The sequence below is a fragment of the Giraffa tippelskirchi genome, chromosome 7, assembly GCF_054371585.1.
Source record: "Giraffa tippelskirchi isolate mGirTip1 chromosome 7, T2T-mGirTip1v1.2.pri, whole genome shotgun sequence".
Classification (NCBI taxonomy): Eukaryota; Metazoa; Chordata; class Mammalia; order Artiodactyla; family Giraffidae; genus Giraffa; species Giraffa tippelskirchi.
Genome location: NC_137281.1, coordinates 87,869,056 through 88,093,336, shown reverse-complemented (window position 1 = coordinate 88,093,336; position 224,281 = coordinate 87,869,056). Strand labels below are relative to the sequence as shown.

General features: G+C 46.6%; 10 protein-coding genes, 2 long non-coding RNA genes, 2 other non-coding genes and 3 pseudogenes across 73 annotated transcripts; 6 read left to right on the top strand and 11 right to left on the bottom strand.

Moving 5' to 3' along the window:
* Positions 1–847: 847 nt before the first annotated feature.
* On the bottom strand, positions 848–10,117 carry HAUS4 (HAUS augmin like complex subunit 4). 4 transcript variants are annotated; one of them, XM_081506644.1, is made up of 11 exons: positions 9,903–10,117; positions 8,615–8,757; positions 8,186–8,270; positions 5,300–5,442; positions 5,081–5,212; positions 4,605–4,739; positions 3,298–3,394; positions 2,269–2,414; positions 1,889–2,019; positions 1,461–1,529; positions 848–1,319 (listed from the first exon to the last, which is right to left on the bottom strand). In XM_081506644.1, the coding sequence occupies exons 3-11, from the start codon at positions 8,238–8,240 to the stop codon at positions 1,136–1,138; spliced, it is 1,092 nt and encodes a 363-aa protein (XP_081362770.1). In that variant the 5' UTR covers positions 8,241–8,270; positions 8,615–8,757; positions 9,903–10,117; the 3' UTR covers positions 848–1,135. The 4 variants fall into 4 exon arrangements, with proteins under 4 accessions (XP_081362770.1, XP_081362772.1, XP_081362774.1 ...); XM_081506646.1 differs by lacking the exon at positions 8,615–8,757 and having other exon boundaries at positions 9,721–10,117; XM_081506648.1 differs by lacking the exon at positions 8,615–8,757 and having other exon boundaries at positions 9,767–10,117.
* An 87-nt stretch (positions 10,118–10,204) lies between these two features.
* On the top strand, positions 10,205–29,498 carry LOC145512600 (uncharacterized). The gene is made up of 3 exons (XR_014058660.1): positions 10,205–10,364; positions 11,035–11,220; positions 28,997–29,498. It is a non-coding gene; the product is annotated as an uncharacterized LOC145512600 (long non-coding RNA).
* On the bottom strand, positions 25,492–35,232 carry AJUBA (ajuba LIM protein). 5 transcript variants are annotated; one of them, XM_081506642.1, is made up of 9 exons: positions 35,165–35,232; positions 33,838–34,727; positions 30,951–31,052; positions 29,252–29,319; positions 29,069–29,131; positions 28,239–28,369; positions 28,103–28,154; positions 27,208–27,276; positions 25,492–26,780 (listed from the first exon to the last, which is right to left on the bottom strand). In XM_081506642.1, the coding sequence occupies exons 2-9, from the start codon at positions 34,343–34,345 to the stop codon at positions 26,655–26,657; spliced, it is 1,119 nt and encodes a 372-aa protein (XP_081362768.1). In that variant the 5' UTR covers positions 34,346–34,727; positions 35,165–35,232; the 3' UTR covers positions 25,492–26,654. The 5 variants fall into 5 exon arrangements, with proteins under 5 accessions (XP_081362768.1, XP_081362767.1, XP_081362766.1 ...); XM_081506641.1 differs by lacking the exon at positions 35,165–35,232 and having other exon boundaries at positions 33,838–35,084; XM_081506640.1 differs by lacking the exon at positions 35,165–35,232 and having other exon boundaries at positions 27,204–27,276; positions 33,838–34,974.
* A 3,419-nt stretch (positions 35,233–38,651) lies between these two features.
* Positions 38,652–59,552, bottom strand: C7H14orf93 (chromosome 7 C14orf93 homolog). 13 transcript variants are annotated; one of them, XM_081506631.1, is made up of 9 exons: positions 57,973–58,280; positions 57,751–57,870; positions 57,282–57,343; positions 47,004–47,814; positions 44,361–44,684; positions 40,763–40,824; positions 40,432–40,535; positions 39,655–39,767; positions 38,652–39,388 (listed from the first exon to the last, which is right to left on the bottom strand). In XM_081506631.1, the coding sequence occupies exons 4-9, from the start codon at positions 47,601–47,603 to the stop codon at positions 38,969–38,971; spliced, it is 1,623 nt and encodes a 540-aa protein (XP_081362757.1). In that variant the 5' UTR covers positions 47,604–47,814; positions 57,282–57,343; positions 57,751–57,870; positions 57,973–58,280; the 3' UTR covers positions 38,652–38,968. The 13 variants fall into 13 exon arrangements, with proteins under 13 accessions (XP_081362757.1, XP_081362759.1, XP_081362758.1 ...); XM_081506633.1 differs by having other exon boundaries at positions 58,246–58,280; XM_081506632.1 differs by lacking the exon at positions 57,751–57,870 and having other exon boundaries at positions 58,246–58,280.
* LOC145512596 (uncharacterized) lies at positions 58,371–66,151 on the top strand. The gene is made up of 3 exons (XR_014058658.1): positions 58,371–58,478; positions 59,072–59,197; positions 65,653–66,151. It is a non-coding gene; the product is annotated as an uncharacterized LOC145512596 (long non-coding RNA).
* A 4,393-nt stretch (positions 66,152–70,544) lies between these two features.
* Positions 70,545–75,815, bottom strand: PSMB5 (proteasome 20S subunit beta 5). 2 transcript variants are annotated; one of them, XM_081506624.1, is made up of 3 exons: positions 75,614–75,815; positions 74,576–74,882; positions 70,545–71,050 (listed from the first exon to the last, which is right to left on the bottom strand). In XM_081506624.1, exons 1-3 carry the CDS (start codon positions 75,809–75,811, stop codon positions 70,764–70,766), a joined length of 792 nt encoding a protein of 263 aa, XP_081362750.1. In that variant the 5' UTR covers positions 75,812–75,815; the 3' UTR covers positions 70,545–70,763. The 2 variants fall into 2 exon arrangements, with proteins under 2 accessions (XP_081362750.1, XP_081362751.1); XM_081506625.1 differs by lacking the exon at positions 70,545–71,050 and adding an exon at positions 71,304–71,356 and having other exon boundaries at positions 74,567–74,882.
* Positions 75,216–82,085, top strand: PSMB11 (proteasome subunit beta 11). 4 transcript variants are annotated; one of them, XM_081506623.1, is made up of 5 exons: positions 76,280–76,309; positions 77,496–77,652; positions 78,701–79,037; positions 80,322–80,391; positions 80,608–81,722. In XM_081506623.1, exon 5 carries the CDS (start codon positions 80,656–80,658, stop codon positions 81,523–81,525), a length of 870 nt encoding a protein of 289 aa, XP_081362749.1. In that variant the 5' UTR covers positions 76,280–76,309; positions 77,496–77,652; positions 78,701–79,037; positions 80,322–80,391; positions 80,608–80,655; the 3' UTR covers positions 81,526–81,722. The 4 variants fall into 4 exon arrangements, with proteins under 4 accessions (XP_081362747.1, XP_081362746.1, XP_081362748.1 ...); XM_081506621.1 differs by lacking the exons at positions 76,280–76,309; positions 77,496–77,652 and adding an exon at positions 75,216–75,577 and having other exon boundaries at positions 80,322–82,085; XM_081506620.1 differs by having other exon boundaries at positions 75,842–77,652; positions 80,322–82,085.
* A 3,284-nt stretch (positions 82,086–85,369) lies between these two features.
* On the bottom strand, positions 85,370–95,937 carry CDH24 (cadherin 24). 2 transcript variants are annotated; one of them, XM_081506614.1, is made up of 14 exons: positions 95,801–95,937; positions 94,706–94,820; positions 93,954–94,258; positions 93,476–93,770; positions 93,235–93,354; positions 92,994–93,161; positions 92,630–92,817; positions 92,048–92,301; positions 90,937–91,073; positions 88,310–88,431; positions 88,117–88,228; positions 87,281–87,529; positions 85,767–86,796; positions 85,370–85,676 (listed from the first exon to the last, which is right to left on the bottom strand). In XM_081506614.1, the coding sequence occupies exons 3-13, from the start codon at positions 94,152–94,154 to the stop codon at positions 86,297–86,299; spliced, it is 2,346 nt and encodes a 781-aa protein (XP_081362740.1). In that variant the 5' UTR covers positions 94,155–94,258; positions 94,706–94,820; positions 95,801–95,937; the 3' UTR covers positions 85,370–85,676; positions 85,767–86,296. The 2 variants fall into 2 exon arrangements, with proteins under 2 accessions (XP_081362740.1, XP_081362739.1); XM_081506613.1 differs by lacking the exon at positions 94,706–94,820.
* Positions 95,938–96,867: 930 nt separating this feature from the next.
* Positions 96,868–126,720, bottom strand: ACIN1 (apoptotic chromatin condensation inducer 1). Of its 32 annotated transcripts, none has more exons than XM_081506581.1 (19): positions 126,547–126,720; positions 125,076–125,141; positions 123,089–123,200; positions 122,548–122,667; positions 116,542–116,630; positions 114,577–115,824; positions 113,926–114,141; positions 113,334–113,449; positions 105,713–105,854; positions 102,254–102,296; positions 101,251–101,384; positions 101,000–101,152; positions 100,329–100,470; positions 99,844–99,989; positions 99,482–99,589; positions 99,236–99,343; positions 98,700–99,024; positions 98,491–98,591; positions 96,868–97,799 (listed from the first exon to the last, which is right to left on the bottom strand). In XM_081506581.1, the coding sequence occupies exons 1-19, from the start codon at positions 126,682–126,684 to the stop codon at positions 97,473–97,475; spliced, it is 3,834 nt and encodes a 1,277-aa protein (XP_081362707.1). In that variant the 5' UTR covers positions 126,685–126,720; the 3' UTR covers positions 96,868–97,472. The 32 variants fall into 32 exon arrangements, with proteins under 32 accessions (XP_081362707.1, XP_081362709.1, XP_081362708.1 ...); XM_081506583.1 differs by having other exon boundaries at positions 101,000–101,116; XM_081506582.1 differs by having other exon boundaries at positions 101,251–101,381.
* TRNAE-UUC (transfer RNA glutamic acid (anticodon UUC)) lies at positions 118,558–118,629 on the top strand. The gene has a single exon. It is a non-coding gene; the product is annotated as a tRNA-Glu (tRNA).
* Positions 126,721–127,102: 382 nt separating the features above from the next.
* C7H14orf119 (chromosome 7 C14orf119 homolog) lies at positions 127,103–129,959 on the top strand. 2 transcript variants are annotated; one of them, XR_014058654.1, is made up of 2 exons: positions 127,103–127,193; positions 128,953–129,959. XR_014058654.1 is itself a non-coding variant. In XM_081506619.1 (2 exons), exon 2 carries the CDS (start codon positions 128,836–128,838, stop codon positions 129,262–129,264), a length of 429 nt encoding a protein of 142 aa, XP_081362745.1. In that variant the 5' UTR covers positions 127,103–127,193; position 128,835; the 3' UTR covers positions 129,265–129,959. The 2 variants fall into 2 exon arrangements, 1 of the variants encoding a protein (XP_081362745.1); XM_081506619.1 differs by having other exon boundaries at positions 128,835–129,959.
* Positions 129,960–131,679: 1,720 nt separating this feature from the next.
* Positions 131,680–133,444, bottom strand: LOC145513815 (ciliated left-right organizer metallopeptidase-like; annotated as a pseudogene).
* A 717-nt stretch (positions 133,445–134,161) lies between these two features.
* LOC145513814 (ciliated left-right organizer metallopeptidase-like) lies at positions 134,162–137,343 on the bottom strand (annotated as a pseudogene).
* A 7,630-nt stretch (positions 137,344–144,973) lies between these two features.
* CEBPE (CCAAT enhancer binding protein epsilon) lies at positions 144,974–146,880 on the bottom strand. The gene is made up of 2 exons (XM_081506618.1): positions 146,206–146,880; positions 144,974–145,636 (listed from the first exon to the last, which is right to left on the bottom strand). Exons 1-2 carry the CDS (start codon positions 146,713–146,715, stop codon positions 145,301–145,303), a joined length of 846 nt encoding a protein of 281 aa, XP_081362744.1. The 5' UTR covers positions 146,716–146,880; the 3' UTR covers positions 144,974–145,300.
* A 2,637-nt stretch (positions 146,881–149,517) lies between these two features.
* LOC145512589 (cysteine and glycine-rich protein 2 pseudogene) lies at positions 149,518–150,174 on the bottom strand (annotated as a pseudogene).
* Positions 150,175–154,131: 3,957 nt separating this feature from the next.
* Positions 154,132–204,239, bottom strand: SLC7A8 (solute carrier family 7 member 8). Of its 4 annotated transcripts, XR_014058653.1 has the most exons (12): positions 203,585–204,239; positions 202,991–203,174; positions 189,060–189,264; positions 187,918–188,069; positions 168,774–168,899; positions 167,001–167,154; positions 166,263–166,386; positions 164,221–164,324; positions 160,612–160,733; positions 158,656–158,805; positions 156,765–156,942; positions 155,946–156,285 (listed from the first exon to the last, which is right to left on the bottom strand). XR_014058653.1 is itself a non-coding variant. In XM_081506615.1 (11 exons), exons 1-11 carry the CDS (start codon positions 203,130–203,132, stop codon positions 156,131–156,133), a joined length of 1,587 nt encoding a protein of 528 aa, XP_081362741.1. In that variant the 5' UTR covers positions 203,133–203,987; the 3' UTR covers positions 154,132–156,130. The 4 variants fall into 4 exon arrangements, 3 of the variants coding, with proteins under 3 accessions (XP_081362741.1, XP_081362742.1, XP_081362743.1); XM_081506615.1 differs by having other exon boundaries at positions 154,132–156,285; positions 160,612–160,708; positions 202,991–203,987; XM_081506616.1 differs by lacking the exons at positions 187,918–188,069; positions 189,060–189,264; positions 202,991–203,174; positions 203,585–204,239 and adding an exon at positions 174,890–174,966 and having other exon boundaries at positions 154,132–156,285; positions 160,612–160,708.
* On the top strand, positions 173,780–173,885 carry LOC145515918 (U6 spliceosomal RNA). Its single transcript, XR_014061124.1, has one exon. It is a non-coding gene; the product is annotated as a U6 spliceosomal RNA (small nuclear RNA).
* Positions 204,240–224,281: the final 20,042 nt, after the last annotated feature.

Sequence of the window (224,281 nt, the reverse complement as noted above, 5' to 3'; positions counted from 1 at the left end):
AATTGCTTGTTCATTTTGTGTGGGCCAGCACTTATACATAAATGGAAGTAAGAACCATTTACAGAAAAATTTAAAGCTGAGTCAAAGACCTTAATTTTACCTATGATCAATCCAAAACCATCATTATATGATCTTAGCAAAAGAGCATCTTGAGACAGTCTCCCTGGAAAGTGGTTTGAGAAGCTGAGTAGGGCCTTCTAAATGAGGGTGGTCTTGTGCTCCTGCTTGCAGCAACCCCAACCCTGGCATTTTTTTTAAGCTGACATCTTTGTTTTCTGTTCAGATTTTTTTTGAAGTGGGTTCCCCCACCAGGCGTTGAACCCACGCCCCTTAGAGTGGAAGCATGGAGGCTTAACCACTGGATCACCAGGGAAGTCCCCTGTAGTCCCCACCAGTCAGGGCCCTGCCTTTTTCTAAGCCAAACAGACCAGGGAACTTGGTTCCTCAGGGTAATCTTCTCCCACCCTCTGCTCTCAGAGAAAGAAGTAACCCTCAAACCACGTCAGAGGGAAGCAAGAACACAAATGCCTTGTGTCCCTTCCTGTAACCTAGCTGGGTGCCCAGCAGCTTTATCATACCCGCCCCACTTAGAATAGTTTCCTATCCATCTGAGCGTCTAGTACGAGTCTGGAGACTAATTCTTCAAGAGTAAGCCCAGTTTTAGTCCACTTCTGCTGTCTAATAATGAAGCCTCTAAAACCCCACATGCCAGGCTGGCCCTTTTACTCCTCACCCTTCGAGTAAGCATTATGGAGCCATCTCTGCATGCACTCAAGTCTCCCTCCTTATCCATATAGACTTTGATGTTCTTTTTCTATCTTTGTCCAAATGAAAATGACTAAAGTCCTAAGGTACAATATCATCACTTTATTTAGGAGATAATCAAATAGGATACAGGGCTGACACAAATCACTGTACATAAAATGATACAAATCTGTTACATTTTCTGGAAGAGACTCAGTCATTGTAAACAAGGAAGAAAAACCAGAAGAGTCCCTAAAGGACTGTAGTGTTTTGGACAAGTGTCCCCACACGCCCTTGAGTGAAGGCGGCCTCTGGTGGAGGTGGTCCTTTCAGCAGGAAGACAAGGAGGTGGTTCCTCTTCAGAAGCCAAGCCTCCCGGCCCCACCCACCCTCAGCGGTAGGCCTTGTTGAACTCCCGGAGGGTCCAGCGCTTGTTCTCAGTTGCCTGCTTGAGTTGGGTGTACTCTTTCACCAGCTTGTCAAACTCCTCCCCGAGGACCTCATAGGTGTTCAGGACCTGTCGGGACTTCTCCATGTCCTGCTCTTGTAGGCGAATGGCCCCCTCCAAACGGTCCCTAAGAACCCAGGCACAGGAGATACAATGTAAGGATCTGGCTCCTCAGAAAGTACACAAAAATGGGAAGGCACAAAAATGAATGAATCTGGAGGGTGTAGGGGTTGTGGAAGAGCTGTATCAGGCTTTTGGGAGTTCTCACCTAATGAGACGATGAACTTCCACTTTCTCAGCAGTGTAAGTGTCAGACAAAATCTTTAGCTCTTCCATCCTGACCAGGGAAGGAAAGAAATGTCAAGCTGAGGATCCTGGACAGCAGCAGACTTAGGAATGGGACACAGGACCTGCCCATGGTCAACGTATGGGTTGAGCAGTGACAAGATAAGCAAAGTCATTCCAAATTCCTGAGCAGTTTAGCTCACAGTAAAGCACCTATTTCAGAAGGCTTTAAAATGGAAGACCCAAGAATGTTGACAGCTTTAGAGTAATCCAAAGGCTAACAGTGCTATGTGACATTTACTGCACACCCACAGGGTGTCAGGCACGGCAGAGAGGAAAGTGATGAGGGAGAGGGTTGGAGGGGTGGGGTGTGAGGTGGAGCCTCTCAGATCCGCAGAGGTCACAGCTCACCGCAGCTTAAGGATCATGGCGCTGCACTTGATCTCCAGGTACTGGGCATTGACGCGGTCCAGCTCGGACTGAGTCTTCAGCCGGTGCTCCTGAAGAAGTCTCTGCAGCAAGGCTAGGCAGCGGAGTAGTACCTGAGCCCCCAGGAGACAGGAGGAAGAGGGCAGCCACAAAAGACAGCAGAAAAGAAAGCAGATCAGAAATCTCTGATGGTCCAGTGATTAAGACTCTGTGCTCCCACTGCAGGGGGCACGGGTTCGATGCCTGGTCGAGGAAGATCCATATGCCACTCGGCATGACCAAAAAAATTCCCTGGCTTCCCTAGAGGGGCCCCTGGGGTCAGGGTGAAAGAGAAGGGAGGCCACCCCACTGCCCTGCCATACCTGGGAGTAGGTGGCACTCTTCTTCTCCAGCAGCACCATCTGCTCCTTCTGCTGGCTCTTGGCAGCCTGGCACTGCTGCTTCTCACCTGCCAGAACCTCGGCGAGGTTCCACACCTTTGCTGCTTTCAGGGTTTCACTGTCCAAATCTGGGCAAAGAAACAGAGTGCTGGATGGGAAAACCCTAACTGCTCCTGCCTTTTGAAAGCCATGTCTCACTACCCCTCTCCTATATCCAGCCCTACAGATTCTATCTTTCTTACAGGTTTTCATCTGATGGCCTGATTAAAAACAGCCCAGTTCTCATAATTAAGTTCTCTCCATCTGCCTGCAATGCAGGAGACCAGGGTTCAATCCTTGGGTCAGGAAGATCCCTTGGAGAAGGGTATTCTTGCCTGAAGAATTCCATGGACAGAGGAGCCTGGTGGTCACTAAGAGCCGCACACAACTGAGCGACTTCACTTTCACTTTCATTCTTACTCTGAATTCCAGATTTGGCCCTTGGTTCTTAAATCACAGAAATAAAGACAAAACAAGAGGCTTCCCTGGTGGCTCAGTGATAAAGAATCTGCCTGCCAATGCAGGAGATGTGGGTTCCATTCCTGGGTGGGGAAAGTCCCCTGGAGAAGGAAATGGCAACCCACTCCAGTATCCTTGCCTGGGAAGTGGACAGAGGAGCCTGGTGGGCAACAGTCCTTGGGGTTGCAAAGAGTCGGACACAACTTAGCAACTAAACAACAAAGACAAGGTGGACACCTATTAGCCTGAACTTTCCTCCCTGTTTCATTCTGATTCTCTTGAGAATTCATCCTTCCCTGTAGCAAGAGGACACTGCCACTCGGCACCTGGCTGAATGAAGGGAAGCCACACAAAATTCCTCACTCTTATTCTACCAGCAAGGGAACAAAAAAGTAAGCATTTCCAATGCTTCCCATCTTCTGTCCCAAATATAAAATTCAAACACATTATTCTCAAAAGAGCAGACCAGGAACCCTGAAGGCCGGCCGTGAACAGGACACGGCCAGCACGCACCTGAACTGGGATTGTGATAGCAGAGCACAGTGAAGCATTTCTTCTTGAGCTGCTCCTCCACTTCCAGTGGGAGCCGGGCTCTCATCCACACAAAATCCTGCAGCCACAGAAGAGAAGGGGGAGATGCAGACAGACAGCTGGAACTTGGAAGATCCAGTCAATGAATACATGATGATAACAATCTCAATGATAACCAAAGAAAATGCATCGGGGGTCATCAGGGAGGTTTAATTTTAAGTCACTAGGGAGATTAATGTTAGCAAAGACTACAATGGCTGTCAAGATCCCATGCTGATGAAAATGTGGGGACCTAGAGCACTGGAAGTGCCTCTCTGCAGTTTGGCAATGTGTACCAGTGTGTTCTATGTATGTGGCCTGCGACCTGGTGATCCCACTTTAAGCACTAACACTTGGGAAATAATCATACAAAGACACATATGAACTAGTATGTTCCTATTATTGTGGTTTCTACCAGCAAAAATGTGGAGACAACCTTAAATTAATATCCATCAATAAGGGTAAGCAAATTATGCTACATCTATACAATGAAATCCATCCGTGATTAAAACTGGTGATATATAATAAGGACACTGAGCACTAACTATATGCCTGGATACTGTGCAGAGAGTGCTTTAGGAAGGGGAGAGGAATAAATTAGGATCTTGGGATTATCATATACATACTACTACATATAAAATACATTATATATGGCCCAGGGAACTCCAGTATTTTATAATAACCCTTAAGGGAAAAAAATCTGAAAAAGAATTGATGTAAGGCTTAACTGAATCACTTTTCTGCACACCTGAAACTAACACAACATTATAAATCAACTATACTTCAATTAAAAAAAAAAGAGTGCCTTAGAAGGTATCATCTTGTTTACAATAATTTGAAAAGTAATATATATTTGAAAATAATCATATACTTGAAAAAAAGTCCAAAATATATTGAGTGAAAACAAATTATATTCTATATATGCACAGGGGGTATAATACCATTTATTGGGTTGGCCAAAAAGTTTGTTCAGGTTTTCCCGCAACATCTCACGGAAAAACCCAAATGAACTTTTTGGCCAACCCAATATGTCAAGTTGTATATAATAATACTGCATTTATGTCTAGATTTAGTATTTCAGCTCTTACTTTCTTCCTTGTAATGTTTTTCTTTCTTATTTACTTAAGTTCTACCACCACGAACAAGTGTCAGTCTCACAGAAAGTTTAACCACGAAATGTTTCAACACATGGGAGAAGTTAAGCCATTTCCCTTCTTTGGTCCCAATATCTGTCCCCCGCCACCCCTAACCTCCGAGGGTGGCATGAGCTCCAGAAGGTCTGCCTTCTCCAGCCCTAGCAGTGGAGGCACCTCCCTCTCCTGGCTGGGACCTAAGAGCCGTGTCAGCTCGGTCACGAGTAGCCGCTGTTCAAGGGTCTCATGAAACTGGGAAAGAGAATAAAAAGCAAAAAGAAGTTACTATAAATTTTTTCCCATTCCACCTCCTCCATCTTCATGAACAGTTCTTCACATACCTTCTAAGTCCTCAAACATGCCATCCCCTTTAGATAACTTTCTAGCTGCCAGTGCTTTCTCCTGTCAATCTTTCTTTTCAAAACCCTGACAACATACTCACCTCTTTCCCCGTAACTACAGTCCCTGTATTTCTTGATACCCATTACTCAAAACTCCTATTTCCCCCATATCATAGAATCAAAGGAAGCCATTAGCTGTCCTCGTCATTCCTACAGCTGGAACCAGCACTTACTTCATATTTCCTGCCTCACCTTTCTGTCCTCAGAAGTTAAATCTGTATCTTGTGTCTTCACATAGTAGTCCACAAGTAGCTCTTGAATGACTCTCTGTAAAATCTCAGACCTTAACCAAGTTGTCTTATGCAGTCGAACGTCCTTCCATGCCTAGAAAACCGAGAAAATCCCAGGTGGGAGCCCCTCTCTCTCAGATTTTTTCTTCCTCCCAGTCAGCCCTTCTCCCAGGGCCCTTACCTGAGCCTGCTCCTTTGCCAGCGTGAGGCTTAAACCACTCTCGTCCACATGTTGCGAGAGACTCAGCAGTAGTTGGCTGAAGTGTGGGTTCTGTAACAGGTCCTCTTCACTCAGGTTACAAGGAGGAAGCTGTTTGCTGCACACTTAATGAGATGTTCCCCATAGGGACCAAAAAGCAAAGATAGTATGGATTCAATTTATATAACTGAGCATAAGATATGGGAAGGTAAGGGTCAGTAGCTCAGTCATGTCCATGCTCAGTGGACATACTCATGCTCAGTCTTGAGGATTCTTTGCGACCTCACGGACTATAACCCGCCAGGCTCCTCTGTCTGTGGAATTTCCCAAGCAAGAATAGTGGAGTGGGTTGCCACTGCCTACTCCAGGGGATTCTCCCAACCCAGAGTTTGAAGCAGCATCTCCCGAGGTTTCTGCATTGGCAGGCGGATTCTTTACCACTGTGTCACCTGGGAAGTCCCCATAATTGAGCATAACTCTCAGCTTAGTACTCACTTCCCTTAGGTTTTTGGTAGGGAAGTTTTCTAAAACAAATGAAATTTTTTTAAAAATAGGGAATTCACTGGCGGTCCAATGGTTAGAACCATACTTTCACTGCCAAGGGCCTGGGGTTCAATCTCTGGTCAAGAAACTAAGATCCCTCAAGCCTTGTGGCACAAGTAAAAAATTAAAAAATCCACAAATAAACTAAAGGCAGTTCTCAAAGTAACAAGCATTTATATTATATGCTGCTACTGCTAAGTCGCTTCAGTCGTGTCCGACTGTCCGACCCCAAAGACGGCAGCCCACCAGGCTCCCCCGTCCCTGGGATTCTCCAGGCAAGAACACTGGAGTGGGTTGCCATTTCCTCCTCCAATGCATGGAAGTGAAAAGTGAAAGTGAAGTGACTCAGTCGTGTCCGCTCAGTCGCTCAGTGTTAGCGACCCCATGGACTGCAGCCTACCAGGCTCCTCCGTCCATGGGATTTGCCAGGCAAGAGTACTGGAGTGGGTTGCCATTGCCTTATATTATATACAAGGATGTTAATTAAGAATTAGAGAATGAGCCTTAAAAAAGCTAAGATCCTAGAAAACGGAAATACAGTTGGAAAATATTAGACAAAGAGAATCAAGAATAAGGGATTCTTTGGTAGGACACACCACAGTACCTAAAATGCCTCATTCACACATAATAACTAGAGTTTTGGGGGAAGGAAAAAAAACAATACATGTACAGTTCCAACTTTGGATGTGATCTCTGGTTGCAGAAGCAAGACTGAGAGAGGGTATATTCTTAAGAGTAAAAAAAAATTTAACTAACCAAATTCTCCTTATTGTAAATAGACTGAGTACCCCATGTGAATGCAGAACAGTACATGCATGAGAAAAAGTACAAGAAACCAGGTTATTGTTTGGTTGCTAAGTCATGCCTGACTCTTTATGACTCTATGGACTGCAGCACGCCAGGCTCCTCTGTCCTCCACTATCTCCCGGAGTTTGCTCAAATTCATGTCCATTGAATCAGTGATGCTATCTAACCATCTCATTCTCTGCCACCGCTTTCTCCTTTTGCCTTCAATCTTTCCCAGCATCAGGGTCTTTTCCTTTGAGTCAGCTCTTCACATCAGGTGGCCAAAATATTGGAGCTTCAGCAACAGTCCTTCCAGTGAATATTCAGGGTTGATTTCCTTTAGGATTGATTGGTTTGATCTCCTTGCAGTCCAAGGGATTCTCAAGAGTCTTCTCTAGCACCACAATTTGAAAACATCAGTTCATTGGCTCTCAGCCTTCTTTATGGTCCAACTCTCACGTCTATACATGACTACTGGACAAACCATAGCTTTGACTAGATGGACCTTTGTCAGCAAAGTGATGTCTCTACTTTTTAATATGTTGTCTAAGTTTATCATAGCCAGATTCCATATGCTCAAGGGGCTTTTTTTCCCATCTGTTTTCCCACATGCTTTCTATTTTACTTTCACATACCAAACACATTTTAATTCTTTGGACCATCATACCAAAGTCCTTTTAGAAAATTAAAAGTCTCTTTTTTTCTCCCAAGGCATTAAAAAATCAATATGGAAATGGTCAAAATATAGAAGATTTACGTTTTCAAAGGATTCAAGATAGAGAAAATATCTGAAATAGGCAAAGAATTCAAATATGGAAGGATTCTGAGATTTTAGAGGATAAGATATGAGAAAATTCAAGACACAGCTTTCAAAAGTTCACTGGCCACCCTTGTCATCAGGATATGCTTGCTAACACAGCATGGGAACATCTTGAAATTTTAGTCTATTGCACTAGCAGGTACTGAACAGGCGTTTGTATAATCTGTCTTTCAATAAGAGAGTGTTCAAGGATTCTAGTTTCCCTAGAAACTTGGGCTTTGGTGAGAGAAACCATCCTGGTGAACATTATAAGTCCTTTTTATTTTTTTGGCCACATCTCAAGACATCTTAGTTCCCCAACCAGGGGTTGAACACGGGCCACAGCAGTGAAAGTGCCAAGTCCTAACCACTGAACCACCAAGGAATTTCCCCATTATAGAAGACAATACCCTAGATAACACCATTTTGGGACTTCCCTGGTGGTCCAATGGTTAAGAATCTGCCTGCCAATGCAGTGGCCATGGGTTCAATCCCTGGTCTGGGAAGATTCCACATGCCGCAGGGCAACTAAGCCACGTGCCACAACTACTGAAGCCAGCATGCCCTAGAGCCTGTGTTCTGCAACAAGAGAAGCCACCGCAATGAGAAGTCCTTGCACCCCAACTAGAGAAAGACCACGTGCAGCAATGAAGACCCAGCACAACCAAAATTAATTAATTACTTAAAAAAAAGACCACTCTGGATAATTCTTCAAACCTCTGGCAAATGGCTGCCCTAACCTTGTTGTAGTATTTCCATCCCTTCTCCAGGTGAGCAGAAATCCCCGGATGCCATCTGCTTTTCTGGTGATTCTTATCTGTCCAACTGAGTAAAAGAAAGCAAAAAGATAAATAAACTGGCTTGGCTGCCCCAGAGAGACAACTACCTTGGGTTCAAATTTCTATTGTCTACAAGCTGGGGAGGAGGAACACCTCTTACAGGAAGGGACTATATCACACATCCTGGGTCCTGTCCTAAGCCTCCTTAGGAAAGAAAACTTTCCAATTCACTAAACAGAAGGATGCCCCCCGCCCCCCCACCATTATGTCTAAGGTTGAAACTGAGCGCTGCTTTCTAGTTATGGGTGAACTGGGGAAGGGGAGGAGGGAGAAATCAGTCTAGTTTTTTTTTCTCCAAATAACTCAGCTATCAAATTCCACAAGAGTTACTTGTGCTTCTTTAACTTGTCCTTTCATCTGAGATCTGTTGGTAGTTTTTGATCATTAATTCTAGAAACATCCTTCAGGAGTGACACATCATTCCACACTTGAACGAAAACTGGTTTTCACATAACAGCATTAGGAAAGAGCACCTGGAGGAAAGAGCATGACAGGAAGACTGACAGGGAGGTCAGTGCCAGGAGAGGAAGGCAAAGGTGTGTTCATGTGGCTGAGGCCTGGATACAACATGAACTCTCAGCGTTTTGTCAGAACGCTGACTACACTGAAAAGAATGCCATCAACACAAAGAGGAAGTAAAGATGGGCACAGTTTGGACTCTGGAGACAGAACTTTTCCCTTGACATTATTCCCGCCCCCCCCCGTTTTTTTTTCTGCTCCAACCTTCCTCTCTGTAAGGTATCAAACTCTTAAAGAGCAGCTGAGCCTCCCAAAGCAGAACAGACATAGGTTATTATGATTTAACACTTCATGTTCACAGAACATTTGGTTTACTTCCTGGTTTTATGAGTAACATCAAAGTAACTACTCATTTGTTTTGTAACATGGTCTAGAGGGGAACGCAGCTGAGGAGTCAGAATACTTAGACTTAATTTGCAGCTCAGCCCAGTTGCTTCTGTGTGAATTTAAGGGAAAGGCTTTTTTGTGCCAAACTTTTCCCCACCTGCAAAACTGAGATAACGACTCCTGCCTTGGATGAGACGTTAAGAATTAATAACACAATCGACTTGTCAACAAAAGCCACTACTTAGTTAAGCTCAGTGTTTTAGCGATTCTGTTTATCAAGGATCTAAGCCTGAGGACCAACCCAAATTTCAAAAAAGTCAGCTGTTCTTCCCTCTCTCGGGGAACTGCCCACTTGGGGTTTTTAGGGTGCTTTTCTTTACCCTTTTAAAGTGTTACAGGGCGTGAACGGTGGCGGCAATCAGGCTCGATTCTCCACCCTTTGCACTTAGACGTGTTAAAACGCTGCTACAAGGACCCAAGCATTTAAATGTTCTGACTCAGGCGTCTTTTAAATTCTTAGAGCTGTCTTTACACGCTGCACTGAACGTTAAATTGATTTTACAGGTATTTTCACAAGATGTGACCCTTACAGGGCCGAGATGAATCAAAATGCGGAGCGGGCTCTCCGGCGCCTACTTTCCTTCCGTCTGGGTAGCCAAGGATTCCCAAGGGCGAGGGCGGTCTCGGCAGCCGGAGACCGGGGACTGGCCAGCTTGACTCTCCCAGCGCTCCTCCTCCCCGCAGCGCCGCCCGCCGACCCTCCGGAGCAAACCTGCACAGCAAGGGGCAGCCGAAGCTCCTGAGGCAGTGCCGAGGGGGCTGAGGCGGGCAGGTGGGCAGGCGGTGGCCGCAACACTGCACCGCCGCCCACCCGGGCTCCGAAACCTCTCGATCCGACAGGGCGCTGGGGCTGCGGGAAGCGAGGCCTGGGAAGACAGCGCGGGAGGTCGGGGGAGGGGAAAGGGCCCCAAACGCCCAGGAGGCCGCGTGGGAGGGAGGGGCGGCGCCACGCTCGAGGCGGGAACGGCAGGCTCCGCCTCCAGCTGGGCGCGCGCCCTTAGTCCTCCAACGGCCAGAGAACTGGATGTTTGGAGTCCGGACTGGGAAAGGGAGTCATCGTAGGCAGACTTCTTTGCCCTTTCTCCTAGGCACCTCCCCCATGTTGAGGGAAAATGTTGAGAAGATGGTAATGATTGCCAGCTTTTACTGAGGGCCCACAATGAGTCAGACTACGGTAAATGTTTTACTTGCCTTGCGCTGCCCCGTTTAGTTCTTTTGTCCTACGAGGAAGTCACTATCATACCCATTTTACAGAGGGGAAAACTGAGGCGCAAAGAGGTTAACTGGCTTATTCAAGGTGGCTGATTGCAGTGTAAACCTGACCTCGGGGACTTCTGAACTGTCCCAGACATGCTGCCCATCTGCAAGTCTCCTTGCTCAGGTGCTGCCAATCCTATCTCTTGAGTGGGCTTTTCCAGTTTTCTTCCCCCAGGTTCCTCCTCTGCTCTCTACTTACCCTTCATCAAAACCTCTGTCTTCTTTCTTTAAACTAGACCATTTATTGTTTGCTTAACCAGAAATTTAGAGCTGGGGGTTCCTAAGACTTCTTAGGCTTCCCTGGTGGCTCAGTTGGTAGAGAATATACCTGCAATGCAGAAGACCTGGGTTTGATCGCTGGAGAAGGGAATGGCAACCCACTCCTACTTGCCTAGGAAACCCTCTTAACAGAGGCGCCTGGCAAGCTACAGTCAGTCCATGGGGTCACAGAGAGTCCATCACAACTGAGTGACTAACACTTTCACTTTTCAAGACTTTTTAGTAGCTCCCTGGTCTCTCTTTGCAATCCCCTCATGGTCAACAGGTGGCTTCAGAAGTCCAAGAAGTGCATCACATTCTCTCAACAGCATCCCTAGCAGGAAGGAAGGGGAAGAGCCTTCTTCCTGTAACAGTCTGAGAAGAAAATCTTTTCCAAAAGCATCCACAAGACTTTCCCATATGTCTCATTGTCTCATTGTTGGGTCATCTGCCCACCCTTAGCCCAGTGAGCTGGATGTCTTCCACTTTCAGCTCTTCAACACCCTATGTAGAAGGTAAGGACTATTCAGTATCTGTATTCTCTGACTGGTTTCAGTCAATGGGGGATCCCAGCAGGAGGTGGTAGAGGGAAAAATGATGGGAAGAGGAGGATGATTCCCCTGACATCCTTTCTGGGTTTGACCTCAGGCTGGCTAAGGTTCCCCCTACATCTCTCTGTTTTAACCACCCCCCACCCTTTTTTCAAAGTCAACTAGAATCTAGTCATTAGGTGAATTATTTTAAAAATATTTATTGCTAAGTAAATTGCACCAACATTATGAAATTTCTTGCATCAGAGAAGCAGGTGGGGAGGTAGGAAAGGACTCTCAGGGCTTGGTGTGCGGGGTGGCAAAGAGTTTAACCTTTTCATTTGGTATCAACTAGAGAATTCTGCTAGCAGCAAAACATAGAGAAATAGTGTAATCCAGTGCAAAAATTTTATGTCCCTGGTCATCTTGTCAACTGCCACCTTTTGTGCTTAATGTTAAAGTGCTGTCATTTTCTAAGGCTTTTAAAAATCATTTCTGCTTCCTCAGTTCTGTAGTGCAGCGTCATTAAATACCAGGCATAATGTCCCTAACAAACGGCAGTTGGAACAAAATAGCAAGGATGCTTTGGTGCCTCAGAATTGATCAGAAATCTACTGAAATTTCATGTATCCTATTTGCCAAAATTTCTAAAATGGTACTACAAAGCTTTGGCTAAGTGGCTGTAAAGTACTGGAGGAGTGAGGGGGTGAAGGATACAGAGGCCTGTCTTGAGGTAGGAGGCAGGAGGGGAGAGCCATGAGAAGTTGTGAACTGAATCAAATCTTCATATGCAATTATCTGTTCCATCCTGTCTCTAACAAACTGTGTGACCTTGGGTTTCAGGTTCCTTATCTGTCAAAAGGAGGAACTAACATATTTCTAGCTCGTCCAATCTCACAGTGTTGATGTAATGATCAAATGAGATAATGGCCGAGAAAGTGCTTTGGAAAGACTATCAAAGTGAGGTGTTTTAAAATTGATACTTATTAAGCACTTATTAAGTGCCTTGGGAGAGACACAAAGAAAATTAGAACTCAGTCCCTTCCCTGAAGTTCATAATCTAGTTCAGAAGATAAAACATACACATGAAAAGCAAATAATACATGGCAGCAAAAAGGTGTCAAAAGAGCAGTTTAGATTATAAATACCAGAGAAACCTGAGGGAGGTACAGAATTCTTTCTGCAGGAATGGATAGGGAAGACTATGAAATGAATCTTCTCTTAGCTAGGCCTGAAAGGAGAGGAAATTTAGATCATTTAGAATGAAGGAAACATCCCAGCAAGTGGAGGCAGAGACAGGGAGTCCAAGCTGCATTCTGGGCCCAAGAGACCAGACCAGGTGAAGCCAAAAACTTTATAGTAAGACAAAGTTGAGCCTATAGACCATCCTTGCAGTTAAAACTGTTGCAGAAGGACTTCCCTGGCTGTCCAGTGGTTAAGGACCCACGCTTCCACTGCAAGGGGCACGGGTTTGATCCCTGGTGGGGAAACTAAGATCCCACATGCTGTGTGCTGTGTGCATGTATTGAGGCAAACAAACAAAAAAGCCCTGCAGCAGGATACTGAAAAAGAATCTTATAAACAACATCATCTGTTGTCCTTGAAGAAAGAATTGCAAGAGAGGACCTAAAATTCATTCTCTCACTCCCTTCCTATCGCTTTATTATGGACTTTAAAAAAAAAGAAAGCTTTATTGAGGTATTTTGGCCTACAATATTTAAAGTGTACCACTCATTAAGTTTTGACTTAACTATACATCTGTGAAACCATCAACCGTAATCAACACAGTAAACAAAATAATCATTCCCTAAGTGATTACTTGTACCCTTTTATAATTCCTCACTCTGGCCTCTCCCAACCACCCATCTCCTTTCTGTCACCATAGATTAGTTTGCACTTTCTAGAATTTTACATAAATGGAAACAAAGATGTACTCTTTTTTCTCTGGCTTCTTTCACTCAGCATAGTTAATTTTGAGTTTCATGCATGTTGTTGCTCTTCTCAATGATTCATTTTTTTTCAGTTCCTATCTTATTATTGTTGAGAAGTACTATAGATCCTCTAAAGCCTTAATTTGTTTGAGTTTGTATTTAAGGAGGTGCTTCCTCCATGACCCCAAGGTACTTAGCATCACACAGAGGCACTTTTTTTTTTTGTTTTGTTTTGATGGGGCTGCTTGGCTTGTAGGATCTTAGTTCCCCCACCAGGGATCGAACCCATGCCCCCTGAGGTGGGTAAGCAGAGTCCTAACCACTGGACCCCTAGGGAATTCCCACGTTATATGTTGAAGGGATGAATTTTGACCACCTCCACAGTGCCTAATACCTTATATAGTTTTGTTTGTTCCATGGAATGCTTGGTCTCTGTAGGCCTGTCTCTTCATGATGGTGTTCATCTCACCTTCTGCTATACCATATGCAAAATAACAACCTCACTTCTTAAATGCTTTTTAATGATAAAGCCAAGAATATACTCAAGTATTCTTGAGCTAGACTCTGGGGGAAGGGGGAAGGTGTCAGGGGGGTGGTGGAGAAAGATAAATTAGGCATCACTCCTGCTCCCAATGTAGCTCTACCTTCTTGAAGACACTGCTCTTGATCAAGTTTTCAAAAAATATGTTTTAACTTGATAATAAATGTAAATGGGAGTCTGAGAAAAAGTCTACTTAATCTTTCAGACTTGGGCCATCCCTTTGCTGCATTGTTTAGAATTACAGAGAAGAGTAGAGATTTGCTGAGACTATTGCAGGGACTCTGCCTCCCATACTGTAGCCAGGAAACAAAACCATGCTCCAAAGATGGAGATTTCGGGTGAGCAGTTAGTATTCTACTTATCAAACCAACGGGAAGGTTTGAGTTGAATATTTTCTCCCACTGAAAATTTGGGCTTAAACAACCAGTTTCACAGCTAGGACATTAAAAATAGCCATTGAATTATGGAACCATGCTTAACTGAGCAATTGTTTAGAAAAGAATGTTTTAAAAGCCACACCACTTTAGGGAGTTCCTGATTGCCTAGTGGTTAGGACTTGGTGCTTTCAGTGCAGAGGTCTGAGTTCGATCCTGTTCAGGGAACCATTCCACATGCCTCATAGCACAGCCAAAAAAAAAAAAAAAGCCATAGCACTTTGAAAGTATCTGAAGACAACTAGCAAGAGTATTATGGTATTATGGACTCAGAAGCTAGTTTCAGGAAAAAAAATTTTACAGGCAGTCAAGAGATTTCAGAATCATTTTCAAGGGTGTTCACTGGAAAAGGAAGGTATTCAGAGCCACAACTATTGATGATTAAGCTAGAAAATTTCATGCCCATTGTAAGTGCATGATTTAGGAAGAAAACAAGTGAATAAATAAAATATGTAATCAACCTATGACATCAAATGAAAATTTTAGAACAAATGTTCATAATGTGCCATTTTTGCAAATGTTTAACCCTTCTAAGGGGATTTGAAACCCAGCCCTTGTGGCTTCAAGGGTTGCCTGACTGTTCATGGAAACTTTTGTTATGCAGACTGGAATGAGCCTGGTTTTACTCTGAGACACTATTGCAAACTAGCATGTAAACAAGGCCCAACTGGAAATTTTGGATCTCAAAGAAAAGCTGAGAAATTTGGCTCAAAAAATGGGACAGATTGAAACCATTTTTACCAAAGGAATATGAGACAGTTAAAAGAAATTGATTCAAAAAAAGACTCCTATCATTTTGAAAAGCTAGACATGAGGCACAGCGTGTTCAGTTCTTGTTATAACCGACTGAGTGTGCTGTTGTAATGCGCAGACACGTGCCAGGCTGATAAAGTATTTCCCTGGGTTTTAAACTGATGATGACACTGTCTCATACTGAGCTGCATATGAAAGAGATTTTCTCCTTTAAAAATTGTGTCAGAACCAGTGGGAGAAACAGACCTACCAAAGGGCATTTGGAGGTTCATGCTTGGGAAGAACATACACTGTAAATTTTGAAATGCCTCCTATGATTAAGGTGTTATGGAAAAAAAAGAAAGCAAAACCTTGAGTTAGCAAAAAAGTTAGCAATGTGGTATACTTTCTATATTCCATTACCAAAAAGAGGCTTTGCCAAACTAATTTATAGTGTTCAATCACAGTAGCTAAGTAGATTAAGAGTTACATCTGGGTTTCTCATGACTGGGTTGCCTGATAAAAACCCAGGCACAGATATTTCTGGAAAGCATGCTTTTCTTGGGCAGCTTTTCAAAACTAATTTATTGGTATTTTGAAATGATTAATAATGGGAGGCTCAATGGATAGGGAGCCCTTTATCTTCCCAAATCAAGGGATACTGACTCAAAAGTCCATGGGAGCCAGGCAGGTAATTAAAGTGTGCACAGTCCAAAGAGTGCTGGGGACTGTGACAACCAAGGAAAGAACACATCAGATAATGGAGCAGCCTCATTCAGTTCCAGCCAGTTGTTGCCTTGTGAGAATGGAAGCCCAGGGGTGACAGATCTTCTCATTATGCAAAAAACCTTAGAAACCCTGCTCTTTGTATATAATATCCAGATTTTTATGTGAAATCTCTTGAATTGCACATGCTGGCAACCAGTTATCTTATTCGTAACAGCTTATTGTTATTACAGAAGCAGTACACATGCATTGTATAAAAATAGAAAAATGTAGGCCAACAACAGCAAAACATTGTCCCACCTCTCAGAGAGCACCACTGTTAACACCTTACTGCATATCCTTTCAGATTTTTTTTATTCATAGATATGTAGACATTTTAAAAGCAAAATGTGATTACCCTGCACATGTGGTTTTGCAACTGGTATTTTATTAGTGATTTTGACCTTTCCGTCTCAGTACATTTTCACCCCATCTAATCCCCTGTCCATATTAAAACATTTCCAGTTGACCACAAATACCTTTTGTAGCAATTTGTTTAAACCAATAGGGAATCCAGGACCACATGTTGTCTTGCTATTGTGTGCCTTGTGTGTGTGTGTTCAGTCGCTTCAGTCGTGTCTGACTCTGCAACCCTATGGACTATAGCCCATCAGGCTCTTCTGTCCATGGGATTCTCCAGGCAAGAATACTGGAGTGAGTCACCATGCCCTCCTCCATGGGATCTTCCCAACCCAGGGATCCAACCCGAGTCTCCTGCATCTCCTGCACTGCAGGCAGATTCTTTACCTCTGAGCCACCTGAGAAACCCATTGTGAACCTTAAGTCTCTTCAATCTAGCAGTTTAGACTTAAAAATATATATCTACTGAGTTGCTGAAGAGAGCAGGCAAGTTGCCCTGCAGAATGCCTCACCTCCTAGATCTGTCCAGTTGCTTCTACCTAGTGTCCATTAGTTTGCTTCTCTATTCCCAGTATTTCCTGTAAACTGCAGGTTATATCTAATACTTCTTTTGGGGTGGGGAGAATATATGCTAGGTTGGGCTATGTATTTGCCTCACACCAGAACTAGTCTATGGGTTAGCAGTACCAGGACGGTTTCCAGGAAATGAGTGATGACAGTCTGATCCCTCCAACATACACTTACATTTTTGCCTTCAAGACTATAAACTGATAGTGTTACTTGGCGCTGTATGAATGTACAGTTGTCTCCAGTCGTTTCACCTATAGTTTTTAACACTAATTAATAATCTTTGCCAGGTTCCCTAGTGGCTCAGCTGGTAAAGAATCCACCTGCAATTCGGGAGACCTGGGTTCGATCCCTGGGTTGGGAAGACTCCCTGGATAAAGGAATGGCTACCCACTCCAGTATTCTGGCCTGGAGAATCCCATGGACTGTATAGTCCCTGGGGTCCCAAAGAGTCGGACACAACTGAGCGACTTTCACTTCACTTCAATAATCTTTGCTGGGACCAAAAATTTTTCTCGAGTTCATAGAATGCTATTTTTCCAATTCTGTCATACTTTCTACATTTATTAGCATTTTTTCCCTCTTCAACTAGGATTCAAATTAATATTATAAAAAATAACTCCCATTGGGCCAAACTCAATACATTTGGGGGCAGGATTTAGCCTATGGGTTGCTACCTTCTGATCGACACTTTAAGCCAGACCAGCCTCACCACTGTCATCAGTACCCTGTGCATTAGGTCTCTTATTTGTAACACTCAATTTCTTTGACTTGTTGACATGTTGTTTGTAATCTTCTCACTGCATTTTATGTGTGTATTTATCTCCCTGGCTAGACTGTGACCTCCTCAAGGACAGGGACTCTCCTGCAGTATATTTCCTTTGCTTCTCCTAATGTGCTCTTAAAGGTACTTTGGTGATTGCTAATTCTAATTAACAAAAAAGCACTAGGAAGAACCCCAAATTTTCATAATGTCTCTTGTGTTCCCTGGCTTTCCCACTAAAACTTGTCCTAATTATCTATCAGAATGAAGTGCTTGTCTCATTTACAGTTTACTTATGCCCTGGGAGTCCCTGTGATGAGGGGGAGGGAAGAGGGGAAATAAGCCCTTTACTAATCTTCAAAAGTTGGAAAGTCATTTTCCAGGTTTGTGACCTTGGGTACGTTCCATCATCACGCAAGAGTTTCTATGTCTCCACTCAGTAAAATGAGGTGACAGGGTTATCTCTGAATTCACACCTCACTTGGCTCTAACACTCTCAGATACAAATCTAACCAATACCTTTTAGTAGATGTTCCTCCTAACCCATCTCTCCTTGCTTGGGTAGCACCTTGGCTCCCTTTATATGGGTCAACACTATCCTTTCTAAGATGAGATGAAGTCATACCCATGGTGGACAGAATTTGCCTCTGATGACTTCCTGACCATCATAGTTGCTGCTGCTGCTGCTAAGTCGCTTCAATCGTGTCCGACTCTGTGCGACCCCATAGATGGCAGCCCACCAGGCTCCCCCGTCCCTGGGATTCTCCAGGCAAGAATACCGGAGTGGGTTGCCATTTCCTTCTCCAGTGCATGAAAGGGAAAAGTGAAAGTGCAGTCGCTCAGTCGTGTCCGACCCCTAGCGACCCCATGGACTGCAGTCCACCAGGTTCCTCCGTTCATGGGATTCTCCAGGCAAGAGTACTGGAGTGGGGTGCCATTGCCTTCTCAGACCATCATAGTTAGACTGGTCTAATCTCTATACCAGTTGAACTATTTCAAATCCTCAAAGGTGATGCTGTGAAATTGCTGCACTCGATATGCCAGCAAATTTGGAAAACTTAGCAGTGGCCACAGGACTGGAAAAGGTCAATTTTCTTTCCAATCCCAAAGAAAGGCAATGCCAAAGAATGCTCAAACTACCACACAATTGCACTCATCTCACATGCTAGTAAAGTAATGCTCAAAATTCTCCAAGCCAGGCTTCAGCAATACGTGAACCGTGAACTTCCAGATGTTCAAGCTGGTTTTAGAAAAGGCAGAGGAACCAGAGATCAAATTACCAACATTCGCTGGATCATCGAAAAAGCAAGAGAGTTCCAGAAAAACATCTATTTCTGCTTTATTGACTACACCAAAGCCTTTGACTGTGTGGATCACAATAAACTGTGGAAAATTCTGAAAGAGATGGGAATACCAGACCATCTGACCTGCCTCTTGAGAAACCTGTATGTAGGTCAGGAAGCAACAGTTAGAACTGGACATGGAACAACAGACTGGTTCCAAATAGGAAAAGGAGTACGTCAAGGCTGTATATTGTCACCCTGCTTATTTAACTTATATGCAGAGTACATCATGAGAAACACTGGGCTGGAAGAAACACAAGCTGGAATCAAGATTGCTGGGAGAAGTATCAATAACCTCAGATATGCAGATGACACCACCCTTGTGGCAGAAAGTGAAGAAGAACTAAAGAGCCTCTTGATGAAGGTGAAAGAGGAGAGTGAAAAAGTTGGCTTAAGGCTCAACATTCAGAAAACTAAGATCATGGCATCTGGTCCCATCACTTCATGGGAAATAGATGGGCAAACAGTGGAAACAGTGTCAGACTTTATTTTTTTTGGCTCCAAAATCACTGCAGATGGTGACTGCAGCCATGAAATTAAAAGATGCTTACTCCTTGGAAGGAAGGTTATGGCCAACCTAGATAGCATATTTAAAAGCAGAGACATTACTTTGCCAACAAAAGTCCGTCTAGTCAAGGCTATGGTTTTTCCAGTGGTCATGTATGGATGTGAGAGTTGGACGGTGAAGAAAGCTGAGCGCCGAAGAATTGATGCTTTTGAACTGTGGTGTTGGAGAAGACTCTTGAGAGTCCCTTGGACTGCAAGGAGATCCATCCTAAAAGAGATCAATCCTGGGTGTTCATTGGGAGGTCTGATGTTGAAGCTGAAACTCCAATACTTTGGCCACCTCATGCGAAGGGTTGACTCATTAGAAAAGACCCTAATGCTGGGTAGGATTGGGGGCGGGAGGAGAAGGGGATGACAGAGGATGAGATGGTTGGATGGCATCACCGACTCAATGGACATGGGTTTGGGTAGACTCCGGGAGTTGGTGATGGACAGAGAGGCCTGGTGTGCTGCAATTCATGGGGTCGCAAAGAGTCGGACATGACTGAGCGACTGAACTGAACTGAACTGAACTGAATCTCTATACAGTCAGCAAAAACAAGACTGGGAGCTAACTGTCGCTCCTTATCGCCAAATACAGACTTAAAATGAAGAAAGTAGGGAAAACCACTAGACCATTCGGTGAAAAAGTGAAGTGAAAGTGAAAGTTGCTCAGTCCTGTCCGACTCTTTGTGACCCCATGGATATATAGTCCATGGAATTCTCGAGGACAGAAAACTGGAGTGGGTAGCCATTCCCTTCCCCAAGGGATCTTCCCAACCCAGGGCTTGAACCCAGGTCTTCCGCATTGCAGGTGGATTCTTTACCAGATGAGCCACCAGGGAAGCCCCTAGACCTTTAACGTATGACCTAAATCAAATCCCTTACGATTATACAGTGGAAGTGACAATAGATTCAAGGGATTAGATCTGATAGGGTGCCTGAAGAACTATGGACAGAGATTTGTAACATTGTACAGGAAGAAGTGATCAAAACCATCCACAAAAAGAAATGTAAAAAGGCAAAATGATTTTCTGAAAAGGCCTTACAAATAGCTGAAAAAAGAAGAGAAGTGAAAGGCAAAGGAGAAAAGGAAAGATATATCCATCTGAATGCAGAGTTCCAAAGAATAGCAAGGAGAGATAAGAAAGCCTTCCTCAGCAATCAATGCAAAGAAATAGAGGAAAACAATAGAATGGGAAAGACTAGAGATCTCTTCAGAAAATTAGAAATACCAAGGGAACATTTCATGCAAAGATGGGCACAATAAAGGACAGAAACGGTATGGACCTAACAGAAGCAGAAGATATTAAGAAGACGTGGCAAGAATACACAGAAAAACTATACAAAAAAGATCTTAAGGACCCAGATAACCACGATGATATGATCACTTACCTAGAGCCAGACATCCTGGAGTGCGAAGTAAACTGGGCCTTAGGAAACATCACTATGAACAGAGCAAGCTAGTGGAGGTGATAGAATTCCAGCTGAGCTATTTCAAATCATAAAGATAATGCTGTGAAAGTGCTGCACTCAACATGCCAACAAATTTGGAAAACTCAGCAGTGCCCACAGAACTGGAAAAGGTCAGTTTTCATTCCAGTCTCAAAGACAATGCCAAAGAATATTCACAGTACCGCACAATTGCACTCATGTCACATGCTAGCAAAGTAACACTCAAAATCCTCCAAGCGAGGCTTCAATAGTACTTGAACCGAGAACTTCCAGATGTTCAAGCTGGACTTAGAAAAGACAGAGGAACCAGAGATCAAATTGCCAACATCTGTTGGATCATAGAAAAAGAGAGAGAATTCTAGAAAAACATCTGCTTCATTGACTACGCTAAAGCGTTTATCTGAAAAATCTGTATGCAGGTCAAGAAGCAATAGTTAGAATTGGACATGGAACAATGGACTGGTTCCAAATTGAGAAAGGAGTACGTCAAAGCTGTATATTGTCACCATGCTTATTTAACTTATATGCAGAGTACATTATGCAAAATGCTGGGCTGGATGAAGCACAAGTTGGAATCAAGATTGCTGGGAGAAATATCAATAATCTCAGGTATGCAGATGACACCACCTTTATGGCAGAAAGTGAAGAGGAACTAAAGAGTATTTTGATGAAAATGAAAGAGGAGAGTGAAAAAGTTGGCTTAAAACTCAGCTTTCAAAAAACAAAGATCATGGCATCCGGTCCCATCACTTCATGGCAAATAGATGGGGAAACAATGGAAACAGTGAGAGACTTTATTTTCTTGGGCTCCAAAATCACTGCTGATGTTGACTGCAGCCATGAAATTAAAAGATACTTGCTCCTTGAAAGAAAAGCTATGACCAACCTGCTGCTGCTAAGTCGCTTCAGTCGTGTCCGACTCTGTGCGACCCCATAGACGACAGCCCACCAGGCTCCCCTGTCCCTGGGATTCTCCAGGCAAGAACACTGGAGTGGGTTGTCATTTCCTTCTTCAATGCATAAAAGAGAAAAGTGAAAGTGAAGTCACTCAGTCGTGTCTGACTCTTAGCGACCCCATGGACTGCAGCCTACCAGGCTCCTCCGTCCATGGGATTTTCCAGGCAAGAGTACTGGAGTGAGGTGCCATTGCCTTCTCCTATGACCAACCTAGACAGCATATTAAAAAGCAGAGACATTACTTTTCCAACAAAGGTCTGTCTAGTCAAAGCTGTGATTTTTCCAGTAGTCATGTATGGATATGAGAGTTGGTCCATAAAGAAGGCTGAGTGCTGAAGAATTGATGCTTTTGAACTGTGGTGTTGGAGAAGACTCTCAAAGACTCTTGAGAGTCCCTTGGACTGCAAGGAGATCAAATCAATCAATTCTAAAGGATGTCAATCCTGAATATTCATCGGAAGGACTGATGCTGATGCTGAAGCTCCAAGACTTTGGACACATGATGTGAAGAGCTGACTCATTAGAAAAGACCCTGATGCTGGGAAAGATTGAAGGCAGGAAGAGAAGGGGGTGACAGAGGATGAGATAGTTGGATGGCATCACCAACTCGATGGACATGAGTTTGAGCAAGCTCTGAGTGTTGGGAATGGACAGGGAAGTCTAGCGTGCTGTGGTCCATGGGGTCATGAAGAGTTGGACATGACTGAGCGACTGAACTGAACTGAACTGAATCTATGCATCCCAGGAACAGTCTGCTCAGATTTCCCAGGTCAAACCTGAGGACCTCTTTCCCAACCAGCGCCAAGTGTGGACACCAAGGGCCCTGCACAAGCAGTTGGCACAGCAGAGGCTCAGTCTTAGGTCTTCCTTGCTGCAAGGGAGGAGGAGATGGAGAGAACTAAGATTGGTTATACTCTTGTCCTTCTTGTAGTGTCTCGCCTTTAGGCTTCTGAATGTCCCTAGGTCAGCTCTGGGGTATGAGTCCTTCTAAAAAAACCACAAAATAAAAATGCTTTAGCTCACTACTTTTTCCCAATTCTTTTCTCTCAGTCCTGTAAGTCTCCTTCCCTTCTTTTTGTTCCCTTCCATATAGGTGCAGTCTCAGGAACCTCATCCAACTAGCTTTCTGTACCCAGAAACAGCTATTAGGTTCACCTTGACTGAGGACCTATTCAAGAGATAAACGGAGCCTTTCCATTTCCATGGCCTTGAGCGCTCCAGGTGGAAGGAGGAAGCAGTCAAGTCTCTAAGGAGTCAGCTCCCCCGAGCTGCCTTATTCACAAACCACACTTGGGCCTGTAGCAAACAGGGTTGGCCAGCCAGAGCACATAGCTCAAGCATGCCGTGAAAGCCTGACCCCTGTCCGTGACTCTTGTCTAAAGAGACAGAAAACGGATTCATAATTCTTCCTTTTCTCCTCTCCGCATCTCAGGCCTAGTTAGTGGCTGTTGATGAAAATCAGGTGGTGGATTGGCCAAACAAGGTCCACCTGTTGCTGTATTCTTGGCAGCATCCCATGAACCTTTCAGTATCAACAGGAAATAGCAAACAGAACTACTAAAGATGAGCTGTCTCCCCGTGAACAGGAAGAAGGGAAGCTCTTGACATGTGGGCTATGCTTGGAGCTTGGCAGTGATGCCCTGAGGTGGCTGGGACTGCTTTTATGTCATGGTCTGCCTTCCCTGGGCCCGTCTCCATCAGGCCTTACCACTTGTTCTTCCTCAGAGAGGAGGGAGAAAGTGGCCCCTGTGGCAAAGACAGAGTCTTGGGGACCCCCCACAAACAGGGCTAGGACAGATAAGCACAGACCTGGAAGGGAATCAGCCAGTCAGTGGAGGTCAAGATTCCCAAGAGTAAATGTACTGAAGGAGGAGTTCAAACCTGGTGCTCTGTGACAACCTAGAGGGGTGGGATGGGGTGAGTGGTGGGAGGGAGGTCCAAGGAGGGGACGTATGTATACCTATGGCTGATTCATATTGGTGTATGGCAGAAACCAACACAATATAATAAAGCAATTATCCTCCAACTAAAAAAAAAAACAACTGAAGGGATGGAAGTAAGGCTACACATGTTTGTCTTGATTTCCCAGGCCTGGAGTAGCCTGATGAGAAATTTTCCGTCACAGAATCTGTGTATCCACTTATTTAATAACAATAGTTCAGAAGAAGCAATCCTAGCTGTCCTGTGCGCTTAGTTGATTAGTTGTGTCCAACTCTTTGCAACCCCATGGACTGTAGCCCGCCAGGTTCCTCTGTCCATGGAATTCTCCAGGCAATACTGGAGAGGGTTGCCATGCCCTCCTCTAGGGGATCTTCCCAACCCAGGGATCAAACCTAGGTCTCGACCCGCATTACAGGTGGGTTCTTTACCATCTGAACCACCAGGAAAGCCCAATCCTAGCTGTAGAACAAGTAATTTCAGAACATTTATCCCACCAAAAACGAAGTACATTTCCCCCCTTTCTGGCACTCTGGTGTGAATCTCTTCCACTCACTCAGAGGCCTCTATTATGCAATTCCCAGGTTGGCTGGCAAAGTCATTAGAATCATCCCTAAATGTGAGTTATTTCCAATATGAAACTAAGTGGCATAGAATGAAGACTAAGGATCAAAGGCTATCAGATTAATTTGCCTAAAACCAATTTGCCTAGAGTCTCAAATATATCAAATCTGCAGCATTTCAAAAGAATTTAGCAGATTCACTCTCACTTTTTTATGACTTATAAAATAGCTTTCATGTATATTTATGAAACTTTAATTTTTACAAAATTGATTGTCTTTGCAAGCCTTCACTGAATAATTGTGAAAGTTGATGATATATATTACCACAAAAAAATGCACTTGAAAAAGGAAGCTTGCACAGTCAACAATATTGGACCAAACTACAGAATAAAACTTATTAATAAACAATATTTAATACCAGCCACTGATGACAAAAGTTTCTCTCTCTACAAATGCCAACTGGTATAAATCTTTAAACTATGGAACAAAACAATTTACTATATTATTATTTTGATTGCATGTAATTTTAAAAATCAATCTGACAAGAAATGTATGCTTTAAAAAAAAACAAGTACATACCATCTAATTTGCCAAAGTGCAACCAGCGATTATTTAACTTGTTACCACAGGAACCAAATGTGGAAACCTGAGTTAGTACAGGATTTTGTATTTGGTCTGGTAAACATATTTGTTTTACCTGTTGTAAAACACTTTGTACTGTTGCCGTTAGCTCTCTGTCTTCTTTTTCTGGGTAGGTCAGAAATCACAGCCATCAGCAGGTTTTTCAACTTATTTATCAACCTCTCGAGAGAGTGCTTGATTCCACCACTATTAATTGTCATTAGTTTCATGTGCTGTTCTAAAGAACTCCCTTACATATGCAATTAAAATGTTAATAGGAAATTGAGAAATATCTGATATTTCCCGTTACTTTGTCATAACCCAGAGCAACCAACTATCATCTGGCCAGTAAAGCAACACAGCATGTGCAGGAGTTAGACACACAGACTCTAGAGTCAGGTGAAAACACTGAGTGTGAATGCTGGTCCCCTAACTTACAAACTGCTAGTACTGGGGAAAGTCACCTAAGCTTATGAAGACCCAGGATGCAAGTATAAATTGCAAAGAAAATCAGAATCTTCCTTCACCCTTTCACTTTCTATTGCTGTTGTCTGTACAACCTTTGTTAGTCAACTGAACAGGCCACATGCTTGTTTGTTGAGAATATATTGATTGGCCTTTTAATAGAATGAATGCAGTAGACAGAACTAGGCATCAAAATCATAGAGTTGTTGTATTTCTCAAGGCATATAATTTAGAAAAGAATATTGGATTAAGAAACACAAAAATGATACCCGAAATGTTTGTACCAATTATATTTATTGCTGGAAACTTTATACTTAAAAAAAAAAAATGTTTGGGATGTCCCTGGTGGTCCAGTGGTTAAGACTCTGAGCTTCCAATGCAGGGGGCATGGGTCTGATCCCTGGTGGGAGAACTAATCCCATATGCCACAGGGTGTGCTCAAAAAATTAAAAAAAAAAACTTAATGTTTGAAAAGTAGGTTAACACAGAAAAAAATATTATCCACAAAGGTAAGAAGCAATCCAATCATTTACAAAGTGCTGCAACTTTGATAAATTTATGTTGCTGATAACTCAAGAGTACTCTTAGATGAAAAGATATAAATCTGAAATACCCAAGAACAGAACAACTAAATGGCTATAAAATACCCAAAAGGGAACTCAGTTTTTGGCAACTTGGTCATTAAGAGAAGTGAACTTTAAGCAAACTTTCAGTGAACTGATTTTAAGAGGTCTAGCCAAACATTAGAACCAAGAGTTTTGCCTCTATGGCTCCCAGAACCTCAGAGCTTGGGAGCTGCAGTGGATAATCCTGGTTCCCTCTGAGAGGCAGCAGATCCAGAGAACTGAGCTACTTCTAATGAACCAAGTGTAACAGTCACTAAGAAGAGAGTGTGTGTGTGCACACAAATGTATACTAGAGATACAGACCAGAATCAGACCTTTAGAAAGTATTGGAACCCCCCTGTATGTGCCTGTCACATGCTGCAGCACAGTCTATACACATGGAACAAAGGCCAGTCACCCCTACCATGGCAACTAGAGGGCTCCTCATCCACATCCATTTGGAATGTCTTTTTTTCTAAGAAAATTATGTTTGGCTGTGCCAGGTCTTAACTGCGGCACACGTGATCTTTGATCATCACTGTGGCACATGGGATCTTTAGTTGCAGCACGCAGGATCTTCAGCTGTGGCGTGTGGGATCTAGTTCCCTGACCAGGGCTTGAACCCAAGCCCCATGCGAGTCTTAGCCACTGGACCACTAGGGAAGTCCCCCATTTGGAATGTCTTGATCTTTGGGTCTCTGGCCGTTGGGGCCCTGCCTAGGGGACTCTCCTGCCAGGCCTGCAGTGCCTTTCTTGCCTTGGCTGGCCTCAGAGGGGCCCACTGGCCAGAGGAATTTGTCAGTGGTGGTGTTGGCAGCAGCAGTGAGTACATCTCAGATATAATTGGCAGGGGGCTGCCGGGCACTGAGCCTCTGCATGTGACAGCCGTGGCAGAGCAAGTGCCCATCTAGAGGGAAGCAGCAGCAGCCTTCCTCATCACTCAGCTGCATCCGGCAGTCCTAGGAAAAAAAGACACCTAGTTCAACTCAGCCCGGGCACCCTGGACACCTGGGGAGTCTGCCTTGTGCAGCACTGAACTCCCAGTGGGGTTGGAGGGGATGAACACCTAGAGAAACCTGGGGAAATACCTCAGCTGGACACCAGGTGTCGCTGCCACAGCAGAAATAATGAGACAGGATCCCATTGCCAGCTGTTACCAGGAGTACCTAGTTTTAGGAGTCTTGACTCTGGTGACGCCTGATTTAGAAAGGACTAAATGACCAGGCCCAGAGAGAGTGGCTGAAGGGCGAGAAAGAGACTGGAGATGGGTCAGATCACCTTCCTGGTTTCCCACGGCCTATACCTCTCCTACAGACAATGGCAATTTTCAGACTTTACTCCCCCAGCCCCATTCCAGCTCTGGGTGCCCCGGCCCCCAACACTGACCTCGCAGTGGTAGCATTCAAAGTGATAATCTCGGTCCATGGATATCACCCTCACGATGTCCTCACAGCCCTGAAATAATGCACACCCCCATGGGCATGAAAGCAGCTTGACAACCCCAACTTTACCCTCCCCACCTGGCCCCCTCCAAACGAAAGATCACACAGAGGCCTCCAGATCCTCTCTGCCTCCATCTGTAGCTTTTTTCTTTTTTGGCTGCACTACTGGGCACATCGAACTTCTCTGACCAGGGATCTATTGCACCTGAGCCCCTTGCAGTAGAAGCTCAGACTCTTAACCACTGGACCACCAAGGACATCACCCTTCTGTAGCTTTGAGATGGCCTTTGCAAACCCTATGGGAACTTTCCTCCTCCCATCCTTGGTGCCACCTTCAGAAGGGCAATGTCCCCTCTTGGAGCCTCCCCTCTGTCTGGGGGCTCAGGCCTTACAGAGAGGAAAGGGACATGCAGTGTAAGTAAGCTAAGCTGGAGACGAGGAGACCCTGCAGGGTCTGGGTCCTCACAGGCTTTTGGCGTCTTTCCCGCGGCACACACAGTGTAAATCATGTCTGACCCCTTCCTAGCAGCCCTGAGGATTCTTCCCACCTTTTTCTGGCCCCTACATCTGGGAGCTGGTGACCTTGACTTCAGAGAAAGTCTCCTTCTCTGGACTGGGAGAAAAGAGATGAAGCCTGGGCCCAGCGAGACTGTCGGACAAGTCCAGGCCCGGATGTTGGGGTCAGGGTGATGACCCAGAGAGCAGAGTCACACGGGAATCTTCGAGGAGTGCATTCCTCAGCACCACCACCTCCCATGGGAGGCCAGGCAGCCTGTCCCCAGTCCCTCCCCAGAGGCGGCAGCCCTGGCTGCCCTGCAGGAGAACCCAGACACACTGACCTCTGAGGGGAGGATGGGTTGGCCACAGGCTGCGCACTTAGGAGCGTAGCTTCTGTAAGGGAAAGGACAGAGATGAGCCGAGGTGGGGGGGCTCCCTGAGCCGGGTTCCGCATCACACCCTACGGGGCGGACTCACTTGTGGTAGTCAGTGACACAGTACACCTGGTTGGAGAAGTCCACGGTGAAGGGGATGCCGTCCAGGCATTTGTTGCAAACGATGCATCGGAAGCAGCCAGGGTGGTAGGACTTTCCCATTGCCTGGAGGATCTGATTCATGGGGTGGGCAAAGAATCAGTCTCTGCTCTTCAGCTACTGATGACGTTCCCTGCTGCTCCCCCTAACCTCATCCGAGCCCCTGCTCTCCTCCCTCCGCTGTGGAATCCAGGAGGACCAAGCAGTCATAAAAATGGATGCAGAAACCCTGAAAAATGTCTTAGGGAGCATCCAGGCCAGTGTTTCTCAGCCTTGGCTGCATATCAGGATCACGCAGGGAGGTTTTTAAACCCATCCATGCCTGGGTCCCACTCAGAAGTATTCACCACAGTCTCTGGTGATGACCCAGCCCTGGTATTTTCTTCTCTTCTTCCCAGGTGATCTACTAGGCTGCCAGGGTGGGGAACCACCAAGCCAAACCAATTCCTCCTTACAGAAAAGAAAACTGAGCTTCAACTGATCTCAGCCAGTAGCAGAAAGGGGATTAAGACTCAGGACCCCACACTCCAGGCTCAGGCAGAGGGCGGGGCTGTGCCTGCAGAGTTAGGGAGGGGCTAGATGGCAGGCTGAGTAGTCCAGACTTGATCCCACAAGCAAAGAGAAGCCACTATAAACAGTTGTTTAGACAAAGAATGGGATGCAAGTGACTGCTGATGGGTTTCTCCCCCCACTTTTTCTCAGGATCCATTTAGTTCCTGATTCCGCCCCTCGGCCCAGCAGCCTCACAGTCTCAGCTGAAGACACTTTGCTTACCTTCTCCAAAATCAAGTGACCACAGACACAGCATTTCTCAGCTGCCTCCTGAAACCCTGAAAACTGGGAAGAGAAGACCAAGGGAGGACGTTACAAGCTGAGAATGACCTGAGGAGTGGACCCCAGCCGGCCACAGAGCAAGGCGTGGGAACCAATTCCAGACCCAGGGGACCTCTCACTCACCAGATAGTCTTCCTCACAGTACACAGAGCCATTGACGCTGTAGAAAGCCTTGCAGCGCAAAGTTCGCCCTAGAAGCAGCAGAGAAGACGCTGCAGTCTCTCCGGGGTCCAGGCACAGGGCATCCCCATGGGGGGGGTCACTGCTCTGATGTTTCATGATTCACTTAAACCTGGACTTTAGTGCTTGTCCTCCTAACTGCTGTCTGCTCCACTTCCCCACACAAATACCCCATCTGATGCAATTCCCATTTGCTTTGGTCTCATTCCTGCCAATTCCCCACTCCTTTGCTCACTACTTCTCCAGCTCCCGCCTCCTCACCAGTTTTCTGTGCCCCTGCTTTACACGAGTGCTTTCTTCTCCACTGTCTGGGCTTGCTCGGGGAGCCACCTGGGAAAGCAAAGCCCACCACAGGCTGGGGACAAAGTTCAGGGGCTCTGAACAAGGTGCCATACAATGTGTTCAAACGCAATCGCACTGTCATGGACTCTGCCCTCTGGGACCTTTCAACCCAGGAGCCTCCATACAGCTCTCCTCTGAGCCCTCTCTCTCAGGGATAAGCTCCACAGAGGTCAGGACATACTGGAACTACCACTGGGGACAAAGTGCTTTGTTTGGGAGCAAAGTTGGTCCCCTTTCCTGCCACACTAGACTGTTTCCCCAATTTTAGAGGGACTCAGAGTCTCTGGGGTCAGAAGCAGCCCAGGATCTGCTGCAAGCAGACAAGGCAGGATGATTCCCCACGAAACCAACACCCAGGAACTGCTCCAGGGTGTCTAAATTATCAAGGATCAGGAGGAATGAGACGAGGGCGGAGAATGGGCAAGTTGCCCATATCTGCCCTCCTCTCATCAAAATCTCCACTTCTAGCTCTCCCCAGTGGTTCAGAAAAGTTGATTTAGAAACTTGTGAGACACAAGGGAGTAGAAGGAGGGAAACAGACATTCCCAGAAGAGGCTCTATAAACAGAAGGACAAACAGACAGATGAACCTAAAGGGAGCCAGGCAGAGGCTGGGAGTGGCGCAGAAAGAAAAGCTGAGTGCTGGAGTCAGACAGGCAGAGATAGGAGATTAAAAGGTTCAGCAAAGGAATCAGAGTGGGTAAGGGCGGGGGTTGGGGGGTGGTAATGAGGGAGGTGAGGGAAGGGCTGGGGAGTTGAAGCCACTGGGAGCACCCCCCTCCAGGCGGGCCTCCTGAGCTAACAGCAGCGGGCATTCCTGGAGCGTGATGTCATCAGCTTGGCATGGCCTGGTGGCCTGCACTCCAGCGAGGTGGCTGAACTCTGACCAGCCAAGAGAACCCCCCCACAGCTCCCCACTCCCCCAGCCCACCCCACCCTTCCCACATTCCAGTCTTTCACTGTCGCCCCAGGCAACTCGGCTGCCCAAGACCAAGCCCCACCAAGGAGAGGCCAGAGGGCTGGGAGGGAGTCCAGCCTGGGCAAGCAGGAAGGCAGAAGAAAGGAGGAATAGAGCAAAGGAAACAGGCCGAAGAGAGGGAGGGCTGACTCTGGCTAGAAAGCTGACCCAGCGTGTGGAGGGAGAGCCAGGTAGCGCACAGAGTAGGCGAAGCAGGAGAGAAAGCGAAGGCCAGACCAGCAAATGGAGAGGCACAAGTTCTGCTTTCCCTGGGCACTCATGCGTGTGTCCGTGCTCGAGGCCTCAGGCCTTGTCCAGAAGGTCTGTCTGGGGCTACACTCACCACAGGAGCAGCAGACAAAGCACTGGGTGTGATAGAGGCTGTCCAAAGCCTGACAGGCGTTGCTCTGCCCATAGATGCCTTTGTTGCACTTGATACACGTGCCTGAGAGGAGAGAACAGCTTGTCAGCATCACATCCCACTCCCTCAGCTCAAACCCAGGCAGTCGCCATCCTTCCTGATGGCAGAAGACCACCAGCCACAACCTCCGTTTGATGGGCTCCATTCTGGGAAGGATGAGTAAATGGGATGCAGCCAGGTCTTGGCTGGACAGACGTACTCTTGTTGACTGATTAATCAACAGACATTATCTGAACATCCATTTAGCGCCAAGCAAAAACACTGTGCCCAACACTGGAAAACTGGAGAAAGTCAAAGGTCCCCGGCTTTCAGATGCTGGTTTCTGTTAGGAAGAAAAGACTAAACAGGCAAGGTCTGATCCCTGGGGCACTGTGTGGACAGAGATGCAAGTTCATAAGGGCCCAGCAGCAGCCTGGAAAAAATGTCCTAGCCAAAGGAGGCCAGGCCCAGAAAGCCTTTCCAGGACCTCAGTTTCCCCATCTGTAAAATGAACTGCTGTTCAGTTACAGAAAGAGCTCTGCTCCATACCTCTAAGCCTCCAAAGATGGTGAGAAGGATGTGGCTCAGCAGAGGGCCCTGTGCAGACAGGACCATGTGAGTGTGACTCCTCTGGGTAAGTGGCTGCTCAGAATGCAGGGTGTGTTCCAAGGATTGAGGGTTGCAGAGGAAGAGGGGGGAAGGGAGATAGAACCCCTAATATCTCCCTGTCATCTTCTATAATAGAAGAAACAAAGCCGAACTACTCTTCCCCAACATCTCCCCTAAGATACATAACACCATGTTCTGGCACCCGCCTTTCCTGGGTGTGTTCTTCCCTCCTTCCACTCCCCAATTCCAGGCCCATGAGTGAGGGCCAGGGCTTGTCTTTGGGGAGCAGATCCCAACCAGCCCGCCTCACCCCTCACCCCGCCCCACCTCTCCCCCTCGGCACACTGCCACACTCCTTGCCTGTTGGGGCCCATCCCAGTCTTTGCCCAGGGGCTTGGGAGCCCGTGCAGCAGCTGCAGCAACTGATGGGCCCAGGCCTGCCCTGCTCCCACCCACCCTCTGGCAGCTGGGCAAGGCTGCAGCCAAGGAAGAGGGCCCCTATTAGGCGCAGGAGTGGGAGGGTAGAGTTAGGCTGGGGGTTCTGTCAAGAGGAGGCAACCTTACCCCTAGGGAGAGAGGCCCCTCCCCACCCACCAGGGTCAAAATGTGCCCTCCGCAGGGAGGGGAGCTCTGCCCCAAGAGCGTCGTGCCAGGGGGCCCTGTTAGAGCCACTTTTGGGGGAAGCCTTGGACATTATGGGAAGATGAGAGCTCAGGCACTGCTGCCTCACCACCTCTAACCTAGCACATCCACGACTTAAGTTCTTCCTGCCATTTTTACAGCACTCTCTCCCAGCAGCTTTCCTCCTTTTGGTTCTGATGGCTTAGCTGAGGAGACTTCTGTCCACGCATCAGCGGGTTTCTTGGCCTCAAAAGGAAACTGCTAAAAGGATCCTGTCAGCTAGGCTCCCTTGACTAAAGGGTTATCTGCTCTGGGCTTTCTCAGGTGGGGGCAAATAGGGAATGATTAGAGTTGAACTAAGCCAGGGCCCTTTCAGCCTTTAGCCCCTGCTATTTCTGAACCTCTTCCCAGTCTTCCTTCCCTGGCTGGGTTCCTTTCCCTATTTACATTTCTAGCCAGAGCTCTGGAGCTTGGGGTCTACCGCAGGAACATGGATGGTGAGAAAGGTGAGAAGACGCTAGGAACACTGAACAAGCTCACAGACCTAGGTGTGAGCCCTCCACTTCTTTCTGTACTTCCTATTGCAACCAGATCAGCATTTTTTAATATAGTGAAGTGGTGTCTGTGGGTCTTGGCTAAAAGATCATTCAAGACCGCAATACCCTCCCGTAGCTGAGACGTACAATAGTTAATATTTCTTGAAGTTAACTGCGTCGCAAGAGAGGCAGCGATCAGGTTTCTTTAGCAACAGAAAAGTAAGGATTCTGAGCAGGTTATGACCAAAACTGATGGCCAGGTTATTTCTGGCAGTTACACACGGTCGTCATCCATCCAGGGCCATCCATGGGTGATGCCGTCCCGGCGGTCAAGGCTTCTGCCCTGACTTCCGGAGGATGGGAAAAATAGAAGCTGACTCCACTGGGTCTGGACTTAAATGCCCACGCACGCACGGAGCCAGCAGGACTGGGGCCAGCCAGCAGCAGGGTCCCTGCTTTCCGTCCAGAGCTTTCTTCCTCCCCCCAGGCTCCATTTCCCCGACAGCGGCCACAGCGCCGCGCGTGTTAGGAAGCAGCTCCCCCACCCCCTGCACCCCACCTCCGCCCAGCGTAGCGCGGCCGGCCCCGCCCGCGGGCACCTGGAGCGCCCGGGCAGGAGCCGGCACGCACGCTGCCCGCCCCCCCCACCCGCGCATTCCCCGAATTCCTGCGGGCGGAGCCTGGGCCCGGGTGGGGGCACGGCGCGCAGGAGCCTGCAGGGGCACTGCCGTCGAGGGGGGAGCATGATGGGGGATGCTCTCACCGCTTCATTTGCCCCCCACCCCCCGCAAGGCCTCCTACCGCGAAAATACCCAGGCTCTAAAGCCTGAGGAACTGGGATTCACGAGATCTTCGGGGCGGACGTGGGGAGGGGGAAGCGGTGAATTTAACAGGAATAAGATGCGCGTGGTCCATTTGAAACCCACTGGGTATGGGAAATTCCTCTTGCTTCTTTCCTAACCCCGCGTCTCTGCCTCCGACTTCCCAGCGTCAGCCGTCGGGGCAACGGGCAACCGAATGAGACGACGGGTCCCTTCCCGACCCTAACCACTTCTCTCACTCACCAAAGTAGTCCTCTCTGGACTCTGGCTCCCGCATCCGGGCCCGGGCGGCCTCTGGAACAAACGCACCCGGCGGCTCCTCGAGACCCGACGTCTCAATCCCCGCGGATTCTCCGCGGACGCCGGCTTCTCGCCCACCTGTGCCCACCGTCAGGCGCAGCAACGCTGTTAGTTCATCCTGGTATCGGGCGCCCGCGGCGCAGTCCCCGTAGCCAGTCACCGAGTGTCGACCGGGTTGCGCCCCTCTTCTCTCCAAGGGCTCTGTCGCTCCCACTCCGGCCCCGGCTAGAGCTCCCGGGCTGCCCAGGGCCGGGGGATACGAGTGGCGACTTTCCTGGCAGCCGAACCCCGCGGGCCGATGAGCGCACAGTCGGTCCAGGGCAGCGTGGAGCTCGGGGTAGGCGGACGGCACCCCTCCAGAGGAATAGCCCGCTGGAACCCCGGCCAGGGGTGGGCCAAACAGGCATGGCCCGGCAGGCAGGGGGCTGCCGTGGCGCTGGTCGTAGCCCATGCTGATGCCGCTGGTACGGTTGCTGCAGGGTCGGCTACCTCCTGCTCCACCAGCCCCCGCCCCGTCCAGCAGCAGACTGCCCCGGGGACTGGACGGCTTGCTCGCGTCGCTGGCTGAGCTACTGGCGAAACTGGAGCGGGGACTTAGAGCTGGGGCCGTGGTCTCCAGCCGAAAGTCGGGGGGCAACGACTGAGGTAGAGACAAGGCCCGGGAGGGAGGCGGTCCCCCCGGAAAGGAGCCTTCGTAGCGCGGCACCTCAAAGGAGCCGCGCGGGTTCCGCTCAGCGTCCAAGGGGCCTTGCTCCCGGGCTGGCTCCAACGGCTCATCCCCAGGTCCCCCAGCAGCTCCACGGGGTCCCGATTTCCTTGGTCCCCCCAGCCCACTCAGGCGCCCCTTGCCCGGCCCGGGGGTCCCATCAGACCCAGACCGGCTAGATTCACCCTTTCTGCGGCCGAACTTCGCGCTGCCGGAGTCCGAGAGTCTTAACTTCTCCAGCAGGCGACTGGCTTTCTCCCCTAAACGCTCCATGCCCTCGGGTCTGGGGCGTCCAGCCCCCTCCCTGCCCGGCACCCTGCAGCGTCTCGGCGGCCGCTTCTCTTTCCCTGCGGCCGGACTCCTGTTCCCGAGGGGTACGGGATAGGCACAGGGGTTTAGCGGGCGGTCCGGATGCCCGGCGCCAAGAATCCCGCAGCATCCCCCAGCGAGAGGGGTTTCGTCCCCCCGCGCATCAGGGGTTAAGCGGGGCTATAAGGGCCTTCGGCCGCGGCTGTCCCGTCCGCAGGTCTATGTTCACGCGTAGACTCGCCCGGCAGCCCCCACTCTCCCCGGCCCCCGCCCCCCTCGCTCACACTCAGCACCGACTCAACTTCACTCCCAAACTTTTGTCTGCCTGGCCGGATCTACTTTCCTGGAGGGCGGAGCGCCGAGCGCGAGAGGAACAGGGGTGTCGGCGCAGGAATCCAGTGCACCGGTAAGGGGGGGGTCTGGTGCTGGTGCTAAGTGTCCCGGAGCTGGAGATCCGCCGACTGGAGGCGAAAGGAGGGCCGGGGGCAGTTTAGTCAGTTGCTTCTACATCACTCAAGAATTAGGACAGGAAAAAGTGGGGGAGGGAAGGGGAACTCTTTGTTTGCAGTTGGAATGCGCGGAGGGGCACGGTGGAATGTCGCGACGCGAGGCTTGTTCTGCGCAAACACCGTGACTTTGTTCCTACTGTGGGGGCTGTGGGAGAGATGAGCAGAGACTGATACAGAAGTACTGTCGTGAGATAGAGGGAAGAAAGGCAGATACATAGAGAGGTTCAGAGACGCGAGACGCGTAAGAGCCCAGGAAAGCGAGGAAGCTTTTATAGAGAGGTGGTGAAGACAGGTATGGAGAGGAGAGCAGGACCGAAGGGGATCGTGAGTGGTGTGGGAATCGAAGGCTGGATAGACCTAGAAGGTGACAAATTTGTGCAAATCCAGAGAGAAGGAGAGAAAAACAGATAAGCTGAGATAAAAAGACAACTCTCTGAACCTAGAGCTCGGTAATGGGTGGGAGGGAACTTTAGTGTGTTTAAAAGGAGAGGAAAAGGCTGGGGACTAATCGCTACCTTCAGGGTAGGACAGATAGAAGGATAGATAGACACCCCCTGGTGTTGGGAAATGAGATTTTTAGTAAATATAGCAAGTGACTGGGGATAGAAGGCCTGATCTGAGGGTTAGCAAACACCCTTGGTTGACCCATGGGAGACTGGTGATCAAGAGAAAGTACTAACCTAAGGGGAAGAAGAATAAAAAGTCATTTAGAGGCGATAGCAAGTGAAAATGATCAAGGTGGAAAAGGAAAAGAAGCTGATCTTGGAGGATCAAGAATAAGGAAAAGAGGAAGCCATGGCTGAAGCTGAATGCACCTAATTAAATATCAGCCAGCTGATTTTGCCCAGGCTAGCACATGGGGCATGGGGGAGGGGAACAGAGAAAGAAATGACTCCTTTGTATTTAGATAGTAAATTAGTATGAAAATGATATGCAAACAAATCATGCATATATTTTCATCTCAACATTTTGAACACCTTGTATAATCTTAGTGTAGCCTTAGGGAATGGAGAAGGAAAGGAGGTTAATATCTTTGGGGAGATCAATTTGGCACAAACTATTAGGCTTCTTTGTCCTAGCTGTATTGTCTCCCTGACCTGTCTCTCCTGAGAATCAGCCTGTTTCCCAGGTCAGGCCTACAGCTTTTCTCTGATCCAGAGAAGTTTACTCTCATATTGGAAGCAGAGAGAAGGAAAGCATTAGTAAGGGAGCTATCAGGTTGTATCCAGAACCTGCCGTGAGCTGTGTCTTCAGGATCAACCATAACGTTCTCCCTCCTCTCCTGTCTCCACATGGGGAAGGAGAACCTGGATTCTTCCTTCCAATTACTTACATCCTCCAATATTTGGGAACTTCGCTCCTCTGGGGTTAGAATGGGAGAGTAAATCTTATGAAAAGTTGAGATGCCATTAAAGGAGGCCCATCCAGGAGTTGGTGGTGCACCAATGGGCAGAGTTGGGATCAACAACCTGTGTTTTCAGGGGAAGCAGACACAGATGCGGGGAGGGTGTGGGGTGCTGACAGGGTATGCTCCAGTAGTGCTCATGACCTTGGAGTAGCCACTCCATAGTCTGAACTGGAGCTGGGAGCTCCACAGGCCCTATTGTCCATCCCCTTAATTAAGCTCTATATACACTGGTGATTCCCCAATCCATCTCTCTAGCCCAGACCTTCTTGGACTTAAAAAACTCAGCTGACGACTAGCATCTTTACTTGGTTGTCTCAAAGGCACAGAACACTCTAAACTGACCTCACCTTCCCTGCCTCCCCAAACTGGCTCCTCCAGCATTTCCTGAGTGAATGATACCATTTTTTTAAAACACTTAGCTACTTATGCCAGAAACCCGAACATCAACCTTATGTCCTCCTCCCTTAACCTCAAATCCAACTGATTCCTATCACCATCTACCAATTGCTTCTGAAGTATCTTTCAAATCTGTCTTCCCTCATTACTACTATATGTATATGTCCTATATCTCAGGCCACCATCTTTTCTCTCCTGGACCACTGCAAAAGTCTCCCTGCCTAGGCTTTGTCTCCTTCCCATCCATCGTATACACTGAAGTGAAGTGATTCTTCAGAAACACAAAACTCATCATCTTATTTCCCTGTTAAAAACGTATCAGCGAGGGAATTCACTGACAGTGGTTAAGACTCCATGCTCTCACTGCTGAGGGCCCAGTTTCCATCCCTGGTCGGGGGAGGTTAAAATCCTGTAAGCCCTGTGGCATAGCCAAAAAAATATATTTTACAGAGTCTGTCTTACCCCTGCAGCCTCTTCTCTCAGCATCATCCCCTCCCCAAATGCTTCTGCAGCATAACTGCACATTGTCTCTCCTCTCTCTTGCCTCTGGACTTCTGTACTTGCCGTTTTCCCTAGGTTTGGAACACTCTCTCTGCCTCTTCTTCCTTCATGGTTAACTCCTCCTTGTCTTCCAAGCATCCGTCTAAACACTCCTCTGAGAAGCCTTTCCAGACCACCAGAGCAAGTTAGCTACCTGTATGGTACACAGCCGTGGTACATACACTCCCCCATTATCACACTTATCACAGTTCATTTCATTGCCTACTTAAATGCCTGGTTTCCTGACTAGATGATCAAACTTCTGCTCAGCATCTAGCCTGTTCAACAGAGTATCCACAGCACCTAACACAGCACCTGACACCTAGTAAGCAGTCAATATGTTATATGACTGACTGAACAAAGAGAAAGCCATGTTTACTTCTCAGTCTGTCCAAAAATGCACACATTCTGTGTGTGTGTGTATGTATGTTTTGAATTTGTGCTTATGCATACACAAACATACATACAAACACACCTTCCTCAAAATAACAGTTTGGCTGACAGAACTAAGAAATAGCTACCAAGCTGCGTATACTGTTTGGTCACACAGTGGGAAAGCAGCTGCTGGTGAGACAGGGGAATTCTTTAAGCCTTAATTTCTTCATGTGTAAGGCAGGAATAATAAATGCTTCCTTATATAATTGAATAAACAATAGCTATTACTTCTAGATTCCAACTCCCAAATAGGTACAGAGCTTGTGCTCTGCTCAGAAGCACCAAGCCCATGACTGAAACTGTCCACCAGGTGGGAGTATTACCCTGGCCTAGTGCTGTGCTGCTGCCACTGCAGAGCAAGACCAGCAATCAGGGGAAGTTGAAGCTACCACCAGGGCACCTTCCCCAGAGCTTTGAGTGAAACTAGCAGAAAAAAACAACTCAGAGACCAGGGCACATGTCAAGAAGGCCTGTTTCTTTGACCCATACTCCTCCTTTTCTCATCCTAGGCTCCTCCGAGGCACTGTTTATGCTTAGGAATAAGCATTTTCTGGCTTGCCATTCACAATGGGGGGTGTTTTTCCCCCTTGAAAATAAGTCCTTTTATCCCAGCAGCTGCTAGCTTCCACTTCCAGTGGAGACTGTGTTAAGAGAGGCAGGTTTGCTTCTTCAGACAGCAGAAGACATCTCATTATTTTGGGAAGCCCTGTGGCCACCCCTTTCAGGGACATGAGGAGTGGCAGATGCCAGAGTTATTCTTGCTTTTAGATCTCACTCATCCTTTTCCACCTTGATTTCAATGAATGAGTTCAAGTCGGGACAGCAGGTTTTGTGGGCTTGGTCAAAAGATGGGGAGACGGGGCCATTCTCATCACCTCCCTCATCCTCCTCTTCTTGGAAATTAGGATTATAAAGTTCTGGTGGAAGAAGCTGGGCCTCGGCAGAAGGCAAACGGTCTGAGGGAGGCCCATAGACACGGTTGGCTTTGGTGCCATGCTTAGAGTTGGCATCCAGATGGTAGCAGAGCTGCGTGAGGCGCTGGGCCCGGAAACGGGGAGGCCGGGCCACCCAGACACCTGGCTCATTAAGACTGTCCTCTTCATCTGACATCAGCTCCTCTGTCACATCCTTCCATAGACGTTGGTCCTCAGGGCCAAAATGCCTCATGATGCTGGATCGGTTGGCAAAAAGCTAAGGTAGGAGCCCAGGACAGAGATTAGGAAGATCAACAAACCACGCATTAGGTTTGGGGAAAGGGTTTGGGTAGGAGGGAAGCTGTGAAAAATCTGTGCCTGAGAGAACTACGTTCTCAAGAGAACCCAAATCAGATCTTAGAATTGGCTCCTGTCTTCCTTCTCCTCCACTCAATCCTGTTCTCAGAGGCCACACCCTCCCACTGTGGCTTATTAGGGTTTAGAGTTTAGCATCTTTTCTGAAAGGAAAGCCTAGAAACCTACCCGGTATCTGCGGCTTCGAAGTTTCTTCTCCTCTTTCTCCTTCAGGCCTTTAAAGGGGTTTAAGGAGTTGCGATACTCACGCCTCTTAGTAAGGAAGTAGGCAACACAGGCTCCTGGTGGGGAGGGAGAAGGGAGGCAGCAGAAAGCAGGGGCCCTCAGCCCCTTTTATTTGTGCCGTAACACTACCAGATGGAAGAGGGGAGAACCACTTTTACACGATGGGCTTTCTGGGCATAGCCATCAGCATCTATTCATTCCTTTCTGCTGTAGCTCTCTCTGCCCCTCTGCACCTCTAACAGGAACTCCTCTCACTACAAAAAGACAACTCTGATGCTTCTGCAACTCCCCTCCCCCAACCGCAGTCAAACCTACCCCATTCTACTCAGCTGACAGCAGATCACAAGTACTTTTTCAGCAGACGCTTTCTTAATGCTACAGACAAATAACAGAAGAGCACGAGAAGTAGGAAACCCAGGATGTGATATGCAGGGACAAAAGGGGGGGCCTGGATTCTAACCTCCTTTTCATAACACCCAAGACTCGGGCTCTGTACAAGCATCATGCATGATGGTGTTCTAGCCCCTTCCTTCTCCCATTTTCATTTCAGACTGAGTAGGGGAATAAAAAGACAATCCTAGGTGAAAAAATAGCCAAAACCAATTTTTTAGGTCCACTATTTTCAAAACCACCTAAATCATCTCCATAGGCCTCTTCTCCTATGGTCAGGAACAGGGGACGAAGAAAGGCTGGGGTGCAAGTTAACTTGGTCTTTCTCACCTTTCAGCTCCTTGTCAGTGTAATTGTGGGGACTTGTTACCAGCTCTTGCTTGAGCTTTTCCAGAAGGAACTTCACTACGGAAATATTCCAAGAGGACTTGATGCTGCCACAAGAGAAGAAAGTAAATAAGACAGTAAGCATTTTAAAAGCTAGACAGAGATTCCTAGCACTAATCAGCTTTCTGGGAAAGTCCTCCATGGCCTAAGACACAACACAAAGGGCAATGGTGAGGTGGAAGCCCTAGCCTAGCTATTATATTGGAGCAGCCCCCCTCTACTTCCCTCTCCTTGGCAAAGTTCCTTATGATCTTTTCCCTCAAGAGGATCATACCTTTCAGACCCATTGAATCTCTTGTCATTGGTGATGTGGTTATGCACATTATGGACCAATTTCTAGGGGAAACAAACAAAACACAGAATCAAACCAGGAACAAATATGATGAAACCCTTCTCTGGTCCCTGTGAGGTTTTCTGCATGAATCTTGCCCATAGCCTAGGTACCATTTTCTGTTGATGCCCTTTTTTAGTCAGAGAGCCTACCCACATTAGTGTCTCTAATGGACACCCCCACACACTTTTTTTCCTTTTCATTTAATTTGTGTGGAGCCTTCAGAATTATTCCGGGTCTTACGCTTGCTCTCAGAGAGTATGGTCACTAGAATACAGGTTTTCAAACATTTCCACAAACATACTTCTAATAGCAAAGAGAGAGCAAATATATAACAGGGCTACTTCAAGTAGACATTTCTCAAAGCCCCTTTAGTCAGTCAGTAGCTCAGTCATGTCTGATTCTTTATAACCCCATGGACTGTAGCCTGCCAGACTCCTCTGTCTGTGGGATTCTCCAGGCAAGAATACTGGAGTGGTTTGCCATTTCCTACTCCAGGGGATCTTCCCAATCTAGGGATCAAACCCGTGTCTCTTGCATGCATCTCCTGCATTGAAACCCCTTATTCTTGCAAATTAAAAAAAATTTTGGTCATGTATCTGTATTTCTCTTAACATAAAAATGTCTTCCAAAATCTTCTAGTAAAATTGGTGACCCAGGAAAATGTCCCAGGTATATGCCTTTGCACATTACCACAAATCCCAGGGGTCCTCATATCATGGTCCAAAAAACACAAACCTGAAATAACAGAAATGTGAAATGAAAGGGAACTTGGAGACACTGCCACCCAACCATCCGTTTACATCATTAAACAGGCTATCTTTCAGCTTTGCTTATATACCTTTAATGATGGATTCTCACTAGTTTTTGACTCAGCTACTGTGTTTCTAATTGTTAAAAAAAAAATTTGCCTTAGCTACTCCAAAATCTGACCCCAGTTTTGCCCTAATAGCACCTCAAGTATTTGAGGACAGCTTCCATGTTCTCCCGAGGTATTCTCTTATCTGGTCTAAACACCAAGTCCTTCAACCAGTCTTCATGACATAGTTGCCAGACAGACTCCTCATGAAACTATGACACTCTGGTTTGCCAGTGTTCCTCTTACAACATGGCACCTGGAACTGAATCTAACTCATCCATTGAGGTCTGGCCAAAGGGAGCATTACTTCCCTGAGTAGAACTCTATACTTCTAGGAATGAAACCCAAGATGCTGTTACCTTTCTTAGCAACCCCATCCGTACTCAGTGTCACAGGGTTCATTCATAGTGAGCCTGTAGTCAGCTCAAGTCCATTTTTCACACAGATTACTATCTCCACCCTTCTGCAACTGTTTTGGTTTTTTTGTACTTTAATGCAGGATTTTACATTTCTTCCTATTAAATTTAATTTTGCTGTTTCTGATTATATTTTCATCCCAAGGTCCTTTAGTCAAAGGAAATTACCCAGTCCCAAACTGATGGGATGCTGATCTCAGGATTTCAGCTTTGTATTCAGAAATGCCCAATTTCGCCTCTTACTCCTATGGCTGACTGACCATATCAACTTAGGAAATTACTGTTAACTCTTTATGACTAGGTTTTCCACTCTATAAAAAAAGAGTTGTACTAGCTTCATATCTGATAGAGTTATTTTACCTTCTAGAAGTCCAAACTTGAGAAATCACAAGGGGATGGGTGAATGCTTCAGAAAGAATTTGAAAGAGTTGCAAAAAAAGAAAAGAAAAAAGATGAGGGAGGAGTTGCATAGCTTTCCAATTCAATTGACTTGGAAGAGATCAGCTGATAAAAATCAAACCAAGCTTGAAGTGAAAAGGGAAAATACTCTAGCCAATAATAAGTGTTAAGACTGCCTCCCGAGCAAGCTAAAAATAAATAATTTCCCCAATCGGTGACTGGATCTGCAGCAGTCCAAGGAATTAAGGTTCTGATTTGGGCCTTTTGGATCCCTGGCAGAGCAGCAACCCACAGCAGCCTCAACAGATTGGAGAGATGCCTCTCGGATTCCTTCCCAGAGCTAAAGGTTGGAACAGTGAAGATCTGCAACCATACCTCTCCCTCTGAACCCACAGACTCACACAAGAACATTTTATATCTTTCTCTGTGATGGGCAGCAAGACTCCCTGACTGGTCCACTTGCCCTTCTTCACATCCTACAACACCAAGCATGATGGCTGAGCATGCTTCCCAGAACGCACTGTGCCAAGCTCTCCAAAGGGCAGGAAGAAGCCCGGCCTCACCACTAGATCTCTCACTGTAGGCAGTAGGCACAAGAGGAATAGAACTGACCAAAAAAATCCTGATTTTATGCAAATTGTAATTATCACATATATATTCTGATTTAAACACTAAGAATTTGGGGGAATTCTCTTGAAATGTACTTCTAGGTATAAGCCTCCATTTCTGTCACTGACAACAACAGTGTCCTGTTGGACTAGAAATCCATGACAGACAAACTAAACCTACTCGCCATTCTTGATAAGTGACATGTCATTGAACATAACCAAAATCCGGAATAAAGGTTAGAAATCAGCTGATACTGATTATGAATGGTGTCTTCTGGAAGGGGGAAAAAAAAGAATCTATCAACGTAAAAACAAATCAAAAGAGAGAGTAAGAGTAGGATCTCTTAGGAAAAAGGAGAAAGAAGTAATATAAATAAAGGAGGTATAAATGGTAGTTAGCCACTTTCAATCTTTACTAAGGCTGTAACGAGGAGAAATGGATTCTATACTCTGATGAGATTTCACTGGATGTCAGTGGTGACCACCACCCTTGACCAGAACTCTCAGGTTACCTCATAAGCTATTATCCAGAGAATGGAGACCCATTACAGTCTCCATTAGAAAGATGTCTTGGATGACAGAGCTGATCCAAAGGTCTGTGGTCACCCTAAAACAGGGTTTCTCAACCTCGACTCTAATGACGCTGGGTAACAGGGGTGGGGGTGGGGGATCCTATAGACTGTAGGATGTTTAGGGATGCACTAGGGCTCCAAGCCACTGTAAGGTTTCAGGCAGAACTGATTCAGGCCAGTACCTTCTCTGCCAAGAGCTCTAACAATCACCAGAATCTTCTAACCTTTATCCCTGAGCTGAGTGTCTAGTGGTCCTCTGCATCTTTGCGGTATGGGACCACCTCAGGACCCCTTGGCCTTTCTGCCCAAGGGGCCGCTTGCTGCTTGCCCTGAACACTGGTTATTTGCAGGCAGTTTCTAGTGCTATCCTGCTGCAGTCAATTTGCTGAACCCCATACAGATCTTCCCATCAGAATTATGAGATGACCAGGAGACAAGACATAATTCCCTTATCTTTAAATGGAAGATATCAATCTATCCGGAAAAGCCTAAACAAGTTCCACTGATAGCAAAGGGACTGTCTGTCCCTGGGGCTAGGGAACAGTCTGTCTCCTTCTTGCCCTTCCCACTCCAGCAGGCTTCAGGATACCATTCATTCCACATGGGACGTTTAAAATCAACCCACATTTCACTCTTCACTTATCTCTCCAGACTGAAGAAAAACGTATAGAAATTGAGCTCACTCACAGAGAGGACCAGATCCCGCTTGCGCCTGGAATTCTTCTGCCCACTCCCTCTGGTCCTGCATGGGGAAGCAGTGAACCCTAGAGACTGTCTCAGTTCCCCAGTTCCCCCAGGGCCTGACTCTGGTTCCAAATTCCCTTCCAGGGCGGCAGCAGCACTGAGCATGTCCTCAGGGCGGGGTGGCGGTAGCTTGGTTCCATTTTCTGGCCCAGGCTCTGAGGTTGCCCGCTGGATCGCCAGTTGTGTGACTGGTGAAAGCTGCTTGGCATAAGCAGGCACCAGCACCCGCTGCACTGCGCCTTCAGAGGCCACATAATCATCCACCAGCTAAGAACATAAAAAAAACAAAAAAAACCCTATTAGCCAGCCAGGCTTGTGGGAACCTGGTCAACCATCATTCATGGGTAAGTATGACGAACAGGGAGTGGGGAACAGGGTGGAATCTAGCCCAGTCTTCAGTGGTTCATGGCTTGTTTCTCTGGGACTCCGGTGGGAGCATGGGGCAAATATTTCTTGCAGGTACAGGGCCTCTTGGGCTTCCCTGGTGGCTCAGACAGTAAAGAATCTGCCTGCAATACAGGAGACCTCAGTTCCATCCTTGAGTCGGGCAGATCCTCTGGAGAAGGGAATGGCTACCCACTCCAGTATTCTTGGCTGGAAAATCCCATGGACGGAGGAGCCTGGCAGGCTAGAATCCATGGGGTCACAAAGAGTCAGACTGAGCAACTTTCACTCAACGGGGCCTCTCATGTTGGGTCGTTACCACAGGACTGATTGTAAGGACAAGGCATGTTTCTGATGCTCTATTTGTGAGTAGTCATTTATGCTTTGCACCTGAGTATAGGTAAGGTAGCTAGGTAAGTGTTTTGCTTGAAAAGGGATTGAGGGAGAAAGCAATGATAAGAAAAGAAAACCAAGCAAGAGAAGGAGTGAAAAAATAAAGTAACAACAAGAAGGAGAAATAGAAAAGTGGGAGCAAAGGAGGGAGAGATAAAGTCAGAAACCTCTAGAGAGGCTGGCACTGCCTTCCCCCTCCCCATGCCCGGCCCTCCTCCCTTTGTGGGGCCAGCGGGTGCCCTCACCTTGATCCTGTCCTGGCTACATCTGACAGTCGCTGCCCTGACATCGCCTTGCCTGCCTGTGCCCTCACTCAAGGACAAACAGGGTAGGGGAAGGAAGGAGGGAGGAAGGGGGAGAGAGAGGAGAAGAAAGGAGGGGGATTTCTGCAGCCAGGAAAACAAAACAGTGAAAGTGGGGGAAAAAAACACAGAAAGAAGCGGGGGAGGAGGCTGAGATTTATAGACCTGTGAGCTGCTTTCTGTGCTGTGAAATCTAATTCCATCCTGTCGGCTTGGAAGCCTTCCCTGCCAGAAAGAACCACAGCTCAGGGCACTGCCGGGCCTGGTGCCTCCCTGCCTCCTCCTACCTTCCCAGCAGCTCCTCCGACAGCCCCAAACCAAGGATAGTCCCTGGCGAGGCAGACTGGGGTGAGCCTCGGGGCCATCACCCACCCGTGTGGCTAGGCCTTGGTGGAGCAGTGACCAGTTGCAGTAGGACCCTGGAGGCAGCCTTCATTCCTCAGATCCAGCAGATGGGCTTGGAGTCTCAGCCCCCCCGTTCTGCTGCTCTAGTCTTTCCTGGGTGTCTGGGCCTTGTCGTGGGGGGTGGAGGAAAAGACAGAGGGCAGAGGGAGGATGTGGTGGAGGAGAGGGTGGATGGGAGCTGACAGACCTCCCACTGTCTCTCAAGTGGCAACACATCTGTTAGCTTCACATCTCTGAGATCTCTAGAGTTGCTCCATCTCCTTTCCAGACTTCCATGTGACATTCTTCAGTTTTTGCTCTCCTCAGCCAGGACTTTCCTGCTCATATGGCCCTGAGCAGTAAAGAAGCTGAAATATCAGTGTATTTCTATTTCTTTTCCGGCTCACAAAACAGGCCCGTTGGCTTCCCTCTTCCTCCGTACGTGTTATTATCCTCTTAGGTAAACTCTCAACTGCCCATTTTTCCTCATTTTATTTCCTTTCTCCTCTACCTCCTTCCTACCTTACCTCATATTCTCTCCCTTGCATCAATTTTTCTTCCACTTAGGTTCATCTTTCTCCTCTGCTCTTTTTCTCCTTTCTGAACCCTTCATTTCCAACGGCCTCTTTCCCTTCTTGCACCTGTCAGCTACTAGCTTGGCCCTTTCCCTCCCTCATTCCCTGCTCTCCCCCTCCCCACCTCTGCCTCTCTCTCCTCACATCCCCATCTCTCTCCTAGTCCTGAATTCCTCTTGGCAAGCAGAGGGCCCGTGATCAAATATGAATGAGCCGTCTGTGCACGGCAGGCATCCTCGCCAGGAGAGAGAGAGCTCATGGAGCCGTCAGGCAGCTGTGGAGAAGGTGCCATGCAGCGCGACAGAGTGGGAGGGCAGAGCAGCCCTGATGCCACTCATGCCAGCAATGACCTTCTACCAGAAAGGCCACAGGGTCAGAAGAAAACAGGAGGGCTGACTCTCCCGGACGACAAAGGAAACTGGGTACCCTGCTGTTGCATCACTGATACCACCAACAGAAAGGCTGAAGGATGGAGAGAAGAGAGAGAGAAGAAGGCCAGGAAGAGCACAGGGGAGCAGCTTGGCTCCTGTCCTGTGCTGTGTACTCACGGGGTTGAGCATCGGGGGCCCCTCGCCAGCAGTCAGGGTGCATCCCGGGAGCCGCACATCTCTCTGAGCTGCCGGGAAGCCCAAGGGTCCGGGCCCCCCTGCCGAGGCCGCTCCCAGCTGCCGCAGCTCCTCGATCACCACCTGCACACCGCTGCCCACACTGTCACACTCCTCCTCCACAGCCGGTACGGCCCTGCCGGCCTCCCCGGGGCTCTCCTTGAGGGGCCCGGGCTCCTCCAGCGGGGAGCCGTGTGCCCGACTCTCCCTGTCTTCATCCGTGGCAGGCACCTTCCCTTGCCTCAGCTCACCCACTTCCTCCTGGAGTCGTTTTAACAGTTCGTTGTTGGCCCTGGCGAGACCCAGCGCCGCCTCAGCCAGACCCACAGCCTTATCCACCCGCTGGTAGATAATATGCAGGAGCTGCTCGGAGCTCTGGACGGCCAGGCCGTGTCCGGTCACCGTGATCGGGGTGCTAGGAGGAGGATTCCCACCCTGACAGCCTGAGCTGGCCCCACTTGTCTCGTTCTTACACGTACAGCAGCAGCATCTGGCCTCGCTGCCACTGGGAGGGGAGAAGAGAATGGTGGCGCTGAAGGACATGGTTGTTGAGGCAGGGCGGTGCTCACGCTACTGGATTGTTCCAAAAGGGTCCCCAGCCGACCGGACCACAGGAAGCACTGGCCTCTCTGGATTCACTTTCCTTCCTCATGGAGGGTGGTCAGAGGAGCCTGGGCACCCAGGGCTGGGTTCTCTGAAGGAGCAGTGGGCTAGCCATGAAGGCGCACACAGTCCTTGGCTGCCTCTTCTCGTCCTGCAGAGTGGAGAGGGCCTTCTCTGTGCAGATCCTGGGCTACCCTAGTCCCACACAATGGGGGGTCACCCTCACCCCTTCCCCATAGGGTGGGCCTACGAAGGCCCTCCCGAGGAACTCAGTTTCAGAGGGTGGAAGGCATGAAACCCCCCACCACTCCAAAACTAAGGAACAGAGAGGGGACTCTAAAGGACCCACGGGCATCTGGAAAGATTAGAAGATTAAGGAAGAAAATGTAGATCTGTCTTCTCCGCCTCTCTATCCTGGCTGTAATAACAGTATTGCATTTTATTGCTTTGACATCATTCCTTAAGGAGTTCAGAACACTTCATGTAGGTTAATCTCATTCACACAACAGCTCTAGGAAACACATATTAACCCAGGGCCAGAGAAGAGACATGCAGAGAACTTATATATCTTTTTCAAGGTCAGGGGAAGACAGCAGAAACCAGTTATTGCTACTTTCAATCTAGTGTGCGTGTGATTTTTTTCTTAAACTGATACCACTTTTTGTTGACATAAAGAATCATGATTCTACAGTCTCTATAATTTGCATACAGATGCATTCAGAATAAGACTCCTAAATAAGGAGGAGGCCAATCAATGCAGCCCCCAAAATGCTGCCAACCTCACACTATTATATCATTAATGCTTTGGGGATGAGCAGGGAAATGAAAGGAAAATCTGGATGGGAGAATTGAGTTTCCCTAACCAGGGCTGCAGAGACCCCTACTCCTACGTTTTGTATACCTGGGCCTCCAGCCTCTGCAATAGAAGCTAACTGTTCTGAATGCTCCAGCTGGAAGCCCAGAAAAATCACCTCCAGGGCCCCTCATCTCCATTTCTCATGCTGCTTAAGGGAGCGGCAGAGCTGAACGGGAGTTTCTAAGTAGCTCCATGCTGCCACTCTTCCCACACAACCAGCCCCCAAAAAGAGAGATCAGAATATCAATGATAAACCAAACTGCCTCTCCTCTGAATCACTGTAGTTAAGCAACTAAACTACTCCAGGAGAAAAAGAAGAAAAAAAGTGTGGGAGGGTTTGTACCACTGAGAACACTCCAAGGAACTTCATATTGTCATTTTCTAAATGACACTTGATTATAGAAAAAAAGAATCTTTTTGCCTGAAGCTCCCTAAGTGACAAAATCTTATGTTTACAATTTCCTCAAGAGATACATTTCTATCTTACCCTGTAAATTATATCATAACACCACAATTAAAAGGAGAGAAGGAGGTTAGAATTTTCCACATACAGAAATTTGGGGTTTTATTTTTTTTTGAATCAGCAATCTCATTTCAGAAACAGGCAATATCAATGCCTCTCAGGTACTAAAATGTAAATCTGACAATGCATTTTAATTACATTTGGTTATTAAAGAATAGTCTTTAATTTGCTCTTTCTACCCTTTATATAGATGAAATGCTTTTCGGTGCTAGATATTCACTTCTTGAAATAACGTAACTCAAAATCCATTTACTGCTTCGCTGTCATTAGAGTCACTGGAAAGCAGAGCTAAACCTAAAAAACTAAAGGTTAAAGCCAAATTAAAACTAAAGGTTAAAGGAAAGCACTAAGCAATTCCCAAGTCAATTATGAATGAATCGTTAATATATCCTTTCCCTTCCTAAATAAGGGCCTACACGCTCCTGTGGGGTTTTAACGTTTTAAAAACCAACATCATGCAAAGAGTTGAACCTGAAATGTGGATGCTGTAAGAAAAAGAAAGTTATGTAAATGATAATATACAAATGATCGCCCACTTGGGTTTAGGATTTGTACAGTAAGAAATTAAGACCTGCCACTTATGTAATATTTTACATCAACTATAATTCAGTTAAAAAAATTTTTTTGGCAGCACCACTCGGCTTGTGGGATTTTAGTTCCCCAACCAGAGATTGAACCCAGGCCCTGGGCAGTGACAGCACACAGTCATAATCACTGGACTACCAGGGAATATAACCCCCCCAAAATTTAATAAATCAGTAATGTATAAAATAAGCTATAAGGATATGTGTGTATGTGCATACTCAGTCATGTCCAACTCTTTGAAACTCCATGGACTATGCCAGGCTCCACTGTCGATGGAATTTTCCAGGCAAAAATACTGGACTGGGCTGCCATTTCCTATTCCAGGGGATCTTTCTGACCCAGGGATCAAATCTGAGTCTCCTACATTGGCAGGCAGATTCTTTATCACTGCGGGACCTGAGAAGCGTAAGCTACAAGAATATACTTTACAATACAGGGAACATAAAGTTTTATAACAACTATAAATGGAGTACAACTTTTAAAAACTGTGTACCACTGTATTATATACTTGTAACCTATAATATTGTACATCAGATAAACCTCAATTTAAAAAAAATTTAAAAAAACTAAGGTGCATCAGGTTGGGACTCTACGTAGGTATTCTTCCTGGGATCAAACTGACAACTGCTACACTCTTGCCCCAGATGCTCTTTCTTGCAAGAGGCCTTCTGCCCTGCTGGCCTTGTACCTGCCTCAAGTCCTTCTGTCCCCTTAAATGGTCTTTCTTAGGTCATCTTCCCAAAACAGCACTGAGATGGGAGTAATAAACAAGTAAATAAAATAAAAAATAGGGTTCTCATCATGTGGCACCACTTAAGGGCTATTTGAACTTGGGCCTCAGTGTTCTCTGGGGCTATCTACCTCCTCTCTGCCCACTTTGAGTCTCTTTGTGAAGACTATTTATAATATATATAAAGGCACCAACAGAATGCTGGCACATAGTCAGTGCTCCACCCATAACGGCTGGATTCATGAAACATTTTGTGTTCCTATCCTGAACATCCAAGCTGATGTCCTCGTTTTGGGGAAGAAAAAAAAGGCAATGGCTTGAAATAGAATTTGGGGAGCTTCCCCTCTAAATTCAATATCAAATTTGTAAGAAACAATTAATTCAAGTCTACAAAGATGCCTTTATCAGTACAAAACCTTTTATGATGCAAATTAGAAAGGTGATTGAGAAAACAGTATTTGTAACTACTTGCTATCATGACCTGGCTTTAGACTAAGGATACTGTTTAACTTTGCTCATTTTTAATTTTGTTTATTTCTTTGAGTGTGCTACATGTAAGATCTTAGTTCCCCAACCAGGGATGGAACCTGTGCCCCCTGCAGTGGAAGCTCGGAGTCCTAACCACTGGACCACCAGGGAATTCCCAACTCTGCTCATTTTTAACGTTAAATATATTTTCGTATTTGTGTTGACATAAAATATGATTCTAACCTGCTCTACAATTCTGTCCCTCAGTTTCTTTCTGCTTTTCAACTCTGGGTATTACCTAACTTAATCCATTTTAGAATGCCACATTTGGGGCAACAAATATGTGTTTTCTTGAATTAATCTGTCTATAAAAACCTGGTACAGTGCAGTGTAGCACAGCGGGCATTCAAATAACTCTTTTGGGGTATCTATGGACATCATTGCTGATTAAGTTTCCGTGGGTCCTGCTCGAGTCTCCCACATAACCTCTAAGACCCTGAATAAAAGGATAAGGAAACTGGGGTTGGCAGGTATTAAAGGAACGTTTCATAATTATATTTACTAACCAGATAGCGATTTAAAACGCTAATATCATTAGCTACATATATCTTCATTAGAGAAGATGAACAAGTTATATATTAAAAAAAGCTTTTCTAAAAATTGTCTATATAAGGCCATGCTAAAGGATGAGTCACCAAAATGGATTGCCACCTCCAAGTACTCAAGTGAAAGGAAGATAAAGTCCCTACACACAAAGAGCTTACAGTGCATGTGAGAACAAAAGCCTAAAGAACAAGGCAAAATATACACAAGTAGCTAAAAATAAAGTACAGAATAGAAATCAGTAGCTTAGCAGAAATATCTTGAGTTAGTTCAAAATTATAGAAAGATCAACAGAATGAAATCATGTGAGAAAGGGGTCTTATCAAAGAAAAAAGTCTCCAACTGAGACTTGAGCAAGGTATAGGATGAACTGGTATGGTGTTAAGAAGACAAGGTGAGTGAGAGGGAAAAAACCATTACAGCATTCACAGGGTACACGTGAGAGGTCAGAGCAAAAGAGCTTATATACAAAGTACAGAAAGCTGACAGCGGGCTTTGAAAACCAAGTTAAGGAAACTCTTAGATCAGGGGTCAGCAAACCTTTCTCTGGAAAGGACTAAAGAAACTTAGGCTTTGCTGGCCATGTGTTTTTGACACAACCATTTGACTTTGCCATTGTAGCACAAAGGGGCGATTGATGATACATAAATATAAGTATGGCTGTGTTCCAATAAAACTTTATTAATACAGAAATGTCACAAAATATTACATTTTAATACTTATATTAAAATATTAAAAAATATAAAAGCCATTCTTAGCCCATGGGCCCAACAAAAACAGGTTTAATGCCAGGCTTAGACTATGTGCTATAGTTTACTGACCTCTTAGACACTTAAAGTGGAACAGTTAGAGATTAGAAGCCTGTTTAATACTGGAGAGAAGTGATAAGAATGAACATTTGTGGATATGAAGGTTCAACATCCTGAAGGAAGGACTGATCTTATTTCTTAACTTAATAAATATGCGGGATAGAGATTGGTTAAGACAACTTCAAGACTGTAAACCTAAGGGTCAGAAGATGGTAACACTGACAGAATGATAGAAATGAGGAAGCTGAGAGGCTGTACCAGCATGTTTGAAAAGATGTGTATTTATATAACATGTTAAATATCAAACTGATGGCAGCATCTTTAAATGGAACGTTCTGAAAGCAACTGGCTAGGACTGAAAAACAAAAACAAGAGGAAGGTCAGAGCTGGAATGCAGACTTGGAAACTTTAGCAGGAGGTTATATTTGAACCTCAGAGAGTGAATGAGCTCTCCAAGGAGTAAGTATAAGGTCCTTGGCAGGGGCCAAGGACAGCACTTGGACCCAATCCTTGGAAGAGTCTTCATTAAAAAAGAATGGTCAGTAAGACGGAATAAAAAGTGTTAGGAACACCAAAGTAGAAAGAGTAACAAGAAAGTGGATCTAATCAACTGTGACAAGTGCAGCAGAATGGTTAAAACAAGATGAAAATTAAGGAAATGCATGTTATTTGTCTGTGATGGTCACTGGCGCTGACTAGTAATTTTTTTTTGGTAGTGGAAGTAATACTGTGTATTAGATGAAAGAGAAATTGATGGAGAGAATATGGAAGCAAGACATGAAGTCAAGTTTTCTAGAGTATAGATATGAAAGGAAGGAAGCAGGAAGTCAGAAGAGGCACTATAGCCTCAGTATATTTAAAAAGCAGAAAGAAAAAAGGTTAGTGAAAAAGGAAAGTATGAACATATTAGGAAAGGATTTAGGTTTTCTTCTAGCAAGGATCCTCCCAATGTGAGAAGGCAGGCAGGTGAGCTCTTCTCTGAGTCAGCAGAGAAGAAAAAAGATGAATGCAGGGGCAAAGATTCACTGATGTGGAGCAAGGAAGACAAAGATGTACACTATTGAAACATTCTTTTTTACAGATCTTCCACAGTACTAACAATTCAAACTGATAAGAGGACTTTATTATAGATAGTGCTGCATTACATGCTGTTACAACCTATTAAATCCTTCTTTTCTAACATTGCTGCTGCTGCTGCTGCTAAGTCACTTCAGTCGTGTCCGACTCTGTGCAACCCCATAGACGGCAGCCCACCAGGCTCCCCGTCCCTGAGATTCTCCAGGCAAGAATACTGGAGTGGGTTGCCATTTCCTTCTCCAATGCATGAAAGTGAAAAGTGAAAGTGAAGTCACTCAGTGGTGTTTGACTCTTAGTGACCCCATGGACTGCAGCCTAGCTGGCTCCTCCGTCCATGGGATTCTCCAGGCAAGAGTACTGGAGTGGGTTTCCATTGCCTTCTCCATTCTAACACTGCAGACTTAACATAATCATTCTTGCTTTTTCCCGTAACTAGTTTAAAGTTTCAAAGCCCCTTTAACTCTGCCAACGTTATTAACATACCTAAACTTTATTTTGGTATCTTTATTTTACCTCTCAAAATGTGTAACTGTTTAATACAATAACCTGTGAAGCAATCCATGGAATGTTTGGCAAAGCAATGGTTAACTGGAATAAATTATCCAAGCAGTGTCTACACCATTATTATTAAACATTAATACTGTCAACTTTTGCAATTTCAGATTGCTTTTTTATTTTAAAACCAAGTTTGCATTTTTGTTCAAGAAAGAGGAATAAACTAAGACTGACCATCACTGAAAAATATATATGCCTTTTGCAAAATGCTATCAACTTTTAGAATTGGAATGTTAAGAAAATGATCTTCAATCTTATGATGACTTGCCAACACAAAATGACAGCAGCTGTCAAACTTAAGCGTGCATAAAATCTATGTTTGGGATTCATCAGTATCAGTCTAATTTTAATAATGTGAAAGGAGCCTAGAAAATGTACTTTTCAATAATTTTGATATTTTTTCATAAATATTTAAAGAATGAAAACTCATCTTTGGACAGACAGTTCAGGGTAAGGTTGTCCATAATCTTAACTATCCATTTCCTCCCAAGTCACATGTATTTTTGTTAGAACTAAATATATCATACTCTTGGCAGCTCCCTTGCTTGCTTCAACCCATTCTGAGTTTGAATTTTCTGCATGACTGAGTTCACCTCCAAACTAGGAAAAATAAGTTTTCTCACTATCTAATAGATGTGTAGTCTATGGTATCACTCAGAAAATAAATGTTTTTATAATGGGCCCTTGACTCATTCAGGGTCATCCCAGCAATGGACTTCCTTAAATGCGATTACTGAAAGCATAGGAATTCATACCATAATCTTCATTTTAAGAAATAAAAAGGAAAACGGCCACTTAAACCTCCTGCTGTGCCAGTCAGCCCTGCTCCTTCATCTGAAGGTGCAAAATCTCTCATCCACTAAAAAATGTCTCACTTCTCAAAAAAATCTACTTCTATCAGAGATGAGCTCTTTATCACACAAGAGCAGGTAAGGAAATATCATTAACAGTCTTTTTCTACATTTTGAAACACTGACCCAAATAGAGATCAACAAAGAAAATCTAAGACCTTGTTTTTTAGGGGTAAAAAAGAGATGTGGACCCAGAGGGCAGGGTGAGATCCTAAGAAAAGGATTTCACATAATCTGAAAATTTCAAGTACATTTGTATAGTGGTACCGGAGTTTTTAACTCAGTGTTAACCCGCTTTTTTTCTTTACATTTGCTAAAATGCAACTTGGTGAGATTAAAACGACCGGTCTAAGGTTTTCTTCCTGCATTTCTGGAGAAACTGAAAAATGAAAAGCTAGCTCCCAAAGTTGCGTCGTGTGCCCAGCGACCCCTTGGTAAATGTTAGCTGATTAAATATTAGTCAAGGATGATAGGGTGGGCACCAGGGAAAACAGAACCATTTCTGAAGAGAGTGTTTCAACTACAGGTAGGGCGAGCGCAGCAGCGCAACGGGTAACAGAGCTGAGCTCTTCCCTCGGGGCCGCAGGGGACAGGGCGACCCGTCACTGAGCCCCAGGGTAGACGGTGTGCCCTGGGGGTCTTGAGGAAGGGGTATTCCTCAGAGCGTCGCAGACAGCCGACTGACCAGAGGCGCGGCCGGAGATCTAGCTGGATCACCGTGGGTAACTGCCACGGGGCCAAGAAAGCGATGAGGATGGCTGGGGAGTTCCCGAGGCGGTCCAGCTTTGGCTGCCCTACTGGCGTCCCACCGCGTGTGCCCCTCGCGCAGCTCCAGACGACTCCGCAAAGCCGAGCAGCACAGCGCACTGCCAGGGAAGAAGGCGGTGTTTGCTCGTGTACCCTGCCAGCGCGCGCACGCGGGGAGGCCCCGCCTCACCAGTCTCCGGGCTCCTGGTGATTGGCGGTTGAACGATGGGGCGGAGCAAGGCCGGGGACGTTACTGGCCGCAATCCACAATCACTCAACAGGTCAGGGAGGGGAGGGGCCTCTTTAGGGAGGGACACGACTGCGAGGCTTTTTCAAGGCCGCTAGACGCCATCTTTAGCTTGATTTTTTGGTTGTTTACTCCCTTTTGTTCCCTGCTGCTCATAGAGCTGCGTGTACACGATTATAGGTACATTGGCTACAGATCGGCCTCATACATTTGGTGGTGGAAGGCTTTTCGTTCCTGCCGGCCTCAGCTACAGATCTTTCAGATAACACTAGCAAGGTAGCAGTTGCCCATAGTTCAAAGAAGTTTTCATCTCTATGGGCCTCGCAGATTCCAGAGCAAAATCAACCGAGTTTAGCTTTGCTTTGCCTTGGTAGGCGGGCCAAGCCAACGATACATTGGTGGGAGGAATTCTCTTACCATGAAATTCAAAGCAAGAACACTGGCTAAGAGCCTAAATTCCTAGTAAAAATCAAATAACCTAGGAAAGACAGGGGCTTGGGCTGTGTACCATTCTAGGGAAGAGCTGTCTTCGAGAAGGTAAAAAGTATACGTGATGACGTACAATGAGGGGGGAAAAGAATAAGAGCAAAAGTCTATGGATAATTCCAGCACTACTGCCATCACAAAAGGCTACTTTAAGACTCTGACTAGATTTCAGATATGCAGGTCTAAACTTGTGGACTGATCCACATTTGAGACTGATCTGACTTGTATTGTTAGGGAATAGAAATGCACTCAGTACAGGTAAGAAACCCAGAGAGCTCACACAGGCTGCATTCATTACAGTGAATGTCAAGACTTGTACAAATAGTTTTATCGCCGTTGTTAGGTGTCCTAAATACAGCTTGAAACTGAGTGGGACGCGAGCTGGGGGATGGCACTGTATTATCATAATTGTACAGTGGTTTTGTTGTCCTGAAATTTGAACTCGACAGTAGATCCTTTTTTTATCTCGTGGTCATTATTTAATTTGTGACATTCTAGTTTCTCCCTCATCATCGCATATATTTCCTATCCTTTCATTCCAATCTGCCAATATAGATTTGAATACGCTTTCCGTATGACTCCTAATAGGAGACAGTGGTTCTATTAACAGAATTAAGTGAGAAAACGGCTCCCGTAACCGGAGATACTGCTCTGAGCCTGTTGCCCTCTAATTCATACACTTCTGTCCATGACTCTTAGGGAGAACGTTTTTCATTCCAAAAACGCAACATGGTAACTAGAATATATTTCTTATCCCTTCTATGTATTATTTGCCTTTGCCTCCTCTTGGCCCTTGCCCCATCACCACCACCAAGAACGGTTTTAGAGAATTGGACTTGACTGGATTAGTTTCCTGCTATTTTGCCAGCTGTGGAGTTATTCAAACAAATCCCAACTTACAAACGACCATTTTTGTCAAAAAGCCAAGAGAGAACTTCCCTTCTGAACACACCAACCAAACCACACATAAAGGCCAAAATATACACAGCTGTACATTTAAGAACATGAGACAATAAAAAGCAAAACCACTTAGGCAAAACAGTCACTAAAGGCTTTAAACCAGAGTCAATAAATTGCTTACCCTCATTTGCCACGTGGACTGTATATTCCCTAGCAATTATTTAATTATTCAGTAAGCTGATACTTTAGAAGAGCAGAAAATACAGTAAATGCACATAGAATCGAAGTGCCTAAGTAATTCTATGCATAGGATTTCTTCTAGGCTGTAGTTTGCACATGAAATCTTGTCTGGATCACATTTGGGAACACAACAGGAAAAAAAAAATCCACATCCTAGGGGCTACTTTGCACACATAAAACCAAAGGCAGTAGCTTTTAAAAACAAAATCTGATACGGCACATATACACACACTGTACATATACACAAAGCACAAAACCCCAAGATAAATCTTCACGAACTTATTTGCTTCAAAACATACACACACACACAGTCTTCATGAAAAATGTGGGTAAGACACACTGTAAAAAGGGCTTTGACCCCTCCCCCAGGGAAATGAGTGTCACGATTATAAAATACAAACATTTTTAACCTATTGGCCTTGGACAATTGCCACATTCAAGCCACTTGGTTTTGGTTCTGGAAGAGGGTGTGTAAAACGCACGCGAACAGCTCTGTGAGGGAGCCTCAAATCTGTTTCCTTCGACGTTGCCTGTGGCAGAAATTTACATTATCCCTTCGGCCCGCTTAAAAAAGAAACCTCTACTTCCCAAGAGGCTAAATTTTTTAAAATCCCTCGACTATAAAAATTTACCAGTTCTTAAAATGTGATAGCAAAAAGAAAAAAAATCTATAAATTTGGCTGGAAACAGTTGTACACGGCCATCCTGCTTCTCAACTTCTTGGTATATTTAAAACCTTGACCAGGAAAAAGAAAGAGGAAGAGAGACAGAAAAAGAAATGGGGGAAAGCGCACATTCCCCTTAGCAACAGTTTCCTCACCCCAGCACTGCCACAAATCTCTATTTTTTAAAAAACTTGAATACACACACAAGATTAAGGAGAAAAAAAAATGGAAAAAGGATACCCGAAGGTCGTATGGCTCTTTGTATTCGTGTGTGTGCAAAAAGGAGGACTCGCGGAGCCCGAGCCGACAAGCCCCGCCCCTCCCCGGACGCCAGCCCGGATTGGCCATTGGCGTCCGCGGGGCGCCCCGCCCGCGAGCACACGCACAGCACCCGAGGCGCGGGCCCCAGGGGGCCCCTAAGGGCCCCTCGACCCCCGACCCCGGCCACCTTCCGTTCGGACCCGGGCGACCTGGTTGGCACCTTCCCCACCTCTCTCCCCTTCCTTTCACTTTTCAGCCTCTTCTCACCCGTTCCCATGTTTTTTCATCAGTGAACCCTGGCCCTTGTTACCAGCATAAATAACAATCCAGCAAGCTCTCTGACAGTTTGCTAAATTCGGTTAACTAGTCAGTAAAATTCTAGATTGGCATTAAGCATCAGGCAGCCGATGTGTGGGGCGAGTTCATGATTTTCAGGTGGAACTCTCTGGGTCACGTCTGTTGTTAACCCTTCCACCTTTAAATGAACATTCACATACGTATGTGGTCTCCTTCAGGTGAAAGGCAAAGTAGCCTTACACTTCTGGCGTGGTTTTGCTCAATCTTCTCCCCCAATTTTCTCTATTCGGTTAACACTGCATTCTCAAGAACCTAAATTGGTCCCCCTTTACTTTCTGCATGAAGACCTGGTTGGTTATACCAGCATTATAAACCACTCATAATCTGCAGGTCCTAAGCCCCTGTTTGTACTTATTTCCCACTGCTCTTACCTCTTCACTCTTGTAATATTCTTTTGCTCACGTGGTCTCATCTGCCTGGAGTAATAATGCCTGTCTCTTCTTTTCAGACTGTTACCCAGGCCAAGCTCGCTCTGCTCGCGGCAGGATAGGCCAATGAATCTGAGAGAGGAGGTGTTGAGGCAAGGAAGATAGTTTAATTGGGGAGCCGACAGACCAAGAAGACAGCGCGCTCAGTTGAGTTGCTCAGTCGTGTCAGACTCTTTGTGACCCCATGGGCTGCAACACACTAGGCTTCCTTGTCCTTCACCAACTCCCGGAGCTTGCTCAAACTCGCGTCCATCGAGTCAGTGACGCCATCCAACCATCTCATCCTCTGTCGACCCCTTCTCCTCCTGCCTTCAGTCTTTGCCAGCATAGGGTCTTTTCCAGTGAGTCAGTTCTTTGCATCAGGTGGCCAAAGGATTGGAGCTTCAGCTTCATCATCAGTCTTTCCAATGAATATTCAGAACTGATGGTAGGCTAGCGCCTCAAAATAACCATCTTATTGAGGGGGTGGATGCCAGGTTGTTTTATAGATCAGAGAGAAGCAATGAGGAACTAAAGTCAAAAGACAGAATAGAAAGGGAGACGCAGTGGGGAAGTAAAGTGAAAGAGTCTTCAGTCTTGCAAAACATCTCCAAGGGAATGTCCAGCCTTCAGAAGGGGTGAGTTAATCTCTTCTATTCGCAGATGGGCAGGGACAAACTATCTCTCCCTGAACTGAACAAAGGCACTTTAGTTTACAGTAAGCAGAGGGGCAGGATCCTCCAGACAAACCATTGAGTATTATTATAATAATAAAAGCAAGTCAAAGAAATAGTTTCCAACATAGAGTCAGAATTGGCTTCCCCCCTGCAACAAGATTAGTCCGTTTTTATCCCTTCTTCAGCTGTTTGAGTCAACATAGACCACTTCCTTCTCTCTTCTATCAGCATGATCTTCATATTTACTTAGGTTAGCAGCGCTTAACCCTACCTTGATTGTTTCCCGTATTTTAGTAATTTCACACTAGGAAACTGAGGATCATCTCTTAAACTTTTTTCCATTCAGGAGATTTAATTTTTTTTTTTTTACTGCAGCAGCTGGCATAATTATAGACATTTAGTAAGCACCGGAAAAAAAAAAATCATTTATAATTGAGTGAATTTTTTTCCTAGCTAAACACAGATCTTGAAACTCAGATCCCACAACAAGAATTTGCCTTCTTTAGGAACAGTTCAATGAGCACTTACTGTGCAGGGATTATTATGAACACTTTACACGTGTTTACTTATTTAATCTCCACAGTTATGGGGAGGTACTCATTATCCTTATTTTATATCAGTGGATGAGACTAAGGCACCAAGAGGTATAATAATTTGACTAAAGCTATACAGCTAGTAAGAGATAGACCTGGAACATGAATTCAGAAAATCTAGCTCCATAGCCCAAGTTCTTAACCGTTATGCCTCACTGGCTCAACAGTACAGGTTTAAAAAATATTGTTATCTGATTTCATCCTCACAACATTCCACAAGACAAATGGCCTGAATGCTTCTAAAATATCGATGTAATGAAGTCATACACAAAGGTGAAGGGACTATTCTAAATTAAAGGACAATAAAGAGACATATCCAGGAGATAGCGAAGGACAGGGAAGCCTGCCTGGTGTGCTGCAGTCTATGGGGTTGCAAGGAGTCACACAGGACTTAGTGACTGAACAACAAAATGCAAAATGTGATCCTTGATTGAATCTTGGTCAGGAAAAAAAACTATAATGGACACCATCAGGATAATTGGGGAAAACTGAATATGGGAGATGAAATATATGAAATTAGATAACATGATTGTATCAGCAGTGAACAGGCAGGTTATTGGGATCCCCATGGTATAGGAAACAGAGGATCAGAGAGAGGTTACTACAGGTCTCATACCTTAATAGATGACTGACCTGGATCCCCAAGTCAGCTGTCTTGTTCAGCCTCCCAGTGCTGAAATGCCTCCTCCATTCACTGTTGGTTCTCAAAGTCCGATGTTCTTGATAGGATTTGCTTTCTCAGCAGAAAGGCCTATTGCCTCCAAGTGGTTTTTTTTTCACCCTAGCAGCACTCTGGCTTATACAGCAACCCAAGCAACAACTGTGCCTATTATATGAAAATGAGCTTGCATTTGCTTATATTCTTAAGGGTTATAGACTTTCTGTGTTTCCTTTCCCATGTTTTCCATTTATTATTTCCTGCCAGCCAGGAAGTCACTGGGAAAATATTTGACAGGAATATACTAGAACATTTCATATCCTCAAGTTGTACAGGTGATCATTTTCAAAAATGTTAGGATAAAGGGAAAACAGAATTGTTAACAACAATTATTATAGTCAACATTGAGGGTTTACTAGGTGCTAGTCACTCTACTTCATTTAATCCAGTCTATGAGATAAGTACTAATATACTGCCTCTTCTACTAATGAGAAAACTAAGATTTAGAGAGGGAAGGTGTTATATACTCAGGGTTACTGAGCTCATTAAACAGAGGAGTCAGAACTTGATTCCAGGTCTTCTGACTCCAGGGTCTGTGTTCTTGGTCATTCATTAGTCTCTGACTAAATTGCAATCCACTCTGCCTTGCTATGTTATCCTCTTTTGCTCTAGTTCTGAGTCCATGAAAGAGAAGTCTCTCTTTCTTCTGATTATCAATAGAATGTTCCTAACCCCTATACAACATCCCTTGGGATATATCTTTAATTATGAGTGTATTTCTACAAAGATCAGAGTTAAGATGGAAAAACCATTTTCTCTTTATTGCCCACACCATACAGCATGCAGGATCTTCGTTCCCTGACTGGGGATTGAACCTTGCCTCCTGCAGTGGAAGCAGAGTCTTAACCACTGGAGCGCCAAGGAAGTCCAGTCATTTCTTTTTAAGTGTCTTTCTTTCTTTCCCCCCCTCCCCCATGGTCATAGGGAAATCTTTGGTAGAAAGTTCGAGTAAACCATTTTTGTGCTCTTGCTGCTACTGCTAAGTCGCTTCAGTCGTGTCCGACTCTGTGCTACCCCATAGACGGCAGCCCACCAGGCTCCCCCGTCCCTGGGATTCTCCAGGCAAGAACACTGGAGTAGGTTGCCATTTCCTTCTCCAGTGCATGAAAGTGAAAAGTGAAAGTGAAGTCACTCAGTCGTGTCTGACTCTCAGCAACCCCATGGGCTGCAGCCTACCAAGCTCCTCCATCCATGGGGTTTCCCAGGCAAGAGTACTGGAGTGGGGTGCCATTGCCTTCTCCTTTGTGCTCTTAGGTAATGAGAATAGGGAGAAAATGCACCGTTTTCATCTAATTACAATTTAAAATTTTAAAGCATTTGAGATTTCAAATGTTAAACCTCACAGATGACTTGTTGACTGAGGAAAAGCACTTATTTAGCTTTGAATCAAGCAGATCTCTTTAGTATTTTAAGCTGTTTCTGTTTAGTGAGATCCCAAAGGGTCCCCTCCATACAATGAAATCTAGCTTCTCCTGGCACGAGGCCGAGGCTGGGAAGCTTTTTCTGACAGTCATTCATTAGCACACGGAGAGCATTTTAGAACAGAACTCGAAGGAAATCCCAGAGTCACCTGGGACTGTGTCCTCAGAGACACTGGAGAGGGAAGAGTCTGATAGTGTTGCGATTTGGAGAAATGAGAGGTTACAGAAAGGTGGAAGATAATGCAAAAGAGAAGGAAGACAGGCAGAAGGACATGGTACTCAAGGAAGAGTGAAGAAAGGAGTTATGTTGTAGCAGGAGTGAGAGTCAATTAGGTTTTCAAAGAAAAAAGTTATGGATTTGGTGAATTGTTACATGCAAAATAAACAGTATAAACAGCTGAGATGTCTTCCTTTCAGTCAGTTCAGCCGCTCAGTCGTGTCCTACTCTTTGCAACCCCATGGACTGCAGCACGCCAGGCTTTCCTGTCCTTCACCATCTCCCGGAGCTTGCTCAGACTCATGTCCATTGAGTTGGTGATGCTATCCAACCATCTTATCCCCTGTTGTCCCCTTCTCCTGCCTTCAATCTTTCCCAGCATCAGGGTCTTTTCTAATGAGTCAGTTCTTCACATAGAATATGTAAAAACAAAAAAGAAAAAATACAAAAAAATCAAAATTCAATAACATAACAAATTAAAGATTGATAAATGCAAAGTAAAAGGAGGAAGAGGAAAAGAAAGATCAATGTCAACTAATATAGATAGAAGAAAGGACAGAATGTAAAAAACCAACATTTGCAACTACCAATGCAAAAAGTGATTCAGGAAGGATCATCAGTAGATACTAAAACCAGTGGGTTCAAGATAGTGGGAGAATAGGATATTCCCATGATTTCAAATAATCATTCTACTTACTATTCATTTACTCATAGTTAATTACAAAGGGCAAATGTACCTTTATAAAGGAGAAACTTAGCAGGCACACTTCAGCATCATTGGTAATGTAACAAACTGACATCATGTCTCTTCAGCAGCAGTGCAGTGGCAAGTATACAATATCACCTAGGCAATATTCTTGCTAAAAATGTTTAACTTGAATCTAATCATGAGGAAAGAATAAGACAAATCCAGATTGCACAAGACATATGATGGTCTGTGCTCTTCAAAGTATAAATGTCATAAGAGACACGCACAAACATGATGACCTATTCTAAATTAAAGGCAACTGAAAAGACATGACAATTAAATGTGATGTGTGAGCCTTGATTAAATTCTGGATCAGGAAAAAAAAAGGTATAATGGACATTACTGGGACAGTTGGTGAATTTGAATACATACAGGATATTAGATAATATGATCATTTAAATTTCTTGGTGTGATAACAGTATTGTAGTTTTTTAAGGGAATATCTTAGCTCTTAGGAGACATATTTAGCAGTAAAACATCATGATCTCTGTACTTTCAAATGATTCAGTAAATAAGTAAATGGAAAAAAGTAAGTAAATGGATGAATACATATAAAGCAAATATGGCAGAATAACATTAGTGAACATATGTGAAGGATAAGTGGGTATTCATTGTACTATTCTTTCAACTTTTCTGAAGTTTTCAAGCATTTCATAAATTATTAAAAATAGATTTTTTTTTTTTTTTTTTGCTTTAGCAAGGAGATCAAACCAGTCAATCTTAAATGAAATCAACCCTGAATATTCATTGGAAGGACTGATGCTGAAGCTGAAGCTCCAATACTTTAGCCACCTAATGCGAAGAGGTGACTGACTGGAAAAGACCTTGATGCTGGGAAAGATTGGGGGCATAAGGAGAAGGGGATGACAGAGGATGAGATGGTTGGATGACATCACCGACTCAACAGACATGAGTTTAAGCAAGCTTCAGGAGTTGGTGATGGACAGGGAAGCCTGGCGTGCTGCAGTCCATGGGGTCACAAAGAGCTGGACACGACTTAGTGACTGAACAACAACATTTAGATTCAACCTTTTCTCAAAACAAGGTTACAGTCTCAAGGACTCTGGGATTCTATGATTTATTTTAGGACTCCATTATAACGCTTCAGAAGATTCCAAAGCACAAGTTAATGAACACCACCTAGGATGTCAAAGCATTCTGTTTAAGCAGTGGAAGAAAAACAAGTGGCAACAATGCTAGATTTTGAAGGAAACCAAAACCCAAAGAAAGGTGACTTGTCTCCATTTTTGGGTGTGCGGCTTGGTGATACAACTTCCTCTCTTTCAGCAGGAGTCTTTTCCTTATAAAGAGCAAGTCACTCAGGTGCCTGACACCCAGGAACCAGGCTTGGATATTGGCTAAGCATCTGTCCGTGGATTGAAGAGAAAAAGAATAAACCAAAATATATTAAGGGAGATAATGTACAGAGCTATACCTGCAGCTCAATTCTTCAGGGGCTGATCGTATTCTGTGTGCAACTAATCTTGCCATTTGAAGAGAAAGATAGCAGGACTGCAGGAGCCAGGCAAGGTGGGGATGGGCCGGAATGCTTCTTAAAACTGCTTTCTATGGTATCCAAGAGATGGTTGGATGGTGTCACTGACTCAATGGACATGAGTTTGAGCGAACTCCAGGAGATGGTGAAGGACAGGGAAGCCTGGCATGCTGCAGTCCATGGGGTCGTAAAGAGTCAGACACAACTGAGCAACTGAACTGAACTGATGGCACCAGTTGTGGTCATTTATAAGCAGGGGGTGGTATAACATCTTTTAAAGACTCATAAAGCAAGTAATTTTAAGTTGTCTTCATTTAAAAATTAATAACATTTCATAGTATGTTTCAGAGGAGCAATAATAATATAGGGAGTCATAGTGCTGAGAAGGGGTAAGAATCACTGACATTAAGATACCATAGAGAAATCCTTCATTTATGCATTTATACATTAAAAAATACATTATCTCTACTGAGTAGCCTGCACCACGCCAGCCATAGGGGAATAAACAAAATGTATAGTAGAGTAAATGCTTAACTGAAAAGGAAGACAGATACCATAAAACAATACGAGACCTTACATAGATGCTCTTGGATGTAGCCAAGGTAGCTGAGGATCACAGTTGGGTTCTACTGACTCAAGGCTGACCCACCTTTCTGTGACTTTTCCCTCTTTGGGAGGTACTACTTAGAGACGTGGGACTGTGTTTAACCTGTTGTTCTGGTTTAAAATGCTCCACTGCTTTCTTTTCTGAAGATGAAGCTGTGAGGGCCGCCTCAAGACTCAAGGGAAACAAGGTGATTATGAGCTCTCCGAAAGAACCCTGGTGCTCAGTGGATTCCCTCTAATCAGACAACAACACACATCACCACTTCAGAAGAGCTGCTGTGAATAAAGGGTCAATGTGTTCTGTGGAACTCTCTGCATGGGAAGGCTAAGCATGTCTGATGTCCCTGGGAGAGCGGTGGCTGAGGCTAGGCTGGGAAAACAACTGCAGTAGGTATAAAAATACCCCTTTGATTTTGGTCCCTTGTGGGCTACACAAATTCCCATGTGGACCTGCTTATTTCCTTCTTACTGGAAGTGCCTGCTATTCCTGTCTTCCTGGGAGCTTGTGTTTCTTTCTCCTTGCCATTTGAATAGCCTTTGTCCTAACCTGTGGGCATGTATGTTGTGAGGTGAGTGGCCAGGGAGTAGGAAGGTGAGGGGAGAGAGGACCTCTTTGTGAGCCTAAAAATAAAATGTTAAAAAGGTACTGAATCTGTGACCCTGCCTCATTTATGCTGCTGCTTCTCATGAGAGAGATTTCTCCTTTCCCGTCTACCTGGCTGGCTTGAGAAGGTGGTTCTGAGAGAGCGCCCACCTTCTTGCCAACCTTGCACAAGCAGTGTAGACATAGAGATTCTTGCAGAATGTAAGTGACTGTGACAGTACAGGGGCAGCACATAGAGGCACGTGTTCATTATGTATGGCTGGAGAAATTATCTGTCTCCAGGGGGACATGTTTCACTGTGCATTAGCTTCTTGCCGCTTCCTTCTTCCCCGTTTCTCTGCCCACTCTCTTTATCACTGTCCTTCTGAGGCTCCCTTCCCACTCCCTGACCCCCCCATTCACAGTTCGGCTCTGCCCATCAATGTCTCCATCCATCTTCTCTGCCGTGTCCCCGTCTCCCTCTCCTCTTTGCTCAATCTCCCTCTTGCTGTCCAGGAGTCGCTTTTCTGTTTCTGTCTCTCATTTGTCTAGTTTTTTTCTAGCTCCCTCTCTCACATTCCATCTGTGCTTCCCTCTGTAATACCAGCTTTTTGGGTACCCTGAAGCTAGCGATAACCTTTTCTTGTTATATTAAAGTCCATAAGCAGCACTTGGTTTATTGATGGATTAGTTTTTATTTAAATTCTACAAAGAAGGGAATTTTTATAAAGTGAGAGCAGGGAGAAAACATGAAATCAAGCAAAGGAACAACAGAAAGAAGGGGCACCCTGAGAGGATGGGGCGGGGGGAGGAGGGGAGGCATCAGAAGGGGTTGAACCGACATTGCCTTATTTCCTTTTAAATAAACTGGTTTGGATCTTCATGATTGATGACAGCTAAGTCTGGATTATAAAGGGTTAAGCACCAAGTCAGGCTTGGCGCCTAACTCAGAGGCAGAGCTTCAGGGAGAAAGAGTTGGGTTAAATAAACCCAAGAAGCTGACGTGGGTAGAATTTCTTCTGCCTGACCCATTAACAACTGCGAATGGGACATTTTAGAAATGGTTTTTATTGAAATGCTTCAGTGGGGCATAGCCCCGAGAAGCCAAAACTTGGCTCTGAGGCCAGCCCTGGGGTGCGCTGCAGAGATGTGGACAGTCGGCTGCTAAGGGGGTGGGGGGTGGCCTGGGTCAGGCAGGAGGTGCCAGCAGCTGCTGATCTGGGCAGTTCTGATGAAGCTTTTGCTCTCTCATCTTGCCCACTATAATTAAAGCTTTCTGATCTGACTTCCTAAAGGAAAACTAGAATTTAAAAAACAAAAAATCCCCAAAACAGCAGAGATGCTTAGTTGCAATATACATATGTTTTAAATCATAAAGCTCTTAATCCTGTCTTGAGGTCAGGGCTACTGGTCAGTTTCCAAGCATCTAATCTGTTAGAACCCTGGTGGGAGGGGCTCTTAACAAAACAGTTAAAACCAACAAGAATGAAACACCTAACTGTACTCACCAAATCAGATACATGCATGTAAACTGCCACTGACCCCACCATGCTCCTTCTGGGGGGAATTTCTCCCCCAGATTCCCTCTTTTCTCACCTGACCCTTCCATCCCACCTCTTGCTTCTCTCCCCTGACAGACCACGTAGAACTCGTGGACCAGAATAAATCAGTTATTTCCCCTCAAAGGATGTAACTTTCCACTCCCCAAATGACTTTGACAGTTTTCTCATTTGCTAGCTGAGGAGGATATCAAGAGACACTGACCTTCTGGTTTTGCCTAAAGAGGGAACACTCAGTAACTATTATGCTTCAGTCCCTGATTTGCTTTAACTATGCCCTTCCTCCCTCCCTGCCATGTCCTCGCTTACCTTCTCACTGTCCCTCTTGAACATTCTACTCACCCCACAGGGCACCGCTGCTCCCTGCAGCCCTCCCTTGCCTGGTATGGTTATGCTATAAGCCACATCTGTCTTCAACCCCACAGCATTCCCTGCCAGCAAGAGAAAGCGTGGGGCCTCTAAGAGTGTTTTGCTCCCTATTTAATCAGATTAGTCCCATCACCTACCCTGAGGAGTCAGATTTGGGTGTTACTGAGCTATCTGTGGAAGGAGGAAAAATTGTCAGACATCACTTAAAAAGCCCTGGCCCTTGGACGCCTGGGAACTGCCAAGAGAAATTAATCTTCCCGCTATTTAAGGCAATTTCTTTTCCATCATCCTTTGTCAAGAGGACTGCACTGGGAAACGAATCTGATGGGAGTCCCTGAACTGGTACACTCCACTCAACAGCATCTCTCCGATGCTATGCAGCATCCATCATCCCCATGCAAGCAGAGACTCATACCACCGCAAAGCCAGCTCCCTACCAGTCATAGCAGCAAGAAACTGCCATCATAGAACGGGTGTCACTGGGTCTAGAGACTTGCAGCTTTCCTCTACCTCTGCTCTGCTCTTTCCAGAAAACCTACCACAAATTGATTTCTTCCACTAGGCCAGTCTTTGCTTTTATCCAAAATCCAGGAAGGCAGAGAAACAAGGATATGCTAGAATACAGGACTCTAGGATATGTTTCTTGCCTCAACAGGACTCTGCCAGTGCATAATATGTGTTAAACTGAACAGCTAGACCACTGCAAGTCAGGTGTGGGATAGCAACAGGACAAGAGCAGCCCTACTTCAAGACTCTCTTCTCTCCAGACTCAATTTTCTTTCATGGGCTAAGAGCCCAGGGAGTCCTATGCTCTCTGGGGTCAGGGTAGATTTCCAATCTTCAACTCTTTTCACGTTCCAGGTTACTTCCCAGGGCAGTTATTTTCAAATATGCTCCTTAGGGTACCAAGGGGCTTCCTTTGTGGCTCAGCTGGTGAAGAATCTGCCTGAAATGCGGGAGACCTGGGTTCGATCCCTGGGTTGGGAAGATCCCCTGGAGAAGGGAAAGGCTACCCACTCCAGTATTCTGGTCTGGAGAATTCCATGGACAGTCCATGGAGTCGCAGAGTCAGACATGACTGAGCAACTTTCACTTTCACAGGGTACCAAGAAGTACCAGGGAGTACGTGTGCGTGGGGGGAGCAAGGTGTGAGAAGTGGCTGGAGGGGAAAGCTAAATGGTTGAGGCGCTGGACCCTTCAACTCTACTTCAATCTGACTTGATTTCGTTCAGGGGCTGGGATTTCTCCTAAGAGTTCATTTTAAAAAGAGTTCTAATTTTCTAAAAGGTCTGCAAAGCACTGTCCTAAGTGAGAGGAAGACAGCTGTGTCTGGGCCTCTCCTGACTGCGGCGCAGAGGGAGCTGTGGTGTGGCTCCTGTCTGCTCTGGCTGTAGGGCAGATCCTGGTCCACACCGGCAGCTCCCGGCTCCAGGAGCTCCGGAGGCACTTTTCAGCAAAATGAATCTCCTCAGGCACGAGAGCCATTTGTTTTCCAAACTCCCTTCTCTGGTCTCACTAATTCCCAATTTCCCTGCATTTGACAAATGCAATTAACAAGCCTCGATCAGTTCCTGGCCAACAGCCCTCATCAATCAATACGGAGATTTCAGAGACTTCAGAGACTGCAGGAGGCTGAGCGGGAGGGAAGGTGCAAGAAGGAAAGGTGGCTGCAGTGCAGGGGAGAACAGGCTTTATAGCTCGCTTATCTCTGAGTGACTCCTCCCAGCCCCTTGGCCTCAAAAGAGGACACTCCACTGTCACCCTCACCAACCACTTTCTTCCTTCTTGCCAACTCATATAAAGCAGCGTTCACACCCTTCTCATTCTCTAAAGGTTTCTCCCATCAACCTCCTGCGTCTCTTCTGTCTTCTTAACAGAAGGCCTTGCCATCTGCTGCCACCATAGCCTGGGAAGACCCTCGGTGCTAGGGGTGACAAATCAGCCATCTCTCTGCTCTCAGCAGGGACTCTTCCGCACCCACAGGCTCCAGGAACGATATTGTGCTGTTTCCTGCCCAGGAGGCTACAAGTCCATGATCATTTCCCTCTGTCTTCCACAAACACACACCGCAGGGCCAGAAGGAGAGGTGTCACCTGGCTGGTGGTCACTACGCTTTCACACACACACCTCTCTGTCCTCTCTTTTCCCAGGGTCAAAGCCTTCCTTTCCCAACTGGCTTACCCTCCTCACCTCTCTGCTCTGCATGTGGCATCAGCCTTCCCTCCCCCAGCACAGGGGGAGAGCTTTTGCCTCGGCAGCTCTGCCTGGTACAGCCCTGTGCATCTTTCCACCTCATCAACTTTTCATCTCTTTGCAAACGGAATCAAGAAGTCTCTCCCTCCTCCCTGCGTCTCTCTCCTTCTCCTTTGTTATTAGCTTCATGAGTGGGGATGTTAATGTATTCACTAGGTAATGTCTTCACACCACTGTTTCCTGTAATTACAGTCCCTTCCCTCCCACTGTCCCAGCCCATTTGACTGTAAAGTGCTTGGAGGAGGGACAGTGTGGAGAAAAAACGCAACACAGGCTGAGGTCGAGTAGTGTCATGTTAACATTCAAGAAAGTAAAACCAATAATTACCTCTGCAGTAGCTCATTAACAGCTGGTAACACATGGACGTCAATGCACCAGAGATTTAAAAAAATGTGATCGATACAATTGGGGACCCCTCCACTAGAGGATGGGGAACTGTACCCATATGACCAACAAGTCACCCCACAAATGCAAGCAGCCACATCCGTCCTCCTTCAGCGGGTAGATCCACTATATTTGTCATGTAGATCAGCGACATTGTCACTGGAGACCCGGATCCAGCCATCCTCCCTGACATGGTAGAGGTTGACTGAACCTCCTGAGTAGGCATCTCTGTAGGTGGCTTGGTAGATGGCTCGACGGGCCAGATCATAGGCCTCCTCCACCTCCAGGTCATAGGAGTAACCCCGATCCATGACCCCATAAGCATATACAGAGCCAGAACCTACAGAGAAGGTGGCCCCCGAGATCCGGTTTCCTTCACTGTCCACGTAGTAGAGGCCTGGAAAGAGAGATGAGGTTAGTAAGAAAACAATGATCACCTCTTCTGACATCTAATTCATCTTTAAAGGCAACAGTTCCCCCTTCCTCTTGAAACCCAGGGAGACCAACAGAAATTCAAGAAAACAGGACTTCTATAAAATTACTTAAAAAAAAAAAAGTGAAGAAATAAAATTAAATATGAAGACTTCAGGATTCTACACATTCCACTCCATCTCACCTCACATTACAGTTACTGCCTTGTCTGTCTTCTCTGTACAACCAAAAAACTAGTATAGTTCAAATGACTTCAGTTTCAAGCACAGAACTTTTAGGCACTGTGAGAGATAATGTTTGAGACAATCCTAACCCTCAAGAGTTCAGACTATCTGGGAATATTATCTGGACAAGTATGCTATCTCTTCTATCACACAGTAAGAGAATAAAGCCTAGAATTCTAAGTCATATTGTAAAGAACCTGCACTGTCCAATATGGTAGCCACTAGCCACATGTGATTCAACACTTGAAATGAAGCTAGTACCTACAACATGCTGGAGTGATAGTCTTTTGGATCTACCAGGTTAAATAAAATTATTATTAAAATTACTTTTCCTTTTCAATTTTAAAAACATGGCTACAACATTTAAGATTACATGTATGGCTCACATTATATTTCTATTGGACAGTGCTGGTATAGACTAAACAGTTAGCCAGGCCAACCGCCTTTTTTTTTAATTAAAAAAAATTTATTTTCTTTCTTTTTTCTGGCCACATTGTGCAGCTTGCGAGATTGTAGCTCCCCAAACCCAGGCCCTCTCAGCAGTGAAAGTGCACAATCCTAACCACTGGATCACGAGGGAATTCCCCCAACTGCCTATTTTTATAGTTTTTCTTGGAACACACCCACAACCATTTGTGTATATATTGTCTAGGACTGCTTTTATGCTAAAACCAAGCTATGTAGTTGAGACAAAGATCACAGGGCCTGAAAATCTAGAATATTTACTTACATTTGGTCCTTTATGAAAAAGTTAGCCAACCTCTGGTATAACAAAAAGTTAGACACAGGTTTAATAAAATTTTTATCATTTCCATCTGCCCCCTGGACCTCTCCAGCTGGATGCCTTTTGTCACCAAATTCATATTTAAATTTCCTGTCCTCAAATACTTCCAGTGGTTCTCCCTTACAGACCAAACTCATCCCTCTTCTGCCCCACCAATCCACTTCCTTCTGTATTTTCAAATTCTGGCAATGCATCACTAATATTTTTCCTATTTCAGTGGGTCTCAACACTAACTATGCATCAACATCATCTAAGGAAGTTTTTTTTTTTTTTTTGGCCAGGGCATGCAGCTCCCAGGACCTTAGTTCTCCAACCAGGGACTGAACCTGGGCCTCTGGCAGTGAAAGCGCCAAGTCCTAATCACTGGACGGCCAGGGAACTCCAGGTATTTTTAAAAAGATGCCAAGGACTTAACCCAGGTATTCTTTTTAATTGGTCTGGGTGGGGGACAAGCACGGAGCTAGATTCTTAAGTTCTTCAGGTGATCACGATACAAGCCAGGTTGAAAAGTACGGCCCTTATCAGTTTCCAGGTTCCGATGGTTCTAACATGGAGCCCCTCCTCAGGCCCACTGCCACTACCTTGCTAAGCCGGTGCACCATCTGGTTCCAATTCCCTTTCTGGCTCTCTGGCTCACTACTCTGCTTCACACATTCTTAGCTCCAATTAAACTAGACTTCCAGTTACTTCCCGCAAGACCTCATGCTTCTTCCCTCTCTTTTGCTCATGATGTTTCTTTTCTCACATCCAGGAAAATGAGACCTACCTATGACGCCCTCCCCAGTTTCTCCCATCAGAAGCAATTCTTCCCACCTCCTTAAATTCTTTCAGCATTTTACTGATTCTCTTTAAAGCGGTATTCATCTCATTCAGCCTCGCATGAAGTAATCTGGGATCCTTTCTCAGTCTGCTTGAGACCAGGGGCTGATTCATCCTGAATGGGACGACTTGTCAGGAAGGCTTCCATGAGACAGTACAATTTAGGTTAAGCTTTGGCTTCCTGGGTTTTCCTTGCTAGCCAGTTTTTGTACTCTTTTACACTGTTTTCCACCACCTGGGACCAATCCAATAGCTAACGGTTCAAAACAACATTTCCAAAATGGCTCCCTGGACCACACAGGAGGAATGGAACTGTTCTTTCACATTTTTCAAACAGAAATGTCTCAATTTCCAAAGTAACAAACTGAGCTGCTCTCTCACAGGCACTTTTAAGTCTCTCCTCATCCATCCTCTATTGAGGGGAGAACTAATATTCTCCAAAGCAAATGAAAAAGTAGTGGGTATTCTACAGTTGATCAATAGAGGAAAACTAGGCATTTAGAAAGGTAAATGAGGGAATTCCCTGGCAGTCCAAATGGTTAGGCCTCCACACTTTCACTGCAGAGGGCACAGGTTGAATCCCTGGTCAGGGAACTAAGATCCCACAAGCCACAAAGTTAAAAAAAAAAAAGAAAGAAAGAAAGCAAGCAGGTAAATGAATGAAGCAAAAACAACAGGAGGAAAGATTAACTATTTTCAATCACCAAAGGGGAAAATTACACAGAATGTGACTAGCTGTATACCAGCTTGACTAAAGGGACATTCAAAATTGGCTGAAGAGGAACTGCTATCAGATACAAGTCTTGAGTTTCCTGGCAAGGATTTTATATACTAGGAAGAAAAACAGGTTAAGGAATTCTTTTCAGAGACAACAGGACTGAGGTGATTATATCAAGCAAGGAAAGGAGATGGGCCCAAAGGGCCCCTTCTAGGCCAAAGACTCTCTACAGGAAAAAAGGGAAGAGAAATGACTGACTTTTGAGTAGTTACTTGGTTTCATTGTCCAATATGGTAGCCACCAGCCATATGTGGCTGTTGAGCTCTTGAAATGAGGATGACACATGCCAAAATGATATTTTAGTTATTATGGATTAAGACAACTGTTAAAATTAATTTCACCCATTTCTTTTCACTTTTAAAATATATCCATTAGAAAAAAGTAAAATTACATGTTACATGTGTAGCTCACATTTAATTTTTTAATTTATTTTCTTTATATCTAGCTCACATTATTTCTATCAGATTGCACTGATTAGAGCTTTTATGTCTATTACCCAAGTCTTAAATACAACTCTTTGCATTTTACAGGAGAGAAATGTCTTATCATTTTACAGGAGAGGAAAAACATTTTACAGGAAAAACAGTTTATGTGCCAGACACTGCATATTTGACATGTATTGCCTCATGGAACCTATATAAGATGATGAAACAGGCTGAGAAAATAAACAACCTGCCCTAAGTCACATGGATGATCAATGACACAACTAATCTACCTCTGTGCCCTTTCCTACACTACATCTCTTCCTTAAACAAAGAGAAGGAAGGACTGAGAACTAATCAACACATCCTTAGCACTGACATATGCTCTTTCATTCATCTGTTCATGCAACCCTTCCTCTCTGTAACGGCAGCCCAAGAATCACACGGTTGCAGCTTAACTTACCAGGGCCTCTCTTATCCCAGCCACAGATCATGGTGCCCATGGACAGCCCCATGCCTTTATACTGATACACCATGTTGGCAAGCAGCTTGGAGGCAGCTGCTACGGAGATGCGTTCCTTGTTTCGAAGCTCATAGATTCGACATTGCCGAGCCAACAGACGCTCCCAGAAGCTGCAATCCGCTGCACCCCCAGCCATGGTGCCCAGCAGGTAGGGGTTGATCTCTATCACTTTCTTTACTGTCTGGGAGGCGATGTAGGCACCGGCTGTGGCCCGGGAATCTGCTGCAACAATGACTCCGTGGCGAAACTGTTAAAATCAGAGAAAACACAAGCCAGGGGCCACGTCAGACCACAAAAACATCACCTTGACATTTCTTTATGCATCGATACAACCCCAGAACATCTCTTGTCGCTGCTGTTTTATACTTCACAACCTACTTTCCCACTTATGTGTCACTGGAGCTTCACATCAATAGCTTGAGGTGAGATTACCTTCACTTGCTGGCTGAGGAAACAGGCTCAATGAGATCGAATGACTTACCCAAGATCACAGAGCCAGTTATTACAAAGCTAGGCTAGGAATCCCAATTGTCTGGCTCCTATTAGAGTGCTTCCTCCCACCAACTTTCCTCCTCAAGCCATAACGTTTCAGTTACCCTGACCTATCCGGGCCATGCAGTTTCCAAAACCTTTGGTGGTCACAACAGCCTTCCCTCTGCCAGAGTTCACTGTCGCTGCGGCCGCCTCTTTCCTGGACAGGAGCAGCCTGGGGTCGCCTGGGAATCAATCCAAACAGCCTCGAAATCCTTCTCCCACTTACCCCTCTATCCCCCAGCCCCACCGCCACCCCGCTCCCGCCAGAGCGACAACCGAGGCCTCCCGGGCCAATGAGACAGCGAAACTGCCGGGGTCGGGCGAGAGGGCCGAGCCTCCGCCTGGGCTTCTCGGCCGCGGCCACGGCTGGTTATGGACCGGCTAGGAGGCCAGGAAGGGCGCGGGCAGGTAGGATTCAGCCCGGCGCGGCGGCTGTGTCTGCACCTTGAAGGCCAGGGTGGTGGTTCCATGAAGCATTTCAATTCTCGGCTCCTCTGGGATACCCCAGCTGGGCGCGGCCAGGCTCAGCCCATCGCTGGGACTGCCTGGACCCAGGTCCAGCAGATCCGCACGACCCCCGAGTCCAAAAAACCCGCGCCGGTTCACCGGTAGCGGCCTCTCCAACACGCTGGCCAGCGCCATGTCTAGTAAGGGCAAAGGGAACTGCCTGCCAGAACACCTAGCAAAGAGCGGCCGGGCAACGCCTCGCCGTCACAGCTTCACTCCCTATTAAATCTATCCCAGGGAGGAGCCATTTTAAGTCCTGGCACCACGCCTCCAAACACAAGAGCCAGATGCGAGTGATTATTTTCACCAAGGAGGAAAAAAATAAATGGCTTCACTTCCCTTAAATTATAAAGGGGTGTGGCTGACATCTTGACTTTGGCCACGTAACCAACACGGGATTAGATTAACCTCAAATTCATAGGAAGCAAACGCAAACGTCAGGTTGAGGGAGGGAAGTGGGGCCGGCCATCTTTGAGAAGGGCGTGACTGGATGAAAATCTGTTCTAAACCGGTAGCGGTAAATCGGCCCCGCCCCGCCCGGTGTCCAAGCAACAATTAACATCTATTCCTTTTCAGTAGTCGGTTAATGCGACTGAAGTTGCCATTTTGTTTAAGGGCACTCTCTAATACTGGGTAAAATAATGATCTACTCTGAGGCCATTTTCCTACGAAGTTACTAAAACCACAGTAGTTTGAGCTAGAAAGCGCAACAAACATGAGTGCTATACCTCTTGTTTTTTGATAGCATCAATCGCCACAATAGCCAGGTTCTCTAACAGCAACCAATTTTTTAGATTCAGTATTGTCTTTACTCCCACCCCCTGGTGGAAATTCTAATAAGTAATGAATTGCCCAAAAGGCAGATAGAAGAATAAAGAAGGAAAAGCAAAGGGCCCAGTTAATTCACAGACTGGATTCGCAATTCAGCTCCTGAATAACTGAGTCAATAGTAATTTACCATTCAGAGCCTGGAGGAGAGTTGAGGCTCCATAAAGATGTACCAAGAGGTTTCCTGACTTAATCTTGCTAAGACAAGCCCTTATTCAAGAACGTGCTCTATTTCATTGTCTCTCCCTCTCTCCACCCACCTTCATTTTTCAACCCTTTTGGGAACTATAACATGCAAAGAAGTGGGCAAATGTATGAAATGTTGCCTCCTGCTTTATGTTTCTATGAAGTCAGTGTCTAGTCTTCCTTGTTGGATTCCAGCAGCAACATCCATCAATATCTAAATTCCTCTTTCCTCTGATGCCCAACTCAGCCCCTCCTCTTCCCAGCAGACTCTGTATTGTATTTTTAATGCTGAAATTTGGCAACTCTTTCCAAACCCAACCATCAGAATGTAATGAAGCAGAAGATCTATTTGTGGGTCTCACACTTGGATGGTGTGGAAAATGCAGAGTGCCTCTGTTTATTGAGCACATATTATTTTGCAGTCACTCCTTGCAATGCAACTAATCCTCCTTCTGACTTCTCTCAGTGGTTCTTTCCCTCTGCTACTAATGGTGTCTGTACTTCTCTTAAGGCATTTTTATATTTTAACCTGGTTATAAATACATTTATCTCCCACTGGATAGTGAACTTTTAAAGACAGGTATTTCTCTGGAATTCCCTGGCAGTCCAGTGGTTAGGTCTTAGTGCTTTCACTGCCAGGGGCCTGGGTTTGATCCCTGGTCAGAGAGCTAAGATCCCACAAGCCAAGCCATGTGGCAAGAACAAAAAAAAATCTGTAAAGACAGGCATTTCTCTGTGCCCACTATATGCTTAATACATGTTTGTCAAATGAACACGTGAAAGGATGACAATATTGTTCTTCTAGTCACAGAGGCTTGAAGCCCTGGCTCATCCTTGACAGCTCCTGTTCCTTTCCTCCGCATCCACTAGATGCCAAGTCCTGTTCATCCTCCCTTCACAGTGCTGCTCACATTCTTCTTCATTGCAATTGATATTGCCTTTGGCTTCTTATCTTCTCAATCGTGAGTTACTGAAATATTCTCCTAATTTTTCTGGGCCCACACTATGTTTCTAATTAATTTTGCATAGTACCAGGTTGATTTTATTAAAACATCATCTTGATCTTATCACTTACCTGCTTAAAAATGGTCTGTAAGGTTCAGCTCCTCAGCATGACATTCAAAGCCTTCCAGAATCTGTTCCCATTTTACCTTACAATAGTTTTCTGCTCCAAGGACCCATTCAGGGAGACCTCAAAGAGGAGAGGTACACATGATCAGTGCTGCAATGGGTGGGAATATAAACTGATACATACCATGGAGAATAGTATGGAGTTCCCCACCCCCCTAAAAAAAAAAATAAAAAATAGACCTACCATATGATCTAGTAATCCCATGTCTGGGTATTTATCCAAAGGAAATGAAATCACTATCTCATAGAGATAGCTGCAATCCAATGTTCACTGCACATTATTCACAATTACCAGTACATGAAAACAATATCCATCATCAATGTATGAATGCATAAAGTGTTATATATGTGGTAGAATATTATTCAGCCATAAAAAAGAAGGAGATCCTGCCATTTGTGATGACATGGATGAAACTTGAGGGCATTATGCTAAGTGAAAGAAGCCAGGAGGAGAAAGACAAATACAGTATGAGCTTACTTATATGTAGGATCTAACAAACCCAAACTCTTAGAAACAGATAGTAGATTGGTGGTTGTCAGAGGCTCAGAGTTGATGAAAATGGAAAGATGTTGGTCAAAAGTGTACAAATTTCCAGTTATAAGAGGAATAAGTTCTGGAAATCAAATGTACAGCACGGTAACTATAGTTAACAATACTCTTTTGTGTACTTGAAAGTTGCTGAGAGTAGATCTTAAATGTTCTTACCATAACAACAAAAATGATAATTATGTGAGGTGAAGGATTTGTTAACTATCCATATTGCAGTAAATGTTTTGCGATATATGCCTACACAGACACATCCATAGAAGTATCAAATCATCATGTTGTACACATTAAACTTAAATAAATAAAGTTATATGTCAATTATGTCTCAATAGGGTTTCCCTGGTGGTCCAGTGGTTGTCTGCCTGCCAAAGCAGGGGACAAAGTTTCCAGTCCTGGTCCAGGAGGATCCCTTATGCCATGGGGCAACTACTGAGCGCCGCACTCTGGAGCCCAGGAGCTGCAACTGCTGAGCCCACATGCCACAGCTACTGAAGTCTGTGTGCCCTAGAGTCCATGCTCCGCAACAAACAGAAGCCACCATGGCCACAACTAGAGAAAGCCCACGTGCAGCAATGAAGACCCAGTGCAAACAAAAATAAATTTTAAAAATTATATCTCAGTAAAGCAGGTGTTGGAGAAGAAAACAATGATAAGTGCTATAGTTCAGAGGTGAGAAAGGTGGTCAGTGTAGATTGGGTGAGTTTGGGGGTCAAGGAGGGCTTTGTCAAGGAGGTCTGGATTCATTTCCTTAAATACCACTTAGATCCCATTGCTTCTCAAATTCAGAGCCTCTTCTCTCTCGGCCACTACCTGGGGAGGGTTTTCAGAATGGATGATATTATGTAAGCCAGACTTGGGAGGATAAGATTCAAAAAGATGAAGGGGAGGTGGGAGATGTGCTGGGAATAACATGAAAAGAGGTTGTGGTAGATGGATTGGGATTGAGTCACAGTGGGCCTTACGTGCCAACCTGGGGTGGATTTGATCTTACAACCCTTTAAGGTTTCTTGGTAGAGGAGACATGGGATGTGAGTGATACCTTAAGAAATCATGTCAGCTTGGAGGATGAGGTTAGAGGGGGAGCTGTAATGTTTAGAAAAATATACTCCATATGGTTCCAGAAGTAGATGTAGCTTGTCACCCCACCCCAGTCTAGGGCCAGCTGTCAGTGTCCACCCTTCGTTGGTCTAAGACTTAGACTCAGCATGATGGTATCAAAGTCAGTTGTTTCTCCTGCCTTGAAACTGCAAACCAATCTCTTGCCATTGTGAACTGTTGGGCACAAAGGGGGCCAATAGATCCTTTCAGCTACATCCTCAGAACTTTAGCACCAGTCAGAGAGGCTATACTATCAGAGAACTGTCAGGTGTGCCAAGTCTGTATGCAGATGGAAGTTCATGTTCATGCCCAAAGCAGAGGAGAAAAAGATCTCCAGGTTTTAGTTCCCCTTCACCTGGCCCCGCGGTGCTCTGTCATTCTGAAGGCATCTGGGCACCCCATACAAAGCTCTCTTGCTCTTCTTTCCTTTGTCTTTGTCCCAGTCCATTTCGTTTTCCCCACCTTGGTCATGAGGTGAACCAGTAAGCTCAGTGTCGTTGCTCCCTGACCCCATCCCCCTGAAGAGTAAACCCAGCATCAGGGACTCCTGCCACAGTGGGTCCCTATTGGCAATCTATTCTGTTTTGTTTTGGTTTGGGGCCGTGTCCTGTGACTTGTGGGATCTCAGCTCTGTGACCAGTGATCGAACTCAGGCCATAGCAGTGAAAGCCTGGCATCCCAGGGAACCTAGTCTGACTGTGCCATTACACTGCCTAGTCTTTACCTTTCCCTAGGCTGGGGGCCCTTTCAGGGCAGGGACAGGGCTTCATTAATCTCTGTGCCCAGTGCCCCCCGCAGGAAAAACAAGAGGAACCTAGCTCTGCTCCTTTCACTGGTGCCCCCTTTCCTTTGCAGTTACCCAGCCCCCACCCAACTCCAGGTGCTTGGAAGATGACAGACAGGCGACTCCTCCGGTGACGCTCAGGTGTGTCATGGACAGCGTCTCCCCAGCGCTGAAGACTCCACTGGCCTCATCCTGTCCCCCCCTCAGCAGTCCTCTGAGGGGGAGGGCGCTGCTCCATCAGCCGGTCCCAAAACCTGGTTTGGGTTTTGGGAGAAGCCACAGATCACACATCTTCCTGTATGGTTCTGGCTGCAGCCCGGCTTCTCCTTACCATCTCTCTTCTTCCACCCAACCCAGCTCACAGATCCCTGCCTTGCTCCTTCCAACTTTCACTGGACCCCAGGGATGGCTCTGCAAGATGTGTGCAAGTGGCAGGCCCCCGACACCCAGGAAACCTCCCCTCACCTGCCTCAGGCTGGTGGCTGGGCTGTGCCCCGAGGTTGGGACCCTCAAGCCTTCCTGCAGACCCACGGCCCCAGGCTGGCCCATGGTACCACCACCCTGGCCTTCCGCTTCCGTCATGGAGTCATTGCTGCCGCTGACACGCGGTCCTCCTGTGGCAACTACGTGGCGTGTCCAGCCTCACGCAAGGTCATCCCTGTGCACCAGCATCTCCTGGGCACCACCTCTGGCACCTCAGCTGACTGCGTCACGTGGTACCGGGTGCTGCAGCGGGAGCTGCGACTGCGGACACTGAGGGAGGGTCAGCTGCCCAGCGTGGCCGGTGCCGCCAAACTCTTATCAGTCATGATGTCGCGCTACCGGGGGCTGGATCTCTGCGTGGCCACAGCCCTGTGCGGCTGGGACCGCTCTGGCCCTGCCCTCTTCTATGTCTACAGCGATGGCACCTACCTGCAGGGGGACATCTTTTCGGTAGGCTCTGGGTCTCCCTACGCCTATGGCGTGCTAGATCGCGGCTATCGCTACGACATGAGCACCCAGGAAGCCTACGCCCTGGCCCGCCGTGCCGTGGCCCATGCCACCCACCGCGATGCCTACTCTGGGGGTTCCGTGGACCTCTTCCATGTGCAGGAGAGTGGATGGGAGTATGTGTCCTGCCATGATGCCTGGGTGCTATACTCGGAACTGCAGAAGCTTCCAGGGCCAGAGAAGGAACAGGAAGAGGAGGCCACCCCCAACAGAGCGGGTGAAGGCAGAGAATCATCTGTGGGGCTGGCACCTGGGGACTTGAAGGTGCCCACAGAGAGGCTGTGAGCAGCGGCAGGATCTGGGGGGCCCAGCCCAGGGTGGGAGATGGGGCCACAGGGGAAGCAGACTCCCAGCATTGGGGTCCTGCTCTCCTGGGTTGCTGGCTTCATTTGTTCCAAGTTTTCATCCCTTTCTCATCCCCAAGCTATTGACCCCTCTGTCCGACTTGTGGCGCCCAATAGATTGATCTAGCTTCCTTCTCAGCACCGAGTCCGTCTTTCAGCAAATACTGCACACCGGCTGCATGCCAGATGCTGTGCTAAGTGCTAGACCCTCTTTTCTTGCCATCTTCCTTTCTGCTTTTCCCCATCCTATCCCCAGTCTCTCTTCTTCCTCTCGTTTTTGTCTTCAGCTCAGCTTCAGAGTCTTTGCCTCTTTCTCACCTGGATGGGGGGGACAGTGGGAGGGAAATTTGGGGGGGATGGTAGCCCCGACGGCCCAGGCTGGAAGGGGCAGGGACAGTGCAGCATGAACATCTGGGGGTAAGTGATGGGCTCCCACTACTGCTTTCCTCCTCTGCCACCACCCCCCACTTGACCCTAATGACTCTGATGATGACTCCTTTACTGAATGCAGTTTTCATGATTAACTGTTTAAGGTTAATGTGATCCTCACTTGACAGTAGAGGAAACAGGTTCAAAGCGATATATGACTTGCCCGAGGTGACGCGGTCAGTGCAGAGATGAGGCTGGGATCCAGGCCATCCACTCCAGGGCTGTGCTCCTTCTGCACAGCTTCTCTCCCAGGGCCTCTTCCTGCGCCCGGGGAGTGATGTGGGAGAGAGAGCAGCTGGGCTGGGCCCCTTCCTGGTGGCCAGGGAAGAAGGAACTTGAAGGACCCAAGGGCTGGGAGGGTTGAGCCCAAGAAGCGTCCCCTGTTGAGCCCCCTCTATCTGCTCTTACCAAGGCCTGAGTCATCGGCACCCCCCCCCCCAACCAGCGTGCTCTGGCTTCTGGGCCTGTCATAGCTGCTGCCAGACTTCTCCTGCCGTCCCTTTGCCTTCTCCCCAGCCTCTCCTTCCGGTAGCTCCCTCTGGGCATGAAGAAAAGGGGGAGATGGCTGTGCCAGTGGGAACTGTTGGGTTAGCCCATCCTCTCCCGCCCCTCCTGTCTGCTTGCTGCTCCCCTGTGAGCCCTGACTTGGCGATGCAGGCTGACAACTCCAGGAGGGATGCCACCCCACCCCCCTCCCCAGGCCAAGTGGAAGGGAAGGCATGGTCAACCTAGGAGATGGGACCTGAAGGAAGGTTCCAGAACCTTCTTTCTTTGTCCTACTCCCCACTGCTTCCAGTCCCAAGATGAACAGCCTCTCTTCTCCCTCTTGGACACCCTCCTCCTAGCCTCTGGCCCAGTCCTGAGCCCCGACCCTGCACTTAAGGCTAAGAATTCCTCCAGGCAGGAGCTGGGCCAGACAGAGGAGCCCCAGTAGGCTCTGGCTTTCAGGGGATGATGAGGGAGGAGGGAGGAAAGCTGAGGGAGAGCCCCAGGAAGGAAAGCAGTAGGGGAGGGAAGGAAATGAGGGGGGTTGGTGCAGAAAGATGCGCAGTACAGGAGAACAAGCCTTTGAGCTGGGGTCTGGGAATCTGGCTGATGGCCTCTATGCAATCCTTCATCTTTCACCCTCTCCTCAGCCTCAGGGGAGGAGGTGCAGGACTCTGGGAATGATAACTGTAGGTCAAGAACCCTTAGGCCAGTTTTCTCCTGGAGGGAACACAGGAGGAAGGGCAGTTTTTGCCCAGGGTTCAAGTGTTTGATTGACTCAGACATAAGAGGGTGCATCTCCACGTGCGGAGATGAGTGTGGGTCTGTGACATCGTAAATGAGTGATCCCAGATAAGTGATGGTTCCCATGTGCAGAGACAGGAAATGAGTTACAAAAGAAAGAGCCCCACCTGAGTAAGGAGAACAGCCAATTGTCAGGGAGAAAGTCCTTATCACTTTTTTGGGAAGAAGAAGTCCAGAGTAGAGAGGAGGTGGGGCAGGGCTCACCCCAGGGGTTCACTACTTCTGCATCCTCACTGGCCCCCCCCCCAACACCCCCCCCCACCCAACCAGGCAGTGAGAAAAGGCAGGAATGGAGGGCAGGCTAGCCTGACGTTGCCACCTGAACCCACCCCCAGGCTAGCTGGGAACCACATGCAGCTGCCCACCGCCCCCTCCCCACACTCTGAGCCCCTCCCCTTCCCATTAATCAGGGGAGGAGGACTGAACCAGATAGGGAGGGCTCTCTTCTTGCATCTCCTCCCATCATCTCTCCCTTCTCTCTCTTTTTTCCTTCCCTGGTTCTGCCCTCTTCACTTCCTTTGACAGATTCTCTTTCCAATGGTGAGGTATTTAAGACCAGAGATAAGCCCAAGGGTCTAGCTGAAAAGTCTGTTTCCCTACACTGTTTTCCTGGCAGCTGAATGAGTTGGGAAGGACCTCAGGAGGGTGTTAGAGAGGGCTGGCAGAGCGGCCGAAGGCCGGCACCCCACTTCAATGCACCGCTTACTAGCCAGGGGCAGCCCATGCATCAGTCCCTCCTTTTCACCCCTTATTCCTAAAGGTTTGATTCAGACATCAGGGGAGACCAAGGGGGTCAATCTAGCCCTGAACCAGAAGACCTGTCCTGATGTCCAGCTTGCGGTGTTGCCCTCCTAATCGTCTCCCTCTGGGGCAGACAGTCTGATCTCATACAGGCCTTCAGGCAGGCAGGGCCCAGTTTCCAGCCTTCAGCAGAGTCAATGACAATGCCATGCCTGCACCACAGGCCTGGTTTTGGGAACCCATCAACATCACAGCTTCCTGGGAGAAGACACTATAACTATTTCACTGAACGAATCTGTTCTCAGAAACTGTGTCCAAGAAATGGAGGCCTGTACTAACCTATTTGATCCCTCCCTCCCTCCTTCCTTCCCTTCATTGTTTGTTTTCTGGCTGAAGCCAAAGACTGCTTCAAGCAGAGCTGCGTGTACAAAGGATCTGACAAGATGGAGGCGGCCTGTCGGAGCTGGGTCTCTGTCCTCCCACTATCTGGTTGCCTTAACCACACAGCATGTAAGGTACAAGAAGGCATCTTCCCATTGGAGCAGCCTCCCCTGATTACCCGCACCTCGCACTTGGAAGGGAAAGTCACAAGGACCTGTCCTGACCTATCTACTCCCCAGGAGCCCTTGCTGGACTTACAAGACCTGGGCCAAGTCTAGTGTTTGTTCCTGGGTGGACCCCTTCTCTACTCAAGGAGCCCACAGTGAGAGATGCTGGCCATCCGCTGGGCTCCCGTCCCAGTTGACTTTGGTTCAACCCCTAAAACAGCTTGCCTCCCTGGGGTCCCTCTCTCCCCTCCTTTGTGCCCTTGAAGAACAAGACCACAGACTGGGAAGAATGAAGGGTGGAGGCAGCAGGTCCACTGTGACTGTGCCACCTTACCCTGACCCAGCCTTTTTCCAGCTGGGACCACAGGCCCCAGGAGGCACTGGCTTGCTCCCCTCTGCTATCCCCTGCCCACTCTGTCCTAGTCTAGAACCCTCTCTCCCTCTCTCCTTAGTCTTTTTATAGCTCCTCCTTTTCTCCACACTCCCTCTTCCTGCTTTCCCCTCTGGCCAAGCCTCACATCTTAATTTCCCTGGACAGTTTGAGACCAACAGAGAGCCCAGAGGTGGTGGGAGCAGGGGAAGGAGTCATTATCTTCTTAGTCCCAGAATGGAATCAACCCAAACTCTCCTCTGTGAAAGGGACTTGAAGCAGACTGTCCCCCAAAGGAGAACGGAGAATGAGCAGAGGGGGTGGGCTTAGGCCTCTCTTCCAGCCCTTCAGCATAGCGACACGCTCTGAGAGACACCTGAGTGTGGAAAGGAAAGCAGGGCTCCAGCTTTACAAAATAAAGTGTTTGTTTATTATGAAATTAGAGATGGAGGCCCCTCCCCTTCCTCCCTCTTTCCCCTTCCCTAGCAGCCTCCCTCTTTCCTTCCCCTCCCCCAGGGGCTGGGAAGCATACAAGACGATGCCCAGAGCCAGGATGCCCAAGGCCGGTTGACAGCTGGGCAGAGCTCCAGGGAGGCAGCCACAGTGGGGGGCTGGAGCTCTCGCCCTGGAAGGTGGGCTGGCTCCCTCTCTCTGCTGGAGGCCAGTGGAGCCAGGATGAGGCCATGAGTGATGGATGGAACCATGCGGGCAGGTCTGTAAAGACAGGAGAGCCAGAGTGAGAGGCGGTGAGTGGGGGAGGGCTTTGGGCCAGCCTGGTGCTCTGCAAGGTCTAGGGACACTGACCTGGGGCAGAACATCCCCTGCAGGAGGGTGGGCAGCAGTGGCTAGACGTTTCTCTTGCTTTTGGGATGGACAACAGAAAAAACCAAAAAGCCAATCACGGGGACCCACAGAGAATGTGGGCAGATGTGGGCAGGAGACAGACAGAGAGCATGTGTGTGCGCAAGGGAGACACATAGAACCCTGTGTGACAGATTCAGAATGGAGCAGACCAAAACAGAGCCACGAGAGAGTGGAATCACAGTGAGAGAAGCGGGAGGTTCAGAGTCAGAGCTGCACAACCCAGATCCAGACAGGGAGCGTGTCAGAGACAGACAGATCCCTGGAGAGAGACGAACAGACGACTGGGGAGGAGGGAGGTAAGGAGGCGGTTGCCTCGGGGAGGTGGGGAGGAGGGACACGGGGACTGGGGAGGCCTGGGGGCCCCTGGGCTGCTGCCGCCTGCCTGGACCCGGGGGGCTCACTCAGAGGGCCTACGCTGCCCCCCCCCCCCGCTTCGGTGGGGGGGGAGCGGGGGCAGGGCCAGGCCGGTCTCAGGGGGCCGGGGGCTCCTTGGCCCCGTAGAGCTCGGCCAGGGTGCGAAAGAGCGGCCCCCAGTCGTCCAGCGGCTCAGCCGGGCCAGGGGCGCAGCCCATCTCGCTGCCGGAGCCCAGGGAGCTGAGGGAGCCGCAGGAAGAGCCGCGGCCCTCGTAGCCGTACACCTGCACGGAGTCGTAGGGCGGCACGCTGGGGTCCTCGTCCGCCTCGCGCAGCCGCAGCACTAGCAGCTGCGCCACGTCGGCGGGGCCGGGGGGCCGGGGCTGGCGTGGCGACCGCGCCCAGGGCAGCACATCGCGGCGCGCGGGTGGGCCAGGCGCCGGCGGGGCCGCCCCGTCAGGGTTCTGCAGGGCGCTGATGTCGAAGGCCTCCGTGTCCTCCTCGCCGCCGCCCTCGTCGTCGTAGGTGATGATGTTCTCGCGCACGTCCTCCTCCTCGAGCACCATCAGGGCTTCGTGCTTCTGGCGCCGTAGAGCCACGAAGAGCACCACCAGGGCTGGGGGAGAGGCGCACAAGTTCCAAATACGGCCTAGGGGTGGCAAGCCCTAGCTTTGACCTTTGGCAAAACTCTTTTGAATCCTAACTTCAACCCTTTACTTGCTGTGTGACCACGGAGAGTTGCTTAACTTCTCTGAACCTCTTTGGCCCTTGGATTGCTTGTGTGGAAAAGAGGGGAAACATATTTACCCCTTAAGGTTGTTGAAAGGATGAAATACCAAGTGATGTGCCCAGCACCACACATGGCCCAGAGTTGGGGCTCAGTAAATAGTAGTTATGGCTCATGGCTGTCATTAGCTTGGCATGTCAGGGATATGAGGCCAGAGTGTTTCTCTTGGGTGTATCAGGCAGTGGGAAAAGCCAAGTATGAGGGTTCCTTCACAATCTAGGGTGGACTTCCCTATGTCCAGGGTCCTGCTTCTCTCCGCACCCCCTGCAGGCCTGGATCTCATATCTATGACCCCATCTATGGCTTGACTCACCCAGCAGTGTGCCCACGCAGGTGACGATGGCAAGCAGAGCCCCGGTGCTGAGCCCAGCAGGTGAGAGCTGAGCCTCGGGCCTGCAGGATGCCACGGAGCCATCAGGCCGGCAGCGGCACACACTGACAGTTACTGTGGCTGTACTGCTCAGTACTGGCTGCCCCCAGTCCCACAGTTCTATGGGAACCAGGTAGGGGGCTTGGCGGGGTGGAGCAGGGCGAGAGGGCAGCAGCAGGCTGGCGGAGCCATCTGTAGGAGAGACAGGTCTTTAGGCACCTCCTGGGATACCTTCCCACTAAGGTCGGTGCAGCCCATGGAGACAAAGCTGTCCATGGGGAAGGTTTGCAAAGAGCAAAACCACATCCACATTCTTTTATTTATTTATTTTGGCCACACTAGATCACTGGCAGGGTCTCAGTTCCCCAACCACGGACTGAACCCAGGCCCTTGCAGTGAAAGCCCTGAATCCCAGAATCCTTTGACATCAATGGTAAAGAACCTGCCTGCCAGCGCAGGAGACACAAGAGATATGGGTTTGCTCCCTGAGTCAGGAAGATCCCCTGGACTGGGAAATGGCAACTCACTCCAGTATTCTTGCCTGGAGAATCCCATCAACAGAGGAGGCTGGCCGGCTACAGTCCATACGGTCACAGAGTCGGATACGACTGAACACATACACACACACTCCCCTCCCACACACACACACAGGCCATCAAGAAACTCCCCAAACTGCATGTACATTCTGTAGGGTGGAGCCTCAGGTAGGTGGGTAGAGTTAGGGATGGTGGAGGAGGGGAGGGAAGCAGGTAAGGACACAGCTGTAGGAGGCTACCCACCTTGGTTGTCCCGGACAGTGAAGTTGGCATCAGGGCCCAGAGGGCCATGAAAGGAGACACGGCTATTGTTGCCAACCTCATCTCTGTCCAGGGCTCGGATGACCTGAATCAGCTGAGAGGAAGAAGAGAAACCTTGTATGGAGTGGGCAGCTGGAGGTCTTGAGGTCCCAACCCGCCTGCCTCAGTCGCTCACCTGGCCGGAGGCTGCAGAATCGCACACAAAGGTGTCGTAGGGCTCGGCCAGCTGGGGAGCGTTGTCATTCTCGTCCAGGGTCTGGATGGCCACCTGCACCCGGGAGGCCTGTGCAGAGCTGTCTGAAGCCAGAACATGAACATGTGCACCCGCGCAAGCACACACATCACAGTTACACATAGTACATATGGTGTGTGAATGTCACATCCAAAACATGGCATGCATGTGAGACACATGAGATATGCATGCAATATGCAGGTAGCATCAGTGTTGTGAAGTGAATGGAACAGTGCATATAACATCCATGTGGTGCTCAAGAATATGTGGAATACGTACCCCATATGCATTCAACAGGAGTGTAGCACCCACGACATACATGAACAATAACCCATGCAGGGCACATGCACCGTCAAGGAAAGGTAGACAGATGTTGCATATCAGACAACAACCGTGAACGATGTAACACATTCATACACATTCGATGTACTCAGTGTTTAAAGCAAATACAACATACACAAAGGGAATGTTCCATATATACAGTGAATGTAGCATCCCCATCCCCCAGGATGCAGAGAATGCATTTTCATGCACGAAACCAGTGGGACAGACATACACGCATGTGCACTCGGGCACACACACACATGCACACACACACACATGCACCCCATCAGAGGTCTGGGAGGCTATGGTGTAGCAACGAGTATCACTTAGAATTGACCTTGGGGAGGGAGGAGCTACCTGATTCTCAGGTGCAGAGCCAGGCCAGCCTGGGTACCGCAGCCATAGACAAGCCCCCTCGTCATTGGGTGGCCCCCATCATTACCCTGCCTTGCTCCTCACTGCCAATGGCATCCAAGAGAAAATGGAAAGTGTGCATCCCTGCCCTTCCCAGCGCTCATCTCCCCTAGGCTAAATCTCTCGGTTCCTTCAATCTTTCCCCCAAGTTGAGGGAGAGCTGGTTGGCTCTTGGGAAGGGGCTGAGGTCACAGCCTAGTCAGAGGAGTGGACTGCCTGGCTAAAGGGTCTGGGAGATGGGACAGGGCTGGGGTCCATCTTTCACTGCAGTAAGGGCTCAGGGCCTGCTAGTCAGTATTGGGTTTTGTGGGCGTGGGGAGCAGGATTTGGCAGGAGGTAAGAAGACAGTGAAGGAAATACACACACACACACACTCACACACACAGGGCTATGTAAACAGACAGCCAAAGCACACACAGGGATGTTCACATGGACAGACATGCACACACTGTCACACAGCTGCATGGTCATAAACATAAACCTATCCACATATAATTCAACACATATGGTGGAGGAGATAACAGCTGAGACTGCAACCTGACTAGGGGTACTGAGGCCCCACCACTAAATGTCTGCATGACCTCAGGAAGTTACTTAACTTCTGTCTGAACTTCCTCCTTTTAAAATGGGGGAAAAAAAAACCATACCTCCCTCATAAAGTTGTGGCGATGATGAAGTGAATGCATCTATATTTGGTACTTAGAACAGTGTTCGATACACAGTAGGTAGTAAATTATTACTACCTGTCCACAAACACTCACATACACAAAACAATGTATACAAACAGCTACTTGTATCTATCACTGTGCTGTGCTTAGTCTCTCAGTCATGTCTGACTCTTTGTGACCCCATGGACAGTAGCTCAGCAGGCTCCTCTGTCCAGGGGGATTCTCCAGGCAAGAATACTGGAGCGGGTTGCCATCCCCTCCTCCAGGGGATCTTCCCAACTCCGGGGTGGAACTGGAGTCTCCTGCATTGCAGGCAGACTTTACTAGCTGAGCTACCAAGTTTCACTGTACATATCCAATTACACATATGCACAAATAATACAACTCTATACACTCAACTACATGCACACATATATATGCAACTATAGACATATACTCACAAGCATATGTGTAGGTATGTGCATGTATTTTTCACACACATGGAAGTATGCACCCACATGTACACACACATATAGCTCTTTAGCTCCTCACTGACGTGGTATAAGTATGTATGTACACAGGGAAAACTCCCACAGACAGGGCATGGACAGCAAACGTAGGAGACCCTGAGGCATGAGCAGGCATAGCAAGGAGAGGTTCATAGAAGGGAAGGAGGTCTCCCTGCCCCCACAGGCCATGCTGCCTAGAGGCGGCTGAACCATGCTGCTGATAACTGGTGACTGACAGGCAGGGCAGGGAGCTGGCCCTTCTCCCCTCCCTTGAGGGCTTCCAACAAAACTTCCCAGGGAGAGGCTGCTGGCATTCCCCAGTCAGCTCCCAGAGGAGGGCCCAGCTCTTCCCTGTTCCCACTTCAGCCTGAAGCAGAAGACTGGGCAAGGCAGGGTCTCCCAGGGTGCATGTTGGGGTTCTTAGGGATTGAGAGCTATTCGAGGTTAGATTTATCTTGACTCGGGGAAAGTCAGGTATAGGAGCAAATTAAAGGTGAGGGGAAATGCTTAAGCCAACCCACCGTGCCCCGTCGAGCCCAGGAGACCAGGAAGCCTGCCTGGTGGTAATGGTCCAGGGTGGGGACCTAGTAGTTATACCCTGGGTGGAGGTGTGTGGCCCCTCTGCCAGGAGGCTGACACCTCCTCCCAGGTCTCCTGGAGGCCCGGGACTCCTCACCGAGCTCTGTGGCCACCACTGTGAGGTTGTGCCAGACACGAGCCTCTCGGTCCAGGGGCACCGCTGTGCGGATGGTGCCGTCTTCAGGCTCGATGGAGAAGCAGCGCTCCAGGTCCGAGTGCGGGAGGATGGAGTATCTGGGGAGATGGAGCCAGGTGGGGGGCTGAGCTGGGACAGGGGCGAGCTGGCGGCCACCCCTCCCTCCCACCTGTTCACCTTGCTGGGCCTCCCGGCTCATCTGGGCAAAGGGCCTGCCCTGTGCACCTGGAGCCATAATTCACGTTAGGGTCCCCTCAAAAGACAAATATCTCTGGGCAGTCACCAATATTAAACACCTATCCTATGACATGGGGTGCTGAGTTTCATGGGGGTGTGGGAAGAGAGACAGAGGTGACATGGGGCAAACACTGCCTGTCTTTCTGACTCCTGGGCTCTGTTCTGGGGACCAAGGACCTGACTTCTAGCTCTGTTCTGTCTCAGACTAGCTGTGTGACCTTGGGCAAATCTTTTAACCCGTTCCCTCAACTATCAAAGGAGAATAACACTGGCCCCTCCCTCAGTGCTGTGACAGGGATGCTGGGCAGCAGGCTGGGCAGGTGGAAAGAGTGGGTCTTCTTGAGACTGACAAGTCCGGATTGGAATTCCAGGGTTGCTGCTTACTGACTGTGTGACCTGGGGCAAGTTAGCACAACCTCTCAGGGCTGAGCCTCTAAAGCAGCTGGAGCTGAGAAGACTCCTACCCTTATCTTCAATTCTCCTCTCACAGGTTGTTGTGAAAATGAAATGTTATCAAGTGAGTAAAATGTGAGGCACTGAGGGAGTGATCAATAGCCACAGCCACAGCCATCAACTGATCTGGCGCACTCATCAGATGAAATGCCATATCTGCTCTCACTGCCACTGGGAGGTGCCACTGCCATCCACGCAGGGATGGGTGGAGAGTCTGGTTAGCAGGTCCTCCAGCCCTCCCCTGGCCCCCAGGCCTGCAGTGGGGAAGACTTCTGCCAGGAGGGGAGTGTGATGGGCAGGAAAGGGGGGGTGCATCCTTGGGTGGAAATAGCCTACTGCTGGGCTCTTTCCCTGAGGCCCCGCCCTACCCCCGCCAGCTCACCTGAGGGGGCTGGCTGGGGAGTCCAGGTCTGTGGCTGAAACCTGGCCCACCAGGGTCCCAGGAGCCTTGTTCTCAGGCACTGCCAGGTGGTAGGCAGCCTGGGTGAAGGCAGGTGGCTCTGGAGCGTCCTGCACAGCCACGCGCACTGAGGCCACATCCTTGAAGGGGCCTCGCCGCAGATAGGCTGGGTCGATGAGCGTATTGGTGGCTTCCACGCGGAAAGAGTAGGAGCGACGTGTCTCAAAGTCTAAGGGCTATGGTGAGGGAGATGGGGTTACGGAGGCAGGTGCAGACCTGAGGGAGATGGGCACCAGAGGGGCAGTGGCCTCGGTGGTCAGGGTGGCGGGAGGCAGATTACTTGGTCAGAACTCCAGGTCTGCCCCCAGCTCCATCAAAGACTTGCCCTGTGCAAAGTCCTAAGCCAGTCACTCCCCCATTCTGAGCCCCAGACTCTCATCTGAAGGATGAGGAGAGGACCACAATCTCTAAGCTCCAACACAGAGATCCCAAGTCTGCTCTAGCCTGGTGAGGAGCCTGTCCTGTGGGGCAGGAGGCTGGTGTGAGTGGGTCTGAAGCACTCACCTTGCGGACAGTGAGGAGCCCATCTCGACCCTGGGAGTCTGTGCTGATGCTAAAGGCCTCCGACCCCTCCCCGTCAAGGATGCTGTAGGCCATGAGGGCGTTGTCCCCTAGGTCTGGGTCCTGGGCCCGCAACCGGCCCACCAGGGTACCCGGCCCAGCGGTCTCCACCACAGAGAACTGGTACAGGCCTTGGGGTGGATGGAGGGAGATGTTCTTAGAGAGGCCCCCAGCCCTCCTCCCTCCCCCAGCCCGTCCTTCTCCCAGGCCTGGCTGGGGGAAGGGTTGGGGGGAGGCTTCTCCAGAGGTGATAGGGGTGGGGTGGCGTGGTCAAAGGATGGCTCAGGCGGCGGCACTGGGCCCTTACTCTGAGGGAACTTGGGGGGGTTGTCGTTGACATCGCTGAGGGTGACCGTCACCGTGGTGCTGCCCGACAGCCCCCCCATGTGGCCACCCATGTCCTTGGCTTGAATCACCACTAAGAACTCCTCCTGTGTCTCCCGGTCCATGTTGGGGATGGCAGTCCGCACCACTCCTAGGGAGAGACGATGGGTCAGGGTTGCCTGATCCCACAGCTGCCTCACCCGGCTCCCGAGCTCTAGCCTCACCAGTCTGGGGGTCCACAGAGAAGAAAGGCAGTCCATCCAGCACAGTGTACACCAACTTGGCACTGTTCCCATAGCTGGGGTCATCGGCGTCATGAGCAGTCACCTGGATCACTGATGTCCCTGCAGGGGGTTCCGGCACCCCACTCAGCCAGGACAGAGCCAAGTGGGGAAGAAGAACAGATGAGTGGGACCCAGACATGAGCAGGGCTGAATTGAAGGAGATGGGTTCTGGGGTACTCACCCACATTGGACATCTCGGGCACTGTGGCATGGTAGGGCCCGAGGGGAAAGATGGGTGGGTTGTCGTTGATGTCTTGCACCTTGATAATGAACTCCGATGGGGGCTCCAGGGGTCGGTTGGAGGCTCGGTCCACGGCTTGGGCCAGTAGCACGTACTGTGCCTTCTCCTCCCGGTCCAGGCTCTTGGTGACATGGATATTGCCTGTGGCCTCATCAATCACAAATACGGTACCTGCGCCCTCTCCGGTCAGCAGGTACTTGGTGCGGCCCTCACCCCTGTCCACATCTGAGTGCAGCTGTAGGGGTCGGGGAAAGATGGGCAGCAGGTTCCAAGAATAGTGACAGAAAGTTAAAGAGTCTACATCTAGGATTGGGGGCAGTGTTGGGAATCCTCAGGGACCAAGGTCATTGCAGAAGTGATGAAGTTGCAGAGGAGGGCCTTGAGAGTCAGGGGAGATGCAGGAGGGGTTGAGCCTTACCTTGCCAATAAGGACAGGCTCTGGTCCAGCGTACTCCTCAATGACAAAGAATTGGTTCCACACCCAGCTCCTTCGGGTCCGAAGCAGTGATGGTTCTGGGCCCCGCCGGGACCCTGCCCAAGCCTGGGCTGGGGCTGCCAGGCGCCCCATGCAGCCCCAGCCACCCAGCCAGGCCAGCAGGAGCCTCACCAGGCCCCACATGTTTGGGCTCCAGCCAAGGCTCTGTTCACTGCTCCTGGGTGCTGAGGCATGAGCAGGCTGGGGCAGAGAGGCAGAGGCGTTGAGGCTACCCCATGGATCCACACCTGCAGGAGAGGCAGCTGTTCAGGGTCGAGGAAACCCTTACCATCTCCCCCCAAAGTTAGATGCTCCAAAGATCAGACCTCCAAGAAACCAGACACCTCACTACCCAGAACTCAGAATGGGAACGAGAGCAGTCTGATCTTTCCCTCCACCCAGGCTCTCTGCCTGTATTCACCTCCAGCCCTCCAAGCTGATAAATCCTTGGCCAGTCAACCCTGAATAGGAAAGCTTGGGAAGAAAACAGGAGAGGGGATGCTGGGAGGGCTTGGAACCGCAAATCTGGACCCTGAGCTCTCAGGGTGGGTGTGCAGTTAGGTGCTGGAGGAGATGGGGGCTACCAGGGAAAGGGCTTAAAAATCCAGGAATTGGGATTCATGGAGGTGTGGTCTCAGGGTGCCTAGGGTCAGGCTGAAATGATAAGAAGGGCTGCCTCAGACAGGGTTGAGAACCTGTGAAAGTCTGTCCTCCATAGGAACCCCTCCTCTCCAGAATCTGCTCCCTGGCACACTGCTAGCTGAAGTCCTTGAAGGGGGACCGGGCTCACAGACAGAGTAGGGGGTGGGGCTGAAAAAAGAGGGGCGGTAGAAGCCAGGAGACCAGGGAGGCAGACCCAGAGGCTAGAGACAGAGCGAGATGCAGGGTGAGAACAAGTCTCAGGGACTGTCCGCAGAGATAGAGAAAGAATGGCAGCAAGAGACAGGAGGAAAGAGATCAAAGGAGGTAGTCTGGGTGTCTGAAAGGCAGAGAGGAGTCCTGGGTACCAGGCTCCAGAATGGGTGGAAGGGCGGCCAGCACTGTGATAAGCAGAAAGGGCCGGCTTCAACTGCGGGGGTCAGACCAGGCCGCCCCAGCTCAGAACTTCATTCTGGGAGAGGGGGCAGCCAGGAGGGAATGCGGGAAGGAAGCTAGAGAGAGGACCCTTCCCACCGCTTTCTCCCCCCTCTCCTCCTTGGAGGGACCCCTCAAGTGGCTGTGGCTGCGCCCCTCCTCCCCCAGAGCAGACACACACCTGACAGTCCTTTCGTTTCCGAGGGAAGAGGGAAGCCGGAGGGAAGCCGAGGACCAGAGAGGGAGGCGGGACGAAGAGGAGAAGGTAGGGGATAGAGGAGTGGGAAACAGGATAGCGGGAAGGGAAGAGGAGAGGAGGGGCGAGGGAAGGATCAGGGAGAGAAAAGAAAGCGGGAAAAGGAAGACAGGAAAGGAGAGAAAGGTGGAGGAAGAAAAAGGCAAAGAGGAAGAGGAGATGGAGCAAGACAGGCAAGAGGGAGAGAGAGGGGTTGGGGAGACAGGGAAGGGGCAGAAAAAGCAAATAGGCAGAAGAGGAGGCAGGATGAAGAGAAATCGAGGGAGAGGAAAATGGGAAAAAGAGGAAAAGAGGTGCGAGGGAAGAAGGGAAAGCGGTAGAGCGCGGGAGAAGGGAGCCGGCAGTTGGCTCCCAGCCGCGGAGCGCACCGCTCGCCGCTCTGAAGACACCCGCAGGCTGCGGGCCCCCTGCTGCCCCTTCGCGGATTCCCGACCGTGGGCTCCAGGGCAGGCGCCCTTACCTGGCAGTGCCTAGGAGCCCAGCTTGGCGGGGAGGGCTCCCGCCCGCCCCCGTCGCCGGGTCCCGGGGGCGCAGCCCCGAGCCGATCGGAGCGGGCGCCGCGGCTCCGCTGCAGGTCTGAGCGGCCCCGGCGAGAACAAGGGAGCGAGACGGAGGGGGCGGGGGAAGGAGGCTCCGCCTGCGGAGGAGCGAGGCGGCTCCGCGCCGCGCGGGAGAGGAGAGCCCAGCCTCCGACCCTCCCCGGCCAGCCCGGGCCGCTCGGCAAGGGCGGGGGCGGCGCCTGGTGCCCGCCCCCTCGGCGCTGCTGGCCGCCGGGCGCATACAGATGCGGCGGCCCTCCCGGGCCGGGCCTGCAGCGCCCTGAGGGGCACTCGGGTGGGAATGCGTCCACGCCTCGGCGCCAGGCCGTATCCGAAGAGCTAGCGGGGAGGGCGCATCGCGGAGCGCGAAGCGGCCCGCAGCCGGACGAAGGGCGAGCCCGGGAACCCGGAACCCACTGCGGAGGCCCTGCTCGCCGCTCCCGGGCCGGCCTTGGGAACTGCGGAGAACCTCGGCCGTAAGGCATTTTAGGAACCTGTGCAGGGCAGGGTAGCGGGCCGGCTGGGTGGCCTTAAGCACGGATGAAAGGTCCAGGGAGTGCGCGGGCTGGGCCCAGGGAACAAACAGGTCAGGGACCGAGGCAAGACATCCGCGGGAGGGCATGGAGCCTTTTTGGGAAGCTCGTTTGCAGCAGCCTACTGAGCGAGCTGCTGCCGCCCCCTGGTGGCAGTTATAGGAGGCGCCTTGAAGGTGGTGAGCAGGTGACCAACTGCCTCTAGCAGCAGGACGGGACCGTCATCTTCCCAGGGGGTCTTCCTCACTGGGGGGGAGGGGGGAAGCCCCACAGCTGTGGTGTGGTCAGAGCCGAGGCAGGGATGGAGGGAGGGTGAGGAGTCCCCTCTCCGGGAAGCAGCAGCCTAACTGTATGGAATGCAAGTAATGCTGGCTGCACTTACAGGAGACAGCTTCCACTTCAATTTGGCTCTCACCCAGGCCCTGGCCAAGGAAAGCCACTCAATCACACACTAGTTAAAACTAAGTCAGATTTTTATTATTTTCCATAGACCACATCATTTAATAATAAAAAAAATAAAAATAAAAATTGAACAAAAGGAAAAGGTGGATATAAAGTGGAACCGGTGGGCAGGAGGCAAGGGCTGCAGGACAGAAGAGACTGGGAACTGCAGGGGCCCTGGGACTCAGGAGGAGATGCTGATTCAGCTCATAGGTGACCCAGTCCTGGCCCCGGCTGTTCCCGAAAGGGGGGTTCGAGTACCAGAGGTGGTGAGCAGGATGGAGGAAAAAACAAGGGAGGTTTGGGGCTCCTGGCTGTTCCCCACTTCTCAGCCAATACTTCCCTCCCTAACTTAGCTCTTCCCTCTCAGACTTCACTGGAAATGAGAGGGGAGGGCTGAGTCCCGAGATAGATTATGGAGGTGGGGTAGGGGTGGGAAGGTGGCCACTGCTCCATTTGGTATTTGGGGACAGGTGACAGCCAGACTTCAGCACTGGGCAAATGGTGTGAAAGACCCCTGGTTCCAGGGTGGTGGAGATTGTACCTATCCCTCTGTGGCCTTGAACCCACCCTGGGGCAGGGCGGCCCATGCCTGCAGCTCTCCCTAGTGTTTTCCCGGCTAGCGGCGCCCACCCCGGTCTCGCACAGGTGTGCTCCTACTCCGGCTCCTGCTGTGGCGCTTGGTGTCTCTGCGGTCCCTCTCCCTGCCTCGTTCCCGCTCCCTGTCCCTCTCCCGATCTCGATCCCCCCTGTCCCGCTCTCTGTCCCTCTCTCTCTCCCTGTCCCTCTCTCGGCTGTGCTCTCGCCGCTTCTCTCGCTCCAGCTGCCGGGTCCGTTCCCGCTCTGCCTCCTTCTCCCTCTCCTTCTGCTCTTCTTCTTCTTGCTCCTTTCGCCGCTTCTCCCGCTCCTTGGCCCGTTCAGCCCGCTCTGCCTCCTTTTGAACAATCTGTAGCAGGCAGGGAAGGCAGAGAACAGGCATCTCAACCCCGTTCACACCAGTCCCACCTGGTGCCCCTGCTCCTGGACCTGCACTCCTAGCTCAGGATCACCATCCACGTTGCTGTTACGCAGGAAGGCGGAGGGCCCAGCAGTCACACCTTCCCTGTCTCAGAGCCTCGAGCCCTCGTAATTTTCACCTGTTATACCCGTGACAGGTAGCATCACCATCCATGCCTGGCCTCTAGTATTTTCCAAGCTACTTAGAGGTGAAAAAAATCTATTTTCTTCAGTGGAGTAGCATAAGCCTAAAATTCCCAAAAGGCCCATCAAGAAAAACGCCCCCTTAAAAAAGCTAAAATCCCTAGAAAGGAAAAAGCAGAAAAATGGTTGAGTTTATAAAACACAAATTTTTCAGCTAACTAAAATCAACTTCCAAGAAGTGTGACTGGCACAGCCAGTTTGGATACACACACAAAGTTCCAATCTCCATGTCTACTTCCACCTTTTTGGGTCTGGCCTCTCTATGGCACAATCAACTGGGTCTTGAAACTGCCTCTTTCCACGATGCTTAGCCTCTGCCTTATTATCCTAAGCAGACAGGATACCTAGGCCTACTCACTCCCGTAGTCACGTGACTCTGCCCTCCCTGCCCCTAGCCTTGATGCATCTCTGAGCAGGGCGAGAAGGCAGGCACTCACCTGGCTGTCAGTCAGTGGGAGCCAATAGATGCAGGGAGCTGCCTTGGTCTTGCGGAAAAGGTCGTCCAGCAGCTTGGCAGGTGGTTCCTCCTGAGCTTTCTCTGAGGTGGAAGGAAATGGTTCAGACTTGATGCATGTGACCCTGTGGCCCATCCCATTTGGGTCCTTTCCCACTTACAGGCGGGTACTGTGCCCCCGCAGCTAAGTACCTTTCTTCTCACTCTTCTTTTCTTTAGACTTTGCGCGTTCCTTCCGGCGGCGATCACGGGACCGGGATCGGGAACGGGGCCCTTCTCGAACTTTGTCCCGATCCCATTCACGCTCAGATCGAGTCCGCTCCCGCCGCTCCATTTCCCGTTCCCGTTCTGCCCACTGTTCCCGTACAGCCCGCTCCTGCTCCCGCTGCTCTGCCCTGGGGTGCTGTGGTGGCTGGGCTGGGGGTGGGGGTGGGGGGTGCAGTGGCCGTGGTATCCCCTGCTCCTCTGTCTTAGTTTCAGAGGGACGGTCCACCAAGAGGCCTCGGTGATAGTCCAGCTGCGGGTAGAGGAGGTACAAGGGTGGAGACAACATCACCCCACTGAAGGAGCCCAGGCACTGGCGAACAGACTCACGGCTCAACTCAGAGAACCAAAGTGGAAGGAGGAGGACACTCAGAGACCACCGGTTTGGCCAGGGTCTCAGCTGGAATCTCGCAGATGATGGCCTCCCCTGCCCCTCCCCTCTTTCCTCTCCCTTGGTTTCTTACCTCATCTTGCTCAGCATAGTCAGCACAAAGGAATTTGGGGTTGGACTGGGGCCATTTGACCCCATGTAGAGCTGTGCGGGTGGCAACTGCTTCCTCTACTGTCGAGTACTGACGGAGGAAGGGAGAGGCAGAAGGTCACAACAGGCCTTCCCTCCCTCCCACTTGCCATAAGGCCTCAAACCTGCCCACGTTGGTCACAAAAAGAGATATAGGGCACCACCTAGAGAACCAGCTTCTTCCCCTCACCGTTACAAAGCAGTGAGATTTGATCTTGTCAATCCAAAAAGCCTCTTCTACCAGAGTTCCTGTACGTCCCAACAGCTCCTTCAGTTGGCCTAAAGTGAAGGGACGAACCTGCCAATGAGAATGAAACTTCAGGGTCTCGAAGAAGGCAAGAAATAAGCTCAGGTCAGGCTCTCTACAAACTCCAGACAACCCTGCACGGTGATACTATTTTCTCATTTTTCAGATGAGACAGGTTGTGAGGTTAAGTAACTCACTCAGAGTCAATGAGTGAGTAACCAGCCGATCTAGGAGCTGAACCTAAGAAACACGAGTCCAAAGCTCTGACTCTACATCAAGCTGCACTGTGGGAAACGATGACTTACCAAATTGGAGATGTGGACGATGTTACTGATCTTGCCCCGGGGTGGGGAGGGCACCTGAGCAGTCCGGACTGGGTCATCAATCGTAATGGAAACTCCTGACTTCTGCTGGCTAATGGAACGTCGAGTTAAGGTATCTCCTAAAGTCACTATCAAATAGAGCACATGAATTGTTTTCAGCAGGGAGCAATGCTGGCTTTCACCTTCAGCAGGACTTTTAAATTCCCTACCAGTAGTCACAATCTTCCATCTAAATGTGCTGAGCACCTGCACTGTGCAAGGTACAGTCCAGGCTGATCTCATTATGGAGATGCAAAGATTAAACAGATTTGAACCTAGCCCCCAAGTAGCTTGGTAACAAGAAGATGACAAGACAGACATGTAAAATACTACAACACAAGGCAGAAGATATTTGATGCTCTAAGAGGTCCAAATCAGGTGCTCTGGGAATTCAGGGAGCCACATGTTTCACTCAGTGCTGCACCCACCTTTCTTGACTTCATGTTCCACAGGTGGGGGCAAGGCCACCTCTACTGAGACCTGGGGAGGTACAGGGGCTTCTGCTTCAGGCTCCTTCTCTTCTTCCTCCTCTTCCCTCTGCCCATTCTCCTGGCCCTCGGCAGGTACCACCTGTAAGGTATCAGATAACAGAGGGATTCTTAAACACCAAACTGGCTTATTCTTTTCTGCCTCTGGTTTCTTGGGGAGAGATGGTGGTAGTCAGCCTAAAGTGTTCTTTCCACTAGGGGGGAGATTTCATTATTAGGTTCACCTCTGCCAGATCCTGGGATTGGTAATAACTTAACTCGTCCATGAGGAAAACTAAGGCAGGAATTGGCAAATTTTTTCTGTATAGAGCCAGACAGTAAACATTATAGAATTTGTGAGCCATACAGTTCCAACTACTCAACTCTTGATATTATAGCACATAAGTAGCCATAGAGAAAAGTAAATAAACTGGTGTGACTGTGTTCTAACAGAACTTCATTACAGGCAACAGGTTAGATTTGGTATTCTGCTGACCCCTACAAAGGTCAATTAAGCCAACCCTCTGCACAGATAGCAGATTTCTCTTCTAGAACTCCACCTTAGCTCCCTACTTAGCTGCTCACTCTGCATTCAGGCCCCCCTCCCCCAAAGTGGGGCACAGGAGCCTTACCTGAGTGACAGTCCGGCATATTTTCAGCCCCTTGTCATGGGTCCCATCATCACCATTACGCTCTGTCTCATCCTCAGAGATTCGGGAGTCGTCAGCATGAAGATCCACAACAGCCTCCTGCCCCGCCAGGGGTTTGATGTCGGGGATGAGGCTCTGGGACACAGATACCCCCCCACCCCGTTACACTGGGCCCATGTCTACTCCCACCGCATTGAGTCTCATCCTCCCTTCCCCGGCCCCTCCCACCTCACCTTGAGTGATTCGGTGGTGATACTGATGGAGGGTTTCTTCTGGGTGGTGGCTGTGCTGGCTCCCCAACGCCGCTTCCGACTAGGCTGGCCCCCCTCTGTGTCACTGTTTCCAGCCGGCACCCCCTTGGTAGCTGCTGTCCCCAAGAAATAGGACCCCACAGTTAGATGGTCCTAGGTTCCCTGCTGGTTCACACCACAACACCCACAGATGGCCTCCAACTGGATTTTAGTAAAAGGTTAACTTAAGGAAATCACTTTTGGGGACTGGGGAAACTGTGTTTCAGAGTAAATAGAAGGCCTGGAGCCACTTCCTGAAAGATGAAAACTACTGATCTCTGAAGGCAAAAAGGGAGAAGTAACTACGCTGGTGAGCATTTAAACTTTTACTGGTAGAAAAACCTAAAGTACCAGGGAAGACATATTGAGGATGACATGAGAATGAGAAAAGACTGTATGATAATAAAATTCAAGTTAGTTTAATTTTAGATCATGACATGACCTGGTTATGCTTTAGGTTAATAGTCACACTAATAGATTGATATTTAAGTCATAAAGATCTATTAAATATTACACTTTTGTCAACTTAAGAGTTCCTCATTGAAAAATGCTCAAGTTGTTACTGTTTGAGGTGTGGGAACTCGCGTTTTCCCAGATGTTCTCTTAGAAGAGGGCATAAACTGGTAAGCATTTTATAGGAATCCCTCAAACCTACTCCTGAAAAAAGCAGGAGGACTATAGATAAGTAATGGTGAGACACTTCACAGTGTATCTCATTAGGATTAAGAAAGAAATGGGACTGGGGAAAAAATGACAAGAATTGTTTATGAAGTTCTGAATTATAAACTGGAGCCTTAAATATGCCATAGATATGCTGGGTGGAGCTGCTGGGATGGCAAGGGGTGACCCAAGAATGCCACTGAGAGAGAATGGGAGTCTATTTCTCTATTAACTCTGAGTTTTACAGTATTCTGGACCTGTATCAGGGATTTGGGGCTAGACTTACAGACAACGGAGATCTTCCTCTTGAATGATTTGGGCAGCGAGCTCTGTATAGAGAAGAAAGGGGGGGGAGGGGAGAGAAAGAGACACACCCCACAGAGAGGTGGAAAGGAGGTTAGATGGGGCAGTCTTAGCACAGGTTCCAAAGACACAGAGAGATAGAGACACAGAGACAGACCGAGACCAAAACAGAAGCGGCAAACGGCAAAAACGAAGCAGAATCAATGCAAGTTAGAGAAAAAAATAAAACCAAACATCACAGCAGGGAAAAGTCATCTAGTCCATACCACACCTATGTATTAGCTTAACCAGAAATAAGCTGGAAGAAGTATTTCAGTAGCCTCTCAGCCCTTTAAAAAGCATTGGTCATGCCCTCTTCCACTGTCTCTACGGATGGAGACAACGCCAAACCCAACAAGCTATACCCAAAACTGAGTTATTTAGTCCTTCTAAGGTCTTCCTTGCAAACTGGAGCAGAATATGAGTAAACAAGGAAAACCAACTTTGGGATGGCAACTGTGACAATATAACCCTCCTCCTTTACTCAATGCCCAGCCTGACATCCACTGACAGTGGCTCTGAGCAGCTTGGACAGCAGACTGTTAAAACTGCCTGGATCACTGCCACACTGTGGAAAAGGGCAGCACCAGACTCACTGGCGAGGAGCGTCTGAAGCCAAGTGCCGGCAGAAATTATTTTAAGGTGTCTTTGGTAAAGACAAGATTTTATGAAGGGCAGACAGTACCCAGGAAGAGTTTCAGACTTTCCAACCACTGTACTGAGCTCTAGTAGAGCCCTACTATGTCGTCTCCAAACAGGGCTTATGCCTTAGGGGCTCTGTCAAGGACCAGAAACTTCCAAACTTGCTTTTGAGCACGTTTCTGTCCCCAAACACTCAGTGGAAGACTGTGGACAGAGCAAAAAGAGGAAGAGAGAGCGAAAAGGGGAATAGAGCATTTTCAGATTTAAATGCTTATTTCTGGAAAAACTAAGACCTACCACCCTTCTAAAGGGTAGGGCAGGAGCCCTCTTGATGAAATCCCTTTCCCCCATCCACCCCCCAGCCCCATTTGTGTTGTCTAACCAAGTCTCCTTGGTATCCTTTAAGGGACAGCCTGACTCCTAGCCAGGCCGCTCTCGATGGGTAAGTTAGTGAGAAAAAAAAAAGTCTTAATTAAAACAGGTAGAACATGAACCAAATAAATAAATCCAATAAAGAAACCAGAATAAAGATAAAGAAAAAAAAATCAAAACAAAAGATTAAAAAAAGAGGAGAAAGAAGAAAATAAAGAGGAAAATAAACTAGGAATATGACAAATGTTCCAGGTACCATCTCACACCTGGGATCTTCAGTTCAGCCAATCGCACCTCACTGTGTACTGTATCTAGTCAACCGCCGGTCCAATCAGAATGAGCCCTCCCTGCTAGGCGCTGTGCAATTGGTGGGGGGTTGGGTTGGCAAAAAAGGTGGGCGCACGGCGTGGTGGTCGGCACGGCACTGCCAGAGTCCTCCCAGGGGCGCACGGGGGCGGGAGGGAAACGTGTGGGGGGACGCTGCCCAGTTTCCATGATGTCAAGACAGTTCACTGCCGGTGGCCAGGCTCAGCGAGGGGTACAGGGGGAACAGGGGCATCATCCTGTAGTCCCTGATGAGATGGCCTGTGAGTAGCAGGAATGGTCCTGGCCTTTTATCGTGAGAAGCAGGCAGGACCCTATGTCCACCAGTGGCAAGCTGCAGCAACACCACCACCCAGTGCTTGGAATCCAGGTGATGACTCCAGAGTCCCTTTCTCCTCTGCCTGTAACTGGGGAGGGGGTCCTCTCACCGACTGGGTTCATGAAGCCTCTGTTGAAGGCAGCCTGGGGGTAGTAGGTGGATAGCCCCAGGACCTGGCACACATTCAGCAGCAAGGTCAGAATACTTTTCTTCTGAGTGGTGTGTGGCATCTCCTCAGGGACTCCAGCTGAGACAGTGGTTCCAGTCAGGTGGATGGATGAGCCCCTGCCTCCAGGGATGGAGGAGAAGTTGGAGCAACCAACATGCTGCCCTTCACCATGGACAACAGGGACCAAAGGAAAGTCCATCTGATGAGCAAATGATGATACATGGCTGGGCTGTCATCAGCATTAAATCCCTGGGCTCAGACCCTAGATTTCTCTGCAGGGTTCCTAGTCGTCACAGCTTAAGCCGAGAGCCCCACTTGGTATTTTACAGATGGCACTGTGATCACAAACATTGACTCTTTAGGAGGTCTTGGTGCCCTAGTTGGGGATCCCAACAGTCTGCAGCAAACAAGGCAACCCACAGTCCTCAAAAGGGCAAGGGCGTGTGGGCAGGCGCCCCAGCACTGACACAAGCTCTTCTTGGGGTGTCCCAAAGAGGGAGATGATGCAAGTCCACCCCTTTCCAAATGCTTTTGCTTTCTTAATACAAGTCTCTCCAGAACAGTGCTCTTCTTGGCCCCCTGATGTAAGCAAGGCAGGGAGGCAAAAGGGGGCCCATCACAGGATCCCATACACATGCCCCCCTCTGGCCAAGACACCTGGATAGCAGACTCGGCTCTGACTGGGCAGCTCAGTAGCAGCGGTTGGGTCCAGAGGAAGAGGCGGCATCAGCGATTGGCCAGTTGGGCAGGGTTATATTTTACGGGCGGATTACCGTACATGAGGTACTTGGACAAAGTTTTACGGGGAAGAAGGACCTTGTAATAAATAATATTCTGCACATCAAATCACTTTCACCGGCCCCCACCCCCGCAACACACACCAAAGAAAGGCTACACACACAACAGTCCCTCCCACCCTGTTACTCTAGTCCCAAACCCAGCTAATTCTTTCTCTAATTATTTTAAGAGCCAAGAAGACTTCGCTGGCTCTGATGGGAGGAGCCCCCTGAATTGGGTGCAGGACACAAGATAACATATATGCCCAAAAAGTAAGTTGAGGGGTCACAAAAATAGCCAAGGGGCCTTTGGGATCACTCCAGGAACTGGCTTCATCTTGCAACAAGACCACTGGGGGGCAGATCAGCAACAAAAATTCCTCAGCATGGTGGTCAGCGGAGATCCACCAGAGCCCACTAGATGGCGCTGAGCTCCAACATGCTTTTAAAAAGGAGGGAAAGCTAGGGGGGTTACCATAGGGAGAAGCTAGAGGAGGCAGTAAGGAAAGCTAAGCCTGGGTCTTAGATAAAGGGCCATTAACTGACTTTCCGGGTGGTAACAAACTTCCCCAACTGCACTCCTTCCCCAACAAGGAAAGGGGGATGAAGGAGCCCTGTCCCATCACATGGGGTCTCCCTGGCTAAACCAGCGAATTCTCCCTTGGCCCTGTCCTGATCCAAATCTTTGCCTAGTCCCTTTTGAAGCTATCCCACTGTGGAAGAGGGATCACTGGAGTGTTCTACTCTTTCCCCTACGTCCACTCCTGCCCACCCACCCCAGTAGGTGGCTTGGATATTTACCTCTTTCTTCTCCTCATCCTCAGCATTGCCCTCTGGGCGATCATCATTGCTGACTTGGTCTGCAATAGGCATGGGGGGCTCTGGAACCTCATTTTCAGGTCTGTTTTCACTTGTGTCCATGGTCACTTCCTCCTTCTCCTCACTGTCAGTATGGGGGTAGGTTGGGGGGCAGGAAAGAACCAAGGGGAAGAGAGAACAAGATGTTAGGTTTTGGGTCAAGGAAACCTCCATGCCTCAATACTTGGGTGGGATTGGGAGGGCTGCTTTTCAGATCAAACTAGAGACCTTGCCCCCAAAGGAAAAAAAGCAGACAACCTTTTTCCTAGGGGAAAGTGCACAGATCACAGCAACCACATCCTCCCACTGCCCAGATGGAAAAAAGCTGTGATGTGTGAGGTCAGGACTCCAATGCTCTTAGGTAATTCACCAGAGTACTCTTATATGAAGAGGAGAAACATCCCTCTCTGAAAAGTCCCTCAAAAATGACTGTTACTTGCCCACAACCCCATGGCCTCCCTAGCCCGTGGTCACAGGCACTCTTATTTAACCAAACTGCATGAGAAACTATGGGAAGCCCAAGTCCTTAGATGAGAAAGAGCAGCCAAGGCTGTGGCAAAGGACCCCAACCTTGTGTTTAATCAACCGCTTAGGGTAAAAGCCTGATGACCCACAGATCTGGAGACACCAGGAATGGAGAAATGGTGGGGTGGGGGCTGTAGGGAGAGTAGGGCTGGTGAGGGTTCAAGCTTCAAGGACTCTCTCTAATCCAAAAGGAAAAATTAACCCTGCCAAAGTATGAAAGCTCAGAGAAGAACCAGACCACTTTTACCTGCTCAGAGGTGTAGGAATTGTTCTTACATTCGGCTTTCGCCCAGTTTCTCCCACTCCCTTATTCCAACTTCCAAGAGATAAAGAGAGCAGGCCTCCCAGTCAGGACACACCCTCCCCCACACCACGCATCCCTCCCCCCACCCCGTGCTCCCCCACAACACTGAAGCCACTCCCCCACCCCTCTGAATCACACAAGTAGGGTCCCACTGCAGGCAATGAATCTCAGAGGTTCACTTCAGATAAACTAGCTTCCCAACTTCTTTTTTCTGTCTTCATCCCTAACTTGTATCTCTAATCTCACCCCCACTACCACCCAAACACTGGAGTGGGGAGGGGAGGGGAGGGCGGGGAACAAATCAAGATGAACAGGGTCCCCTCTCTAAGTCTCAAGAGAGGGGAAGCCAAGCCTCCACAGGCTGATAACCACCACCAGAAAATTCGGCATTCTCGACAGGCTGCCTGACACTCAAGAGGTCAGAACAGCCTCCCCAAAGCATGGGAGGGATGCACGGGAAGGAGGGGGGAATCGGAACTGTGCCCCCAGCTAATACACTCCCACAGAAACACGAGATTCAACTGCCTGAATCTAAAGAAAAGGCTCACCCAAAAAATACCTATTTCCCACACAGAGAGGGCAAGTGAGGCCAATTAGAAATCAGGCAGGAAGGACAAAGGGGGAAAGCAGAATGACTGAAAACAAACCAAAACGAAAGACGGAATGAAAGCCATGGGGAAGAGAAGGGAAATGAGGGGGGCTAGAGCGGTAGGGGAAAAGGATACATGGAAATGTGAAGCTCTCACCCTTCTTTGCTTTCTGATAACATGATTTTTTTTCTCCCCCTGGAAGTGCTGTTTATCCCTTTCTGGAATGGAAGAAATAACAAAAACCAAACAAAAAAATCCTAAAAAATTTAAAAAAACAAAACAAAACACCTTCCTTGTCCCAAGATCCCACCACCTCCTCCCCGGCCACCCGATCCAGAGAGAGAAAATCGAGATGCAGCAACTGGGGATCCAAAAAATGGTAAATGGAAGGAGAGGTGGTGGTGGTGAGGGGAGGCTAAAATAGATCTGGATTTTAAGAGATAAGCGTTAAGTCCTCACGGCAAACCCCGAATTCGGCTGGATTGGTCTCTCTGGAGAAGGAAGAGGAAGAGGGCCAGGCTGCTGGTAGTGGCTGGCTCTATTGTACTGGCGGAGCGGTGGCGATCAGCCGGAGACATGCAGGGGAGCCATCTTGCCACTTACCCAGCAGCCCGTGTGTGCGGATGGGGGAGGGCCCTGCTGCAGCAGGGGAGGGGAAAGGAGAGAGGGAGGGCGCTGAGTGAGCAAGGTTCTTATCCTCTGGCAAGCTACTCGGAGCTCACTGCTGGCTCAATAGGCCTGGCCCTTTCCCTTCTTTTCTCAGGTTACAACAGCTAACGAGGCCTAACCCCAAAGGGAAAGGGTGCTCTCTCCTTGTCTTCCCGGGGGGCGGTGGAGGGGGCTGGGTGGAGAGGACAAAGTTACAGCTGTTTGCTTGGAAGATTCCAGAGAGTAGAAGGAAAGGAAACAGCAGAACTGGGAGTGAAAAAATGGTAAGAAGGAAGATAACAAAGCCAAAGTTGAATAGAGACAGAGGGGAGGGTCATGAGCAATTTTTAAGGTGTCCATCTTCCTCTATCCCAGAAGCCAGGCATGGAACACTGAAAACTGATCAGCTGGCTCAAGGTGGGAAGGTGGGATAAAATTTGGCACTATCTAATCACCATATAGTAACCGGCTGCAATGACCATGTGTTACTACTTCAGGGAGATGAAAGGAAAGGATAAGCAGAGGTGCTTTCTGAATTACCAATAGAGGGGAGAGGTATCTCTAAAGAGAAGACAGACAACTTTGTTTCAGAGTCTTTAATAAGGTCACCCTGCCCCAGGGTCTGCAGGAGCCAAAAAGGAAAAGGATAAACAGGGCAAGGAGACCTTGCCTAAGGCATGAAGGCCGCTTCTTGGAGCAAGGGCTCCAAAGTGAGGGCTCTGAAGTACATAAGAAAGGGAAGTGAGAGAATGTTACTGGGAACGGGGTGGGGCGGGAGTGTGTGTGCAGACCTGTTGGGCAAAAAGTGATTTGGAACTTAACAGAAATGATTAACCATGGGCATCTCCGAACTAATGTAAAATGTGAAGCTGTCTCTACCCATTCAAAAAAGCACTCAGTAGATGCTCAGAATGCTCATCTGTTGACTACAAAAGTGCTCCTTTTGTAGCCTAGTTGCAGTAAAGGTTGAACATTAGAACAAGCTTCTGGATTCTTAGCCAAAAGCTTAATATTATCTCATTCATAATACCAGAGCTTTTAGCTAGGACTGAAATTTCCTCCCTGCTGCTTAAAATCTTAAATGTACACACCAACTGCATGCTAGAGCAGTCACGTTTATATATCACACTACAGTTCCTTTTTGCTTAGTGGCCCCTGTCTGCTCAGTAAGATTGAGAGTCTGGAGTCAAATGGCCTAGGGCTCAATCCAGGCCCCAGCCCCACCTCAAACAAGTAGCACACAAGTGATACTAGGCGAGTTCCTGATCCTCTCCGTGTATCAGTTTCTTTATCTGTAAAGTTGAGGTAATAACAATATCTATCTCATCTAACAATGTGATAAGGATTTGCTCTTAGGAGCCTGGCTTGGAAGACACCCCAAGTCAAGGCAAGGATATCTGTAAAACACGTGCATGTTTAATAGGCCGTTATCTCATCTGATACTACCTATGGAGCTTTTTAAAGAGTGTCCTCAAAGTGTAGACTGGTTTGTCGGGTTCTCACTCATGTCCTCACCACTGTCTAGTACCCTCTGGTTACTTGTCCCTTACCCTGCAGAGTTCCTCAAGGTCAGGGACATCTAGCCTGGAGCCTAACACAAAGAAATGTTCAGTAAATATTTCCAAATTAGGTTGTCATTGTGGGTACCAAGTAAGATACTTTAATAAATGACTGCTGAATTAAAAGTTTTCTTAATATTTTTTAGACAGAATTCCCACAAAGACCATTACCCTACAGAGAAATGTTACCTTCAAACATCCTCAAATACATGTTCCCTGTCCATCAATTGTCCTAAAATACTTTCAACTGCCAATATGCCTCTCCAAAAGTGGCTTCCTTGGAGGAAGAATTTTAATAGCAATTCTATCTCGTTTTTTTCAAGAATAAGAATTTTACGATGCTATCCTTGGCCTTCTTGAGACATGAGTCTGTGCCATCTATTCCCCTATGATCAAACCTATCGGATCTAAGAATTACCAAAACTTTTCTAAGAGGAAACTTCAAAGTTGTCCCAAAAAAGGGGACTCAGTCTACTTGCAGGACTAGTCCCAAAGTCTTCTTAGCTATGTGTCAGAGCCCCACGCAGCATTTCTTGGTAGTCTCTTTTAGACAAAAGGCATCTCCTTTTCCACTATTTAAGTTCTTGCACAAATGTTTCTGATACCTTTGAAAAGAAAGGGAAACTGCATGGGGGTTGGGGGAGGGTGATGTTGTTGTTTAGTCAGTAAGGCACGTTCGACTCTTTTGTACCCCATATACTGGAGTCCTGAGGCTCCTCTATCCATGGGATTTCTCAGGCAAGAATACTGGAGAGGGTTGCCATTTCCTTCTCTAGGGTATCTTTCCCGACCCAGAGATGGAACCTGTCTCTTGCATTGGCAGGCGGATTCTTTACCACTGAGCCACCAGGGTGATACCTACCCATAATTAAATAGCAAACAAGGCATTTGCAGCCCAGAAGAAAAGGACAGAACTACTTGAGGGCTAATAACATCAGAGTTCATATCTGAATATGAATGAGATTCAAAGAAACTAATGGAAAAGGAAATTTCTATAGACATTTATGTTTGAACTTTATTGTAGAAAATTCACAAAGAGCTGAGGACTGATATGAAATTTAAATAATAGTGAGATTTGACTACCTTTGGTAGTGAGATTTAAAAACAGAATACCCTCAGGAGCATACTAGTTCCAAGTTAACCAAGGAGAGCATGGTTTAAGAGGGTATGTCCTAAGATACCAACTTCTCAGTGAGTGAACTCTATTGATAACAATAAATTCTACTTTTTAAAAATTATGCATCATTTGGCATACTGGTACCATTGGTCCCCTGGGGAGTATCAATTACACTGTCATATCGGTTTAAAGGACCATTTCCTTCCTGCTATTCAGGCAAAAGGACAACTAAACACAGTGTCAAGGGCCCAACAATTCTACTGCCTGCAAGGTTTGTATATACAGGAGGGTTTTATTTAGAAAAACTGGGGTTTGAATTAACTACTACTGGATGATACAGTTGTCCACACAAAGATTTTCCTTTCCCTTTCCTTTTTTCCTCTATTTTTTTTTTTTAATGTAAAAAAGCGAGTACCCTTTTTTCCTGTGTATGAGTAAATTTTTGTTCTATCTATAGCGCGCAGGGCTGGATTTTGGAACAGGGCTCAAATGAAACAGGACTGAGGGCTCACAAATTCCTGCCCCAAGAAATGAAAAAGATACCTTACCTCATAAATCTAGAACCCCTCAGGGAACAATCAGAATCACAATGGATTTAACCAACCACAGCAAAAAAAAAAATTTAGGTCATCTCTTCCAAGTTGTGAGAGGTCCTTGAAGTCAAGTCTAATTTTTTTTTAACACTTTACTGAATCAATGGGCCCTAGCTCTATATATTAAGTCATGTGACTTCTTGTTGAGACAGAGAGGAAAACCAAGGTTAAGCTACAAATGGTCTTTTTCATTTAGCACTCACTGTTGTTTCACCTCACTTTTAAAATTGGCCAGGCTCCAGAGATCACCAGGCTAAACACTAGCACTCAAGAGGGGTGAAAGACCAGGAGGAGTGTTGTGAATCAATTTAGCAGCGTCTCCAGAAATGTAGCCAAACTTCTCAAAGACTCATTTATCAAATCCAATGCCAGAATATCCTATGGGTTTTGGGCATGTAATTCTGTTAGGTTGCCATATAGACCATCTGAAAGGCAGACGGAAAGAAAGCAGGTAACTAGGGATGTGTATGAGCCACTCTTGAGCTCAGACTGCATTTCTAATCTATGGGCTGCTCCATGGAAATCTGCCTGAGCAACAATGGGCAATCTTAGGATTTGCCCAAGGTGCCATTTGCCATCTCCTTGCCAGTATCAATGTGACTAGATGACCTCAGTCTTAAAATACAGGTCAAAGCTACCTTTACCTGAGGAGAAAAACTCTGTATATGACTCCAAGGTTCATTTGCCCTGGACTGCATGCAAAAATCCAGAAATAAGGTGCTTTAAAACAGCATACAGTGCCACTCTGTTGCTAGGACCTCAGAGACCTACAGGCTTTTATGGTAAGCAAGGAGCCTCTCATAAAATTACTTGCTTCTCATGGTGCATAGGAAGCAGTTCCTCAGACCCAATTAGTAGCAGGTTTTCAATACATACTTTGAAACTGCCATTACAGAAATGACATACTGTACTTCCATGGGATGGAGGAGGTAAAGGCAGGTATTATCTCTGATTGATGGATAGAAAAGGGAAGGTGTCACCCCATTTCCTCATCGATGGTGTAGCTGGGAAATCCTGAACACCTTCAGAATTCGCTGGGTTTTCACTTTAAGGTCCTAGAAGAAAAACCCCTTTCCAAAGGATAATATACCCATTCCAAAAGGGAAAAACAAAAACTTTTTTCAAAGGCAACAGAGTGAACTTTTAGCTTTCAAACCAAAAGTGTAATGGCCACAAGATGGCAGCAGAGACAAGAATATTAGAACAGACAGTAGCGAGGGTATATCCTAAGGCAAAAGCTATATAATGAGTACATAACTACTGTTAAAAGTGTCAAAAAAAAAAAGAGATAATAAATCAATCATGTCATTGCCCGCCACCCTCCAAAATCAAAGGCAAAAGGTAGTCTGAAGTTCTAAGAAGAATTTACACTACTAGACATATACATAAAAAGGAAAATCATATTGCTAGTATTAGTGTTAATGCTATTAAAACAATCATGGAACAAAGTTAGGCCAACTGTCTACACAGGACATTTTCTGACGTTGAAAAGCTAAGCAATCTTATTTCCACAATGCTTTGTCATTTCCCATGAGACTTCAAAGCCAAGAATTTTGCCAATTTTTCAATGGCATCTTAATTTGTAATACATAACTCAGCAAATGAATGACAATTTTCAATTACTAATTTAATTTGATATGAGAGTATTTTCTAAAGCTAGATTTATAAGGAATAAGAAATTCACATTAATTGCATAAATGGTAAAATCAATCCAAGGGTCTCAGAAGGGATAAGCTTCTGACTTGATATGGACTTCATATTTTGCTGTACTGTATACTGTGAGAAGTAACTAGGATAGACTGTGGTTAATAAAATGGTAGCTAATAACCAGAAAAAACACAAAAACTAAAAAACAACACCCTTCTTCTTTTTTTTTTTAAGATCCTCAACGTCCTTTATTAAACGGTGTTCCCAGCCTCACAAGCAGCTGGCAAATGTGAGTTAAAATACCTGAATCAATTCCCGCTTTCTCCTTAAAGGAATTGACAGTTTTGGTCAGATGATCCCAGAAAATGGGTTTCCTTTTACTCTTACCACTGTTTTCGGACTACATTAAGAATTCTGGTGGCAGCTCTCAAGATGGTATAACTGAAGTCTAGCCTTAGTCCTGATAGAGCTCTGCCTTTGTGTTTTATAATGCAACTAAGATTTAGCCAAAGAACCCCAGGGAGTCAAGAACTATCCTACAAACTGGGAGAGTTATATCCCGGTTGAGAGGTATCACTTACACAGTGTGATGAATCCTTTCTGATTCTGGTAGGTGACAGGTCGGAGTCTCTGAGGTTTGGGGCTGTGTGGCAGCCGGTGGCTCTGCCTCTTCAGCTTCACACTTCTTTGGGCTTCCCTGTCAGGACAAACACAGCAAAACAAACATAGCCAACGTACTTAAGTCTGCTTGATTTCTTTTCTTTAACATGGAGCTGATAAAAGGCAGAGCATAACATATATAGTACCAGCTCCAGACACGACCCTATTATTTATTTAATTTTAAAAAGTGGGATGGAATACTGCTTACAGAATTTCTATGGTAGCAATCATTTTATTAGAATTCTTCTTTGAGAGAACTGAGAAGAGGCTTCCTTTTGGGCAGAAAGAAGAACCGATCCCAAGAGCGCTGAAGATGAGAATCCTGCTGCTCAGCCTCATGGAGAACTTCCATTAACCAGGAATTGGGAAATAAAAGTAGAATCTAACAGGTATCCCCTTCTACATTTCTACTGAGCTTTATCCAGACTGCATTTTCAGTTTTATAGCTAAGACAGAAGGGAAAATCATGCCTAATTCTCTGTTTTCCTCTACAGAGGGGGCATAATACCCTACCCGATCAGGCTGTAACCTCTGGGTCACATGCTTTTCAGCTGGCTCAGGTTGGCTCACACGCCTCACTTGGACAGAGGATGGGGAGGAAGTCCTCTCCTTTGGCTCAAGGACCTGCAGTTGTGGCAATGGTGGAGCTGCAACCTCCTGACCAGAAGAGGGATCTTTGGTTTCAGTGTAGCTGGTGCTGCTGTCCCTAGAGACTCCAGGACTCAGAGACTAAAGAAATGAAACACATTAGCCAAATTATTTTATTTGGAATGTATTCAGCAGATCACTGAGTTTTCCAAATTAATACTTCGGATCTTTTTATCCCTAGGTTTGACTTAGCGATTTCCCTATTTCCTAGATTATCCAAAAATTTATTAATTCCCAGTTAGGTGCTGGGTACTGGGATATACATATAAAAAGGTATGACCATACCCTCAAGAAGTTCATAGCCTAGTGGAGGAAATGGGTAGACAGACTGACCTTTCTTTACAATCAAAAGGAATCCAACTGAAAAAGAACCAGTAAGTTGAAAACGAGATTGCGAAATGAAAAGTAATCACTGAACTGGGGACTAAAGGAATCTTTTTCTATTCCTGCTGAAAATCATAAGCTCTGTAGGGGTTGAAAACAATGCAGTACAGACAGAACATCTCCCACACTTACTTTTCTGCTGTTGCTTGATGCTGACCGGGAACGAGAACGGGAACGTGATCTGGACTCTGATGTTGATCTGGAGCCCACCTTGGATCTATCACGAGGGTTGGCATGAGCACGTGCCCCAGATGCATCTCTCTGCTTGGATCTTGGAGGTGAGTGAGACTGAGAGCCTGAACTGTCAGGAGAGCGAGATCTTGATCTAGAACTGGAGGATGAAGATGAGGAGGATCGGCTAGAGGAGGAGTCAGCTGACTGTTTCAATCTGTGGCTTGGAAGAAGGGCATGAGAAGCCCTCCTGCCTTCTTTCTGTTCCAAAGATTCCTCAGTGATCCCTTTGGCCAGCGTGAATTCCTCAATTTTTAGAGGGAGTGGTTGAGTGGATTTTTCTGATTCAGTTTCAAGACCTTTCTGGGCTGAGGATTCAGCTTGTGTGCTTTTCTGAACTAGAGGCAGAACACTCTCCTCTGGCACTTTCTCTACTGGAGATTCAACTTTGGTGTCTGCAGGACCTGACAAAGGAGACAGACTTCCCACCAACTGCACAGTATGCTGAGATAGTAACAGCTCCCTAGCCTCAGCATCTGAATTAGGAGGAGATAACTGAATGAGGACAGGTGGGGCTGGACCTTCCATGGGTTCTATTTCTTCTTCACTCTGGAGCTGTGTATTAGGTGGTGGAGAAGATGCTTCCTTGGTAAGTAAAGGTGGGGGAGTCTCCTCCTCACTGGCAGTTTGTTCTGGCTGTAGCACAACTGGGGCCTTCGCCACATCTTCAGTCAATCGAGGAGGGGAAGGAGACTTGGACTTTTCCTCCAAGCCTTTTGAAGATTTTATTTCTCTTTCTTCTTCAAGAGGAGAAGCTGTTTTCATCTCTTTCTCCTGCTGATGTCTGGCTAGATGACTTCTTCGGGCCTCTTCCTGGGACCTTGTAACTCTCCCTCCTCTCTCTAACCCCTCTTGTTCCTGGGATCTTATAGTTTGGGGTCTCTCGTCTGTCACCTCCTCCACTTTTACTCTGGGTATCTCTTCTCCCTCTTCCTTAAATTGTTTCAGGACTGGTGCATCTCTAGATTTTTGTCCCTCATCATCATCTTCCTCCTCTTCCTCCTCTTCTTCTTCTTCCTCCTCCTCTTCTTCTTCCTCCTCTGTTTTCAAATTTCGATCTGCTCTGACCCTCAGATTTCTAGAAGGTGTTTCTCGATCCTCTTCCTCCTCTGCAGCCTGGCTACACTCGGAGAGTTTAGCTGCTCTTGCCTGAAAGAAAAGATATTCAACAGTTTAAGGTATATTTGCTCACTATCAACAGAGGAGAAAAAGTATCTCACAAGGTACACATATGATGGAGAAACTCAATGATATATGTTTTTAGCAACACAGAAAACAAATGTGACAACAGACATGTGTGACTAATATGGACTTCATGGGAATCAAAACAAATACAATAATGAAACTGCTAGTACTTCATGTGTTAATTTCAAGCTTTAAAATAAATACGAAGTGAACATCTAGAAAGTGTAGGGAGGCGGGCCTGACCTATTATAAGTAAATGTGATTATTTTGATTTTTTGGATATATTTAATTTGTCCCCATTATTTATTTTTCCAAGGTCGTAATTAACCATACATACACTTTTGTATTCCGTTCACTTAACATCATGTCATACAGCTTTAAAGTTTTAATTAAATAATGAATTGTCTGTTTTCTAATAATGTGCTGCCTTACAAATACAGATCAGCCTGCCAACTTTCACAATTAGGTTTTATTTTTTATATATTCATTTAGAAATCTGAAAGCCAAAGCAGATATAAATTAGGAAACATAAAATGAGAAAAATGTTAAGCAAAGAAGATGACTATAAAGAAAGCAAGAGAGAAATCAACTCTGAAAATAAGCTGAGGAAAAAGAGGAGGAGGAGATATCCAAAGGATTTCGCAAGAAGTGAAGGATGCTTTCAGAGACAAGAAGAGTTACCTGTCTGACTCTGGATGATCGTCTTTCTCCTTTCCTTGGTTTCTCATCATCAGATTCACCTTTCTCTTCAGAAATAGAGGCGCTTTTTCCTATCAAATGAAAGAAAACCAAGTCAGACTTAAAGACATGAACATTCACACAATACTGCTTTCTAAAATTCAATCAATCAAAGCATATGACCTGGTCAACACACATCTGTATTAATTTCCCCTATCTCTATGTGGAAGAAAAGACCATATGAAGCCTTAAAGGGTCAGGACATGTTGATAATTCCTGCTATGCACATCTGGAATGTTTTACTATCTCAAAGCCAGTTTACATATTACAAATAATTCAAACAAATGTAAAATAACTACCAGGGCTTCAAATTGTATATCACAAAGTACATTTATTTCTGTTAAATGTTTTGTCACTGAATCAAAGCTAAAGACTTCATTGTGTTCAGTGTGATTTTTGTGGACTGCCTATTGCCACTAGTTTTGACCAAAACCTCATAATTAATACCCTAGTTTGTAAAACAATAATCTTATGATTACTTAAGAAAAATGATTTTCAGGGCCCTAAGGTTCTTAAAAACTTCTTCAAGCCAACTGGACAGGGCTCTGAAAACAAGCCTTCTCTCAATTATGTTTTATATATAGAACTCAAGGTAAGATTATTTTAAAGAAAAACAAGTTCTACTATTAAAAGAAAGCATGCAAATCACCAATGTAGGTCATTCCAATTAATAACTCCATGTAAAACTGGAAAAAATGTTCACTTACATTCCACGTAAATCACTTAAATAATTTGGGTCTCAGTGTCTTGACTGAGAAAATGGAAGGGAGGGGCTGGACGATCTCTACATTTCCTACCAGTATTAAAATATCACATGGGGTAGAAATGCAAATATTGATGAGAACAAGTTTAGAAAACAGCCTAAAGATAATTACATTCCATATAGGTACAATACAGTACAAAAGGTTTAAATGATGCACAAACATCTGTTCTACACCAACAGTATTTAAACTAGTGCAAATAATGGCAGATGGTGTGAGAGAAGAGAAGTTTTCTCTCTTATTTCTATATTTCAGCAATCTAAAGTGAACTAGTCTTGGCTTCTGTAACTAAAAGAAACTTACAAAATGAACTGGAAGACTGCATATACTTTATAAAACTTTATTCCATGATCACTTGATTAACAGGATCTCTGAATATATACCATTTCATATCTAGGTTAGAGAATAAAGACTTTTTTGCATACATAGGAGAAAGAAGCTGATTTACTGTAGTTTAACAAGAAATTTTTAAAAAGGCAGAAGGTAGAGGGAGGGATAAACAGGTAGAGCACAGAAGAGTTTTAGGGCAGTGAAAATACCCTGGTATGACACTCGAATGAGGGATACATGCCATTATACATTTGTCCAAACCCACAGAAAGTACATCGAAAGTGAACCCTAAAGCGAGTTATAGACTTCAGTGATTATGATGTGTCAGTGAACATTCACACATTGTAAGAAATGTACCATTCTGGTGTGCAATGTTGATAATAAAGAGGCTATGCATATGTGGGAGTAGAGGGCACATGAGAAATTTCTGTACCTAGCAATTTTCCCGTGAACCTAAAACTGCTCCAAAAAAAAAAAAAAAACTTAAAAAAAAAGACAAAACACTATCCAGATGCTCAAGAATTAAAAAAAAAAACAAAACACTATCCAGATGCTCAAGAATTAAAAAAAAAAACTGGAGGGAAGGTAAAAATTTAAATATTGCAGATTTCTTAAACTTATCTACAGACAAAGAAAAGAAAATTCTACACCAAAATATCAGTTGCTGCTATTTTAGTTTGTGGGACTTATGGTGATTTAATAACCTGTTTAATGGACTTCTACAAGAAAAGAATCTAAGAAAGAATAGATATATGTATAACCAATTCATTCTACTGTACACCTGAAACGTGACACAGCATTGTTAATCAGCTATACTCCAATTTAAAAAAAAAAAAAAAAAAAAAACCCAAAAAAATCCCTAGGGAATTCCCTGGTGGTCCAGTGGTTAGGACTCAGCATTTTCACTGCTGGGGCCCAGGTCTGATCCCTGGTCAGGGAACTAATGTCCCACAAGCCTTGCAGCACAGCCAAACAAATAAATAAAATAAAAGCACCTGTTTTCTTCTAGTTTTTCAAAAATTTTTCTAAACAATACATGCTACTTTTTTTAATAAAACAATCATTTTTAAAATGATAAAATCCTATACTCTGGAGGAAAAAACTACAGAAGAGATTCTCCAATACACCTCAAATACTATAAACAGGAAAAATTCACAGGTCTAGCCATCCCAAGTACTTGCTTTTATCACTTCAAATTCCATATAAGAAACATTATCTGCTGTTTTATTTCAACTTAAAAAGTGAGTGTTATAACCACATATATGCTCTGAATAAACAAGTGTGATTTTTAAGGGGGGAAAAGAAAGGTATGCATACAGTTAGCCATAATGTGCTGACAGGTTAAGTAAAATAGTTTTTTAGAGTTATGATTTTAAAATTAAGTATGTACAAGCAAATAGCCTTTATCTCCATCAATTATAAACAACACGCTATTCTATTAGACCATAATGTTATTTTGATATTGTAAAACTGCAGTGACAGGATTCTAGACAATCCCTTCTCCAGAAGCACTTGCCTAGTAAGTCATCAAAGAGATGTGGGAAAACTGAGAAAAGTTGTTCAGAAAGTTCTTGACATCATTGTTTTGCAAAAAACAACAACAACAACAACAAAAACGACAACTAGAGGGGACCCTCAGACATGAGAACAAGAACCTAGTAAGCAATACAAACTATAAGAAAGAGATGAGGAATTTTTTTTGAGCTCCTTGTAAGGAACTGATGTGAGGCAGACAAGACTCTGGGAAAGGTGCCATCTATTATGTGCACATGGCCACAAGAGCGTCTTCAGCATGATGTTACTAATATGTGAAGGAACTGAGCACCTTTAGCAAAGGGTGGAACCAATACTGGTAACAGGTTAATAACTGTATTTCAGGAGTTAAAAGGTTAAGTCAGGGTGAACGTAAGATTTCTAAGATTCCAAAGCCAGAAGTCTTCAGGACAGCAAAGACAGTATAGAATGTATTAAAGTGAAGAAAGTTTAAGGGCCAGATAGGAGGGAAGTTTCTTCATCCTGGAAAACAAATCCCTCGAGAGGATTTGTAGGACCCAAGTTAGGTAGCTATAGAGACCACAGCAAAGCCTGTGGCCAAACACTATCCTTGGGTATGAAAAAGAAGCAGAAATTAAGAGAAGGATGCCAAACCTAAATCTGACTCATGTATAAGTAACTTATCTAACATTTCTGTGGAATCTCAGCATCCAGATTTAACACAAGAAATAGGAATAAGGGCTAAATGCTTTGTAAGCCAAAGACTGGTTAAAACCCCCTGGGGGTCATTCGTACCCTTGTTAATCCATATTCTGACTGTCCATTTTTTAATGCTTTGGTATTTTTCCTAATCTTCTGAGTGTGGTCTCTTTTTTTAAAAAAATTAACTGAAGATAATAAGGACTTCCATAAAACCAGTTATGACCCAGAAGGGAATCCAGGCAACCTCTGACTATAGAGGGTGAATACTGACTCCTAACACCTTAGAAAAATCTGAAGAAACTGGTGCAGAAGTAAGAAGTCAAGAAGGACAGCCAGGGAGGATTTTATAAACCAATCCTTCCTTCCTATTTGGGACTGTGTCTACAGGACGTGAATGGGAGGCTGCTGGAGTTTAAGACAAGGATCTTGATTAATTGTAACACTAAAAAGCTGTTCTTTCACTTAGTCATTCATAAACTGAGTTCATCAACAGAACTACCAGGGGACTTTTAAAAAATGTAAGGTCTCGGGACTTACACTCCTTGAGATTCCTGGGGCAGGGACCAGGATTCATATTCTTAAAAAACAGTATCCAAAAAAAAAAAAAAATCCTCAGTGCCACTGTTGATTAACGACATATGTTACTAGGAACCTTAATCAAAATCTTACGAAACAAGGAACCCCAAACATCCAAAGCTAACAAATAAGCTGGAATCCTAATAGGTTACTGGCCTATGGCAGACTTGACATTGTACACCTGAAAAAAACCTAACTTCTGGGTAAATTCCAGGCATTACTACTGATCCAACCAAGCATTGCTAGAACTCCAAAACTACCACTCCACTTAGGACTCTGACCACATTTTATGCCACATCTGTAATGAAGTTCATATTCTAGCCAAGATCAGAGGTAGAAAAGTTTATGGACAGAGTACACTGAAAAGGACACAGAGCAATTGTTAGTTGTACACTACAATTTTAACCCACTCCAGTATTCTTGCCTGGAAAATCCCATGGATGGAGGAGCTTGGCAGGCTACACTCCATGGGATGACAAGAGTCAAACACGACTTAGCAACTAAATCACCAAACCACTCTACAATTTACTACATTCATTTCTAATTTTTCACCTCTTTCCCTTCACCTGCTCCCTCTTCCCCCTCATCAATTATAGCCACAGGCATAGTCCTTCTGATGACTCAAAGCACTGAAGAGACTGGCCACCTTCTTCACTCTAAATCTTTATTTGCTTTTTAAACCTACATCTATTTCAGGATATTCCTCATTTTCACTTCAGATTACATTTAGGCCAGAGAGAGGTTCTCTCTTTTTCAAAAGAGTTTAACAGATCATATTTCCATCAAGAAGTTTAAATGGTTCCTCCATTACCTTTCAAATTAAATATCACCTTCATTCCTATCCCTGTGCTTCTGTTCCTTCCTAAAAATACCCTCGTCTTCTCTGTGCCAGCTCAAATCTTACCTATTTCTAGGCTCAGCTCAAATACTATACCTCCTTAATAAAGTTCTCTATAATCTTTCTAGTCCTCAGTGAATTTTTCGTCTTTTGAATTCTGACAGTACATGTGTCTGTACTCCTCGTGTGTTACTTAACACATACCATCTTCTATTGTCAGCTTTATGTGTGATTGTCTTCTCTCTCCCTAACAGACTGTACAAGGTGCTGACCCCCCACCACATACTCCAGCATGGAGACATGTATACAGCAGAACTCAATACATAATTTTTTGGCTTCTTTTTATTTGAGAAGGAACACTGACAACTAACATGCCTTCTAAAAATACTAAAAATATGGAATGATCACCTTCCCCATGACCACTAACATTAATAATTATTCACAATACTTGTTAGTTTACACACTGGCTTACTTTATCTACCTACTATCCACATGTCTTAAATACATGTTCTCCTAAAGGTATACTCAGACAGGTAGTTTCTAGAAGACAAAGGCTGTTTTACAGATTTTTGTTTAAGATACTATGCACAAGTGGGTGCTTAATGCTTTCTAAAATGTGAAAAAATTAACCCTGCCTGAACCAATTCCACACATTAGGTTTGAATTCCTTGTAATATGCTCACATAATACTCTGCATTGCCTCTCAGCACACAGCATGACTCTAGTTAATTATGTAATAATTTGTTTAATGTCCATCTCCTCACTAGAGGAGCACTAGTATGCTTCATTATAGCAGAGACTTGTCTTTTTACTGTATTTCTGGTGCCTGGCACATGCCTAGCATATAACACTCAGTAAAAACTTGCTGAATGAATTAATAAACTGCAGATGTCCATTTGGGAGTATGACTGGATGTGTGACACAGAATATATACAACTGGTGAAGAGATGAAAACGAGTTGTGACTGCTGCTAAATTCAGAGGTACAGCAGAGGAAGTTAGAGAGGTATACAGGTGAGAAGAAAAATCAGACTGCCTTATAAAATACTCTGAGAGGTTAACACAACATTGAGGTGAAAGCAGAATTCAAAAAGGACATAATTTCCATGAAAAACAGATGTCAAATAACACTGTCACAGAACTGCCCTGGGACTTGAATGGAGGTTTAGCATGAAAGGAGGTGTAACTACCTCCCCCCACCAACTACGCAAGATTGTCAGAACAGCGCAGTGGGGAGGGAGATACGTACTGGGTGAATGTCTGCTGAGCTCCAGCTCTGGTCTCTCCAGGCTGCTCTGAAAGTCAGGAGGCAGCAGGGAAGCCACTCCCTCGGGATGGATCATCTCGTCCTCCGACTCAGCTGAAGCTTCTGCAAAGTACAGATTGGGTCGGGGCAGGGAGGGAGTGAAGGGCTCAGCATGTGGGAATATGTAGAGGAGTGAAGGAGGTCACGCAAAGTCATGGATACAGAGTATATACTAAAGAGAGCACTGTACATAGAGAACAACTCCCTGGTTTTTCTAGTCTAATATGTCAAAGAATAGCTTAATTTACTTATAATTCTTCCTGTTGGCAGGAATCCTCTTCTAACAAGATAAGTCAAATTAAGCGTCTTCTTCCCTGACAAAACGTAAAGAGTAACTCACTTGGATCCATAAACTACCAAAGCAAGTAAGTGGCAGTTTCAGCCTGACTTATATTCTGAAACTGCCTAGTGAAATAGGCTCATCTACTCGGTAACAGGAGTAAGAAGGAAGGATTCCATGTGAGAAGCAAGAGTCTGGACTTACCTTCTAATTCTGCAGCTTCTCGAGCTTCACGTTCCAAACGCTGCCTAAGCAGCTCCTGCTGCTTTTCCAGATACTGCTTTATGAAACTGTTCTGGCTCATTTCCTCGCCAATCTGTGTAGAAGAAATGGAAAAAGATAGTCTAGAAAAGCAAACCAGGGAAAGGCTAGGTAGAAAATTCCATGGAGCAAAGGATTATATCTGGACCCAAGAAAGATAATACTGGAGGGCCTTTTTCTAAGCTACTCCTAAGTTGAGGACCAAAATATATAGCCCTATGATTCACAAAAGATGGCAAAAAGAGGAACTGCACACATAATCTTTTACTTTAAGTATTCAGTTCCCAACCAACCAGTGATGCACAAATAGTTTAAAAAGAAATAAACTCCTATAAAACTATGTCTTTTAAACTAAATTTTTAGATAATCTAAACTATATATCTAATTTTTCCTTTTAATAATATCAAAAATTCAAGGGAAAAAACACTAGTTCATACTAATTCATCTTTAGTTGACACAAAACACTTAAACATCTCCAAAATTCAACACCAGACTTAAAAGCCTGAAAGCAAGAGACTAAGAAAAGGGATGTCCATTCAGCATTTAGACAGAGTTCTAACTCCATCTTTGGGTGAGAAGAAATCTTTGGTGACAATATTTAAAATCCAGGACTCTCATGTCACTCTTTAGCCCTTCACCTTTTTCTTCACAAGTCCTCCTCTCAAGAACCTTCTTGCTTAGCAAGTACTATCAGAACTCCAGAAAAGGAAAAAAACCTGAATACTTTTTATGTCATTAGTCATCTTTCGTAAGGATGGTAAAAGTTTATTTTCACCTAAAATAGAGATAAGTCTCTTGGTAGTCATTGGACACTGATCAAGTGTGGGTTGCAAGTATTAGAGAATGTAAGTATTTGTTGCAAAAATCCTATGTTAATAAAACAAAACTTCAAAGACAAAAATGTAATGGGCAAAAGGAATAGAATGGTAAACTGAATAACATGCAGTTTCTTATGTTTGCTAAAATACTTAACTAAACCTCTGTAAGATAGTTAGATGATACTTTCAGCTTCATGAGCTAATAACAAGGGACTAGGAAAGCTCTCTTGTTTTTCCACAGTATCTTGGGATTTCATCTAGTACTGGAGCTGCACACCATTGCACTAACAAAGACCTGGATTTTTCCTTTAAGTGCGTGACACACTATAATAAGGAAATGGCAAAGCTGAAAAGAATCTTGAGACTACGTAGTCTAACACTTAAAAAAAAAAAAACTGGGAATGGTTTCTTTCAAAGAAATCTTATGCAGAAACTCAATGCTAATCTAGCTTAGGAGGGGAATGCGAACTCCTGTTCACTTGGGAAGAAATTTCCTATAGGAAGCCTCCAAAAGCATTTCCACAAAATCTCAGCAGTTATAAATCTATGGATCTAGTTCAACCTTTTTTCATCTTACATACAGGGAAACTGAGGAAATCAAGGTCTCCAACGGTTAAGTTTCTTGCCCTAAGTAACAGAGCAATTAACGATGCTTAGGAGTGATTGCATAGTTAATATTAACACTGATAATGGTGGATGATCTCCAAAGGACTGATTTCTTGGAAAATTTATGTCAACACAAGAATTCTTCTTGGATCAGGAGGTATTTTCCTATACTGCCATGGTGATTGTCTACTTCATATCTACAAGGACATCAACTACTTCTCTCAAATCAATGTCAAATAAATGACTTCAGACCCTTGCAGTCCACTTAACCAAATGGAACCACATCTTTCTGCACACACCATTTCAAGAACCCGAAATTAACTTATAGCTCTTCTGATTCTTGAATTCTTTATTAAAATTCAATTGTCCCAGTATGAAAACATTTTCAACCCAAGGAACTTAGGAAAATACTGGTGAGAAACCTAGCATCAAACATACAACATCATGTTCCTTCCATGTCTCTGTGTATTCAGAGTCCACCCCTGGTAATGAACCTTCTTTCTTACCTGGGAATTTGGCTGGAATGCAGCATGCGGGGTTGAGTGTTTTTGTAAATTTTCTAGCATTAGAGCCTGGTATAGAGAAGGGCAAAAGTCAGAAACCAGGAAAACAAAAGCAAAAAATACCCCTCCCCCCATCTCTTCATCAAATGCAATGACTAACCATACACACTTAAATTGTACTTTTCCAAGGACCTAAATGCCCTTTACTAATACTGTTCTCATTCATCTTCAGAAGACCCTTAAAGGTAGCCATGGTTACTGCTACCAAATGTACAGAGGTAAAATGCAGGCATATTGAGGAAATCCGGCTATGCAATAAAATCGGACAGTGACAGAACCAGTACTACAATCCCTATTGTCTTCTGCACTTCTGACTAGTGTTCCTTCTAAATCTGGCCCTTCACTTCAAATACTCAAACCAGGTTCAAATACATGAAACCAACATGATTTTGGCCTGAGTGAATTATTTGATCAGTTACCCGGGATTAGATCTACTCAAGTGAACTTGTATTAGTTTTCAAAAGAGTGGCAATTAGATTTACCAAATTTATAAAAATTTCAAAGAGGAGGCTACAGAACAAAATGACCACAGACTCTATAAATCATGTTCTGATCCAATCCACACACATACACACACGAAACTGTCAGTTTCAGTATAAGCAACGGTCTGCCAACTTAACCCTTGAGCCAACCCAGCCCAAAACCGTACTGCTGGTCACTATTCTAACTAACCCAAATTAAAACCAAGAGATCCTCACCTTCCCTCCGTTTACACCAAATAAACACACCAATTCATCCGTCTATCTCTTAGCAATCCCACCCTAATGTACTCAAACAGATTCAAAACCCCCAATACATACCAGCCCACCTCACCTCTCTCATCAATATTCACCAAACTCTTATCCACCCAAATTGCTTCTGGATGCCCTATAAAATACACACCTCTGCCTAACCAAGTCCCTTCAAATCAAGATTACTCTTCATCTCACCTCCTAACCTCATCAAGCAGACATTTTTTGCCCTACCCTAATTCTATTCATTCGGATACGGATAACAACCCCATCAATCCCTCCGGGCAACTATACCCCTAACTCCGACCCAGCCCAACTCGCCCCCCTCAGGCCAGCAACGCCGGTGGTTGTAGTGGGATTTAACTCCTTCAGCAGCGCATGCGCCGAAACCACAGACACAAACAAGGAGGGGGTGGGGGAAGGAGGAAGGAGCTTAAGACACTCCAGGAGAGTAGCGCGCACTCTCCCATTCTGGGCTCGCGCCGCTACCGTTAAGGCGGGAACCGGCGCTATTTCTGCTCCAGTGCGAGCCTCGCCAACCACCGTGCGCGCGGATCCGGAGGCTCGCGCTGGCGGCCTGAGCTCGCTCGTACCGAGCCCGGACACTGCGCCTGCGCCGCGGCAGAGACTCGGCTCTACCGGGTCCGCTTCCCTCCGACACCCCGGCAACGCCGTCTCCTCACCCCTTTAAGCCGCTTGACCAGGGCACTCTTCTGCCCGCTCTTGGCTAGGCCTCGCTGCTCCAGTGCGGCCTTCAGGTCGGTCACCCGCAGCGCCTGAAGAGGCTTCCCGTCCAGAGTCACCTCCTCCAGCTCCGCCATCTTGCGTGAGGTACTCGGGTCCGTCCCGACGGCTTCGGGCATCTTCGGTAATTTCCGCCAACGCCCTTCGAACGTACCGAGTTGGCCCCGCCCACTGCCGTAGTCAACCTGTCGATTACCACTCAGAACTCCCCGGGTTCATCCGGAAGTGCTCGGGTGTTTCCGTCTGCACATCGGCACCAATTGGTTCTTTCCATCCTCCCAGCCGCTCCCCCCTCCCGCATCCTGCTTTCAGAGCTCGGTTCTCTTCGTCTTACCGAGGTTTTGAATCGAATCCGTTCGGAAGCTGTCGACTCTGGCCTATCCATAATCGGAATTATTCGGCTATCTCCGGACCTAAGGCTGAGGCGCTGAGGAGCTTGGGTGTTTGGGGCGGGTCCGGGACCGGAAGTGCGTGGGTTGCCGGGTTGGCCCTCCTAGGGTTTTCAGGAAACATGGAAGCGGCGGCGATAGTTGGAGTCTAACCCTGTTGTGACGGTCTCCGGGTGCCCTGTGAGAGAAAAGGGGAGGTAAGCGGTGTAGAAGTACCTCCCTCCTTGGGCCGGGTCAGACTCAGTGTTTGCGTGCTACCCTTAGTGTGGCAAGCCTCCAACTCTTCTACGGATGCAGCTACCGCCTCCGCCACTCCCATCTAGGGCTACGTTGCTCTTTGGGACCCCGGAATGCCAGGTTTCGTGGCCTCCAAAGTGGAAGGTGGCAGCATCATGTCTTTGGACCTAGCCTATGAACTAATTCTTGATGATTGAACTTGAACTTCCCGTGGAAGCTATGTCGCAAGACTCGGGAAAAGTTCTCCCTTTCTCTGAATAAGAGAATAAAATTCCTTTAGGAGGAATTGCTTCTTGTAGCTGCTGCTGCTGCTAAGTCGCTTAAGTCGTGTCCGACTCTGCGACCCCATAGACGGCAGCCCACCAGGCTCCCCTGTCCCTGGGATTCTCCAGGCAAGAACACTGGAGTGGGTTGCCATTTCCTTCTCCAATGCATGAAAGTGAAAAGTGAAAGTGAAGTCGCTCAGTCGTGTCCGACTCTGCGACTCCATGAACTGCAGCCTACCAGGCTCCTCCGCCCATGGGATTTTCCAGGCAAGAGTCCTGGAGTGGGCTGCCATGCCTTCTCCCGCTTCTTGTAGGGCCACTGTGAAAAAGCAACCTCCTTGAGCTGTTTTTGTAGTGAACTGATGTTAATTGCTTCTGGGTTCCTTTGTCAGTAGAAACGCTCCAGCTTAGAGCAGAAGAAACACAAACAGTAAAATACGTCGTAAACAAGTAGTTTGTTTTCACTGAGACTCAAACTGAGATTTGAGAACTGTTCAAGCTGGTTGACCTCCCAGTTGCATTAGTGATGCTAAGGCCGGTCATCAATAGGTATTATATTAAATACGAAGGAAAAGTGTTCATACATGAATTGTTCACAGCAGTATAACACTTGTTAGGTCCCTAAGCCAGCAAACCAACTAGACCGTTTTCTCAGTCCTGAAAAAACAATTGGCTGCTTCTCCTTTTTTTCTTACTCTGTTATCTCATTTTGGACAAGGCACCATCACTAACTCTGCTCTTTAATTTTTCCTGATGCTTTACAGGAAATATAAGAAAATAATACAGTTATAAAGTTCTTATTTCAGACAGAGGCTACATGCACATTGCAGAGAAGGCTCTTTCACTGTATAAGATTTTTTCTTTTTTTTTTTTTAACCTGTTGATAGCTCAGGAATGATTAGCATCTGGGCCCTGACCAGCTGCTTGGTAAATTAAAAAATGTGTACCTTTTTTTCATTTTAGAGAAGATGTATTGGACCAGTATTAATCATTGATTTTTTTCTTTACTCAACCTGGAACATAGAATTAGGTGGGAAAGAATGAACAAGGGATGCTTTGGTTATTTTTAGATTCTTTGTAGGAATGATGGAGGGAGGCAGTGTTTGGGGAGGGTAATGGGTTTGAAAAAGAGGAAAGTTGGCAGATATTAAATGAAGTTATTCTTGGGTGCTTTCTGTAAGGTAGTTGGATAATAAAGGACCCTGTTGTTTTTCTGTAAACCAAATTGGTGAAAAGTAATAGACGCTGGTTGAGTGTGGTAAGATTCCATGTTGTTGGGAAGCTTTATTTTCGTTGCTTTATCCAGAGAGTACACACAGTGCTTTTATGTTTCAGGATGCCACTGGAATCATCTTCCTCTTCAATGCCGCTATCCTTCCCTTCTCCCTTACCCCCAGTACCAGACAATATTTCTAACTCTTCTCCTCCCCCAATGTCTTACATCACTTCCCAGGAGATGAAGTGTATTCTTCACTGGTTTGCCAGCTGGTCAGGTCCTCAGCGTGAACGTTTCCTTCAGGACCTGGTAGCTAAGGCAGTACCAGGAAAATTACAGCCATTGCTAGAAAGTCTGGAGCAGCTTAGTGTGTCTGGAGCAAACCGACCACCTTGTATCTTTGAGTGCCAGCTCCGTCTTTGGGATCAGTGGTTTCGAGGTTGGGCTGAGCAGGAACGCAATGAATTTGTCAGGCAGCTGGAGGTCAGTGAGCCAGACTTTGTGGCAAAATTTTACCAAGCGGTGGCTGCTACAGCTGGTAAAGAATGATATTAAAAATCAAAGAAAAAAAAAATCAAAGAAGATAGCCAGAGCTAATGCAGCCATGGCCACAACTTTACTGTGAGAACTTCAAATGTATCACTCAAAGATCTGGAGATGGTGTCCCTATCAGCTGACTGAAACTACCTGACAAGTACAGGCCTGGTGATTTCAACAGCCTATCAACTGGACTCCTGCTGTAAGTGTTTTCCATCTGAGCAAATCCAGATCAGCAGCCTGCCTCCTAGCTTACTTCAAGAATTTAAAGACTTTCTTTGCAACTGTACCTGAAAGGAATCTATATGTTATAACTCAAATCTGTTACCGGCCCAGCCTGTAGGGTATCAAGTAGAGCATTTGTACAAGGTCATGACCTAGCTGGATTTGAATGGCCAGTTTCACCGTCATTACCAAATTCTGGCATAATTTTGTAAATCCCCACTACTAGCTTTCCTAGTGATGATTTAGTAAAATTATGGAAAAATCAGGAGACAGAGATGTTTGTTCCTCTACCCTGATGTTTGTTTGAATCCAAGTAGCAGTGACTTTTTTTCTAAAGTATATGTGGGATCTTTTGAACTGGTAGCAGATGTTCCTATCTTAGAAGTTTGCTTTACAACAATATGAAAACAAGTAACATTCTTTACAGGCTGAAGGATTTATTTTTTTATATCAAAATAAAGAATGAATTTTCAGAACTGTAAGTCTCTAGTTTTTTTTTTTTTCATCGCAAGGCTAGTGTAATGTTGATATACAGAGAAAGAGGCATTCTGAGAAAAATAGAACTTAAGTATAGACATTAGATCAACTTTCCATCCAGTGTCTCTTAAGAAATCATCTCTGCCGTAAATAGAACTTAAGTATAGACATTAGATCAACTTTCCATCCAGTGTCTCTTAAGAAATCATCTCTGCCGTAACCCTTGTCATGCTCCAGGTAACATCACACCCTCTGAGCCCTCCACTGGGCCTCCTGTTGTGCAGTGGAGCTTTAGTGAATGATAAAAGGGCAGGAGGTCCCACCTGAAGAGTAGCTTCTTTCTGATAGGCCATGGTTCCCAGGGCATCCACAGGAAAAACAACATTGGGCAGAATCCCACAGACAGACCTTGATGGGTCATGAAAGAATTATGGTCCGAAAACCAAAAACCTAGGAACATAGAGGTGATAATGTGGCCTGGAATAATGCCTAGGTGGTGAAGGGTCTTACCTTTGTTTTATTTTTATTTTTTTGAAGTTACTCCTATTTATGTTTCTTTACTTTTGCTCCCTCGACACTCTTTCAGACCTTCCCTCACTCAGAACTCCCTCAGACCCTCTCTCAGCTATTTTCTTTTTCCCTACCTTTATTTTAATATCTAGATCTCCTTCTAAATGGTAAGCTGAACAGGAAGTCAATAAGAGGGTATACACAACCTGAAATGAATGAGACCAAGATCCAAGACTGCCAGGAACTTAAATTGTTGGAAGGAGAACTTGGCAGCAAGGGAAATGACTTAGGGGAAGAGCTAGACAATGCTGTTTAGGCAAGGTGCATTGGTTATGCTTCAGAAAGTGATGACAGCCTGGTGCTCCAGTTGTTAGGACTCTTTCCACTGCAGGGGACCCACATTTGATCCCTGGTCAGGGAACTAAGATCCTGCAAGCTAGGTAGCGCAGGCAAAAACAAAAACAAAAAAAAACTCCATTAAGAAGAAAAGAAGGGGACTAGGAGCCCTATGTCCTAGAGATGGGTAAACTCCATTATTGTTGAGGGGAGAGGTGTCCCATAGTAATAGGCCCCATGTTAGTTAGGGATCCTTGTTTTCGGGAATACAACTTTGTATAATCACTGGTGGCTCAACAGGAAAGAATCTGCCTGAAGATGCGGGAGATGTGGGTTTGATTCCTGGGCTGGGAAGATCCCCTGGAGGAGGGCATGGCAACCTGCTCCTATATTCTTGCCTGGAGAATCCCATGGACAGAGGAGCCTGGCGGGCTACAGTTCATAGGATTGCAGAGTCGGACATGACTGAAGTGACAGCACAGCAGTACATAGGACAGTATACACATGCTGCTGCTGCTGCTGAGTCGCATCAGTCGTGTCCGACTCTGTGCGACCTCATAGACGGCAGCCCACCAGGCTCCCCCATCCCTGGGATTCTCCAGGCAAGAACACTGGAGTGGGTTGCCATTTCCTTCTCCAATGCATGGAAGTAAAAATTGAAAGTGAAGTCGCTCAGTCGTGCCCGACTCTCAGCAACCCCATGGACTGAAGCCTGCCAGGCTCCTCCATCCCTGGGATTCTCCAGGCAAAAGTACTGGAGTGGGTTGCCAGTGCCTTCTCTGAGTATACATATGAATGAGTGTTTAATCAATACAATTTCAAATACCTAGATTCCAGGAATTTGAAAGAAGTCTCCTTGGAATGTTACCTTACTTGCTGTTACTTGCTGTGTTTTATGGTAAGGGTGGCTCCTCCATAATGATAACTTCTAGAGGTTTCTTCTGGAGAGTCAAGGTCAGAGCCCTAGGCAGCATACCAACTGAAGGCTCTTGGCAGCCAGGAGATTTCCCCATATGCACAGTGAACACCAGACTAGTGGTAATCAAGGGGCTGTGGATATAGCACCTAAAAGGACTGATCTCTCTTTTTTTCTGTTTTCTGGACACTTGGATCTCTTAATGGAAGTATAGCCCCTGAAAGAGTATATATCATGAAACAGGTGCAGGCCAGGTGTGCGATGAACGGGAAGGTCTTCAGAGGAGAGTTATGAAGTAAAGGACTTCAGCCTTCTCCTTGGCCCCCTGTATAAATCCTTAGCTGGAAGCATCTCTACCTGCCAGTGCCTTCTCTGCTCACTAGAGCCTTGTAGTACCGCTTCTGTCAGTGTTTCTCATGCTTCCTTCCCCAGGGAGTCTCCTGGGGGCCCAACTAATCCTAAAGACAGCTGGAATAACAGGTCTTGGGTTGAAAGATTTACAGGTTTGTAAGTAATAGCATTGGTAACTTCATTAGTCTAACACCACCAACATGAGGGACAGAAGATCATCGTAGCCAGGTATCTGCAAGGAAATATGTAGCAGGGCATAGTTATAGCCTCAGTTACCTACTCAAGCCCTCCTTCTAAGGACAATGTTCATTCTAAATCAGAGTCATGGACTCGGTAAGGTACTTAGTAAAAAATGAATGAACATCAATACATAAGCTACAGTGATATATTGTACAGCACAATGTATAGAGCCAAAATTGTAACTTTAAATGGAGTATAATCTATAAAAATATTGAAACACTATGTTGTACACCTGAAACTAAAATAGTATTGTAAAACAACTATACTCCAATGATAAAAAAGAAAAGTGCATAAAAACACGTTGCGTGGTACTACCATAAGAGCACTTCCAAACTTTTGCCAGTGTAGTACAGCTACTCTACTTATGCCCATCTGAATAGCCTTTCCTGGAAGGCATGGGGCCCAGGATGATCCCTCTACTTGCACTTTGTACACTGCCCTCTCTATGCATTGATGTAAACAGCAGCAGCCAGTGAGCTCTGCTTCCTTGACATGTGGCATCTGAGAGGGATGCCTGGTCTCGTCCCCAGGGAGCAGCTGTGAAGTGAGGTTGGCAAGGAAGCACCGACTCAGGATGGTAGATCTCCCCATGGGGATTCTCTGCCCCAGGTGGGAATCCATTTCCCTTGTTTCAGCATTCACTCTGAAGGGCAGGGCAGAGGGTAGAATAGTGTTTGTCCGGATGCCTCAGAAGGAGACCTCTCCGGGCCCACTCCGTTTCATTCCCCTTTCTCTAGTCCACCCACCCCACTGACCAAGGGCTTGAACCTGCAGGAGCCTTCCAGCATGGGGCCTGGGGAGCAGCTTCATTTATCCAGGTGCAGGTAGTGGCAGCCCAGTCTGCTGTGTGTGGGGGATTATAGAGTGACACTAGGGTGAGGGACAATTGTGCAGCCCCTCAGCCCCGCAGCAGATGCACATCGGCCAGTACAGAAGAAGCCTGAGGCGCCATTTCCCACAGGTGGTCACAGGGCCAAATTCCAGGCCAGGCCCTGAGAGAAAGGAAGACAAAGAGGCCTCAGAACAAATGAATCCCCCAAATCCCTCAAGGACAGCCATGCTTACAGCTTCTATTCCACTTTAGCAGCAGATAACCCCCTCCAACCTCTCCACTTCCCCCAAGCTGACTTGAGTCATGAGTGCCCTCTGCAATTCTCCCTTATTTCTCACCTGGCCCCACAACAGCATCTCTGCAGTGCTGTGGTTGACCTGGTCCTAGCCCCAGTCTTTTTTTTTTTTTTCCCAAAGATTTACTGATTTAACTTTTTGGCTGTAGTAGGTCTTCGTTGCTACACAGCTTTCTCTAGTTGCGGCAAGCGGGAGCTACTCTCCAGTTCTTGTGCTCAGGCTTCTTCTTTTTTTTTTTTTTTGTTTAGCCATGGACTTTATTGTTCGAATATTTGCAATTATTATTCTATACACAAATGTTAATTTCTTACAAAACTGTATTCCATATTGCTAGGTCACTTCACTCTCCATTTTATGTCACATTTCCATCAAGAACTATTTCCCCAAATCACAATCTGCCTGATTGTGTGTTGTTGTTGTTCAGTTGCTAAGTTGTGTATGACTCTGCCATGCCATAGACTAGCCCACCAGGCTCATCTGTCCATGAGATTTTCCAGGCAAGGATACTAGAACAGGTTGCCATTTCCTTCTTCAGGTCAGGCTTCTCATTGTGGTGGCTTCTCTTCTTTCAGAGCGCATGCTCTAGGTGTGCTGGCTTCAGTAGCTGTGGATCACAGTCTCTACAGAGTTTTGGTTCAGTAGTTGTGGTGCACTGGCTTAGTTGCTCTGTGCCATGTGGGATCTTCCTGGCCTAGGAATGTGTCCCTTGCATTGGAAGGTGGATTCTTAACCACTGGACCACCAGGGAAGCCTCAGTCTGAGTCTTTGAAGGCAGCAAGTGATTGGGTCAAGCCTAGGGCATTGGGCACTGTCATAGATAGCAGTCATTATACAGCCCTGGAGTAGTCGGACCTCCCAGTGTGAAGACAAAGGGCCCCACGGGAGGAGGTAGCACTTGACTGCTCCCTCTTCCTTCCATGACCCTCAGGTGTTCTCATTCTCACTGCTTCTTCCAAGGAATCACCCAGTGAGCCTCCTACAGTTCCAAGTGCTTGGCCAGGCTGTGATGAAAAGCAGCTGTCACCACTCATCTTGCCTTGTCGCTTGCTTTGCTTAGAACAGTTCTCTCTAAGAATGAAAGGAGAGATGGTACATGAGAGGGAAACTTCAGAAGAGTGAGGAAGGAAGGGGTTGGTGAGATATCAGTGATTCCCTCTGGCTGATGTGGGGGGGGACCTTGCCCTCATTCAGACAGTCCCTCCCTCCATGTCTCAAAGAACCATCCAGAGAAACCCAGGGCATGGAGCATTTCATGGAGTGTGGCCTGAGGACACATGACTGCAAAGTGAAGGGACCGCAGCAGGAAGGACCCATACTCTCACCCCTCTGCCCAATCGGCTCTTCTTAGAGCTTGAGGCACCTTCTATTCCACCCTGAGGAGGTCCTTCCACTTCATGGGAAGCTGAGTGACCTAAGCCCCCTCCCTCAGCCTGTCTGCTTCTTCCTATTCATCATGCAGCAGTCACCATGACCATGACACTGTGGCTGAGGCTGGGAAATGCTGGGTGCAGTAGACAGTGGTATCAGCAAGGGGCCTGTCTTCTTAGTCCAGCTGGCAGCAGGCAGTGGGGGCTACGATAGATGAATATTCATGGGCCAGGTCAGATGGGGGCAGAAAGGAGGGGACTAGGGTAATGCAGAGGTCCCCTGAAAATGGAGGCCTAGGAAACTTGGCAGAGGTGGTGCTAAGGGACGGTGTGGGGGGTTTTAAGTGCCCATCCAAACTTCATCAGCATGCCCCCAAGTTACCCCAAATAAGCATGATTTTTTTTTTTTGTCTGTACCATGCAACTTGTGGGATTTTAGTTCTCCCACCAGGGATTGAACCCAGGCCTTCAGCAGTGAAAGCACAGAGGTCTAACCACTGAACCACCAGGGAATTCCTCCAAATAAGCACAATTTAATTAAAACAGCTTGTATGCTCCCCTTTTTCCCATGACATCTAAGATTGAGATGCAGAGCCAAGAAAAGGGATTTGATTTGTTGTTGTTGTTTTTTTTTACAGAGTTCCATCGTTTATGAAACAGAGACTCTATTTAAGACTATTCTCACAGAAAGCAGTAGAAGAGCAGTCACTTGGATGGGGAGGAGGCTAATGGACCTGTGACTCTCAGGAACCTTTCTGCAGTGGCCACAGCTGGGGGAGGGGTGGTGTCTACCCTTTGGCTCTGTCTCCATCCTGGGTGTCTGCTCCAGGATCATCCTCTCGAGGTTCTGACCTCTCTGACCTTGGCCCTTAGGGGACCTCTTGACTTGGCTGTTGTCATTCCAGATTCATGTATCCTGCCCCTTCCTAGAGAAACCTGAGAATTCCTCAGATTGGAAGCTTCAGATTCTCCAAGAGCAAATCAGTTAGTGCTTTGAATTCACATGTTAACAAACAGGTTATTTAGCATCACTCGAAAAGAGTAACACAAATTACCTCTAACAGGTGGGACTATGGATGGATGGTTGTTGTTTAGGGGCTAAGTCATGTCCAACTCTTGAGACCCCATGGACTGTAGCCTGCCAGGCTCTTCTGTCCATGGGATTTCCCAGGCAAGAATACTGGAGTGGGTTGCCATTTCCTTCTCCAAGGGATTTGATTTGATCCTCCCCTCTTGGTGGCACTTGGAAGTGTGGGCAACCCACACATACAGGAGAAATCAGTGTTTTAGATCCCTGACCCCCCTTTCTGGATAGATCAGTAGTGAGGTTCCTGCCCTGACCACAAGGCATAACCATGGAGATGGGCGTCAGGGGTATGGTAGGGAGTGAAATGTCTCAGCTAGCTTAGCGGTTGGGCTAGGAGAGAGGATGACAGGAAACTGGGTACCAGGATAGGAGCTAGAGGTGGAGCAGTTCAGTCTCTAGTCTGATGAACTGAACATCATCTAGGCAGATGGTCAGAATAGGGAGTCTTCCCCCCACTCCCCACCAGTCTCTGATTTAATAAATTGCCAGAGGAGGGAGGCTCAGGAATCTGCCCTGTTAGGAGGCACGTTAAGTAATTCTGATGCTGCTGGTGGTGGAGAGGTCTAGATAGGCTAGAGGTCCCTTCACCTCCAAGCAACTCTCTCCTTCATATGCTGGTTTCAAGAGGCTGCACCTGACAAGAATTGAACAGCTGTAGGTGAGCTGGAGACATTTCTGGGTGTTCTGAAGTAGTACTGTATACGCTCTCAATCATGTGAACTTAACATGTGGTAGTTTGGGGTGTCTGGGTCTCCCCAGACAGCATGGCAGTATTGTTCAGGGTTTGGATTCAGAAGCAGGGGTCCTTGCCTTAGAGGGACTTAACAAGAGGGGCGGTTTTACCTCCACATCCTAGACATCCCATTCCTTTTCTGTGTGGTCTCCCTGCCATAGACTTCTCTGCCCCTTCAGTCTTCCTGCACTCTTCAGCTTTCTCACTCTCCAGCCTCTGTCCCTGCTGTCAGGGCTCAGAATTCCCCTATCCCCTCATCTCCTTCAGAATCCCAAGCTCCCTCTGATACAGGATCTCCAATATGGCAGGTTTGGGTTTGGAGGGGTTGAGGATCCTGGGGACCAGGGAGGGTGAGGGAGGATGAACAGAAGTTTGGGTGAAGTTGGGAGAAAGGAGGCCCGAGAAGGCTCAGACTTCTGTGTCTCATCATCTTGAGGCAGCCCCTCAGGAGGAGTAGACTCCCAGGAGGAGCAGCCCCCAGGAGGAGTAGCCCGTGGAGGAGTAGCCCCCCCAGGAGGAGTAGCTCCCCAGAAGGAGAAGCCCCCTAGGAGGAGCAGGCCCCCAGAAGGAGCAGCCCCCAGGAGGAGTAGATCACCAGGAGGAGCAGCTCCCAGGAGGAGTAGATACCAAAGAGGAGCAGCTCCCAGGAGGAGTAGATCCCCAGGAGGAGCAGTCCCCAGGAGGAGTAGATCCCCAGGAGGAGCAGTGGCAGCAGCCACATCTTATAAACGTCTCTCCATAGCCTGTTCTGGATCTAGCCTTCTGCTCCCTTCTTTCCCTGCTTCACTTATATCTGGTTTCTTCTCTTTACTATCGCTCTTGAAATCCCCTCCACCAAGCTTGAGTTATTTTTCTCAAGATTTGAGTGTTGTTGACTAGATCTGTAATTCCTGCTAGGAGATCCAATGTGAACTACAAGGGCCAAGCAGCAGCCCCCACCCTTCCCCCCCTTGGGCTGCCAGAAGCAGAGCTGGAGTGGGGCAGTGTTAATTCCTGAGGGCTCAACTGACCTTTCCAAACAGGAGCCTGCTTCCTAACTCTTTCCTAACCCTCTTTCATCTCAGCATAAGTTCCTGTCATTCTGAGTGGACAACCTTGAAACATTCTCAGAAACAAAAAATTGGAATTACTATAATGGTGTATGTGGGGTGGGGGGAGGAGCATTCTTTGCTTCATAGATGCCTGCCTGTTTCATTGGAGTTGGACAAACAAGGCTCCTCCACTAGCTCCCAGGTCAGTACAGGGTGAACTCTCAGCTGCAAGACTTAGGCATCTCCTCCACCTGTGTAGAGCACATAGTGCTTGCCATTTAAACACATGTAGGTTGACTAACATCTCCTATAAGAGGCTGTTGTGTTAACTTTGTGAGGCTTCATAGAAGCTGCTTATAGGCCTGCCCAGAAGAAAAGTAAACTCTGGAAAAACATTAATAGAGGATGTTCAAAGATGTTCAACATGTGTTAGAGGGCATATTTAGAGGACTTCAGTTCTTCTTCTGAGATACACCTAGTCTTTCTTCTCCAAGTGTCAGAAATCTTGTTTTTGTTTTTTTTCCACCCCTGGCCTGGCTGGCCCAGTCAGGAAAATCCTCTGGGTCAGGGCTTGTGGAAGGGTTCAAGGTCTCTGCAGCTCTGGAGGTTTTCTGGGCTCCGGCTGCCACAGCTCCTAAAGCTTTGCTGCCCCCTTCTGGCCTTACTGGGCTAGGGTGTGCCCCCTCTAGGGAAGGGGTTCATCCTAACTTCCCATAAATTTGCACAACTTCAGACCTTCCAACACAAGCAGCACAGGAAACACGTCAAGTTCCTTTGGCTGGAATACTTCGTTCCTGCCTTTGCCTGGCAAATCCTTCCTCGTCTTTCAAGATCCAGCTGAGAGGTTTATTTGCCTGTTGAGACTTTTCTTTAGTCCCCCAGGCAGTGTTAGTTTGCATATCCTCTATTCTCCAAGGGCATTTCCTTCTTTGAAGTAGTACTTATTATATTCTCCTGACATTTCTTTTTGTGCTTGTTTCCCTGTCAGAATGTGGACATGGGCTGAGGCTGATTCATTTCTGCATCTCAGAAGAAATAGGAAGTAGGTACAGAGAGATAATGGAGGTGAGAAGATGGAGGGTGTGTGCATGCTTAGTTATTCAGTCATGTCTATATCTTTGTGACCCCATGGACATAGCCTGCCAGGCTCCTCTGTCCATGGGATTTTTTCAGGCAAGAATACTGGAGTGGGTTGCCATTTCCTTCTCCAGGGGATCTTCCTGACCCAGGAATCGAACCCATGTCTCCTGTTGTCTCCTGCATTGCAAGCGGATTCTTTACCTGCTGAGCCATTGGGGAGGCCCAAGATGGAGGAAGGCAAGTGTAATGAGGCAAGGAGAGGAGGAGGGCAACAATCCTGTGATTGACACTTCCTTTGTGCCCAGACATTTTTCCAAGCACTTAAGACTCAGGTAATCCTTTTGGCAACCTCATGAGGTAGCTGTTATTATTACCCCATTTTTACAACCGAGGCAACATGGGTAGGTGGTATCCATGGGATTTGAATCCATGTATTTAGGCTCCTGGGCACAGGCTTTAATCCACCATGCAGTAGCTTTTCAGGTGCCCAATGTGGAGGAGAAATAAAGTGCTGAAAGGAAGAGGATGAGAAAGATAAAAGTGCAGAGGGAGAAAGGGGTAAGGAGAGGATGAAGGTGTTGAGACAGAATGGAGTTGGAGAGGATGAGGACGGAGATGAGAAAGAGGGCATGGAGGTGGGAAACTAGATGGGAAGGGGATATTGATGGAAGGTGGAGGTGAATGATAGGATGTGGGATGTGGATCATGGGTTGTGGAGAGAAAGTGAGGTTGAGCACAGAAGTCATTCTAGGTAGTGTCATCCATCTGGGTGCTCCATCCAGTGCGATCACCTCTCAGTTCCTGCACCCTCTCATCTTACATGCCTCTCCATCCACCTTAGCAAGCCCTCCCCACTCCCACCCAGGGTCAGACCCAGGCCTTATCACTAGAAACTGCAGTACCTATGAAATAACTGAATCAAACATCCCACTCGCTGATATGATCTCTTTTCCTTATGGTTTGTTTGCTCAAGTCGGCTTACTGCCGCTGTTCTAAAGCTCACTGAAGAACCATGGCCCTTCTTGTCTCTTCACCTCTTATTCGCCTTAGGTTCCAGATTCAAAACAAAATCCCTCCCTTCCCTGTCTGTCCCATCTATCCTGCCTCCCTGGGTGAGCCCCATGACCAGATGAACCCAACATCTGTCTTGTTCACACTTGCTCCCAAGTAGCAAAGGACCCCTGAAGGAAGTTCCTCCAGAGGACAGACTGTTGTCACCTAAAATTGTCATCATTGACTTCAACTGGCTACTCCCAAGATCAGAGATCTCAGCTCCCGCTTCCACTGTCAGCAACTGGGATTTTACACCTTCAAGCCTCTTCCTTGAAGCCTCTTACTATGTCACTTGCAATCACCTCTTCCTAGTGAAAACAGAAGCGCTGAGAGGGGAACAACCTTGGCGGACTCCAGACCTGTTTGGGTCTGTGTCTGCTGCTGTGTTTCTCCTCTTTCACCTTAGGAGAGAGGAAATGTCTTCTTCCTTTGGAAGGTGGTTCCTCCCTGTGATGCTCTGCATCCCCTCAGAGCGAGATCTGGCCTCAGCTCTTCTCTGACCTCACCTCTCACCCTCGGTCTAGTCTGTTTCCAACCCCAGCCTCTGTCAATGAGTGGGAAGGTCCTGCTTGGGGAGCTCCTGCGTCTGCTGGGAGCCCTCAGTTTTTGCCACAGTGATTCCTACTCACCTTTGAGGTATCTGCTTACATGTTACTTCCTCCAAAAGCCTTTCCTGACCCTCACTTTTAAATCAGATTCTCTTATAAGCATCTGTCACAATCACCCTTTATTTCTGTCCCATAGCACTGCCTGCAATTCAGAACCACTTATTTATTGGTGAGGGTATGTTTGTCTGTCCCCTTTGTGAATCTGTAAACCCCAGAGGAGCAGGGACTGTCCTTCTTGCTTATCCTGTAGCTCCTATAACAAGCAAAATGCCTAGAGGGTTGTAAGTATTGTTTGAGCAAATGAATGAATGAGAGTGATGAGAAAGAAGAGAGGTGAGAAGGTAGATGGAGAGTGAGGGGAAAGGATGGTGATGAGGACAGGGTGCAAAAGTGAGGCTGAGGATGAAGGGGAGAAGAGGTGGGAGAGGACAGGCAGAAGGGGTCCTCACGCTGGGTCTGGTTAAGGCTTCCAGACCCTGAGCAGGCTTCCCTGGAGCTCTGTCTCTTGGCCCTGCTGCCTGTAAGGTTTGACGGCAGAACCAGTGGGCGGGACTAGACTTTATCTTGGGGCGCAGTCCTAACCTCAGATGGTGACAGAGCTGAAGCCAGCAGGGGTTTTGCAAACCGTCCCGATTGCAGCAGGCCAGCAGTCTCACTCGGGACGGCGGGTGGGGCCAGGGCTTATCTCCTGAGCACAGTCCTAACCTCAGATGGTGACAAAGCGGGAGCTACAGGCGTTTTGCAAACCGTCCCGATTGCAGCAGGGCTGGATGGTCTGGCCAGGGGTGACAGTGCTAGGTGTGGGGAGCAATCGGGTGTTGGACAGTTTGGGGCTTCGGTGTGAAGCTTGGCTTGTGGGGTGTGGGGGATCCATGCTATGTACAATCTGCCTCTACCTAACTCAGATCTGGGTTTCTGAAAGAGAAGGGGAGGTTCCAGCTCTGCAGTGGGGAGTCTCTCCCTAGTAGGAAGCCTTCCTTCTCCCAAGTCCTAGAACTTATGCTGCTCCCTGAAGTCAGAATTGATGGCCAGGTACAGCCATTTTCCTCTGAAAATACCCATCATTTCCCCATGGGGTAGCCTCAGGGAGTTTCTGATGGGCCTCCACAGTGAACTTCTCATTGGTGCTTTTCTGGGGCCAAGCAAGGTCTGCTTATGGGGGCAGCTGACAGGCCAGCCTGGAGTCCTGTCCAGGTTGGATCCTTCCCACTGGGGCCCAGCACCAGCTGAGTCCTGAAAGGAAAGTTCTGCCCACTGGTGGTGACGGGAAGTGACCGTGCCGGAGGAGTGCACAGGCCCCGGCTACTGTCACCTCAGCATCTCCCATATGGCCCCCTCCATCCCATGGTCCCCTCACTGGCTTGGGGCAGGGTAGGGGGTGGAGGTGAAGAGGCCCCTTTCCACCCCCACAACCCCAACCGGGATCTTGCAACACTGGGATGGGGGCCCTGGGGGCCCAGGCATGTGGCAATCCATGGGGGGTGGGGTGGGGAGGTGTGCACCAAGCAGGGGGAGCAGCTTTCACAAGCAGCCGCCACCTCGGACTGACCTTGGCAGGCTCACCTTGGACAACTTCCTCCCTCTTGGTGGTATGTCCAACATCCTCCCTTTTCCCCCTTCCCTGGGGCCTAAGATCTGGGCTGTCAGCTCAGGACTCTTACACTGGTCCCAGTTTTGCTCATGAAGGAAAAGTGGGCCAAACTGTGGATTGTAAAGCCAAGGGAACACAGGTATATGCTGTTTGGACCTTGATTTGCTGGTTTTCAAAGTTCCCATGCCCTTGTCCCAGGACCTTGTACCTTCCTGAGGCAGGGGTGAGACTAACCACCCTTCCCAGGGGTGCCTACTTTCTGCCACCTCTGGATGCAGGCATCTCTGTGGCGGGGTGGTGGGGGAGGAGGGGCTTGGGGAGCAGGGAGCCTGCTCCTTCAGAGGGGATGAAGACTGTCTTGGAGGGAGGGCGGTGCAGTTCTGGCCTACTATTCTTCCACGTTTCCATTCCGTCAGCCTCACCCGCTCTCCCTGCTTCTTCTGGACCAGGACACCTCAGGGCCTTGGCATTTGCTCTCCCCCTGCTCCCCTTCCCCCCAGTTTAGCGCATCTGCCTCCTCTAGGACATTTTTAAGGTTTCAACTTCAGTGTTACCTCCTCCTGCTGTGTTACCTGCTGCAGGAGTGGTAAGCTCCAGCAGCAGCAGAGAGCCATCACCCTCCCAGGCTGTGAAGCAGCTGCAGAGTCCTTGTCCTGTCCCCAGGCATTAGGGGCTAAGCACCTGACTTCACTCTCCTGCGGCCCACAATCTCCCGCACTGCCTGAACACAACAGGTGGAGGAATTATTCAGCGAAGAGTTGGACTTATCTTGGTCAGCACAGTGTCCTCAGAAACTTGCAAGGGCCTGGTATGAGAAAGATGCTCAACAAATACTTGTGGAATAATTTACCAAACCAGTTGAAAAACCTCATTCCAAAAGTGTGACTTCCCCGGGATACGATCTGTCACAGAGGATTGCAGTGTGCTCACCACTCTGCGTCAGGCAGGGCCCAGGTATGCGCTTCTCTCACCTGGGGCTGTGGCTCTCCTCCAGACCCCGTGGCAGGCACCCGCCCCGAGGAGCCCCGGGTGCTGGGGGCTGGGAGGAGACATGATTCAGAACTATGGGAAAGAAATAGGACTGATTCTGAAGCAACCCAGGTCCCATCACCCAGAACCTTGAACATCAGTCCAGGGGCAGTGGTCTTGAGCTGAGAGGAGGAAATCCGGAGGTTGAGTCACTTACCATGCTCTGTACAAACCCCCCTTATGCAACCCATCCCCCTGGGCTGAAAGGAAGGTGTGGGATTCTCCCAGGCATCCACTGAGATGGGCGCCTCCTTCTTCCCAACTCAGGTAGAATAAACCATCCAGTGAGGTTCAGATCTGTCTGTCCAAACCGGACCTGGGGCAGGGGGATCCAGGGCACAGATGTAGGGAAGATGGTGCCTGAAAAGCACAGAGGCAAAGGCAGGAAAGAGACTGAGTCCTGGGTGAGGTAGGCATGGTGCACGCAGATGTCTGCAATGTGGAGGCTCTGACCCAGGGATGTGGAGGTAAAGGGAGAGAGAGAGGACTGGGAGGATCTACACCCCAGACTCTCTCCCTCTCAGAAGGTTATTCCTTGATGTCTAGCACTGCTCTCTCGGCAGTGGCCTGTAAGTCATTGGTGACCTAGGAGAGATTGTAACCAGCCTGTATAATCTCTCATGTCTCTGATTCTATCCAACAATCCTTGATTACTGACTGAACGGGACCCGTGTGCCCTGCACTGTTCCATATGCCTCCAAGGGGAGGGTGTGAGTGCAAAGTAGAGAGACAGGGGTGTGTGTGGAGCCAGCAAAGGGCCTGGGTGAGCTTCCGGAGAATGCCTCTTATCCCTCTGGTCCTCAACTGCTTTATCTATCAAATGTGGCTCACACTATCTTGTTGTTTGAGGGCAAAGCCTACTAGATGATCTCTTGAGGTTGCTTCCAGCCCCTTTGAGATCTGTGATTTTATGGAGCTAATTTTGGTTCTGCCTCTAACCCATCGCATGACTCTATGAGTGAGTCCCTTCCTCTCTGAGACCTCGGTTTCTTCACCTGCAGAATGAGAAGTTTAGATGAGATCTCTGAGGTCCTTTCAGTTGTAGCAAAAGGAAACGATAACAAGTATTCGTGCTCACCGTGTGCTAGGCACTGTCTATGAACATACAGCATTACTACTACTCCCATTTTGCAGATGTGGAAACTGAGGTACAGAGAGAAGTAACTGGCACGAGGTCACATAGCTAGCAAGTAGCGAGGGAAATTCAAACAGGCTGTCAAGCACTGTCATATTATGCCTCTCAGGCTAGAGTTCTATGAAAAAACTGCTTTCCACGTGGGGTTCACTGCATGGGGGGGTTGTCATCCTCATTATCAATTTTCTTGTATATGAACAGGTCTCAAGGTCTTTCCCAACTAATTCGTCCCCCAAGCACTCAGATTCTTTAAGGAACCTAAGCCCCAAGGAATGGAGGTCAAAGGTGGGCACAGGTGGGTTGGAAGCGTGGGGGTCTGTCAGTCTGGTAGGCTGAAGTTTGGGAGCTGGGGAGAAGGGACTGAGTCTCAGATCAGTTGCTGCTGTGCTGACGTGCTCAGTTGTGGCCGACTCTGCGACCCCGTGCACCGTAGCCCGCCAGGTTCCTCCGTCCATGGAATTTTCCAAGCAAGAATACTGGAGTGGGTTGCCATTGCCTTCTCCTCAGATCAATTGCTGAGTGACCATAAATACATCAGAGCCATCTGGAATTTTCCCTTGGTCTCCTGGAGCAGGAAGTCCCAGAGCTACACCTCAAGGTGAGAGAGAGCCAGGCTAGGGTCGGCAGGCCTGAGCAGGAGGGCCTGGAGATACTGGGATCTCCCTGCAAACCATAGAGCTCTGCTAAGGGAATGTCCAGAGGCCACTCCAGGTCCTCTAGGGTGGGAGTAGAGTGGGCTGGGTCCAGGGAGAGAAGAGCAGAGGGACAGACACCAGGCCTGGCTGTGTGGTACGCTGGGGGACAGCTATGGGCAGCTTGTCTGCTGAATTTCCCAAGTGTTTATTTGGGCCCGGAATCGAGCGGTATACAGACCTAGCCTCGTGCATCCCCTCCCCGCAGAGCCCCCATCACACCCACACCCCACACTAGCCCAGGCCCAGTGCACAGCCCCAGCACTGAGTCATATGCAGTTTTATCCAGCCACAGAATCATCATGCCAAGCCTGCCCTCCTCCTTGCCACCCGCTGCCATTTGTCCGCGGTCTCTGTCTTTGGCTGGGCCTGTGAGGGGCTCTGGGGCCCCAGGGAGGGGGGATGTCCGAAGGGTCAGGCTGAGCTCGGGAGCTGGGGCCCACAGTCTGCCAGGTGGGCTCAGCTGCAGCCCCCCACGCCCTTGATGAGGTTGGCGGCCTCAGGGATCTGGCGGAAGAGGTTACGCAGCGTGTCCAGCTCCTGGGTCAGCTGCTCCACGCGGCTGCGCAGGCGGTCGTTCTCGGCCATGTACTCCAGCACCTTCTGCTGTGTCTCTAGGATGCGCCGCTTGGCCTTGTCCCGGCTCTTGCGCACCGCGATGTTGTTCCGCTCCCGCCGCAGCCGGTACTCCAGGCTGTCTTTGTTCACCGCCTTCTTGCCCTTGTGCGAGGGGCCCGCCGGGGAAGGCGCCTTGAGGAGGGGGCTGCAGGGCGGCGCGGCAGCGGCCAAAGGGGCCTGGAGCGGGGAGGCACAGAGGGAAAGGAGTGAGGGCTGTGCACAGGAATCCCACCAGCTGTAACACACGAGGGGCGTCGTAGGAATGTGGGATTCAGGGATAGCTCCTGGCCCGGTCAGAACAACCACCGCCTTGCCAGCAGCACAGGATCCACTGCTTGGACCCATACTGCCTTTCATGTCCCCCACACACTCTGAGGCCATTTTCCTTCCATCTGTTTTGAGCCTCCAGTTCTACCCTCAGCAGGCATTTCCTCTTCTAGAAGCAGGAGACAGCACAGAAATGAGAGGAGGTGGCTGGTGGGCAGCAGAGAAGCTGGAGGGGGAATGCTCTTAGGTCAGGGCAGGCCAGCTGGTCACAGGGACTGCAGGACACATGGGTTCCAGCCACCCAGTGGGGCTCCGGGTGGGAGTGAATTCACAGAGAGGCCAAGTGGGGTCGTGGCTGGGTGGCGAGCACAGAGGGCTTGGGTGGGTAGATTTCACACAGCAACACCACACACAGACCCCGTCCACACGGCCTCCCTCCAGCCCCTGGGTGGCGGGGAGGAGAACTGAGCTGTTCTTACCTTGAGGACGCGCAGTGGCTGGCTGGGTGCCGCCAGGGCTGGGGGCAGGTGCATGGCTGTCTGCCCACAGTGTGCCACTTGGTACTGCAGAGGGTTGTAGCCGCTGCGGCTGGCCCCTCGGCTGCCCTCGGGCCCTCTAGGCTCCTCCTTCACGGCCACGGCCCTGGGGTCGTAGCTCCCTGGGCTGCTGTAGATGCCAGGTCCCAAGGCCTTCCTGTCGGGGCCGAAGGTATGTGGGGGATAGGTGAAGGGCCGTGGGTCAGCCGGCAAGTAGTGGGGGAAGGCAGGGGTCCCGGGGCCCTTAAGGCCTCGGGCCTCAGGGGCCGGCTTCACAGCGAAGAGGTCAGAGAGGAGCTGTTCTTCCCCAGACTCGATGTAGGCAGACAGATCGATGGAGGCCTCATGCTCACACATGTCCCCCAGCTCCCCAGGCCCCGCGCGGGCCCCTGAGAACTCCAGTGGCTGCTGGCCAGCGCGGGGCTCACACTCGTAGTAGGTCCCGTGGGACATGGCCGGCCCGCCCCCTCGGCTCCCCGCCCCTGGCCGCCCTGCTCTTGGGGCACCCTCCGGGATGCTCGGCTGTCTGTCTCCCCCTGCCCTAGATCTGCCCTAGATCTGCCCTCTCCGATCTCCCCTGTCACCCACTCCTATGTGGCCTCTCCTCCCTCCTCTGCTGTTTCCTTTTCCTTCCTCTGTAGTCAATGCCTCTTTTCTCTTCCCTTTTTTCCCCTCTCTCCCTGGGGTGACTCAGGGAGGGGCAGGGCGCACCCCAGAGGGAGGGATGTAAGCCTTAGAGAATCGGGGCCTCTGGCCCATTTAGCAGATGGGGGGTACTCTGGTCAGGCCCCAACCCAGGGTTCTAAGATGCCCGGTAGCCGATGCTTCTGGGAATGCCTCCCCCTCCCCATCGAGTCCAGGGGATTCCAGAATCCTCGTTGAGGGCAACACCTCACTCTGAGTGTCCTCCCTCTGACTTCCAAATGTCCTGTGCAGAATGAGTGCCCAGTCAGAAGGAAGAGAGGAACCCTCTTCCAGTGCTGACCCCCAGCCTGATCCGAGCTCCTCCCTGGACACACCTCCTTCTCAGTACCCCCCGCAACAGTGCTGGGCTCCACCTACCCCCAGAGCCACTCAGTTCCTTTTGTAGCCCCACCTCTCCAAACCACTCTCCTGGGTGCAGGCCAGGGGTGTTGTTTGAGGGGTTTAGGAAGTAGTGATGGGCTTCCCAGATGGCTCAGTGGTAAAGAATCTGCCTGCAGTGCTAGAGATGCAGGAGATGCGGGTTCGATCCCTGGATTGGGAAGAACCCCTGGAGGAGGAAATGGCAACCCAAACCAGTATTCTTGTCTGGGGAATCCCATGGACAGAGGAGCCTGATGGGCTATAGTCCATAGGGTCACAGAGAATCAGATCCGACTGAAGCAACTGAGCATACACACACACACACAGGAAGTAGTGATAAGTCTGGGACCAAGCCATACACTAGGATCTGTCTTCTGGAGCAGAGCAAGCTCTTTTGCTAAGTTTTACACGGGGTCTGTGCAATAGCCCAAGCCTTCACATGTTTCCAGCCCAGGCTACCTCTAGTAACCTGGCACTGTCCCTGACTGCCCTGTCTTGGCAGAGCTGGTCAGGGCTTAGGCTCCATGCCCCAGACCCTGGTGGCCTCAGCAACAGCTGCGCTCCTCTGGTGGCTCCAGCGCTGGGCCTGTGCTGCCAGAGCCTGGGGCTGGCGCTGTGCCCCGTACAGGTCCTGAGGGCTCTGCCCGTTTCCTGTGGCCGGGCCGCAGGGCTCAGGAGCTCGCTGCAGCTTCGTTTGCTCTTTTTCCTTCTGCATGGCCGTTCTCTGACCTCGATGCGTGTCTCTTGGGTCCACTTCCTCTTGTGAGGCTTGACAAAAGCCTTCTCTTTTGTCATCACCTCTTCCTGGGGCTCTGTTTCAGGGTCTCAGGGAGAAGCTCATGGCTCGCTCTCTGCACTTTTGGTCTCAGACCGGGGCCCCCTCTCCCTTCCCTTTTCTTTTTTCTCTGGGAACTCCCTACTCCCTCCTATCAGAGACACTGGCTTTTACCTGTCACATTTCATCTGCAAAAGGGACTATGTTGTTGTGGTTTAGTTGCTAAGTTGTGTCTGACTCTTGCGATCCCATGGACTGTAGCCCACCAGGTTACTCTCTCCATGGGATTTCCCAGGCAAGAATACTGGAGTGGGTTGCCATTCCCTTCTTCAGGGGATCTTACTGACCGAGGGGTTGAACCTGAGTTTTGGCAGTTCAATCCCGCAGGCAGATTCTTTACCACTGATCCACCTAGGTACAGTGAAAAGGAAAGAACATGTAGAAATGTGTCACTGATTCTTTTGTCACAGCAAGTGCTGTGAGTGCCCCGTGGAGGCCAAAATGTTTTGTAAATTGAGCACAAGGGCCAGACCTCAGTGGTGCAAATATAGAGGGGCTGTGTACCATACTGTTGTTCAGGCGCTCAGGCATGTCTGACTCTTTGTGACCCCATGGACTGCAGCACACCAGGCTCCCCTGTCCTTCACTACCTCTTGAAGTTTGCTCAAATTCATGTCCAGTGAGTTGGTGATGCTATCTAACCATCTCATCCTCTGCCACCCCCTTCTCCTTTTGCCTTCAATCTTTCCCAGCATTAGGCTCTTTTCAAATGAGTCAGCTCTTCATGTCAGGTGGCCAAAATATTGGAGCTTCAGCATCAGTCCTTCCAATGAATGTTCAGGATTGATTTCTTTTAGAATTGACTGGTTTGATCTCCTTGCAGTCCAAGGAGCTCTTAAGAGTCTTCTCCAGCACCACAATTCAAAAGCATCAATTCTTTGGCACTCAGCCTTCTTTATGGTCCAACTCTTACATCTGTACATGACTACTGAAAAAACCATAGCTTTGATTATACAGATCTTTGTCAGCAAAGTGATATCTCTGCTTTTTAATATGCTGTTTAGATTTGTCATAGCTTTTCTTCCAAGGAACGTCTTTTAATTTCACGGCTGCTGTCACTGTCCCCAGTGATTTTGGAGCCCAGGAAAATAAAATCTGTCACTGTTTCCACTTTTTCCCCTTCTATTTGCCATGAAGTGATGGGACCAGATGCCATAATCTTAGTTTTTTTAATGTTGAGGGTTTTTTTTTTTACCCAAATCAAGCTGAAATTTTATTTAAAATGTAAAAGAAATTGTTCTCAAAATACTGATGAATAAAGCGAAAAGATGTAGTACTCTCTTCCTACTAGTCAGCCAGACTATTCCAAGTACAGGGCAACATACAGTACTTGAATACTGTAGAATTTCACAGTAGTTTAGTGTTAGATTATCTGTGCCTAGATTATGTAGAGATTCTCAGTGTGTGATCTTTCTCAGTTCTGGGTTTGCACCTCTACTGAGCATGAACAAGGGCTCCTGCTCCTTGGCCGAGCCAAATCCCTTGGGCCCAAAGTTCTTAGAGTAACATCTTTTACAATAGATTTTACCTTCTTTCTCAGTCAGAGTTGTCGACTCAAGACTCTTCCCACACTTAGCACATTGGAAACAGTTTTTGTGCCACGGCTTTCCAGCTCCAATGATCTCGGCAGCATATACAGAATCCCCACATCTGGAACACTTCTCAGCACCTCCATATTTTTGAGCAAATTTAGAAGTGTTTGGATTTGTTGTCGGCCTGTGAGGTTGAACGGTCTCGGGCTTGATGCCCAGCCTCTCGCCCCGGTCCATGTTGAGCGTGCCTGCGCCCTGGCCGTACCCATAGCTTTTTGGTCCGTACTTCTTTCCGTAGCAGGATTTGCAATAGATCTCTTCATCATGAATTGCCACTGCTGTACTATCTAAATTCTTCCTGCAAACCATGCACAGGAAGCAGCAGTGGTGGAAGCTCCGGCTGTCACACTGCACCTCCTTGGCGTGGGACACGGTCCTCCCACAGGCCCCGCACTTGTTGCCACCTCCCCAGACAGGCATCTCGAATCGGAAGACCACGCTGAGCTATGGAGAACACGTCGCAGAAGCGGCGGCGGGAGTCTGGCCTAATGTAGAGTTTTAAGCCATCTTTTTCACTCTCTTTCACCCTTATCAACTATGTGCCACATTGAACGCTAAAATAAAGTGTGCAGATGTAGGGCTCCCTGCAAGTCAGGCAATTACCCCTTTAGTTAGAGTGCCCCCCGTTTCTGTGCATAGCTTGAGGCACTTTCTTCAAAAGCTCTGACCTAGCATGAGGAATCTGCTAGCGTCCAGGAGACAGATCTCTGGTCCCTGACGGGGAGATTTCTACTTTCTCTTCGTTTCAGAGGATCCTGTGGCAAACACTACCAGAGGGGAACTGCTTCAGTTTTGCAGCAGTGCCTCAGTTAACCACCAGGTGGTAATACTGGTCCAAAATTCAGGACTTGAGTGGCTTCTGTGCTCAGGAACCAGGTGAACAGTAGAGGGCAGGCTCCCACAGCCCTGGCAAGGGCAAGACTCCCAGAATGAGGAAGAGGGAACATGGCGGAGATGGGGGTTTGCAGGGCAGTTGCAGGGAGAGTGGGCAGGCAGAGAGGACTAGGGCCAGTCATAGTCATGATAGTTAGGGCGTTGCATTTTCTGGCGTTATGTTTTTTCAATCATTGAAACACACACTTTTCCTTGCAGACCATTTCCGTGCAGACCTGTGAATTAAAGAGGCAAGTAAGCAAGACAGATGGTATTTTTATCTCTGCTTTATAACGGAGGAAAACGAGGCTGAGAGGGCTAAGCTGCCTAAGGTCATGCAAGGAGGCGGCTTTGACCTGGATAGGGGGGCGGGAAAGGCAGTGGTCTAGTTCTAGAACCCCCGCCGGGGAAGAAGGGATAGGGAAAGGCCGAGGTCAGTGATTCAGAGGGAGCTTCTTTGCCCTTAGCCGGGCACCCTGGGGGAGGGGGAGACTGCGTCTGGCGCGGGCGAGCCGGCCCTGGAGGAAGCGGGGAGGTGTGCAAATAGGCCAGCAGGAAATGAGAAAGCTCGGGATCTCAGCCTTGGGGGGAGATAAGCGGTCTCGGCCCCTCACCTCCCGGGCTGACGTTGCCCTGTTTCCCAGTAACCGGGGCGCTCTGGACGTCTCGCGCCTGGTAGAGAGAGGCGCTGGACAGGAAGCGGGTGGGGAGGGCAGTGCCAGCCAAGGGCCGGGGGGTTTCTTGGGTTCCGCGGAGTTGAGCAGGAACGGATAGAAGCCCTCCGTGGCCACCTGGAATCCTTTTCTCCCTGCAGCTGCCGTTGCTACCTGGGTGCCTCAACTGAAACATTGCATCTGTAGTGTCTTAATGACTTCGTATCAGGCCTCAGTTCAAACACCACCTCCCTCACCAAATCTCAAAGTTCCTTCCCTCACCTACCGCTAGGTGACCTTGGGCGAGTTACTTAATCGCACTTGTAAAATAGCAGTAGTAATGCCTACTTTGTGGGCTGTTTAAACTTTGAATAAGATAATGTATAGAAAGCGACTGGGCTTAGCCGGTCAGTCTCCTTCCGGCCCTCCTCTGATTACCCTCTGTGGGAGTTTATCTGTGTCTCCTTGTGTGTTAACTGGCTTCAGTTAACTGTGCGACCCATGGACTGTAACCCGCCAGGCTCCTCTGTCCATGGAATTCTCCAGGCAAGAATACTGGAGTGGGGTGCCATGCTCTTCTCCTGAGACATGCTTCTGCAGCCTTGTCTGAAGCTTCAATTGGACAAGATTTTTTTTTTTCCTAATTTTATTTATTTAAATTTAGACTTTTTAAAACTTTCCATTGGGGTATAGCCTGTTACTGATATTGTGATAGTTTCAGTTGAACAGTGAAGGAATTCAGCCATATATATATGGACAAGCATTTCTGACCTTGTAGGTCCCAGGCACTTGCACAAACTTCAGGGAACTGGCTGGTCCAGTCCTGCCTGCAGAAGCTCAGAGCCCAGAGGTGTGGGCAGTGATGCTGTGATGTCACACACATGTACCATGTGCATTCTTGTCTTTTCCCCCCAAAGACTATTTGCTCCTTAAAGGAAGGTCAGACAACTCTTCAGCTAGGGTAACCACGCTGCCTGAACTAAAATTAATGAGAAGTGGTTTGACACATGACTGTTCTTTATGGAGACAATGAAACAAAATATTTGAAGTCTGTGCTGACTTGAAGAATTCAAGGGTAGGTTTGCTATTCCCATGGCACATAGCAAAATCTTGGATACTGTGGTTAGAGAAATATTTATTGACCATATTAATAAACGAATGCATAAATAGCTATGATTTCAGTGCTCTCCAAAGGCTCCCAAGTTCCCTAAGGTCAGAGCATCTGAAATTCCCCACATTAAAGTGACTGACACGGTTAAGACAGCATAAAGGCCCAGGTTAAAAATAAATGCATGTTGCCTAGGAGGAGACCCACATTTGCCCTTTTGAGCGGGTTGAAAGATCAGCAAGTGTCACCTTACAAAAGAGAGGGGGCTCCCAGGGACAGGTGTCTCTAGGGACTGAGAGGGTTGGACTTGCTAGAATGGGGTGACATGAGGAAGCCTTGGGGAGCCTGGGAAAAGAACAAGCGTGTGTTGGGGAACTGGGGGCTCCCCAAGTGTGGATATGAGGCTTGGAGAAGGGCCTCTCGCACAAGACTGGCCTCTGCCCAGTTTGCCCTCACTCTTTCGGGACAGCCGTGGGCTGGGAGATTCAGGAACCCTTTGAGATTAGGTTCAATCTTCTTTTTTCATCCCCCTGAAAGTGCTAAACAAGCTAAGTGACATGCCCAAGTACACACAGCTGTTTGGTGGCTGAGCTGGGCCTCGGAGCCAAGTGTCTGTGCCGCTGTGAATGGCAAGCCTCCAGCCTCGGTCTAGAATGCCAGCCACAAAATAGGTATGTTGGGGCCAGGCCGGGACTGGGAGTGGAGGCATCTTGCCTGCCAGTGTCCTCACAGTGTCCCAGATGGTGGACAGTGATGTCCTAACACCCCGCCCCCCACTCCACCCCCGCCGCCTCCGCGCGTCTGTCAGCAGTGCTAGCTCTGGAATGATGCGGTCTCAGGACAGGCCGCGGGAGGGCTGCCCACAGAGGAGGACCAGATCTAATCCTGTCAGCTTCCTCCAGAGATTAACCCAGAGCACCAGGAGGTACTTGTCCTCACCTTGACTGCTTCCTCCTCCTTCCTAGCCCCTCAGTCCTCCTCTTCTTCTACTTGGATGGCTGAGTGGACCCCACCTCACCTCCCAGTCCCTCCCATCACCCTCTGGCATCCAGCTGGGTGCTCCCCTAAGCCCCTCCCACTGGGGGGGCTGTTTCTCCACAGGCTCAGCCTGTTCATTCCTGGTGCCTTTCCCTTTGCTGACTGGGACTTGGGGGACCACCCCTGCCTCCACCTCCCTCCACTCAGCTTGGTGCTGTCTCGCCCACGTTTCCACCCTGGGTAAGGATGAGGTTCTTCTTCCCAGATAGTTTGCAGGCTCTCAGCACAAGACGGGCTTCCCAGGTGGCACTAGTGGTAAAGAACCTGCCTGCCAGTGCAGGAGATGAAACAGATGTGGTTTCCATCTCTGGGTCAGGAGGGCATGGCAACCCACTCGAGTATTCTTGCCTGGAGGATCCCATGGACAGAGGAGCCTCGAAGTCTACAGTTCACGGGGTTGCAAAGAGTCAGAAATGACTGAAGTGACTTAGCACACATGAACAGCACAATACATCAGTAGGAACTTAATAATACTCATGACTTTACGGAAGTAAGGAGAGTTTTTGGTTCAAAACGAGAGGGAGCTGTTTGAATGTGCCGGCACTTGGCCCCCCCAGACACCACAAAGCTATGGAATGCAAGGGCCTTCAGGAATGCCATCCTGGGAGGAACCTGGTAAACAAAGACCTCCCTCTTGATGGAGACAGGAAGTGCCTGGCCACTCTGTCTTGGAAGATCATTGAATTATCAACACCACCAACTTCATTTCCATTTAAAATTTTATTACATCAACAAAAAAGAAAACAAAAAACCCTCACAAAACAAAATTCTAAAACCTAAACAAACTCAAAGACAGAAGACTATTATCCAGGTATAACTAAAACCCTCCCTGAAGGGGAGAAAAAAACCCCAAAACTTAAAAATCCAAAAGAAATAGAAATGTCAGCTTCAAAAAAATTTATCCAAAAAGTAAGGCATCCACTTTACCGAAAAAAAACACAATAATTGAAGGAGGTTGGAGGAATGACAAGAGGGAGCAAGAGGATGGTCCCCTGACCCTCCAGGGGCCAGCCCCAGTCCACCTGGAGTCCACTCAGAAGGGACCACATCTTGGGAGCAAACCCGCATCTCACTGATGCAGGCTCAGACAGGCCGAGTGAGAAGCCAGAGGCCAAGTAGGCCAGAAGGGCTCCCCAGGTATTGCAGTTGCAGCAAACAGTATGAGGAGTTGGGGGGAGGGGCACTTCTGCCTGGGATAAAAGAATCCCAGTCCTTAGCACAACAGAAGAGGTGGGGAGGCTCCAAGGGCCCCAGGCAAACAACAAACAGTACCTTCTCTGCAGCATGGGGAATGGCAGCCCTGCCTGCAGGACAGGATAGCTGCAAGTCCGCAAACCACAGAGAAAGGGCTTTTCCGAGCCCTCCACAAGTGAAGACCTTTTGCCATGGCCCTCTCATCCTGACCTAGAGGCTGTCCAGACAGGACCTTCGTGGGAGCAGAAGGAGGGATGGGTGATCTGAGTTGGGGAGGAACTGGCCTTCAGAATATACTTTCTCCCCAGTTTTCTACATGATGGGCTAGGCACCTCTGGGGAGATGGGAAAAGCCCTCCCCCTGGGAAGGCTTGTCATACCAGGTCTGACTGGAGGGCTAGAAGCAGGGGGTATTTTTAGGTTCCAGTTCTTGGATGGGAGGTGACTTAAGGCTAATTTGGCTCAACTTTCAGGCATGAAGGGCTTGGGGAGCCTTCACACCATCAGTCCTGAAGCAAAGGTCCAGAGAAGAGGAAAAGGGCAGGATGGGGGTGCCAAAGGGCAGGATGGGGGTGCTGGCATTGCTGGCTGCCTGGGGCTGTGTGGGGACATTGCCACGGGGGGGGTCACAGGGTGGTGGGCTCCTTCCCATGGAGGTGGGAGGGAGGAGGAGTGGAGCTGCTTTGTCATTAGGAGAGAAATGTCCACTACATTGATAATAAGCAACTTTCTGGCTTCAGGAAGCTTTGGCACTGAGTTAGGGGGAGGATACAGGGGCAGAGGCAGGGCTGGGTTTCTGCAATCTGAGCCTTTCCCAATCTGTTCCACAGGCCTGGCTGGGGGATGGGGAGAAGGCAGTTCTCCAGCCCATTGGTCCTCAGCTCAGTGGGGACGTGCTGTCCCGAGGAGCTTCACTTTGCACAGGGGGCCCAGGCCAGGGTGGTGGCCGGGAGCTGTGGGGCAGAGGGAAGCATCACCTCTGATTTCTTGGGTCCCTGGTGAAGGGAGAGGGACTTGGGTCTCTCCAGCTGACCTTTCATGGTGACAGATTTGGTTGAGTCTGTCCTTCCCAAGTGACTCACTGTTGCTGCCGCTTCTCTTGGAGCTGAGGCTTCCCTTGGGCTCAGGAATGGGAGGGAAGGCAGTACTGAACTCAGGTTCCTGAGGAAGCGACTGAGGGTGTGGACCCCTGAGAGAGGGCTGTGGAGGGCACTCCTGGCAGCTCCTCTAACAACTGGAGCTTGGGCAGGTCAGGGGAGAGGGGGCAGTCCAGGGAGGGAGAGGTGGCTTTAGACACAGGCCTTGGGGGTGAGAGGAGGCTAGATCTTTGGGTACAAATGTCAGTATCTTTGTTTATAGTTTCTCACCACCCATGCCCAGGTCTTGTGCCTGCTTGACAGAGGCAGAGGTGTGTGTGAGTTTGTGAGTGAGTGTGTGTGTGTGTTTGGGGGACCTGGGCAGAGGGCAGAAAGGGAGAGGAGGAAGGAGGAGCTGAGAGGGGAGGGTGGTCCTCAGGGCTCCACCACGTCCTTCTCCTTGGAGGCAGGGGGCTGGCAGATGGGCTGCTGCTGCTCCATGTCCTGGTTCCTTTCCTCCATCTTCAGGTCCTCATCCCCCTTGGGATACACAACTACACACATCTTCTGACTCACCAGGGTCAGCAACTCTGTAGGAGGAGGCCACACAGAAGCCAAGTCAGTGCTGAGCATCCCACCAACCCAACCAACCAGGCCATGGCCCTTCCCGCCCTCCTGCCTCAGCATCTGGCCTCAGCAGAGGCTCCTCTAGGAGACTCCCTCTCCAGGAGACGGCCACCTTGCCTGCCTCCTCCATTTCTGGGACGCCTATTTGCTGGCCGCTCCTCCTCATCAAGGCCCCAGGCCCACTGACCACCAATTCTGGGGTCTCCACCCAGCCCACGGCAGCTTCTCCAGGATGGCCACTCTGGCAGGCCTAAGGTCTGTGTGGAAATGCCCAGTTCTCCTCTCCTCAGATGTCTCTGAGCAGAGACCTTTCCTGTGGTGACCCTTTCTCCAGTGCTCTGTAGACAGCCTCCTGATCCTGGAGGGGCTCTCTAGCCAGACCAGTGACCACTCTACTCCAGACCAGGGGCCCCCTGGCCGCCCATAATCTTCAGCAACTCACCAATGAACTTATTGAAACACCTGGGCTTGTGCTGCCAGTAAACACCCAGGAAGTAGACCGGCACCCCTGTCAGCATGATGGCCAGGCCGATGCCACACACCACGGGCTCCGACCACAGGCTGAAGACCAGCAGGAAAGCCCAGAACAGCAAGTAGATGATGGGGAACAGCAGGCTGACCTGTGGATCAGAGTCGCTGTTACCTGTGTGCACCCTGTGGCCCTCAAGGTCAGAACATCTTCCCTCTTCTTTCCAAGGGAAGCATTTGGAGGGCAAAGCTGGGCTTCACTCAGCTCTGTGGCTCCCCTACCCCGAGCCTTGACAGGGCAAGTGCTACGTCAAGAGATGTTGGTGAACATGGGCAGTGGGACAGTAAGAGGTGTGTGGGGGCCTAGGGAGGCGACAGTCCTCATTGTCATCCCAGGAGGGATCAAATAAGGCTTCATCATGCAGCTGCATGCCTGTGGCAGTCACAGAAGCCCATGGGGGTTGACGAGCTTGCTGGTATATTGGTATATGTCTGCTGAGGGCCGAAGGTGAAGGAGAGCAGAAGAAATGAATGGGGGCAAGAAGGAGACCTCCTGTCAACCAGACCCCTACCCTCTTCCAGCTGGCAGGATGTGGGAAGTGTCCCTCCTCTCACCAGAGTCAGTTCTAATTGTTTTAAGCCATTTGAGAGGATAAACCTAAGACCCAAGAAATCAGGAAAGCTAGTGTGGTATAAGGCAGCCCAGGGCCTTGTTTACTTCAGGAAGAAGCAAACTCTACAGGCCCAACATCTTCTTGTTGACCACAGGTGGGAAGTCCCCCACAGTCTTCCTCAAGGTTCTAGACTCACTTTCTCCTCCTTGTCCTCTCCTCACGGAGGGTATGCAAGTGGTAGGGAGATGGCGTTATTCTGCTTCCTCTTCCCTCTAGCACACTTTCTAAGCGTGGCAGGAAAGTGGCAATGGGAAACAGAGATGTGAAGAGCATCTAGTCTCCCTGTGTTTCCAGAATGTGTGTTAGTTGCTCAGTTGTGTCTGACTGTTTGCGACCCCATGGACTAATGCAGCCCGCCAGGCTCCTCGGTCCATGGAATTCTCCAGGCAAGAATACTGGAGTGGGCTGATGTGCACTCCTCCAAGGGAACCTCTTGACCCAGGGATTGAACCTGGGTCTCCCGAATTGCGGGCAGATTTTTTACCACCTGAGCCACCAGGGAAGCTCGTTTCCAGAATAGGATTGTTCAAATAGCTCAGGGATATATCCTCTTCTTCTAATTTACAGGAGAACCTATAGCACTCTAGCATATGTTGTTCTGAGCAATCCCATTTATTCCTATCACGAAATTATTTCCTGTACAATCAAGAGATTTACCAGGCACCCTACTATGTGCAAAGCTATAGTAGTTTAAAAAGGGACGATCATGGAGTGCTGAAGTGGACTGGGAAACTTCAAGAAAGAGAGGTTCTTGAGTATGGAAAATGGTTAAAATTTGGAGAGGCAGATGGGAGAAGGAAATTCATTCTGGGATGAGATGGAGAGACTGAATGAGTAAAGACAGTTACATGGAGGGACAAGGAGGAGATTGGTCAGATTAGAAGGTCCAGGAAAAGTCAGCTGACTTTTTAAAGACTTAGAGCCATAGGAAACAAAGGAATCACATGATGGAAGTAATGACATGATGGAAGTTATCGAACCTATTCCTCCAGCTGCAGTTTGCTCTGGTCCCGTGGAGAATGGAAATGGCTGCCCCCTTCACACATGGCCTTTGCTTCCCAAAGGGTCTCCCACCATCATGGAGATGATGAGGCTTGGTCAGCAGTGAGAACAAAGTGATTTAAAAAAAATCTGAGCTCAGCTAGAAGCAGTGGAGGAGGGGGAGGGGGCCCCACAGGGAGGTTCTAGCACCTTAATGGGGCGGTTGATGTTCGGCTTCTTCCAGCGAAGAACTATCTGTCCAGCAACCGTGACGCCATAGAAGAGGTAGTTGATGAAGCCCACGTAGTTGATGAGCGTGTATATGTCGCTGGTGACAAGCATCAGCAGGGTGGAGATGCACTGGAGGGCGTGGAAGAAGCTCATCAGTAATCAGAAAGGCACTGGGAGACTGGAGGAGGAGCTGTTTACTGGTGGCGGGCTGCTCCCCTGCCTCTAGGCAGACAATGCCATTCCACAGTGGATCTCTCAAAATGGAGACTTTATAGCTTCTCCTAGAAACCCAGGTCATTGCTAACAGCTTCATCACCAGGAAGTTCTTTCTTACTGCAGGAGTGATAATCAAAACATTTAACGACGGGAACAACATGGGCACTAGCCACTCAGAACATATATGCTGGCTGTATACACCTAGACTGGCAATGCTGGTGGCACCCAGCTCTATGCCACTCTGGTCTCCTTTATATTTCTTCCCTGGTTGAAGCTCAAGCTAATTTTGTCTTTTATCCCTTAGGCAAGACTGTTAACTGCAGATTAAGGTTTATTCTTGCCCTCATCCTCTTTTCCTGGTTGAGTCATCTAATTTATTTTTCTTCCTTCCTTTTTTTTTTTTTTAAAAAAAAGTTATAAACAGTTATATAGCACTTCCTAAGTGTCAGGCTCTATTTTTAGTATTCTACAAATATTAACTCATGTAACCCTGATAACATCCTTCTGAAGTTTTCTTGACAGAGTTCACATCCCAACTTCAAAATCATCTCAGTGGCTCTCTCAGAAGCATATTCTTTCCCTCAGCTAATCTGTTAAGGCCAATAGAAGGCTCAGTTCTCCTGTAAGATCTGATGGTGAAAATAATCAAGAAGAATTTAAGGGATGAAAAAGCCAGATTCTTATTATAGTTGCCTTGTAGTCATAAAGAAAAGAAAGAAAGTGAAGTCGCTCAGTCGTGTCCGACTCTTTGCGACCCCATGGACTGTAGCCTATCAGGCTCCTCTGTCCGTGGAATTTTCCAGGCAAGAATACTGGAGTGGGGTGCCATCATAAGCCTGCACCAATGGTGCAAACTGAAAAAAAGCTTGTGGCTCACTGGGAGCACCAAGTCTTCTCCAGCTGCCTTTCACCACTGACCAATCAAGATGACCTTCTTCCTGTATCGGAACGTTCTGAAATTTTTCCTAATGTACAGTGAATGCCCTTGACTCTTGAGAGCTCTGCTTTCCGGTCTAACTGCTTCTCTGTTAGACCAAAGTCATTTTTGATATTTTAGTTGGGATCCAAAAAAAAACAAAAAAAAACCCCAAAGACTCACTGGGGATAAGTCTCTTCTCCTGTACGCTCTATATAAATGATTCTACTCTGGTGTAATTCCACCTCCATTTACCAGACACCCCTCCTTGTTTCCTTTTCTCCACTTTCAGTTTACAGTCTTCCCTTCTGATTTTTCTTATTTGGTGTGACACCAGATTTGGTGAACACCAGATTTATTTCAGTGGTGTTTCCCCAGAGACTGGCAGAGCCTCCTCGGGCAAGAGGGTTGATGGGGACGGGTGGGAATGTGCTGTGATCAGCCAGGAGCAGAGGCCCAAAGCTGCAACCCTGTGGGTAACAGGGGCAGGAGGAGCCAAGCAAAAAAGCTTCTTTGTGAGCTTGTAGAATCTGGAAGCAGCTACTTCAGTCTGACTCAAAAGGATGGAAGAATGAGATGAGCCAGCCTGGGAGCCTTAAGGCATTTCAGGACTCAGGCTCCTTCCTTGCTATATCTCTTGATATTAATCAGGCCCACGTATACCATTTGCTAGATTATCAGAGGCCCTGAGAAACCTAGGAGCACAAAGGTAATAGCGGCACGTGTGGGAAGCATGAACTCCCAGTTCAAAAAGCACAAAGAGGGAGGGTGTGTGTAGGGCTGGCAGAGGGAAGGACCCTTACTGTGAAGAGCAAGGCTGGGATGGGGGTGCAGCGCTTCACGTGGATCATGGCCAACACGCTGGGAAGGTGGCCCTCCCTGGCTCCAGCAAAGAACAGCCTGGCAGAGAGAAAAGCAGATCAGCCTGGGATGGCCCATGGACCATCCAAGGATGCTCCCTCCCTAGCCCAGCTCCTTCACCCATGTCCACCTCTGCCCATACAGGAGCATCTCCATTCCAGCCAGGTACTTCTCGTGCACACCTTCCCCCTAACTAGTCAAAGGACCCACGTTCACAAATGCAAGTGCAGGCAAACCAGAGGCAGTCAGTGGATGTGTGGATGGATTCAGGGGTGTGGAGACCTTGAGTGTGTTCTGGGGCTCCTGATGATGTGCTATTCCTCTGAGAGTCTCTCACAAAGCTTGGAGAGCTGTAGGAGTAGCCTCTTTCCTTTGCTTAATGCCTTAATCCCTTAAAAAATGTACCTCTTCCCTCAGAGGATATAGGTTCTTTGGGGCATGGGGACTAAACTGTACATGAAAACATATATCCTGGTCAAGAAGTAGTTACGCTTATGGGGGGTGGGGAATGGATGTGGATGAGGAAGGGACACATGAGAACTTGGGAGGGGTATGTGGAAATGTTCTATATCATCGTGTTTTGGGTGGTAGTTACATGGTTGTCTACAATTGTCAAAATTCATCAATCTGGACACTTATTATCTGGGTATTTTGTGGTATGTAAATTATACCTGAAAATTTATATCCTTAAGCTACTTATTCTAATCCCAAAAATCCATCCCAAAGAAATGCATACAGTTAGTAAAAGGAGTACATACAAAGATATTGTAAGATAAAAAAGATTGAAAGTATCCTAAAAGCCATGTAAAGTAAGAGATGATTACATAAATTGTGGTTAATCAATAAGACCGAATATTATGCAGCCATGTTTTTGAAAAAATTGACTGTGTGAGAATATGCTCACAATATAACATTAAATGGAAAAAAGCAAGATACAAAACTGTATGAGTCCATACAGTACAATTCATATTAACTAAGCTATTATTTACAGGCATGTAAAAACATTAAAATATCCACCAATTACCTCTGGGAGGTAGAATTATGAGTAACTTAAATTTTCTTTCTTAGATTTTATAAATTAAAAAGATTAAAAAATAGACAAGAAACTTAAATTTTTTTTTCTCCACTGTGCCATAGCTTATAGGCTCTTAGTTCCTTGACCGATATTGAGCCTTGGGCCCTTGGCAATGAAAGCATGGATTCCTAACCACTTAACTTCCAAGAAATTCCCCAAAAATTATTTTTTAAGTTTAAAATAATGATAATTTTTCTTTTTGAGATACTTGTAGACTCACATGCAATTGCAAGAAATAATGTGACCTTACGTAGACTTCACCCAAAACTCTCCCATTTGTAATATACTGCAAAACTATACTACAGTATCATGACTTGGATATTGATGTTTACAAATTATTTTTAAAAAGAGAGATTTTACGGAGTTCCTTGGTGGTCCAGTGGTTAAGAATCTGCCTTCCAATGCAGGGAACACAGGTTTGATCCCTGGTTGGGGAACTAAGATCCCACATGCTATGGGGCAACCAAGCCCACACAGAACTAGAGAAGCCCTTTTGATTCAGCAATCCCCAGTGCAGCCAGGATAAAAAAAGAGAGAGAAATTTTAACATAAAGAGCAGCCCTTCTTCTTCTTTCCTCTCCCAAGAAAAAAGAGAATACTGTAAGCTGTTATGAGTCATTTACATATTAGTAGAAATTAGACCACTTTTTCTTTTTTCTATGATTTTGGAGGGAAAGGATGAACTAAGGGGTGAGAGGAAGGGGATGTGATGAGGGGGACAGAATGGCACAGAGTCAGCACGCTGGGTTGTCTGAAGAGAACTGTCACTTTGTCATTTGGGTATGCGGGAGAGTGGGGCTATCAGCAGCGGCTCCTGAGGAGTGTGAGGGTTGATTATGGCCCCAAGTACCCATATGCACACCATCATCGCCACCATCAGAAACTTCGCCCACGTCATAGCTTCATGCAGCTACACGGCATCGCCTCTGCAGGGTAGCCTCATGCACCCAGCGGGGCCCCAGGTGCTCTGTGGGCCTCACCATGCACATAACCAGGGTCCCACACTCACATCTCTCCTCCACATGCAGCCAGGACCAAGCGAGTGGACAGGTCCAACAGCACTGGCAAGTCAAGTTCACAAGAGATGATCGTTGCCCGGCTAGCCAACCACGGACCGGACATGACATTAAGCATGACACACACATACACACGCCTACTCCTCAGGAAGAATCATCCTCTCCCTTCCCCCAAACACAAAGAAGTAAGAGAGAAAAGGAGGGAAGGGAGGAAGGAACTGGAAGGATGAGTTGAGGAGGCCTGCTGGGTGAGCTGTGCCTGACTCCAAGGCTGAGCGCACCGGGCTGCCGCCTCCGCATGCACACACAGCTGGACTACATGCACGCAGACCGCTGCTCAGCCTGCCCGAGGGACAAACCCCACTCTAAAGCGACTGGAGCCAGTCACTCTCCTCCAACAGATCCCAGAGAGCCTCATGGGTCACTGATCTTCCACCGCTCACCCTCGGCTGGGGCCTCCAGGTGGCCACTGCTCCTGTGTAACACGCATACGAGGGTGCCGTGGGTGAGTGCCAGAGGGTCCTGGGGTGCGGGGGCCACCCACACTCCCTATCCCCTGTCCCGGGTCATGAAAACATGACACTCCTTTGTAATTTCATGGGAACTGCTCCTTGATGTGACTGGTGGCTTGGGAAGCAGCTGAACTCAGGGGCTCACTGCTTGCAACTAGGACTGTGTCCTTGGGGGAGGGGGGCTTCCTAAGAACCCTGGGAGGACCCTCTGAGCCATAGCAATGGAAATCATCCAGCATCTGCTGGGCTCAACCGCCCATTCTGGAGACAACAAGACGGGACATCAAAGAGGGGGCCCGATGTCCGGGTATGCGGAGGTGGAGGCTGGGGACTCCTGGGTCCACTCACACCTTGGGCTCCCCTGCGAGTTTGGGGTGAGGGATATGGCTTTGGACAAATGTTTCCCTTCTGTTCTTCCCCAGTTGTCTCACTTCACACCCCTACCAGAGTCTTATGGTAGCCACAAGGGCCTCCCACGGCTGCCTGTCTGTTCAACAGGGAGGAGCCTACACCCTCAGGGCACTCAGAGATGAGCCTGTCCCACCTGCAGTCTGGATCCAGGACTTTCACGGGAGGTCAGCCCAGAGGCCCCGGGCATGGGTCCCTCCTGGTCCCTTTCAGAGTGGGGTTCCTTTCCAGCCAGCATGGCCTGTTTCTAGGCAAGTGGAAAAGGGACTCGGAGGCTGCAAGCAAGACGCTGTCCTGCTGCCAAGCACATGGCCCGGGCCTCAGCCCTCTGCTCCTCTGGACATGAGGTGGGAAGGCTGGTGCTTCTTGCCACCGCATGTAAAGCCACACACGTCGTGCGTCACCACATGAGCAGCACAGGCTCCTCTGCCAGGCGCCCACACAGAGCCCCATTGATGGAGACAAGCCCCCCACATATATATAGAGCAATATGCACAGCAGAGGGGTCCCTGGCCCTGGAAGGGCCTGGATGGCACTCACCGGGAGGAGGTGAAGAGGGACCCATTGACTCCTCCAAATGTAGATAAGGCGACAGAAATGGGCATGATCCAGGCCATGACCCCCAGGAGTTTCTCTCCAAAAGTCTGAGAGGGAAAACAAGAGGGTAAATAGAGAAGGAGAGCTCACAGCCTTCCACATGCATGTCGCTGCTGAGAAGGCTCCCTCTGAAACCCACCCCTGCTGAGTCTCTCGAGGTACAGTCCTGGGAAGGAGGGACGACAGAGTCCCTGTCCTGGCCCCTCGTGCGCCCCCAGTTCCCTTGGTGATGACTACACAGTGGGGAGTCAGTTTGGGACTGAATAACGAACAAGACTGTGTGTGGTGGTGATAATAATAAACATTTGTTATCCTTGCTGTATGGATAAGGAAACTGAGGCACAAAGCAATTAAGTAGCTTGCCTAAGATCACACACCCAGAAAGTGGAGGGTGAGGACAGGAAGCCAGCTGTGTGAGTCCAGGCCTCGCGTACAAGGTACACTAGTGAGTCAGGCGGGCTGGGGTTCAAGTCACAGCCTAGCATTTAGGAGCTATGAGATCTTGAGCAAAGTTCTTAATTTTGGAGCCTCAGTTTTTCCATCTGTAAAATAGAAATAAATCTTAATTCATAGAAACAGAAGATATTGCGGGGGGAGGGGGTGTGGTATGATAAAAACAAACCACTACGTAGGCTAAGAAAGAAAAGGTGGTGAAGCTATACACTAGTCTTCATGTATTGAAAGGATATAAAATGTTGGGGGAGCAGCTTTTTCCACATTCTCTGAGCCAGGGACATACTTGAGTTACAGCATTTGTATTTATATATAATTTATAGCACATTTGGGGGAGGGGTTGTTTAGAAGTGCTGTCGTGTTGGGGAGGGTTGGCTGTCTGTGAACTGACTCCCACTGGGCAGTGCAGGGCCTCTTTCTTCATGGTCTTCAGAGATGAGACATGTGGTAACAGTGGCGGGGCGGGGCCGTGGTCCAGGTGAGGCCACATGAGGGAACTACATGGTTCCCAGGTCTTTCCCAGGTAACAAGGACTGCAATGCCTTGGACCTGCAAGATCTCTCTCCCCAAAGAACACAAACTGCACACAATTTTCCCTGATGAGGGAAGGAGTCAGGTTGTGCAGGTGTGGTTATAGAGGCAGAGGGAAATGGCATGTCTTGTGCAAGATAGTGACTTTCTGAGGAGGAGCCTATCTCCTTTATACAATTATCACAAATAGAGTTTAAAATGCTCTCAGTCAGGAGTTAGCCCTTCCCAGGTGACTCAGTGGTAAAGAATTGGCTTGCCAAGAAGGAGACTCAGGAGATGCTGGTTCAATCCCTGGGTTGAGAAGATCCCCTAGAGAAGGAAATGGCAACCCACTCCTGTATTCTTATCTAGGAAGTCCCGTGGACAGAGGAGCCTGGTGGGCTACTGTCCATAGGATTGAAAGAGTCAGACACGACTTGGTGAATAAAGTACCACCACAGATCAGGAGTTGGCAAACTTTCCTGTCAAGGGTCAGATAGTAAATATTTTGATTGCTCCTGGGCACCTGAAGATATGGCTTCTGCCCTGAGGGCTTGAGAAGACTTCCAAACCCACGAAGTCATGGATCAGGGGAAAGTGAGTGGGACTAAACCAGTGAGGCTATGTCACCGTTCCTGGTTTGAGGGCATATGAGAGTTTTTGCTTTTAAATTTTTATTGGAGTATAGTTGATTTACAATGTGGTGTTAGTTTTGAGGGCATGTAAGATTGATTTCTATCCTTTTTTTAAGTTGAAGTATAGTTGACTTACTGTTTCAGGTGTACAGCAAAGCAACTCAGTGATATATATATATTATATATATATATAATATATATATATAAATTATACATATATATATGTATCTTCCTTTTCAGATTCTTTTTCATTATAGGTTAGTATGTGATATTGAATATATTTCCCTGTGCTATACAGTAGGTCCTTATTGTTTATCTATTTTATATATAGTAGTGCATCTCTGTTAGTCCCTATTCCTAATTTATCCCTCAAGTTTAATTTCTTACCACAGCGACTGCATTTGATGCCAGCAGCTCCTGGGGGGACATTGCAGTGACGTAAGCAACATTGGCAAAGACATACACAAATGTGACCAGTGGGATGGAGATGAAGATGGCTCTGGGAAGGTTCCTGTAAAGGGAGAGGAGGTGAGAGGGGGCAGGTCTGGCACCTGGGACCACCTGCCTCGTCAGGGGGTCCGGGGAGTGCCTTCTGTCTCCCTGCAGGAAGCTGACCGTGCAGCCTTCTGTGATGTTCCCTCTACTTGGAGGGTGGATTTTGTCTCCATATGGACAGGACAGTTGAAAGGAAATAGACAGCTTAGGCTGGAAATACATTCCACACCTGTTTATCTCTTCCTGACCAGAGTCTCCACAATGCGCTCCCCGCCCCGCACCCCCCATAATTCCTACACCTAAAGACAAAGACCTGCCTGTTGCAAGACAGGTGAGTAAGATGCCTGGAATTCTCTCAGGGCACATTTCATTCTCTAAGGCAGTGGGGTTATCTCAGCACCATTTTCAGCTTGTAATCTGCTCCAGGGTAGTCACTGGATTGTTTTTCTCCTGCAGGGTGAGTGACAAATCATCTAAGTTCCTGAAAAATGAACCATTTCTTCAGGCTAGACCAGGTCATGGTCAGAAGGGGACTATGGGGAGAAGTGGGCGCTGGACACCTGGCTCCCTCTTTCCTGTGGCAGGTGCCTTGGATATTGAAGGGGGAGGGGGATAACTGTTGTAACTCACTTGTAGGGATCGACAAGCTCCTCAGTCACGTAATTTAGAAAGTTCCAGCCTCCATAGGCAAAGGAGCCCTGAAGGAAAGCCAGTGCGATGAGGCCGATGTCGGGTTCTTGGAAATTATCAAATGCATTCTTTGGCTCCAGCCAGAAGTACTGTCCTGTGGACACAAGGACAGGAGGCTGCTCAGACAGACACATGTCAGAGCCCGGCAGCCCCCAGGTCCCTGGTCTCCAGTGAACCCCACACATTGGTGAAGTGGGGTCAAAAATGGGCCGAGAAGTTCAGGACCCCCCCAGAACATGATAATGATGAGTCCACATGGTGGCTCAGGTCCAAAGCACAGCTCTGAATGTTCCTTTTTCAAAAGGCAGAGTTCCTTGGCAGGAAAGACCGGGAGAGGTTACTGGGCAGGGCAGGGTAAATGGAGTTGGCTCACTAGGACTCAGAGATGCAGGAGCGGAGTCACTGGCAGTCTTCTGATCACCTTCTCTCATATCCAAGTTTGTACATTTTCATGGAGAAAGCAGCAAGAACAGACACTCAAACATAAGCTTCTGTGATGCTATTAGCTCAAGCTTGCTGTGCTTTCTTTGTCAGTATTCTCCTGCCTGTTCCTAGGGTGTGTGTTTGGTCTATCTTTTCATGGAATAGATCTCCTGAAGACGGGGAATCTTCAGTGGACAGCTTTCCAATTGCCTTCTCAGCCCTCAGCACAGTATCCTGTACACAAGGGGTCCTCAGGAAAGGCTGCTGACTAAGACTGCAGTGAGACACAGAGTAGCTGACCATACTTTATATCTTCACCCATAATCGAGCATTTGGACAGGAAATAATGAGATGAGAGTGATTGGGAGAAGGCATTGAGACCAGATTAGGAGAGCCTCGTATCTTTGAAAAGATAGCCCAGGGATTTCTTTAAGTCTCAACTGAAAACAATACCACCTGCTAAAGAACTGAATCCAATGGATGAAAATAATTAGGCCCATTATAGAGCTGAACCTTAATTCTGTTTCCTGGAATCAAAATCCAGACACACCATACCACCTCCAGGGCTTGTGGGCGGGTGGGAGGTCCCCTTGTTTGTCATCTGACTTTCTCTAGGAGGTAGTGACACCAGGCAAAGTCTAGTGCTGCCATGGTAACCATGGAAACCAAATACAGACTAGGGCTTGGAAAGGGCCAATCCAATGGGGAATGTTGGCAGGGGCCCCAGGAATGTAGAGCTTTCTCTTGTGGAGCTGAGTAATTTCTGAAATGTATAAAAATCTCCTCTGTCTCCCATTTTAAGATACAGACAAGATAAAATATAAGATACAAACAGCCTTCCTGGAGCTGGGACAAACGGCAATGTTTAGAAATATGGAATCTTCATCTACCTGTGCTGGAACCATGAGGTCAGCAAGGGAGGACAGAACTTGGCACCCCAGGGGGTGCTCAGCTCTCAACCATCCTGGGAAAATTGGTTTCTTGTCCCCTTTGTCAAGCAAGTGAATAAGAAAAGTCATTCAAAGACTTCCCTAGTGGTCCAGTGGTTAAGGCTCCCAATGCAGTGGGCCCCAGTTCAATTCCTGCTCTGGGAAAACTAAATCCCGCATGCCACAACTAAGACCTGGCACAGCCAAATAAATAAATAGTAATAATACATAAGAAAAGGATAGAAGTGGGACATCTCAGGTTGTGCACACATCCAAAGACAGTGCGAGGGTGTGTACACATCCAAAGACAGTGCGAGGGTGTGTGTACATGCAAGGATTGGCACGTTTTGATGATACCCACCTTTGCAGATCTGTACAACTCCCATGATGATGATCAGGGCCAGGGCCAGGAGCTTCCCAGCTGTGAAGATGTCTTGAACCCGGGTGGCCCACCGTACACTGGAGCAGTTGACCCATGTGAGGAGCACTGCAATGACAGACCCCCAAACATATCCTCAGGGCCATAAGGAGACTACCAGATCCCTCTGGACAGAAGCAGCAATGGTCCTTGGTCCTGATGATGAGACTGTAATAGGTGAGCCAAAAATGCTGCAGGCTCATCACCAGCATCTGAAACTTTGGTGCGGTTAGTAGGTGGGGTTACAAATGGGGATTGCGTGCCACAAATTAGAGCTTGGTCAGAATATGCCCTGCTCAGGCTTAGAAGTCAGAAGTGAGCATGGAAGTGTGGGCACTGACTTTGGGGAAAAAGTCAGCCTCTTATCAGGGCATGAATGTGGGCTCTGTTTTCAAGATATTGTGTGCTCAAGAGGAGCCCTGAGCAGTTGGTAGAATCCTGGATGTTGTCTTCCTGAACCTGATTTTAGGGTAACAAGGTTTAGGGGAATCTTCTGTTACTCAGCTTTTTCAAGTTCTAATTTACATTTAGTAAAGTTCACTTTTGTAAGTGAACAGTTAGAGGAGATTTGACAAATGTATTCAGTTGTTTAATCACTATGACACCCTCTGTATAGAACATTTCCAACATCCCTAAAAGTCCTTTTTTATATTGTGTTCCTTTGAGGTCAGCCCCTTTCCCTTACCTCTGGAAACCACCAATTTAATTTCTGTCCCAAAAGTTTTGCCTTTTCCAGAATGTCACATAAATGGAATCATACAATATGCAGCCTTTTATGTCTGGCTTATTTCACTTAAAATGGTGGTTCTGAGATCCATTCATGTTGCTGTATATATTGATAGTCCCTTTCTATTGTCAAGCAACATTCCATTATATGAATGTATTAGTTTTCTATTCAATAGCCGATGGACATTTGGGTGGCTCCCAGTTTGGGGCTATCATAAATAAAGCTGCTATAAACACCTGCATAGAAGTTTTTGAGTGGATCATAGCGGTCTTTTGAGGGGAGTTTTCATGTCTTTTAAGCAAATTTCCAGGAAGGGGATTTTGGGTCATATGGTGACTGTAGTTTGACTTTATATAAAATTACCAAACTGTTTTCCAAAGTGGTTATATCATTTTCAATTGCCACCAGAATGCATACTCCTGCTGCTCTGCATCCTTGGCAGCATTTGGTATTGTCAGCTTCAAAAGTCTGACCATTTCTAAAGAGTGTGTAGTGACATTTTCATTGAGGTTTTGATTTGCATTTCCCTAGAGACTAGTACTATTGAGCATGTTTTCATGTTTATTTGCCACCATCCCCATATCTTCTTTGGTGGCATGGGGGGCTAGGAGTCACAAGGATCCCATAGAAACACTAACAACATGGAACCTCCAAGGGCTGGCTGAGAGCTCAAAAGCTAAGTGATAGGATGGTTTTACTGCCACATTCCCTAAGCAACTTAGGGGAGCACAGGGGCTGCAGAAACCCAGCTTCCTGATGGTTATGAAGTACTTGAGAATATGGAAAAAAAATTAAAACCCCCTTGTTTCCCCTTCCTCTGAAACAGACACCAGGATGTGCCCTCAACCTCCCAGGGCACAAGCCATACGTGTAATGAGACTCTCTCCTCAAGCCTCTAATCAGGCCTCTGATTTTACTTGAACAGCTGACCAAGTTCTATCAACACCTTCTCCTGAAACTGTGCTTTTACTTTCCAAGTATTTTCCAACCTTACTTGATTCTGAGAACGTCTCCTCAGGGTAAGGACTTGACATTATTATCCATCTGTAACCTTCCTCCCCGTGCTGTTTCTACCTGGGAACCTCCTCATCTTTCAAGATCCAACTCAAATGTCACCTGCGCCATGAGTCTTTACTATTTTATTTATTCCTAACAAGGTGCCTGCCAGGTAAGATGTATCAGCTGCATTTTGTAGGCAAGGAACAAAGTTCATACCTCCTTCCTACTCCCAGACCACTTTGTTAATAAGGCTGGCACTTATTTCTTTGTATTACAATTATCTCTTTCTTTTTCTGTGTCTCCTTGTAGAAGGGCAGGGCTATGACTTTTTCATATTTTTAACCCCAGGGCATATCATTTATTATTGTTGTTTAATCGCTAAGTTGTGTCCGACTCTTTTTCGACCCCATAGATTGTAGCCTGCCAGGCTCCTCTGTCTGTGGGATTCTCCAGGCAAGAATACTGGAGTGGGTTGCCATTTCCTTCTCCAGGGGATCTGCCCAACCCAGGGGTCAAACCCAAGTCACTTGCATTGACAGGTGGATTTTTTTACCGCTGAGACATGAGGGAAGCCAGGGCATATCACTGGTGCCTGCATATAGAAGTGACTTAGCAGCAGTAGCAGCAACAAATACTTAATACTTGAATAAAGAAAATGCCACAATTCATCAATCCTCCAGTCTCATCTCAGTCTACACATTCTGCAGTGGGCACCAATCTCCCCAGCTCTCCAGGAACTTTCTCAGTTGGTTTCACAGCATCAAAACAGCAGCAGGAAGCATAACTTCAAGGGCAGGAACTCTTGATTTCTAGTGGAGGAGCTTTTATCCAAGATGGTGTCATATAATGAGAATCAAAACATGTTTTCAGAGGAAGGATTTCATGTGCCCGAACTAGGAGAACATTTTGTAAATGTTCCAGATGGGCTGAGATGTCCTGATACATACACATTATCTTGCTCAATTCAGTAAGGATTTCAGGATCACATGCCTGCTAACAAGTAATTAGGCCTGTAATCTCAACTCCTCCCCAGGCCCCTAGGTACAAGGCTGGGCCCCTGGAGTCCAAGCAGATACAAACAATAATGACTAAAGGAATAAAGGAGACTGATGTATAAAAGGAAGATTAGGAAACAAAACCCTTGTGACTCCAGGAGAGGTAAGGATTACAGAATGAGGAACCAGATCATGATGCCATCATGCAGAGATCATCCTTGCCAAGGGGAGGAGAGGGCAAAATGTGGTCACCTCCCCACGTGCTGGCTTATCCAGGCAGCCAGAAAGGCTTCTTCACAGTGTTCCTGGGGACATCGAGAAGTTTGAAGGAAAGGACAATTTGTCAAGTTAACTTACTGTGTGTCTTCTGTCCTTCCTAAGCCTATCCCCACAAGAACCCAGCCTTTAGGTAATCTTTAACCTCTAGCCTTTTCAGGGATCTTTCAGACATAATACAGAAATCCTGAGAATAGGGTGGGGGAGATAGGCTGCCTGTGACACTAATCTCCTTGGACAATGGCTGCAGCACTTCCCCCCCCTCCCCCCCTCCCCCGCCCTACAGGCGATCACAGCATGCGACTGAGGGGAGAGAAGGTACCTTGAGTCTCCTGGTACCCCAGGTTAGCCTCCCTCACAGCAGGCTGAAACCTGAGCTTCCATCCCAAGAGGAAAGGTCAGTGAGGGAAGGCAACACTTGTCCAGACCCTGCCTTCCTCAAGCATCCTGTCTCTGTCTGTCTATACCCAGAGCCCTTTCTGTTGCTGAGGGCTATGTCCCCACTCTCTTCCCAGCCAGATCTTGAGTTCTGCATGCTTGAGATACAGTGACCTCAGGGAAGCCACATGTAGATGGGGATGAAGGGCAATTGCAGCCTGAGATGTGAGAGTCTCCATCCATTCATCCATCCATCATCTACAAAGAACCTTACTAGATACTCTGGTGGGGGGAGTTATAAATAACACACAAGTCCCTTCCTCTCTTTAGGAAGTTCACACTGTAAGAGGGAAGATGGCTGAGCTAAAAGATCACAAAGCAATATGATGCCAATAGAGCTCTTCACAGAAGCTTGGCAGGCATCCACACGGAGGCCATAGGTCAGCCCAAGGAAATCAGAGATGCTTCCTTTTTCTTTCAGCCAAGCCCCACAGCTTGTGGGATTTTAGTTTCCCCCAATCAGGAATCAAACCCGGACCCTTGGCAATGAGAACTCAGAGTCCTAACCACTGGACTGCCAAGGAATTCCCCATAGATGCTTCTTATAGGTGAGGAAGATCCTAGCATTAGACAGAATTTTTATAATGTGGGGCTAGCTGGACAAAATAAACAGGAAGACATAAGATGGGTTCTTGTGCATTGTAATCTGATTGTGTGGAGGGTGCTGCTTCTCTAGAGGGTCCCATGGGATCCCAGGCTTCTCTGTATTTCTTGGGCATCTTCTCCTCTCTTTTTCTTTTGTTTCCTGGCTTAAAAAAAAGGGAGGGTGAAAGGTTATCAAGAAGATGAGACTTCAAGAAGATGCTGAAGTCAGGGGTTAGTTACTTAATCTGCCCAGTTTGAAACCCTTAATGTCAAGGTAACCAGAGAGAGACAAAAAAATGAGGCAGGTGGGAGGAGGGGACTGAGAACCCAGTAATCTCTTACCCTGCCCAGAACCCAGGGCCTGGTAACTGCCATGTAGGTGGGAAAGTGGGGCTCAATGCTTTCTGCCCTGGGGAAGCTGTAGGATCAGCAGAGAGGCAGAATCCTTGTCAGACCCATGACGGTGCCCGTGCCAATCTGGAACGTCCACCGTGAAGAGGGTAGGTAAGCTCTTGGTCCCTAAGAGAAGGTACCCCTCGCCCCAGGCCAGTCCTGATTCTGAAACTCTGATCCCCTCACCCGAGGCCAGCCCTGATCCTCACACTCTGATCCCTGGAGAGTCACGAAGCCTCTGCTTCACTTCTCCCCTTACAAGATACCAGAACTCATGGGGCCTGTGGTGGGCAGACACACCACCTCAAAGGTGTCAACATTCTAATCTTGTGAATGTTGCCTTACAAAAGGAATTTCACAAATGTGATTAAGTATCTGCAGGTGGGGAGATGATCCTGGATTATCTGAGGGGGCCGCCCCCCCGGGCCGCCCCCCCCCCCCCCCCCGCCTCCTTATAACAGGGAGGCAGGAAGTTCAGAGTTACAAAAAGAGACGTGATAATGGAAAACAGAAGTCAGAGACAGAGATAGGCTTGAGTGCTCACTTTGGCAGCACACACACTAAAATTGGAATGACCGGAGAAGATTAGCATGGCTCCTGTGCAAGGATGACAAACAAATTCTTGAAACATTCCATATTTTTATAGAAAACAAATTTATGGTTATCACAGGGGAAAGGGGGGAGAGGGATAAATTTGGAGTTTGGGATTAGCAGATCACAGTACTATATGTAAAATAAACAAGTTCCTATTGTATAGTCCAAGGAACTGCATTCAGTATCTTTTAATAAACTCTAATGGAAAAAGAATCTGAAAAAGAAAATATGTAACTAAATCACTTTGCTGTATACCAGAAACACAACACTGTAAATTAACTATATATATTTCAATTAAGAAAAAAAAAGAGAGAAAGAGAGATTTGAAGATGCTACGCTTCTGGCTTTGAAGATGCAAAAGGGGCCACGAGCCAAAGAATACAAAAACTGGGAAAGGTGAGGAAACGGTTCTCCCCAGAGCCTCCAGTGGGGCCTCAGCCTTGTTGACACCCTGAGTTTAGGACTTCTGACCTCTAGAACTGTAAGGCGACACATCTTTGTAGTTTTAAGCCACTAAGTTTATGGTAATTTGTTACAGCAGCAATAGGAAATGAATACAGGGCCAGACACCACAGAGAAAGACAAGGAAGCAGGGGCATAGCCTTCATGAGGCAGCACACGGCAGGGCCCCAGAGGAGTGCCCCCAGAGGAGTGCCCGTCACAGGCCTCGGAGGACAGCAGGTGGAGGGAGGGAGGGGGGAGCACCGGGAGCAGGCAGCGAAAGTGAGGTCACCAATGTGCTGACCTGGTTGGCAACTTCCACATCACATGTACCACATGATAGCATCTCAGCTCTTCCACATGCCCAGATCCTATAGCTGGAGGGTCACCACCTCTTTCTCCCCTTGGTAACTCAATACAGTAGTAAACAGGCTCGCCCTAGGGTAACTCTAGCTGTGCATTTCCTCTCAGAAAAATTCAGGGCAAAAGACTCCCCATATTCCTCCTTCATCAGTCCTGGCTTCTCCCCCAGCCTCCTCCATAGTCCATACAACTGCAGGCCCATGTGCACAACCCAGACTCACAGACACACAGGCCCAAGAGCTACAAACCTCTTTCGAGGCCAGTGGAGTGCTGAGATGTTCACAGACATGAGTCCTTCTCTGTCCCCAGAGTTTTGTTGGTCTCCTAACTTCACAGACCAGAGGCTACAATCAAAGGCCATAAAAGATGTCACAATGGAGAGCCAAGAGATGCATGAACTCAGGAGTCCAGAGTCTAAAGTTCATTCATTTTTCCTGGCAGAGGGGAAAGAGTGGCCCCGTTGTGTGCTAGCTTGTCGTGGACAACGCTAGCTGCCTGCAGCTTCCCCAGGCAGAGTCCACCCCAGCTGACTCAGGGAGTTGAGGTGCACAAGATCCAAGGGTTACAAAAGTTAGAAGGAAAGGATAGGAGCAACATTTGGGGGACAATTTTACCTTAAATTAATACATTCTAGACTATCGGTAAAAGAAGCAATTTAAAATCAATCTCTCTAGTCCATTTTGAAACAGAATATCAGTGAATCTGTAACATAAATAAATAAATCTTCCTTTAGAAAATCCCCTAAGGATGAATTAGGGGATTGTGAGGCTGGTCTTAAGCCCCTAAGACCATCACAGAGCCAGGGCTGTGACTTTATCCCTCTTCCCCTCAGCTCTACCCAGCAACATCTTGTGGGTAGAGGACCACACAGGTTTCTGGTGTCTGCAAAGTACAGATCAAGCCAGTAGAGCACAGAGCAGCTTGTGTAAGGAGTGAAATGGTAGCAGTACGGGTGGGGTTGAGCAGGTCTGAGGAACAGAGGCAGAGATGGCTCCCTCGGAGGGACATGGCAGCCTGGGCGGACTAAGAATCAGACAACTTAGAACTTGAAGAACCCAATGGCCATGATACCCTTCCCAGCGTAGTCACTTACTCTCTGGACAAGGCAGTCAAGCTCTTTAAGCCTCCCTTCCATCTGTATAATGGAAGGAAGTGTGGTCCATTTTAATGCCACGAGGATGCTCTATAATCTGTGTATGACCGTACAAAAGGTTACATGGTTATCCTTATTGTTCATAAGCTAAGAAATTGGAACTCAAAAAGAGGGCATGCTTTGCTCAGGATAGTGCTGACAATTGGCGGCAAAGCAGAGAAGATGGGAAAGGGGATGGTTTGGAGGGTTCTGGTAGCCATCAGGACCTACCCTGCCCTGCTGCATTGCTTCTCCCTTCTTGCTTCCTCCTCTATCCCTGATCCTTTGCCTCAATTTCTCACGTTTCAACCTTTTTCTCAGCAAGATGCTCATCCACAAATCTCCTGCTCTGGGGTCCTTCAACCCAAGCTGTCTGGAAGAGTGGGCACAAAGGTGGATTGGGGGCTACCGGAGTGGTAAACATAAGGTCAAGGCACTGAACAAGGAGCCCAGATGTTCAAGCTTGTCCATATACCTTGGTTGCACCACCCATTCTGTATAGGAAGGAGTGTCCTACAGAAAGCAAGGAATGCTGATGTTGCTGCAGCTGCTCTACCCATCAGGCCCAGAAAAGAAGGAAACTTCCCTGTTCTTCTGCAGCCAACAGTGCACACACAGCCATTAACAACACTCTGCTGGCTAGGGTGATCCTGAGATCCTCTAACGGTCTGACATACAGTAGGTGTTAATGTGTACTGAATAGAGGATGGCTAGGTGGACAAATCTATTCAGAAAACATTGAGGGTGCACAGGGCCACTGTGCTTCTCTAGAGAGTAAACATCAGGGTTTTTACATCAGGGGACAACCCCATGAAGCAGGGTGGGCAAGTACTGCTGATGCTAGACAGAGATGGGGGAGGGTACATAACATGGCTGTTTCTCCTTCCCCCAAAAAGCTCACAAAGCACAAGCTATCCCCACCATGGCCACTGGATGACTGTTTTTAGGACCTCCCTTGCTTTTGGACACAGGATTCTGGCCTCTTGCTCAGCTGGGCAGGCAAAGGGTCATTTTGTATCTTTAGCAGAGGGCTAAAGAGCACTTTCTCACATGGATCCCCAAACCAATCTCATTCCTTTAGTCAAGCCAGCTTCTGCTCCATGAACCACACTGCTCTGGTCTGATGGGTGAAAGTCAGGAAGAAGCCATTTGGCTAGGGGTCTGGGTTGACTGTTTTAAGAGCAGTGCTGAGAATGACACAGTTGGGGCTCACTTATAGACAAGTCTTGGTACTGAAGGGAGAGGCCTGTACCCTACTACCCAGAGGGATGGTTCCAACCTCAGGGGCAGTCAGAGAGACCCAGAACCTCATCTTATATGTGAGTGAAGTAATATTCTAGCTAATTAGTGCCAAAGACAGGACTACCCACTTGGGTCCCCATCCCTCCAATTCCCAGTTGCTTATTCTGCCATTACACCAGCCTTTCTTGTATCACATTCACATCACTCTTCTCCTCCCATGCCCACATTCTCTCTCCCTTGCTCCTGTCAGTGGTACACATGGCCACTAGGGGCTCTGCGTCTGTCACTTGAAGATGCTGGCTAAGTTGCTTTCTGGGCAGCAGGAAGTAAGATGTCAGTGTGAAAAGGGGGGAGACTAGGATGGCTGTTCCTCAGAAACCAGAGGTGTTGTGTTTGCTGGTCCCCCAGGGCTTTGGAAAATTATTTCCCACAAGCAGACTTTCTTTTCTGCCTTGTGTTCCCTCCTCTGGTCCCTTATCAATGTCACATTACACTTCTCTCCAACTCCGGGAACTCCACTTGGATTTCTTGGTATTGCTGGCTCATTCTTTCCTCAGGAGTGAGCTAAAGGCAGCTTAGCAAGGCTTATTTTCCTTTAGCATTTCCAGAACCTGAGCTCTTTTTGTTTTTTCAGATAAGAGAAAGCAGGCAGTAAAAATGCCCAGAGTGGCCAAAGTCCATAAAGACAGGTGGTGAAGGAGAGAGGGAAAGATCATGAGAGACACAGCGGGGAAGAAGGAGGAGGAGGAACAACACACATCATTACTAGTGAGAGAGAGAGCACGTGTGTGTGAGCCAGCTGAGAGGAGCAGAATACAGAGAGAAGGTCAGGACAGAAAAAAGAAAGATGGAATGTACTAAAGCAGGCAGCTGCAGAAAGGGAAGCTAGTGACACCGCTTGGTAGAAATCAGAACACTCTGTTCCCCTCCAGAGCTTCAAAATAAGCACCTTTCTGGGATGGAGCTCCCCAGCCCTCTGATGTAGCCGAAAATTTCACCTGGGTCATGGGCCTGCCAGAAGCGCTGATTTCTTAGCCTCATCTTTTGCTGGGGCATGCAGCCTCCTGCCACGTACTGGCCTGCTCCCCTACTCCCTTCCTCTGGACCAGGAGCAAAAGGGGTAAGGTGGTGCCCCCAGCCAGTGAGCTTGATGCCTGCCGCAGGGGGTGTGGCTCTGCTCCACTCTGTGATAGGCTGGACCCGGCTCCTTAGATGGGACTGGGCACGTGTTTCTAATGGTGGAAAAGCTGCTTCCCTTGGCCTGCCTTACTTCAGCCATTTCCAGATCCAAGGAGGTAACCAGTGCTGGCTGCCAGAAGGCACTGATAGGCAAAGAAAACACCACAGCCCTGTTTGAGTTCTAAGGGATCCGACCCCGAGACTCGGATAAGATTCCCACTCAGCCCACACAGGCCTGCCTATCTTTCCTCCTCACGGACCTCAGAGAGGAAATTGAGGTAGGAATTCGGAGACACAGAGCCAGCTCTCTGAAATCCTGGGCTCACCCAGAGCCAAGACATTTTTCATACGGGCTCAGGAACTATTATAAAATCTCATGTCTCTGCCTACTTACCACAAAAGTTGGTATTATCGCAGGAGTGAATGACTGGTGAAAGACAAAAACGTCAAAACGAAGCAACAACAACGTCAAATGCAGTTCTTTCCTATCAACAAAGCTTTGATCTCAGCTCTGGTAAGGTGCGTAGTGGGGCTTTGAAATAGATCTTGCCTACCACACTACATACAGCACGTTTTCCCTTCTCCAGCCCTTCTCACCTCGAAGCACTGGCATCATTTTGGAAATCTCAGCAGCCCCTCTAAGGAGAGATGTGCTGAGCCTGTGGCAGGGCTTCTCACCTCCAAGGACAAACAAGCAGCAGAGGAGGGGTGCACCCCTGTGCTGGAGCTTGTGGACATCCTGATTTACACAGCTCTTCCTGGACACTTCCAGCTGAGCTCCTGCCCATGCTGCCCCACCCCCATCCCTTCCTTTCCTGGCTCCCTCTTACCCTTCTCTCTTATTCTGATCCCTCCCTGCCAGTTGTTGGACCTGAAGTTTCTGCTGAATCACCATCTACTACTTAGTTCAGCCAAGAAACACCCAGCTCAGCAGTTTACAAGAGCTGAGTAATTCTTCAGCATTAGCTAAACATGGCTCCTGAACTGGGGTGGGGGAGAAGAGAAAAACAGAAGACACAGGGAAAGCAGGGGAGACAGAACACATTGCGCTATGCTACCTGGAGGAGCCCCGTTTAAGTCCTACCCATTAATGAATACCCAAAAGAACCATGAGAAAAGGATCTTCATGATGCAGATAACCACAATGGTGTAGTCACTCAACTAGAGCCAGACATCCTGGAGTGTGAAGTCAAGTGGGCCTTAGGAAGCATTATATGAACAAAGATAGTGGAGGTGATGGAATTCCAGCTGAGCTACTTAAAATCCTAAAAGTTGCTGCTGTTAAAGTGCTGCACTCAATATGTCAGGAAATTTGGAAAACTCAGCAGTGGCCACAGGATTGGAAAAGGTCAGTTTTCATTCCAATCCCAAAGAAGGGCAATGGCAGAGAAAGTTGAAACTACCGTACAATTGTGCTCGTTTCACATGATACCAAGGTAATTCTCAAAATCCTTAAAGCTAGGCTTCAGCAGTACCTGAAAACTGAAAACTTACAGATGTACAAGCTGGGTTTAGAAAAGGCAGAGGAGCATCTGCTTCTGCTTCATTGACTACATGAAACCTTTTCATTGTGTGGATCACAACAAACTGTGGAAAATTCTTAAACGGATAGGAATACCAGACCACCTTACCTGTCTCCTGAAAAACCTGTATGTAGGTCAAGAAGCAACAGTTAGAACCGGACATGGAAGAACTGACTGGTTCAAAATTGGGAAAGGAGTACATCAAGGCTGTATAGTGTCACCCTGCTTATTTAACTTATATGCAGGTGTGTGTATGCATGCGTGCTAAGTCACCTCAGTTGTGTCCAACACTTTGTGACCCTATGAACTATAGCCCACCAGGCTCCTCTGTTCATGGGATTCTCTAGGCAAGAATACTGGAGTGGGTTGCCATGGCCTCCTCCAGAAGATCTTCCCAACCCAGGGATCGAACCTGAGTCTTCTGCTGCTTCTGCATTGCAGGTGGATTCTTTACTACTGAGCCACAGAGGAACCCTTTATATGCAGGTACATCATGCAAAATGCCAGACTGAGTGAATCACAAGCTGGAATCAAGATTGCCAGGAGAAATATCAACAACCTCAGATATGCAGATGATACCACTAATGGCAGAAGTGAAGAGGAACTAAAGAGCCTCTTAATGAGGGTGAAAAAGGAGAGTAAAAGAGCTGGCTTAAAACTCAACATTAAAAAAACAAAGATCATGGCATCTGGTCCCATGACTTCATGGCAAATAGAAGGGGAAAAAGTGGAAGCTGTGACAGATTTTCTTTTTTGGGGCTCCAAAATTACTGTAGATAGGGACTGCAGCAACGAGATTAAAAGACCCTTGCTCCTTGGAGGGAAAGCTGTGACAAACTTAGACGGCATATTAAAAAGCAAAAATATCACTGCTGACAAAGCTCTGTATAGTCAAAGCTCCATGGTTTTTTAAGCAGTCATATACAAACGTGACAGTTGGATGGTAAAGAAGGCTGAACGCTTCGAATTGTGGTGCTGGAGAAGACTCTTGGGAGTCCCTTGGACTGCAAGATCAAACCAGTCAATCCTAAAGGAAATAAACCCTGAATATTCATTGGAAGGACTGATGCTGAAGCCGAAGCTTTGGCCACCTGATGTGAAGTGCTGACTCATTGGAAAAGACCCTGATGCTGGGAAAGATTGAAGGCAAAAGGAGAAGGGGGAGGCAGAGGATGAGATAGTTACCTAGCATCACTGACTCATTGGACAAGAATTTGAGCAAACTCCAGGAAATGGTGAAGGACAGGGGAGTCTGGTGTGCTGCAGTCCACATGGTCAAAAAGAGCTGGACATGACTTAGCAACTGAATAACAACAACATTACAAGACATACCTGCTGGCCCACTGGTTGGATCCCTGGTCGAGGAACTAAGGTTTCACACTGTGGGGCTATTGAGAGCTCTCAGGCTACAGCTGGAGAGCAAGTACACCGCAACTACTGAAGCCTGTGTGCTCTACAGCCCATACTCTGCAACAAGAGACGTTGCAACAAGAGAAGTTTGTGTACTGCAATGAGAAGCTCTGGTGCACCACAACTAGAGAAAGCCCTCAGGCCACAATGAAGAGTTCGTATGCCACAACCAAGACCCAGAGTGGCCAAACTGAAAATAAATAAATAACATGAGTTCTAAAAACTCATTACTCTTCCAGCCCAGGCCTGAAAAATTCAAGCTACCTCATACCCCAATTCTCAGGGCCAAGAACAGTATCGGGCACATCATGGCCCTTGATAAATGTTTGCTAAATGAGCAAAGGATTGTGATTATTATTTATATAAGGCTGCCCCAAGGTCTCACTTCCCTTCTGTTCCAGAGAAGGCTTTTGAGCAACAACATCCTGGGTGGATTAACACCCCGAAGGAAAAGCGGTGGTGGGGGTGGTTTAGTCGCTCAGTCGTGTCTGACTCTTTGTGACCCCATGGACTGTAGCCTGCCAGGTTCTTCTGCCCATAGGATTCTCCAGGCAAGAATACTGGAGTGGGTTGCCATTTCCTTCTCCAGGGGATCTTCCCAACCCAGGAATCGAACCCAGGTCTCCTGCATTGCAGGCAGATTCTTTACCAGCTGAGCCACAAGGGAAGCCCCCCAGAAGGAAAACTTCCAACCAAAGACCCATTCAGCATCTCAGGGATTTGGCGAGGATGTGGAAGGCAGAACTAGAACACATTGTAAACTGCTCATCACAAACGCTGAAGACAGTTAAATAGAAACATATTTCATTTGAAACATTTAATTTTGATTTGTAGATAAACAAGATTTCTCCCTCTTAGCAGTCAATCAGTCACATGGCCAGCTGACTCTACTTCTAACTCTTCCTTGTTTTTGTCACCTTGTAACTTTGTTTTTATTTTGGGCCACCACCTACTTGGCCTGAAAAAATGCTCAGCATTAGCATGGCCCTTGTGGTAGGATGACAAAAAGAAAAGTTTCTCCAAATCTTTTAGTAATTTAAAACTTTGGAGTTTTGCTAAGTTAAATGATGGGGCTTCATTGAATGTCTTTATCACTTCCAAGTAAGATAAAATAGTGAAACATTAACTGCTAAACAAGTTTAAATCTTCTGTCTTATCACAGAAAAACTAAAGAAGTTTGTGTTTATTAAAAACATGTCTTGTACCACATTGAAAAAAGCATTATATTATGAGGTAATGTATGTTTTTAGAAATTATGGTATGCATTCATGAGTTTGCCAGTCCAAAAAAAATAAGCACTGTTATAACAGTTTACAACTGCTTAACAAAGATGAAACAGTTATCTTTTTTTTTCTCCCTATCTGATGTCTCCAATATGTGGAAAGTCAGTGAGTAGTCTTATTTTCATAGCAATATAGCTAATTGTGTAAGTTCAATAAGAATCTGTTCTCCCTATAACATGATACAATTAGAAACTGGTTACATTACCAGGGCTTTGACTGGATTGTCACATTTGAGAGAGACACAGATAGAATTAGATATGACCAGACAGCTTTAAAGAACTAAGATTGACTCCATGGAGCCATAAAGCTTTTTGGAAAGACAAGCTGGTACCTTGACTTCAGGGTTCCCATCAGCTTTACCTGGTGAGTAAAGAAGATTCCTTCCTGGCAGCTGCAAGAACCTCAGGATAATTTTAGGAACCTCAAGGAGAGAAAAATTCACCCAAATTCATAGGTATTACAGGCGAATCTAATGTCACGTTCAGTGTGGCTTCCTGGTCCTGAGAGGCAATTAAAAGTTCAATCTGGTGATTCCTTATGAAAAAGTTCCAGCAAAGCATGTTTTAAAAAGCCTGGACTTATGTAAATAATCAGGCAAAGTTTAATAAAACTAAACTTATTTTCCAAACAAATTAGTCTTAATTTGGCTTCATTTGGTAAAGATGAAGGTGATTTTAGAGAGAGAAAAAACTTATGTACAATAGAAACTATAATACATACTTATGGACATTAGAATCTAATTCTATTAATCACTTTTGAGGTTTTGTTTTTCTACCTGTAAAATGGACTAGATCTTGAATTCTTCTAGTTTCCGCAAATATTTGGCTACAACTCCCCAAGTAATGTTTTCAATTTTCCTCTCATTTCTGACTTGAAATCACGGAGAACTAAAGCTGTCGTTTTCTTGAAGATTATGAACTGGAACTGAACAACCTGATATATGATCAAGAGAGCTCACGTTTAGATAGTCTTTGTACCTGTTGCTTTGAAAGTCATTCAGGAAGTTTACCTGAATACCAGATGACATCACCAGAGACATTTCAACCTGCAAAAGATGCTTAGAGCCTAACATCTAGAAGTCTCAGCTGGTGACTCTCAGGATTCAGACACTGGGTTTATAATTTGCTCCAACCATCAATCTCTTTTTTTCTTTGTCTCTGGCACGCAGATTAGTTCAAGCTGCAAAATGATCAAGGCCCACAAGACCCAGGAAGAAATTCTGCCCTTCCCCCCAACTGCTTAAAAATAATTTAGATAGAGGACTGTTCCTGGAACAATGCTATCACCAGAGATCCTGTAAAATACAGGCTGGGTGAGGGGGAGATTAGAGATTAGAGTCTACTTTCTGTCCCATTGTCTCCACAACACCCAGCAAACGTTTACTTTTCATTTTTATGTCAATTACCTTCCTCCCTTTGAAGTCCTAAACTTCTGTACCAACCTTCTCTTTTGTCTTTAGCTGAAGATGGTATTTAAGGGCAGGGTTTTGGCCATTTGGGTGTGTTACTCAATTTTTCTGGGTCTCTTCTAAGTATACATGTTAGTAAACTTTTGTTTGATTTTTTTCTTTTTAATCTGTCTCATGTCAATTTGGGCTTCCCAGGTGACACTAGTAGTAAAGAACCCACCTGCTAATGCAGGAGATGTAAGAGATGTGGGTTTGATCCCTGGGTCAGGAAGATCCCCTGGAGGAGGGTATGGCAAACCACTCCAGTATTCTTGCTTGGAGAATCCCATGGACAGAGGAGCCTGGAGGGCTACAGTCCTTGGAGTCGCAAAGAGTTGGACATGACTGAAGCGAATTAGCACGCAGCACACGTGTTAATTTGATTCTTAGACTAGCCAGAAGAACCTGGAAGGGTAGAGGAAAATTTCTTCCTTCCCAACACTCCCAAGGCTGATGAGACACCCATAACCATTGGGGACCAGAGAAGGGCAAGAAGGCAACCCTGTTCAGTTAACAGAGGTGATGTGTATAGTGCGTGGGGATAAGATGTTTAGGGCTGGAGAATATGAAACCTCAAAGGAAAACGAACTGAGAATAAGGGATTTAGAAGTTAGGAAGGACTGCTGAATCTTTTCATGTCAAGGGATTAATTTGCGAGAGATTTTCAAAACAACACACACAAGTATCTATCAAAGCATCTGGAAACTTTCTGAAGAGGAATCGCAAAGCAACTCAGGGTTAAAAGTAATACCTACAGTGAAAAGGCCTTAAACTTTCAAATCACTCAAGAAAGAAGGATGAGAAATCTGAAGCCTTGGAAAACTAGCTTCTTAGGAATCAGAGTAGATAGACAGAACACAAGATAAGAAGTTTTTTGGGTTTTTTTTGGCTTGTGAAATGCATGCAAGGTACACTTTTCTCCTCAGGGGGAAAAAGGAGAAGGAGCTTCTTTTGTACAAGGCATTCAGGAAGAGGGGGACTTGAATGAGAAGAAAAGATTCCAATTCCGATGCTGCATGTAACCCCAGCCCCAAAAGAGAGGAAGGAGGTCGGGAGCTGCCTGAGTGAAAGGTGGCCCAGTCACCAAGAGAGGGGACAAACAAATCCTGCAGGAAAAACCACAGTTAGGGAGGAGGATGTACAAATGGGGTACCTTAGAACACCTCACATTCCTCTGTGTCACTGGGACCACTTTGTTTATAACTAGAGACTCAGGTAGTAGCCACCAAATGTGGCTAAATGAAGAAAAGCACAAGCTGCAGAAGTAACCTGTCAAAATGTATGTCTGTACACTCACATGTGAATGTTGAGAGATGCATTTTACTTAGAATTATAAGGATACCTGTCCACTGTTACCAGGGCTTTTGGGCAGAGGAGAGGGGTAAAGACAAGAAGAGGCTTTCCTGGTCAACTCTCTTTACATACTGACTCTTTTACTTCGAGAATATGGTCATTTACTTATTAAATAACAAATGAAGAAAAGAGGGAAGGAAGGAAGGCAAGAGAGAAAAATAACCAAGCAAATCACAAAAGGAAGGTACCAAAACCAAGTTTAATCCCTCCCATTCCCCTAACTCCCTCCTCCCACTGATATGCTTGCTCTGGAGAAGGGAGAAAGGTTTTTCATTTAATTAAAATATAAAAGACTTTCTTTTTTTTACTGCCTGGTGGCTAGGGATATTCTGCTGACTTAGCAGTGAATAATCAGCTTTGACCTAAATAATAGAGTAACTCAGAGGCAGTTGCAGTTGCATAAGCTTGAGCCAAATCTGCAGTTTCTTCTCTCTCCCTCTCCTCCCCCCATCACTCCCTCCAGGCTCTGAGCAGGCAAGCCAGTTACAGCAGATTCTTTCCACCTCTCCACCCACATCTGGCCATTCCTTCCATCATTTCTCACCCGATCTTTCCCAAAACTCTAGAGTGTCTTTCTGCAAAGAGTCACCCACCTAGCCTTAGTGAGTTTGGGGAATGCAAAGAAAGCAGTGGGGTCTGGCTGCCTGAGGAACTCTACTCTGCGGCCCAGGTTCTCTCTGAGGGAACAGACTGAACAGCCTCAGGGTTCTTGACTTCTAGATGAAGGGTAAGGGTGGCCTCTAGTCTGAGACACTTAAGCAGTATCAGCAGGAAAAAGGAAGCCATGTCTGTGTGTACAAGATGCTGACACAGCAGTGGCCAGCAATCTGTGGTCCCCCTTCCCACCCCCACTAACCTGTCTGATGGCAGAAACAGCTACTTTCTCTGCATTCCCACACCCCCTTCCCCCTCCTCTTACCTCCCGCAGCTCCAGATCCAGCTAGCAAGCAAGGACCAAATGACTATGCTTGTGACTACCCTCAGTGACTAAACAGGACCACGAGGTGCCCCACCCTGTGGTAAGAACACTCTTGTCTCAGGCGATCCTTGCCACAGCAACTTACAGCACATACGCAATTGGGCCCCCATCTCAAAGGAGGCAGCTGGTGACCTGATCAAGCACTGGCTGCAATTAGGAAGTGGTGTGGAGATGCAGGCTCAGGCAGGATGGTTTTGGATCCCACATCCTTCTGCCTCCAAATTCACGAGCACAAGGAATATGCTCCAAACAAGTACGTTGACCTCACAATACCACTCGCTTAGACGTGGAGTCTATTACAGGGCTGAACACCACTGCCAAAGAGGGCACACCTGTCAAGAAGACCACCACTCAGGTCCCACCCCAGCTCCAGGGTGGGTGAGTGACCCCTCCTTCCCCTTCCTACCAGCAGGACAGAAGGAAGTGTCAAGACCTGGGAAAGAGTGTGACCAAGATGGTCAATGCCCTTAGCTAAGTGGATGTGTGTTGGAAGGTATGGGAAGGCAGGGACAAAGCTGACTCTACAAGAGGAACCTCTGAAATAGTCCAAATATTTACTTTAGAAATTAGGGTTTTTTTGGTTAAAAGATATAACATATCCCAATCCATTGAGATCCCTGATGATCAGAGATTAAGTGTTGAGACTTCTAGAAATACAGATTGCCAAACTCCTGGTGGTCCACTGGTTAAGACTCTGTGCTTCCAATGGAGGGGTCATGGGTTCAATCCCTGGTCGGGAAAGTTCTGCATATTGCGTAGCACAGCCAGAAAAAAAAGCCTCTCTAACCTACTGCAGCTCATAGCGACCTTTTCCCCTTCTCAGATTTTTTGCTGCAATTGAATTCCAATCATGGAATCCGCCTATATGACTTTTCTACCTAGTTAGAAAATTCATGAAAGGTGGAGACCGTGGATGTGGCATTTGTTTTCTCCCAACTCACACCTTTACACTCTCCTCACAGAGAGGTTTAAGATGTGAGCTGGCCAGTGGAGGCAGAGGTGGAGAGGCCAGAAAAGTCTTCCCACGAGTGGCAGGGAGCCTCCAGCATGGTGCGTGTGCTGGAAAGAGAAGCAACCATCTTGGCTAATTCACTTTCCTGGCTCCACTTCCTTTTCTGCTCAAGGAAAATGTAACACTGCCCCAGCTTACCTTATGGATTTGTTGTGAGGCTTGGATCAGATAATACATATGAAAGTGCTTCATATACAAGTAAACCCTGCCAGTGAAAATTACAGTTCTTCTCTGAACAGCTACTTAAGTTTCTTCTTTTTTTAAAAACCAGATAATCATATACCGAGGGCTTCCCAGGTGGTGCCAGTGGTAAAGAACCTGCCTGCCAACGCAGGAGACATAAGAAACATGGGTTCGACCCCTGGTTTGGGAAAATCCCCTGGAGGAGGGCATGGCCACCCATTCCAGTATTCTTGCCTGGATAATCCCATGGACAGAGGAGCCTGGCGGGACTCGTAAAAAGTCGGACACGACTGAAGCGACTTAGCATAGCACAATTATATGTGGAATCCGTTTGTCCACAGCATGCATGTTGGAAATTGAAAAGTAACAGGGCATAAAAATAAAAGGAGGAGAGGAAAATAAATAAATATATAAATAAAAGGAGGAGAGGAAAACAAATAAATAACTAAAAGGAGAGGAAAGAGAGAGGGAGAGAATAGAGAACCAGATCATGAGGAAGACACTGTCCTGAGCGAGGCCCAGACAGTACTTACGTAAGCAGAGGGCAGCGAGGAGGCGAAGGCCAGACTCTGGGGGGAAGCAGGTGGGGAAGAACGGCTGCAGCACGTAGTTGGAAAAGGTGAGGGCGATGACAGCCTGGTTGGTGGGGTAGATCACCAACACCGCGATCCACAGCCTCAGGAACCTGCAGGGAACCAGACAGAACTTGAGCCAAGATAGGAATTAAGACCCCCACCCCCACCGCCAGGCATGGCAGGGAATCAGAAGCCATCAGGGGAAGTCTGGGCAAGTCATTGAGCAGTGTTAAGAGAGGCAGGTTGGCTAAAGGGATGAGTTTCCTTGTTGTTTTCTGGAAAGCTGAGGAGCCCAGCCCCCGCCTGAACAAGACACCTAGCTCTCTGCACTGACAGTAAATTGGTTTAACAATGAAGCACTATTTCAACTAGTTCTGACCCATGTCTTAGTGTTCCTTCTCTCCTCCTGGTCCTTTCATCGTTTCATCATCTCTTCTCTACCACTCTGGCCCCCAGAAGCCACTGCTGGAAGAGAAAATTTGCAACCCCAGAATCTTCACAGTCAGGGCATGCTAAGGGTGTGGCCAGTTAAATGAGTGTTAAGGGGGTGCACTGAGTGGAGTTTGAAGGGGAAGTGTCCTCCATACACTTGGGCTCCTTGGTTAGAATTGAGCTCTTCAGTATCTGGGCTGTGGGGGCTGAGAAAATCAGGGACACCACTCACTTATTTTTTAGGATAAAAGGGCTTTGTTTTTGTGATGTGCTTTCCCTGGGCATCTCCGCTCAGAGTTGTCATTTAGTTCTACTTGTTCTCACTCATAGAATCTTGCTCTCCAAGGTCAACAGAGATTAAGGGAATTCCCTGGTGATTCAGTGGTTAGGACTCTACACTTTCACTGCCAAGGGCCCAGGTTCGATCCCTGGTCTGGGAACTGAGATCCCACAAGCCACAAGGTGCAGCAAAACAGGACAAACAAAAACCCTAAACAGAGATTAAAACTACAGCCTGGTTCCTCTGCCACTCTGAGGGGGATCAAGGGGACACAGGCTGAACTGGCAACCATGACGTGGAGGAACTCCCAGCTCGCACTCTCCTCAGCACACTGAACAGCCCTGGCCTTGGCTTCCCAGACCACTTAGTACCCCCAGTATTCTCTTACCCAGCCAGGCCTCCAAAGATGTCTTTGACATAGGAGTAGTCACCTCCAGATTTGGGGATGGTGACCCCAAGCTCAGCATAGCACAGGGCTCCCACAGCTGTGATGAGGCCTGTCACGATCCAGATGATGAGAGCCAGGCCCACAGAGCCAGCATTCTCTAGCACACCTTTAGGCGAGACGAAGATTCCAGAGCCAATGATGTTCCCTGTGAAAGGCACCGAGAGTAGTGGGGAGACAAGGGAGTCAGCATAGTTGGCAAGGCCCAGCATGGTAGAGGTGCTCTCACCTTTGATCTGAGGCAAAATGCCTTTGGGATGCACAAATCCCCTCTGGGCAGGTATGTCTAGCAATAATTCTCCTTAGCAGGGGAAAGAGCAGCAGACAATGGACATGGAGATCAGGAACTTGTCAGGTATTTTACATGCGTCATGTTAAGCGTCAGGACAAGCCGATGGAGTCAGATATCATTTCTCCCATTTTACAGAGAAAAGTGCATTGCCTAAGTCTACACAGTAGTAAATGGTGGTGCCAATTGAACTTCCAGGGCGCTTCTACTGGGCCAAATGTAGTCTAACCAGTGTGGTGACGAATGCCTTACTTAAGGCTGGCTGGAAAAGGAAGAGCTGTCAAATGGGCAGTTAGAAAGCTTTAAAAATGAGCTGAAAGGTAATACCTTTGGACAGACTGTGGTCATACCCTGTGTCTGGGGGTTTCCAAGACCCACAAGTATGGACAGCACTCCTGGAGGCTGGCCTCTACCCGACACAACAGCCCCACTCTTGGTGAGGAGCATGAAATAACCCTAAAAAAAACAGCTCTTGTAGTTTAGAAGTGGTTTGTCAGGACGCAATATGTGCAAAGCCTATATTCTCTATATTCTTCCAAAGGTCATTCCTCTCCATTGTTTCCTGTGCCTCTCACAACAACTTCACTGAATTCAGGAGGAGAAAGGGCAGGTGTTTCTATTTCACAAACCAAGAGACTAAGACACAGAGGGGTTAAGTGGCTTTCTCCAAATTCCACAGCTACTGATGGGTAAAATTGGATCTAGAAGTCAGTCTCCTGATGCTTAATCCAAGGGTTCTTTCCACTAATCCACATCGGTTCTGTGTATAAGGGGCTGGTCTGCTTGCGACAGGTGAGGCTGGCCCCAGGGACTGAATGTTGGCTGCTGGGATGTGTGTTGGGGCAGGGGAGGAACAGGACTGTGGGGGCAGCTCCTGGGATGTTTCTTCCCAAGCTCTCCTTTGTCCGTATCTTATGATTCCAGGGGTCAGGGTCCAAGGGTCAGGTGCTTTGAAAGCTCCCTCTTCCTCTTCATGCCCCACCCCACTGCACCAATGAGGGCCTGAGGGAAGAAGTAGACACTAAATGGATCTAGGTCAAAATGCAGAGCTGGAGTACTGGCGGCCAATTGGATTTGACTGTTCTGAATTTCTACTATCTCTCTTTAGTGGTCTGGAACCAGTTCTGGGTTGATTCAGAGGCAGACTATGGGATTTTATGCTCAAATTTAAAAAACTGACTTTTAGGTCTCAATCACAGCTCAGCCTCAATCCAGTCCTGAAAACTTTCACTTCTAAACCAAAATTCAATTTTTAATTCCAGGCTGTGCATCCAGGTTATTTTAGTCAAAGGGGAAGAGAATATTCCCATCCTAAAAGCAGTAATATTTCATTCTTTTGGTATGTAGAATATGCTGCCCCTTTTCAAACTAAAGAACTGCTCCTTGAAATGAGCGACGAGAGAGGGGAGAGGCCAGAAGGAGCCTAAGAGCAGCTACAAGCCAGGAGACTGAGATACCAAATTGGAGAGCCTAGGGCCACAGCTAGATTGAAACACAAAGGCAGCACCCATTTATGTCTCAAACAGGTCTTTTTTCTCCTAGCGTTAAGCCATCCCAACAGAACAGGGCTACATAGAGAAGTGAAGCTAAAAGAAGAAACAATCCCTTATGTTTAAATTTGTGATCTAAACATCAGACAGAGAGAGAAAAATGAAATCCCGGGTGCCCCCAGCTCTTAAAGGCTTTTCCTTTTTTGGTATTTTTTTTTTAAAGTCCGAGGCTTGGAATGAGAAGATACCTCTCAACCCCCTTCTCAACTCATCCCCCATGTGTGCTGTGCATGAATGCTGGGTCAGCAGAGATTAAAGGGCCTCCTGGTAGCATCCTAGGACGGTCAGCGTCAAACGACCCTTCACCTGCCACAGTGAATGTGAGATCGGGTTGCTGATAGTGCTGAAAGGTAACAGTAAACTCCTTACCTGGCAGGAATTTATCAGAAGAGTCATCTGTAGAGCGTTTTAAAGCCAGCCAAGAAGAGAGCAATAGAAGGTTATAAAACTAGCTCAAGGGATTGGAAAAAATAATCAGTATGGAAGAAAAACAGGGTTTGACTTTGGTTTTTAAGATGCCGAGAAGGGTGGTGGGGCGATAGCCAGGAATTTCTCAGGACCAGGAAAAGGCTGTGGATGTTACTGAAAAGATCTCATTTTCTCAGTAATGAAGAGAGTCCAAGTTCTACTTCAGGGTTCTTAGAAAACACCCCAGTGGAGATGAGTGAGCACTTTGGTTCTCCTGCTTTTGCTCTGACATTTCCAGAGCATGTGCCCCACCCCGTCATCCCAGGTGGAGGGTGGGCGGTCCAAGACCAACAGCCCTTCTTGGGGGTCTGACCACTTCCTGTCTCCACTGGTTCTTGGATAAAGTGTCCTTCCATGGAGCTGCTATAGCAGATGGTGAGGCTTGGCACTGGGACAAGAGTTCTCCCCATCAAGCATCTTGATTTTGACCAAATTAAAATGACAGAGATAAAAGTGGGGGAAAAAAAAATAGAGACTTTCTTGGCTGTCCAGTGGTTAAGACTCTCTGCTTCCACAGCAGGGGGTATGGGTTTGATCCCTGGTTGGGGAACTAAAATCCCAAATGTCTCACAGCACAGCCAAAAAATTTTGGGGGCTTCCCTGGTGGCTCAGTGGTAAAAGAATATACCTGCCAATGAAGGAGATACGGGTTCGATCTCTGATCCAGGAAGATCCCACATGCCTCTAAGCCTGTGCACCACAATTGTGAAGCCTGTGCTCCAGAGCCCAGGACCGCAACTACTGGGTCCACATGCTGAAACTATTGAAGCCCACGTGCCCCAGAGCCCATGTCTCACTAGAGAAAAGCCCATGCAGCCCATGCACAGTGAAAAATAAAATTTTAAAAAATAAATAAAAAGTGAAAAAAAAATTGAATTATGTTAACCAAAACTGAGAACTGGGGGATGGGAAGGAGAAGAACATCTCGCTCTGATTCTAGGAAGCCACTACCTAGAAAATCAGAATCAGATGTCTCCTCTTCCTTAGCAGCCTCTGGAACAACTACAGGAAGAGGAATGTCACTCAGAGCACAGCTATGTACTGGAGCCGAAAGAGTACTCACACTACATTTACTTAAAAGTCATGCCTTTTATATACAATCTTTAGTGTAATTATTTGATAAATATATATCTCCCTCACTAGACTGTAAGCTCCATGAGAGCAGAAACTGTATTGTTTACCTGTGAAATGTCACAAAGTATTAATAAACACTCTATAAGTATTTATCAAATAAATAATGTTTGATGTCAATCTACAACTTACCTCCATAAAGCAGTTTAATACATCTGTTTATCTGGAACCTCCAAAACCTGTGAAATATGTCAGTGTGTATTGTAGGCAAATGAGTAAAGCAACCTACTTATTCCACTGCTAAGAGTAGACTGGCTAGTATTACCATCTCTACTTTATAGGGAAAGAAACTAGGGCAACCATTATTCTCATTTTTCCAAATGGAGAAAATGAAGGAGGTATTATTTTCCCTATTTTACAGATGAAGAACCTGAGATGCAGAGAGGTGGTTATTTGCTTAAATCACAGGGTAAATTAGCAGTCACCATCATAGCCTCAAGCTTTTCTCTGAAAATTGTCAGTTTTACATGCTCCACCCTATAGACAATGAGAAAGGTTCACAGAAGTTGCTTATTAAAGAACTGGAACACAGATCTGATTCTTTCCTTCTGTTGCAATACCACCTTTAGCGATGAGTTACAAAAGATTCATGCACATTACCTTACTTGATTCTCACAACTCCTTTCTTGGGTGCACAGGTCAGGCACTCTCATCACTATTTACCTTTGTGAAGACTGAGGTTCAGAGAGGCGAAGAGCCATGATCAAAGTCACATACTGCATTAGGTAGCAAGGCCTGGATGAGAGGCCATGTCCTTGGACTCCTGGCCCAGAGGTTCCTCCTATTCTGAGCTGCCTCTCCTCGAGAAATTATACAACACATACCTTAACTGCAGGGCTCTTACACTTTTCAAGTGAGGCTTTTCTGGAATGGCTTTGAAAAAGGAGAACTGGGTAAGGCCTTTTCTACCTTTGACTATGAACCTTTCTTGATGAGAGGTTGGAAGAAAGTTGATTACAGCAGGAATTTTTTTTCTCCATTGTTTTACTCTTAGACTCATCATCTACAAAGCCACTCGAGAATAAGATGCCCAACCCGTCTGGTAGAGCCAAGGTACTGGAGGTCAGTTGGGTTTTCAATCCTCTCTTTCATCGACCCCAATTAGGGAAATAACCATCTTATCACAAAGATCTTCTCTAGTGAAAAATGGGCCCTAGGATGCCTGGACAATGAGGTCCAGCTTGGCTTGTTCTGTCAAAGAAAAGCCAAGTGAACCACTCCATTAAGAAGGCGCCAAGTTGTATCAGTGGGCAAGTCATCACTAGAAAAACTGCTGGAATGAAGAAAATCCACATTGGCCATGAACAATCGCTGACTTCCACCTGTGGGCCAATACCCATGTGATTCTTATTAAGGCCTTCCTCACTTCCAGGCCTGTCCACGCTAGAATGCTGCAGCCATCACAGAATGTCCTAGGGCATGGAATTACAGATTTCTACTGTCCAACAAACCCTCAGGTCCAAAAGGCTTCGGCCTTCCCTACTGACTCACTGCTAGTCTTGGAATCTAGCCAGAGCTTCTCCTGGACCTTGGAGGTTCTGTCCATTTCCGTGATGTCCAGACATAGCCAGGGTGAACCTTCTTTGTGCTTCTCCCTCAAAATGGTTGGAAGGGTCTCAGGATTTTCAGGACTGTGAGAACAGCATGGAAGTGGGGTGGACACATTGAGGCCAGGCTTTGATCCTCACAGCAGGCCTGAAAGCTCACCATGCCTCTCATCCTGTCTCCACTTTCCATCAGGACTGTACAAACAGCCACCTCAGGGTGATGGCAGGTCAGGACTCCAAAACATGCCCTGCGGAATTGCCATCTCTTGTGGAACCGAGATGTGGGAGGAACGTTAGGACTCTGCTGGTTTAGATTCCTTGCTGAAGAATGAAACGGGTGCTAGACCTAAGAGTCAGAGGAGCCACTGAGTCCTTGCTTTGCCACTCACAAGCTGAGTGGCCTGAATTTTTCTTAGCGTCCCTACACCTGCTGAATAGGAATACTTGCTCCTGCCTTGCCTACCTCACAGGGTTGTTGTGGGGATCAAAGGCGAACATACATGCATGGAAGCACTTTATAATCTGATGAATGATCACAAATATAAGGAGTTGCTAGGATTTACAATAGTAGGGGTAGAGACAGTCTCTAGAAGATAACAATAATGGTCTCGCCTTGGAGGTTTGGCTCTGAAATAGCACTGCAGGGCCAGGGCCATGAAGCATTCTCTGAGCATCTGTTTACTTGTCTAGGTATAATTTTTAGATGCTTCAGGTGGGCGGCCAACAGGTAACTGCATCTCAAAGAGTATTTATTGAGCACCCACTCTACATTCTTGCTTTAAAACGTAATTGGGAAGCACTAGTTCACACAGAGACTTTTAACATAATAGATGGAGCCAACCACCACCCACCAGTCACTGAAAGACAGGCATCCTGGCCTGAGGGGCTAAGACTGCTGAGCCCTCAAAAATGCCCATTAAAGATTCACAGCAGGTGTCCAGTGTCTCCCTGTCTGATTGGGAAACCAGGCAACAACAGTGAGTGGCTTTGTCCACCTCAGCGATTCTCATCCCCAGGGACAATTTTGCACCATCTCCCCAGCTTCACGGGACAATTGGCAGTGTCTAGAGACATTTTTGGTCCTCACAGCTGGTGAGGGGGTGCTACTGGCATCTAGTGGATAGAGGCCAGTGATACTGCATGGGACAGCCCCCCAAAACAAAATATCTGGCCCAAAATGTAACAGTGCTGAGGCTGAGGTAAGCCTCAATGTTAATTTCTGAAGTCTTTTTCAAATTTGAACTTAGATGAGATTTAGCATGCTTTGTGTTTTGCTTGTTTTTTGGTAAATGTAAAAATTTGTTGTTTATGGGAATAACTCATTTTTAAGCTAAAACTTTTTTTTCAAATGCAACACTAAATTTACCACCTTAACCATTTTTAAGTGTACAGTTCAGTAAGTTCAGTTTGTTAAGCATATTCAGGGTGGTCCAGTGGTTAAGACTCTGTGTTTACACTGCAGAGGGCACAAGTTCGATCCCTCGCTGGAGAGCTAAGATCCCACAGGCGGCCAAGAGAAAGCATATTCACATTGTTGGGAGACAGATCTCTAATGGCTTATACTGACTGCTATTATTCAACAAATACTTTCTACGCACTTCCCCATGCCAGGCTGAATACATGAGGATATGAAAATGAGAAAGACTCAGTGCCTGTCCTCAGGGAATTGTGGGGAGAAGTGATGACATGATGCATGTGGACACAGAACTGACACCACCAGGCAGAGCAGAAGTTGCATGAAAGCAACCGCAATACATGACAAGATATTAGGGATGGACAACGTCACTTGCTCAGAAAAAGCTTATTAGAAGAGGGGAAGCACAAGAAGCTGATGAGTAAATACACTCGAGTCAACAGAGAAAAGGAAAAACACTGCCTACTTGATAAACAGGTCAGACTTGGGCTAAATTGGCCAGTTCTTCCCATCACCGGATCAATCTAATCTGTTTTTGAACCAAAATTAATGAGTGTGGGGGTGGGGTGGGGGGGATAAGGGAAGTGGGGGTGGTGGAGGATGAGCTTAGGAGAGAAAGAAACTAATATTTATTGAATATAAACTGCTGGATACCAGCCAGTTAATATTTCACAAGAAATTTCTATTTTATTGCCAATGAACTTGTTCCAGGTTACAAAGCTTGTAAATAGGAAAGCAGTTTACAAACCCAAGACTATCTCCAAAGCCCTTCCTTTTCTGATATCAACAACGGTTCCTCCCTGTCCACAACATGATACAAATCATGGGAAAATTCATCATATGCTTTCTACTCCCAGCATCAGGACCCATTTAGCAAATGTCTCCTTATCCCTAGACAACCTGACCTGCCTGTATCAGCTGCTGATTAAACACGCTATGCAGAATTGTACTCTAAAGAGGCTGCTAAAGCATTTAGAATCTCACAGACGTACAGGCAACTTGAAACTCTATACATAGTGAGGAAAGTACACTAACAATTCTGCAGCAACAAAACACCCCCTGGGTAATTGGCCTTCACAATATGCTGCTGGTTGCCCAGAACATCTCAAGGCACATTATAAAACCCTCTCCCCAGACGTGACATCACTGGTAATGCTGAAGATATTAACCGCAGGGAGCAAACCAGTGTGAAGAGTTGTGACCGTGACAATGGATGAAGGATGAGATGTGATTGATAAAGCTTTTCAGCTCAGACTTCATTCATTCTATAAATAAAACAGCTTAAAATAGACTTGAGGCACAATTTGGCTTCTTAGAAATAAAATTCACCAGTGCTTAGCACAAGGCCTAGCATATGATGCTGAATGAGTATTTGTTAAATGTTAAAATATGGGATGATCAGAATCCTGTGACCAGTAGCCCCTATACTCGTGCCAAGGAGCAGCCTACACTTTGTCATTTACAGATTTCCAGGGAGAAGAGCCCAGGGGGCCTCCTTTGCAGACATGTTCTGGGAGGGGAACAAGGCATGGTCTTTCTTGCTCTGCACTCTCTCAGCTGGGAGATAAAAATTAGAAGGGATGAACTCCTTTTGGTTGTTTTGGCTAGTTCAGGATTTACTCTTGGGTTATTTGGTCATTCCTGCTTTTTTGATACCCTCTCACCATCTCCAAACAATAATAACCAAACAAGGACTTCCTTGGTGGTCCAGTGTTTAAGAATCTGCCTGCCAATGCAGGACACACAGGTTCAATCCCTGGTCTGGGAAGATTCCACATGCAACTAAGCCCGTACACCACAGCTACTGAAACTCTCATGTTCTAGAGCCCATGCTCTGCAATAAGAGAAGCCACTGCAATAGCAAGCTCTCGCTCACTGCAACTGGAGAAAGTCAGCACGAAGCAATGAAGACCTAGTGTGGCCAAAAATAAACAACTAAACAAACAAAAAAATAACAACAAACAACAAGAGCAACAACAGACTCCTAAGGCTTTCTTGGTAGGCAGCTCTGCTGCTAAAAACCTTGGTATCTGGGCAACTTGAAAGTCTCACCCAGTATGCCAATACTGCCATGCCACTTCAATAAGCCAATTTAATTCAGAAAAAGTGGTATATGTGGTGCTGGCCTCTCTGAGAAGGTCATCTGATCTGGGTACAGGGTGTTTTTGTTGTTGTTGTTGCTTTTCTAGATAGAATGGGTTGTTTGATTCTGTTTCTTTGGACATCTTTTTTACCTGCTGGGTTTCTATTTTCTTTCCCCAACCCTAAGTGTCTCCTGCTAGTCATTTATTCTGCATAACTCTGCTCTTTGAGAGAGCATATTGTAGCCCTGCCAGCAGCCCTGCCTCAACTAGATTACTCCTTGAGCTCCCTGGTTCCTAGAGGTAGGAAGCAACAGGATCCCTGGTTCCAGCCACCCTGTGGAGCATTTTGATTAAGCCCAGCGGCTTCAGAGTTCAATGACTTGGGTGGGAATCCTAGCTCTGCCACTGCCAGTTGTTTATTCATTCAATTCCACCCTTTCCGTAACAGTACTTATTTCATGGGCTTAGATGAGAATACTCATAAAGCACTGATCTGGTATGTGGTAGTGCTCAGTAAATGGTAGCTACTTATTATTACACCACTGAGTATAACCTCTCTGTTTACCAAGATGTGTTTGTTTTGAAAAGTATCCTACTTGGCTTCTGACTCAAAGTTTTCTTTGAGAACAATGAGCGTTTTAAACATGTTTTCATCCTGAATGAACCAAATCCTAATCCCTCCCATGTTGAAAAAAAAAATAACTGAAGTACAAATTTGAGAAGAATTTTCACACTCCAGCCCTCTGGTTAATACCCAATAGACATTTGGGGGATTAGAAAGCTAATACATTAAATCAGAGACTAAAATGTAAAATCTTCTAAAATGGTGTAAAAATACATGGGTCTGAAAATCTTTTGGACCTGAAATATTTCCAAATCAGCCCAGTGCCATTTCAGTATGGTTATACCTATAGTATACTTCTTTGTTGACAAACGGCCTTTTAAAAAAGTTTTCCCCCAACTTTTCCAATATCAGATACCCATGTCCTTTCCCAACTCCAATATCAGGGCTATGGTCCTGCATGGCCCACTCCCCTACCACACAAAACACACCAGCCTCCCTCCCTCCTCTCTTGGTTACCTATTAGAAACAGGGAATGGCTAAGAGCTTTGACTCTGGAGTCAGAAGATCTCAGTAGTCAGTCCTCCAGGGTCTGTAACTCCATTTCCCCATGTTTAAAACAGAGTTATAATATCTATTTCCACAGAATTGTGGTCAGGATTAAATAAGGTAATATATATAAAGAGTTTATGTAAAGCTATGGTTTTTCCAGTAGAGCATGCTGGTCCAAACAGGAAGAGTGAGCATGTGGGAGAGTCAATGGAAGCGTGGTCTGTGCTGACCACATCCTGCAGTAGTGGAGCCAGCACACCTCAGGCTCCAAGCCCCCCTACCAAAGTCTTCCTGCAGCTGTACCGGTACTTCTTCTACTCTCAACTGATTGCTCAGATCTTGTTTACATTGGGACACTTCCTTGCAGGGAACACAACACTGAGTGCTTTGTCTATAAAAACAAATAAGGACCTCTGCACAGGATCTGAAGGCAAACACCTCTTTCAGGACATGACAATTGAGAGTAGAGAATAATGCTTATGACTTTGATTTAGGATTTAGACAAGCTGTAGGTCTGAATCTTTAATACTTTTCAGCTGTGTGACCCTCACCAAGTTTCTTGTCTCTCTGAGCCTCTATTTCCTTGTGTGGAGGAAGGGCTAAGAAGTGCCTACCACATGGGATTATTGTGAGGGATAAATAAGACCATGTGGGACTTCCCTGGTTGTCCAGTGGCTAAAACTTCATGCTCTCAATGCAGGGGCCCAGGTTTGATCCCTGTCCAGGGAACCAGGGAACCAGATTCCATGTGCTGTAACTAAGACCAGGTACAGCCAGATAAATAAATAAATATTTTTTTAAAAAAGTATGTTTGGCAATTGGACAAGTGTCTGGCATATAATACATTTTTAATAATAACAGTAGCTTTGATAGCATTAATTAATGAATTTTGTGGCTCCTTCATACTTTCTTTAGATTTTGAGGGGGACTCCACATTCATGGAGAAATCTAAGTTCACCTATTGCCAACAGGTTTCTTTGGCCAAATATGTGGTTAAATTAGGGCAAAGGTGAAGTTAAAAGTTAAAACTGAACCACCTCATTTCCAAGCTGATGAAACTATTCCTAGCTTAAAAGATTTTCAGGTCATGTTCCCAACAGCCATTCAAATAAACACTTTATTACTATTGTCTTCACATTTTTGTCAAACGGTCAATTAAATTCAACAATCATTTGAAGAAATTTCAAGTCAGGGACTCTGCTAAGCACTAAAGATTCAGAGATATATACAACACATTTTTTGCTCAAGGAAATAACAGTTTAGTTGTTGTCCTTCTACCTACCAAATCTCCCAGAATTATCTTCTCTATTCTCTCTTTTTCCATGTCCTTCAAGAGGCTTCTTAATCTAGTTCTCAGCGAGAACTTCTCTTTCTTTGTGCTTCTCATCATTCACCTAACTTTTTCCTCCTTAAGTAACTCAACCGTATCATAAATTTCCAATGTTCTTTGTCTAATGCATATAAAACTTATCTCTCCGATCAGATTATAGATAATTCTAGAGCATGCATCTTCTATTGATTCATTTTATATTTCTGTAACACCAACCATCTTGTTATTCTTATTTTATTTTAAAACTGATATTTATTTCTTTATGGCTGGACTGGGTCTTTGTTGCTATGAATGGGCATACTCTAGGCTGTGGTGACTGGAAGCCACTCTTCCACGTGATGCACTGGCTTCTCATTGTCGTGGTTTCTCTTGTTGCAGAGCACAGGCTCTAGGTGCTCTGGCTTCAGTAGTTGTGGCGCACAGGCTTAACTGCCCTGAGGTATATGGGATCTTCTCAGACCAGGGATCGAACCCATAACCCCTGCATTGGCAGACGGATTCTTAACCACTAGACCACCAGGGAAGTCCTTATTATTCCTGTTTTAAATCATTGATGCTGACTGTGAATGAAACTTTTATAACGTTTTATGAAACACAGTTTAACTTATCCCTAAGTTAACTGGATATGAGATCAATTTGGGGCAGTTGCTATTTTTCCATACCTCGTGATCTAATTCACTTAGGAAATTTCCTTTCTCTTTATACCTTCAAATTCTTTCTTCCACAGTGTTGACACTGAACACTAGATCACTGAATTTCGTGTGCAGAATGCCATTTCTATTTTTGCATTTGGTCTTGAAAAAACCTGAATCACTGTCATCTACTCGGAAACCCCTCTAGAGGACAGGGCAGCTACTCAGCACATTTGTAAATCAACAGCCACAGGGCAGGGGAAGTGGAAAGGATTTCACCCCCACAACACCCTAAAGGGGAAATGTGTGTCTCAGCTTAAATGTAGATACAATCATGACTATTAACTCTACAAGGATTCTTGCACTTTGGAATAATACCCTGATTTCTCTGAAATCACATATTTGGGGCCTCTTTTCACCATGGAATACCAGAGTTATTATTCTTCTTGCTACAATACCGATAGGAGCACTGGGACTATTCTTACACTGAAGTGCTATCCATGAGGTTGTGGACAAATCATTAGTAGCATTCACCCAACTAAAAGCCATAGCTCTTACACCTGGACACTCCCATTTCTTCACAGTCTTAGCAAAATGCTAAAGAAAGAGACAAAAACAAGCTCATTATATAGGAAAATATCCTCAACCCTTGAATACCTGCACATATATAGGGGTGGGTGAGCAAGGCTGAAGCAGGAAGGAGGTCTGATTGTGCTCGTGTGCATGTGGGTGTAAACATCTGTGTATGAATCAGAATCTTCCCAAAGGGAGGAAAATACTTAATCCTCTCAGTCAATTGGTGAAAGAGGTAACAGCTCTGGGCTATTTATAGACCTTAAATTGGCATGTGCTGTACATATTGAGTACTTTGCTGATCTCATTTTTTAGAGCAATTGCAGTAAAGGTGAGATAGAGAAAAGGCAATGAGAGATTAAAATCTTGACTATAATATTTTAAAATAACATTACCTTACTTGTAACTGTAGATGCCTGGAAACCTACCAGAGTCAGAGAATTAGATAGAGCAGCATTCCACTTTGAAAGCTGAGTGGAGATAACACTGAAGGCTGGGTGCAGAGGTGAAGAGGATTATCTGAATACTGTACTGACATTATTTGATGTCAAGGGTGTTCTCCAATGTCAGCATTGCTTAGTTGCCAAATGCTTCTGTGCTACCATGAGGACCATGGGCTTATCCAGAGAAACTGGTCTGTAGGCATCAGGACACTACAAGCCTTCGATAGGAAGTCTGAACGAACTGATCTGGCCTGACTGTCCTATACCCCTTTCTCTGGGGAAAAGGTAAGGCCCTCTCCTAAAGACAGCAGAAGAAACTCTCACCCTCTGGAGTAAAGGCAGTAATGAACCATTGCACATCCATCTACAGGGGCTCTCTGGAAAGAGGACTATGTGTTGTCTAGAGACAGGGCCATATTTAGGACCCCTGCCTGGTAGAGTGCAGTTAGAGGGTTGGAGTGGCCTGCACTGGCACTCTCGGGGACACTCAGCCTCCCCAGTTTCAAAGCCTTCAGCCGGACTCCCCATTCTAATTACTCCCATTTCCCTTGAGAACCTCACAGGGTCTTCCAGGAGGTAACAGACAGGGATGTTACACAACTCCACTAAGCAATGAGAGAAGCTGCCAACTACACAATTACAGAAAGGTACAATCTGTCACTTCTTTTCTTCCATAATTTATTTCCTCACCCATGAAATGGGAATAACAGCCCTGTCACATCTACTTCACAAGAGAAAGTGCTGGATAAGATGGAAAAGCTAGAGAAAGGCAAGGCATCCTTATACTGCTGTTGTGGCTATTTTTATTATTACACACCCTCTAGACCCATAGTCTCATATAAGTAAAACCAAATAGCTACTAAATATGTCTCGAAAGCCAATCCACAGCCTGTTAAGGAGATGGCTGCAGAAAAGCCTGTTAAAATCTAGGTTCCCCAGTCCTACGTTAAATCACTGGAATCAGCCTTTCAGTGTAGAGTCCAGAGACCTATATTTTCAACAAGCTTGCAGGCAACACTGACCATCAGCCAGGAGTGTGTCCCCTAAGTGCTCCATTCCCCAAACACTGGACAGAACTGACTGGTTTGGGGGAAGAGATGTGTGATATACAACACTTCCTATACCTCTCAAACTTAATCCGTTTGTGTAGGTGCTAGCACAGGTGAATGACAACCTTTTTCTAAGGGCGCAGGACGCAGAAACGGTGCTTTGCGGGGCTGGGGGACTGAGGGATTAAGGTTCTACAAGAGGACCACCAGAGGGGGAGGAATGGTCGGTGGGAAAAGGAATTGGACTCACCTACAATGATACCACAAGCACTGACCAATCCAATCTCTTTCTTCAGGGCCACTCCGCCCCCTCCAGAATCAGCCTCCTGCGACTCGCTCCCACCTGGGTGGTTCTTTTCAGTGTTGTTCCGGTGCCTGGGTCCTTTTTCCATGTTTCTCAATAGGATTTCAACCTCCGAAAGGTATCTCTCTTTCTAAATGCATATGGGTGTAAATATATTTAGAGAGAGTGCCTTTCAAATGGAAACGTCCTTTTCCGTGATAAGGACCACTCCTACCCTCTTTAAAAAAAATAAAAGACCCAGGCAGATAAAAGAGAAAGATGAAAATATTCCTATTCCGTCTTGACACTTTCTTGTCACTTGTGCTTACAAACAAGGAAAGTGTTGTTAAAATGGGGGCAGGGGGAGAGACACAGACATTTAAATGTAAAAATAGAACTGTACCAGCTACTCTGGGTGGAATTCTCCTGAAAGGGATGTAGCTCTTCAGAAACCAGGACCGTTTTGCACTGTGTACCAGGCAGTGGCTTATTTCAGAGCTTCAAAGAGATAGTCAGGATTTCCCTCAGCTATCCCCCTAAGAAAACAGAGATTGTCTTTACCTCCCCTTAGCCTTTTATGAGGATAAAAGTCGTTTTCATTAACTGAAAGGAAAAAAAGGCAATCCTCCGGTACTTTCTTCTCTTTCAGTGGACCCGACCGGTTTGCTCCGGGTCCTGTTTCCACCTGGCGTGGGTTCCTTCCCCCTCCCGTCTCCTGCCTTCCGCTTTCTCCAGAGGTCCTCTTATGTCTCGCTTGTTTTCTTGTGCTTGTTTTCCTTTTTCTGATCTCCGTCAGTCCTCAGGACACAGACCGCCCCATCCCTCGTGGTTCCAGGAGAGTGCCTCTAGCACAAACGAACGTGCTTCCCTTTTAACGAGGGGTTTTAAGTGCTGAGCTAGCTCCGCCTCCCACCTCCAGCGTCGCTCTCCATCCTCCGTCTCCTCCCTCCCGCTCAATGTAAATAGCAGCACACAGTCTTCGACAAGATGGATGAAAAGATTTCTCTTTGTAATCGATCGTCTCCCTTGTCTCCATCTTTCTCTTTGTAAGTAGTGGAAGTAAAATCCTCCCAGGTCGACTGTTCGGGAGAGTCCAGAAGCTGGTATAGCATTACAGGTCATTCAGCAGACGTGGGCTTTATAAATAAGGGACCGGTTGTGCAGACACTTCAATGCCATCAGAAATACACTGGCGAATGTATTAAAATATTTATGTCTGGAAGATTTAAAGGAGAGAAGGCAGTAAGGACGTTATCTTCAAGTATCTGAAAATAGGAGGAAATCGGGGGTGGGAGAGGGGAATGGAAAGAATTAAGACTAATGGAAAAGAGGTTCATTTAGAATAATTGTGAGCAGCCTTGAAGAGTACAGTGGAAACAGAAGTACCAGGAAGAAGTGGTAGCCTCACTGATCACATCTCTTACTAATATTTAGTGTTAGCTGAAACAGAAAAAAAAAAAAAAAAAGACCTCAACCCTGGTCCCAGGAAAAAAAGGACACAAAATCTGGTGGAATGGACCCTTTTATAGCTTCTAATATTATATTTTTGCATAATGAAATTATTAGAAAGGCAGACCAGAGAGGAGGTGGGGAGTTATCAGCACCTCTCTGATCATGAAGCAGATTGTTGATGTTAAGAGATGACTTACTTCCATATTAATATTGTATCTTGTCTTCTGTGAAGAATTTTACCCAGAAACTCCTGCCTTAGGTGAGAGCAATGACGTCTATTTATAATTGCAAAGTACTCTGAAAAAACAGCAGAAAGCAATATAGGAGACAAAACTATAAATCTAAAATGAAATTATTTTGAATATGTGTTACATACATTATGCAAAAGCACTTGAGTTTAAAGTGGGTCTAAAAAAGAAAGTTCCCAAGTTGACGCTAAGTGTGGAAATTTGGCCTCACTTTCTGCAGAAATTTCCAAAGGATTTTGGATTTTAAGAAAAGTAAATACTTAATTCTTTAAAGTGGGGACGGTTGAGCTGTTGTAGGAAGGTCTTTTTCAAATGGGGTAAAGTCCAATCAACAATCTTTTCCACTTCTCCCCTTGACCACTCAGCAAGTATTCAGAGGTTTCAAAGGTTGAGAGTTCAACTGCTTCTCCTTCTGCAGTTTATAATACAGTAATTTGAAAGCCTCAGCAAAAAAAAAAAGGTGGGGGGTGGTGATGCAAAAGGGATTTTTAACAAAAAGAGCAGACAAACAGACAAGGCAGGGAATATATAGCCCAAAACTCCATAGGAGGGGATGAGTCATGAGAAATGAAAAAAATTTGAATTGCTTTTGGCCTTTTCCTCATAACATTAGAGAGCATCAATTATCTCATTTTGAAACTTCTGCTCAAATTTCAACATCAAGGTATGAAACAGTCTGCTCTCAAATATGAATTCTTTCAGTAATGTTTCAATTCAAAAGGTGTAGATTTAGTATGAGATAAAATAAGAATGTGGTGAATTCAAGGTCTCTTGCCTAAACTGGAGCTAACTGGCCACAATATGGTAAGCTTTAGCCATCTCAATTTGTGAACTAAGAAGCTAAGAGAGGAATGGGATAAAATACAACCGTAGAATGCGATTAAGCACATCCAATTGGAAAGAAAGGGTTGTTGAAGATTAATATTTCTATTTCTTTTGCACTTGAAGTTTATAAGTGGCTTCTGATTGTCTACTAATAGTACAATGTAAAAGCTAGAAAAGCAATCTCCACCCCTTCTCCCTCCACAAGACCATTCATGCATATTATATGGCTCCCTCCAGGTTGGGATCTTTTTGTGAAATAAATCCTAAGTGTGTCAAAACTCCACATGGCTAACATGGAACTCAGGAGAGAAAGAAAAGTCTTCCTGTGATATGTTGAGAAAAATCTGTAAGAATAATTAACTGAAGGTTCAATTTTAAGCACTGAATTCTTCTTTATTCATAACTAATGTACATTTGCCTTTATAACTTTAAATCTACTATCTATATTTAAATAATACATTATCTACACACTGTTTTCTGCACAACATCTTGATTTTTTTTTCTCATTACATACTATGGGTTGACAAGACTATTATTTTTTCCTCTTTTATTTATTTATTTATTTTTTAAACTATTTTATTTATTTGGCTGCACCTGGTCTTAGTTGCAACATGCAGAATCTTTAGTTGTAGTATGTGAACTCTTAGTTGCCACACGTGGGATCTAGTTCCCTGACCAGGGATTGAACCCATGCCCCCTGCATTGGGAGCTCAGAGTCCTAGCCACTGGACCACCAGGGAAATCCCTATTTTTTCCTCTTTTAAAAATTAGGAAGCTGAGGCGCAGAGAAATGTCTTATCTGAGGACAAAGATAGGGCACCTTTGGACAGACAGGATATCAATGGTTTACACTGAGATCTTTTCCCAGGATACTGCAGCTACTTGCTGATGCCTCAGCTTCTTCCACCTGAGGGAGACGAAGACCTTTGATCAGGGCCATGTCCATATCTTCTTGAGTTGATGTCATAACTGTGCTAGAGCCCCACCTTGATATCACACCTGATATTTGTTCAGTGAGACCCACAGGTCCCCTACCCCTCTACTTGTCCCCTTCTCCCATAGGCCCACAGTCCTTTCCAGGTACTTTAATACAACTCTGTTTCCAGAATCACTGTTTACTGGGTCCCTGTTTACTATTGTTTTTCATGCTTAAGATGAGAAGAAATTGATCTTTTTACCCAGGGAAAGGGTGGGTAAGAGGGTAGTTTTCTTAGGAATCTGTAGTTAGGAAGAGAAAAGCTGTGTGAGACTGACATCTACTGCACAAAGAGGGATATAGCATGGGGGCACGCTGCTTGTGTAATAGTGGAACAAAAACACTGTCATGTTTCAATATTCCCCTTTCAAAACAACAGATGAGAAGTAACTGCTAATGCAGAGGAGTAGAGCACAAAGCACATTCACTCCATTTCTGACTTTTTTTTTGGCCTTGTTGCATGGCTTTCATGATTTCAGTTCCCTGGCCAGGGATCAAACCTGGGCCTTGGCAGTGAAAGCCGCTGGACCACTGGACCACCAGGGAATTCCTTTGACTTCTTTTTCTAGACAAGCATTTTATTCTTGTTCTTTGTAGCAGAGCTGTGAAGTCTGAGGTCACTAAAAGAGGATCCAAATCTCTTTCTGGAGGGAACTCACAGTCCATGCACCCAATCCACTTTTCTCGTACCTTCCTGCCCAAAGTCAGAAGGCAGCCATGATTTCAGTTAAAGCCAGCTTTCTTCCTAGAATCCCAGTGACCAGCCTATAGTGAAACAGTGGCTTCCTGAGCTAGTGGTTCTAAGAGCCTTTGTTTCATTAAAAATGGAAAGCAGGTGAAAATTAGTGAGTAAAGAAGAAGGAAGGAAGGAAGAAAAGGCCAAAACAGGTAAGAAAAAAGGAAGGTGGAATGAGAAGATGCCCTCAGTTAAGCCCTTTCAAGGGTATGCTCTGTTTGCCTTTCAGACCTATTTCTAAATTGAAAGGAACGTGTATCTTCCGGGGTTTATATAGTCCTGAGAATTTGGATGGAGCAGACCCTGTTTTGTTATGATGGTCCATTAATTCATGCTTTTCTGGTGATAATGATGAATCCTTGCTCTGACACTAGAGATAAAAATTCCAGCATATTACTCTTCTGTCTGCTGCACTTGGCTGCTTTCCATGGAACTAGCCCAGCACCAGTGGGAAAGAAAGAAAGATGCATTCCCTGAGGCAGACTGCATGTCCTTCACCCCTTTACTGGCCACATCTATCATGGCACCTTGGTGTTGTTTTTAGGGTTTAGGTGACTTTAGTTTTGAGTACTTAAATATGGAACTTCCACCTCCTCACTGGTTTTCACTGAGGAGTTGTATTTACCAAAGATGAGAGCTCTTTTAAGATATGGAAGGGAAGGTCTCTGAGGTCAGAGGTTTGTTTTGTTCAACTGATGTAGCCCTAGTACCTTAACTTGTGCCTGGCACTCAATAAATATGATTCAGTGAATGAATGGTGATGTGCATTAATGAATAATAAATTATATAATAGCCAATGAACTGATGTGCTGACTAATTGTAGCAAGATATAGTCCTCAGTGCCAGGAGAGGTACTGGATTGTGGAAAGAGGGGAACAACACCATCCAAGTTTGACTTAAAGATCATTTCTCACTGAGCACATATCTCAAGCAGACCCTCAACACTGCCCAGCAGTCCTACTGCAGTCCTGTAGTCATTGCCTCTTGCATTTATCTCCTGCTTGCTGCAAACCAACACCATCCCCCAGATCCTCACTTTCAGTTGACATCCTTGCCTATTGTTTCCTGGTGAGACAATAGAAGAGAATGTCCATGTCCTCCAACCATTAAATCTGTCCAGGTGCCTGTATCTTTCCCTGCATACTCGACCACCTCTCCTGTAGAAATGGATGTGATGTGTTCCTGGGTATCTCCCTGACTTGTGCACTAGCTTCTCTGTCCTTTCTTAGCCACTGAGGAATTTTGCTCCTGCAATTACTCCTCTCTTTCCAGAATCATGTTTTTTACTCTCTCCTGGATCATTCCTATCAGCATGCAAACGTGCTGTAATAACTTCAGTTTAAAAAATACAAAACTAACAGAACCTCCCTTGACTTGACTTCCCTCTTCAGCTGCCACTCCACTTCTCTGCTCCCCTGTTTTCTCTTCTTCACCCCCATTCATGCTTGAGTCCACTACCCTTAAGCTTTTGTCCTTATCCACATGATGAAGCCATCTGTCAAGGTCACTGATAGCCACCACAGAGTCCAATCTAGTTGGCATTTCTCAGTCTTCAGCCTACTGATCCACAGCAGCCCTGGCTCCTGGGATCCACTCTTCTGGCTTTCCTCTACCTCATTGGCCTCTTAGGCTCCTCAGCTGGATCCTTTTCTCTTCCCAATCTCTCTTCTTCTCTATCTTCCCTCACTACCTGGGTGTTCTCATTCACCTTTCAGTAGCATCTACACACTGATATTTCCCAAATTTATAGATCCAGCCCTCATCTCTCCCAGAAACTCTGGAATTAGCTATCTATCTACTTGATGTCTTTCTTGGATATGTGTATAATAGGCATCTCAAACTTAACATGCCCAATTACTTCAAACCTGCTCTTCCTCTAATATTCCTCACTTTAATAAATGGCACTTCTTGGTCAGGCCGAACATCTTGGAGTTAACCTTGACTTACCTTGTCTCTTATCTTTTACTCTACATCTGGTTTATCAGCCAATTCTATTAGCTGTCAATTTAAACTTACTGAGAAATGACTTATTTCTTACCATTTTGGCTTGTGGTTCAGAGGGTAAAGCATCTGCCTGCAGTGCAGGAGACCTGGGTTCAATCCTTGGGTCGGGAAGATCCCCTGGAGAAGGAAATGGAACTCACTCCAGTACTCTTGCCTGGAAAATCCCATGGACAGAGAAGCCTGGTAGACTACAGTCCATGGGATCGCAAAGAGTCGGACGTGACTGAGCGACTTCACTTTCTCTCACTTTCACTTTACCATCTTCACTGCTATTACCCTAATTCATTATGACCTTTATGACTTTCTCACCAGCTCTCACCTGGACTGTTTCAGTCATTTCCTAGTTAGGCTCTCTGTTTCAGACACTTGTTCTCCTAAACTGTCCTCCTATACATCATTCTTAACAGAGCAACCAGAATGCTCCTTTATAATCATAAGTCAAGTGATATCTCTCCCCTGCTCAGAATCCTCCAAAGGCTGCCCATGCCACCTAGTTAGAGTCAGGTCTGAAGTCCTTTCTCATGGCCTCAGGTGAGCATTCCAAAATCATATCCTTGTACTCTTCCTTCCACTTAGTCCTCCCAGATGCCTAGGCCTCTTTCCTGTTCTTTGAACACTGAGCTCTGCCTCAGGCCTTTACATTGGCTGGAACTTCTGTGAGGAAGACTCTTCCTCTAAACAGTCATGTGCTTTGCTCCCTCCTGTTATGCTTATCCATCATCAAATGTCACTTTGCAGGATTTCTCTGATTACCCAATAGAAAAATCAATCTTTATGTGGGGAAACAGTGGAAACAGTAGCTGACTTTATTTTTCTGGGCTCCAAAATCACTGCAGATGGTGATTGCAGCCATGAAATGAAAAGACGCTTACTCCTTGGAAGGAAAGTTATGACCAACCTAGACAGCATATTAAAAAGCAGAGATATTACTTTGCCAACAAAGGTCCGTCTAGTCAAGGTTATGGTTTTTCCAGTAGTCATGTATGCATGTGAGAGTTGGACTATAAAGAAAGCTGCGTGCCGAAGAATTGATGCTTTTGAACTGTGGTGTTGGAGAAGACTCTTGAGAGTCCCTTGGACTGCAAGGAGATCCAACCAGTCCATCCTAAAGGAGATCAGTCCTGGGTATTCATTGGAAGGACTGATGTTGAAGCTGAAACTCCAATACTTCGGCCACCTGATGCGAAGAGCTGACTCATTGGAAAAGACCCTGATGCTGGGAAAGATTGAGGGCAGGAGAAGAAGGGGATGACAGAGGATGAGATGGTTGGATGGCATCACCGACTCAATGGACATGGGTTTGGGTGGACTCCGGGAGTTGGTGATGGACAGGGAGGCCTGGCGTGCTGCACTTCATGGGGTTGCAAAGAGTTGGACACGACTGAGCAACTGAACTGAACTGAACTGATCCCATCACCTGGACATTATTTGTTGTCATTATTACCTAATATTTTTTGCTTACTTTTTTCCTTGTTTCCCCTGTTAAAATGTAAGCTACAGATTATTGGATTTTTAATTTTTTAGGTGGGGAAATGATATTATGGTTATAATGTATATATAATTATATATCATGGCTATATAATCTTTTAGAGTTATATACCAATATGGATGAAACAATTTGATGTCTTGGGTTTGCTTCAAAGTAATACAAGAGGGAATGGAGAGGTAGTCTGTCAATGAAAGAAGGCTATGAGTTGATATTGTTTAAGCTGGGTGATGGGTAGATAGGAGTCCATTATAATATCTTCTCTGGTTGTTGTTCAGTTGCTAAGTTGTGTCTGACTCTTTTGCAACCTCATGGGCTGTAGCCTGCCAGGCTCCTGAGATTTCCCAGGGAAGAATACTGGAGTGGGTTGCCATTTCCTTCTCTAGGCGATCTTGCCAACCTGGGGATGGAACTCATGTCCCATGCATTGACAGGTGGATTCTTTACCACTGAGCCACCAGAGAAGCCCACTATCTTCTCCAGCTTTGTATATATTTACATTTTTCCATAATAACAAACAAACACAACCTTTGCTAGTTTATCATTATCTCCCTAATGCCCAGAGTAGTACTAGGCATATAGAAGGAATTCAATAAATATACATTTGTTGTACAGCAAAAACCAACACAATATTGTAAAGCAATTATCCTCCAATTAAAAATAAATTTACAAAAAGAAGAGAGAACATTCTCCAAGACATTTTTAAGTTTTAAAATGTTTCATCTGATCCCAATTAAACAAATGTTAATTATATGTATATAAACCATAGAATATGTTCTTTATTACATACAATAATAAAGGCTTCTATTGATCCATAAAAATTCTTATTTATTTAATACTGATTGCATTTTGAATCAGTTAGGAGAGTAAAGGTATATTTTTAAGATAAATGTTAACCATTTACTGCTAATTGTTGAAATCTAAATTTTAAGTTCCAAAGGAGATTTTATAAAGAGTATCCCCTTCCTGGTTTTGCATCTGAGAATGTTTAATTGTGGGAATACCAAAAACTAAACTTAAGAGCAATTTTTAAAAATCCAGCTTGGGGGCTTCCCTGGTGATCCAGTGCTTAAGACTCTAAGCTTTCAATGCAGGGGGCACAGATTTGAGTCCTGATTCAGGAACTAAGATCCTACATGCCATGCAGCATGGCCAATAAATAAATAAAAATTTAAAAATATACGTGTGGTTTAATTTCTTACCTCTTTTTCACCAAATCATGATAATTAACTATCATCTCCTATACTACTACAATTATGTAGCAAATCTGGAAAAAAAAATACAAAAGTCTAAAAGGCTACAGTGTAGAGATCACTGATGTGCAATATACTGCCCATAGGAAGAGAATGTGATTGTTAAGGAAATTTTCAATACTACACAATTAATCAGATTAATATAGAAATAAATTGTAATAGAAGTTGGATTACCATATGGGGATGTGCACAATTAACGTCACTTGCATAGTCAGCCCATATTTATCAACTGTTTACTGTGCTGGATACTGGGAACAAAGACCATCTGCTGCGGCTTCCCTGGTGACTCAGTGGTGAGGATTCTGCTTGCCAGTGCAGGGGACAGGGGTTCAATCCCTGGTCCAGGAAGAGCCCACATGCTCTGGAGCAACTAAGCCCAAGTGCCACAACTGTTGAGCCTGTGCTCTAGAGCCCATGCTCTACAACAAGAGAAGCCACTGCAATGAGAAGCCTGTGCCCTGCAACTAGAGAGTATCCCCTACTCACTGCAACTAGAGAATGCCTGCGGAAAAACAAAGTTAAAAATACAAATAAAAATGCTTAAAAAAAGAGACCATCTGCCTTCAAGGACCTCAAGGACTGTGAAGATTAATTCTAGGTGTCAACTTGACTGGCCACTTGACTGGCGTGCCCAGATTAAGCATTATTTCTGGGTGTGTGTAAGAGTGTTTCCCAATGAGATTAGCATTTGAATCGATGAACTCTAAAGTAAATTGCCCTTCCCCACGTGAATGAGCATCACCCAATCTGTTGAGGACCTGATTACAAAAAAAAGCGAAGAAGGAATTCACTCCTTTTAGCTTCCTATCTGCCTGCTGGAGTTGGGACATCTTATCTCATCTTCTCTACCCCTTGGATTGGATTTTAAAACATTGGCTCCCCTGGTTCCCTGACCTTTGAACATGGACTGACTTAAACCACCAGCTTCCTGAGTCTCCAGCCTGTAGACAGAGGGTCATGGGACTTTCCAGCCTGTGTATTGAGTAAGCTAATTTGTTATAAATAAATCTCTCTTCCCACCTCCATCAAATATATATATATATCTTCTGCTGCTTCTGTTTCTTTGGGAAACTCTGACTAATACAAGGACCTTAGATGCCAATACTTTAGATCTTTTCTCTGTTCTCCTAAAGTGAGGTACAGCTAGGTTGCCTGTGAAACAGGAGGGAAGAGGGCAAGGCACAACCTTTAAAAGAATGACAAAACCCTTGAAGAGATAACAAAAAATGGTTAGAACCTACAAAGCTGAAGATAGTGGAAGATTCAATTTCAGTAGACATTGAGGTTCAATGTACACTCTTGGTAATACATTGAAAGTGAAAGTGTTGGTCACTCAGTCGTGTCTGACTCTTTGTGACCCCATGGACTGTAGCCCACCAGGGGGGTTGCCTGGAATTCTCCTGGCAAGAATACTGGAGTGGGTTGCCATGTCCTCCTCCAGGGAATCTTCCCAAGCCAGGGACTGAACTTGAGTCGCCTGTGTCTCCTGCATTGCAGATGAATTCTTTACAGCTGAGCCACCTGGGAAGCCCTTGGAGTGTGTATCTCTCTCTTTAATAAATCTGCTTTCACTTTACAATGGCTCGCTGTTGAATCCTTTGCTGGACAGAGCAAGGACCCTCCCTTGCCTGTGCATTCCAGAGACTCATCTGAGACCTGGGACCTGACCAGCATCTCTTGCCCCATTTGCCTGTAACATCATGACTCCCCCAACAAACGATCACTGGACATTTGAGGAAAGCTCCAGCATGAAAGCCATAGATAATAACAAACATAGATGATGCAAGGAGCAGAGGAAAACTTCTCCAAGATTGTAATTACTAGTACTCAGAAAGGGGTAGAAGATAGGACCCTGTTCTGAGGCCAGGTAATAGGCCCATTAGGTCATAACGGTCACTGGGTTCAAAACCAAACTGTGTTCCCCATTTCATCATGGCCATAATATCATGTTTTTGTTACTGAGTTCAAGCTCACTCTGTTCACCACATGAGAGGCCAGTAAATCCGAGAGATAGGTGTTGAGGCAACGAATGGGGGTTTATTCAGAAAGCCAGCTGACTGAGAAGAAGGCAGATTAATGTCTCAAAATAATCATCTTGTTGGGGCCTGGATGCCTCTTTTGTTTTATAGAGCCTGAGGGAGAGAAGCAATGAGGACCTAAAGTCTAAAGGCAGAATAGAGAGGGAGATGCAGTGAGGAAGTAAAGTAAAAAGGGTCTTAAGTCTTGCAAAACATCTCCAGGAAGGGCCAGCCTTTGTAAAGGGGTGTGTTAATCTCTTCATTTTCGGTAGCCATTCACAGGTGGGCAGGGTCAGATTATCTCTTCATGGGCTGAACAAAGGTACTTTAGTTTAACAGTTCCCAGAGGGGCAGGATCCTTTGAGGCGGGCCATTATATATGACCATAATAATAACAGCAATGAAAAGCAAGTCAAAGAAAGTTTCCAACATGGAATCAGAATTGGTTCTTCTCTGCAACATTATCATAGCATTGTGCTCTCAATCACCCAAGCCTAACACCTTAATCTTTTTCCTTCCCTCTCCTTTTTTAACCCCATAGCCAATTAGTTCAATTAGTTACCAAGTCCTGTTGTTCCGCCTCTGAAAATTGTTTCACATCTGTCTTCTTACTACCCACAGTTGTTGGCCTATTCCAGAACTATTCATCTCTCTGCAGTCCCATTGCAATAGCCTGCCAATTAATCCCCTGTCTGTGATCGTCCATCCTTCATCTGTCCCCAGAGTTATGTTTCATAAAACATGGGATTGATCATGTTTCTATCCTGCTGAAAGCCTCTGGTGGTTCTCTGTTGTATACAGCTGTGGTCCCTAAAGCTGGCTGAGTGAGCATCACAATCACCCCAGGAACTTTTAAAATTAAAAAATACTGGCCAGAGGGAAGGTAAACCTTCTCCTATGGTATCTTCTGGTGGCAACTTCCTGCAATGGAAGTTCACCCACAAAATTCCCTCTGGAGCTTTTAATTCAGATGGATATGAGTATTGGTTGGGGGAACCACTAACTTAGCAAATAAAATCTAAACTCTTGGATAGAGGAATCAATCAATTTCTCTAGCTTTTCCCCATAATATTGTCTTTTCCTCATCATTCCCTTTTGGTGTCCCATTCACTCTTCCCTTTAGACACCCAAGGCCAGCCTGTACTTCCCCATACTAATGTGTTTATTGATGTTCCTCTCTGCCTGGAAGGCCCCTCCTCTCCATCTCTGCAGAATAAAACTTCCCTGTTAAGGCTCATCGGAGAAGGCAATGGCACCCCACTCCAGTACTCTTGCCTGGAAAATCCCATGGACGGAGGAGCCTGGTAGGCTGCAGTCCATGGGGTCACAAGAGTTGGACACGACTGAGCAACTTCACTTTTACTTTTCCCTTTCATGCATTGGAGAAGGAAATGGCAACCCACTCCAGTGTTCTTGCCTGGAGAATCCCAGGGACGGGGGAGTCTGGTGGGCTGCCATCTATGGGGTCACACAGAGTCAGACACGCCTGAAGCGACGCAGCAGCAGCAGCAGCAGCATTAAGGCTCATTCAAATGCCCGTTCCTCTAGGAAAACTGTCCAAATTGTCCTGATCTCTCTCTCTCTCTTTTTCTTCTCATAGCATCCTCTACTTCCTCAGGGAAGCCTTCCTAAACTATATTCTCTCATAGTTATTGGTGTTTTGATTTCTATGACAGTACTTAAAGTACTTAATAGTAATACATTTATTTATGAAGTTTAAGAAAACATCTTTGTCTCCTACTATATTGGAAGTGCCTTGAAGGCAACAGTCGTATCTGTTATCATGTACTGATGGTACCTAATATAAATGTTCCATAACATTTGTCGACTGGGAGGGGAATTAGTGTTTTTGGAATGATCACATATTCTGTTTTGTTGTGTGTGCAATTATATCTATATATATTCCCTTATTAGGTCACAGGCTTTTTGAAGGGAGAGATAAAACTTATCTTTGTACTATATCCCTATCCTCACCTTGATCTGTGGCTGGTGGCTAAGATGGTAAAGAATCTGCCTGAAATGTGGGAGACTTGGGTTCGATCCCTGGATTGGTAAGGTCTCCTGGAGGAGGGCATGGCAACCTACTCCAGTATTCTTGCCTGGAAAATCTCATGGACAGAGGAGCCTGGCAGGCTACTGTCCGTGGGGTCACAAAGAGTCGGACATGACTGGGCCACTAAGCATAGCACAGCACAGTATCCCAGGAGAATATAGATTCCAAAAGAGCCATGACTTTGTCTTCTCTCTTGTCATATCCCCAGGGGCTAGAGTAGTGCTTGGTCCCTGGCATTTGCTTAGGAAATGCTTGTTGGATGATTGATTATAATGATCAGATGGATCCTTCTCCTATAGTTTCTAGTGGTACTACGTATCTTCTTCATGTTATTCCTAGATTTCTCTTCTCCAATTGAGGTATAGTTCCTGTTTGAATGTACTAAAGTGTGACTTGAAGCAAGGTAAGATTCTCCCTGACAGTTTCCTTTCTTATTCCATTGTTTATCAAATATCTACCCAGCACCTACTACATATCAGACACTGTGGGAGGACTGGTAAGCCCAAAGCAAAGTGTAGTCCCAGCCTGGTTAGAGGGAAAACTGAACACAGTGAGACAAGGGCTATGATAGTGACATGCAAAAGTTACTCTGGGAGCGCCCCGCAGTGGGCAGGCCAGAAATAGCATCTGGAGAAAGTGATTTCTGAGCTGAGTCTGAAAGGACGAATAAAAGTTAATCTGGAGAATATGCCAAGCAAAGGAAATAGCTTAAAAGGCACACCAGTGGGAGAGTGTGATTTAAATTCAGTGTGACTGAAATGCACTACGCTCTTGACCAAACATTGAGAGATGCAAAAAGAAATGTAAATCATGAAGAGCTTTAGTGCCATACTCAGTGAATTGTCTTGAAAGCATCGGGCAGTTTTAAACAGAACAGTGATCGGATCTGGCAGCTTAGTAGGACGGAATGGATTGGGCAAATCTATAGGCAGAGAGCAGTTAGGAGGTGATTAGGGCAATCAAAACAGGGAATAAGGAGAAAGAAAGCAAGAGTAATGAAAATAGAAAGATGATGGATTCCAAGCATATTTATAAAATACATACTCGACAAGCACTTACATCTAGAAATTAGTTTTAGAAATAATGGCATGGGTGCTTAAAGGTCAATAAAGATGTTTATTATATCATATTTCTGCAACAGTTAAAAATTGGAAACACTGTGTGTCCATCAACATGAGATTAATTAAATTAGGATATAACTTATCAAAGCATGCAAACTTTAAAAAGAATGATGTATAAAGGTAAAAATATTAACTAAAAACAAATTGTAGGGCTTCTCTGGTGGCTCAGTGGTAAAGAATCCGCCTGCCAATGCAGGACACATGGGTTTGATCCCTGGTCCAGGAAGATCCCACATGGTATGAAGCACCTAATGCTGTGCACCACAACTATTGAGGCTGCGCTCCAGAGCCCACAAGTCACAACTATTGAGCCTATGGGCTGCACCTACTGAAGCCCACATTCCCTAGAACCTGTTCTCTGAAACAAGAGAAGCTACCACAGTGAGAAACCTGTGCACCACAACTAGAGTATCCCCACTTGCCATAGCTAGAGAAAAGCCCTTGCAGTAAGGAAGACCTACAACAGCCAAAAAAAACACAACAAATTGTAGATATTATGTATGTAATGTCACATTTTCATTTAAATGTGTCTAACTTATGTGTATTGTGTGTTGGTATATGCATCGAAAAAATTTCTGAAAGGATTTATATAAGACCTGTCAACCATGTTTGTCTTTGGGGAATAGGGTCGGGGTGACGGGCTTTTACTTTATAATTTCTAAACCTGTGTTTTCATTTTTTAAAAACTGGATGCAACATGTGAGCCTGAATAGAAAACAAAACGTTTTCTTTTTCTATAAAGGACATTTGTGGGACAGTGGGTGAAATTTGAATAAGGTTTCTAGATTAGATAATAGTACCATATCAGTGTTAATTGTTTGATTTTGATAATGGTATTGAGTTTATGGGAGAGAACCTCCTTGTTTATGGGAAATACACACTGTATTATGTCTGTTCTTGTCATAGTTAGGAACCATTGTCAAATTCAAGGTCATTAAGATTTGCCCCTATTGCTTCTTCTAAGAATTTTATGCTTTTTGCTCTTACATTTAGGTCTCTGATCCATTTTTAGTTAATTTTTGTATGTAGTATAAGTAACAGAGAAGGCAATGGCAACCCACTCCGGTACTCTTGCCTGGAAAATCCCATGGACGGAGGAGCCTGGTGGGCTGCAGTCCATGGGGTCGCTAAGAGTCAGACATGACTGAGCAACTTCACTTTCACTTTCCCCTTTCCTGCACTGGAGAAGGAAACGGCAACCCACTCCAGTATTCTTGCCTGGAGAATTCCGTGGACAGAGGAGCCTGATGGGCTACAATACATGGGGTTGCAAGAGTCGGACACGACTGAGCAACTAAAACCACCACTGCCACATATGATAAAATACTACTCAGCAACAAAAATGAAAGAATTATTGACACATGCAAGAACATGGAAAGATCTCAAAATCCTTATGTTGAATGAAAGAAGCTCAACAAAAAGTATATATGATTCCTATATGTAAAACTCCTGAGAATGCAAACTAATCTGTAGTGATAGAAAGTACCTGTGTTACCTGGAGAGAGAAGTGTGGGGGAAGGTTGGGAGAGATGGTTAACAAAGAAGCATGAAGAAACTTTGGGGCATAATGGATATCTTCACTATCTTTAATGCAGTGATGCCTTCAAGGCTTTATAATATGTCAAAACTTATCAAATTATACATTTTAAATATATACGGTGGGTCGGAAAGATCCCCTGGAGCAGGGATAGGCTACCCACTCTGGTATTCTTGGGCTTCCCTTGTGGCTCAGCTGGTAAAGAATCCACCTGCAATGCGGGAGACCTGGGTTCAGTCTCTGGGTTGGGAAGATCCCCTGGAGAAAGGAAAGGCTACCCAGTCCAGTATTCTGGCCTGGAGAATTCCATGACTCTATAGTCCATGGGGTCGCAAAGGGTCGGACACAACTGACCGACTTCCACTTCACTTCACGTGTCAATTCTATATCAATAAACTTTTTTTAAAAAGCTACCAATATGATGTATAGTTAAATTCATTTGTTTTAGCCCTCAAATTTTAGGAGTTGCTTTTTAATTCTATTTTTGAATATGTAAAATAATTGCATTTCTATAGACAAAATTATATAACCAGTTAAATTCAATGGGCCTTAGAAAGCATCACTACAAACAAAGCTAGTGGAGGTGATGGAATTCCAGTTGAGCTATTTCAAATCCTCAAAGGTGATGCTGTGAAAGTGCTGCACTCGATATGCCAGCAAATTTGGAAAACTCAGCAGTGGCCACAGGACTGGAAGAGGTCAGTCTTCGTTCCAATCCCAAAGAAAGGCAATGCCAAAGAATGCTCAAACTACCACACAATTGCACTCATCTCACATGCTAGTAAAGTAATGCTCAAAATTATCCAAGCCAGGCTTCAGCAATACGTGAACCGTGAACTTCCAGATGTTCAAGCTGGTTTTAGAAAAGGCAGAGGAACCAGAGATCAAATTGCCAATATCCGCTGGATCATCGAAAAAGCAAGAGAGTTCCAGAAAAACATCTATTTCTGCTTTATTGACTATGCCAAAGCCTTTGACTGTGTGGATCACAATAAACTGTGGAAAATTCTGAAAGAGATGGGAATACCAGACCATCTGACCTGTCTCTTGAGAAACCTGTATGCAGGTCAGGAAGCAACAGTTAGAACTGGACATGGAACAACAGACTGGTTCCAACTAGGAAAAGGAGTACGTCAAGGCTATATATTGTCACCCTGCTTATTTAACTTCTATGCAGAGTACATCATGAGAAACGCTGAGCTGGAAGAAACACAAGCTGGAATCAAGATTGCCAGGAGAAATATCAATAACCTCAGATATGCAGATGATACCACCCTTATGGCAGAAAGTGAAGAAGAACTCAAGAGCCTCTTGATGAAGGTGAAAGAGGAGAGTGAAAAAGTAGGCTTAAAGCTCAACGTTCAGAAAACTAAGATCATGGCATCTGGTCCCATCACTCCATGGGAAATAGATGGGGAAACAGTGGAAACAGTGTCAGACTTTACTTTTTTGGGCTCCAGAATCACTGCTGATGGTGATTGCAGCCATGAAATTAAAAGACGCTTACTCCTTGGAAGGAAGGTTATGGCCAACCTAGATAGCATATTTAAAAGCAGAGACATTACTTTGCCAACAGAAGTACATCTAGTCAAGGCTATGGTTTTTCCAGTGGTCATGTATGGATGTGAGAGTTGGACGGTGAAGAAACCTGAGCGCCGAAGAATTGATGCTTTTGAACTGTGGTGTTGGAGAAGACTCTTGAGAGTCCCTTGGACTGCAAGGAGATCCAATCAATCCATCCTAAAAATGATCAATCCTGGGTGTTCATTGGAAGGTCTGATGTTGAAGCTGAAACTCCAATACTTTGGGCACCTCATGCAAAGGGTTGACTCATTGGAGAAGACCCTAATGCTGTGTAGGATTGGGGGTGGGAAGAGAAGGGGACGACAGAGGATGAGATGGTTGGATGGCATCACCAACTCGATGGACATGGGTTTGGGTGGACTCCGGGAGTTGGTGATGGACAGAGAGGCCTGGCGTGCTGCAATTCATGGGGTCGCAAAGAGTCGGACATGACTGAGCGACTGAACTGAACTGAACTGAACTAAATTCAAGGAAACATTCCTTTCATATTTTCACTTCTACAATGTTCCCTTCCTATCTCCATAGGTAACTTTTTCTTTTTGTAACTTCTGTTTTATCATCTAGAGTTGCTTTATGATATGCATTTATACTCCTCCCATGTTTTGGCCACAACATGTGGGATCCTAGTTCCTCCACCAGGAATTGAACTGGTGCTCTCTGCAGTAGAAGCTCGGAGTTTAACCTCTGGACTGCTAGGTCAGTCTCCTTTCCAAAACAAAGAATTGCACATTATGTAACCTATATCTTTTATTTTCATTTAACAATAAATTCTGGAAATTGCTGAATATTCTTCTTTAAAAAATTCTTTTATTTATTTATGGCTGCCTTAGGTCTTTGTTGCTTTGCTTGGGCTTTCTCTAGTTGCTGCGAGTGGAGACTACTCTAGTTGTTGTGCATGGGCTTCTCATTGCAGTGGCTTCTGTTGTTTCAGAGCACAGGCTCTAAGTGCGCAGGATTCAGTAGCTGCAGCATGTGGGCTCAGTAGTTGTGCCTTGTGGGATCTAGAGCATAGGCTCAGTAGTAGTTGTGGTGCATGGGCTCAGTTGCTCCATAGCATGTGGAATCTTCCCAGACCAGGGATCAAACCCATGTCCCCTGCATTGGCAGGTGGATTCTTATCCACTGCGCCACCAGGGACGTCTCTCCTTTCTTTCTTTCTTTCTTTTTTAAAAAATATTTATTTACTTATTTGGCCGTGCTTGGTCTTAGTTGCAGTATATGGGATTTAGTTCCCTGACCAAGGATTGAACCCAGGCCCCCTGCATTGGGAGCCCAGAGTCTTAACTACTGGATCACCAGGGAAGTCTCTCTCATTTCTTTTTATATGTGCATAATACTCAACTGTGATTTGTCACTGATAAACATTTGCTATTATAAATACTAATACAAAAAAATAACCTTGTTCATAAGTGATCTCATATTTTTGCCAGTGCATCTTTGAGACAGATTCCTATAAATGGAATTGCTGGGTTAAAGAGAAATATATGTGTAACTTTCCTAGATAATGTCATGTTCACTACAGAGTGGTTGTAGTATTTGGCATCCTCACCAGCAATATATGAGTGTCTGTTGCCCCCTAACCTTGCCAAATGAATATGTTATGAAATACTTGGGTCTGCCAGTCTGATAGATGAAAAGCGGTAGTTTGATGGAGTTTGCTTATCCCACTAAAAGTGAGGTTGAATATCTTTTAATATGTTCAAGGGCCATTAAATTTTTTTCTATGAACTGTTTATGCCTTTTTCTTAAATTTCTATTGTCATTGGTTTTCTCTTTTTAGAAGTTTTTTGTGTAGTAAAGTTATTAACCCTTAGTGATTTAAGTTGTCACAATTTATCACTTAGGTTTTCACTTCATCTATAGTGGGCTTTCTCTGTGTATATGTGAGAGAGAGAAATAATTTGGACTCTTTCTCCAAAGGGTGTTCTCTTATTTTTATGTTGCCAAGTTTATCAATCTTTTTTTTTTATTGCTTCTAGACTTTTGGATCATAGCAAGAGTTCCTCCAATCCTCAGCTGTAAAAGTAGTCACCATGTTTTCTTTCAGTACTTGTATGTTTCAGTTTACATTTAGATTTCTTATCCATTTATCTTGGTGAACAATGTGAGATACAGACTCAGTCTGATATTTTTCCAAATGGCTATCCAATTGTCTCAAGTCTTTTTTAAAAAAACCTCAATCCTGGGAATTCTCTGGGGGTCCAGAGGTTAGGACTCTGCCTGCACTACTGCCAGGGGCATGGGTTCCATTCCTGGTCAGGGAGCTAAGATCACATCCCACTGGCGGTGCAGCAGGGCCAAAATAAAAACAAAAACAAAAAAACCCTCAATCCCACCCCATTCCTGTTGAATTCTTCACTTTTATCACAAAATAATAATTTCAAATGTGCATGGTTTTATTTCTGGACTTTCTATTCTTTTTTATTGGTCTGTATGTTTATCCATGTACCAAGAGCACAATTTTTTAATTATAGAGACTATATAATATGTTTTAATATTGGGTGTGGCTAGCTTCCCACCCCACATTACACTAAAAGATTTTCAGGGTGTTCTTGGATGCTCTTGTCTGTTTGGTTATTTTCTATAGGAAATTTATAATCAATTTGTTTAATTCTAGAAAGGCAACATTTTTTGGATCATGTTAAATTTATAATTAGCTTAGGGAGAACTGATATCACTATGATGTTGACTCTTCCTATCCACCATGACTTTTATCTCTTTCAACAAATGGTTTAAAGATTTCTTCATATATATTGTTAAGTTATTCCTAGGTATTAATCTTTTTTGTTTCTATTTTAAATAGTTATCTCTTACATCTTCTACCTAGCTATTATTTGAATACGGAAAGGTTATTGTATTTCATTTTGTTAATTTTATAACTTATTACTAATTTTCTTATTATTTACAGTAGTTTCTCCATTGATTCTTTTGAATTTTTCAACGTACAATGATACAGCCTGCTAAAAGAGGTACTTTTATCTTATCCTTTTAAATTAGTGTTCTGATACCATGTTAAATGCTAGTGGTAGCTCATTCCTGACTAGCAATAATGCCTCTAATGTTTCCTCATTTAAAAAACATACTCGATTTTGCATACACATGCACACACACACATCTTTTAATCACATTAAGGAAATATCCATTGACTCTTACTTCACTGAAATTTTAAATCAGAAATGGATATGAATTATGACAAATGCTTTGTTGGCAACTGTGGAGATAAGTATATGACATTTCTTCTTAGAAATATTACTATAATAAGTTACATTAATAGATTTCCTAATATTGAATTATCCTTTTTTTTTGTAATGAACATCACTTGGTCATCCTTTTAAAAATGTGTATTCTATTTTCTATCTTATTTAAGATTTTTGAGTCAATATTCACGGGTGAGATTGTTACATGGCTTTCTTGTGTGTATGTGTGCAATCTTTATCATTTGTTTACTAAGTTCATTTCATAAAATGTTTTTTAAAAGTTTTATCCTTTTTCTATGACCCAGAATGTGTAAGTAGAATTAAGATTATATTTAGGAAAACTTGCAATGGTTTGAGTTATGGGCTGAACTAATCACTTTTTAGTGGAACATCTTTTTAACCTGAAAGAACAACTAACAAACTATACTTATTCACATTTGGGTATTTGGTAGACATTTTCTCAAAAATATACTAACTGAGTTTGTCACTTCAAGGAAAACAGGTGACTTAGTGTAATACTTATTGCCAATGATAAAACTCAAACTTTCAGATGAAAATCAAAATTTTAAGAAACTTGTATCTGCAACTGTGTGCCTGACTAATTCCCAATACTCAGAGATTTTTCTGGTGAGATAGGTAGTGATATTAACAAAGGTGATTTTAAAATATTATAAAATGAGTGTGTCAATATTTAATATTGTTTCATGAAATGTGTCAATGTGTGTAACTCAGTAAACTAGTATTTTCCAAATGACCAGTTTGGTCTAA

Excerpts from the sequence above, each read along its gene's own strand:
- C7H14orf93 (XM_081506630.1), bottom strand. The coding sequence starts at position 47,603 with ATGTCCTTCAGCGCCACCATTCTCTTCTCCCCTCCCAGTGGCAGCGAG. Across the intron at positions 40,536-40,762 it reads AGATTCAATGGGTCTGAAAG|CATCAAGTCCTCTTGGAATA; the intron begins GTATGATCCTCT and ends CTCTTGTGGCAG. Across the intron at positions 39,389-39,654 it reads TTCGAAGCCGCAGATACCGG|CTTTTTGCCAACCGATCCAG; the intron begins GTAGGTTTCTAG and ends CTCCTACCTTAG.
- CDH24 (XM_081506614.1), bottom strand. The coding sequence starts at position 94,154 with ATGTGGGGCCTGGTGAGGCTCCTGCTGGCCTGGCTGGGTGGCTGGGGC. Across the intron at positions 93,162-93,234 it reads CTCTGTGGACCCCCAGACTG|GAGTGGTGCGGACTGCCATC; the intron begins GTGAGGCTAGAG and ends GTCTCTCCCTAG. Across the intron at positions 88,229-88,309 it reads ATTCTGCAGCCTCCGGCCAG|CTGATTCAGGTCATCCGAGC; the intron begins GTGAGCGACTGA and ends TCTTCCTCTCAG.
- CEBPE (XM_081506618.1), bottom strand. The coding sequence starts at position 146,715 with ATGTCCCACGGGACCTACTACGAGTGTGAGCCCCGCGCTGGCCAGCAG. Across the intron at positions 145,637-146,205 it reads AGCCACTGCGCGTCCTCAAG|GCCCCTTTGGCCGCTGCCGC; the intron begins GTAAGAACAGCT and ends TCCCCGCTCCAG.
- PSMB5 (XM_081506624.1), bottom strand. The coding sequence starts at position 75,811 with ATGGCGCTGGCCAGCGTGTTGGAGAGGCCGCTACCGGTGAACCGGCGC. Across the intron at positions 74,883-75,613 it reads CCACCACCCTGGCCTTCAAG|TTTCGCCACGGAGTCATTGT; the intron begins GTGCAGACACAG and ends TGATTTTAACAG. Across the intron at positions 71,051-74,575 it reads CTGGGATAAGAGAGGCCCTG|GCCTCTACTACGTGGACAGT; the intron begins GTAAGTTAAGCT and ends CTCTCTTTCCAG.
- HAUS4 (XM_081506646.1), bottom strand. The coding sequence starts at position 8,240 with ATGGCATCCGGGGATTTCTGCTCACCTGGAGAAGGGATGGAAATACTA. Across the intron at positions 4,740-5,080 it reads TAACTTCTGAGGACAGAAAG|TTTCATGAGACCCTTGAACA; the intron begins GTGAGGCAGGAA and ends TCTCTTTCCCAG. Across the intron at positions 2,020-2,268 it reads AGAGTGCCACCTACTCCCAG|GTACTACTCCGCTGCCTAGC; the intron begins GTATGGCAGGGC and ends CTGGGGGCTCAG.
- C7H14orf119 (XM_081506619.1), top strand. The coding sequence starts at position 128,836 with ATGCCACTGGAATCATCTTCCTCTTCAATGCCGCTATCCTTCCCTTCT.
- AJUBA (XM_081506641.1), bottom strand. The coding sequence starts at position 34,873 with ATGGAGCGTTTAGGGGAGAAAGCCAGTCGCCTGCTGGAGAAGTTAAGA. Across the intron at positions 31,053-33,837 it reads GTCCAGAGAGGACTACTTTG|GCACGTGTATCAAGTGCAAC; the intron begins GTGAGTGAGAGA and ends CTCTCCTCTCAG. Across the intron at positions 29,132-29,251 it reads ACTGTGAGGAAGACTATCTG|TTTTCAGGGTTTCAGGAGGC; the intron begins GTGAGTGAGAGG and ends TTCTCTTCCCAG.
- PSMB11 (XM_081506621.1), top strand. The coding sequence starts at position 80,656 with ATGGCTCTGCAAGATGTGTGCAAGTGGCAGGCCCCCGACACCCAGGAA.
- ACIN1 (XM_081506581.1), bottom strand. The coding sequence starts at position 126,684 with ATGGCGGAGCTGGAGGAGGTGACTCTGGACGGGAAGCCTCTTCAGGCG. Across the intron at positions 123,201-125,075 it reads CATTCCAGCCAAATTCCCAG|ATTGGCGAGGAAATGAGCCA; the intron begins GTAAGAAAGAAG and ends TCTTCTACACAG. Across the intron at positions 122,668-123,088 it reads AGAAGCTGCAGAATTAGAAG|AAGCTTCAGCTGAGTCGGAG; the intron begins GTAAGTCCAGAC and ends TGTACTTTGCAG.
- SLC7A8 (XM_081506615.1), bottom strand. The coding sequence starts at position 203,132 with ATGGAAAAAGGACCCAGGCACCGGAACAACACTGAAAAGAACCACCCA. Across the intron at positions 168,900-187,917 it reads CCTCGCTGCCCTCTGCTTAC|TGCTCCTCACATGGGTCAAC; the intron begins GTAAGTACTGTC and ends CTGTCATTGCAG. Across the intron at positions 167,155-168,773 it reads AGTTGTACAGATCTGCAAAG|GACAGTACTTCTGGCTGGAG; the intron begins GTGGGTATCATC and ends TTGTGTCCACAG.